Raw genomic sequence first — 272,886 nt, forward strand, 5'->3', positions numbered from 1 at the left:
GTGTGTTCTGTGTTCAAATCCTGTCATTGGTATAACAGCGCAGCTGGCCACATAAAGAATTATTTTTGGCACACATGGTTTCTGAGATCCTAAATGCATGTTCCTTCCAAGCTGTGTCACTTTGGGAAAATCTGAGATATCCAGGTTTATTTTTATAGAAATATTTGTGTGTGTTCTGTGTCCGAAACATGTCAATGGTATAACTACGCAGCTGGCCACGAAAAACATTATCGTTGGCACAGATGGTGCATGTTCGTTCTAAGGGGTGTCACCTAGAGAAAATCTGAGATATCTAGATTTATTTTTATGGAAATGTTTGTGTGTGTTCTGTGTTCGAATCCTGTCATTGGTATAACTGCGCAGCTGGCCACATAAACAATTATTTTTGGCACACATGGTTTCTGAGATCCTAAATGCATGTTCCTTCCAAGGGCTGTCAATTTAGAAATCGCTGAGATATCCAGGTTTTTTTAATGGAAATATTTCTGTGTGTTCTGTTTTTGAATCCTGTCAATGGTATAACTATGCAGCTGGCCACGAAAACAATTATTTTTGGAAAATATGGTTACTGAAAGCCTAAATGCATGTTCCTTCCAAGTGGTGTCACCTTGGGAAAAGCTGAGATATCCATGTATATTTTTATGGAAATGTTTGTGTGTGTTCTGTGTTCGAATCCTGTCATTGGTATAACTGCGCAGCTTGCCACATAAACAATTATTTTTGGAACACATGGTTTCTGAGAACCTAAATGCATGTTTCTTCAAAGGGGTGTCACCTTGGGAAAAGCTGAGATATCCAGGTTTATTTTTATGGAAATATTTGTGTGTGTTCTGTTTTCGAATCCTGTCAATGGTATAACTATGCAGCTGTCCACATAAACAATTATTTTTGGACATATGGCTTTTGAGAGCCTAAATGCAGGTTCCCTCCAAGGGGTGTCAATTTAGGAAAAGCTGAGATATCTAGGTTTATTTTTTTGGAAATATTTGTGTGTGTTCTGTGTTTGAATCATGTCAATGGTATAACTAGGCAGCTGGCCACGAAAAACATTATTTTTGGCACAGATTGTTACTGAGAACCTAATTTTTGGCACACATGGTTTCTGAGAGCCTAAATGCCGGTTCCTTCCTAGGGGTGTCAACTTGGGAAAATCTGAGATATCCACGTTTGTTTTTATGGAAATATTTGTGTGTGTTCTCTGTTCGAATCCTGTCAATGGTATAGCTACGCAGCTGGCCAAGAAAGACATTATTTTTGGCACAGATGGTTACTGAGAGCCTAAATGCATGATTCCTCCAAGGAGTTTCACCTTGCGAAAAGCTGAGATAACCAGGTTTATTTTAATGAAAATGTTTGTGTGTGTTCTGTGTTCGAATCCTGTCAATGGTATAGCTACGCAGCTGGCCAAGAAAGACATTATTTTTGGCACAGATGGTTACTGAGAGCCTAAATGCATGTTTCTTCCAAGGGGTTTCACCTTGGGAAAAGCTGAGATAACCAGGTTTTTTTTAATGAAAATGTTTGTGTGTGTTCTGTGTTCGAATCCTGTCAATGCTATAACTGCGCAGCTGGCCACATAAACAATTATTTTTGGCACAGATGGTTTCTGAATGCCTAAATGCAGGTTCCTTCCAAGGGGTGTATTCTTGGGAAAATCTGAGATATCCAGGTTTATTTTAATGGAAATATTTGTGTGTGTTCTGTGTTCGAATCCTGTCAATGCTATAACTTCGCAGCTGGCCACCAACACAATTATTTTTGGCACACATGGTTTCTGAGAGCCTAAATGCAGGTTCCTTCCAAGTGGTGTCAATTTAGGAAAAGATGTGTTTTCCAGGTTTATTTTTATGGAAATGTTTGTGTATGTTCTATGTTCGAATCCTGTCATTGGTATAACTATGTAGCTGGCCACATAAACAATTATTTTTGCCACACATGGTTACTGAGAGCCTAAATGCATGTTTCTTCCAAGGGGTTTCACCTTGGGAAAAGCTGAGATATCCAACTTTATTTTTATGGAAATATTTGTGTGCGTTCTTTGTTCGAATCCTGTCAATGCTATAACTGCGCAGCTGGCCAATAAAACAATTATTTTTGGCACACATGGTTACTCAGTGCCTAAATGCATGTTCCTTCCAAGGGCAGTCATCTTGGGAAAAGCTGAGATATCCAGGTTTATTTTTATGGAAATATTTTTGTATGTTCTGTGTTCGAATCCTGTCATTGGTATAATGGCGCAGCTGGCCACCAAAACAATTATTTTTGGCACTCATGGTTTCTGAGAGCCTAAATGCATGTTTCTTCTAAGGGGTGTTACCTTGGGAAAAGCTGAGATATCCAGGTTTATTTTTATGGAAATATTTGTGTGTGTTCTGTGTTCAAATCCTGTCAATGGTATATGAAGAGTCCAGAGACAAGGATTAAACAAGACGGTTCCTTTATTCAGCTCTTAAGACAAGTGACAATCAGCGGGAACACGTCTGGCTTTACATGGAGAGCAGCCGCTCTTTTATACTTTTGCGCCTCCCGCCAAAAGAGAACAGTCAGCGTCTGAGCCAATCAGGCGCGACTTCCGGTTCTGCACAGAGACAGCGTTTTTTCAGGGAACCAACTATTTACATAGGATTCAACACCCCTCCCTCCTTAGTCAGGAATACATCAATCAAGTAAGCCATGTGACGAAATCCTCCAATCTGCTCGGTCTACGCAGGGTTCTCTCCGACCTGCGCAGATCATTTGAGTCCTCGCTTCCAACGGTGGAGATCGGTTCGCCTGTACCTCCACAATGCGGCTGGGGCCAAGTTTGGCCTCCGGCCCGCTGAGTCGAGTGGGCAGGCACAACACCGGCCTCTGAGGACGAAGATGGCTCGGCGTCGCTGGAGGACCTTTCCTGGCTCGATAAGTCCATTTGAATGTCCATTAAAGCGGGTTGCGCGTTAAAGTCTATTAGAGGGGAAGAGTCTGTATTAGCGGTTTGCACAGGGGAGGACTCAATGCGCTTTCGTAAATGGTCAATGTGCTGCTTCCACATTCGACCATCTTCCAATTTCACAATATATGTTTTAGGAGCAGTTTGTTGTACAATTGTTCCCTTCATCCAATTCAAACCCCCATCAAAATTCTTTGCAAAAATACTTTGACCCAAATACAATTGTCTTTCAGGATTTACATACATAGAATTATGAGTACAATACCTTGGGTGTAATCTATCTGTTGTGGTTCCGTCTGAGGCCCCTCAGGGAACGGCTGATCTTCTGTCGGTTTCCAGCTCAGAGGGAGAGGATGAGGAACAGGAGGTGCAGGCAGACGAGGAGGAGGAATCCCAGGCTGAAGAAGAGGGAGGACAGCCAGAGTCCCCCCAGAGGGAGCTCTCCCCAGCAAGCAGCCTGGATTCCTTAGAGGAAAATGCACAAGCCATAATTGATCTGCGACAGAGAAGAGCTACACAGCGAAGGGACCAATTGGCTAGGTACTTTCAGCATTAAAGAGGCAACAGCTGGGTTTGGGTGTGGTGCTCTTTGGAAAGGCTAAAAGGCAGACCCACCCTTCCTGGCTTGTGGAGTTTTATCTTTGAGAGTCTTGGGACCTGGCTGTGAACTTTGGCGTCTTGGAATCCTGGTTTGTGCCTTTGACTACTGAAACCTTGGGGTGGGTGTGCCAGCAAGAAGCTTGCTGTATTGTCTGGACATCAGGACTCTGCTGTAAAGTATTATAGCCTGTCTGTTGGGAAGAACAGGTTTTCCTCTGTGTTTATTTTTTCCAGCTATAAAGTACTTTTGCTTTTACCAGAGTGTCTGGCTGTTTTTTCCAGTTGGTGTTGAGGTCTGGGGGAATCCAGACAGAACACTATCCAGTGGGGATCTAAGTTTCCTTCCCATTAGTATTTCAGCAGGACTTATGTGTGTGTGGGAATTTGGTGTAATGTGCTGTGTTAACAAAAATTGGTCCAGATGCTGTTGTACATCTCCAGGGCCTGACCTGCGCAATGCTTCTTTTGCAACCCGAACGTACTATTCTGCCAACCCGTTAGCCCAGGGCGAGTAAGGCGAGATGAGAGCATGTCTGACCCCCAAGTTATCTAAAAACAATTCAAATTGCCTGGCTGTCAATTGGGGCCCATTGTCTGACACTAAGATGTCCGGACAGCCATGGGTGGCAAACAAATGGCGCAGAACCTTAATTGTAGCACTAGTGGTTATATTATTCATTGCAATGATTTCAACCCACCTGGAAAATGCATCTACTACTATTAAGAAATATTGCGACCCTACAGGCCCTGCGAAATCAATATGGACCCTGGACCAAGGCCCTGCAGGTTGCTCCCACTCAGCTGGAGTTGTTTTGGGGGGATTTGGCCGAGATTCTTGGCATGGATCACACTTGGCTACCCATTTTTCAATATCAGTATCCAGACCTGGCCACCATAAGTGCCCCCTAGCTAGACCCTTCATCCTGACAATACCAGGGTGGCCCACATGTAGCATGGTGAGTACTTTGGTCTTTAGACTTTCAGGAATGATTACTCTATCACCTCACAACAGGCAACCTTTAACATATGACAATTCTAATCTTTTGGTTTTAAATTCACTTAAGTTTGTTTCTACAGAGTCATTTTGCCACCCCTTGAGTACACAGTTTACCACCTTTTTCAAAATTGGGTCTTGCTGTGTGTGCACAGCCACCTCCCTTGCTGTTGTTAGTGGGTTATCTTCGAGTTCTATCATTAAAACATCAGCAGATGGGGCAGGGTCCTCTACTAACTCTGCCATTGGGCACCTACTAAGACCATCTGCGTGGTTGATGGTTTTACCCCCTTTGTGAATGAGCTCGTACTGGTACCCTGAGAGGAACAAGGCCCACCTAATTAGTCTTGGAGACATAAATGGGGGAGTTGGTTTGTTAGGGGCTAGGAGGCCTAGTAAAGGCTTGTGGTTGGTAACCAATTCAAAACTCCTGCCAAAAAGATAGTTATGAAACTTCTTCACCCCAGCCACTAACGCTAGAGCCTCCTTATCTAGTTGGCTGTAATTTCTCTCAATATTGGTCATTGTTCTGGAAAAGAAAGCAATTGGGGCCTCTGCATTATTCGGCAAAACATGTGCCAAGACCCCTCCCACGCCATATGGGGACGCATCGCACGTAAGCCTGACGGGTAGCAAGGTGCTATACTGGACTACTACACTTGTGGAAGTTAACAATTGCTTTATTTGTGAAAAGGCTTCGTGCTCAGTTCTCCCCCATGTCCAAGGGGTTCCTTTCTGAAGCAGCCGGTGTAGAGGCTCTGCTGCTGTTGCCTTCTGTTTTAAAAAAACAGAGTAAAAGTTTAGAAGGCCTAAAAATGCCTGCAATTCTGTTTTATTCTGGGGCTCTGGGGCTTCCCTGATGGCTTTTAATTTTTCAGTAGTGGGGTGGATGCCTTCTCCATCGATTCTATATCCTAAGAAGTCTACACTGCTGGTTCCCCACACACATTTGTCAGGTTTGATCCTTAGCCCCTTATCTTGTAGCCTATGTAATACTTCTCTTATTCTTTTGCTGAGTTGAGATTGGTTTTCTCCTGAAATTAAAATGTCATCAAAATAGGGAATAGTCCCTTTAATTCCTGACAACAAACGTTCCATTATGCTTTGAAAAATCCCAGGGGCTATGCTTACTCCAAATTGTAATCTGGTACATTTAAACGCACCCCTGTGGGTGACAATGATTTGTGCAAGTGCTGTCGGTTCATTGACAGGGAGTTGCTGGTAAGCTTGGGCTAAATCGATTTTTGCGAATACTTTCCCTTCCCCCAGGGAGTGAAGGAGCTGTTGTACCACTGGAATGGGGTAAGGGTGATGTTGGAGGGCTTTGTTGAGCGTTGACTTATAGTCAGCGCAAACCCTCAAAGAGCCATCAGGCTTAAGAGGCGTGACTATGGGTGTTTCCCAAGGCCCCTGCTCTACAGGAACTAAAATGCCTTGGGTTATGAGCTTATCTAGCTGTAGGTCAAGCTTGGGAAGGAGCGGGAGGGGTACCCTGCGTGGTTTGAGCTGGACAGGAGGAACCTTGGGGTCAATAGAAAAGGAGATAGGAGGCCCTTTATACGATCCCAAGGTGGGGCTAAACACCTCTGGGAATTCCTGTAAGAAATTTGGAATGCTATCAGAGTTAACAGTACAAATACCAGAAATTTCAATTCCCAATGGTTCCATCCAAGCCAACCCCAGGAGAGAGTGTCTAGCCCCTGCAACAACAACCATAGGAAGGGTACATTTAACAGTTTTAAACATAATAGGTACATTCACTTGGCCCAGTACAGGTATTATCCCCCCTTGAAAATCTCTAATTACCAATGAAGTTTGTAAAAGATCAGACTTTGAGAGGCTAGGCATGTACATTATAAGCTTTTCCCATGGCATAATGGTGTATTTAGACCCCGTGTCAAGTTCCATAGTGCATGGCTTGTTGTTTAGGAGCAGTGAGATTAAAATCTTGCTCCCATTTTTCGTTTCCGTGCTATTTACAGAAAATTGATTGTTACCTCTTAAGTAGTCGCGGTTAGCCGGAAAACCGAAGAAACCGGTTTTCGCGCGGTTGAGGTGTTTGGGTCTGGAAATGAGGAGGACGAGGTGTGGAAAAAGATTCCTCAGGCAAGGGTGCTCTGCAGGCTTCGGCGATGTGGCCGCGTCGGTTGCAGCGGTGGCAAATGGCGTCCCGGAAAGGGCAGCGTTGGCGCGGATGGTTTCCTCGGCAGCCGGAGCAGGGGGCGCCGGGGCGAGGGTATCTGGGTTGTTTCGGCTGGTCCTGTTGCAGCAGAAAACAGCTGTCCTCGTTGAGGGCTGGTGGGCTGAGGTCGTCTGGGGCCTCTGCGCGGGAAACCGTGGAGTCGATCTTGGCGACGACTTCCCTCTTGTCCTGCTCCTTCAGCTCTTTGGCAGCAGCGTCGGCGACCTCTGCGGTTTGTGCCAGCTTGATTACTCCCTGGAGAGACGGCTCGTCTTCGGTGAGGAGCTTGTTTCGGACCATGGCATTTCTCATGCCGAAGATTAGGGCATCAGTGAGGCGAGCTTCCGGGCTGTCGAACTTACATTTAGACAGCCCCGTTCGAAGACGCGTAGCGAACTGGTTAATGGATTCGGATTCGAGCTGGGCCATTCTTGAGAACTGGTGCCGGAAAACGACGGCTGGTTTCGTAGGCTTGAAATGGCTCGCGAGCTTGGTTTGCAGGACGTCCCAAGCGATGGATTTGGCTGGAAGCGGATCGGTGAGAGTCTGGGCGAGATCGAATATCTCTGGGCTGCAGTAATTCAGGAAAATTGCCCGCTTCCGTTCGGCGTCAGCGTCCCTCATTCCGGCAGCTTCGAGGAAGATCTCGAACTTGGCCATGTAGGCGTCCCAGGAGGATTTCTCCGGATCGAAGAACTCAGGAGCCCGGCCGATTTGAAGGTTGTTCATCTTGCACGCGTGGTTCTTCCGTCCGTCGTCGCCAGTGAAGAGTCCAGAGACAAGGATTAAACAAGACGGTTCCTTTATTCAGCTCTTAAGACAAGTGACAATCAGCGGGAACACGTCTGGCTTTACATGGAGAGCAGCCGCTCTTTTATACTTTTGCGCCTCCCGCCAAAAGAGAACAGTCAGCACCTGAGCCAATCAGGCGCGACTTCCGGTTCTGCACAGAGACAGCGTTTTTTCAGGGAACCAACTATTTACATAGGATTCAACAGTATAGCTATGCAGCTGGCCAAGAAAAACATTATTTTTGGCAAAGATGGTTACTGAGAACCTAAATGTATGTTTCTTCCTAGGGGTTTCACCTTGAGAAAAGCTGAGATACCCAGGTTTATTTTTATGAAAATGTTTGTGTGTGTTCTGTGTTCGAATCCTGTCAATGCTATAACTGAGAGCCTAAATACAGGTTCCTTCCAAGGGGTGTCACCTTGGGAAAAGCTGAAATATCCAGGTTTATTTTTATGGAAATGTTTGTGTGTGTTTTGTGTTCGAATCCTGTCATTGGTATAACTGCGCAGCTGGCCACATAAACAATTATTTTTGGCACACATGGTTTCTGAGAGCCTAAATGCAGGTTCCTTCCAAGGGGTATCAATTTAGGAAAAGCTGAGATATCCAGGTGTATTTTTATGGAAATGTTTGTGTGTGTTCTCTGTTCGAATCCTGTCAATGCTATAAGTGTGCAGCTGGCCAACAAAATAATTATTTTTGGCACACATGGTTACTGCGAACCTAAATGCATGTTCCTTCCAAGGGGTGTCACCTTGGGAAAAGCTGAGATATCCAGGTTTATTTTAATGGAAATATTTGTGTGTGTTCTGTGTTTGAATCCTGTCAATACTATAACTTAGCAGCTGGCCACCAAAACAATTATTTTTGGCACACATGGTTTCTGAGAGCCTAAATGCAGGTTCCTTCCAAGGGGTGTCACCTTGGGAAAATCTGAGACATCCACGTTTGTTTTTATGGAAATATTTGTGTGTGTTCTGTGTTCGAATCCTGTCAATGGTATAGCTACGCAGCTGGCCAAGAAAAACATTATTTTTGGCACAGATGGTTATTGAGAGCCTAAATGCATGTTTCTTCCATGGGGTTTCACCTTGGGAAAAGCTGTGATAACCAGGTTTATATTTATGGAAATGTTTGTTTGTGTTCTGTGTTCGAATCCCGTCAATGCTATAACTGCGCAGCTGGCCACATAAACAATTATTTTTGGCACACACGGTTTCTGAGAGCCTAAATGCAGGTTCCTTCCAAGTGGTGTCAATTTAGGAAAAGCTGAGTTTTCCAGGTTTATTTTTAGGGAAATATTTCTGTGTGTTCTGTGTTCGAATCCTGTCAATGCTATAAGTGTGCAGCTGGCCACCAAAATAATTATTTTTGGCACACATAGTTTCTGAGAGCCTAAATGCATGTTCCTTCCAAGGAGTGTAACCTTGGGAAAATCTGAGATATCCAGGTTTATTTTTATGGAAATATTTATGTGTGTTCTGTGTTCGAATCCTGTCAATGCTATAACTGAGAGTCTAAATGCAGGTTCCTTCCAAGGGGTGTCACCTTGGGAAAAGCTGAAATATCCAGGTTTATTTTTATGGAAATGTTTGTGTGTGTTCTGTGTTCGAATCCTGTCATTGGTATAACTGGGCAGCTGGCCACATAAACAATTATTTTTGGCACACATGGTTTCTGAGAGCCTAAATGCAGGTTCCTTCCAAGGGGTATCAATTTAGGAAAAGCTGAGATATCCAGGTGTATTTTTATGGAAATGTTTGTGTGTGTTCTCTGTTCGAATTTTGTCAATGGTAAAACTGCGCAGCTGGCCACAAAAACAATTATTTTTGGCACAGATGGTTACTGAGAGCCTAAATGCATGTTCGTTCCAAGGGGTGTCACCTTGGAAAATCTGAGATATCCAGGTTTATTTTTATGGAAATATTTGGTGTGTTCTGTGTTCGAATCCTGTCAATGCTATAAGTGTGCAGCTGGCCAAGAAAAACATTATTTTTGGCACAGATGGTTACTGAGAGCCTAAATGCATGTTTCTTCCATGGGGTTTCACCTTGGGAAAAGCTGTGATAACCAGGTTTATATTTATGGAAATGTTTGTTTGTGTTCTGTGTTCGAATCCCGTCAATGCTATAACTGCGCAGCTGGCCACATAAACAATTATTTTTGGCACACACGGTTTCTGAGAGCCTAAATGCAGGTTCCTTCCAAGTGGTGTCAATTTAGGAAAAGCTGAGTTTTCCAGGTTTATTTTTAGGGAAATATTTCTGTGTGTTCTGTGTTCGAATCCTGTCAATGCTATAAGTGTGCAGCTGGCCACCAAAATAATTATTTTTGGCACACATAGTTTCTGAGAGCCTAAATGCATGTTCCTTCCAAGGAGTGTAACCTTGGGAAAATCTGAGATATCCAGGTTTATTTTTATGGAAATATTTATGTGTGTATTTTGTGTTCGAATCCTGTCAATGCTATAACTGAGAGTCTAAATGCAGGTTCCTTCCAAGGGGTGTCACCTTGGGAAAAGCTGAAATATCCAGGTTTATTTTTATGGAAATGTTTGTGTGTGTTCTGTGTTCGAATCCTGTCATTGGTATAACTGCGCAGCTGGCCACATAAACAATTATTTTTGGCACACATGGTTTCTGAGAGCCTAAATGCAGGTTCCTTCCAAGGGGTATCAATTTAGGAAAAGCTGAGATATCCAGGTGTATTTTTATGGAAATGTTTGTGTGTGTTCTCTGTTCGAATTTTGTCAATGGTAAAACTGCGCAGCTGGCCACAAAAACAATTATTTTTGGCACAGATGGTTACTGAGAGCCTAAATGCATGTTCGTTCCGAGGGGTGTCACCTTGGAAAATCTGAGATATCCAGGTTTATTTTTATGGAAATATTTGGTGTGTTCTGTGTTCGAATCCTGTCAATGCTATAAGTGTGCAGCTGGCCACCAAAATAATTATTTTTGGCACACATGGTTACTGCGAGCCTAAATGCATGTTTCTTCCAAGGGGTTTCACCTTGGAAAAAGCTGAGATAACCAGGTTTTTTTGAATGAAAATGTTTGTGTGTGTTCTGTGTTCGAATCCTGTCAATGCTATAACTGCGCAGCTGGCCACATAAACAATTATTTTTGGCACAGATGGTTTCTGAATGCCTAAATGCAGGTTCCTTCCAAGGGGTGTATTCTTGGGAAAAGCTGAGATATCCAGGTTTATTTTAATGGAAATATTTGTGTGTGTTCTGTGTTCGAATCCTGTCAATGCTATAACTTCGCAGCTGGCCACCAACACAATTATTTTTGGCACACATGGTTTCTGAGAGCCTAAATGCAGGTTCCTTCCAAGTGGTGTCAATTTAGGAAAAGATGTGTTTTCCAGGTTTATTTTTATGGAAATGTTTGTGTATGTTCTATGTTCGAATCCTGTCATTGGTATAACTGTGTAGCTGGCCACTTAAACAATTATTTTTGCCACACATGGTTACTGACAGCCTAAATGCATGTTCCTCCCAAGCGGAGTCACCTTGGGAAAATCTGAGACATCCATGTTTTTATGGAAATATTTGTGTGTGTTCTGTCTTCGAATCCTGTCAATGCTATAACTGCGCAGCTGGCCACATAAACAATTATTTTTGGCACACATGGTTTCTGAGAGCCTAAATGCAGGTTCCTTCCAAGTGGTGTCAATTTAGGAAAAGCTGAGTTTTCCAGGTTTATTTTTAGGGAAATATTTCTGTGTGTTCTGTGTTCGAATCCTGTCAATGCTATAAGTGTGCAGCTGGCCACCAAAATAATTATTTTTGGCACACATGGTTTCTGAGAGCCTAAATGCATGTTCCTTCCAAGGGGTGTAACCTTGGGAAAATCTGAGATATCCAGGTTTATTTTAATGGAAATATTTGTGTGTGTTCTGTGTTCGAATCCTGTCAATGTCATAACTGCGCAGCTGGCCACATAAACAATTATTTTTGGCACACATGGTTTCTGAGAGCCTAAATGCATGTTCCTTCCAAGGGGTGTAACCTTGGGAAAATCTGAGATATCCAGGTTTATTTTAATGGAAATATTTGTGTGTGTTCTGTGTTCGAATCCTGTCAATGTTATAACTGCGCAGCTGGCCACATAAACAATTATTTTTGGCACACATGGTTACTCAGAGCCTAAATGCAGGTTCCTTCCAAGGTGTATCAATTTAGGAAAAGCTGAGATATCCAGGTTTATTTTTATGGAAATGTTTGTCTGTGTTCTCTGTTCGAATTCTGTCAATGGTAAAACTGCGCAGCTGGCCACAAAAACAATTATTTTTGGCACAGATGGTTACTGAGAGCCTAAATGCATATTCGTTCCGAGGGGTGTCACCTTGGAAAATCTGAGATATCCAGGTTTATTTTTATGGAAATATTTGTGTGTGTTCTGTGTTCGAATCCTGTCAATGCTATAAGTGTGCAGCTGGCCACCAAAATAATTATTTTTGGCACACATGGTTTCTAAGAGCCCAAATGCATGTTTCTTCTAAGGGGTGTCAATTTAGGAAAAGCTGAGCTATCCAGGTTTATTTTTATGGAAATATTTCTGTGTGTTCTGTGTTCAAATCCTGTCAATGCTATAACTTCGCAGCTGGCCACCAAAACAATTATTTTTGGCACACATGGTTTCTGAGAGCCTAAATGTAGATTCCTTCCAAGTGATGTCAATTTAGGAAAAGCTGAGTTTTCCAGGTTTATTTTTATGGAAATATTTGTGTGTGTTCTGTTTCCGAATCCTGTCAATTGTATAACTATGCAGCTGTCCAAGAAAACAATTATTTTTGGCACTCATGGTTTCTGAGAGCCTAAATGCATGTTTCTTCTAAGGGGTATTACCTTGGGAAAAGCTGAGATATGCAGGTTTATTTTTATGGAAATATTTGTGTGTGTTCTGTGTTCAAATCCTGTCAATGGTATAGCTACGCAGCTGGCTAAGAAAAACATTATTTTTGGCAAAGATGGTTACTGAGAACCTAAATGTATGTTTCTCCCAAGGGGTTTCACCTTGAGAAAAGCTGAGATACCCAGGTTTATTTTTATGAAAATGTTTGTGTGTGTTCTGTGTTCGAATCCTGTCAATGCTATAACTGAGAGCCTAAATGCAGGTTCCTTCAAAGGGGTGTCACCAATGTTCCCTCTAATATTTTTTCGGGGTGAGCAGAAAAGTATAGTGTCTGAGCGGCAGTCCCTTCGGGACTGGGCAGCATAGAAGTATGTATGTATGTATGTATGTATGTATGTATGTATGTATGTATGTATGTATGTATGTATAAATAAATAAAGTAAGTGTGGGTGTGCGCTATCACAAATGAGTGAGTTCTTGCATCCATAATTCTATATTTTCAATAGTTTATTTTCAAATACACAGTAATCATTCAACACTCCAAACTATCTAGGATTAGCCTCTTACAACAGCCATTGCAAATTATAAATCTTTCCCTCTAGTAATACCAAGATGTATTTGAGAACTTTAGGTTTAGTCAGTCTCAGATTAAAAACATTACGTTCAGAAATGTTCAGAAAAAAGTATTCAAAAAACCACTTCCAATAGCTAGAACCAAACTTTTTTACTCCGGGTCTAAAAGCACCAGCATGAATGCAAATGTAAGTATTTTTGCCCAGCAAAAACTAAACAAGCAAAACACACACACCCCTTAGAAAGAACCCCTCAAATGAGATAAAGTCATGTAATTTCAAGTTTCAGACATGCAGGGAAAGTTCTTTTACAATTTTGTTTTGGATCTAAAAGGACCCAAGGACGAAAACAGCAGGTTAAATATAATTTTTGCATTGTACATTTTCAGGGATGATGATCTGGAAAGTATAACATTGCAATAAAAAATGACACCAACTTTGAAAAGGTGATTAATGTTCACCTTCTCTAGTCGTCCTGCCTTGAGCACAGAAATAATTTTTCTTTCCCTGCCTTTCTCCCTCTTTCTCTCCCTTTCTCTTCAATGTTTGGAATCTCTCTTGTCCTAGGAAGAAATTGAATACTGTACAGAGAAAATTGAAATACATTTAGTCAAATAGCTTGAGCTAGTGCTTTACTTTTTAATTTTCAAGAAAGTCTTACTGATTAACCCTAGAAGACCAGGAAAGGATAAAAGTAATTATTTTATCATTATTCGTTTTTAAAAAAATAATCGCTGCCCCCTCTCCTCTCTCCCTTTCCTTTCTATTTTTCTCTCCCCCTGCCTCTATCTCTCCCTTCCTTTTCCCTCTCTCTATCCTACTTCCCCCCTCTCCTTCTTTTCTAGCTCATCCTCCCTCTTTCCTTTCTATCTCTCCCTCCCTATTTCCCCCTCTCCCTTCCTTCCTCTTTCTTTCCCTCTCTCTCCTCTTTCTTTCTCTCTTCCTTCCTGTTCCTTCCTCTTTCTTGCTCTTTCTATCTCCCCCCTTCCCTCCCTCCATGTCCTTCCCTCTCCCTCCTTCCCCCCTCTTTCTCTCTTTTTTGCTTCCTCTCTTTCTCTCCCCCCCTCTCTTGCTGTCTCTCTCTCTCTCTCTTTTGCTTTCTCTTTCTCTCCCCCCTCTCTCCCTCTCTTGCTATCTCTTTCTCTCTCTCTCTCTCTTTTTCGTACACCAGGCGGCCGCAGCAGCTGACAGCGGCAAGGTGGTCAGCTGTGAGGTGGCTACTCCCGGTGCCGCTCACACGCGGCCGCCGCAAGCGAAGCTGGAGCCGGGCGGAGTGCAGCGCAAAACAAGAAAATGTCAGCTGTGAGGCGCGCCTTCCCCCCCCGCCTTTCCGCGGGATCTTTTCTTCTTATTTTGCCGTGCGCTCCGTCCGGCTGGAGCTTCCCTTGTGGGGGCCGCGTGTGAGCTTTGGGGCCCGGAGGGAAGAAGGGTGGCCGGCGGCAGCGGGAGGACGGCGGCAGCAGCAGGAAGGCGGCGGCGGGAGGACGGCGGCAGCAGCGGGAGGGCGGCGGCGGGAGGACGGCGGCGGCGGCACCGGGCAATAGCAGCGGCTAGAACAGAGGCACCGACGCAGCATCTGGACGTGTTAGACAGCGTACATGCTGGCGTTGCGTTGCGCAAGGGAAGCTCGAGCCGGGCGGAGTGCAGCGCAAAACAAGAAGAAAATGTCAGCTGTGAGGCGCGCCTCCCCCCCCGCCTTTCCACGGGATCTTTTCTTCTTATTTTGCTGTGCGCTACATCCGGCTGGAGCTTCCCTTGTGGCGGCCGCGTGTGAGCTTTGGGGCCCGGAGGGAGGAAGGGTGGCTGGCGGCAGCGGGAGGACGGCGGCAGCAGCGGGAGGGCAGCGGCAGGAGGGCGGCGGCGGCGGCACCGGGTAATAGCGGCGGCTAGAACAGAGGCACCGACGTGGCGTCTGGATGTGTTAGACAGCGTACATGCTGGCGTTGCGTTGGGCATGGGGCTGGAGCCTCCGTCCCGGCCCAGCCAGGAGGCAAGTGCCAGCCAGGCAACGCCAGCATGTACGGCGTGTAGCAACACGTCCAAACGCCGCATCGGTGCCTCTGTCCTGGAGTTCGCAGCCGACCACCGTGCCACCGTCTCACGGCTACTGCCCGCCCTGGTGCCGGTGCCGATGCTGCCACCCTCCTGCTGCCGCCCTCCTCCGGGCCCCAAAGCTCACACGCGGCTGCCGCAAGGAAAGCTCGAGCTGGGCGAAGAAAATGTCAGCTGTGAGCTGTGATCCGCGGGATCTTTTCTTCTTATTTTGCCGTGCGCTCCGCCAGGCTGGAGCTTCCCTTGCGGCGGGCACGTATGAGCTTTGGGGCCCGGAGGGAGGAAGGGTGGCTGGCGGCAGCAGCGGCACTCTGACTAGCTGTGGGGCAGCGGCAAGGTGGTCAGCTGTGAGGCGGCTACTCCCGGTGCCGCTGCTGCCGGCCAGCCACCCTTCCTCCCTCCGGGCCCCAAAGCTCATACGCGGCCTCCGCAAGGGAAACTCCAGCCAGGCGGAGCGCTGCAGCTGCCGGAAAAGTCGGAAGGCGCAAGTAAGAGGGCCCCGCAGAAAGGTAACACGCCCGGTCGTCAGCACCCCCCAGGCTTAGAGGCCTAGAACACCCACACATGCACACCGACGAGGCACCCGGTCGGCGGCAACACCCCCACACATACACCGAGGCTTAGAGGCCTAGCGGTGGGCTGCGCCACCAGCCCTACTTTGCTGCGTCACTCTCGGCAGTCAGCGGCAACCCCACCCACGCACACCGAGGAGGCACCCGGTCGGCGGCAACCCCCCCACACACACACCGAGGCTTAGAGGCCTTGCGCCACCAGCCCTCTTACTTTGCTGCGTCACTCTCGGCAGTCAGCGGGCGGCGGCAACCCCACACACGCACACCGACGAGGCACCCGGTCGGCAGCAACCCACACACACACACACACCGAGGCTTAGAGGCCTAGCGGTGGGCTGCGCCACCAGCCCTGCCTCACCCGTCTCGGCAGTCCGGCGGCAACCCCCACCCCACTGAGGCTTAGAGGCCCGATTTTCTTACCTTACGCGACGTCAGCTAAACAACCGTTTGGCTGCCGGAGGGCGGGGAGGAGAAAATCCAGGATTTAAGGGGCGGGGAAGAAAGCGGGCCTGTGATTGGCCACTTTGCACTTTGTTTCCCGCCTTTGCTTAAGGAACTGTTGCTGCCCTATGTTGTAGAGCAGCAACCGTTCTGATTTCAAATTCCAGCACGGAGGTCGGTCCTCCGCGCTAAATTTGAAATTCCCGGGCCGATGAGTAGAAACCTCTGCGCTATAGCGCACTGCGCAGCTTACAGGGAACTATGGGTGTCACCTTGGGAAAAGCTGAGATATCCAGTTTTATTTTTATGGAAATGTTTGTGTGTTCTGTGTTCAAATCCTGTCATTGGTATAACTGCGCAGCTCGCCACTTAAACAATTATTTTTGCCACACATGGTTACTGACAGCCTAAATGCATGTTCCTTCCAAGGGGTGTCACTTTGGGAAAATCTGTGAGTCCTCGGAGAGGGGCGGCATACAAATCTAAATAATAAATAAATAAATAAATCCAGGTTTATTTTAATGGAAATATTTTTGTGTGTTATGTGTTCGAATCCTGTCAATTGTATAAATACGCAGCTGGCCAAGAAAACAATTATTTTTGGCACTCATGGTTTCTGAGAGCCTAAATGCAGGTTCCTTCCAAGTGGTGTCAATTTAGGAAAAGATGAGTTTTCCAGGTTTATTTTTATGGAAATATTTGTGTGTGTTCTGTTTTCGAATCATGTCAATGATATAACTATGCAGCTGGCCACCAAAACAATTATTTTTGGCAGACATGGTTACCAACAGCCTAAATCCATTTTCCTTCATAGGGGTATTAGCTTGGGAAAATCTGACATATCCAGCTTTATTTTTATGGAAATATTTGTATGTGTTCTGTGTTCGAATCCTGTCAATGCTATAACTATGCAGCTGGCCACCAAAACAATTCTTTTTGGCACAGATGGTCACTGTGACCCAAACGCATGTTCCTTCCAAGGGGTGTCACCTTGGGAAAAGATGAGATATCCAGGTTTATTTTTATGGAAATATTTGTGTGTGTTCTGTGTTCGAATCATGTCAATGGTATAACTACGCAGCTGCCCACGAACAACATTATTTTTGGCACAGATAGTTACTGAGAACCTAAATGCATATTCCTTCCAAGCGGTGTCACCTTGGGAAAAGCTGAAATATCCAGGTTTATTTTAATGGAAATATTTGTGTGAGTTATGTTTCGAATCCTATGAATGGTATAAGCGTGCAGATGGCCACAAAAACAATTTTTTTGGCACAGATGGTTACTGAGAGGCTAAATGCAGGTTCCTTCCAAGGATTGTCAATTTAGAAATAGCTGATATATCCAGGGTTTTTTAATGGAAATATTTGTGTGTATGTTCTGTGTTCGAATCCGGTAAATGGTATAACTTCGCAGCTGGCCACAAAATCCATTGTTATTGGCACAGATGGTTACTGAGAGCCTAAATGCATGTTCCTTCCAAGGGGTGTCACCTTGGGAAAGTCTGAGATATGCAGGTTTATTTTAATGGAAATATTTGTGTGTGTTTTGTGTTCGAATCCTGTCATTGGTATAACTGCGCAGCTGGCCACATAAACAATTATTTTTGGCACACATGGTTTCTGAGAGCGTTAATGCATGTTCTTTCCAAGCTGTGTCACCTTGGGAAAATCTGAGATATCCAGGTTTATTTTTATGGCAACATTGGTGTGTGTCCTGTGTTCAAATTCTGTCATTGGTATAACTGCTTAGCTGGCCACAAAAACCTATTTTTTTCGCACAGATGGTTTCTGAGAGCCTAAATGCATGTTCCTTCCAAAGGATGTCGTCTTGGGAAAAGATGAGATATCCAGGTTTATTTTTATGGAAATATTTGTGTGTGTTCCGTGTTCGAATCCTGTCAATGGTATAATTACGCAGCTGGCCACGAAAAACATTATTTTTGGCACAGATGGTTACTGAGAGCCTAAATGCATGTTCCTTCCAAGGATTGTCATCTTGGGAAAAGCTGGGATATCCAGGTTTATTTTAATGGAAATATTTGTGTGTGTTCTGTGTTCGAATCCTGTCAATGCTATAAGTGTGCAGCTGGCCATAAAAACAATTATTTTTGGCACAGATGGTTACTCAGAGCCTAAATGCATGTTCTTTCCTAAGGGTGTCACCTTGGGAAAAGCTGAGATATCCAGGTTTATTTTAATGGAAATATTTGTGTGAGTTATGTTTTGAATCCTGTCATTGGTATAACTGCACAGCTGGCCACATAAACAATTATTTTTGGCACACGTGGTTTCTGAGAGCCTAAATGCATGTTTCTTCTAAGGGAGGTCACCTTGGGAAAAGCTGAGATATCCAGGTTTATTTTTATGGAAATATTTGTGTGTGTTCTATGTTCGAATCCTGTCATTGGTATAAGTGCGCAGCTGGCCACATAAACAATTATTTTTGCCACAGATGGTTTCTGAGAGCCTAAATGCAGGTTCCTTCCATGGGGTGTCAATTTAGGAAAAGCTGAGATATGCAGGTTTATTTTTATGGAAATATTTCTGTGTGTTCCGTTTTCGAATCCTGTCAATGGTATTACTATGCAGCTGGCCACGAAAAACATTATTTTTGGCACAGATAGTTACTGAGAGCCTAAATGCGTGTTCCTTCCAATTGGTGTCACTTTGGGAAAAGCTGAGATATCCAGGTTTATTTTTATGGAAACATTTTTTTGTGTTCTGTGTTCAAATCATGTCATTGGTATAACTGCGCAGCTGGCCACATAAACAATTATTTTTGGCACACATGGTTTCTGAGAGCCTAAATGTAGGTTCCTTCCATGGGGTGTCAATTTAGAAAAAGCTGAGATATCCAGGTTTATTTTTATGGAAATATTTTTGTATGTTCTGTGTTCGAATTCTGTCAATGGTATAACTATGCAGCTGGCCACGAAAAACATTATTTTTGGCACAGATGGTTACTGAGAGCCTAAATGCATGTTCCTTCCAAGGGGTGTCACTTTGGGTAAAGCTGAAATACTTTGCACCAGGCAAATCGGGTTCGGGTCTGCGTTCCAGTTCGGGTTTGGCGAACTTACCCGAACTCTGCCGCCAAGTTCGGCTAAACCCGCCGAACCTGAACTTCGTTGGGTTCGCCCAACACTAGTGACAAATTTGTGTAATGGTTCCATGTGTTCTGATGTGCTTGGAGGAGGAGTCACCGCCCATTTGACGTGTAGCACTGCTATTACTACTGTTTGGTCTGTCCAAGTATTGATCGAGGTGGTTTGTAGAGGGGTTACCTGGGCATCATCCATGCCCTTTATCCACACCATAAGATTTTTTTTGGTCACAAATTTTTTATATTTCTTTTCTCCAGCATGGAATTAAAAACAATATAGTTTCCAACACCAAATCAAGCTTATTATCAAACATATACAAATTTTTTCTTTTATTTTGTAACCATTCAATGGAGATATTCTTTCATTTAGAAAAGGACTGTAGAAACATATGATATCTTACATATTCAAAAACCTTTTAAAATATAACTTTTCTCCATCTTATATTGAAACATTACAATAACCTTTACATTAATTGCTGGTCATCAAATTTACATCTTATTTGATTCTTATAAATCTATTGAATTAATTGTTCCAAGAAACAATTTTCTTATAATTATCTAAGCAAAATAGATTATATATAAAATAATTCTTTCTAGGCAACCAAATTGTCATTTTCACAGCTAGACCCTCTAGGAGAAAAGAAGATATTGTGCAATTTTCACCATGAAAGGAGAATAGCAGATTAGTGACAAATATTCTGTTTCCTTCTTATCTAGATAAGTATCCTCTTCTATCCTAAGCACATTATCCATCCTGGAAATTGGTTCTCCTTGATTTTAGAGTATTTGGTTGGTGAAGCTAGAAAATGCAAGCTACCAATAGAGGATAGCATTCTTCCAAAAAAAAAAAAGACTAAATATGTTTAATGTCCAATTCTCTTTCATCCTCTATTGTTCTCTTTTTCTTTTCAGGAATAAGAAAGACTCTTAGGGGGTGCTAGGGTCTGTATGCTTGTATTTCTATGTGAGAGAAGTTTCTCTATGTAAGAATTGTCAGGGGATATAGATCAGTCAATGTTTAAACAGAGGCTATGTATTATGCCAGCAAGTAATTTAAATTAGTCATTAAATTGAGTCCTTAATTATTTATTTTTGGACTAGTTCTTCCTTTTCTTCAAAGGTAGATTCTTGGGAGGGTATGTGTATCAAGAGCAATTATAGTGAACTGATGAGCATGTGATGACTTAATCACCCCAAATCCACCAGCAATCATTTATTAGTTAGGACATTTGATAAAATGGCATTTCTATTTGACGTGGCACTTAACTGTACATACCATCATCATGTTCCTTCCCATCCAACAAATATCCCTAGTGTTTATCATCCCCAAGTATGATAAATGTGAAATCAGGAGAGATTGCTTTTCAGTATAACTGGGAATTTTTTTAAGTCTTCCTTTGGAAATCAGGCTGTACTCAGCTATTTAAATTACTTTGGGCCACTTTTTTCCTAGCTATAAGTAAAATGCAGTAATTTGTTTTAGAAGCTGGAAAATGATAGCCAGGCATTACAATATGATTTTCCAATGGAAACAGATAGCATTTCCTATTATGACTCTGACCCAAAAACATTAATCATAAAATCAACTAATTTTTTTTTTTTTTTAAAAAGGCCACTACCCACAAGGTTGCCATGGTTGTGGAAACTCTATGATGTCAGGAATGATGCTAAACTGATGGCATAGAGGTGGCATTATCCTGCAGCCCCCATATAGAATAACCATATAGAATCTCTTCAGCTGTTGGCTGAAACATTCCAAGGCATCCTTCAGTTGGGTAAATGAGCAGGAGGAGATGAGCATCATGAGATGTATTGCTCCTTCTGTGACCCAAATTTTCCTGTTTGGAATTCTTGTGTATTTTGGAAGCTTGGATGGATTTCCACTTCCATGTCCACCCTCAAATATATCTGGCAAAGGGAATATCAATTTTGATAACCTGCATATTCAGCAGATATTTGATAATTCCATTGAATTTCTTAAATCATCAACTTTAAAATTATGGAGTAGATTAACTAAATCAAATCCTCATGAATATTTGGATGAAAAGGGATCCCATGAAAATCTTGTAATAACACACTATGAATCATCCAAAGTCCTACAAGAGGGACCCAAAGCAAAAATAACCAAAATGGAAGAGACTCAAGACTTGGAACTCCAAAAATATTTAACAACTGAAATTTTGGAAGCTTTGATGGACTTCAGCTTGAGGACTAAAAGCTATCAAGAAAGATTAAAGAACCATCAGAATATGATACAGAGAGAACATTGGCTTCAAAAAAGTCCAAGAAAAAAAGGCACAGCTGTTAGATTACCAACAAAGAGGCAAAAAATAGGAAAAAGACCAGGAAAACTTGCAGAAGATCAAACAAAACATAATTCACATACAAGGGCTGAAAAACGGTGGAAACTTACAGGGCACCAAGTGCCTCTGGCTACCAAAGTAGCCAACAAAGAGACAACTCATCAGTTGGAGATCAAAAAGGAAGCATCTAAAGAAAATTCAGAAGATCTAAAGTGTATGAGATGGTTGAAAGTCACAAAAAGTAAAAAGGGAAACAAAGAGGAGACTTCCAAATTGGAGATTCAAAAGGAGGCATATCAAGAAATTTCAGATACTCAGAAGTTTAACAGTTGGCCAAAGGTGATTCTCAAACAAAAAATAATAGAAAACAAAGAAAAAACTCCTGATTTAGAAATACAAAAGGAAGCATCTCAGGAATTTTCAGAAGGTCTGAATTTTAAAAGGTGGCCAAAGGTTGCTCTCAGAGAAAGAATAAAAGAAAACATGGAGAATAAGAGAAAACAAGAACCAGTTCACTCCTTACAGAAGCGCTCCGTTTTACATCTTCCAACTAAGCTGCCCCCTTTGACATCTGTTGTGGATGATGGAGGTGAGGAACAGCCTGGTAAAGTCATGTTTATTCTGAGACCTGTCAACGGCCATGTAAAACAATTTGTCATCAATGAGCAGGCGAAAGAGAAAACTCCGGAGAATGAACAAATTGCAGAAAAACATTTGGAGAAGGAACTTGAGTCTCAGGAATCAAGAAAGAAAAAGCTTCTCAAACACATAATAATTAGAGGAAGCAACTTTATAGTCACTACGGAGGTATCTGAAACTTTAAGCAAACTGTTGCCTGATGAGACATATTGGGAGCATCAAGCACACTCAACCTCTGCTCCCTCTTCATTTCATCTTTTGTCAACCGCAGATAATTTACTTCTTCGACGTTATGCCTTTGAATATAAGTGGAGAAAATTATTTACAAGGATCTTTCCAAATAAGATTCTCAGATACTTAATTGTCAAATTTATGCGTGTCCTCAAAATAGACTGCAAGGAACCCATTATCCAGAAGTCTTGTCCTAAACTAATCAATACAATGAGTTCTATCTTGACAAAATTTATTAGATCAGCAGAGATGGACAGGTTACTCTCTCCTATTGGGATCTTTTTGCCAAGTAAGAATGGAAGCAATACTCCAACAGCAAGCTCCAGAAAAATGCAGATGGCCCCTGATGAGGTAAAAACAACCTAAAGTAATCATTACAAGTACAATCTTAGGAGTTTTATCAAGACTTGGTTTCTTAGGGGAAATCAAGGAGACCAAGTTGGTGTAAATTATCTGTACCTTCATTTCTGTAAAAGCAATTACTGTTTTAGAGTAAATCCCTTTTAGATTGCTTATAGTAATGTGCGAACACCATTTCTCTGTATGATTTCCATGTCTCTTCCCAAGCAAAAGCAACATGCTGCATTTATGTAAAGTTCTTACATCTGGGGAGAGTGGCGTAGAGCACAACGGTAAAGTAACTGAAACCTGAAAACAAAGAAAAACATAATGAGATTCACCAGAATTAAAACAGAGGTTTTAGATAAAATTACTGGATTGGTAGAATAGCTGTTGCTTTTAAAGGGTAAGTGGACCCAAATATACCCCTTCCTCCAAAAGCTTTTTATAGATTGGAAGAATTGAGTCTGCAATATCTCTTATTTAAAGATGATAACTGGTTTTTAAAGAAAAAGGATTTACAGAACAACGTTAAGAGTCAAATGTTTCTTGCACAAGATGATGATGGGCCATTGTCTCTGGACGGATTTAACAACTTAATTTCTGCTTTTGAATTTTGACTCACTATTGTAAAGGGTCAAAATGGATTTTGTAATAAGTATATTTAGAAGAATTTTATAATAAATTTGGCAAAAACTTTCTAAACAGTACGTAAAAATAAATGAAACCTAGGCAATAATGTACAGTACATATCTTTTATTTATTTATTCAATTTCTATGCTGCCCTTCTCCTTAGACTCAGGGCGGCTTACAACATGTTAGCAATAGCACTTTTTTAACAGAGCTCGGCTATTGCCCCCACAATCCGGGTCCTCATTTTACCCATCTCGGAAGGATGGAAGGCTGAGTCAACCTTGAGCCGGTGATGAGATTTGAACCGCTGACCTTCAGATCTACAAGTCAGTTTCAGTGGCCTGCAGTACAGCACTCTACCTGCTGTGCCACCCTGGCTCATATATTCAAACAATAATAAATAAGTTTTATTTTAATTGAGATTTTTTGTAATAATGCATACACAGCATTGCAGATAAATATAAAACTGGGGCTTATTTACCTAAATCGTGGCTACTTTAAAAAATATTTTTTACCCTGATAATTACAGTTTCTCCCATAATTATATTAATAATTAATCCCATAGAATAGGGATGGGACTCAAAATTTTTAGCAAAGGGTTCCCTGCCCAGTTGCTGTATGGGTGTGGCATCCTCCTGAACTATGGTGGTTGGAGCGGCATTTTTGCCTTCCTTGGACTGTAGAGGCTTTCCTTGAACCTCTGGGAGGACAAAAATGCCCCCCCTTCTGTTTCCGGCCTTCCCAAACTTATAAACGTATCTTTTATAAAACATATGATTTGTACTTTAATAATTCCAAAGTTGATTTATGAACTTCCATTTTAAAGATTCTGCCTGTGAAGTAGAGTTTTTTCCCTTTCCTGATATAACCAAATGGGTATTTTGTCAGGTTTTGGGGGGCTAAGAGGTGCTTTGGCATAAAGACTTCTGACTCTTCCATCTGTCTGATATTCAGCAGACAAGATAGATGGGGAAAAGTTGCCAAGGAAAATAACAAGACTGCATGGAGGGCACAAAAGTTCTGAAACTTGAATTGGTAAGGACCTCTGATATGGCAAAGTATAAATCATTAATAAACCAGGATTCTAAGTTCAAGATAATAAAACATGATATATACTGATGAGTACAAGTTGCCCTCTATATCATTAGTGAGAATAACAAAATGTTGCAATACTACATGAAAATCTTTCATTTTGCTTCTCTTTGTTTAACCTTGCAGATAGCAGTGCAGGGCATTCCAAAATACAGGGATGAAATCCTTACTCCTTTGCTATTGGCTATTTCTCTGACACTTTTGGTATTGATTATTATTACAGGGCTGATTGTAATAAGGGTAAGCTAAAGTATTTTACTGAACATCCTTATACTAATTTATTAACTCACTATATCTTAAAGCCCAGTAATGAAAAAACAAACTTTACCAAATTTCAAAATATTTCTTTTTTGTGAAGAGTTAATATTTCCTTAAAAACTAACTTTGGGAGATCACATTACTCTAGTGGGATTTAATATAAAATATTTAACTTTAAAGAGGTACAGAAGATGTGACAGTGACATAGAAATATCACAAGAAAGGGTGGGAGTGGTTTTAATAAAATTATTGGTGAGGGGGTCAAATATAGATAACTAAATGGGTACAGAGTTAGATTCATTCTACTCCATGTCTGATAGGCAATACCGGGCTGGTAGGCTTGATTTGGTCCAAAAGACTCAGCTGCTATAGCCTAGAGATGGAGCTCTTACCTCACAATTTATTTACTTTATTTATTTATTTACTTATTTATTTATTTGATTTATATGTCGCCCAATTCCTGAAGGACTCTGGGCTGATTACAATAAAAATATTAAAACCTCTTATAGCGACATTCATATCCTTTGTGGCCAGATCTAAAAGGTGTCTCATTAGCTCAACGAGGTCTGTGGAACTGTTAGCTGAGGACTGAGGACCCCTACCACACTTGGCCATCTAAGCCCCCCTCCGCCTCTCACCTGCCTTAGGAAGAGCAGCCGCTTCCACTATTGCTGCCAGAAGTGACCTCTCCCCACTGCTGCTGCTGCCTGAAAAATGCTGCTGTCCTTCCTGCACAAAGCTTGCTCCCAGACTGCCTGAAGAGCTGCTGCCCCCATTGCAGCTCTAGTCAGCCAACTAACAGGGAAGGAAGGAAGGAGGAAAGACACACAGGCAATAGGATGACTCCCCATGCTTTAGCCAGAATCAGCAGCAGTATGGCCACAGGCAGACTCATTTGGATTGCTGGGTGACTAGGAAGGAAAGACACTGTTTCCCTTGCCTGCACTCTTGCGTTCTCCGGTGAAGCTGCCATTTCGATCGCTTATGCTCTGCCCATTCCAACAGGTGAGAGAAGTACGGTAACTTCGCTATCTCTCTCTTTGATCTTCCTTTTGTGAATTTCTGGTGATAATCTTTATGGTTCTTTGTAAATAGCATTGGGAAATTCAAAGAGCAAAGTGGCCATAGTTAGAGGAGGACGAGCTCAGGGATGGGAGTTGAAATCCACAAGTCTTAAAGTTGCCAAGTTTGAAGAACCCTGGGTTAAGGATTAGGGGTGCAAAGGTTTTCAAACCTAGCTAAGACTTGTGGACTTCAACTTCTATTTCAGAATAGCATGATTGGAAGGGGGATTCTGAGAGTTGAAGTACACAGTCTTAAATTTGCCAAGTTTGAAGATTCTTGCACTTCTAATGCCTAACCCAGGGGCCTTCAATCCTGGCAACTTTATAATTTGTGGACTTCAACTCCAAGAATCCTCCCTCCAGTCATGCTAGCTCAGGAATGGGAGTTGAAGTCCAGAAGTCTTTTATTGTAAACTGCCAAGTTTGAAGACTCCTGGATTAGGGATTGGGGTTCAAGGTATTCAAACCTGGCAAGTTTAAGACTTGTGAACTTCAATTCCCATTCCTGAGCTAGCATGACTGGAAGAGGAATTCTGGGCGTTGAAGTCCACAAGACTTAAAGCTGTCAAGTTTGAAGTTTGTAAAAAGTGTATATGTTTGTAAAAAGTATACATATTTGTAAAAAGTATTTTGCTACACTGGTACTTTATCAAATAATATATTACTACCCCAGTTGGGTCAGAATACTTTTTTCTTTGTTTTCCACCTCTAAAATCTAGGTGCATCTTACACTTTGGTGCATGTTATGCTATGAAAGATACGGTATCCCTCACAATTTCACCTCTTTTTGACTTAAACAGATCTATTATCGTAATATCATGATTGGAAACGAAGGGACTCCTCTGGAAGAAGGGTAACTCTTTCCTGGAGATCAGTATTGTGTTTCACTTATCTTTGCTACTGGTTAGGGAATAGCAGCACACACATGCGCTTTGCATACATGCACCATTTCTGCACATGCACAGAGCACTTTTGATGACTCTGGATGGGTGGGCGGAGCTTCTTGCCACCCCCATTGGTTCGCCCGAACCAGGGTGAACCAATAGCAACCCACCATTACTGGAGATACTTAGTTAGTTGCAATTCTCTGTTCTGAAAATCCTCTTTATGAGGACTAATCTCAAGATTTATTGGCAATGCACCTGTGACTTATATTTTTAAAAAGAAGGTTTTAGTGCACAGGATGCTACATGTAAAAGTTGAAAACACTGAGAACATGACTGAATGAATAATCTGCTTTTGTGCTGCCTGAATTGTACGTATAGTATTGGCTTCTGTTACATTCCGCAACTGGTGCTGTATGTTCCCCTCTCATCTTGGCAACTTTAAACTATTTCAGTGCTGAACTAACTGAGATTGCCAGGCGGGCATGTATATTGATGAAGCCAAAAAGAAGTAAAGCCCCAAAGAGTTATGTGGTTACCTGCAACATGCATTTAATCTTTGGAAACCATTGCAGGTGTGTGTTTCAGCATGCCAGGCACTTAAACCTTCTACTGCCTGCACACTGCTTGTACATGCACAAAAGAGTCTTGTGACTCAAAAGGCCTTTTGACTCCATTTTGAGAAATGGAAATAAATATATCTTTCATTTAAATTATAAGAGTTTGTGTACTTCTCCACAGAAATATATGCTATATTTTCTTTGCATATTGCCAAAGGGTCCATGCTAAGATCTCAATATTTTTCTTTTTTGTTTGTTTGTTAAAGGTCACTTCTGGATAAAATGGAGAAAGGTACACTTGAAAAACAGGTCTGTAAATGCAGAAGCAATATCTTGTCTTATTTATTGGATCTGAAAAGCATGGCCCCACATTTCCAAAAGTATTACAGATGTGGCTTAATATAGCTAGATGGATATGTGGATGGATGGATAATAATCCTGTCATTCTGGGAGTATATTAAACTCAGTGAGGTTTACTTCTGAGTACACAGACTTCAGGATTGGGTTGCACTGTTTAACATAGGTCGGCTCTTGATAACTGATTATTAGAGCCATCTCTTATACATTAATACATTTCTGTAAATGTAACTGTTCATGTTTTAAAATCACTCATGTTCCTATTTTAATATCACTCATGTTTTAAAGTGTTCAAAACGTACACCTGTGATTTCTGCCATAAATTTCGCTCCATTTTGACAGTACTATGGATAAAGATGGCAGCTTCCTAGCCATTCCTCCTGAATTTGCCAGTTTCCCCCATTTCTCACCATTTGTTCGGATCTTGTAAGCCAATCAGCCACCTCCAGGAACGTGAGGCACCCTTATTTTCTGCTCACATAGAAGTAATTAAGAACCACTCCAGTTTCTCTCTGCAAAGTGAGAAGACTGTTGTAATAGCCTATGGTTTTGAGCCCAGCCTGCCCTACACCTGTGATTTCTGCCATAAATTTCTGACAATTTCAAATATCCAAATATGCTGTAATATTTTTAAAAAACCAATATTTTAAATCATTTTGATAGATATTTTTTGACGTATTATATTTCCTACATTGTGCCAAACAATGGATGACCAGAATATTCTGGAATATATCACAATGGCTAGATTCACAAAACCTGAAGTGAAAATATAACCTGTTTGTAACTTAATGTGTGAAGTGTATCGAGTCAAGTGAGCAAACTATATTGTACAGGTTGTATGCATTTTGTATATTTGTCTATTATTCGTATAGAATCTTTTCAGAAGAAAAGTTTTGCTGCAACCAGTTGTAACTTAAATATGCCAAGATTAACACACATGGTTTGTGGATGTTTTGTAAACTGTAAGAATCTTTTCCAGCTCTTTCAAACTCATTAATTTGAGAAATTGTGTGCATGATGCAAAGCTGGTCTTTTGAAAAGATCCAAAAGGAATAAGAGTGATGCACACAACTCACTTAAACCAGAGTTGTATCAACCAAATGAATTTATAAAACCCCAACACCATTTCCAAAGTTTAGGAATGCTAGGGCTCGGAGAATACTTTTAACTACAGCTACTAACTACTACGTTTACTGACTACTAAATTTATCAGCAGAACTACAAAATATGTTCCAGGCATCTCTACCATAAGAGACAAAACTAGTGTTTGTTTAATTGGACACCTAATTAGGAGTTAACAATTGCTCTGATTTGCTAGCTACACATTCTGTCCGCTAGATCATCCATTCCAGGAATTAGAATTTGAATTATACAAATAATAATATAATGCTATGTGAAAATTGAAATCTTAAACTGAAAATTTATGATCATTTTTAATATCCTTTCCTCATTCTCAGACTTCAGCAGAATCATTAGAAAACCCTTTTTGGTTTAAGGATATGTATCAACCTATAAATGAAGTAAAGAAAAATGATATGATTAATAAATTACGAGATCAAGAGTCCACAGGAGAGCCCGGAGAAGAGTCCTCAGAAGAAACCATATACACTTGGGCTAGTGCAAGGTATTGTTTCTTTTCTTTTCTCTTCCCTTTATATTTCTTTCCTTCTCTTTCTTTTTTTGCAGTTGGCACATATTTCAAGAAAAAAGCTGGAACACTATGATCATAGTGATCATGATGCATTCAGTCAAAACCAATTCCAATGTTCAATTCTTCTTGATTCGATGCGCCAGGTTTCTCCCAATCTTGTCTGCTCTGGTTAATGTCAGGTTTGATAGTGTCTACGTGTTTTTTTATGCCTTCTCCAGTAAATTCCCCTGCACAACATGGGCAACGTAGAATTACAGAGGGAATAGTCTCATTTTGTGAGTTAGATGACTTTTTTTTCATTACAAAATTCTTTGGGCATATTTGGATTTGTCTAAATTTATATTATTACATTGTACTTTACATGGAGCTGCCCTTGAAGGCAACTTAGATGTTACAACTGGTCCAAAAGGTAGTGGCACATGCACTATTGGTTGTTCCTATGTTTGCCTATATTATAAATCTTTACATCCTTTGTTTTCATTTTGTGGTCTTATAGTTATTGGTTTTTCTGTTTTTCTTTATTTATTAGACCTCCACAAATCCCTGAGCTGCTTCTTGTAGAAAAACTGTAAGTAACTATATGTGCTACAGAAGGGTTACAAATATTGTTTTCCTGTTTAAACCTTCAGGCACCAGAGCAAGTATTCTTCATGAAATTATTAGAAACTCTTAGAATGCTTTCTCCAATCTAATTGAGTAACTGAGCACAATTAAAGATAATAATTTTGAATATATTAGGTATTTTATATACTATGTCTAGGGGGACTTATTCCCTGCAATAAATTATTGTATTTTCAAATGTAGCTATATTTGCCTCATATTTTAGCAAATATGAAATTAAATAAAAATTTTAGAATCAGCCACAATGGACAGAGATTCAGACTGCTGCCCTCATGGTTTAGGCACCAAGAAAGAAACCAAGAGATGGTGATTTCTAGACTCACCTTGGACAATATACCGGCTAGGTGACCTTTGGGACAGAGGAATGACAATCATTTCTGAAATCTTTCCAAGAAAACTGCAGGGATGAATCCAGGCAGTTCTCAGAAGTGTGCATCAATATGAAGACATGCAAAGATTGTTAAATCAATAAGTCTGCCTCTAATCTTTATTAAATCCCCACTAACCCGTTAACCTAGAGCAGCAAGGGTACAGATCCAACTAAGAAATAACTTGGTCATAGGTGAACAGATGTGCGTTTAACTAGTAAAAGTTTTCAGGCTCAGGATCTGTCTTAAAGAGAAATGAGAGAGACAGACAGACAGACAGACAGACAGACAGACAGGGGAATTCGAGAAAGAGAGAGGAGGGATAGAAGAGAGAGGGAGAGAGAAAGGTGGAGAGAGAGATGAGAGAGAGACAAACAAAGAGAGGGAGAGAGAGATGAAAGAGGAGGGAGAGACAGAGAGGGGGGAGAGAGGAGAAGAGAATGCCTGAAGAACCCCATCTTGACACTGGGAGTCCAGAAGCTTCAGCAAGCAGTGCGCTAGATTCATATTAGTGGTCTGCTGGATTTAAAATTATGAATTTAGTGGTCCCTGAGGTCTGAAAAGTTGGTGATTCCTACTCTAACATGCAGGTAACATCTGGGTTTTGCAGAAAAGCAGTATTAGGATGCTCAAGAGCAAATACATGATTTTCTCCCTTTAGAGAAAATGTGAAATGCTGGGTTTACATAAAGAAACCGTAAAGAAACCGTAAAGAAACCATAAAGAAACCATAAAGAAACCAAAGAGTACATCTTTGATCTTTATAAACCTATTGCAACTTGGATTAACCTCTGTTTCTATTTATCTTCTAGGGAGCTAATGCCACCACCACCATCAGTTGAAGTTCCTGCTCCTGCTCCGGCTCCTGCTCCGGCTCCTGCTCCTGCTCCTGCTCCGGCTCCTGCTCCGGCTCCGGCTCCTGCTCCTGCTCCGGCTCCAGCTCCAAAGCCTGTCCAAAAAACCATTTCAAAGAATCTGTGAGTATCTACAGCATTATATTTATTTACTTGAAGATATATCCACTAATTCATTGAATTTACGAAAAAGCTATGGTAACGCAGTGGCTGAAAAGCTGTATTGCAGGCTCAAGATTGACTTCACCTTCTCTCCTACTGATGTCAGTATAAAGTCAGTATATTTTCCCCAACAATAGGAATTCTCTGCCTAGAGAAAACTATAAAACACTATAAAGCGGTATATAGTGCTATTGATTTTATAAATCTTATTTCTATAAAATGGTTGTGCTTCATAGTTGCTATATTAAGAGAGGGCTCTCAAAATTCCTAGCTCTGATCCATAGGTAAACAAATTGAATAAAGTGATATTTTATTTAATTTGTCAAGAAGAAAAAAATTATCCAATACATTAGAGCTCATTGCTAGCCATGTTCCAGAAATTTATCTACAAAGAATTTCTCAGAGCCTTTAATATATGTGAATATCAACTCCCAAAATTTCCTAGCCATGCTTAATACTAACGTCCTAAAGGATCTAAGATTCAGGAAAACCAGTCTAAAACTTCCTTCTGTTTTAAGAAATTGAAAACAAATGAGCCATCTTCATTCCCATCCTGGGAGGGAGACAAGCTTAGCCGCAGAATATTTATTTTTAATTTCTGTTCTGTTAAAATGTTTGTCTGTTCTTTGTCAGGTCTGAAAAAGAGATGCCTGCTAGTAGTGAAACCACTCCAAAGACTGAGTGAGTACAGTAGTAGTCTCTCTTAAAGATTGTTCTTTAACATAGATTTTCTTCCAAGATTCTGCTACACTAGACATTTGTTTAAAACAGTGTTTCACAAATAGTGGGGTAAGCCCCCCTGGGGGGGGTACGGAACGATGCTGGGGGGATGCGTGACTCCAGGGAACATGTTCTTTTTGCCGCAGGGAATAGAGGTTTTTTGCACCAAACAATAGCACACCACACAGAGTAGGAGATATGAAGTGCATATAACAAATCCTTAACAGACACCATGGAAAAATATCTAACAGGGATGAAAAGAAAGGAGGCGAAGGACAGAGATAATGAGACAAACATAAGTCTTCTAAAAACTAAAATTAGGAAATATGACAAAGTGTATGCACATTATACCCCAATCATGCTGATAAGCAACTTCAGTTTTTTCAACAAAACATGCTGAATACGTATTGCAAAAAATCATCCTGGTGGAGTTGGGGGGCGCGTGAAATGTTTACTTTTTCCTGGGGGGGGGGGGCGTAACAGAAAATAATTGAGAAACACTGGTTTAAAACAGTATCTAATTTATACTGTGATTATTGCAGTTTCACTGCCACTAAAATGAACAACCTTGCACACCTAAATACCTTTACATATACAAACTAAATATAAAATATACTGCCTGCAGAATTTTAATATGCTAATTTCTCCTGTACTGTAAGTGTAAAATAATTACACACACAAAATAAAGGGTCAGTTTTTAATAGCTGAAATCTTGCAAATTCTAAGAGAATTTTGAGTTAAAAATTCTGATTGGGGGAAGCAGAACTAGGAAACAGAAGGATGCTCCTGGTTCTAGCACTCTAACCTGGTTGAAACTACAAGGCAAAAATCAGCCTCCTTTTCAGACCTCCCTTCTCCAAATGAGAATTCCTAGTTGAGTGCAGGAAATTTCCAAAATAATCTGCTGCTCAAATTCGAGTAGCAGAGAGCTGCCTACCAATAAGGCTTAATTGATTTTTGTGCCCATTAACAAATCCTCTTACTTTCTTAAGCTGTAAGTGAATTGAGTTGATGTCAAACCTTTTTCAGTTTTGCTTTTGCATTTGTGAAGAAGATGGGTGGTAATTAAATTGAATATAAACAAATAAATGACTAGGACAAGCTGACCAAATAAAGATAAAATATTCAACTGCTGCCAGAACAAGACTTAAATCCTGCTTTTAATTTTTCTTTTAACCAGGGCTTCAGAAATAGAAGAAGGTACTGAAGGTACTTCAAAGAAAACGTAAGTAGTTTCAGTGTGCAAGTCAAGTTCTGGAGTACTGAACACCTATTTCATCAGGGTGAAGATACTCCTTTCAGAGTATATTCATTGTATGTTTCTATTGTTTACATGTGGATGAAATTTCCAATCAGTTTTCTATCTGGTTTTAACAAATTGGAGGCTTTTTCAGTTTTGGTTTTGCATTTGTATTTAAATTGGATCCTATATTTACCCTTTGAAGAAGAGTTAGAAAATCTGCAGTAATTTAGGACAAGTCTTTTTAAAAATGGAAATGCTTGATAAATTAATAAAATCACCCCCTTGTGCATGATATCATTAAAATAGCATGAAATAAAAAATAAAACAAAACTATTAAAACAATAAAACTATTATTCCTCTCTAATTCAATTGGATAAACTATATGAAGAAGGAATGGGGATTTTCCGCCTAGAATTTTTTGCTAGAATTCAGGACATACAAATCAAAGGAATATATTGTGGATCTGAAATATTAGATCTAGATCTCCTCAGACCAAATATAAGTCCTTTCTGAAAAATCCAGCCTAGCAACACTGCAATTCGGGAAGGGAATACAAGAATTTGCACATTAATACCTGATGTTCCAGATTTTCTTAATACAGTATATTCAGTTCAGGGGATCATCTTATTTCACTGTTAAACAGTAGAAAGAAAAAGTTCTAATAGGAAATAGGAAAGAAAGGAGATTAGGGGATCATATTTTCTAATGCATGTTAAAATATATACTGTTAATGAGGTTTTTATATCAGCTTGGCTTAACAGAATAAGGAAATGTAGATTTAGAAGTCAGTTGCTGCTTTCTGGCAAAGAAGCTAGTATCTTGCAACAGATTTAGCAAAGCAGGGGCACTTAGATTTCTATAACACCCTACAATGTTTTACAGCACTCTCTGAGGTGTTTATATTGTCAGAATAACATCCCCAACAATATGGGGGCAATATTGTTGGGGCAATACTGACCTGGGAAGGATGGAAGGATGAGTCAACTTTAAGCTAATCAGGATGTACAGGAGGGGTGGGCTCTGGTTTTCTTCACTGCCAGTTCCTTCCTTGATACAACATGCCATGTGGGAGTACAAGCACATGTGCAATGCTAAAAACCCAGCTTCTGCGCATGCACAGAAGCAAAAGACAGCTTCTGTACCTGTGTAGAAGCAAAAAAATAGCTTCTGCTTTGCACAGAAGCAAAAAAACAGCTTCTGTGAGTTTATAAAAGCAAAAAAATAAGATGGCAGTGCTGCTACTCAGGAGAGAAAATGTACACTTCTGTCACGATGCTAACTGGTGGAGAAGGTAAGTAGAACCCACCCCTGCCCTTACAGTATCCCTGTCATAGATAGAAAGTGATGCTGCCAAACTCAAAGTAGCTGTTGTGAGAAGATTCTGTGGGTAGCTATTGAGCCCTCTTCTCTTAGAGAGATGGACTATCAGAGTATTGTTGAAATTGCTTCGCATCCTGTGTTCTGTGTTACAATCCTCTTAGAACAGCTCCTAGAATTCTTAATCTTCTCAGGATCTATTTGTTCTCTCAATAACCATTTAAACTGGGTTCACTTGAGAAACTAGGTCAAAATATGGCTAGTTTATAGCTCTGTGTGCCCACCCAGGAAACTAAGTTAATTCAATAAATGAGTTCACTTCCCATGAGCCAGTGTATTGCACCAACAAAGCTCTTAGCAAGATAGGTGCCATTAAGAAAACTGGTAGGAAAAGCAAACAGTGAAACATTGCTGATTCTCTGCTTCTTACAAGGAACATATCCATTCTACTTTCTAGTATATGTTGTTTTATAAACACATTGTAATACCATCTTTTATTCTTTTTATTTCTACAGAAGTTCAGAAGAGGAAGAGGAAGAAGAAGAGGAAGAGGAAGATTAATTATAACAATACTTGGCATATAGATATAAATTGTTACGTTATAACTGGCTGGCAATAAAAAATAATCTGTGATACCTCGTTTTCAGTTTATCTATTGGGAAGAGCTTCACTAAGAACAGCAAAACCAAAGGAGATTGATTGCCCCCCTCCCCCCACTTTCTGACAGCAGCTGCCTTAAAAGTAAGAAGAGAGATTGAAATATCTTCCTCTGGCTCCCAGAGCAGTAAAAGGAAAGAGATCAAACACCCCCCCCCCCCCCCGCAATGGTCTTAAAAGTAAAGTGAAAATATTGCTTTAAAAGATTAAATGCCTTCATGACAATGCATTGCTAAAGAAGAGAGAATTGCAACTTCCTCTGACTTGCCAGGCAGGGAACAAACACGATTTGCATTTAAAATAAAGTGAATTGCCTTCATAGGAAAAAAATGGGGAGGGGGCGTCCAGCAAATTTCCATTTAAAAGCTGGTTCCCCTGCATGACATCAGCTCCCCCCATATTTCCCATCATGTACTCTTACAGGACTCTAATGCCAGATTTGTTCGAAAATGCATGCTTGAATACCCCTTGCAAGGAGATGCTTAAAGATTTTGCTTCAGTTGGGAAGCTGGCTTGACTTCTGCTCACAAGGGAATTGTTATCTCCCAAAAAGACTTCATTTAAACAAAGAGTGGGTTGTTAACATCCCTACCGGCCATAAAACCAGACAACTGCTTTCCCTTCTCACCACTGAGAACTGAGAAGACACAAGGACAGATCTTATACAAAGAAACTAAGGATCCAGCCTAGTCTACCCATTACTTAGCATCTGGTGGAAAAAGGCTGAAAATACTAAAAATACGCCAAAACTTGAGATAGTTCCCAGCCTCCCTGTACTGGCTAATAACTGAAAATGAACCAAAAAAGCCAAAACCAAGCAAGCACCACCTGATGGTCAAAGCTGAAGTTCATTACGCCAAACCCATAACATGCTCACAGTGAAAAGCTGAATTTCACTAAATATGCCAAATCCAGAGAACCACAACAATACCTCCTAGCATTCAAAAGTGAGCTATAGCCATGTTCCCAAAGGCTTGCACTGCTCCCTAGTGTCCACCAAGTGAATTACACAACACAGCCAGAATGATGTTTTACAAATGAACATTCACATGACATTTGTGTAGCGGCAGAATTGTCTTGTAAGTATGTATTTTATTATGTACGCACAGACGAGAGGCTTTTCCTTTTGCCGCGCAAGTGGGAGACATTTTAAATTCAATAGGCTGACAGCCTTCTATAAAAAGGGCTGTCAGCCAGGAATGGAATGTTGATTTATAATGAGTTTGTATCATAAATAAACAGTGTTGTTTCCAGGCATGAAATTTTATTGGCGACTGAGCCAGTGCAGAGCATTGCTGATTGAGAGGGTGAATTAAGTGTTTTTTTCCTTTTTAAAGTCGAATTCAATCCATTTATATTTATGGAAATCATCTTAATCTCTTAACAACAACAACATTATTGGATGGGACCTTGGAGGCAGGAGACCCTACACTATTCAAACAAATGGTTATCCAACATCTTAAAAACTTCCAAAATTGGAGCATTGACAAATGACGGCAAGCCATTCCACTGATCAATTGTTCTAACTATCAGGAATTTTCTCCTTAGTTCTAAGTTGCTTTTCTCCTTGATTAGTTTCCGCCCATTGCGTCTTGTCCTACCCTCAAGTACTTTGGAAAATAGCCTGACTCCCTCTTCTTTGTGGCAACCCTTGAGATATTGGAATACAGTGGTACCTCATGATACGAACGCCCCGCCATACGAACAACCTGAGATACGAACCAAGGGTTCAGAAATATTTTGCCTCTTTTTACGAACCTTTTCCGTCTTACGAACCCGCCCCCGCTGCCGCCGCCGAGAAGCCCCGCCGCCCGGCTGTCGCTTTTTGAAACAGCCGGGGGGCTTCTCAGCGTCCTCCTGAACCCGAACGCCAAACCCGAACTTCCTGGTTCGGCGTTCGGGAGGCCGCCAAGAAGCCCCCCCGGCTGTTTTAAAAGGTGACAGCTGGGCAGTGGGGCTTCTCGGCGGCCTCCCGAACGCCGAACCCAGAGGTTCGGCAAAAGTTCAGGTTTGGGAGGCTGCTGAGAAGCCCCGCTGCCCGGCTGTCGTCTCCCCCCAGCACTTCGCCCAGGACAACAGGCAGTGCGAAGCAGCATGGGGCAAAGGGAGGCTGAAACCGCCGCCGGCTTCAGCTTCCGATTGTTCCGCGGGCGGTTTTGCCCCACGCTGCTTCGCCCCCTCCTGCCGCGCCTGGCCCGGCTCCAGCTCCAGCTCTGGCCGCTCTTCCCCCCCCCCAGCTGGCCGCCTCTCCGGGCCAAGGGAAGGCGCTCTGCACGTGCTCAGAGACCCGGCTGTCCTTGGTCCCTCCTCGCACCACATTCCTGACTTGGAGCATCTTCTCGAGCGGGACGCTCCGGTGGCTTCTCTGGGAGGCCAAGCGCCCGCCCACCCTGCCGAAACTGGGCCAGAGAGCGCGGTGGCCATGGAGCATGTTCTTTGTCGGCCCCGCCGGTCCCCGTGTGGGTGCGCCGGCCTTCGGGGATGAAGGGGCAGGACTTCCCAGGCAGAAGGCGTGCCCGGTTCTGCAGCTCCAGCCCTGGCTCCTTTTGGCCGAGCCTCCCCAGCCAGGCGGCCGCTTTCCGCCACTGAGCCTCGCCGGCCCGGAAGATCATGGCGCGCGGTGCCTGCGGCGTCCAGGGAAGCCGAGCCGGGCGTGGCGGCGAAAGCGGCAGCGCTGCTGCTCTGGCCGGCCGGTCATGTCCTGCCTCCCGCGCCGGAGCCACTAAGATGCTCCCCGCTGCGTCAGGCGCCACCAGCCCCGAGTCGGACGCACCCTCGCCGCCACTGCGCCCAGCCGCCGCCCATCCCGTCCTCACCGGAGGTCTAGCCGGAGCCTGAGCCGGGCCCGCTCGGCCGCGCCTCCTCGCCCGCCGCCCGCCCGCCCAGGATGCTGACCTGCTGCCTCGCCCCGCGCCCGCCGCCGGCCCGATCCTGCACCTCCTGCTTCCCCCCCAGCCAAAAATACAAAGGCGGTCTGCCACCGCCCACGGAGCAATGGGAAGCTGAAGCCGCTGGCAGTTTCAACCTCCCTTTGCTCCACGCTGGTTCGCCCTGCCTGTCATCCTGGCTCAAGCGGGTGGTGGCAGACCGTCTTTGTGTTTTTGGCTGGGGGGGAGCAGGAAGACCTTCCTAACTCTCTCCCCCCAGCACTTCACCCAGGACAACTGGCAGGGCGAAGCAGCGTGGGGCAAAGTGAGGCTCAAACCGCCGGCGGCTTCAGCTTCCCATTGCTCCACGGGCGGTTTTGCCCCACGCTGCTTCGCCCTGCCTGTTGTCCTGGGCGAAGTGCTGAGGGGAGAGAGTTAGGAAGGTCTTCCTGCTCCCCCCCCAGCCAAAAACAGAAAGAGGGTCTGCCGCCGCCCGTGGAGCAATGGGAAGCTGAAGCTGCCAGCGGTTTCAGCCTCCCTTTGCCCCACGCTGCTTCGCCCTGCCTGTTGTCCTGGGCAAAGTGCTGTGGGGAGGGAGTCAGGAAGGTCCTCCTGCTCCCCCCCCAGCCAAAAACACAAAGATGGTCTGCCGCTGCCCGCTTGAGCCAGGATGACAGGCAGGGCGAAGCAGCATGGAGCAAAACAAAAACAAAAAAAACCTAGAATCCAATTTAGATACCTCCAAGATACTAAAAGCAGAGGAGGATTAGGACTCCCTGATTTAAAACAATATTACACTGCATCATGCCTAACATGGATAAAAGAGTGGATCAATCTCACAAATAAAAGAATACTGGTACTTGAAGGCCACGATCTACAGATGGGGTGGCACGCCTATTTATGGAGAGATGAAAAACAAAAACAAACTATCTTCAATAAACACATGATAAGAAAATCTCTCCTTAAAATCTGGTATGAGACTAAAAGAAAATTTTACAATAAAATTCCTAGATGGCTATCTACTATGGAAGCTATAGTATACCCGAATTTGATAGACTCAACCAAGACTATAAAATACAAAGATATTTTACACCCAAATGGAGAACTCAAAACTAAACAAGAATTGGAATTACAAAACTACAGGATTGACCGGTGGACATCCAGTTCTATCCCAGTCATTAGTGCTCCCAGTTCTGCTCTGCGTGTTATTACAGGGTATAGGGTATCTGTAGCTTCTTTAGATCTATCTGCCTTATTAATATTTACTTCCTCGTATTTAGGAGGTGCGCTCGCTTCTTGTCTAACGGTGTCTTTGTGGCTATCGTTTGGGATAATGAAGCCTCAGGGCCGTTAGAACAGTTTTCCACGTTAGTAAAATAGGTGGTGGCGCCCTAGGTTCTTTGTGCAAATATTCACCTATTTTTACCCACGTTTCAGTCTGTAATGTCCCCTTATAAGGATAGTTTGGACATTTCTGCCAGATGTATGACAATAATTTGGCTAGCCCCTTTTTTGTGGGGTAATGCCCTTTCTTTTTTAAACTAATTTTGTTAGCTTCAACAATCTGCCCCAATTCCCGAACATGAGCTACCTGCTCTACCGACAGTCCTGCCCCCATACTTACGTATTTGCGCTGGGTAAGCGATGGGAGGTTGAGTGCACTGAGATGCGTAATCTGAGCGTTGCTCCCTCGGTGATGCGTTTAAAGCCGATTGTCCATCACGTCGGGGTCACCACTTAACGAGACGCGATCCCCGCTAAACAAGGGTCCCGACAACCCTGTGGTGGTTCACCTTACGAAGCCCGATCCTGAGACCATTACCCGTGAGCACCAATGAGACACGGAGTCAATGGTCTGGGTAAAGTGACAAAGTTTTATTGTACAGACAAGCTTCTTTTATACCTTCTCATATGCAAAGTGAGGGGTTTACAGGTTTACAAAAGCATCATTTCATTGGCTCAATTCCATAAACACTGTCATCCTATTGGTTATATATCCTAAGTTTCTAATTGGTACTTGTTACATATCCTAAACTTCTAATTGGTTATATTCTAGCTACTTAATGTTCCAATCAGGGGCTGAGCTGCTGACCAATTATACTCCTGCCATGAGGTGTTGGGGAATTTCTATTTGTCCATAGTCTTATTGAATGCATGGCTATCTCATGAGTCATACAGGAAATGTCCTTTTCCAGTGAACTTCCACTAAGCTTGTCCAGATAAGCTTCACTTCTCATCCTAAGCTTAGCTAATTTACTGTCTCATTGTTTGTCTTGGTCTCTCAATGTTTGTCTTGGTCTTCTCAATGTTTGTCTTGGTCTCTCATTGTTTGTCTTGGCCTCTGCAATCCCTACAAAAGGGAAGCTGAAACTGCCGTCGGCTTCAGCTTCCCATTGCTCTGCGGGCGGCGGCAGACAATGTTTGTATTTTTTGCTGTGGGGGAGCAGGAAGACCTTCCTAACTCTCTCCCCCCAGCACATTTTCCCCAGGACAACAGGCAGGGCAAAGCAGCATGGGGCAAAGGGAGGCTCAAACCGCCGGCGGCTTCAGCTTCCCATTGCTCCATGCCAGTTCCCCTGCCTGTCAGCCTGGCTCAAGCAGGCGGCGGCAGACCACCTTTGTGTTTTTGGCTGGGGGGGGAGCAGGAGGACCTTCCTGACTCCCTCCCCCCAATGCTTCGCCCAGGATGACAGGCAGGGCGAAGTGGCGTAGAGGAAAGGGCGGCTCAAGCCACTGGCAGCCGCAGACCTCCGTTGTGCTTTCAGCTGGGCGGGTGGAGCAGGAGGACCTTCCTGACTCCCTCCCCCCAGCGCTTCACCCAGGATTGGTGCCGGGAGGATCAAGCCTCCTTCGGTGGTGGCGGCCGGCTTCCGGGCTTCTGAGTTTTGGGCTTGCACGCATTAATCGCTTTTCCATTGATTCCTATGGGAAATAATGTTTCGTCTTACGAACTTTTCACCTTACGAACCTCCTCCCGGCACCAATTAAGTTCGTAAGATGAGGTATTACTGTACTGCTATAATATCTCCCCTAGTCCTTCTTTTCATTAAACTAGACATACCCAATTCATGCAACTGTTTTTCATATGTTTTAGCCTCCATTACCCTAATCATCTTTATTGCTCTTCTTTGCAGTCTTTCTAGAGTCTCAACATCCATTTTACATTGTGGTGACCAAACTGAATGCAGTATTCCAAGTGTGGCTTTACCAACGCTTTATAAAGTGGTATTAATATTTCACATGATCTTGATTCTATCCCTCTGCTAATGCAGCCTAGAACTGTGTTGGCTTTTTTGGCAGCTGATGCACACTGCTGGATCATATTTTGGCAATTCAAGACACTGAGAAGGGCAGATGCCTAGCCACATCGCAAGTGTCAATGGCAACAAAAAAAGCTTCTTCCAGCACATAAACAACAAGAAGAAAATCAAGGAAACAGTTGCTATAGTAAAAAATAAAGACGGTAAAGAAATCATGGATAACAGAGATAAAGCACAGCTGCTCAACACTTATTTTGCATGAGTTTTCACACAAAAAGAAACCACCAACCAACTAACCTGCAACACGGCTGCAAAAAGCAACCCGAAACTGAACTCAACATAAATAAAATCACAATAAGGGACCACATGTGGGAGCTCAATGAGTACAAATCACCAGGATCAGATGGACTATACCCCAGAGTCCTAAAAGAACTGGCAGATACCATCACAGAACCACTACTCCTTATCTACCAAAGATCCTGGAGCACAGCAGAGCTACCGGAAGATTGGAAACATGGCGATGTAATCCCCATCCACAAAAAAAGGGGGGGAAACAGATCCATGCAACTAGAGACCAATCAGTCTGACTTCTATACCTGGAAAAAATAATCAAAAAAACAGCTTTGCCACTACTTAGAAACAAGCAAGATAATAACCAAAAGCCAACATGGGTTTGTCAGAAACAAATCATGCCAAACCAATCTCAAAACTATCATTTTTCAACACCATTACCAAATCAGTAGACCAATACAACACAATAGATCTAATGTACTTGGACTTCAGTAAAGCTTTTGATAAAGAAGATCACAATCTCCTAAACCACAATTAGAAAAAAACTGGAAAGATTATAACAAACATAGATATATAAACAGCTGGCTGGCCAACCACAACCTACAAGTTGTCCTCAGTGGCTCCAAATCCACATGGAAGGAGGTAGGCAATGGCATACTACAGGGTTCAGTTCTGGGTCCTGTGCTCTTCAACATTTTCATTAATGACCTAGATGAGGGAATAGAGGGGGGACTAATCAAATTTGCAGATCACACCAAGATGGTGGGGGTAGCCAACAACCCTAGAGAATAGGCTCGAAATACAGAAAGACCTAGATAATTTAATACTGTGGGTCCAAACTAACAAAATGATGTTCAACTTTGAGAAAAGTAAAGTCCTTCACCTAGGTTAAAAAGAAAAACCCTAGACACGCATACAGATTGCGAGGAACCTCACTTAGCAGTAGTGACTGTGAAAGAGATCTTGGAGTCTTGGTGGATAACCAACTAAATATGAGCCAGCAATGTGCAGCAGTGGCTAAAAAAGCCAACACAATCTTAAAATGGAGCAACAAGGAGATACAGTCCAAGACTAGGAAGGCATTACAGTGATCCCTCGATTTTCGCGATCTCGATCTTCGCGAAACGCTATATCGCGATTTTTCAAAAAATATTAATTAAAAATATTTTCCCACCCGATGACGTCACTCTCTTCCTTTCTCATCTTTCTTTCTCTCTCTCTTTCTCTATCGTGCTTCTTCCTCTCTCACACTCTCTTCCTCCCTCTCTCATCTCTTTCTTTCCTTCTCTCTCTTTCTCTATCTCTCCCCCTCTTGCTCTCGAGCGGCGGGCAGCGGGCGAGCGGCGGGCGGGCAGCAGCGAGGAGCCGAAGATCGGGGTTTCCCCTTTGCGTGGGCGGCGGGGAAGACCCAGGGAAGGTTTCTTCGGCCGCCCAGCAGCTCATCTGCTCGGCAGCGCCGCAGCAGCGAGGAGCCGAAGATCGGGGTTTCCCCTTTGCATGGGTGGCGGGGAAACCCCGATCTTCGGCTCCTCGCTGCTGCGGCGCTGCCGAGCAGATCAGCTGCTGGGCGGCCGAAGGAACCTTCCCTGGGTCTTCCCAGGTGCGGAAGTAATAACACCATCTGCGCATGCGCGGCCATGGAAAAAAGGGCGCGCATGCGCAGATGGTGTTTTTACTTCCGCACCACTATATCGCGAAAAATCGATTATCGCGAGGGGTCTTGGAACGGAACCATAGAAACATAGAAACATAGAAGTCTGACGTCTGAAAAAGACCCCATGGTCCATCTAGTCTGCCCTTATACTATTTTCTGTATTTTATCTTAGGATGGATATATGTTTATCCCAGGCATGTTTAAATTCAGTTACTGTGGATTTATCTACCACGTCTGCTGGAAGTTTGTTCCAAGGATCTACTACTCTTTCAGTAAAATAATATTTTCTCATGTTGCTTTTGATCTTTCCCCCAACTAACCTGAGATTGTGTGCCCTTGTTCTTGTGTTCACTTTCCTATTAAAAACACTTCCCTCCTGGACCTTATTTAACCCTTTAATATATTTAAATGTTTCGATCATGTCCCCCCTTTTCCTTCTGTCCTCCAGACTATACAGATTGAGTTCATTAAGTCTTTCCTGATACGTTTTATACTTAAGACCTTCCACCATTCTTGTAGCCCGTCTTTGGACCCGTTCAATTTTGTCAATATCTTTTTGTAGGTGAGGTCTCCAGAACTGAACACAGTATTCCAAATGTGGTCTCACCAGCATTCTATATAGCGGGATCATAATCTCCCTCTTCCTGCTTGTTATACCTCTAGCTATGCAGCCAAGCATCCTACTTGCTTTCCCTACTGCCTGACTGCACTGTTCACCCATTTTGAGACTGTCAGAAATCACTACGCCTAAATCCTTTTCTTTTGAAGTATTTGCTAACACAGAACTGCCAATACAATAGTCAGATTGAGGATTCCTTTTCCCCAAGTGCATTCTATACCATTCTATAATACCACACCTGGAGTATTGCATTCAGTTCTGGTCACCACAGTTCAAAAGAGACATAGAAAGACATAGAAACTCTAGAAAAAATCAACCAAAATTATAAGGAGCCTAGAAACTAAGACATGCAGAACCATATTTTTTTCACCATTGAATTTCATTTTGTTTGATAGCACCCAATGTTCAAGTCTGTCAAGATCCTTCTGTATCTTGAGCCTATCTTCTGGAAAGTTGGCTATTCCTGCCAACTTGGTGTCATCTGCAAATTTGAAGAGTTCCCCATCTATCCCTGTCATTGATGAAGATATTGAAGAGTACTGGATCTAAAACAGAGCCTTGGGGTACTCCACTGCATACTTTACTCTAATCCACATTTTTCAATTTTATCTAGTAGTAGATTATGGTCTACTTTATCAAATGCCTTACTGAAGTCCAAGTAAATTAAATTGAGAACATTCCTCTGGTCCACTAATTTTGTCACTTGGTCAAAGAATGCTATAAGATTAGTCTGGAATGATCTGTTTTTGACAAATCCAGGTGGGCTTTTGGTCATTAATTTGTTTGCTTCTAGGTGTTTGTTGATTCGTTGCCTGATTATTTTTTCCAGAATCTTCTCTTCAGGCTGATAGGTCTGTAGTTTCCTGGATCTATTTTTCCCCCTTTTTTGAAGATGAGAACTACATCAGCTCTTTTTCAGTCCACTTGCAGTTCCTGGTCTTCTAGGATCTTTGAAAGATATAGTTCAATGTTTCTGATATCTCATCTGCCAGTTTCTTCAGAACTCTGTGGTATAATTCATTGGTCCTGATGATTTGAACTCATCTAGAATACACAGGTGTTCACTTACCATTTTCTTCCCTATTTTAATTTGTGTTCCCGATATTTTTTTTGTGATATTGTTTTTGATAAGTTGGACTGGTTTTTTCCCTTTGTATAAAGACAGATGCAAAAAACATGTTAAGTACCTCTGCTTTCTCCTTGTTGCTTGATACCTTCTTGCCACTTTCTCACTGCAACAGATTAATTGTTTTCTTGGTCTTTTTCTTGTTTTTAATATGTTGGAAGAAGCTTTTTTTGTTACTTTTTATTTTTGTCACAAGCCTTTGTTCATTGTAAGCCTTAGCTTTCCTCAATTCATCTTTACAGGCTTGGACTATTTGATGGTATTCTGCCTAGTTATTTCCCCTTCTTTTTACTTTTCATACTTGTTCTTTTTGTCTTTCAATTTGTCAGAGAGTTCTTTATGCAGCCATGCTGGTTTCTTTTGTGACCAATATTTTTCTTCTTCATTGGTATTGTGCTAGACTGGGCTTTTATAATCTCACTTTTCAAAGTTTCAAAGTTTACCAAGCTTCTTGAGTTGTTTTCTCCTTGAGGATTCTCATCCATGGAATCCTTCCCAAACTTTAGGTTTATTGAAATTAGCTCTCTTAAAGTCCAAGACTCTACTTTGTCAAAAATATAAAATTTGTAGAAAATGGGCATTGATTGCTTACCTGAACGGCTCTTCTCGTACGATGAGCGGGTACAGCAGTCACGTGGGTTGCTCGCTCTCCAATCCGTCAAGGACCGAGCCTAAAAAGCCTGCTGGATCCGCCCCTTCCCCAGAATTTGCGAATCCATAGACTTAGGCTCAATTGTGGTGGCTCAATAGTGTTCAACTCTCATGATAGGAAGAAAACAGGTTAAAGGAATAACCATAGTTAGAAAAGGAATACAGGGAAGGAAGTGACTGCTGTACCCGCTCATTGTACGAGAAGAGGTGTTCAGGTAAGCAATCAACACCTATTCTCCGTACTGAGAGAGCGGGTCCAGCAGTCACGTGGGACATACCCAATAGATGAGTCCCTAGGGAAGGATTAGTTCGCTATCGTGAGAGATAGATTAGATTTATTGGATTTATATGCCGCCCCTTTCCGTAGACTCGTAGATAACGGATTGGAGGACTCTTCTGCCGAAGGCAGCAACCACTGAAGCGTAAGAGTCAATTTTGTAGTGTCTTGGAGAGGCCCAATTTTGTAGTGTTTGGAGAGGCCCAAGTGGTTGCTTTGCAGACTTCTTCCAATGGAGCTTGAGTTGCCCATGCGGCAGATATGGCTGCACTTCTTGTGGAGTGTGCTGTGATACCTCTGGGTATGCTGAGGGAAACTGACTCATAAGCCTTTGAGATGGTCCCTCGGATCCAACAGCCTATTATGGTTGAGGATACCTTAGAACCCAGGGATCTGGGATAGAAGGCTACAAATAGGGCTTCTGACCTTCGGGTGGGTCTTGTCCGTTGGATATAGATTCTCAGCGCTCTGGTGAGATCTAAGGTGTGACTGCAAGTTGATGGTTCTGATTGGAACAAAAAGAAGGCAACACAATGTCCTGGGATCTGTGGAACATGGAACTGACCTTGGGTAGAAAGGTGGGGTCCAGGCGCAGGACTACTTTGTCCGTATGGAACTGGCATAGATCTTGTTGAATGGATAGGGCTGCCAATTCCAAAATGCGTCGGGCAGAAGTTATCGCCACCAGGAATGCTACCTTGTAAGATAGGTACCTGAAGGATGCTGACATTAGGAGTTTGTATGGTGCCTGAGTGAGGGAATAGAGAACCTGTGGTAGATCCCAGGAAGGGTATCTGTGAACCTTGGAAAGCCTGAGGTTCAAACTGCCTCTTAGAAATTCTTGAATTTCAGACTTCCGGCTGGAGCACGATCGCGACGGGAGTGCGGAGGCTCAGCTCTGTCTCTGCAGCCTACCTTTTCAGGATCGGAGGGCACAATTTGCGCGCTGCCGATGCTCGGAGGGGTTGGCACAGGACAGGGGGTCTCCCGGAACCCCGGGGGGGGATCACCACGGTCCCAGGGGCCAGGGAAAGCCCCACAGCTGCATCCATGAAGAGCTCCGTCCAGGCAACTGCCTGGGCACAGCCATAACGATCTCCAATAGAAGGAAGTTAAAAAATAGAAAATAGAGGTCTACGAAGTAGCAGATCAACAGAGAAAGAAGATCTGCAGCACGATGAGATAATTCTTTGGTATTCCAACGACTAAGTTTGAAAAGAGAAGAACTTAGATCGAAAGGCGAACATAAACAAAGTAAAAAACTGTAAGTGATATCCATACGCTCAGAAGAAAAACGGCCGGAACTACTTGTCTTTGTTAACATTAATAATATATTTTTCTCTTTTGAATTTTAAGATCATAGTGTGGTTTTTTCTTTTTTCTTTTTTCCCTCTCATTATTCATACTTTTACAATTATATTATTTCTTTTTAAATAGTAACAAAAAGACTGGGACACTGGATTGTTAATTAGTCAAATTGGATGAAGTAGCAATATCTAAACGAATTAAATATATGAATAAATGAATTGAATAAACTGAACTTAAATCATTTTATTTGGATGAAATTTCACTGAAATATTAACTATTTGGAATAAATTTTGGACTGTTCGTTCTATTTTTCCTTTTCTTTTCTTTTTTGGAATCTATAGGACTATTTTTTTCCAACCAGGCATCGGAGGCGTAAGGATCCTTCTTTTCTCTTTTTCCAGTATTTTTTCTTTTATATAATAAAAAGACATGGTTTTTAGTATTATTTCTGTTTTAACTTACATATCATAGAGATTACTTCGGATATTGGCTTTGGAGTTTTTCTTTTTTTTCCTGGACATTTGCATTAAAGCATAATTCATATTTGACATATTTGGACTTATTAGGTTCATTTTTGTACTTTCTTTTTTTTGGACTTTGATTTTTTTTCTTTTTTTAATTCCTTTTTTCTTTTTAAAATTTTATTATTATTATTATTATTATTATTATTATTATTTTCTCACTTTGTTACTTTTTAAAAAAAACAATATAAATAATTCTCAAACAATTCTTTTTTTAAATAATTCTTAAAAGTTTTCTTCTCTTCTTTTTACCTTCTTTCATTAGAATTATAGTCTTTCTTTCTTTTTGTTATTATTAATTAAATATGTGTTATAAGTTCTGTCTCTTTCCCTTTTCCACCTGATCCCCCGTGAGTTCTGGTTTTTAAAAGATTGAACTATTTCTTTTTCTTCTTTTCCTTTCCTCTCTTTCTCTTTAATTAATTAATTATTGCATTAATAGAATTGAATTGATATTTTTCTTCCCTTTTTTAAATATTATTTTCTATTATTAGTATTATAGATTTAAAACTTTTTTTCTTCTGTAATTGAGAATAAATAAGAGATTAGCTTAAGTAATTGCTAAACAAAGTAGAAATTTTGGAATATGAAAGGTTCTTACAGGGCACAAAGTCTGACTTTGGTGACAACAACAACAACAACTCGAAAACAAGCAACTACTGCAACTCCAACTTCAACTCCTACACCTAAAGTCTCTCCGACATCATCTCCGTTACAACAAAGGACCATAACGACAATGTTGGCCAAGGAGAAAGAAAAAGAGAAAGAAAAGTTACCTGCTGATCCAAATTTCCAGTCTATTCAGGAAGCATTAGTTGGTATTCAAGATCTTGTGCAGAAGACACAAACTCAGACACAAACTCAACTTGAGACTAACAAAGAAGAAATGAAGAAGTACTTGGAAGAGATGAGACAAGAGATGAGACAAGAGATGAAAGAGATGAAAGATGATATTAAAAAAGAACTAACAGAAGTAAAAGGAAACATGGCAGAAATGGATGGGAACATAAAAGTCATACAACAAAATCTACAAGAGAGTGAAAAAAGAATAAAAGTTACAGAGGAAAAAATCCAAGCTATGGGGCAGAAAGTGGAAGAATATGAAGATATAACTACAATGTTCGTAGAGGCTTTGATATCGCAATAACTAACCTTGAACTCCAATCCGCATCGCATGGCCTGAGATTTCAAAATATTGAAGAAGAAAGAGATAAAGATTTACCTACAAAAATGGCGGAAATGATAGGAGGAATTATGCAAGAGGATCCAGCAGAACTGAAAAGAGAAATAGATGAAGTTTACTGAGTCCAAACTGAATATACAAGATGCCATAATTTACCAAGAGAAGTACATATTAAGTTCTCAAGAAGAGTAATTAAAGACGAGATCATGAGAGTGACAAGAAACCAGAAATTTCAACTTAATGGAAAAGGAATTACAATTCTGAAACAAGTTCCAAAAAGGGTGAGAAAGCAGAAGAGAATATTACTTTATCACAAGTATTTTAATCAAGAAGAATATCGTGTTTAGATGGTTGGTACCAGAGGGCCTGACCCTAACTTGGCAATCAACAAAAGTAATAATTGACAGTGTGGAACTTGCAAGATCTTTTTAGTACGGACCGGACCGGATTGGATAGGATCGGTCAACCTCAGATAGAACGAAAGAGCAGCGATGACATGATGGGGGCTACAGGCGGAGGCGGGGAAGTAATTCCAGAAGCAAAGAAACAACTACCGGCATCACAAGAATTAATTTTAGAAACTAGACTTCGAGAACCAAAGGAAGCAAAAAAATACTATAAATAGAGATGACACACGACTTGAAAATCTTCTCAGTCAACGTAAATGGCTTGAATAATCCGAAGAAAAGAAACCAAATATTTACTAAACTTAAAAAACAAAAAGTGCAGATAAATATTTTACAAGAAGTGCATATTAAAAAAACAAAATGGAGTCTTCTGAATAACTCAAAATTGGGAAAATTATATACTAGTCTGGCAAACCAAAAAAAAAAGGGCATAGCAATGTATATAGATGAACCAATTGAATCCAAAGAAATATATAATGATACAGATGGAAGGATTCTGATAATACAACTGGATCTAGAAACAAAACCTGTTGTAATTGTCTCAATTTATGCACCAAATGATAACCAAAAGCAATTCTATAAAGATCGACATGAAAAAATAAGTGAATTGGCAATTGAAAATATGATAATAATAGGAGATTTTAATGCAATCTCAGATGATCAAATAGATTACATTGGAAAAAGGAAAGAAAAGAAAAGAAAGGTAATTTTACCTGTGACATTTTGGAAAATGAGTACAGAACTATTATTGAAGGATATATGGAGAGAATACCATTTAAAAGATAGACAATATACTTTTTATTGTAACCGACATAAGACTTGGTCCAGGATTGATATGGCCTGGGCCCCAGCACATATAATGGAACAAATTAGTAAAATAGAAATAGAAACAAATACCTGGGCAGACCATAGTCCTTTAGTGATACAGTGGTACCTCGGTACTCAAACGCTTCCTTTCTCGTACATTTCGGATAACGAACAAAATTTTCGGCAAAAATTTGCTTCGGTATCTGAACAAAAATTCAGATACCGAACAGCCAGAGAAAATTTTGTTCATTATCCGAAATGTAATCCCGGCAGCTTCAGGGGACTGAGGAGCTCTCTAAGAGCTCCAAGCTGCAGGAAAGGTGGGGGCTGCTGCAATCTTGGCAGCTTCTGGGGGCTCCTTTCCTCATTGCTTCCTTTTATTACCTGTAAGCAGCTTCAAAAACTTTCTCCTTCCCTGTGGCTGCAACAGCGGCGGCTTCCCTTCCAGTAGCAAGAGCGCCGGGAAGTCACGTAATGAAGGGAAGCTGCTGGAGCGGCAGCAACTGCTGAGAATACATAGATTGAAGCTCTGGAGGAAGATTAGTAATGGTAACCGGTAAAGAGGGAGATGCCCTGTAGGTCGGAGTTGGGTCTGGCTCGGAGGGATCTTCCATCATAATATCTGGCTCCTCTGGACCTAAGCCCTATAGGTTAGGTTGGGGTCTGTTTAGGTTTGGCTCATCCAGAGAGAGCATAGGGACACCAGAGGGAGGCAGTTTAGAGGCCTCTGGAGGGTCTGGGCTAATGTGCACTTGGTACTTTTAAACGTTTAGCCGATTTCTCATGCATCATTTGCAGAGCTTGGCCCCTTCTCTTCTCAGCCCTGGTGGGTTTAGCCATTAAAGGGGCTATGGAGAAAGAGGAGGATGAGGCCTGGGGGATATTTTCAATTTCATTGCCAGTAGGCCTAACCTCTCTGGGACCTTTTGAAGTGCCTCTCTTGGGAAACGAAGTCATGGCCTGAACAAATTACAGGTGCAAGACGTGAGCCAAAAGGAAGGGAGAAGCTCTAAAGGGCAACATTCCCAAGAGGAAGGGGGCCCTGCTCCTAGGACCAGGAGTGTCTGCAGTTCAAAGTCAATCTGGCCGGTACCAGAGTTCGTGCCAATGAGTACAGAAGGGCAGGCCTCGCTAACCTTAACAAGTAAACCAAGGCACACTGGTTTGGAGGCCTAGCCAGGGAGAAAAGGCCTGAGTGGCTCACAGCTTACTCCAGGGCCAAGCAGCGTACTTAATGGCATCAGGTGGGACACGCGTAGGCGATCCGCAAGGGCTGTTTCAATTACTGGTCGCTAAGGGCCTTCGCACCAAAATAAACCGCTCCGATGTCTTTTTTTGCTACAGACGGAGGGAAGACTAAAATCCTGGGGACAGTAACAGTCCCACTCCGCAGGAGGATAAAAGCCCCTTTTTTGTTTAAAAACAGTTCCTTAGCTTGCTGGTAAACCTCCTGGCTGATTAGATTTTTTAAAAAAATACAATCCGGCTGCAGCACGTGCAGGGTGCTTTTACGAGAGCGGCAATAGCCACACTGCCGCTTCTCCCCTGGCGCCGAGCCCAGTAAGGCTGGTGCGAAAACCAGGCACGCTACAAGTAAAAGATAATAGTAAATTTCACTTATCTGGTAAAGAAAGGAATGAAGGGAAGGTGTTATAGAGAGGAGCGAGCCATCCACATGTCCTGCTGGATCGCAGGACCGAGCGAATTCTGGGGAAGGGGCGGATCCAGCAGGCTTTTTTAAAGACTAGGCTCAGTCCTCTGCGGATTGGACAGCGAGCAACCCATGTGACTGCTGGACCCGCTCATTCAGTACGGAGAATTGCGTGGAATATAAAAGACTAAAAAAGGACAAAAAGGATGAAAAAGGGACTAAAGAATAAAAGCCTACTTTTGGCAAAATAATATTTAAAACCCGAGGGGAAACAATAATAATTAAGACTTGGACTGGCTCAACTTGGACATTTAAAATGATGGAGAATATACAATAGTACTCTCCTGTTCTTTTCTTGTTTCCTGTTCCTTTTACTTTCATCTTTTATGTCCTCTTTTCTGGTTCTTTCTGTTATCTAAGCATGGTGAAATGCTAAACTTTCTTCTTCCTCCTCTTGACTTTTTGAGTACTGTACTCCAATTGATATACAGTGGTACCTCGACATACGAGTTTAATTCGTTCCAGACCCGAGCTCGTAAGTCGATCAACTCATATCTGGAACGAATGCCTTTAGACTTTGTTTTTCGTGCCGAGATAACTGGAAGCAAGGAGATTCTTGCGCCATCTAGTGGAAGCTCGGCTCGTATCCCGAATTTGAGCTCGGGTGTCGAACAGAAATTTCACTCCTGTCCCGGCTCGTAACTTGGAATACTCGCATGTAGAGCAGCTCGTATCTAGAGGTACCACTGTACATTGTATTGCATTGTATTGTACTTTATTGATATAAGATTCCTTATTATATTCCTTTTTTCTTTTTATTGCTATAGTGAATAAAATAAGTAAGAGTCTTTGCATAGTAAAATATATAATATTTCTAGTACAATATGCAGTATATAGTAATAATAAAATAATATAAAATAGGTAATACAGTAGTACCCCTAGATACGAGCATAATTCATTCCAGAAGGGAGCTTGTATGTCGAGCAACTCGTATCTGGAACAAATAACTTTAGACTTTGTTTTCCCCTTCCGAGATAACCACAAAGCAAGGATTTTTGCGCCACCTAGTGGACACTCGGCTCGTATCCCGAATTTGAGCTCGGGACTGGAACAGATATTTCTCTCCCCTCATGGCTCGTATCTCGAAATACTCGCATGTGGAGCAGCTCGTATCTAGAGGTACTACTGTAGTTATATCATATTATTGTACAGTAATATATTGTATAATTAATTCCATATAATAAGATTTGCTTTTCTATAATAATTATATAGAACATTTAAAGCTTTGGTGAATTTTATTAAGTAATATTATAGAGAGACATTGTATTATTAAGTATAATAGATATTTGAAATATAAACACACTATTTATTTGTTTGTTTGTTTGTTTGTTTGTTTGAATTGTATGCCAACCCTCTCCGAAGACTCGGGGCGGCTCACAATACAACAATAACACAATACATTACAAATCTAATAATAAAATGTAAAAATCAATTTAAAAACATTAATAAACATAAACAGTGTTATAAAATCCCCAACTTCACAATCATACACATTCAACGCAATCCATCATACAACAGAGGTCGGAAAACACAATGAAGGGGGGGGAGGCAGTTATCCCCACGCTTGGTGACAAACGTGAGTCCTCAGCATTTTACGGAAGGTGAGGAGGGTGGGGGCTGTTCAAATCTCTGGAGGGAGTTGATTTAAGAGGGTCGGGGCCACCACATAGAAGGCTCTTCCCCTGGGCCCTGCCAGTTGACATCGTTTAGTTGACGGGACCCGGAGAAGGCCAACTCTGTGGGACCTAATCGGCCATTGGGATTCGTGCGGCAAAAGGCGGTCCCGGAGGTATTCTGGTCCAATGCCATGTAGGGCTTTATAGGTCATAACCAACACTTTGAATTGTGATCGGAAACTGATTGGCAGCCAGTGCAGGTTGCAGAGTGTTGATGAAACATGGACATACCTAGGGAATCCCATGATTGCTCTTGTGGCCGCATTCTGCACGATCTGAAGTTTCCGAACACTTTTCAGAGGTAGCCCCATATAGAGAGCATTGCAGTAGTTGAACCTTGAGGTGATGAAGGCATAAGTGACTGTGAGTAGTGACTCCCTGTCCAAGTAGGGCCGCAACTGGTGCACCAGGCGAACCTGGGCAAACGCCCCCCTCTCTACAGCTGAAAGATGATGTTCCAATGTTAGCTGTGGATCAAGGACACCCAAGTTTCAGACCCTCTCCGAGGGGATCAGTAATTCCCCCCAAGGGTAATGAACAGACAGATGGAATTGTCCTTGAGAAGCAAAACCCACAGCCACTCCGTCATGTCAGCGTTGAGTTTGAGCCTGTTGACACCCACCCAGCCTCCAGGCACTGGCACATCACTTCTACTGCTTTGTTGACTGGACATGGGGTGGAGATGTATAACTGGGTATCATCAGCATACTGATGATACCTCACCCCATGCCCTTGGATGATCTTACCCAGCGGTTTCATGTAGATATTAAATAGCAGGAGGGAGAGGACTGACCCCTGAGCCACCCTGCAAGGGAGCAACCTAGAGGTCGACCTTTGAACCCCCACTAACACTGTCTGTGACCAACCAGAGAGGTAGGAGGAGAACCACTGCAAGACAGCCTCCCACTCCCAACCCCTCCAGCCGACGCAGAAGGATACCATGGTCGATGGTATCGAAAGCCGCTGAGAGGTGAAGAAGCACCAGAATAGAGGATAAACCCCTGTCCCAGGCCCACCAGAGATCATCCATCAGTGTGACCAAAGCAGTTTTCGTGTTGCAGCCGGACATGAATCCTCACTGTTGAGGGCCTAGATAATCGGCTTCTTCCAAGGACCGCTAGATCTGGAGCAACACCACCTTCTCAACAACTTTCCCCATAAAGGGAAGGTTGGAGACTGGGTGATAGTTATTAAGTATGGCTGGGTCCAGGGAAGGCTTCTTGAGGAGGGGGCGCACGAGTGCCTCCTTGTAGGGATCCGGGAAGGATCCCCCCCCTCAAAGAAGCATTGACAATCTCCTGGACCCAGCTCCATGTCACCTCTCTGCTGGCCGAAACCAGCCAAGAGGGACACGGATCCTGTAGACAGGTGGCGGAACTCACAGCTCCAATGGCCTTGTCTACTTCATCAGGTGTCACCAAGTCAAACTCCTCCCAGACAGATGGACAAAGACAGGCCCCAGTCACCTCGACTGACTTGTTGTCAGTCGACACTGCTATCCAATCGGAGTCGAGGTCTGTCCAGATCTGAGCGACTTTATCAGCGAAAAATGAGTTAAAGTCCTCGACACTGGTCTGCAAGGGCTCCCCAGCCACCCCTGATTAAAAAGGGAGTGGGTCACTCTAAACAGAGCAGCCGGGCGGGATTCGCTGATGTAATCAATGTGACATGATACACACATCTTGCCGCCTTGAGCACCACTTTGTAAGTCTTAATATGAGCTCTTACAAGTGTTCGATCAGATTTGGATTTACTCTTCCTCCATCGCTTCTCTAGACGTGTCTTCTAGCGTTTCAACATCCAGAGCTCCTCGGCAAACCAAGGAGCTCTCCGGGGTCTAGTGCCACAGACAGGTCGCAACGGTGCAATTTGGTCAAGAGCCTCCATCGCAGCCCTATTCCAGGCCACAGCAAGAGATTCCGCCGAGCTGTGTATGAGTGAATCTGGTAAAACCCCAAGCACCTTCTGAAAACCTTCTGGATTCATCAGGTGTCTGGGGCAGAACCACCTAGTCGGTTCCGCCTCCCTGCGGGGAAGGATTGGAGCCTTGAAGTCAAGCCGTAGCAGAAAATGGTCTGACCATGACAAAGGCACAGCTTTTAAGCCCTCTAGTCTCAGACCATTGCTCAACTGCTCTGAGAGAAATATCATGTCAAATCTGATATCAAATATCAGATACTTGAAGGAATATCTTGAGGAACTGAAGTTCATGATTCTTTGGAAAAATATAAGAAGCACACTCAATATGACGAGCATGATGACAGCCACAAAAATAACTAAAAAACAAGCATCTACTTTGTCACTACCAACTCAAGACTCTCCAACACAACAAAGAATGATAGAAGCTATGTTAGTAAAAGAGAAATCAGGTTCACAACCAAACAATTCAAGAAACTCTGATGATGCTGCAGGAATCCATGCAAAGAACAGAGATTTCAATAGAAAACAACAGAAAAAGCTAGGAAACAACACGAAGAAATAAAGGCAAAAATGGAAGAAGTAGAAGAAAAGATGAAAGGAATTGATGAGAAAATTGTGAACATACAACAAACACTATCATTTATCATTCTAACAGTGTCATAATAGTCTAAATCCTATCAGTATTTCAAATTCATGAACTATCCAAATCTTATATTAAACAATTCTTATATATAAATATAATTGTCAACAATTGACCCATTTTCATTATCCAAATCTTATATTAAACAAATGTTATTCAGATATAACAATTGATCCATTTTCATTCTTTCTTATATTCTATTTACTCTATCAATTCGGATAATTCAATTAAAAATGGTTTAAACAAAGTTTTTAAACTAAATAATTGTGCAAATTTTTACACTAAAGTTTTGAGCACTTAATATTCTTATCACAATTAAGTATATTATTTCTAAAAAAGAACTATTAAACTAACTAAAATAACATTCTCTTTTAGTTTGTCAACTATTCCCTTCTCATAAATATATCTCTTCCATCCTCATTTTTTAAAGTTCCTCTTTCTCTTATTTTTACATCTGTACCAACGTCTTGGCCCCCTCGTTCCCTTCCTTCTTTTTCAGTACATTGTTTAGGTCTATGTTCAATTCCTCTAAGACTTTTCTCCTGCTTCCCTTTGCTTTTTCATTCTCACTATAAATCCTAATGTAATAATTATTGATCTCAATATAATAATCAACTTTTCCTTCATTTTCAATATCTTTTCTCTTTTTATCGCTACAATTACCTATGTAATCATCCATTTATCCTTTCTTTTTAGATCTCTTCTCCTTTTATCCTATTCTTGTTTTTCATCCTTTTGATTTCTATCTCTTACCAAAATTATATCCAAAAGTTTATCATAATCCAACTGTTTTTTTATTTTATTTCCACCTGCAATTTCCCTGAAATAACTTTTTAAATCTTCACAAAGTTCTTTAAATAGTCCAGCCAGCTCTTCGTAATCACATATTTCCATCTCATCAAAATCACCACTCAGAAGTTTACAGTCAAATATGAAAATAATATAATTCTTGTTCTCCACCTTATTTAATTCTCCAAATTCAGTTTTTACAATATTCTGCTAGCTTCATCATGTTCTAGGCTGCTTTCAACCTACATATTTTCCACACTGGTATAATTTACATAAAACTCCTGATAGATTCAAATTAGGCAAAAATACAGTAAATATTTCTTTTCTTGCTATTTACAGAGAAGTAAACAACTGTTATTCAAATACAGTGCCTACCATGCTACCACTGCAGTGAATAATTGTTCATTTCTATGAGCAAGATAAAAACTCTCCTTGGGTAGACTTTCGCTACGAGGGCAGTCTTTCTCTCTGTCCATTAAATTGGTGAGATCATTGCTGAAAGAGATCCTTCAGAAAAGTATAAAGTTTATGTATACAAATACTCCTTTATTTACAACTATTTGTTTTGTCTGCTCAAAATTACATTGGCTCTGAAAAAAGCAACATGACTGTTTTTCATACTTACAACCATTACTGCATCCTGATCACATTATGAAAATTCAGATGCTTGGTAACTGGCATACATTTGTGATGGTTGCAGTATCCTGGGGTTATGGGATCACATTTTTTGACTTCTGACAACAAATCAATGGGGAAGCCAGATTTAACCAACAACTAGGTTATCAACTTAACAACTTTAGTGATTTACTTACAGCTGTGGCAAGAAAGATGGGGTATAATCAGTGAAGGGCTATCAAAAATTTTACTACCACACTGTGGGCGTGGCTTATGCAGGACGCTCTGCATTTTCTTTCAACATCTTTCAGTGCACCAGCCCACCCTGGGTGTAACTCATTTAAAATGGGGTATAACTCATCTAACAACTGTTGTTTAGCAACAGAATCACAAGGACTACCTGCATAAAAAAAAAAAAGATGCCTATTGCAAGTTTGCTGCTAATTACCTTCAAGAACTCCTCTTACCATTTAATAGTATCAACAGAAATAGTTTAGTTCACTCTTCTGCCAGAACACCTCCCAGATATGTAGGCATATTAATTCCACATCTTAATATAGCTACTATAGCTGTGCTGCAGGGAAGTTTTAATAATATACATTTTATTAAACATTTATGTGGCTCTAAGAGTCACCTTTACAATACATTTTATTGCTAATTTAGCAGGATATGTAGAAAGAAATTATTTTCTCTCTTTATAAATAGACTGAAAACATCAAATTTCTCTTTGTTGACTCTGCTGTAAGCTGATAGAGGCAGAGTCATTACTTAACCAGATCACTGGAATACTGTACCCTTAAACTTATATTAAAAGGCAATATGGGAACATTATCATTTAATTTATAAGTAGTTTGTTTTTTTCTATCCTGTTATGAATTTAAGTTGACTGTACCTGTGAAGCTTATTTATTCAGGATTTGTTTATAAATTTGTACGTCTTTTACTCTTTTTGCAATTGTCTGTGTGAGTATATACTGTAAACGCATATATAAACATACATGTGTGTGTGTATACCCAAAAATGTATATATGCATGTATGTATGCATGTATAGATTTTCCATATTTGAATATTCCAGATTTAACAGAAAAAATATATATTTGTGTGTATGTATGTGTATATATATGTACGTACGTACATACGTGTACAAACAGCTTGTTTTAGTGATACTAGCTTAAAGATACTTATAGTAATTTTATTAAAGATTATAATTGCAATAATTAATAATGCAAATTTTTGACCATTATAGAATTGAATATTAAAAACTGGAAATTATTATACTTAGCAAGTGTCAAGCTGAGAAGCGAAATCTGTATTTTTAAAGTGTTCCAGTTGAAGAATGATACTTTAGTTTACTATAGTCTTTTGAGAGTTGAGGCCTGAGAATCGTGTTATAACAAACTTTTGTAGACTACAGCCACAAGAGTTGATTTACAATTAACTAAGTTATCATATATTTGCATGTTAGACTTCTATCCATCTCAAGCAATCTTACAGGGTAATTCTATTCTCCTTCATTAGGATGCTAAGAAATCCAGCAGAACCAAAGAGAAGACAAGGTACAAAGATGTAAATGGCTAAGCTTGTACAACATTCTGACAACCATATTTAGACTACAAGTCAGCCTATATGGTTAGTTTAGGGAGTGTCTAATGCAAACTCAGAAAGTAAACTAACAGTAAATTATGATTCAATTTATAACAAATATGCTCATTATGCATCATTTCTTTCATGCTGGTTAAACATTACAATAAACATAAGTCGTCTTATTTTTTGGTTTCTTTTGGAAAGAAAATTTTGACGCACTCAACAACTGACCAAAAATATACTATTCAGACGCCGCCATTTTTTACCCTTTGCGCACGCGCAAAAACCTTCTGCGCATGCGCAAAGCAAAACTGAAATGGCGGTGGTGCTGCCGCTACGGGCTCTCAGATGATCGGCAGACAAGCCCGAATCGGGAGCATTTCACCACTGGATGGACGTACAAGTCCCAGGTAGGACGCGCGTCTCACGATGGGATGCAACTTGGCGGTGGCAGATGGCAAGGGGCGGAATGGGCCGCCAGACGCGCTTCCTACCTGACACTTGTAGCTCCGCCGGGTTCCCCGCGTTAGTGTCCAGGGAAGGATGTCCGTTGTAAAAGAAAACTTCTCGCGAGTTCAGCCAAACTTCTCGAACTCGCGAGAAGTTTCCTTTTGCAATGTCCTTCCTTTCGTGGACCCAACGCCGAGGAACGCGAGGAGCTACAAGTGTCGGGTAGGACGCACGTCTCGCAGTGGATTTGGCGGAGGCAGGCGGAGCGGGGTGGGCAGCGAGACACGCGTCGTACCTGGGATTGTAGCCCCGTAACGTTCCCCAGAGAGGCAGCAAGCGAGAGGCCAATGCGCGCAAGTCCCACGGGACTGGCTTGGCTCCTCGGGGCTCTGCCTCCAGCGGCATTTTGAAACGCGCTCCTGCCTAAGAGGAAGAGAGCCACGATCCCTGCCTCGCCGCAGGAGCGCGTTTCAAAACGCCGCAAAAAGAGCGGCTCCTGGCGTGTCCCGTCCCCCCCCCCCCGGTTTCCCGTACAGTAGGGGGGCATTTCAGCGCATGCCTGATTGGCCTTATTATGGGGAGGTATTATCGGGAAAACAGGTACACGATCTGGTTGTAGCTTATTATTTGTGGTTGGGTTATGGTTTGCCGTGCATCCAGGCTCAGAAAATCAGATTAAAAATATATTATTAAGCATTATAAATACATTGTGAACGTAGATGTGAACACAATCAGGAAATAAAACTCAAGTGTCATTGCTGACTCGCTGTGGACGTTTCCTTACAATCAGACAACCGAAATTAGGGAAGAGGGAGGAAAAGTATAGGAATGTGAGGGAGGTTCTGGGAGGAAATTGAGGTAATGCAAGTGAGCCAACTGAACCCTTGGACAGATCCAACGTCCTAAGGTCAAACATATATTTACAGGTGAAACTCGTGCAAAAGTTCATTTATTTCAGTAATGCAACTTAAAAGGTGAAATGTAATATATGCCACACTGCATTGATGCAGTAGTTGCTGCAGAAGGGGCCTAAATCAAGTTCTGAGTACATATGCATGCTTATACTTCTCAGAAGTCTGATATTATTCTATGTACAATATTGTTTTATTGATCATCTGTAATTTCTTTTTTTCTGATCTGTACCCCAGAATCACCACAATTATGACAAATTACGGCTTGAACTATCTCGCTTTGCATGTAAAATGAGTCTCTTATACATTACGTTTCACCTTTTAAGTTCCATTACTGAAATAAATGAACTTTTGCATGATATTCTAACTTTTGAGTTTCACCTGTATATTGGCAAAATTATCCCCTCTCCCCTCCCTTTAATGGTCCTTACAACTCATCTTATGTTAAGCAAGGAAATTATAGTATCAGCTGGGAATACAGTATATAGATTCTGCATTTGCCACTTTCACAGTCTCAAACTCTCCATAATAACAAATTGGGAACTTTCATACAATCTGCTTCCATAAATTGTGTGCAAGATACAAAGATTGAGCCATAAACTGGAGAAACAAAGCTGCTCAATTGCCTATTTCAATTTTTTCTCCCTTGTTTACCCCAAGATAAAATAAACTTCATCCTTTCTTAAAAGCTCATTTGCATTTTGCATATGATTTCTTTCAAATCAGAATTGTGTGGTCCCATTTAGATTTGTCGGCATGAATATTTTCAAGATAGGAAAATACAACCCAGACTATAAACAAGTATTCCATGGAAACTTTCCATGTCTTCTAAACAGGATGGACGTAGATTAGGGGTGGGTTGCTTATCTTTTCCTACTGATGTGCTGCGTGTGCATTGTGATGTTTCACGCATACATTCCCAGCCCAATTTTGCTTCTGCGCATGTTCAGAGAGCTGAAAATCGTGGAAAATAGGAAAAGATGATGCACATGGACTGGCAAAGACCAGTGCTATCATGCCAGAATTATGCAAACAGGCCGCTGCTGGAGCGGTGCACAGGTAGGAACCCACCACTGGCATATATTCACTTCAGTGGTGGAGCACTATGCCTCTGAGTATCAATTGATATAGAACAGGAGTAACTGGCATATTCTGCTTTTGAAGTTTCCTAAGAATGCTTATCTAGGCCTCAAGACTTTGTCTGTCATGGCTCCTCTTATGTACACTGAGTGGTTCTCTCTACATCATTTTCCCCTTTTCTACATGACTAAATAGGAAGTTTGGAAGTAAGTAGACCACGATCAGTGAAGTAAATTTTCTTTAAAAATGTAATTTTTCCTGTTTAGAATTGAAAAAAACTGTGCCATTTACCAGTGGGTCATTATCACCAATATGTCATGAAATACTGCCTATATTCATGGTGTAATGCCTTCCCTAATAACTCACGTCCATTTTTCATAGTTTATGTGCCCATAATAGGGAAATAGCTTATCTTTATGGTTTTTTTATATAAGAGATATTTCCAGTGTCAATTGTTATGAAATAAGAGCAAAAAGCTGCTATTATATCTATGATCGATTTTAAGACTTTCCACTGGCATGTAGTTGGCCACTGTAGGAATTTATCATGTTTCCAATTTTATTATTTATTTATTTGTTTGTTTTGTTTGTTTAGGCAGGCTTATATGCCGCCATACTCCCATAGCTCACAGCTAAATAAACATAAAATACAATAAATAATACAATTTAAAAAGTACAAAACAATTTAAAACCCACAATGCATACCCAAAACAGGTAAAAAGCCCACACATATCTTTCCTGGCATACCATTGCTGGTTTCCTGGCATACCATTGCTCAATGAACCCTGGCCTGCCGTAAAAGCCAGGTCTTCATAGCTTTTCATAAGGCCAGTAGGGTGGGGGCAGTCCAGATCTCAGGAGGTAGCTGGTTCCAAAGAGCCAGAGCAGCCACAGAGAAGGCCTTCCCCCACAGGCCCACCAGCCAACACTGTTTAACTGACAGGACCCTATCGGTTTCTGGGAGCTATGCAGTAAGAGGCGGCCTCAAAGGTAGTCTGTCCCTAAGCCATGTAGGGCTTTAAAGGTGATAACCAACACCTTGATTTGTGTCCAGAGACTAATCGAAAGCCAGTGCAGACCGATGAGGATTGGTACAGTGTGGATATATCTAGATGCACCCACAACAGCACGCATGGCTGTGTTCTGGATCAGCTGCAGTCTCCAAATGCTCTTCAAGGGTAGCCCCATATAGAGTGCATTGCAATAATGCAATGAGGTGAGGTGACAAGGGCATCAGTGAAGGTGAGAAGAGCTTCCTGATCCAGATACGGTCGCAATTGGTGTACTATATGCATCTGTGCAAAGACTCCCCTAGCCCGGTGATGGTGAATCCTTTTACCCTTGGGTGCCGAAAGAGTGTGCCTACACGCTGTCACAGGTGAGTGAGTGCCCACACCCATAATTCAGTGCCCTAGGAAGGCAAAAAAACAGCTTCCCCCGCCCCCTAGAGGCCCTCTCAAGGCCACAAATGGCTTGTGTCCCAATTTTTGGTGGGCCCAGTAGGCCTGTATTTCATACTCCAAAGGCTTACCTGGAGCCAGGTGAGGGTATAAAACGCCTGCCCTATCCCCCCCGAAGGCTCTCTGGAAGCCAAAAAATGCCCTCACAGAGCCTCTGTGTGAGCCATAAATTAGCTGGCCGGCACACACATGCACGTTGGAGCTGAGCTAGGGCAGTGGCTCACGTGCCAGCAGGTTCACCATCACTGCCATAGCCACAGCTGTCAGATGTTGATCTAATCTTAGCTGTGGATCTAGGAAAATGGTAAATTGTGAACTCGTTCCCTCCCTCTCACAGATATGGACAATTGATGGAATCTTTCGGAGACAGTGCCCCCAGCCATTTGGTCTTGTAAGGTTGAATTTGAGCCTGTTAACTCCCATCCAGGCCCTTTTTTTTTTTACTTCATCCCTTTTTCTTTTTTTTTATTTAAAAAAAATATTAAATTTTATTACAACAAACAAAAAAATACTTAAAAGAAAAAGTGCCAAACATCAATAAAACCCCACCACCATTTAGGGGGTTAAATTATTTGCAATAAGTTTCAATTTCTTCCTTAGCTCCGGTTCACATTTCTTTACATACAAAAAGTGATTGGAATTTATTTTTCACATTGTCGTCATAAATTCTACTTAAGATATAATTTTTCACCTTATTCCATCCTGCCATCAGCTTCTCCAATTTATTTCATCAAAGTTATTTAATGTTATTTCCCTAATTTCGAAGTGGATGTGGTCCACCATGTACCACTACCAATTCTGGATTGTCCATTTATTGCTATCCTTCCACCCTAATACCACTACTGCTTGAGCGCTTTCCAAAGCTGCTGTTTTGATTTCTTTAAATTCTCATAATTCCCCATATTTAACTAGTATTGCTAATTCTTTCGTAATTATCCAATTAATGTTTAGCATATTATTTATTTCATTCTATACTTCCTTCCAAAATTTTTGAACTTCACATTCCCAGAGCATATGCATAAAAACTCCTTTTATTTGGCAACCATGCCAGCAATTTCCTTTCCCTTTCCTCTGGAAGTGTGCTAGTTTTACTGGTGTGAAATACCATTTATGTAAAATTTTCCTTCTCATCTCTCTAATTCTTATATTCTTTATCTTATGTATATTTTCTACTACTTCTTCCATCTCGCTTTCATTAATCCGTAATTCATTTTGCCAGTATCTTGTTAGGCCTTTAATCACTTCCACTTGTAATAAAATGCTATAAATATTACTAGCCTGTCCTTTTGAATCATTAATCTTTTCTTTCAATATTTTCTCTAGACAGTTTTCTTCTCTCAAAAATGCTTCTTTATTCTCACTTTTATTCAAATATTTACATATTGCATTAATCTGCAACCATTTTTGTTGGCCCAACCACCATTCGAAGCGAGTTCTATTAACTCTTCCATCTGTCTCATATAATTGTTCTATTCTCATTATACCTTTGTCATTTAATTCCTTTATAACACTACCTAGGTTAACATCATTATTTATATTCAAAACATGCAACGTTGATAATTTTGAATTCCTGTTTGCTAATTTCCCTTGCCATTTTGACCAAATATCTAAGGCTGCTTTCAAAGGATCGGCTAATCTATTGATTTCTATTTTACTCCATTTTAAAAATAAAATATCTTTATTTTTAATATTATTAATCTCCCTTTCAAGTTTCACCCACTTCTTTTCTGTCAATAATTGTAATTCCATTAATCTTTCTATTTGAAATGCTTCTCTATATAATTCTAAGCTCAGGCACCCCCATCCTCCATCTTTTTCTCTGGCAATCAGCCATCGTTTCCTTGTTCTAGGTTTTTTATTTCCTTCAATCCAAAAATTCATTTTATTATCCCATTTCCTTAATTTTACTCCTGGGAAGGTACCTGGTAAAACTTGGAATAAATACATCATTTTTGGAAAAATCATCATTTTAAGGGATTTTTTTTTCAAACTTTTATCTTTCCACTTTTTAATATGCTTTTGCATTTTTTTCCATATTAAATTGTAATTTACCTCAGCAATTTTATTTGGGTTTTTGAATAACCAAATTCCTAAATATTTCATTTTTTTTACATCCTAATTTCAATCCTGAAATTTTTCGTATCTCAATTTGCTCTTTGGGACCTGTATTTAAACAAATTATTTCTGATTTCTCAATATTAATTGAAAGATCTGATTGGTCTTTAAATTCCTGAAGTAAAACCATTATTTTTTTCATCATTTCAATGGGGGTTTCAGACAATATTATGGCATCGTCTGCAAAAAGATTTAATTTCAATTCAAGTTTTCCAATTCGGTAACCCTTCCAGTCCTTATCATTTCTAATTTTATTTGCTAGAACCTCAATTGCCTTTGCGAACAACATGGGGGAAAGTGGGCACCCCTGCTTAGTTCCATTTTGAATACAGTGGAACCCCGACATAAGAGCTGCTCTACTTAAGAGCAACTCGAGATAAGAGCTGGGAGGGGAGAGATATTTTTGTTCTACTTACAAGCCCAAATTCGAGATACAAGCGCCAAGGAGCTGTCTCCTGAAGCCAAACGCTAACTTCCGCGTTCGGCTTCAGGAGACAGCTGCGAAGCGGCGCGCGTGTTTTAAAAGGTTGCAGCCGGCCTGGGGGGCTCGGGGGGGGGTGCTTGCAGCTTTCTTTCTTGCTCTTTTTCTTTCTCTCTTTTACCTTCCCTTCTATTTCTTCTTTTCTTTCTCCTTCCCACCTTCTTCCCTCCCTCCCTCCCTTCACTCATTCCTCTCTTACTCTCCCCTTTCATAAGTTTCCTTGCTTCCTTCCTCTGTTCCTGTCCCTTCCCCCTTTCTTTCTTTCTTTCTTTCTTTCTTGCTTTCTTTCTTGCTCTTTTTCTTTCTCTCTTTTACCTTCCCTTCCTCTATTTCTTCTTTTCTTTCTCCTTCCCACCTTCTTCCCTCCCTCCCTCCCTTCACTCATTCCTCTCTTACTCTCCCCTTTCATAAGTTTCCTTGCTTCCTTCCTCTGTTCCTGTCCCTTCCCCCTTTCTTGCTTTCTTTCTTTCTTTCTTGCTCTTTTTCTTTCTCTCTTTTACCTTCCATTCCTCTATTTCTTCTTTTCTTTCTCCTTCCCACCTTCTTCCCTCCCTCCCTCCCTTCACTCATTCCTCTCTTACTCTCCCCTTTCATAAGTTTCCTTGCTTCCTTCCTGTTCCTGTCCCTTCCCCCTTGCTTGCTTGCTTGCTTGCTTGCTTGCTTGCTTGCTTGCTTGCTTGCTTGCTCTTTTTCTTTCTCTCTTTTACCTTCCCTTCCTCTATTTCTTCTTTTCTTTCTCCTTCCCACCTTCTTCCCTCCCTCCCTTCACTCATTCCTCTCTTACTCTCCCCTTTCATAAGTTTCCTTGCTTCCTTCCTCTGTTCCTGTCCCTTCCCTCTTTCCTTCCTTCCTTCCCACCCTCCGTCCATTCATTCACCCATTCCTCTCTTGATCGCTTAAAGCCGGTCCCTGGTGCAAAAAGGGTTGGGGACCTCTGTCCTACAGGATTGGGTGGCAGAGAAGTTGAACATATGTAAATTTAAAAGTTTAAGAAAGTTTACAAGTTAAGTGAAAGAAACTTCATTATTCATTTATATGTACATGTACATTTCTTCATTAAAAACATGTCTTTCTGCATAATTTAGACTAACTTTGTGAGTTTTTTGAGGGCTGGAACCAATTAAAATTATTTACATTAATTCCTATGGGGAAAAGTCGTTCGAGATAAGAGCTGCTCGACTTAAGAGCCCAGGTCCGGAACGAATTAAACTCGTATCTCAAGGTACCACTGTATTAACTTTCTCTGTTCTATTTCCATTTGCCCTAATGTAGGCCATATTATCCTTATAAATTTCTTTTATATTTTGACAGAAATTTTCTCCCATATTTAATTCCTTATAAAGTTGAAACAGGTAATTATGATTAACTTTATCAAATGCTTTATACACATCTAACTTTAAGACACATAATTTATTTTTGGTAGTGGTAGCATGGTGTAACACATTAACAACATTTCTAATTGGTTCATAAATTTTCCTTCCTTTAACAAATCCATATTGGTCTTCACCAATTATTTTTGGTAAGATACTCTCTATCCTATTTGCTGTAATTTTCATAAATATTTTATAATCCTGGTTTAGTAAACTGATGGGGCGATAGAATCCCGGATCTAACAAATCCCGATCTGGTTTTGGGATAGTAATAATCTCGGATGTCTTTCATGACTGTGGAATATTAATGGTTTGAAGTATGTTATTAAATAATTTCTCCAAATACGGTAATAATTGAATCACATAAGTCTTATAGTATTCCCACGTAAGTCCCTCTGGGCCTGGAGCTTTAGCAGGTTTCAACCCATTAATAACTCTAATAATTTCATCATTTGTTATTTTCCCATTTAATATTTGTTTGTCTTCTTCGGTTAGTTTCTCCTTAACCTCTATAGTTTGCAGAATGACCTGATCTTTTTAATATAACTTTTCATAAAACTCTTTCATTATTTTTTGCAATTCATCATTACTATGTTTTATTACACCTTTTTAATCCTTTAATGCAGCGATGCAAGATTTTTCTTTTCTTTTTTTAAAATAATTTGCCATTTGTTTCATTGATTTATTCCCATATCCCATAATTTTTCTGCTTTACAATCAATCTCATTTTATTCCATATTTGTTCATCCATAAGTCTCAGTTGCTTCTTTTTAATTTTTAATAAATTATTCCACTCCTATTTCTTGTGATTCTCAATCTTTCTTGAGTTAACTCTATTTCTTTAATTAGCTTTTTCCTTTCTACCTCGCATTTTTTTAAAATATAGATTTCAGTACTAATACAATTCCCTCTCCTAAAGGCCTTATGTGCATCCCAAATTATTGATTGCTTCATATTTCCCATATCATTTATTTTAAAATATTCAGTCAATTCTTTTTGGAGTTTCAATTTATCTTCTTCTCTTACCGACACAAGAGGATTATATCTCCATGTTTTTTGTTTATTATTTAAATAAAATACAATCACTGCTAATAATGGGGCGTGGTCTGATAACCAAATGCTTTCAGTTTCAGCTCTTTTAAGATATGGATTCCCAGTTTTATTCATTAATATATAATCAATGCAGCTAAACTTATTGTGCCTAGCTGAATAAAACGTACCTCTATTTGTCGCTTCGGCATGAAGATCCAACATACCTAATTTATTTAAAGGCAAATTATTTTTTCCTTGTTTCCCTGCTATCAATTCAATATTAAAATTACCTGCCAGAATCACTATGCCTTCTGCAAAGTTATTCAATTTGCACTTTGTATTTAATATAAATTGCTTTGTATTTGTGTTTGGGGTGTAAATTACTGCCAATGTTATTACCTTATTATTCATTTTTCCTTTAGTATTCCCCCTAGATTCATATATCCTTCCCCAGTCCTTATAATTAGTTAATTTATCTTCTCTTTTTCTCCCTTTATGTGTTTCTGATAAAAATAAGAAATCTACTTTTTTGTCCCTAGCCAGTTTCATAATTCTATAACGTTTATTCTGTGATGACATTCCATTCACATTTAATGACATCAAGACCTTTTCACCCCTTCCTTTCAGATATATATCTCTCCTCTGTAAAGCGAAGCATATTGGAAGATTCTTCATTTGTAGTTTTAAACACCCACCCAATGCTCCTCCCTCAACATTCCCCCAAGGGGGAATCAATGGAAAAAACCTCCATTGGCTCCGAGAGGCACCCATGGCTTTGCTATCCCTCAAGTACGCTCTAAAAATTTACCCATTTAAGTAACAAATAGTAACCCTCAACCCCCACTCTATTCTTTCCTTTCCCCTTATTAAGTATTGAAAGGAAAGAGAATACCCAAAAAGCTAATCAGCTGGGAACAACAATGCCAATTATACAATCCAGTGCTTATTCCTTTCATTGACGTGTAGCTCGCCCCTCCTCCTTCTTTCCCTTCTCTCAGAGTAAAGCTAGTTCCTTTTCTAATGCAATGATTCCTCCTTCGCAGACTCTTGGCTGGTAGGATCTCCTGTAGATAAATCACGAATCACATCTCCTGTTCCTTCTCCCCCAACAGCTCCAGTTATCTCTTTTGTTGACGTTTATTCCCAATTGTCGAAGCATTTCCATTCCCTCCTCCAGAGAACTTGCCAGATAAGTTTTGGTATCTTTGAAGACCAGAATCGTGGCTGGGTGTTTCCAAGTAAAATGAAGATTGTTCTGAAAAAGCAGGTTCGCAACAGGTCTCATCTGATTTCTTGCCTGCAGCGTTTGAGCAGACAAGTCTTTCAAGACACGGACAGGAGAGCCTTTGTAATGGAGATTAGGAGTTTGTTTAAGCTCTCTAAAAACTTCTGCAGCCCTCCGCTCCAAGGCAAATCTTACCACAATGTCTCTCTGATTGCCTGAATTCCGAGGACCCAATGAACTCTTTCAAATTCATTCAAATCCACTGTGATTGTGTTTTCTAAGAGCCATCGGTAAATCAATTGAATTAAATTATTATTTTCAGCAAAATCCTGCTTAAATCCTCTTAAACGTAAGTTTGATCTTCTTTCCCGGTCTTCTAAATTGTTTATACGCTGCTCTTGTTTTTTTCTATCTGCCTCAAGTCTCGAGATCCTTGTCTCCTGATCTTTGGATTGGACTTTTAATTCATTCATACCGTTTGTCACTTCTTTCATGGCTAATTGCATGTCTTTGAGTTGTTGTCCTACGTTTGCAAATGCCTGAAGGAGTTTATCCATTTTTCCCCCCAGATCTGGAATAGTCGCCATTTCCCTTTGTCATTTTTTACTCACTTTTTTAACAGTGAAGTTCTGGTAACTCCTCTTTTTAGCTGATCCCAGCAGGTTTTCCAAGTCTCTTTTAAATTCTCTACCTCTCAGACCACTTTTCACTTAGTTTGAGAGGGCTGTTAAGGGTTAAGATTTGTTTTCTCTAATCACATCTGGAGAGTGTTCTGTGGGAGCGTCTACTCTCGACGCATGCGCAAAGCCCTGGCAGCATCCAGGCACTGGCACATTATATCCATGGCTTCACTGAATTGACACGAGGTGGAGATATATAAATGGGTATCATCAGGATATTGTTTATACCTCACCCCATGTCATCGGATGATCTCATACAGCGGTTTCATGTAGATGATAAATAAAAGGAGATAGAGGACTGAACCCTAAGGCACCCCCTAAAGGAAGGGCCTAGGGGTCAACCTCTGTCCTCCTACCAACACCAACTTGGCTGACCAGAAAGATAGAGGCAAACCCACCAAATAACTGTGCCTCCCACTCCCAACTCTCTATAATAAGACATGTCCCATTAATAAGTCTGATAGGGCTTTTGGAAATATGCCTTGAAATAAGACCCTGAAAATAGGTCCCTCCAAATACTTTCTGGGGAAAGAGGGGACATGCTGGTGGCCCCTCTGCAGCGAGCACTCTTTTGGCTGGGAGAGTGACCGCAAGCAAGAGACAGGTGCACAAGTACACCCTAGCTCAACTCATAAGGGCTCTGCCTACGTCAATTTGAAATGCACTCCTGCCCGCGAAGAACAGGGAGCAAGCATCAATGCCTTCCTTGCAGGCAGAAGCACATTTCAGAATGACTCCTCCTTTGCTCGCACCGCCCCCTCAGCTCTGCTGCCACCTCCTCCTTTGCTCGCCTCCCATCTCTTCTTCAACTCTGCCACATCCTCCACTTGCTTGGTCACCCACTGCTGAAAAGTCATTAAACGCTGACTGCTAGATCTGCAGGTCAGCAGTTCAAATCTCATCACCAGCTCAAGGTTGACTCAGCCTTCTGTCCTTCTGAGATGGGTAAAATGAGAACCCAGATTGTGGGGGCAATATGCTGGCTCTGTTTTTAAAAGTGCTATTGCTAACATGTTGTAAGCCACCCTGAGTCTAAGGAGAAGGGCGGCATTAAAAAAATCGAATAAATAAATAAATAAATTTTAAATGCCCATGAGGAAGGTGAGGCAAGCATCAAGCCCTGCCTCTGCGCAGGCAGGAACAAGTTTTAAAACGCTCTTGCAGGCAAGCCAGAGCAACCAAGCAACCAAGTTCTATGGGGTGTGCGTATAGCCGCCTCCTGATTGCTCTCTCACATGCGCACATGGCAAGGGGGAGAATCAGGAAAGGCAGAAGCCAGTGGACAAAAAACGATCAGAATTGAGGGAATCCTCTCCCGCAACAGCCAGAGTTTGAGGGAAAGAAATAAAGATTTATGCTGCTTCTGTTTTTGGCTGCATGGAAGGAAAGCAGCAGAAGTCTTTCTTTGCCCCAAACTCTGTCTCTTTGGCTTCCAAATCCAGCCAGGGCAGTGGCTGCTTGGACAAGTGCTCTTTACCTGGCGGTTTCTGCCTGTCCCAAATCTGTCTCTTGCCGCAATGGGCATCTCATGGTGGGGAGGACTGTGGGATGGGTGTCCTATCTGGGACTTGTAGCTTCGTTGCATTCCTCAGAGTTGTGTCCAGGTAAGAAAGCCCATTGTACTATTAAAGGAAAACTTATTGCAAGATCAAGAAGTTTGATTGAATTCGCATGAAGTTTTTTTACCGGTACAATGGGCTTTCATGGACACAATACTGAGGAACACAACCAAGATACAAGTCCCAGGCAGGACACATTATGGGCACAATTTAGAGGTGACAGGTGAGGTACCTCTTGCACCTCCAAAAAATAAGCCATCCCCAATAATAAGGCCAGGGCCATTTGGGGAGGGGTGTCAAAAAATAAGCCCCTGTCTTAATTTCAGGGAAACACAGTAATGTGCAATTAGAAGAGCCTTTCATCTGAATTATCCTTTTTTCCCCATACCAAGTTAGTGTAGGAAGGGTTAAAAATACTTACCCTCCCCCAGCTCCATGGGAGCCTTTGGAACTGAGGAAGGGGGAACACAAACCTATTGGGCCCACCCGAAGTTCGGAAACATTTCTGGCCTCCAGAGGGCCTCTGAGGGATGGAGGAAGCTGGCATTGAATTATGGGTGTGGACATCCTGGCATCTCCAGGCATTGAATTATGGGTGTGAACACTCACACATGCGCGATAGCACATGCCCGTGCTCTTTTGGCACCTGAGGGAAAAAAGGTTCACCATCACTGCTATAGTTTATGTCCTATATAAATCTTCTATAACAGTGATGGTGAATTATTTTTTTTGCTCAGGTGCCAAAGGGGTACGTGCACACATATGCCTACACACGTAATATTTCACTGAAACCACCGGAGTCTATGGATGGCAAAAAACAGATTCCAGTTTTCCTGAAGCCTGGGGCAAGTGAAAAATGGCCCAACCAGAAGTTCATTTCCAAACTACCTGTTAGGCCATTCGGTCCATTTTTCGGCATCCACCAACTCAGGAGACTTTCCTGAAGCCCGGGAAAGGCAAAAACGACCTCCCCTACTCTCCAGAAGGCTGAAAATCAGCTGGAGCTAACATATGGCTCTGTATGGCACCCATGGCACGTGTGCCATAGGTTCGCCATCACGGTTCTATAAGGACTCTTAGACCCACTTTGTAACATCTTATCTAATAAAATATTGGGGAAATGCTGATACATGCATCAGAGCAGTATGAAGTAGTTTCCCTGAATGTAGCCGAATTCTGCTATGTTATGTATAAAATTAGGCAAATTTAAACTGCTCTCTGTTAGTTCACCACTAATTGCAGTATATTATTCTGTCTCCTTTATCTTTATTTTTTATTATTGTTTTTTAATGTTTTTATTTACTGGTCTATGATCATAATAAAGATTTATTATAAATCTAAATCTGTGTAAATCTAGGTAGATTCTAAGATATGTGTCATTGTTCTAGGCTTGAGTGACCTTTGAAAATCCGTGAGAAGAAACAAAAAAAATATTTTTGAAAATTAGTTGAAGTTCTGTTTTTTATTATTACAAACTTTTCCTGAACTATATTTAATTATCTAGAACAAATGTTAATCCTTCTAAAATAAGAATTTCCTGCCACTTACATTATAATTTTACTCTATTATAATAGTCCTTGAGCTCCCTAGGCTCCAATGTGCTTAGAAATAATTTTTTGAGAGAAAAATACTTAAAGGAAAGAAAAGTAAAATAATCTCGTGAAGTCTGCTTAAAAGATGTACCATGCAAAAATAAAACTTTACTTAAAAAGAAAGAACAAATAAAGAAAAATATTTGTAGCTCAGAGTTGACATGAGGGGTCCTTGCTGTTTACTGAGCTTGCTTGTTTGACCAAAAGACACATTAGGTCTTGTTTGGAGGGATGCCTTATTTTATGGCCGCCTGCCCACTCCCTCCCACCATCTGCTTGCCCACAGCCACAATGGCTTACAGTGTTTCTCAGGGCAAACACACTTTTTGCTCAGACTGAAAAATGACAGCGATAGTCTCCCTCTGGTCAAAAAATGCATGGTAGAGCCAGACAGAGGCAGAGGCATTTGGGGGGGGGGGGGGGGAGAGAGGCAGTCTAATGCACCATCCATTATGTCACACCATCACTTACCTTGCCCACCGCTGCACCAGAGCAGGCACCCATGCGCGATGTCAGGATCACATGCCTTCTCTCCTGCCTCTGTCTGCTGGCAGTGCTATCACACAAGCCCCCCACCAGCCTCCTGTGAAGCAGGAAGTCATGCAACATGTCCGGATCGCTTGTCTCCTCCCCTTCCCGGCCTTTGCCTCCTCGCTTGGACTTATCTGTGCTGCACCAAGGACCCAGCAGGCGGTGGTTGCTGCTGGACATTGTCAGGCCCCACATGCTTGCTGCCTCTTGTACTAGGTACATCCATCCATGGTCTTATTTTGGGGGTAAGACCTATATTAAACCAACCAAAAAAAAAAAGAAATCATGTTAGGTCTTACTTTGGGAGTGGGTCTTACTTTTGGGAAAACGATGTAGATATTTGTGGATGCATTCTGCCAGTCTTGCCTGTTTGTCCTACATGATGGTTATTGCAGTCCTTATATTGTATGTTGTAGATGATGTGTTTTTTCTTCTGGAATTGTTGAGTCTTTTAGTCTGCTTAGGGTGTTTTGAAGGGCTTTAGTTGGCTTGTGTGCAATGCCGATTCCATGTGGTTTTTGGAATCTGTTGGTGATCTCTGAGATATTTTTGATGTATGGCAGTGCAATTCCTTTTAGGCTTTGTGTTGGTTGTATTGGGTTGAATGGCCAAGGACGTTTTGATAAACTTGCACAGATATCCATTTTGTTGGAATATGTTGTATAAATATGTTCCATTTCCTTTTTCTGCTGTTCTGGATTGCCATGCTGTGTTTGGGCTCATCTAAATAAAGTCCTGAGGCAGCTTCTCTTGTGGGAAGTTAGGTTGTTGCTTTCGTAGTGAAACACTTGGTTTGTGTGGGTGGTTTTTCTGAAGACTTGAGTTTCTAGTTTGCCATTGTGGTCTCTGCTGATCAGGATGTCCAAGAAGGATAACAAGTTGTTGTTTTCTTCTTCTCTAGTTAACTGGATTCCTTTAAAAGTGTTATTGGTGGTTCTGTTGCAGTGGTGGTATTCAAATTTCAAACCAGTAGTGAAGGTAAGTTAAAACGATCCCTGTTTTGTTGGTGTTCTCTAATTAGTCATTTTTTATAATGGTGAATGTGCCATCTTCATATCTGATCCATATTTTCAATTGTATTTGTGGAAGTGCTATGGCTTCTAGACATTGCATGACAACCTCTATTATAAATCCTGATGTTACCTAGTTTGGATAATGAAACATCTTCAAGAAAACAAGGAAGTTGTCACGTTCCAAATACCATCCGAGAAATAAATCAAAATCCAAAGCTTTGCCTTCTTCAAAGTTCCAATTTATTAACAGGGCCATGTTAGCACAACTGGAAAAACCTGAATCTAAAGTTGTGAATCTCCACCCAGATTAGAGTTTGTTTCCTTGTATCTCCTCCCACAAGCCCATCACATGAACCATATTTCTTCTACCAACGTATCCTGCAACGCCCAGCAGCTTCCAGACAGATGCTGAACAAAGACTGACCTTGAGAACCTAAAAGGAATGTGTCATGACATCTATCCACCACCACCCCAAGTTCCATAGCATAATGTGGCAGGCCAAAACTTCCAAGAATTCTGGCTTCGGCATGACAGAAGTTCAGACAGCAGCAAGGACCTCTCAAAGAAAGAACAGCAACCTTCAATTTATCACTGGGATAATAGGCCTGAAAATTACCTAGTCGGGTTTCCAGACTAGGCAAACAAATTATATTTCTATTTAAATTAAAATATTGACATATTTCTATCTGAAAATGCATTCATGCATTCATATTTGTTTACATGAATGCAAATGAATTGAGCAAATGAATGAGTTGAAGCATTTTCTCTTTGGATGAGCAAGCTGAATAAGAAATAGGGCTTTTCTATCAGCTGTCGTTATGTAAAAAGGGAGAGGAATTTATTAGCATCACTGATCATGTAAATTGAAAAGATTTCTTAAATTAGAGCCTTCCTCTCAAGGTGGCTCATGTATAATAAGGGTTTCTTTTTTCTCTTATCCACAATCTGTTCTTTGGTAGTGCTGCTTCCAGGTTTGAATGGAAGTACTTAGGATGACCCAATATGACTTTTGGATAATTGTGGACTCAGATGGGAAGAGAGGTCTTGAAGATTCCAATTCCTTTTGGAAGCGATCAATGTCACCTGACATATAAACTTGCCTACCAAGCAGTTTCATTATCTAAGCATGCCTGAGTATTAACATTCACATTTCGAATTTGTTTTATTTTCCTTTTTGCTTTAACAGCTTATTAGTGGTTGAATCCCTTGCTGAACTCTTAATTGCTTTTTCTTTTTTCTTTTTGGTATATGTTGGATAACCTCTGTCTCTTCGGTATGGAAACATGACCGCTTTTGGGGATGAAGATTCTCACCACTTGATTCCATACTTTTTGAATTTGCAAAATATCTGGAGTTTATTTCTATTCATTTTTTTCTTATAAATTTCTTATAACTGAAATATAGAGGAAAACATACCTTTTCTGTTCTTTTTTCCTGATGAAGTTTCACAGCTAAAAATTGCTGAAGAGTGACTGAAAACTAAAAAAAGGAGGGTGGGGAAATATTCAACCTTTAACTGAGTTTCTCTTTAGAAAGCTGGATGAGACCATAATCTTTTTGCAAAAAATGTTGGGAACTTTGGATAAAGACACACAGAAGGACTTTGATCCAGTTCCAGATCAAAAATATATTTTTACAGCTTGAGAACTAACAAAATTGATTTATTCTGTTGTCATAAAGTTCAAATCTGTATATTTCTATTATAATATCAAATCTCAAGGGGAAATGACAAAAATCCTTTCTTCTACAAAGATTGAATAGATGGATTCATTACAGTTAATTAGTAACATCTTCTATTTGGATTTTGATTGGAAGATAGACTTATTCTTGACTGATTCTATTACATTTAATTAAACAACAACTGATAAAAGATAGTATTAAGAAATAAACATTTTTTTATTCAGGATGAATTATTGATAATTTTTGTGATGGCTTGGGATAGATAACATGCCATAGTAAACTTTCTATGAGTGGAATGCAATAACATTTTGTTAACAAAGATTTTTGAAACTTTAATTTTGTTTTGGCATTTTTATTCTTCCTATTAGTTAGTTTGTTACTAATACAGTACTGTATATGGAAGTCAATCTGCAAATGGATTTAGTAGTTTAAAAGTATTGGGAGGGCCTGTATCACAAGAGAAGGAAACTAATGTACTAATGTAGGATCAGTATTGAACTAGAAGAGATAATATGTATTGTTTTTTGATATGCCTTTTTAATATATTTTGATTGTTTTCTGGATTTTTTTGTTTTTTGTTTGTTTTCTGTGGGATTTTTTCTTTGGATTTTCTATTTTAATTTTTTTTTAAATAGAATTAAAAAGAAATAAAGAAAAAATTCTTAAACTCTTCCCCATCATCATAGCGATCAAGCTCAACATCAGATAAACTTCCTTTTCAGCATGCTGAATCATAACTTAAAATGCAAGTAGGCAGCTTCAATCAGATGATGGAAAAGAGCTTTGTCATCATGTTATGTGGAACAATAAAATCATGCCTGGGAAATAATAGCTTAAGTTTCCAGGCTCTGAGTTATCATTGAGTGATTTAGCTTTAGTTTAAGTTTTCTGTCCAAAAATGCTGACTTGCTATGTTGTCTGCTCCCATCTAAAGAGAGCTGATCCTCAGAAGGAGAAATTGGGAGTATTTTTGAGATGATCTTTGTTGTTTCAAAGTACTACTAATTCTGAGACATGACAAGTAGACACAGCTTAATGCTGTTTTATAGTCTGTAAGATTAAGGAAAGTGGAGTGGTACAACCAGGGCCGCCAATAGGCCGGTACTACCGGTAGTGGCGTCAGGGGCCCGGCCAAATTGAAAAATGGGGGGGGGGGGGCGCGCCCGCCAAAACCTCTCCAATCCCGATTGCGATGGGGAAAAGCGCGCCAAGGCGAGCGAAAGGACCAGATACACCTCGCCGACCGCGGCCCGCACCTTCCTTCCCACCCCCGCAAGGAAAGAATGCAGGGAGGCCAGCAGACAGGCAGGGAGCCCCGATGGCAGCCGCGGAAGTAGGAGCCACCGCGGGGGTGGTTCGGCCTCAGCCCTCCGGAAGCCAAGCCGCGCTGCTGGGGAAGCGCAATTGGGGAAGCCGGGAGAGGGCTGAGCCCAGCCGGCTTCTCTGACGGCCTTGTGTCCCCCCGAGGATTGCGAGGGCAAGAGAGCCACGCCTTTCGGCCTCCGGAGGTGCTGGGCCGGGGGTTCGGGAGGCCTGTGAACACCGCCCGCCACCCGGAGCCAATGGCTTCTTTTTGAGGGGCGCCGGCTTACTCGCTCGCCATCCTGCTGCTGGCGCTGGGAGCAGGTAAGTGCAGGCAGGCGGCCGCCCTGGGGCGGAAGGTGGGAAGGGCGAGGCGCGAGGAGGAGGCAAGTGGAGATCCCAGTCCCTCTTTTCATGCATCCGCTCAGTGAACCTTTCTTTGGAGTTGCCTTTCTTTCTTTCTTTCTTTCTTTCTTTCTTTCTTTCTTTCTTTCTTTCTTTTCTTTCTTTTTCTTTCTTTCTCTCTTTCTCTTTTGCTCTTTCATTCTTTTTTCTTTCTCTTGCTTTCTTTCTTTCTTTTGCTTTCTCTCCTTCCTTCCTTCCTTCCTTCCCTCCCTCCATTTCTTTCATTCCCCCTCTCTCTTTTTATTTCTCTTTCTTTCTCTTTCTTTCTTTCTTGCTCTTTTTCTTTCTCTCTTTTACCTTCCCTCCCTACATTTCTTCTTTTCTTTCTCCTTCCTACCTTCTTTCCTCCCTCCCTTCCTTCAGTCCTTCCTCTCTTCCTCTCCCCTTTCATAACTTTCCTTGCCTCCTTCCTCTGTTCCTGTCCCTTCCCCCTTTCTTTCTTTCTTTCTTTCTTTCTTTCCTTCCCTCCTTCCATTTCTTGCTTTCCTTCTCTTTCCTCCCTCACTCCTTCCTCTCTTACTCTCCCCTTTCACACCTTTCCTTGCTTCTTTTGTGCCCTTCCTCTGTTCTGTTCCTTCCTTCCCTCTTTCCTTCCTTCCTTCCTTCCCACCCTCCATCCATTCATTCACCCATTCCTCTCTTGATCACCCCTTTTACCATTCCTTCCTTCCTACCTTCCTTCCTTCCTTCATAGCTCGCCCTCGCCATTCTTCCCTTCCTTCCAGATGGGAGTGCCCCCTCAAGACACCCGCCTGACTGCTGGTGTCCTGCTTTTTCTCTCCCCTCCTCCTTTCCAGCTCCTCGCCGGTGGCTGCTGGGTGTGGGATCCCCCTCCCCTCTCTAGAAAGCACATGGTTTTGTCAACAAGGCCTCTTCCAAGAAGGGAGAAGTGCCAAGGAGCCGTAAATAAGCCACGCTCCGCCTGACCGATGCCAGGAGGCTCTTTCTTTCCCTCTCCGCTCCCGCTTCTTTCTTTCTCCTGGACAAGTCCACACAATCGGCTTAACCCAGTTCCTGAAATAGCCTATGGCAGTGCTTCCAAACCTTGACAACTTGAAGATATCTGGACTTCAATTCCCAGAATTCCCCAGCCAGCATTCGCTGGCTGGGGAATTCTGGGAGTTGAAGTCCAGATATCTTCAAGTTGCCAAGGTTGGGAAACACTGGCATATGGGACCGCCTCGCTTGGCGTAAAGTGAGAAATGATCCCCGGGGGATGGAGTGGCTCGGCGACTTAAAGTAGTTTTAAAATGGCGGGGGGGGGGCAGACACTTAGGCTGTATGGGGCCCCAAAATTTCTGATGGCGGCCCTGGGTACAACTATGATTAGCTGTCATGCCAGAACTGGTGCAAATCTACAGGTCTTATTGTACCCACATTATACATTTGGGTGTAGTTTTGCCTGTCTTGCACTTGGAGCTTTTTTATTTTTCAAGGTAAAAATGATTCCAGTATGCCTTGGAAAGTATTTACTTCTGAACCAGAATGTTGTCAAGATTCCAAGCGATGAACCCATCCAATCAGCACTGAGACTTTAAGGAGTGTTTTATTAAGTACATGATTTCAGCACAAGCGGAAATAAAATTAGTTCTAAACATTTCTTGTAATTTCAGTATAATTAAAGAAAATACAATTTCCTCCCTCATGGTTACAGGTTACATTGTATTGTTTGATGTTTTGGCATCTCCTTGGCAACACTCCTCAGTCTCTGGCCAGCACCTATTAAGATGACCTTTGCTCCCATGGGATGGTCCGTTGTTGTCTTTTGGGATGACATTCCAAACTTCCCCCTTGTTGTAAGCGGTCCTTGTCCACCTCTGGTAATGTCAGATTCTGAGGAAGATGAGCTAGGCCCCTCTGGATACCCTGCACCAATTCCATTTCTTGCTAAATATCTCCTTTTGCCCTATTCCTTTAATTTCTTTTTCTTTTCCTTATTCTTATGTCTTGTAGCTTTTCATTAGAAGTCTCTTTAAAATTTATTGTTCAATAAATTTTTCTAATCTCTTCCCAGCAATTTGTTTTCTACCTTTTGATTGGTTCTTTTTAAGTACTTTTCTCCTCTTTCAACTTTTCCCTCGCTACTATAAACCCCAGTGAAATAATTCAATTTTTTGAATTCCATCTCTTCTATTGTATTATTTTCTTGTTCCTTGTTTCTCTTAACCACCCTTTCTTCTACTTTCTGCTCAAAATCTTCAAACTTATTTTTTGACTCGTCTGCTATTTCATGCTCCAATTTAGTTTCTAACTTTTTATCACCTTTTACAGTTTCACCTACTGCTTTTAACATAGCAAACACTTCTTCATGCATTCAATCTTCCATATTGCCAATTAAATTTTTTATCTGACTTCATACTAATTTCAAACTATACAGTCTTTTTCTTTTTTTTATTCAATTTTTTTAAACTTTAGTTCAAGCAATAATCCAATCCAGTCCAATTACAGAGTTTATTTATCTTCCGCCACTATCAAAAAACAGTCAAACAGTCTGGCCAAAGCAGAATACTCCCTAAAATTTCTCATTTTCTTATTTTCTTGCAATTGAAGTTTAGACACTTTTTCTTTTATAATCCACAAATTGTTACAATTCTTGCAATATTTTCAATATTTTACAAATTGTTGCAGTATTTTCTTCCCACCAGTAGATGGCACTGTCCAATTCACAATATGCTTCCAGTTGATTGTCAAAAATATCCAATAATTACTTTAACCCTGCTGTTCTGTTCGGGTCGTATGCGACCCGAAGCCAAGTTTGAGTCCCTGTAAAAAAAATTTCCCTGCATATCTGAAACTTGAAATTTCATGACTTTTCATCATTTCAGGGGTTCTCTCTATGAGAATTTTTTTTGGGGGGGGGTGGGGGGCTTAGTTTTTGCTGGGCAAAAAAAGTTACAAATCTTCTGTTCCCGGGTCACCCTGACCCGGACCGAAAACTCTTCATTTGCAGTGCTTATGTTTGGTCTTTTTGAAAGCTTTTTTCACTTGGAAAGTAGTCTGAACATTTCTGCACACAATGATATGAAAATTGAAATGAAAAAAGTAAATCTTATTGGTTTATTTTGCGGATATAATGCACGCCCCCCCCCCCCCCCGTTTTTGTGAAATTTTTTTCAATTTATGGATAGTTTTGCTTGCAAAATGCATTCTATTTTACTAAAGTTGGTGTGGGATTGGTAGCTTGAACATTTCTGAATATAAGAAAAATATAAAGGAACTGAAAAAAATGATTCTTATTGGTTTTTTAATATCAGAAATAAGGCCTCCTCCCCCCCCCCCCTCGGCTGCTTGCAACCATTTTCACTTTTTATTTTTTTATGCTCCAAATCCGAAATATTCTTTAAAATCTTAGGCATTCATTTACTCAATTTAACAATGCTGATAATAAAAAAATATTTTTGGGTTGGTGGCTAATTGTTTCCTGGGCAAAAAAAAATCATAACTTCGAGTCTGTTTCTGTTCGTATATGACCGGACCAAAAATAATTTTTTTAGGTACTTGAATTTGATCTTTTTGAAAACTTTTTCAACTGGAAAACTAGTTTGAACATTTATGAACATAATGATATGAAAATTGAACTGGAAAAATTGAGACTTATATTTTTATTTTGATCAAAAAGCCCCTCCCCCCATCCTTTTTTAATTTTGTGTCAATTTCTATTTTTTAAGGCTACAAATCCCTAAGGAATTTTCCCCCAAAAGGTTTGATATACTAAATTGAACATTTCTGAATATAAGAAAAATATAAATGAACTGGAAAAAATGGTTCTTATTGGTTTATTTTTGCCACAAAAGGGCCCCCCCCCACCCACCCCGGCCTTGCTATGTGCCATTATTGTCACTGTTTATACATATTTGTCTAGAAATATTTGGAATATCCTTTTGAAAATCAACCACATTGTAGCCAGAGAACTAATTTTATGAAACAAATCCATTTTACTAAAAAAAAGTATGTAAGTTTGAAATTAACAGCATAATTTTTATATAAATTGAAATAATTGAACACGGGAGGAGGCATACATTTATGTGCAAAATAAACCAATATGCATCAATTTTTCCAGTTGAATTTTCATATAATTATGTTCAGAAATGTTCAAGCTACCAATCCCACACCAACTTTAGTAAAATAGAATGTATTTTGCTAGCAAAACTATCCATAAAGTGAAGACTATTTTAAAAAAACGGGGGGGGGGCGTGCATTTCATCAACAAAATAAACCAATATGCATCAATTTTTCCAGTTCAATTTTCATATCATTATGTTCAGAAATGTTCAAGCTACCAATCCCATACCAACTTTAGTAAAATAGAATGTATTTTGCAGGCATAATTATCAATAAACCTAAAGAAAATTCACAAAAACGGGGGGGAGGCATATTTATGTGCAAAATAAACCAATAAGGATTCATTTCTTCAGTTCAATTTTCATATCATTGTGTGCAGAAATGTTCAGACTACCTTCCAAGTGAAAAAAGTATTCAAATTGACCAAACATAAGCACTGCAAATGAAGAGTTTTCGGTCCGGGTCAGGGTGACCCGGGGACAGAAGATTTGTTACTTTTCTTAAACAGAACAGCAGGGTTAAATCCACAAAACCTAAGGGTTTTCTTTTTCACCAGTTTCTTCTTTCTGTTATTTTTATTTCTCCAGTTTAAAATTGTATCCAAAGTGAAAATGGATGTCCTTGGGCTTTAAAAATTTAGTCCCCATTTTTACCCCTTTTCCTTTGACAGTTGTCAGGTGCCAGTTAGCTGCTATTTCATCTTAGGGAAATTACAGTATTTAAAAATCCAAATTAAAAAAATGTTTTTATCTGTGACTTGGCCTTTTTCTCACCCGCTCTCAGCACTTTGTCCATTGACTACTGCAGAAACACTAGTCCGGCTGCCCCAGCTTTGAAGTGGTCATTTAATAATGGCCACTGCCTCCACCACCAATTTGAAGAGCTGTCTCTGAACGCTTGAGGGACTTGCCTGCTCCTCTGGGTCATCCAAGATGCCTCTCTTTCTTCATCATTCCCTCAAGGCAATTTGGGGCTGAAGGCCCCCTCCCCCCAGTGGCAGTTCGCCAGGCTGGTTTTTTCACGAACCGAACCTCGATGGAACTTCGCTTTTTCAAGCCTGTCTTGCTATGATGCTTCCGGGTTTTCCCCCCCTGGAATGTATTTCAGCTCGAAGGTAAACTGGTTAAAGGACTGCGCCCACTAGACTTACTTCAGTGACAGGTTTTGAGAGATCCTCAGTTCCCCTAGGTTCTTATGGTCAGACCACACTTCAAAAAGGCACTTTGCTCCCCTCAAGGAATGGTGCCAAGTCAATAGGGCTCAGCTCACTGTGAAAGTTTCCTTTTTCTACACCACCCAGCACCTCTCCATTTCATTGAGTTTTTGGGATATGTAGACACGTGACTGCAGCTTCCCCTCTCTGTTCTTTTGAAGTAGCACTTTCCCCACTACTACATCGCTCGTATCCACCCAGATGACAAAAGTCTCCATTGGGCCAGGGTGCTTTAGGACCTCTGCAAATAGCCTCTTTGATTGCTTGAAAGCCTTCTGCCACTCCATATCCAGTTTAGTGTCTGGCTAGGTTGAGGTTCCCCCCTCCTTCCCTGTCTTCAGTAGTTCAGTGAGCAGCAGGATGATCTTGGCAAAGGAGGGGAAGAACTGCCTGTAGAGTCGTGCGAACCCCAGGAAGCTCAGCAGTTGCATATGGCTTTCAATTTACCCAGATACATTTCCATTCCATTGTTCGACAGTCAGTAACCCAGATAGTTTAAGCAAGTCTTGTGGAACTCACATTTGGATAGCTTGGCATATAAATTTGCTGCCAAGACTTTCTTAAGCACCTGGCGCACTAACTTCATATGTTCTTCCATCCTCTCAATGAAGATGAGAATGAAGATTAGAAAGATAATTCCCTCCCTCATGGTCACCAGTCACATTGTCAAACTAGTTGTTCTGGCATCTTTTTGGCAACTCTCCTCAGTCTCTGGCTAGCATCTGTTGAGATGACCTTACTTCCCATGGGCTGACATTCCAGACTACACACACACACACACACTGTGTGGCAATCTGAGAAATGGTAAGATGGCTGCATCAGGCCTGAACTGTTTCAAAATTGACAAGAGGTATATCAGATAAGCATCTTTATTCTCTAAGACACTGGTTTTAATCTAACTGTTCAGTTCTAACACAATGATTAAGCATTTACTCCCATCGAGCACTGTTATTAGTGGCCATTGAGATATAATATGTATTTGCTATTGTGTTTGTTCCAGAAAGCTGTGGCTCCATTGTAGTGAAAGTTTGCACTGCCTTGTGCTTTAATATTTGTTTGCCACATAGCTCTTCAGCAAAATTCTTTCGGCTTCCCATTTCTGTTCCCCAATAGTTTTTCTTTCAATGTCTGCTTACATTTCCAACTGTGCCTTGGAGCTGTTGCTCATTTTGTCACTTATTTATTTATTTATTTATTTATTTATTTATTTATTTATTTATTTATTTATTTATTTATTTATTTATTTATTTATTTATTTATTTATTTATTTAGATTTGTATGCCGCCCCTCTCCGCAGACTCGGGGCGGCTCACAGCCTGTTGTTTTTCAGAATGAGAAGCCAAGACAACAGTAAGAAATTCCAGATTTGTCAATACATTTAGCAGTGCACAAGTGTTTGTGTCAAGCAGCATATGTTCTCATCTCTGTTCATGTGTAAATATTTAAGAGGGCCCCCAGATGTTTCTGGAGTGTGTAGGGAGGATCTGAATGCATCCTTAAAACAAGCTTGCTGTGTGTGATAATATCTGTAAAATAATGGAGAAAAGATGCTGGTTTTCTTATTGCTCATGTATTACAGGACTGAGCTTTTGTGTGCGGTTTGTTTTATAGCTCAATCTTAAAACATAGTCTTATCTCAAATTGGAATTTCAGGATTCATGTTGTTGGCAACATTTGGAGCTCACAGCTTTATTGTTGTCTCAATTGACAATCATTAAGTGTGGTATCACATGATTCTTGACAAATCTTTATTTTCTTTTATGTACACTGAGCATATGCACCAAGACAAATTCCATGTGTGGCCAATCACACTTGGTCAATAAAACAATTCTAATTCTAATTTTCATATCAAGGAAATCTAGGAAGGAAATCTAGTCTGCACAAATATAAAGAGGTGAAGTTTTTCTCCATTAATAGGAGGTTAGAGTTTAAAAGAAATCCAGTGTAGTTGCTGTGGTCAGCTTTTAAAACTGCAGCGTTCAGGGTTCATTAAGTCTTGTGACAAGATCAGCCTCAAGATCAGGGGCTTATTTTCTCCATTCTACCTCAACTCCAGAGGAGCAATGCACTTTGGCCCTTGTTCTCCTGACCTCTGTGACCCTATTCAGACAACTCACCTATGTCAGTGAAATACATGATGTTCAAGCATCAATGGTATTAGTTTGTGGAGTTATAACATTGTGGGGCTCTAGCTGTGGTTACTGGTAAGTGGGCTTCAGAGGAAATGAAATAAAGGGAGGGAAATAAGGAAGGGAGTTGTAATGTAATAAGAAATGTAACACTTTGCTAAGTATTGTGGGGAATCAAGTACCCAGAAATTTTGGAGAAGTCATTGGAAGTATGTTTACATATATCCAAATCTAGACAAGTAATAAAATTTGGGGTGGTGAAACCATTTTATTATTGGTTGAATTCTGGGATAAATGATATAGGGCAGTGCACATTTACTTGAGTCACCTGCAACTGTTGCTTCTTAAGTGTGTTTAACTTATGTTCTACTTATAATGTGGCACTTGCATGTTTTAGGCAAATTTCTTTTGTTGTTGTTCTTGTTCTTAATGGAGAGAGGAATTATTACTGACCATTAAAAAGCTTTTTTTAAGGAGAACCAAAAGGTTATCTAATCAAGCAGTCAATAATAAGCCAGGTGTTTAGTCATTGCCATCATGGAAGATATTTCTTTTTATATTTTGCCACAATTCAGAAAATCTAAATCATAGGGATCATGAGGAAGGAAAATTGCTGTCAGGACAGTTGGAAAGATTTTGTCAACTGTTCTCTCCCCATCCATTCTTAAATGTATTTTCCCTCACCAATATCTGCTTTTGGGTAAATAGGTAAGAAACTAATATATAGCCCAGACTATTTATATTAATTACAGTATTCCTTGCTTATGTGGGGCTCTGATAAAAATTCTACTCTGTGTTTATTTTTCCTCAGCTTATCATGTGATCTCAGTGTGAAGCAGAGATAGACATGACTTCCAACCACACAACTAGGAATGGCTGCCGAGCACAGGACGTTACCCAAGTGAGTACAGATTCTGGAAATAAGGCTGTTTTGATGTAGGGACATATCCAGCTGGTGAAGAAATTTGTCAGATTAAGGATCTGAGTTTAATGTGGAAATGGTATAATTTCTAAGGGTAGAGAGCATAGAGGTAGTTATTGACATATGTTAAGTGAATACAGTATTCAAAGTTCCAATAGTACTGAAAATGTAACTAATAAATAGTTACACTTAAAACAGTGGTGAATTCAAAAAAAATTCCCTAACAATTCAGGCATGGCTTGGTGGTTATATGCCTGGGTGAACATGGCTTGATGGTCATCGTCATGTGACAGAGTGTGCTCAAAAACCAATTTTCACAGTTCACACACCAACTACACAAAAGCCACATAACTGACTCACTGCAAAAACACACAAAATGGCTCCTGCAACAACAAGCAGGAACCTCACAGAGCCAGAAAGAGCTCAAAAATCAATTTTCACACGTTACACAGAAATAACACAAAAGCTACACAATTGACACAAACATAATGCAGAAGCAGCCAGACTTCACACAAAATGGCCCCTGCAACAAGAGTTACTGTTCTGGTTGGAAAAAAAGGTTTCTGCTCAGCTGATTGTCAAACATCTGATAGTCAGAACCTTTTCTAAAAACATTTTAAAGCATTTTGTTTACTCCCAGTTGGAGTGAATATGTAGTAAAAATGCTTTTTTTAAAGTTTTTTTTAAGGTTCGTTAGTTGTAACAGTAAGCTGTGCCGTGCAATCGTTGTTGGTTCAGTTTGATGTTGGTGGTGTTTTCTTTTTAAAAAAACAAACACTTGTTGCTACCGATTCAGGTGAACCAGGCTGAAGCAGTAGCATTTCACCCCTGACTTAAAACCATTGTAGCATTTGCATGGGCGGTTTGTGCATTATCTTCAGCTTTCTTCTTCAAACGCACATTAATTCATTCATTCATTTATTAGACTCGGGGTGGCTCACAACATATTATAAAATAATATATAACATTTCAGGTCCAATTAATTAAATATAAAATCTAAAAACTAAAAGCCCTAAAAAAGACCATTCATTCAGCTTTCTTTCAGCCCATTCATCGGCCAGGGAGCAAGGATCTAATGGCCCCAAGCCTAGCAGCATAAATGAGTCTTAAGAAGGCATCTGCAGAAGGCGAGGAGGGTGGAGGCAATACAAATCTCCAGGGGGGAGTTCATTCCAGAGGGCCAGGGCCCCCACAGAGAACGCTCTTCCCCTAGGTCCTGCCAACCGACATTGTCTCTTTGATGGGACCTGGAGAAGGCCAACTCTGTGGGACCTAACCGGTCACTGGGATTCATGCGGCAGAAGGCGGTCCAATAGGTATTCTGGCCCGATGCCATGTAGGGCTTTATAGGTCATAAACAACACTTTGAATTGTGTCCGGAAACCAATTGGCAACTAATGCAGTCCATGGAGTGTTGGAGAGATATGTGCATGTTTGGGCAAGCCCATGACTGCTCGCACAGCTGTGTTCTGCACAATTTGCAGTTTCTGAATGCTCTTCAAAGGTAGCCCCATGTACAGAGCATTGCAGTAGTCGAACCTTGAGGAGATAAGGGCATGAGTGGCTGAGCAAAGAGTCCCTGTCCAAATGGGGCATCAACTTGTGCACCAGGCAGACCTGAGCGAACGCCCCCCTTGCTACAGCAGAAAGATGTTCTAAAGTCAGCTATGGATCGAGGAGGACTCCGAAGTTGCGAATCCTCTCTCAGGGGGTTCAAAGTCCCCCCGCCGAGTAATGGATGGAGAGATGGAGGTGCCCTTGGGAGGCAGTACCCACAGCCACTCCATCTTGTCGGGATTGAATTTGAGCCTGTTAGCACCCATCCAGGTCATAACAGCCTCCAGACACCGGCACATTATTTCTGTTGATGCCTCCATCTCGGTGCTATATTTCACGAACAACATGCCGGGTGAACCAGAGGAATTGCTGCAGCCAGAGGACAGGCGGCAGGAGCAGATGCTGCAAAAGGCTCACCAGTGGGCGGCCTGAGAGGTCTGAGCATCCACCTCCACCTCCTTTTTCTCTTGCACTTCCTTGCGGTGACTGAGACAACTTTAGGGACGAATTCCTTCCTCTGACCTCAGGGTCATCAAGATCTTAAGTTGCTCACAGCTGCTCAGTTTTGGCCGATGTCACTCTACAGTGAGCTAGATTTCCATCTAGAGCACTGTTTCCCAACCTTGACAACTTGCTGGTTGGGGAATTCTGGGAGTTTAAGTCCAGATATCTTCAAGTTGCCAAGGTTGGGAAACACTGATCTAGAGCCATGGTTTTCTTTGTGGTGGCAAGAAGGATGCATTGGTTGCATTGCAGGCAGGCAGACACACATCACAAATGGTGCCTGGTGTCTGCGCCTTACAAGGTTCAGCTGCTGTTTGGAAAGCCTTGGACCCCATCCTAATTGCATCAAGGGACAAGAGGAACACTTCCTCCCAGAAGTGTTCATTTTGTCCTGTCCCTTATTCCAGGCATCCACTTGTCCCTCAGATCAGGATGCCAGGTACCTTAGACCTCAGGAGGTTGGGAAGCACCATGTCCAAGGCCAGGGTCTTGGTGCCACTGAAAGTCCAACACTCTCCATTGGTGGATCTCGCCTGCCATCGTGAAAGGTTGCTTCTTCCAGGAGCCACACAAACTGCTATCACCATGGATCCCATCCTGTATGATTGGGGGGCTCATATCCACTCAGCTGTAATGCAGGGCAGATGGACTCCAACAGAGTTGCAGTACAACATAAACAGGCTGGAGTTACACACCATTTATCTGGTTCTCAAATAACTACAACATCTGACTGCCAGACATGACATGCTAGTGCTTACAGACAATGTGGCTGCAAAAGACCAAATAAATCGACAGGACAGCACCATGTCCTGATCCCTCATGAGAGAAACCAGAACCCTGGGTCTTTAGGCAGAATGCCACCTACTGTCCCTCTTGGTTAATCACATCTCCGGAGTGTCCAATGTGATGGCAAATTGGCTCAGTCATACCATCATAGATCAGGCAGAGTGCAGTCTCCATCCCTCCATCTTTAAAGCCTTGATGAGTCGGCTTCCCTGTGATAGGCTTCTTCGCCACCCCGAAGAATGCCAACTGCCAAGATTTTTTATAAGATTCAAGACCAATACACTCCATTGCAATTGGCTATCTAGCCTGCTGTATGCATTCCTCCCTCTGCCTTTCCTCCCCAAGGTCCTCAGGAAGGTTTGTTTGTTTGTTTGTTTGTATATTCTTTCAGCCAAGTCCAACTGAATAAAAATCCAACCATTTAAGAAAGCTTCAATAAATTCTCTGAGTTGGGCTTTAGTTATCATTCCTTTAACATATTTCTCAATAATCTATTAATGTCATATATTCTGAATAGCCAGTTAGCCTCCTCCTTATCTTTTGTCCCCCTTTATTTCTACTTGGTAAAAAAAAGCCCAAAGCTTCATCTCGGCAATGTAACTTACCAATTTTAATTTCAGTTCTTCTCTTCAGCACTTAATCTTCAATCTGCCAGTGTTTGCATTGTATTTAGTATTTAGTTTTAATGATGATTTTTAGAAATTAGTTTTTCCCCTTGACTTCTTTTTATTATTGTTGTTAATTGTAATTTTTTCACTGCTGTGAGCTGTCTTGAGTCCTTCGGGATTGGGCGGCATAGAAGTCAACATAAATAAATAAACAAACAAACAAATATAAACTTGGGGAACCTGAACTTGTTGGTGACCCTCACTGTATTTATATCCAATGACCTAAGTCCCAGAGCCCACTGTAACAACATTGCCAAAAAAGCTTTAAGAGTTGTTAACCTAATCCTTCACAGCTTCTTCTCTGGTAACATTGATCTGCCAACCAGAGCATACAAAATATTTGTCAGATCAATCCTAGAATACAGCTCACCTGTATGGAACCCACATTGAACCCACAACACAATTGAGAGAGTCCAGAAATATTTTACTCCTCTTCCCACAACAAAATACCTTATTCCAGTGTTTCCCAACCTTTTTTGAGCCGCAGCACATTATTCGTATTTTCAAAATCCTGGGGAACACTGAAAGGGGGGGGGGGGGCGCTAAAGAAAAGTTTGGACAAAAAAAACCTCTCTCTTCCTCCCTTTCGCTCTATTTCTCCCTCTTTCTCTCTTTTCCTTCCTTCCCTTCATTCTCTCTTTCCATCCCTCTTTCTTTCTTTCTTCCTCTCTTTTTTGCTCTCTTTCTCTCTCCCTCCTTCCCTTCCTCTATGTCTTTCTCTCTCCCTTGCTCTCTCTCTCTCTGTCTCTCTTGCTATCTCTTTCTTGCTTTTTTCTCTCTCTTGCTCTCTCTCTCTTTCACTGTCTTGCTATATGTCTCTTTCTTTCTCTTTGCCTCTCTTGCTATCTCTCTTTCTCTCTCTGTCTCTCTTGCTATGTCTCTCTCTCTTTCTCTCTCTCTCTGTGCCTCTCTTGCTAAGTCTCTCTTTTTCTCTTGCTATGTCTCTCTTTCTTTTTCTCTCTCTCTGCCTCTCTTGCTATGTCTCTCTTTCTCTATCTCTCTTTCTCTGCCTCTCTTGCTGTCTCTTTCTTGCTCTGTCTCTCTTTCTCTGCCTCTCTTGCTATGTCTCTCTTTCTCTCTCTCTCTGCCTCTTATATGTCTCTCTTTCTCTCTCTCTCTCAGCTGACTGCAAGCGGGAGCCCTGACGGCGGCAGCTGGACGTGGTGCTGGACACCGTATATGCCAGGCACGCAGCGCCAGCATGTACGACGTCCAGCAGCACGTCCAACCGCCACCGTCAGGGCTCCCACTTGCAGTCAGCTGAGAGAGAGAGAGCGATCCCTCTCGCCGCCGCCATCTCCCCTGACTGCCTGCGGCCGCTGCGGCCACCCTCCCCCTCCCATCGGACACTTGCTGTCGACGCCAGAGGAGCTCCAGCTGGGCGGGGCGCTGCCGGTACTTCCGTCCTGGGCCTCCCGCTCGCAGCTGTCCCCCGCCTCCTGCTCGATGCCGCGGTTTTCGGCGCTCTCCTGCTGGGCCCCAAAGAAAGAAGGCGGGAAAAAGGTGCGAAGAATGGAGCTCTCCTTCTTCCTTCCTGCCTTCCTTCTTTGGGGCCCAGCAGGAGAGCGCCGAAAACCGCGGCATCGAGCAGGAGGCGGGGGACAGCTGCGAGCGGGAGCCCCAGGACGGAAGTACCGGCAGCGCCCCGCCCAGCTGAAGCTTGGCGGCACACCTGGCCATGTCTCGCGGCACACCGGTTGGGAAACGCTGCCTTATTCTACCAGACTTGAAATACTTCGATTAGACAATTTACAACTCCGATGCCTCCGTTCCAACTTAACTATAGTTCATAAAATCATATATCAAAATGTCCTTCCTGTTAGTGACTACTTCACCTTCAACAATGCCTGGAAGGCATTACCTGACTCTGTGGTTTCTACTCCTAACCCCAAAACCTTTAACCTTATATTATCTAAAATTGACCTCTCCCCCTTTCTAAGAGGTCTGTAAGGGGCATGCATAAGCACACCATTGTGCCTACCGTCCTTGTCCTACTGTCCTATTGTCTTTTATCAATACTTTTTATCATTACTTTTTCTAATGTTATGCTTATACAAATTACCATCCTATAACTGTTATATATATATATAGTATTAATAGTAATTTGGAAATGGGATGGTTTATTTAATCTTGGTGCAACTTATGAGCTTCTGTATGTATATTACTTTAGTTGATCAAGAAGCAGCTGGTGAACTCAATCAAGGCCCTGCAGAAGCATTATGTGACCTCTGATGCTGTTGTAACAAGTGATGATCAAGATGCTAATACTCTTTGTTGTGTATTGGAAGCTGTGTTTGTGCATGGTTTGAACACTAAGCACATCAAAGGAGAGGTTGGAGCAAAAGGGAAAAAACATGGAGGGCGACTTCCTCAGCCAGTGTTTTGGACTCTGCTAAAATCTATTACTCACAGGTGAGACTGAAAAATGCTGCAAAATTGATTTGGGAAGTTACAATACTGTTTATTTAGTTTTTTCTGTGTTTATTTACATGGTAAGTATATAATATGATGCAGGAATGAGATTTTTGGGTGCAGAAAATCATCTGATGTATGGAATGCTAGAGAACATGTCTCATTTTGTATGGGTTTAGTAGATTAAAAATACTCATGGTGTATTTGTATGTGCCTCATTTACCTCTCGATGGGGCAGCAAAATGGCTCATTGGTTAAAACAGGGGTGTCAAGCTCAAGTTCATTAAGGGCCACATCAGTATTATGGTTGCATTCAAAGGACTAGTAGCCGGGTCACTGCAACTAGGTGGACGTGGCTGGGTGGGCATGGCCAGCTCTGCTCCATTCATTGGGTGCAGCTGGCTCTGGATCGCTAGCTCAGAACAGAACCAAGTCACAAGATCATAATTGAGAGAGTCCAGAAATATTTTACAAGAAGAGTCCTTCACTCCTCTTCCTGCAACAAAATACATTATTCTGCCAGATTTGAAATACTTCAATTAGACAACTTACAACTCCGATGCCTCTATTCCAACTTAACTATAGTTCATGAAATCATGTACCAAAATGTCTTTCCTGTTAGTGACTACATCACCTTCAACCGCAACAACACACGGGCACATAATAGATTTAAACTAAATTTTAACTGCTCTAAACTAGACTGCAAAAAATATGACTTCAATAATAATTTATGAAACCCAAGCATAAAACCTAAGTCTAAAACTCCAGACATTTAAAACCATTCAACCAAATTCATCCCAATCACAGTCATACTATCAGCTGGAGCAGAATGTCAAGGCTAAATGGCCCCAGGCCTGCTGGCAAAGTCATGTTTTTAAAATCTTTTAAAAAGCCAGGAGGGTAGGGGCAGCGTGAATCTGTGTGGAGAGTTGATTCCAAAGGACCGGAGCTGCCACAGAGAAGGCCCTTCCCCTAGGCTCCGCCAGGCAACATTGCTTGGCTGACGGGACCTAAAGAAGGGCGACTCTGGGATCTGACCAGCCACTGGGATATGTGGAGCAAGGGATGGCCCCATAAGTAATCTAGTCCTAAGCCATGTAGGGCTTTATAGGTAATAAGTAACATTTTAAATTGCATTAGGAGACCAGTCGGTAGCCAATGCAGCTCACGGAGTGATGGTGATATATGGGTATACCTTGGCAAACTCATAATGGCTCGTGTGGCATTTTGGACTAACTGCAGTCTCCAAACATTCTTTAAAGGTAGCCCCATGTAGAGAGCATTGCAGTAATCAAGCCTCGAGGTTATGAGGGCGTAAGTGACTGTGAGAAGAGACTCCTTGTCCAGATAGGGCCGCAACTGGTGCACCAGGCAAACCTGTGCAAACATCCCTCTTGCCACAGTTTAAGTTTCAAGTTTTCAAGTTTTATTGGATTTATATGCCGCCCCTCTCCAAAAACTTGGGGCGGCTAACAACAATCGTGAACAATATACAATAAAATCCAATACTAAAAGCAAATTAAAACCCCTTAATATATAAAAACCAACCATACATACAAACATACCATGTATACAGTTGTAACGGCCTAGGGGGAGAAGAAGTCTTAATTCCCTCATGCCTGGCGGCAGAGGTGGGTTTTAAGTAGCTTACGAAAGGCAAGGAAGGTGGGGGCAATTCTAATCTCTGGGGGAAGTTGGTTCCAGAGGGCCGGGGCCACCACAGAGAAGGCTCTTCCTCTGGGTCCCGCCAAGTGACATTGTTTAGTACAGTGTTTCCCAACCTTTTTTGAGCCGCGGCACATTATTCGTATTTTCAAAATCCTGGGGAACACTCAAAGGGGGGGGGGGGGGGCGGCTAAAGAAAAGTTTGGACAAAAAAACCCTCTCTCTTCCTCCCTTTCGCTCTATTTCTCCCTCTTTCTCTCTTTTCCTTCCTTCCCTTCATTCTCTCTCTCCATCCCTCTTTCTTTCTTTCTTCCTCTCTTTTTTGCTCTCTTTCTCTCTCCCTCCTTCCCTTCCTCTATGTCTTTCTCTCTCCCTTGCTCTCTCTCTCTGTCTCTCTTGCTATCTCTTTCTTGCTTTTTTCTCTCTCTCTTGCTCTCTCTCTCTCTTTCACTGTCTTGCTATATGTCTCTTTCTTTCTCTTTGCCTCTCTTGCTATCTCTCTTTCTCTCTCTGTCTCTCTTGCTATGTCTCTCTTTCTTTCTCTTTCTCTCTCTCTCTGTGCCTCTCTTGCTAAGTCTCTCTTTTTCTCTTGCTATGTCTCTCTTTCTTTTTCTCTCTCTCTGCCTCTCTTGCTATGTCTCTCTTTCTCTCTCTCTTTCTCTATCTCTTTCTCTGCCTCTCTTGCTATGTCTCTCTTTCTCTCTCTCTCTGCCTCTTATATGTCTCTCTTTCTCTCTCTCTCTCAGCTGACTGCAAGCGGGAGCCCTGACGGCGGCAGCTGGACGTGGTGCTGGACACCGTATATGCCAGGCACGCAGCGCCAGCATGTACAACGTCCAGCAGAACGTCCAACCGCCACCGTCAGCTGAGAGCGAGCGAGCGAGCGATCCCTCTCGCCGCCGCCATCTCCCCCGACTGCCTGCGGCTGCTGCGGCCACCCCCCCTCCCATCGGACACTTGCCGTCGACGAAAGAGGAGCTCCAGCTGGGCGGGGCGCTGCCGGTACTTCCGTCCTGGGGCTCCCGCTCGCAGCTGTCCCCCGCCTCCTGCTCGATGCCGCGGTTTTCGGCGCTCTCCTGCTGGGCGCCAAAGAAAGAAGGCGGGAAAAAGGTGCGAAGAATGGAGCTCTCCTTCTTCCTGCCTTCCTTCTTTGGGGCCCAGCAGGAGAGTGCCGAAAACCGCGGCATCGAGCAGGAGACAGCTGCGAGCGGGAGCCCCAGGACGGAAGTACCGGCAGCGCCCCGCCCAGCTGAAGCTTGGCGGCACACCTGGCCATGTCTCGCGGCACACCAGTGTGCCGCGGCACACCGGTTGGGAAACGCTGGTTTAGTAGACGGGACCCGGAGAAGACCCACTCTGTGGGACCTAACTGGCCGCTGGGATTCGTGCGGCAGAAGGCGGTCCCTGAGGTAATCTGGATGAGAGATGTTATTCTAGCCTCAGCTGTGGGTCGAGGAGGATACCCAAGTTGTAGACCCTCTCTGAGGGGGTCAAAAGCCCCCCTCCCCGATGTGATGGAATTGTCCCTGGAGGCAAAACCCATAGCAACTCTGTCTTGTCAGGGTTGAGCTTAAGTCTGTTAACACTGATCCAGACCCTCACAGGCTCCAGGCACCAGAACATCACCTCCATTGCTTCACTGAATTGACATGGGATGGAGATGTACAGCTGGGTGTCATCAACAAACTGTTGGTAACTCACCCCGTATCATCAGATGATCTCACCCAGTGGTTTCATGTAGATGTTAAACAGCAGGTGTGAAAGAACTGACCCCTGAGGCACCCCACAAAGGAGGGGTATCATTTGTTTTTCATAAGCTTCCTCAAAGTGAACAGTATTACCTAATCCTCCTTCTCAATCCCATCTCCTTCCTCCCTTTCTTCCCTCCCTCCCTCCACAGAAAGAGATGAGGAGAGAGGATGAATAGTCATAGCTTTCCCATGCGGGGGCAGGGGCCTTGTGGACTGCAGGCTGGGCCAGTGCAGACTAAGGAGGCAGTAAAGGCTCTGTAGCCTGAAACAGCACTGCTGGGGCGCTATATGCTACTCTACTACAACTTTGTGGTGCTCATCTAGGCAAGAATACGATCAGCCTTAGATCAGGTCTATGGAGACATGTGCCAAGGTGGGAGGGGCTGGCCCCTCACCTCCAGGGTTGCCCCACAGGTCAGATCTAACCACATTGCAGGCTGGATTTGGCCTGCATATATTGTATTTGACATTTTTTATTCTAGTTCTTTCCAATCTAGCCATTTGAAAGCATGAGAATGTGAATAGATAAATAGGTATCACTTTACAGTGATCCCTCGATTATCGCGAGGGTTCCGTTCCAAGACCCCTCGCGATAATCGATTTTTCGCGATGTAGGGTTGCGGAAGTAAAAACACCATCTGCGCATGCGCGCCCTTTTTCATGGCCGCGCATGCGCAGATGGTGGAGTTTGCGTGGGCGGCGGGGAAGACCCAGGGAAGGTTCCTTCGGCCGCCCAGCAGCTGATCTGCTCGGCAGCGCAGCGAGGAGCCGAATCGGGGTTTCCCCTTTGCGTGGGCGGCGGGGAAACCCCGATCTTCGTCTGCTCGCTGCTGCTGCGGCCGCCCAACAGCTGATCTGCTCGGCAGCGCAGCAGCAACGAGCAGACGAAGATCGGGGTTTCCCCGCCGCCCACGCAAAGGGGAAACCCCGATTCGGCTCCTCGCTGCGCTGCCGAGCAGATCAGCTGCTGGGCGGCCGAAGGAACCTTCCCTGGGTCTTCCTCGCTGATGCCCCCGCTCGCCCGCCCGCCCGCCGCCCGCCAGCAAGAGGGGGAGAGATAGAGAAAGAGAGAGAAGGAAAGAAAGAGATGAGAGAGAGAGGAAGAGAGTGTGAGAGAGGAAGAAGCAAGATAGAGAAAGAGAGAGAGAAAGAAAGATGAGAAAGGAAGGAAGAGAGTGATGTCATCGGGTGGGAAAAATCGCGATATAGCGTTTCGCGAAGCACGAGATCGCGAAAATCGAGGGATCACTGTAGTGGGAAGATAACCACTCTATTACATCAGGTTGGCCACAAGATCACAGAAATGTCTCTGGAAAGCATTGGCCCAATAACAATCGAAAGGGAAGATAGGCACTGCCCACTATTGTTGGCAACAATTAGTGGAGTAAATGTTTTTTGATGTTAGAAATGTTTCAGCAGACAAGAATGCCTCAAACCCAACTTTTACCACAGACCAAAACTGTGTCTTTTAATGATGTATTTTCCCCTCCCTGGCTATTTCTTCTTTTTTCAGAAATATAATTTCTGAATTGGAAAAACTGGTCTTCATCAATACAGATGTGGGGCGTTGTCGTGCATGGTTGAGGCTGGCTCTGAACGATGGCCTGATGGAGTGTTACCTAAAACTCTTGCTTCATGAAAAGTCTCAACTTGCTGAATATTACCATTCACCTGCTCTTCTTCTCGATACTGAGGAGGTTGAATTTCTCCTCAGCTATTTGCAGGGCTTGTCTTCTCTAGCTTTTGACCTCTCCTATAAATCAGCAGTATTGAACGAGTGGACCATCACACCTTTATCCTTGTCAGGCCTATGCCCTGCCTGGGAACTGTTGGACCCTGTATTGGGGCCGGATTCTCAGAGAAAAGAGTCACTAAGTTTTGTCTCACAATCTTCTGGCTCTAATGAAGTTGAGACTCACCCAGCCATCCTACCTGTCCCTAAAAGTAAACAGGCAAATAAACTCACAGCTTCCAACTTAAGCATCAGCACAACTGGTTCCTCACAGCTCCCTTCCAACCTTGATTCTGACATTCTTCTCCCAGCCAATTCTACCAGCACTACCAGCCCAGCAAGGGAGAAAGAGTCCTTATCCAATGACTCTGAATTTGACATGACAACAGCAGACTTGGACCAGGACCTCCAAAAGTGAGTATGATAGTGAAAGTGATATATCACATAATAACTCTGCAAAAATTAAAGCAGAATTTTAGTGGGGTTCAGCATAATACTACAATAACAATTCCCAGATTTTTTCTTATTTGTTTGTTTGTTTGTTTGTTTATTTATTAGATTTGTATGCCGCCCCTCTCTGAAGACTCGGGGCAGCTAACAACAATAAAAAAGACAATGTAAACAAATCTAATATTAAAAATAATCTTAAAAACCCCAATTTAAAGAACCAATCTGGTTGCCTATAAGTATGGGAAATCAACCTGCATATCTCTTCTGCCTTTTTTCTAAGCCTCAAATAGAGGCTAGCTCAGAAGGCTTGTTTCTCCTATCAGTGGTCCTGTTTCTGCTATTTTTCTTTGACCACCCTTGGTTAAACAACCTTTCAATTTCATTCATGCCAACTATTCTGATTTTCTTTTCAGCATTTATGTTTACATCACAGAAACATAATCAGTAGTTCATGGGATTTTTTAATAGTTAGTATGTTATATTATCTACAAACAAACATTAAAATTATTTAATGTTTATATTAAAGTCTTCGGAGAGGGGCGGCATACAAATCTAATAAATAATAATAATAATAATAATTATTATTATTATTATTATTATTATATATGACCATTAGAGTTTATCAATTATAGGTTTGACAGTGGCATCATTTTCAGAGCTTGAGAAAGCTGTAGTCTTATCTGGATGATTCACTCAGTAAATCTGTAACTAAGGAGCAATTTGAACACATGGTCAATTCCTATGTATTTTGTCTGCATCTAGAAGCTTCACTCTCAAAATTTTGTGTATGCTGGATATTTACCGTAATTTGTCTATTCTAATCCTTTAGACCAGGAGTGGCCCGCGGGCCTGTTGCATCACGTGCAGGCCACACTCACCCCAGCTCCACAATGGAGGGAAATGTTGTGACCAACTTAACACATAGTATAGAATGCATCAATTCTATTCATGTATTAAAACAGTTTATTTTGATGCTTGAAAGAGCAAACAAACAGTTATTGAATGTGTTGAATTATAAGTGACTAAACCTCAATCAACTTTGATACCTTATCTCTGGACTCCATGTGGTACATTGAATTGAGAGATAGAATTACTAGAGATGATCTCTCTCTTGCAAATGTCTTAAATGTTTGTATTTCTTTCCAGAGTGTTAGCAGAATTTACCAGGACACAGAGAAAGTTGGAATCTGTAGGAGTTCCTGAAGCACACATTGTCTCTCAGTCTTCCCCACCAGAGTGCCCCTGCCCTGCCACCAGTTTCTGCACTGTGCACCTTCCTCATACTGTAACGGCAAAAGATCCTGTTCACATCAAGCTACCTGCAATAATGACAAATTCACAGCTTCCCAATTTACCTAAGGGTGGAGAATCTGTTAGTAGTGCCAGTGTGCAACAGATCTCTATGCTAGCTACAATAATTGGGACCAAAGAACCTGTGGATGTGACCGAAATTCATTATAACATGAAGAGAGGAGCCAAAACCTGGACCAGTGAAGTCAATGGTTATGAAGGAAGCCTTTTAGGAACAGACCAGCTTCCTTCACCAGTCTCACCAGTGGGCTGCCCTGTAAGAATTACTTAATTTATCCTGTTGTGTTTTTGTTTGGTTTTTTGCAGCTTCCAGAACTCTTTCTGGCCACATTGCCAAAAATTGGCAATAACACTGCCCAAAGAGTCAGCCTAGTTCGATATTGTTTTGAAGTGGGGGATACATGGAAAACATCAATTTAATTCCAGAATAAGCTTAGTATGGTTTTTAAAAAATAAGGGACATCCTGGGTTGTCTGGATTTCCTTTGTCTGGTGAGACTTTTGGCTCTCCTCAAATAATGTGGTTCTTGGCCAGCCTTTGTATTTGTGCCATAGTTCAATAGGTTGTAGAAGCTTATTTTTGTTGCCAAAAATTTGTACCTCTGGCATGCCAAATAGACATTAATTTTCAGTAGTCTCCCAAAAGCATTTTTCAAATAAATGTTTTTAATCTCCCTGAAGCAGTCCATTGGAAGTTGAGTCAATTGTTTATCATGGGATATTAATTCCTTGTTTGGGGACCTGAGAACATAATATCTCCTTACATTTAAAAAAAATGTTTTTATTGAACTATGATTAACAAACACTGTTCAGGTAACCGAATTAACACAAACCCAGTATGAAAAAAAAAAGATATGGAAACCACAAATGAATCTGTTTAAATACAAATAGACACTATACCTGTACAGATTTATCATACATGTAAAGTATTACATATTTTTATTATTTTTTATATATAAATGGCAAATCTGTTTCATTCACTAGCAAGGAACCTCATAACAAATGAATGATATAAATGCAGCTTCGGAAATGCTTTTTCTGCAATTGCACTGTAACTTCCTGTCCTTGGCTTCATTTTCACCCAACTACAGTGCTTTATTTCTGGCTTTGAGCCAGTCTGTATGTCATATTTAATAGGAAATGAGGTCACCTTTCCCAGATCATTATTCCCAAACCATCTATTCCACTGACATCCAGAAGAAAAACTGTGGAATACCTTTGTAAGCAGTGTCTAATATTTTCCCAGGCATTCCCAAATTTCTGTAATAATTATTCCTGATGGTGTGAATTTTTTTTTTAAAAGAACAGATTTCTGTTTTACTTATATTTCTGTGTGTATATGTATGTATTTAAAGTGTTCAAAATTAATAGTATTTTAAAAATTAAATACTAATTTATCACAGGCTGAATTTTTTAAATAGAGTAGTTTAAATTGGTTGACCATTTTTCTTCGTGCCTTAAATTGTAGGTTTGGATCATGTTTTTTTTCAACTGACCCCTCCATCCAAAAACAATAATGATAATTACCTGTATTTATAGTGCAAGGTCTCAGGTCAAGTCATTTAACATAATACTCAATTAAAAGATGGCTGCTTTGCTGGTCACTTGCAAGAAAAATCTCTAACGATGATATTGCTGTTATCAAACCTGAATTTTGTTCTTATTTAAATCTAGTAAATCTCAGAATCATCCCACCATTCTTTGCACATTTCTTAATCACAGTCCTTCTTTTCATTTATTTTTGCTTTTCATCTCGGCCTGGGCACCATCAAATCTGAGCATTGTCAAAAATAAATACATTCTGTACAGACTCCCATGATAGCAACAAGAGGAGCCTGTCCTGTGAAGGACAATATTTTCTTGCATCAGCCCAACTACTTGAATTCGATAAATTCAAAACCAGAAGAATAGCTTGTTCGGGTAGTAGCACAAATGTTATCTTGCTTCTTTATTATTTCCCAACAGAAAAGAAGCTGGATCACTGAGGATGATTTTTACCTTCCTTCCCCTTCCGAGGAAACGGAAAAAAGCCTCTCCAGTTCTCCCAGCACCTCACTGGAGAGGCTTACCAGTAGCCCATCTGCCATGCAATTGAGAGCCCCAGATCAAGACGAGCTCTCTATATCCTCAGCAGAGCTCAGCAAACCCAAACTGTCTCCTCAGAGGGAGCTGAAGGGCTTTAGTGTTGTTCATCGGAGACAAATAGGTAACTCGTGTTTTAACTAAGGGAGAAAGGATGAAGTGGAATGGGAGGAGAGATTTCTATCGTGGTTAGAAGAATTTCTGCTGTTTTGCAGAAATGTAATTTGTAGTAGAGAGTTCATAAAGCTATTCCTCTCCTCACCTGTAGGTCTTTCCAATCCATTTCGGGGTCTGCTGAAGTTGGGGACCCTAGAACGTCGAGGTGCTATGGGCATTTGGAAAGAGTTTATCTGTGAGCTATCACCTCTAGAGTTGCAGCTATTTGTAGACTGTGAGAAGCGAATATGTGTAGAAAATTGTTCTCTGCTGAGATGTGAGTCCATAGGACCGGCTCACAGTGATGGGCGCTTTGAGCTGGTTTTTTCCAACAAACGGTTGTATCTTCGGGCTACCTCTCGGGATGAAGCAGAGGACTGGTTGGACCGGCTTCATGAGGCCCTAAAAAAGTATAGGCCACAGCAGGATGAAGAATGGGAGACTCTAGAGTGCCCTGAGGCTACAGAGGATTCTGAAGATTTCTTTGGAGGTGGACCACCTGGTGACTCGCCTTCCTTCTCAGTGTACAGTGGAGCTGGCCCTGAGTTGGACTGGTCATGTACTTTGAAACCCGAGTTAGATGCAGTCAAGGAATCTGTCCTGTACTTGGAAGTTGAAAAAGCTTGGGTCCCTTTAGTATTCTCCTTGTCCTTAGAAGCCTTGAAATGCTTCAAAGCCAGAAATGATAAAAAGATACTGAGCAACAGCTTTGGAATTGAGACCATCCAGGATATTCTACCAGATGTGAGCCTGGGTGGACCTGCATTCTTCAAGATCATCACTTCAAAAGCAGTACTGAAGCTGAGAGCTGAGAACCCAGAGGAGGCAACTGATTGGCGAGACCTAGTCCGCCGGGTGCTCATGTCATACCTGGAAATGGCTGAAGAGGCCCTCACACTTGGAGGCAATCTGGATGGCAACTCACAAGCAATCCTGAAGAATACTGTTAAGGAAAATGGCTACTTGCTACAGTATCTGGTTGCCATCCCCATGGAGAAAGGCCTGGACTGCCAAAGTTTCATATGTGCAGGTAGGGATGTATGGATACTTGCAAAAAGATAACTTACAAAAGGTCTTTTTTAGTCAATTAAAATTTATTTTCTCTTCCAATTAAACAACTAAGATTGAGGATTTTACTTCTGTGTGTCTTTATATGTAGTTAATGTGATTAGCTATTATTAGAACACAATATATTGATGGTCTTTGTTATTACAGCATTAATGCTAACATAACTCCAGATTAATCATGGGTAGTGGTAAGTCATTGAAACAGGAAAGTCTTAAAGAAGTCATTATTACTGTAAGCCTTTGTTTCACTAGATCTCTTCATTCTTATGATTAAATATTAATTTAACTAATAGAAATAACAAAAAATTCTTAAGCTGCGATAACTGAATGAATGAATAACACATTCAACTTTTAGTTTTTCTTTGATTACATTGGGCTCTTCGTGTATCTGTAACTATTTAACAAATATCTAGTTTTTGCAGTTTGGGTAACTGAAATGTCCAATAATCCTTCAGTACAGAGCTCAGTCTAGAGACAAAATAATGCCTATGAGCCTCTTACAATGAAATGCAGGAATTCCTATTAATCAGAAAATATTGGGATGCATTTTATTCCTAAAATAAGAAAAAAATTAAGGATTACACCTTTAGTAGTAAATCTGGTAATAAAACTAAATTATTTATTTATTTATTTATTTATTTATTTATTTATTTATTAAATTTGTACGCCGCCCCTCTCCGTAGACTCGGGGCAGCTCACAACAGTAATAGGAAACAATATATAATACAAATCTAATAATTAAAACTAAAAACCCATAATTTAAAAAACATGCACACAACATACCATACATAAACAGTATAGGCCTGGGGAAGTTATCTCAGTTCCCCCATGCCTGACGGCAGAGGTGGGTTTTAAGGAGTTTACGAAAGGCAAGGAGGGTGGGGGCACTTCTAATCTCAGGGGGGAGCTGGTTCCAGAGGGTCGGAGCCACCACAGAGAAGGCTCTTCCCTGGGACCCGCCAAACGATATTGTTTAGTCGACGGGACCCGGAGAAGGCCAACTCTGTGGGACCTAATCAGTCGCTGGGATTCGTGCGGCAGAAGGCGGTCCCGGAGATATTCTGGTCCAATGCCATGAAGGGCTTTATAGATCAAAACCAACACTTTGAATTGTGACCGGAAATTGATCGGCAACCAATGCAGACTGCGTAGTGTTGGTGTAACATGGGCATACCTGGGGAAGCCCATGATTGCTCTCGCAGCTGCATTCTGCACGATCTGAAGTTTCCGAACACTTTTTAAAGGTAGCCCCATGTAGAGAGCATTACAGTAGTCGAATCCAGAGGTGATGAGGGCATGAGTGACTGTGAGTAGTGAGTCCCGATCCAAATAGGGCCGCAACTGGTGCACCAGGCGAACCTGGGCAAACGTCCCCCTTGCCACAGCTGAAAGATGATTCTCTAATGTGAGCTGTGGACCGAGGAGGACGCCCAAGTTGCGCACCCTCTCTAATGGACAAGAGGCTACCCTTTTATGAATGGTCAGGCCAAATTTCCTGATTTTTGAAGTGATACATCTTTCTTTTCAGTCATAGAGTAAAATACATTATTATGTTTCTAGCCATTAAACTCAGAATAACAAATGGTTCTTTTCCAAAGATAGTTTTGGCCTTGGGCTTTGTTTCTGCTAAAAATAAAAAAGTAACACGGGAAAAAGGAGGGTTCTTGTTTGGTATAAACTGAGCAATAGATAAAAATATATGGTTATATAGTAAAGGCAGGAGATCTGTGTGTGAATGTCTGTCTATATATATTACATACACAGGCACATCCATTCTTGTAATATCTTCCTCTTGTTATAGACAGTGACCTAGTCAGCAAATGAAGTATGGGAACTGAAAATTGACATATCTGGAGACAGCAGCTGCGGAATAGGCAGTCTAAATACAGAAGCTTCTTCAGTAGCCAGGAGTCAGATTCTGGCAATTTAAGATGCCCTTACATTTTGTCTTTCCAGGCTGCTCCAGGCAGATTGGTTTCTTCTTTATGAAGCCTAAGCTGTGTTCATTCACTGGCCTCTATTACTGTGACAATTGCCACCAAGATGAAGAGTCAGTAATACCTTCACGTCTAATTCATAACTGGGATCTTTCCAGATATCCGGTATGCCGTGTTATGGTGGGAGGGAGGCATAAAGTATATAAGCTATGTTATGTGAAATTGTCTCTCATCTCTTTTAAATTCCAACTGCACAACTGTAGTCACAAAATGACTGTAATTTTTATTTTGAAAGAGAAATGTTTGAGAACAGGGGTGAAATGTTCCCGGTTCACTCATGCCTATCAGTCGTCAGACAGTGGGCCATGAAAAGAGTGCGAGGCTCCACCCACTCCACCTGAATGCTGCCATTTGGATTCATTTACTCTTTGTGCATGCACCAAGTATTCGATGCTTATGCAGAGGGTAAAAGAACTCAAATGGCAGCGTCCAGGTGGGTGGGTGGAGCTTCACACTCCCTTCCTAACCGGCTCTCTGACGTCCTATAGGGATGAGCAAACCGGGAGCATTTCACCCCTGCTTGAGAGTACAGTGGTACCTCTACTTAAGAATTTTTCTAGATAAGAACTGGGTGTTCAAGATTTTTTTGCCTCTTCTTAAGAACCATTTTCTATTTAAGAACCTGAGCCCGGAAAAATTTCCCAGGAAATTTGAGAGCGGCACAAAGGCCCAGCCAGTTTCCTGCCATTCCCCCTTTAATCCCGGCCATCTCGGGCTTTTGTGAGCTGACAGAGGAGCCTTTCGGGGGCGCTTAAAGTGACTTTGGCAGTCCAGAGCGAACAAAGCATTTTCCTTTCTCTGGGCACTTGAAGAGGGAATAAACCTCTGCCAGCGCCTAGAGAAAAGAAACACTTCCTTCACTCTGGGCAGCCCAGAGCGAATAGAGCGTTTTCATTTCTCTGGGCCTTGCCTCAGAGTCCCTCTTTTTTTTTTAAGCCTTAAAGTTTTGGATTTTTTTTATTCACCTCACCTTCTTCCTTCAGAGGCAACTGACTGTCCTCCTCCTCTTCTTTCTCCTCCCACCCAAATTCCGAGCTTTTCTTTCTTTCCTAATGGGTTTGCACACATTATTTGCTTTTACATTGATTCCTATGGGAAAAATTGCTTTTACTTAAGAACGTTTCTACTTAAAAACCTGGTCGCAGAACAGATTAAGTTCTTAAGTAGAGGTATCACTGTATCTGTAAGGATCTCCTTCTGTTGTGCCCTATCTGCATTGCAAGTGAGTGCAAATAATTTAGTGTAGCTTTTAAAAAGCAGACTAGCAAAATGTGACCTTTATAAATTATAATATTCTTTTTCATTTCTTAGATATCACTCAAGGGCTTTTACAAGAACATTCTCTTCTTGTTGTCTCTGACAGATTTGTTGCCAGGCTCTGAAATTCCTAACCAAAATTCAAAATCAACCCTTGATTGACCTGAAGCTGGTGAATGACACCCTTTATGACCATGTAGAGCAGATGAAACATATCTATCAGAATCGTGAACAACTGAAGCTACTGGGTGATTACCTTGTCCTTTGTCGCAGTGGTGCCCTGAAGGAGATCAGTAAGAGGTGAGCCAGAGGCATAAATCTAAATTTCCAAATCAGTAAATTTCCAAATCAGTATATTAATCTGAATTGACTCCAGCCTTCCAACATAAGAATAAGTAAGCATTCTGCTTCCAAATGATGCTGGCTATTCAATCAGAGATTGTAGGTGAATCTGGATCCTTACCATCACTTGCAGATGCCTTTTGCACCATTTTCATTCATCAGATGGACACAGCTGCCTCCACAGAAGTTCTTTCATGTATTCCATCCCAAGCTTATTGCCATCCTCATCATACATGGTTAATCAGTAAGAGCATCGTTTCATGTTTCATGTTTCAGCATTGGCTCCTTCTGGACATAGCAAAATTTTAGTCTTTAGTGTTCTTTCTTTCTTTCTCTCTGTCTCTCTCCCCCCCTCTCTCCCTCCCTCTCCCCCCTCTCTCCCTCCCTCTCTCTTTCTGTCTGAAAAGTAGTCTAGTCCCAAAAGCTTAAGAGATCAGTTTGTGTGCAGAAATGGAGCATGAGTAAGCAAACGGGAGTTCTTGTTATCTCATCAGGGTTTTATTTTATGTTATATAAAACATCTGGGATGCAGTGGAGAACAAATTTCAATTTACTAATGATGTTGTTCTTTGAAGGCTTGACCATCGTCACTATCTTTTGGAGTGTCCCCATAAATACAGTGTGGCTGACCTGAGGCAGGTAAGAGATCTGGATAAAAAATACATTTCAATCTAGAAGCAGATGGAAATTCACTTCAAGAAAATGTTACCCATTTTTTCACCCTCTTAAGCTAGATTCCTCAAAATCACAGCCTAGCAATCTTCCATACAAATTATTTGATGCACCGTGAGACGTTGCAACACAGTGCAGAGCTGGAAGCTTTTGAAAGCTGGTCTATGCATGTTCAGATACCATCTTTTTCTGTCATAACTTTGCCCTATCTAAAGAGTATAGCAAATTAAGCTCTCCAGGAATTCTCTGGCCAATTCGCTTCTGCTCACCAATTTTTTTTCCTAGTCCTGTTGTATATTGCAAGATTTTTATTAATTGCATTGCATCTGCATGAAACAAACAAAATGCTAAAAGTTATGATATTTATTAGTTACTTACCAGTCACATCTAAATTATATTAAAGTAACCAAAATATCCTTACAACCCCCAAGGCTTATCACAACTTTTGAATACCCCTAATGTTTGGAAATTGACAGTTGAAAAATTTGACACACCCTAATTTATGCATTAACTGCTGAAATGGTTTTAAACATAGTGGAAGTATGCACAAAATGGAAAATCTAATTTGTTTCAATTTTAGAACAAATTGCTCTGTTCTGGAAATTCTGCCAAGCCATTTTGGATTAGCTTCAGTTTAACAAATTATTTTTTATTCTTTGGATGGTTTAAGGAATCCCTGCAGATTTTATTCCATTAGTTGATGCCAACTATAGGAGGCACTTTTCATATATGTTTCTAGCCATGGAACCAATGCTGTCCAAAAACATTTCCACAATGATGTGGTTAGCATGACATCACAGACCACTGTTACCCTTCAACCAAATTTGTACTTATTGATCTATTTATATTTGCATACTTTCAAACTAGTAGGTTAGCAAGGAACTTGGGCAAGATTGGGAGCTCACCCATTACCTGGCACTCACGTCTGGAACATGAGCTGTCAGCTTCCCATTGGCAAGCTCAGCATCTTAAGCACTGATTCACTGCACCATCCCCAAATCATTTGTGGGGTCTGGATGAAACAAAATCTGAAAGAATGACAATTTCTTTTACAGGGCAAGAAGAATACATTCATTCTTTTTTTCTTCCTTAATTTGCTGTATTAGTATATCACATACCGCCAGTCCCTCTCACCTTTCCAGCATTTTCCCTGCCTGCCTTCCCTGCTGCTGCTGCTGCTGCCAATGACCAAGTTTAGCATGTCCCACAATACCCATTCCAGATCTAGGACAGTTTGCCATGGCCATGTCAGTGCAACCAACTCGCTACAGGACAACTTGCTGTAGGACAATTCCATGTGAGATAACTCAATCCCTTGCTCCTACCTGGCAAGTCTTCCTGGGGATGTTTTTTTGCACGGGAAAGAGGCTTGGAGAATTTGGTCTTTTTCATGGGAGATCCCAACCACATGGTTATTGTGCCTCTGATGAGAAGTATGAAGACCTCAAGACTATTCCAACTTCTGAATCTCCTCCTCCATGCCCTACTGGATCATCCCAAGAGCCATAGCCATGCTGAGGCTACGGCAAAGCACCAAACCGCCTTCTCTTCCACTGCAAGTCAATCCCTGGATCCAGGGGTATCCCATCTTCCCCGACTGCAGTGTGTCTCAGAGAGGTGGTGCCAGAGCCAGTAAACCCCTGCCACTGTCTTGATGGGCAAATTAATGAAGAATTGCATCCTGCTCAAGACCTCCCCAAGGAGTACGCTTTACCCACCTGGCTGTGCTGTCTTCGTTCCCTGCCTACACCGGGTCTCCCTTCCCCAGAGCCTGTGGAACTCTTGGCTACAGGAAGGAGACCAAGAGGTGGTGGATCTGCCCCCCCCCCCCCCCCCCGTCCATCAGGACAGCGCTTACCCAGGTGAAAAGGAAGGCACTGCTCTACCGCACCTCAAGAAGAATATAATGGAACTGGAAAAGATGCAAAAAAGGGCAACAAGAATGATCAAGGAAATGGAGCACCTCCCTTATGAAACCCAGTTACAACGCCTTGATCTCTTCAGCCTTGAAAGACAGCATTGACTTGATTGAAGTGTATAAAATCATGCATGGGATAGAAAAAGTAGATAGAGAAAAAATCTTTTCTCTATCACACAATACTAGGATGAGGGGGCACTCCCTAAAGCTCATAGGTAAGAAAGTGGGGACAAATAAAGGGAAATATTACTTCACCCAGGGGGTCGTTGGTTTATGGAATTCACTTCCAGAAGAGGTCATGACAACTGTCAACCTGGATAGCTTCAAGGCAGGATTAGACAGATTCATGGATGCCAAGTGTATTGGATGTCCATGTGCCGCCTCTATGTTGGTTGAGGCAGGCAGGATTCCCTTGGGTACCATTTGTTGGGGGTCAAGGGAAAGGGAGGATTTTGCCTTCTCTTTCTGCTCAAGTTCCCCATGGGCCATAGAATGATGGACTCGATGGGCTTTGGCCCAATTCAGCATGGCTCTTCCTATGTTCTTATGTTCTACTTCTGTTTGAGTTAATTAGGGGGATGAAGTGAGGAAATCCATCTAGCACCAGCATGAAGTGAGAGCAGCACAGCCAGTGTGTGTGAGAGCTCACTGCTTCATTAATTTGCCCATCCAGACAGTGACGACAGCAGCACTTTATCATCTGTAGCATCACCCCTCTGAGCCAGATCACAATGGAGAGAAGTAAGTGTACCCTGGATCCAATGATTGGCCTGTCTCACAGCAGAGGAAGAAAATGTTTGGTCTTTTCCTACAGCCTCACCATCGCCAGGATTCACAGGTGATGTAGTAGGGCATGGGCAAGGATTCCAAGGCAGAGATGGCCCTTCGACAACCTCTCTCCAGGAGCATAATGGCCATGGTGCTGGGGACTTCCATGAAAAGATGAACTAGATGATTCCTTAAGCCTCTTTTCCTTGCAATGAAACCAGTAAGGCTTGCTAGGTAGCAACAAGGCAGTGAGTTACTACTCCATGTGAAACTGTTCCAAGGAGAGTTTCCTCTATGAGTTATCCCAGAGCAACATGGCTGTGGCAACATGGCTCCAAACCACTCCAAATATGCTCCCCTATGATCCTTTATGTGACTTCCCTTACCTCTGTCATCTTAGCTACCATTGCTAATGAAACTTATTTCTGCATCTGTTTCTTATTCTACCATGGCATATCTTGCCACCCATCCCCAATTTTTTCAACACTATCCCTTCCCTGCAATCAGCTGCTGCCTGTATCCATTCTGCAGGGTGCGTTCCAAAAGTAATACGATTTTTTTAAAGTAACTTATTGAGCAGATTTGCACAGAGACTAAAATTCTTCAAAGTACTGTCCTTGGGCCTCTACACATTTTTTCCAGCGACTGCCATGACCGGTACATGCCCTGGAGGCGTCTTCAGAGACAACTCGCAAGGTCTTTGTCACGGCTGATTGGATCTCTTCTATGGATGAAAAACGCGCCTGGCCACAACATGCTACGAGTCCGCAAGTTCCTAGTCAAACACCAGGTACCAACTCTGCCCCCCCACACACACACACACATAGTCCTGATGTCACCCCAGCAGACTTCTTTTTGTTCCCAGCCCTGAAAGGAACCTGTTTTTCGCCCATAAAAGAGATGCAATCAGCCGTGACGAAGACCTTGCTAGAGGTCCCTGAAAACGCCTTCCAGGGCGCGTACAGGTCATGGCAGAGTTGCTGGAAAAAATGTGTAGAGGCCCAAGGACAGTACTTTGAAGAATTTTAAGTGTTTGTGCAAATATGTTCAATAAATTACTTTTTTTTTAAAATTGCATTACTTTTGGAATGTACTCTGTATGTTCTATATTTTGAGAGTTACTGTGAAGGCAGAAATAGAAGTGATTCCCCTGTTCCCCACTAACTGCTCATGCCCCTTCTCTTTTCTTAGATAGCAGACGGTATATTTGAAACTTTTCTTCAGTCGCTGATCCAATTTGCCTCCCACCATGTGTACAGCTGTGATCTTTGTACTCAGAGGGGCTTCATCTGCCAAATATGCAACAAGAATGATATCATATTTCCCTTTGAATTTGATGCAACCAGCAGGTAAGTGTTACATCTCCCTTCCTCTAGAACTGAGTACACATTTTAAGGAAACTAAAATAAAATTGAGTTCTTCCTTATATATTGATCATATCTTGGAGCTCATATCAGCACTCTACCTAGTACAGGACTCAGTTATTTGAATTAACTCTTAGCACAGCTACCCATGACCATAGTTCCCTCTAAGCTGAGCAGTGAGCAATCGCTCACTTAAAAATCATCATCAACTCAGAGTTTTCCAAACCTGCCCAGAAGCCGAGAGGGAAAGAGAGAGAGGGAAGGAGAGAGAGAGGAAGAGAAAGAAACAGATAGAAAAAAGAGAGGAAGAGAAAGAAAAAGAATGGGAGTAAGGAAGAGAGAAAGAAAATCAAAATCTAGTTTGAAACTAGCTCAACTATTTAAGTGGCATTTTGATATTGATAGAGTTGCCCTATTATGAGCTCACTCTTATAGACAGACAGTACAGTATTTTATTTTGAAATTCTCTGAGGCAAAACAAGGTGGGGTTTTTGTTTGTTTGTTTGTTTATTATTTCTGTGCCGCCCAGTCCCGAAGGGACTGCCGCTCAGACACTATACTTTTCCGCCCACCTCAAAAAAATAATTAGAGGGAACACTGCCCATGACACCCCCTAAAGACAGCTGCCTGTCCCATTTGCTCTAATATGGTAAGCAGACTTTTGATCCCCTCTTTGGAGTAGTGCCATCTAATAGGACATAGATTGCATGCTTCTCAGTAGCAATGCCTTGGAATGATCTTATCATCACCATGACTACCACCACATGTGTGTGTACGCGCACACATACATATACACACACATGTAATGCTAAGTTGACCCAAATCCTGCTAGGCTTTAGGAAAATTTTAAGAACATGGTCATTTCTCCAAGCATTCAGGCAAAGTTTGTAAGTTCCCAATAGAAGAGGGTACAAATGTTAGCCAAGTTGCCTAATACCTATTAATGTTACTCATTGTAGTTTCATTTTAGTTATTTTTCCTTTTTTTAATAAACTGACCAGAATGGCCTTGTCCAGGGGTGTGTGTATCAGGCAAATATATTTGTAAATAAAAAGTCCATATTTCCTTAGAATACTCAGAATTTATTTATATATTTATTTATTATTTGGCTTTCTAGCCACCCTTCTCCGTAGACACAGTGTGGCTTACAACAGAAATAAACACAAATAAAACATGTTAGAAACCCAAACTTAAAATCTATTCTAAAACCCCAATTATTAACATACAGTACTACCTCGTCTTACAAACTTAATTCGTTCCCGGACGAGGTTCGTAAGGTGAAAAGTTCGTAAGATGAACCAATGTTTCCCATAGGAATCAAGGGAAAAGCGAATAATGCGTGCAAGCCCAAAACTCATCCCTTTTGCCCATTACTGCTGGCATTCAAATCCTTGTTCACAGGGGTGGTGGTGGCGGAGGGGCGGTGGATGTGACATTCCCGGCGCTGCTGCTGCTTCTCAAAGGAAAACCGCCACTGCTGCCACTATCCTCTTGTCCTGGCAAGAGGGATGGTATCCACCGGGAAGTGGCAGCCCACCCTTTGGGAAGACGGGGCTGGAGCAGAGGGGCAGCTGCGAAGGGGCTGGTTCGGCGAAAGCGCTCCCAGCAAAGAGGCTGTGAGAGGGTTTTCTCTGAGTGCCTTGGGAACACCTGCCCCGCCCCTCTCGCAGCCCCTTCGCTGGGAGCGTTTTCGTCCAGGGCTGTCAGGGAAGGGGCTGCAGGGGAGGCAGGACAGTCATTCCGGAAGCGCTTGGCAAAAGCGCTCCCAGTGAAGGAGCACTTTGGGAATGCCTGCCCCACCTCTCCTGCAGCCCCTTCCCTGACAGCCCTGGACGAAAGCGCTCTCAGCGAAGGGGCTGTGAGAGTGGGGAAGGCGTTCCGAAAGTGCTCCCAGCGAAGCGGCTGCGAGAGCGCTTTCTCCGAGCACTTTGGAAACGCCCGCCCTGCCTCTCCTGCATCCCCTTCGCTGGGAGCACTTTCGTCCAGGGCTGTCAGCGAAGGGGCTGCAGGAGAGGCGGGGTGGGCGTTCCGGAAGCGCTTGGCGAAAGCACTCCCAGCGAAGCGGCTGCAAGAGCGCTTTCTCTGAGCGCGGAATCCTGGCGGGGGCTGTAATCAAATGGGAAATCCCGGCGGTACAGTCACAAGGAAGGGAAATCCCGGCGGCAGTCAGAGCACACGCGCAGTACAAGAGCGCACACAGAGACTCCACGCATCTGGGCTCAGGTTCGTAAAACGAAAATGATTCTTAAGACAAGGCAAACAAATCCTAAACCCCGGGTTCATGTCACGAAAAGTTCGTATGGAGGGGTGTTCGTAAGACGAGGTATCACTGTAGTTCATTCACATTCATTCATCACAATCATATAATCTTACATTTGGCCATAGTAAGATGCCAGTGCTCAACAGCCCCAAGCCTTCTGGCAAAAGGGAGTTTTAAAACCTTACGAAAGGCCGGCAAATTGGAGACAGGACATCCTTCCCCAGTTTGTCATGGTTTTATCCCACTAGATTATATATGCAGTAACTGCATATCCAGAGAGTCTCCAGGTAGGGGACAGCAGTTAGAAGAAGGCTGATTCACCTTCCATGAGGTAGTCAAAATCCTGAAAAGATTTCATTCACCAAATCCGTGTTTGAATATTGATTGGATTGGATTGGATTGGATTTGTATGCCGCCCCTCTCCGTAGACTCGGGGCGGCTAACAACAGTAGTAAAACAGCATATGACAATCCAATATTAAAACAGTTAAAAACGCTTATTGTAAAACCAAACATACATACAGACATTCCATGCATAAAATTGTAAAGGCCTAGGGGGAAAGAGTATCTCAGTTCCCCCATGCCTGGCGGCAGAGGTGGGTTTTTAGAAGCTTACGAAAGGTAAGGAGGGTGGGAGCAATTCTAATCTCTGGGGGGGAGTTGGTTCCAGAGGGTCGGGGCCGCCACAGAGAAGGCTCTTCCCCTGGGTCCCACCAAGCGACATTGTTTAGTTGACGGGACCTAGAGAAGACCCACTCTGTGGGACCTAACTGGTCGCTGGGATTCGTGCAGCAGAAGGCGGTCCCTGAGATATTCTGGTCCAGTGCCATGAAGGGCTTTATAACCAACACTTTGAATTGTGACCAGAAACTGATCGGCAACCAGTGCAGACTGCGGAGTGTTGGTGTAACATGGGCATATTTGGGAAAGCCCATGATTGCTCTCGCAGCTGCATTCTGCATTCCGAACAGTTTTCAAAGGTAGCCCCATGTAGAGAGCATTACAGTAGTCGAGCCTCGAGGTGATGAGGGCATGAGTGACTGGCCTTTAGATATAATTGTTCATCTCACAAAACTAACAATGCAATCACACACATGCCAATCTTCTGTTTTGGCTATTTATAAGAACAGAAAGAGTGTCTTCAAGCTCCTGAGCCAGACAATTTACCTGTGAAATGGGATGTTCTTGGAGGCCTCTTTATGGTAACTGGGGAGGTTTTTTGATTCTGGTAGCATCACAGCAATAGCCACTTCCTTAATCGTCACCCTGCATAGCTGGCACCTGGGGATAATTTTCTTCTGCATGCCTCCTTAGCCAGAGGCATACCTACACTCAGAGGCCAGCAAAGTCTTCATCATTTCAGGGACCCTTCTGAAATGGTAGGCAGTGATGAGCTATTATTTTAATAAACACAGCTTAGACAGGAAATAATCTCAAAATCCTTAGCTGTCAGGCAGAAGGGGAGTTCCCAGAGGCAAAAAGGTAAAGCAGCATGTAAGCCTAAATGTGAAAAAAAGAGGCAGCTATATAATTATCTAGCCTTTATCCCTCTACCTGTTAAATAGTTTTAAAGTTGCCTTATAGCTAGTAAAATTACTTACCCATCTAACAGAGCATTTTCCAAATGTGCCAATTTAAAGTATATTTACTTGAACTCTCAGCATGGGAAATTCTAGAAGTTGATGTCCGCACATCATAAAGTTGCCAAGTTTGAAAAACACTGACCTAATGTAACCCGGGAGGATGCATATTTCTCTGGGGGCCTATTTTCCAAACTAACCAAAATTAAATTTCATCACATTTTATTTTATAGCTAATGTAATTGAAATGAATTTTAAGTAGTGGTGAATTTCTAGTTACATATTCCTCTTAAGTGATATTAAAAATGCAATTTAATAACTCTGGAGACCTCAATAGCATACCCAAAGGTTTGGCAGACTCTTCAGCCCTAGACCCTGCTTTTCCTCTTTCAGCTGCTGTCCACGGCTTCTTTCCCCTCATTCCTTTTGACCTGATAATGATTGCAACAGAAACTGGGACCAGTATGTGCAACCTACTGTTGTATGTAAAGTTATCTGTTCTCTTCCTAGAAATGATTTGTGAGTACCAAGGAAGAAAAGCATAGTTTCAGACTCATTTCTGGCAGATGGGACATGTTGGGCCGTAAGATGCACGTTCTACCTGACACTTGTAGCTCTGTCACTTTTCTCGCCATTGTATCCAGAGAAGCCCATTGTAAATGAAAACTTCTCACAAGTTCAATCAAACTTCTCGAATTTGTGAAAAGCTTTCTTTTACAATGGGCTGCTCTGGACACCGAGGAACATGGTGAAGCTACAAGTGTCTCATGGTGGGGTGCAATTTGGGGTTGGCAGTTGGGCGGAGTGGGGAGGACCACAAAACACGCATCCTCCATAGGACTTGTAGCTCCATTGTGTTCTTTGGTGTAGTGTCCACTGATCCTCCCCTGCCTCTGGCTCTCTACTGAAGCGGAAGGACCTTTAGCAGGCTGCTTGAGGAAGCCAAACTGACAACTTATAGCCAGGCTCAGCAGCAGAAACAGCTGGGTACATACTTCGTCTCTTCCAAATGCGCCCCCCTCTCTCTCTTGGCGGGGGAAGGGTAGAGCGGACTTAAGACACAGCACCAGGAGAAGAAACCTTTTGGCTGCATGCTGAATACAAGACATCTTTCTCCCCTTTCGCTCCAAGAGGCTGCGCAGGCATGATGAGTCTTACGAAGAATCATTTCTGGCGGAGTTTGGAAGAGAGAAAGATTACATGCGTGCAGCCAAAAGGTTCCTGCCGAGAAAGGGGAGGGAGGGTAGGAAGGAGGAAAGGCAGGTGCTTTGCCTCAGGCAGCCCACAAGAGTTTTTCTTCCCCCTCCCACTTCGCTCGAGAGATAAGAAAAGGGTCAGTGGACACAACACCGAGGAACAAGTGGCTCTTTCTGCTGGGGATTCCCATGCACTGCCCTCGCCTGCATCCCCTGTCTGAAGGACATGGGAAGGAAAGTGGAGGATGAGTGGCCGGAGCCAGCGAGCAAGCAAGAGAGGCAGGCAGAGCCGAAGGGGTGGCAACAGGGATGGGATGGATGCGCCCATCTGCTACTGAAGGCCTGTGCTTGTGGGCTCACAATACCCGCCTGGCCTCGCCACCTCCTCACAGGCAGGAATGCATTTCAAAACGTTGCCAGAGGCAGCCCAGAGGACCTTAGCCAATCCCCGCAGGGAGTGTGCGCACCTGCCTCTCACTAGCTCTTGCTCTTTGGTCGGGAACCTTTCTGTGGTGGACACTTTTTTGGCTGGGAGAGAGAGAGCAAGAGAGAGACAGGTACGCAAATATCCCGTAGAACTGGCTTGGCTCCTCTGGGCGGCCTCCAGCAGCTATTTGATACACGCTCCTGCCTGCGAGGAGGCGGCAAGGCAAGGATCGATACTCGACTACTCTTCCTCGCAGGCAGGAGCTCATTTCAGATTGCTGTAAGCAGAGCCCAGAGGAGCTGAGCTAGTCCTGCGGGGTATGCACATTCCTCTCTCTCTCTCTTGCTCTTCCAGCCAAAAGAGTGCCCGCTGCAAAAAGGGTGGCACCTAGCATGTCCCCCCCTTCTCCCAGAAAGTAGTTGGAGGAGGACTTATTTTCCAGGGGGCTTATTTCAGCTCATGCACTGAAAAGGCTAATTGCCTTATTGCGGGGACATGTCTTATCTTCAGGGAAACACGGTACTACAATTCCAATTTGGCTGTTGAGCTCTAATGTGACCTTCTCAAGTAGTTATTTGCTCACAGATGATGAGTTACTCCTAGAATTGATATACCTTTTTCCTTACAGGTGTCGTGAGTGCAAGACTGTCTTCCACAATAGTTGTCAGGCAAATGTCAGTTTTTGCCCTCGTTGTGTCCGTCGGCAGAAATATCATCAGCAACTGCAAGAATTCCTTTGGAAATGATCTCTGCTGTGCCAGTCCTTTGAATAAGATTTTGGAATTGGATAAGATTATGGAATTCTCCAGAAGACAATTGGAAAACAGAAGCTTGGGAGCAATGGAAAAACACTGCCAGCTGCACACCTTCTATCTGGATTATAGTCCTATAACAACCAGTGCACCTTGCAATCAGCTCGGGGAAAGGAACCCACAGAGATACTTCTTTGAATTCACCCATTATTGCCATTAATCCTCATTTATTCCTGCTTTTCCAAACAAATTCATCCTTATCCTGACATTTGGTGAATACTGGATATTAAAGGGATATGTAGCAAGAACTCCTAAGAAGACTGATTTTAGTGGCTGTCTCTTGATTTAAATTGCTAGAGAAAAGGAATTTTATTTTACTTCTAAAAAATGCACTTTCTAGCAGATTTCTTGTGCCTTCTACACTTTACAGACTGCTCTTAAAATGTCTTGTGCCAAAATAGCTGCTGAATTCTTTAGAAAGGCATTCCATCCTTGGTGTCCTCCTCAAGCAAAGTGACCTTCTTATAAATAAGCTATTACTATTCTCCTTTTAAAAAAATGCTCAGTCAGCATATTTCAAACTTGATTTTAATATTTTCTTTTATTCTCCTATGCAGATAATTAACTTTATTGAATAAATAACAAATGTCTTTTATGAACCCATTACTTCTGTGCAATGTTTATTTGCAAAGTAACTATAAGCTTCTTGTGGGTTTATCCTAATAAGACTAAAGAGAAACGGTTGGAACCTTGATTGTAGAAGAAACTAGATTCATTCAGTCAGTCAGTGAGTCAGTCAATTTGTACAACTATTCTAACTCAATAAGTGACTCTTGGCAGTGAACAAATTTAAGTACAGTACTTCAAATACCAATAGTTACAGCAATACAAAAATTAAAATACATAGCAGTTGAGAAATATACCATATAATCTGGACTCCTTCAGTCTGGTTTCAGGACCAGTCACAGCATGGAAACCACTTTCGTCACACTGATGGATGATCTCTGGCGGGCCTAGGATAGGGGACATTCCTCTATCCTGGTGTTCCTTGACCACTGAGCGGCCTTCGATACCATCGGCCATGGTATCCTGCAATGGCTGGAGGGAGGAGAGGCACCGGTTTACGGTGGCTCTCCTAGCTTTGGTCATTCACAGTCAATGTTAGTGGGGAGGCACAGGTCCACCCCTCAGCCTCTCCTTTGTGGGATGCTGCAGGGGTCTTCCTTCACCCCCCTACTATTTAATATTTACATGAAGCGCTGGGTGAGATCATCCGATGGAATGGGTGAGGTATCATCAGTATGCTGATGATACCCAGTTATACATCTCCAGCCCATGTCAATTGATGAAGTGGTTGACGGTGTCTGGAAATTGTTAGGGTCTGGATGGGAGCCAACAGGCTCAAGTTCAACCCAGACAAGACTGAATGGCACTGGGCATTCCCTCCAAAGGACTGTTCCATCTGTCCATCCATTACTTTGGGGGGGGGGAAGCCTTTTTTAAGAGAGTATTATAGTGAAAAGATTGTTCTAAGGTTTCTAGAGAAGTAGGGCACATATTTTTCCTCTAAAAAAAATAAAACTGGAGGAGCCTGACTGTCCATTGCAAGGGTGCTCTAGATCAGTGTTTCCCAACTGGTGTGCCGCGGCACACTGGTGTGCCGCGAGACATGGTCAGGTGTGCCGTGAAGAAAGCAGCTCAACTTCTGGTCTCAAAATTTTTTGCAAAGAGCAAAAAGTTGTGAGAACAGAAGCTGAGCTTCCTTCTTTGCGCCTTCCAAGTTTTCCGGCAACTGCAGCGCCCCGCCCGGCTGGAGCTTCCCTGGCGGCGGCAGCAGGTGAGCTTTGGGGCCTGGTGGGAGGGTAGCGGCAGCGGAAGGGCGGCGCGCAGCGGGAGGGTGATGGCGGCGGCAGCGGGTAGTAGCCGTGAGGCAACGGCAGAGTGGTCAGCTGTGAGGCGGAGCTCCGGAACAGAGGCACCGACGGCGGCAGCTGGACATGCTAGAATTGCGTGGCTGGCACTTGCCTGCTGTTTGGGCCGGGATGGAGGCTCCAGCCCCACGTCCATGCCCAGCGCAACGCCAGCATGTACGGCGTCTAGCAACATGTCTAGCCGCCGCCGTCAGTGCCTCCGTTCCGGAGCTCCGCTTCACAGCTGACGACCTTGCAGCTGCCCCACACTGCCCAATGCTGCTGCTGAGAGAAAGAGGGAGAGAGAGGAGAGAGGGGGAGAGAAAGAGAGGAAGAGGGAGAGGGGAGAGAGAAAGAGCAAGAGAGGTAGAAGGAGAAAGAGAGAGGGAAAGGGGGAGAGAAAGATAGGAAGAGAGGGAGAGAGAAAGAGGGAGAGACGGGAGAGAAAGAGATAGCAAGAGAGGGAGAGGGAGAAAGAGAGGGAAAGGGGGGAGAGAAAAAGCGAGAGGGGGGAGAGAAAGTGGGAGAGGGAGAGAAAGAGAGAGAGAAAGGGGGGAGAGAAAGAGATAGCAAGAGAGGGAGAGGGAGAGAGAGGGAGAGGGGGGGAGAGAAAGAGATAGCAAGAGGGGGGAGAAAGAGCAAGAGGGAGAGAGAGATAGAGGGAGAAAGGGGGAAGGAGGGTGAGGGAAAGACATAGAGGGAGGGAAGGAGGGAGAGAGAAGGAGGGCAAAAAAGAGGAAGGAAGGGAGAAACAAAGAGATGGAGAGAGGGGGAAAGAAAGGAAGGAAGGGAGACAGAGAAAGGGAGAGAGAGAAATAGAGCAAAAGGGAGGAAGAGAGAGATTTTTTTTGTCCAAACTCTTTTTTTTAGGGCCCCCCCCCCCGCTCAATGTTCCCCAGGATTTTCTAAATGTGAATAGTGTGCTGCGGCTCAAAAAAGGTTGGGAAACACTGCTCTAGATTGCAAGAGTGCTCTAAATCCAATAAAAGTACAGGAGAAAACTGATTAAATAAAAACTAGATTCACAATGATGTAATTACATCATCACACATCATGTATGATTACATATTGCATCCGAATAGCCATAGCAATAATACTTACTTATATACCGCTTTACAGTGCTCTCTAACCTGTTTAGAATCAGCATATTGCCTCTAACAATCTGGGTCCTCATTTTACCAATCTCAGAAGGATGGAAGACTGAGTAAACATTGAGCTGGTGAGAATCAAACTGCGGAACAGCTAGCAATCAGTAGAAGTAGCCTGCAGAACTTCGTTTTAACTACTACACCATCACGGCTCTTAGTTAACGTGTCATAATGGACATAACATTTCTGCATCCTCCTCCATGATCATCCATATATTTTAAAAGAATTTATTTTTATATTCCTACAAGCTTCCTTTTTTTCCAGAAAGCAAAGCTAATTATATAACTTCAGTCAAGAAACAGGAAACACCATAAGATACATGGTATTAGTTTAGGTTCCAGTTCTGCATCTGTCAGTTTTGGAGATTATGATTTTCTCAAGGATCCATGTATAAAATGATGTATTATATTAACTTTAATTAACAGACAGTATACACAGAAAAAAAGACACAGCCACTAGTAGTAGGCTTTAAAAATCTTTACTATCGGTTCATGCATGTGCTCATTCATGACACTTCTATGCATGTCCGTCCTTGGGCGAGGGGAGGCAGAGCAACCCCACTGCTGATGCCCACAGATATTCCTATATACACTTCAGTTCCTTGTTCCATCCTCTTATTCAGGTCACATGTTTAAATTTAGTTCCAAAGTTATTGTGGAGTTGTTCAGACAGATTTTCAAGTTTCTCCAAGAAAGAATGGAAAGCATATTGAGAATTGAGCAGTCACGCATGTAATTTTATATCCATAACTTAATTGACATTCCATTAAAAGAACTCCCAAATGAAGTACAATTTTCAAAATTTATTAGGATATGTTGCCAATCCTATTTCTCCAGACCCCCCCCCCCCCCCCAGTCAAAGAAGAGCTTTTTTGCTGAGACTTCAACCCTGTTGAATTTCATGCCCCTGAGGTAAGATTCACATCGAGCTTTTTGGCTTTCCAAAAAGGTCTGAAGACTTGGCTCTGCCAACTAACTGGGACTGCGATGTGGATGTGTCATTCTGGAAGTGGTAGTGGATTAAGATAAGGTCTCACTTCCCATATTTCTCCCTTCCTTACCATCTTTGTTAATTTTTAAATATGTTTTATTTCAATGATTTACCTTGTTGCTTTTATTGATTTTAAGCTGCCTAAGAATAGGCAGCATAGAAATTACATACATACGTACATTATTCCAAACAGTTGTTTTTCTAAAGCAATGCAATTCACAGGCTGTACCTCACACATCCAAGCTTCTCTCTTGTTCCTTTTTCACCTGCCAAAATGTTTTTAACAGCCAGTAAGTTTGGGCCTTGTTTTGACCTTATTTTGATCATTGTATTGATGAAATAATAACAATACCTTCAAATGCATTTGACATATCTCTGCAATATTCAGAATAGAAATAGAATAGAACAGAACAGAATTTTATTGGCCAAGCATGATTGGACACACAAGGAATTTGTCTTGCACATGCTCTCTTTCCATAAAAGATAAATTCGTTAAGAATCATAAGATACAATACTTAATAATAATCCGGGTACAAATAAGCAATCAAATCATACTAGAAACCAGTCAATTGTAAGGATACAAGCACCAAAGTTACACATACAGTCATTTGGAGATGGGTGATGGGAAGATTAATAGTAGTGCAGACTTAGTAAATAATTTGACAGTGTTAAGGGAATTGATTGTTTAGCATAGTGAACAGTTGGGGAAAAAACTGTTCTTGTGTCAGTATTTCTCAAATACTGGAGTGGCACGGAGTGATGGGGGGGGGTGACTCCGGGGAACATGCTTTTTTAGCGCAGGGAGAAGGGATTTTTTGCACCGAATAATAGCACACAGTACTGAGCAGGAGTTATGAAGTGCATATAACAAACCCTTAAGACACACCATGTAAAAATATATAACAGGGATGAAAGGAGGAGAGAGATGGAGATAATGAGACAAACGTAAGTCTTCTGAAAGCTAAGATGAGGAAATATGAGGAAGCATATGTAGCACTTGGCTTCCCTGTGACTGGTGGGAGATGAGGAAAGACCGGTATGTTTACCGAGTCCAAAAATGTTGGCAGTGGACACCATGAAGCCAAATAAATTAAGGCATCACTTAAACACATTACACCCCAATCACAGTGATAAGTCACTTAAGTTTTTTCAGCGAAAACGTGCTGAATATTGCAAAAACAGTCCCACCAGAGTTAGGGGCGCGTAAAATGTTTACTTCTTCCTAGGGGGGCATAACAGAAAATAATTGAGAAACACTGGTTTATGGTATTTTGGTGTGCTGTGCTCTACAGTGTCATTTTGAGATAGGAGTTGAAGAAGTTTGGGTCCAGGATGTGAGATTTTTGAAATATTTTCACAGCCTCTTTTTGATTCATGCAGCATACATGTCCTCAATGGAAGGCATATTGGTAGTAATTGTTTTTTCTGCAGTTCTGATTATCCTCTAAAGTCTGTGTCTGTCTTGTTGGTTTACAGAACCAAACCAGACAGTTATAGAGGTGCAGATGACAGACTGTGTAGAACTGGATCAACATTCCTTGGGCAATTTGAGCTTTCTGAGTTGGCACAGAAAGAACATTCTTTGTTGTGCTTTTTTATGATGTTTTTTATGTTAGGTGTCCATTTTATATCTTGGGATATGGTTGAAACTAGAAATTTTAAGATATCTACTGTTGATACTGTGTTTGTCTAGCATTGAAGAGGAAGAAATATGGGTGGGTTTCTCTGAAAGCCTACCACAATTTCTAAGTTTTTGAGTGTATTCAGTTCCAGATTGTTCCAGTCACACCACAAGATTAGTTGTTCAACCTCCCATCTGTAGGCAGATTCATCATTGTCTCAAATGAGTTTGATCACTATTGTGTCAGATGGATCATTAGATATGCAGTCATTGGTATAGAGAGAGAAGAGAAGTGGAGAGAGCACACAGCCTTAGGGGGAGAGGCTGTGCTAAATGCACAGGTATCTGATGTGATTCTGCTTAGCTTCACCTGCTGCTCCCTGTTTGTTAGGAAGTTATAATCCACTTACAAGTGTGTTCAAGTAATGCTAGCTGGTTCAGCTTAGTTAGAAGAATATCTGGAATGATGGTATTGAGTGCTGAACTAAAGTCTACAAAAAAACCCCATGAATTGGTCTTTGGAGATTCACGATGTTGAAGGACAGTGATGGCAAACCTATGGCACAGGTGCCACAGAGGGCATGGAAAGCCATAACTGCTGGCATGCGAGCCATTGCCCTAGTTCAGCTTCAGTGTGCATGTGTGTGCCAGCCAGCTGAATTTTGGCTTGTACAGAGGCTCTGGGAGCGCTTTTTTGGCTTCCAGAGAGCCTCCAGGGGAGATTGGGAGAGTGTTTTTACCCTCTCCCGCTCCCAGAGAAGTCTTTGGAGCCTGGGAAGGGCAAAATGCAAGCCTACTGGGCCCACCAGAAGTTGGAAAAGGGCCCATTTTCAGCCTCCATGGGGGCAGAGGAAGCTGTTTTTGTCCTCCTCAGGTATTGAATTATGGGTTGGGCACTCACTCATGCACGATAGTGCACGCACACATTCTTTCGGCACCTGAGGGAAAAAAGGTTTGCCATCACTGTTATATGTAGTGAAGAGCCATATTAATAGCATCATCTGTTGATCTGTTTACTTGGTATACAAATTGCAGGGTCGGTCTAACAGTCGATCTGTGATTATTTTATAGTTTAACAGTGGATCTGTGATGATGTTCAAGTGGGACAACACTAGCCTTTCAAAGGTTTTCATATCTACAGATGTTAGAGCAACTGGTCTGTAATCATTCAGTTCCTTGATGGTGGGCTTCTTTGGCATTGGGATATTAGTAGAGTGCTTGAAGCAAGAAGGAACATAGCACATTTCTAGCAATTTATTGAAGATTCATGTGAAGATGGGGGCCAATTGGTCAGCATAGACTTTTAAGCAAGAAGAAGTTATCTTGTCTGGGCCTGGATGTTTTCCTGGCTTTTATCTGTGAAATAGGTCTTACACTTCCTTTTTTTATTTATTTATTTATTAGATTTGTATGCCGCCCCTCTCCGTAGACTCGGGGCGGCTAACAACAACAATAAACAGCATATGACAAATCTAATATTTAAAATAATTTAAAAACCCTTATTAAAAACCAAACATACACACAAACATACCGTGCATAAATTGTATAGGCCTAGGGGGAAAGGAATATCTCAATTCCCCCATGCCTGATGACAGAGGTGGGTTTTAAGGAGCTTACGAAAGGCGAGGAGGGTGGGGGCAATTCTGATCTCTGGGGGGAGTTGGTTCCAGAGGGTCGGGGCCGCCACAGAGAAGGTTCTTCCCCTGGGTCCCGCCAAACGACATTGTTTAGTCGACGGGACCCGGAGAAGGCCAACTCTGTGGGACCTAACTGGTCGCTGGGATTCGTGTGGCAGAAGGCAGTCCCGGAGATATTCTGGTCCGATGCCATGAAGGGCCTTATAGGTCATAACCAACACTTTGAATTGTGAAACTGATCAGCAGCCAATGCAAGCCATGGAGTGTTGAAGAAACATGGGTGAATCTTGGAAGCCCCACAATGGCTCTCGTGGCTGCATTCTGCACGATCTGAAGTTTCCGAACACTTTTCAAAGGTAGCCCCATGTAGAGAGCATTGCAGTAATCAAACCTCAAGGTGATGAGGGCATGAGTGACTGTGAGCAGTGACTCCCTGTCCAAATAGGGCCGCAACTGGTGCACCAGGCGAACCTTCTTGCCTGAATGTACAACATTTTACCATATTTTCTATAGGCTTCCTCTTTGGAACGATGTAGTTGTTTAAGTTTAGATGTGAACCAAGGTTTGTCATTGCTGTATATTTGCAAGTTCCTGGTCGGTAAGATTGAGTTGTTGGTTAATAAATTTTCATAAACAATTGTTTGGATGGGTGATTTTTATTGCTCGTGGCAGTCAAAATAGGAACATAATACTGTAATTTTGTTTTGGTTCAATGAAAAGGATGTGTGTTTGGAGAAGGGGATTGGACTTTTAACTTTTCCCCATCTACTCTTGCCCACAATTATGTTTTTGACTACATCTGTTTCTTCAGTTCATCCGCTAGAATACCACTCACAGCAAAGTAGTTGCTGCCACACGAAAGCTTGCCCACCCTGCTTTAAAATAAAGCTTTCCCCTTTGATTTGCAGAAAGATTTATTTGCTTGCAACTTCCAGTTTTAGGTTGAAATTGCATCAAAAACGTATTTGGGACAAGTTGATATATTGCCTAGGTCAGTATTTCTTTTAGGACTAAGGTCAGCAACTTTTAACTCAAAGTTGAATTTCGACCATCTTGGCTAAAGAATTTGGAGAGTTGAAGTCCACACATCTTAAATTTGCTGAGATTGAGAAACATTGCAGCAGGGAGGGTGGTACAAATGGATAAGGCTCAACATTGCCTAGTTAGGAATAAGTCTCCAAAGTAGCTTGCAAAGTTATGCAACACTTTAGCATCATCCATTCATTCGCAAAATGGGAAAATTGACCTGATAAAAGCTAACATATGAGAAATGTTGCCTACTAGGTACTTGAGAATAGAACTTTCAAACTGACAGCAAATTTCAAGGGTAGCAAAGAATAATGTGTCCATTAAAGTGGCAATATCTAGCTGACTGAGGGGCTGGAAAAGCTAAGCAGAGTTGGATCTGAATGGGAGATTGCAAAAATACAAGGGCTATAGACTAGATAGGGAAGTTGTTGGGTGGGAGAAGGGGAAAACTGAGAAAACAGCAGTAAAAGACAATTCCATGTCACTGCTTAAAAACAAGGTAGTTGCGTCCATGATAGCACCTAAAATTAAGCTCAGTTTGAGGACAACTTCAGTTTTAGCAGTTCCTTATTACTGTTATTAGAATAAGTTTGATTTTAACAGGGAAATAACAAAATAAACATTTGGAAAATCCCATAGTGTTGCTAATATATCAGGAAAGCTATTAAATAATGTTAAGATTTAGGATTTATTAATGGCTTCATACAGCATTGAGTTAGATAGGAAGATGATGTGGAGTAATGGCAACGCCTAACAAACATAGGCAGGAAGTGAAATTTGTGTGCAATCTGGAGGAAATGTCTTTTAAAGCTGGGCTTTCTGCACTGGTATGTGAAGGCTAAAACTGGAAATTAGATGCATCAGCCAGGAGCTAATGTCCTGGATGGAAATCAATGAACCTGCAATATCTAAAGACTATCAAGTTGAAGAAGGTTACCAAGTTCTAGCTACAAGGTTACTATTAGCAGGTCTTTCAGAGACAAGTCAGCCTTATTCTCAAGGCACAAGCAAAACATCATGAATTGTCTAGAAGGGAGATTGTATTCTCCACCCAATTATTTCAAGATAGTGTTTCTGAAGATATTTTACAGCCAATTGAGGCTATGAGATGTGGCAGTTTTTACACAGTAACAAATGCAGGCTGAATGTACTATAAAATCCTTGCTGGGAAACATTTTATCATCTGAAACAATTGTTTTCAGCCTTGTTTTCATCTTGCTGCTTATTTGTTTGCTTTTCTTTTAGCTATATTTTATACCTGATTCTGGAATTTATATATTCCTCACATTTTACCTAATCTGTCCCCATTTTTATTTTTTTATGTTATTTATTTAATTTATACACTACCATGGCCAGTTATATATATACTGCTCAAAAAAAAATAAAGGAAACACTCAAATAACACATCCTAGATCTGAATGAATGAAATATTCTCATTGAATGCTTTGTTCTGTACAAAGCTGAATGTGCACATGTGAAATTGATTGTCAATCAGTGTTGCTTCCTAAGTGGACAGTTTGATTTCACAGAAGTTTGATTTACTTGGAGTTATATTGTGTTGTTTAAGTGTTCCCTTTATTTTTTGAGCAGTGTATTTCTTTCACAGCAGGCTTTCAAGGAATTGCAATAGGGCCAGGATATACAATTCGCAAATACAGTGGTACCTTGTGATACGAACCCCTCGTGATACGAACCCCTTGTGATATGAACCCGGGGTTCGAAAATTTTTTGCCTCTTCTTACGAACTTTTTTCGGCTTACGAACCCACCGCAGATCACAAAATGGTGCTTCGCTGGGCGCCGCCACCCAGCTGTCACCTTTTAAAACAGCCAGGAGGCTTCTCAGCATTCTCCCGAACTCGAACCCGAACCCAAACTTTTCGGGTTCAGGTTCAGGAGGCTGCCGAGAAGCGCCGCCGCCCGGCTGTCACCTTCTGAAACAGCCGGGGGGCTTCTCGGCGTTCTCCCGAATGCCAAACCCAGAAGTTCGGGTTCAGGTTTCGGTTCCAGAGACCGCCGAGAAGCGCCCAGCTGTTTCAGAAGGTTACAACCGTGCGGCAGCACCCAGCAAAGAGCCCTTTTTGCGATCAGCGGCGGTGTTTATGGCCGATCTGGAGGAAGGACATCCTCCAGGAAGGACGTCTTCATGATGTCAAAGTTCCGCCCATGGAATTCCCCATTGGGATTCCCCACCTCCTTTCCAGCCTCCAGATCGGCTGAAAACGCCACTGCTGATCGCAAAAACAGCACTCTGCTGGGCGCAGCCACCCAGCTGTAACCTTCTGAAACAGCTGGGCGCTTCTCGGCGGCCTCCGGAACCCGAACCCGAAAAGTTCGGGTTCAGGTTCGGGAGAACGCCGAGAAGCCCCCCGGCTGTTTTAAAAGGTGACAGCCGGGCGGCGGCACCCAGCGGAGCGCCATTTTGCAATTTTTTCCCCCTTTGCACACATTAATCGCTTTTACATTGTTTCCTATGGAAAACAATGTTTCGTCTTACGAACATTTCGCCTTACGAACCTACTTCTGGAACCAATTAAGTTCGTAAGATGAGGTATTACTGTATCTAGAAGGCCAATAGATGGCAGCAAAGAGTTCTTGAGAACTTTTTGCTACTGAGATAAGGTACCCATTGTAGGCTAATTGTCTATGGAGACTCTCAGCCATCAGGGTCTAGCTGTTGTCAATCCAGGTACCAATTTCTTTAAAGAATTGACTAAAATAATATTAGATTATATCTGATTAGGCAAAAAATCAAGAATTAAATTAAAATCACTACAAGATGTAAAAGAAAGGGGAGGATTAGAATTGCCAAATTGGAAATTATATTACCGTATATACTCGAGTATAAGCCGAGTTTTTCAGCCCCAAAAATGGGCTGAAAAACCAGACCTCGGCTTATACTCGAGTCACCACAAGAGAGCGCCGAATCACCACAAGAGGGCGCCCAGCCAGCAAGCTAAACGGGGACGGCATGAACTCTCTCCAGGCTTTAGAAGCCTCCAGACGGAGAGAGCAGCAGATTTGTTACAGAGATCCACTTGGTACGGCAGCAGGGGAAGGAGGAGAAGGAGCAGGAGGACAGCTCTTTCCTTTCCTCCTCCTCCCCTGCGGCTGTGGGCTATTCTGGCTCTCCTCCGCCTCATTTCCCTGTTGCCCTCCCAAGTGGATCTCTTTAGCAAATCTGCTTCCCTGCACAACACATGGGGCAATAAAGGGAGACGAGGAGGGATCAGGGGTGGGAGATCAAGCCAACGAGTCAGCCAGCAAGCTAAAGAGGCGTGGGGGGAAACAGCATGAACTCTCTCCAGGCTTCTAAAAACTCAAGTTTAAAGAGCCCTGGGTTAGGGTTAGAAATGCAAGAGTCTTCAAACCTGGAAAGATTAAGGCTTGTGGACTTCAACTCCTACTCCTGAAGTAGCATGGCTGGTGCAGGAATTCTGGGAGTTGAAGTCCACTAGTCTTAAAACTGTCAAGTTTAAAGAGCCCTGGGTTAGGGTTAGAAATGCAAGTCTTCAAACCTGGAAAGATTAAGGCTTGTGGACTTCAACTCCTACTCCTGAAGTAGCATGGCTGGTGTATGAATTCTGGGAGTTGAAGTCCACTAGTCTTAAAACTGTCAAGTTTAAAGAGCCCTGGGTTAGGGTTAGAAATGCAAGTCTTCAAACCTGGAAAGATTAAGGCTTGTGGACTTCAACTCCCACTCCTGAGGTAGCATGGCTGGTGCAGGAATTCTGGGAGTTGAAGTCCACTAGTCTTAAAACTGTCAAGTTTAAAGAGCCCTGGGTTAGGGTTAGAAATAGGTTTTAGCTTGGTTGCTGATTGAGCTACTTTTTTTACTTTTTAATTTATTGTTATTACCAGATTGCTTTCGTTTACCCTCTTTTAAATTTACAGAGCTAATTTTGGTTTTCTTTAAAATAAATATTCTAAAACATTTAATCTACTGATGTCTCAATTAATATAATTTTATTGGTTTCCATTTTTATAAGTTACCAGTAGCCACTGCATTTTCTAACCTCAGCTTATACTCGGGTCAATAAGTTTTCCCAGGTTTTTGTGGCAAAAACTGGTGCCTCGGCTTATACTCAGGTCGGCTTATACTCGAGTATATACGGTATGTGACTTCATTAACTTGGATTAGAGGTTGGATCACATTAGAAAATAGATGAATACTAACTTTAGAAGGACATGATCTATTATTAGGTTGGCATGCCTACCTATGGTATGGAAGAGATAGGACACACAAGTATTTCAAAAAACATATACTGTATTAAGAAACTCACATGAAAATCTGGAAAGAAATTAAAAAGCAAGACTATTTAAAAATACCGGAATGGGTCTCTCCAAATGAATTAAAATACCACCCAAATTTAATCCATCTAGAAAACACAATTAGATACATAGAATTATTAGATGAACAAATAAATCTAAGAACAAAGGAAGAATTGGAATAAAGAGGTAAATTGCTGGATTGGTGGACCTATCTTCCTAAATAAAAGATGCCTATCAAAAAGACAAGAAAGAACAAGGATTCCAAGTGGGAAGGGGAGGCCTAGACACAGGGCCGCCGACAGGGCGGTACTACAGTACTGAGAGTGGTGTCACGGGCCCAGGCAAATTGGAAAATGGGGAGGGGGCCGGCGCTCGCCAAAAACTCCCCAACCCAGATTGCGATGGGGAAAAGCGCGCCAAGGAAAGCAAAAGGACCAGAGACACCTCGCCAAACTTCGCCTCTGCGGAGCTTCGCTGACCACGGCCCGCACCTTCTTCCCACCCCCGTGAGGAAAGAAGGCAGGGAGGCCGGCAGACAGGCAGGGAGCCCCGATCGCAGCCGCGGAAGAAAGCGCGGGGGTGACTTGGCCCTACGGAAGCCAAGCCGCGCTGCTGGGGAAGCCGGGAGAGGACTGAGCCTGGCCGGCTTCTCCGCCGGCCTTGTGTGTCCCCCAAGGATTGCGAGGGCAAGAGAGCAGCGCCTTTCGGCCTCCGGAGGTGCTGGGCTGGGGATTCGGGGGGGGCCGTGAACACTGCCCGCCGCCCGGAGCCAATCGCCTTCCTGCTGCTGGCGCTGGGAGCAGGTAAGTGCGCGCGGCCGGCCGGGTGGGAAGGGCGAGGCGCGAGGGGGAGGCAAGGTCCCTTTTTTCATGCATCCGCTCAGTGAGCCTCTCCTTCCTTCCTTCCCTCCTTTCATTTCTTTCATTCCCCCTCTCTATTTTTATTTCTCTTTCATTCTCTTTCTTTCTTTTCTTTCTTTCTTTATTTTGTTTCTTTTTCTTTCTTTCTCTCTCTCTCTTTCTCTCTTGCTCTTTCATTCTTTTTTTCTTTCTCTTGCTTTCTTTCTTTCTCTTTCTTTCTCTCCTTCCTTCCCTCCTTCCATTTCTTTCATTCCCCCTCTCTCTTTTTATTTCTCTTTCATTCTCTTTCTTGCTCTTTTTCTTTCTCTCTTTTACCTTCCCTTCCTCTATTTCTTCTTTTCTTTCTCCTTCCTACCTTCTTCCCTCCCTTCCTTCAGTCCTTCCTCTCTTACTCTCCCCTTTCATAAGTTTCCTTGCTTCCTTCCTCTGTTCCTGTCCCTTCCCCCTTTCTTTCTTTCCTTCCTTCCCTCCCTCCATTTCTTGCTTTTCTTCTCCTTCCTCCCTTCTTTCCTCCCTCACTCCCTTCTTTCACTCCTTCCTCTCTTACTCTCCCCTTTCACCTTTCCTTGCTTCCTTTGCACCCTTCCTCTGTTCCTGTCCCTTCCCTCTTTCCTTCCTTCCTTCCCACCCTCCGTCCATTCATTCACCCATTCCTCTCTTGCTCGCCCCTTTTACCCTTCCTTCCTTCCTTCCTTGCTCGCCCTCGCCTTTCTTCCCTTCCTTCCAGATGGGAGTGCCCCCTCAAGACACCCACCTGACTGCTGGTACCCTGCTTTTTCTCTCCCCTCGTCCTTTCCAGCTCCTCGCCGGTGGCTGCCAGGTGTGGGATCCCCCTCCCCTCTCCCCTCGCTAGAAAGCACATGGTTTTTTGTCAACAAGAAGGGAGAAGTGCCAAGGAGCCGTAAATAAGCCTCGCTCTGCCTGACCGATGCCAGGAGGATCTTTCTTTCCCTTGTCACTCCCGCTTCTTTCTTTCTCCTGGACGAGTCCACACAATCGGCTTAACCCAGTTCCTGAAATAGCCTATGGCAGTGCTTCCCAACCTTGACAATTTGAAGATATCTGGACTTCAACTCCCAGAATTCCCCAGCCAGCATTCGCTGGCTGGGGAATTCTGGGAGTTAAAGTCCAGATATCTTCAAGTTGCCAAGGTTGGGAAACACTGGCCTATGGGACCGCCTCGCTTGGCGTGAAGCGGGAAATGATCCCCGGGGGATGGAGTGGCTTGGCGACTTAAAATAGTTTTAAAATGGCAGGGGGGGCCCCAGACACTTAGGCTGTATGGGGCCCCAAAATTCCTGATGGTGGCCCTGCCTAGACAGGACACTCTTGGGAAGTGAGGAAAAATTAATTGGCAAAATCTATAAATATTTAATCAGATACGAAACAGAGGTGGAAAATGTAAAGGATAATACGATAAATTGGGGGGGGAAATTTGGGTATCCAATTGAATTAGAAAAATGGGAAAGACTTTGGACTTTTAACTGGCAGATAACTAGATCTAATGCATTCAGGGAAAATCAGTGCAAAATGTTCTATTGCTAGCACTTGCCACCAGAAAGATTATCTAAAATGTTCCCAGATGTTTCTCCGATATGCTGGAAATGCAAAAAGTAAAAGGTACATTTTACCAGCAATGGTGGACCTGTTCAGAGGTCAAAAATTATTGGAACAAGGTGGCGGAATGGTTAAAAGAAATAACAAAGGAAGAACTGGGGGAAAAACCAGAATTATATTTACTGGGTATTTTCAATAAGAAATTTAAAAAAGAAGTATGATATTTGATTATCCACATTTTGACAGCAGCAAGGATAGTATATGCTCAACAGTGGAAATCTGATAAAATACCAGAAGGGATGATAATTAAAAAGGTGATGGATTGTGCAGAGTTGGATATGCTGTCAAAAAAGTTGGAAGGGAAAGAAGATTCAGAATATTATAAGATATGGGGAAATTTTTATAATTGGCTAGAGGAAAGAAATAAAACCAATAAAATTCAAGGATAAATATCTAAAAATGTAAAAATGCAAAGCACTATTTTAAAATTATTATTATTATTAATATTAATATTATTTTAAAAAGGGAAATTCTCCGATTGAAAATTCTAAATGAGCAGGAAAAGCAATTTCTCAAATGTTTGTTTCATGTTTTCTTTTGTTTTGTTTGTCATTGTAATGTTTATGTATGTATATTAAAAAATATTTTTTTTAAAAAAGGTCTAGTTGTTGTCCCAAAGGTGTTTGCCCCCACCACAAAAAAATCAGAGAGGAACAATTAGTGGGAAATACTAAAAAAACAAACAACTACAACACTTTTACGGGATACAATCTCAGCCCCTTCCGCACATCCACAACCTTGGCCACTGCTGAGAAAACAGAGGTGAAAAAATCTCTAACCTTTGCTACCAGAATGTGATTGTTTATTATGTCACATGTAAAAATCCACCTTGCATATGTTCTTGTTTTCCCAAAACACCAGGAATGCTCCTGTAACAAACAATCATGAGAAGCAGTTGCCTTCCTTTTATTTCTTGCTAAGTGAATACAATCATTTGGATGTAGAAAAGCTGCATGGACTCCAGTGTAGTTCATTCCATCCTGTGACTTGGTTAGAAAAGGTGAAATATCGAGGCGGTGGAAATGATATGCATGCAAACAGACAATCTCCATGTGTGAGTCACTGTCCTCTAAACAGTGCCTCACCCCCGCCTCACCACTGCCTAAAGGAGACTTCCTCTGAGTAGGAAAACTTCCTTCCTCCATCCAGTACAGTCTGGTGGGAACACCCAAGTCACACTGCATGCTTTCTCAGGCATTCAAACTCTTTGTGACGGGGAGAGGCACAGGAGAGAAGGGAAACAAGCTGAAATATTTGTAGAAGGAAACCAATTGCTCACTTTAGGCTCGAATGCAAGGGGGTCTAAATCCATGAGGCTGAAAACACCTGTGTCTGCTGGATGTGGCCTGAATGAAACAGGCAGCTCAGAGCAGGGCGTGGTGAGCTCATCGTTAATGTTTGTTTTCCCTCTGCAGGGTTTTTATGACTTTATCATTCTGCACTAGCAGCAAACTTTCCCTTGGAGTCCAGATTGCTACTCCGGACAGGATGGATTACTTTTGATCTTTCCAAGGGCCCTGCACCTCAGGATATTTGCAACAATAAAGAACAGGGGGAAGAGCGTCCTGCCTGAACATTTTCTCACAAAGCTTTTTTGACTTTCTTTACTCCCCAATCTCTTATTGCGAAGAAGCCAAGAGAAACATTCGCTTTGAGATATTCCTCCCCACTGATCGTCACAGAGTTTAACGTGGGGGGGGGGGGAGAGGACTAGAGGCAGGTTCAGACCAAACACACAAGTCCAGGCGGCTCCTGACACAATCAACAAGGAAGAACCAGGCCACACCTGAAGAGGGAGGACAGATTGTGTGGACTGAGACAAGAGAAGAAACTGGCGAGATGTGAACCAGCAGGTAAAACTGGGGACTGAGGTGGGATCGAAATCAGGCAAGTCAAGGGTGGGGAAGCTGAGACAGGAATCTTAACAGCATGGGCAACTGATTGAGGGATTCTCCTTTTCCAAAACATTGCCCTAACAGCTGGAATTTGAGTAGTAGTTTTTGATTGGCTACTAAATGTTTAGTTCCAGGGTTCGGTGCTTGTATGGGCAGGCCTCTCTTGTTGGTTGGAGAAATGGAATTCTGCAATGCACCAAAAAGGTTAAGAAGGTTTATGCTAATTGCCACCATTACAAGAACTCTTGGTGCATTCAGCTCATATTCTGTAATGAAAGATGTTCTCTCTGATTTACAAGCCACTTAAGTATAATCCCTAGATTGTCAGGGATTCTCCCAAGGGGGCTAAGTACAATGAAACTATGGATTGCCCTGAGGTCTTGGGATATTTTCCAAACTTCCATTTTCAACTATTTAAACTATTAGAAACAATGAGACTGCGCCTACTGCAGGTGGAAAACGCAATCAATAACAATCTCTTCTTTGGAAGCACTAAATAAAGTGTTGGTGCATCTGTTGATTAGAGCACAGTTTTTCAAACTCTATCATGGGAGAACCATTGCAACCACAAACAGTATAATGAATCAAAAACCTTCCCATAATATTTCTCAAAGTCTGAAAAGAAGTGACATTTTGGAAGTCCAAGCCCTCTTATTTAGTGGATACCTATCGTTTTCCATTAAATCACTATATTTAACCTTTTTTTTGTCCTTGGGCCCCTTCTAACCTTGTTTTGCTAGGATCTTCTAGGGTAATTGCCATTTACAAATTATAAGTATGTTTTTATTTATGTTTAAATGCAGTATTTGCATTATAATATACTTTGTCTTTATGGGGTCTCTTTGAGACATGCTTACATGCTGTGATCTGCCTGAAATTTTCTAGGAGCCTGAGGAATCATATGGCCCCCAGGTATATTGTGAACTGCTGAATGAAATTATATATTTGCCTTGATGGCATGCCTTTGATTTCATAATGCATCATCATACTTTTCGTATCAGGAGAACTATGCTTTTTTTTTTGGTTTAAATTCATTACTGGTAGTTATATCCTGTCCAACATATATTTCTCTTCCTGTTTTCCCCACCACAACAATCCTGTGTGGTGGGTTAGTCTGAGAGAGTGTGACTGCCAAAAGTCATGTTCCTGAGCACCAAGCCTGGTTGTACTCAGCCATAGCCTCTCTGCACTATGTGTTGCTTTATTCTGAGTAACTGATTTTATTCTGTTAAATCTGAATTTGCACTACAGTTGGCCTAAAAGCTTGAATTTTTGAGTACAAAAGTTGTGAGCCATCCATCTGGGAAATGAAAAACATTTCTCTCAGGAGATTCTCAATTTTCATATCAAGAATTATCACATAGATAATGAAGGAAGGGAATAAATTCCTTATATACAACAATGCATACCTGAGTCTATTCATTGTATGTCTTTGTCCAAAAACCAGATTTATAAGGAAAGTTCTAGAAGAGTTCTTTTTGTACACAACTGTACATTTTCTGTAACTTTTAATCCTGGGTATATTTACTAATATATTTTTACCCTAGCAACATGGATCTTTTTTTTAAAAAAATCCCCATTTGAAAGCATGTGTTTTCAGTCTTCATATTAGAGTAGCCAAATTGGCTTCATTGTTTCATGAAACAAAGCAATGCAAAGTATCTGACATCAGTAGGCTTCCTCAATGGGGGAGTGGTAGGTTTTTCTAAGAGTAATGTTGTGAATTAAGCTCAAAGACATTCAGAGATTTGTAACCTAAATGCAATAGCAAAATAAATGTTATTACGGTAACCTTTTGTTCAAAATATTTATTTCAGCCTTTTATATAGTTGAAAAAATAAGTACCTGGGGGAGGGAATAATTTTTGGGAATATTATATTCTTTCAATTTTATTTCTCCCGAATGAAAAAGAATCTTTATTCAATCAATGACCATAAAACACTTTATATACCTAAAACTGATACTGATTAGCCAATTAGATAAACAAATCAATCAAACTGCACATCTTACATATTACTTGACAAAATTAGGGCATTCTTAAGGAAATAAAATAATTTCAATCTGAAAATAAAAGTTTAAATAAAATGATCAGAGTGAACAGGATATTTAATTAGGTGTTGTTTAAGAGCTCATGATGATTATGTCAGGCCAAAAACCATTTTAGTTGGAATCTTTGGCCTGCCACACTTTATGCTATTTTAAATGTATTCTTAGCTGTGAGAATTTGGGAGGGGTAGCTGCATGAGGATGCATGCATGTAGCCTTAACAAATTCTTTCTAGATGGTCAAGGTCACCCTTTATCTTTACACTTTGATACCTGCATGGAAGGAGATGGGAGTTGCTACCAAGTTGGGAGAAGAAGTGAAGAATACTGAGGCAGTCAGCTCTTTTTAAAGCTCTTTATTCTCGGCAGCAGGAAAGAACATTGCAATAGTGACTTCAGCTCTAGACGCAACTGACAGAAACAGTGTCAGCTCGCCTCTTTTATACTTTCATTTTCCCACTTAAACGCAATTGTCACTTTCTTAACCAATCATATTGTAGCAATCCACATTCAACTATTTACATTACCCCAGTGCATATTCAACACCCCTCCCTTCTTGGTTCAGCAAAAGGTTATACAGAAAGCCATGTGACAAAATCACCCAATCGGCTTGGTCTGCGTACAATCCTTTCGGACCTGCGCAGATCATTTGAGTTCTGGCAATCGGCTGAAGAGGAGGTCGGCTCGTCAGCGTCTCCACTGGTTGTTCTGGGCCTAAGTCGTGGAACGGTCCCCAGTGTCGAGTTCAAAGGGGTCGGGAGCTCATCTGACGGGCAGGCTGTCCATGATGAAGGAACGTAGGTTCAACCTTCTTTATCGCCAGTGAAGAATACTGAGGCAGTCAGCTCTTTTTAAAACTTTTTATTCTCGGCAGCAGGAAAGAACATTGCAATAGTGACTTCAGCTCTAGACGCGACTGACAGAAACAATGTCAGCTCGCCTCTTATACTTTCATTTTCCCGCTTAAACGCAACTGTCACTTTCTTAACCAATCATATTGTAGCAATCCACATTCAACTATTTACATTACCCCAATGCATATTCAACAAGAAGATTGGTTAACATGATGGACTTGGGGATGTGGGGACAAGGGCTTGAACTTTCAACTGGGTGGAGAAACCCCTCGGACTTTAGATATGGGTTTCTCCCAGATGTGCCAACATTGCGCTGCTAATAAATTAGAACTTTGAGGAATATTTCACCTTGGACTCTGATTTAGTTTTGGATGCTATTTGGAACCCTGACAGATAGTTAACAAAATGGAAAATCTAATAAAATAAGTAGTGTTTTATTATATAAATCTGTGGCTTCTTCGATGCATAGTTATAATTGGACATATTTAGTACTAAGGGTGTGACAAGAAAAACTACGGTATATGGTAACTGTAAATTGTATTGTTAAAACTGCAGAGTAGATATGTAATCCTAAACTCTGTTTTAAAAAGAAATTTTAAAAATCTAAGAATGTTATCTGGCTTTGTAAACTTCTAGGAGGATCTATTCAGCCAGAGTTTTAAACAAATTTCTGGGACAAATAGAACTTTGTTCTTATCTAGTTTGCAATATCAGAGAAATATCCTGTCTCACTAATGTTAGAAACCTCTGTTGTAGTTGGTAGTGAAAGAGTTTTCAAAAGAAATTAATTTTAAACACTTCATTTTCTAGATGGGAAGATAATCTATATGGAAGGAATTCCAGTTCATGCGCATTGACATTTTCACCATGAAAATGTATATTTTATTGTAGGAATTGTGTTGTTTATCTTTTGCAAGCCAGCTAGAAATCTGAAGGGCTGCTCCAAAATACCCTAAATATTGAATGATTTTAAAGGAAAAGAATTTTTTTTCTAAACATCATGTATTTTGGTAAACAAAGTACAAGCAGAAGAACAAGCCAAGCCCAAAGGGAAAAGTCTGAAATGCTAGGAAGGAAAAACAGATTGGATTACTTTCACCTATTTTAAAAGGGGAAAAAATAGAATTTCAGGGCAAACCAGAAATATTTTGATGTGAGGAGGACAAAATGGCATCACTACCCCCTTACTCATGTATCCCTGAGGAAGTCAACAACAAAAGGAGAAAAAAGTTGTGAAGCAATCAGAGATTTCCTCTATAATATTTCCTTACAATCTTCCCTTCCAGCCCCACAACCACACTCAGCCCCGGCTTCCTGAGTGAATCATCTCAGCCTATATTGTATACTTATAGACATTAAAACAATGTTGGAAATGGTTTGAACTTTGTCCTGAAAACACTACTTGCATCATTCTTGGCAGTATTTTGCAGAGACTATCCTATGCATCTGGAGAGAGGGAGAGAGGGAAGGAGAGAGAGAACAAATTACAAGTGGTAGTGGTAGAAGAGCATTAGATTATCTTGTCAAGGATGAGAAGAATAATGATGCAAAAATTGGTACATGTGTATCATTTGTTTGGACAGCAGAATTCTCTCATAAAACAACTCTATCCTTCCTCCTGGAATTAAGTATGCACAGGCCTCTGTAAAGTCATGCTTGACAAACTTTTTTTTCTTTCAGAGGGACATAAAAACTACACCTTGTGACACTAACGATGGAATCACCAGGCAGAAAGGAGGAGACATATGTGCTGGTGGAATATGACTTTGAATATACCTCCAAGGATGGCCAACTCATCACGATCAAACCCAATGAGAGATACATGCTTTTAAGGCGAACCAACGACCACTGGTGGCATGTTAGGAAGAGCAAAAACTCCAGGCCTTTTTACATCCCAGCTAAGTATGTTAGAGAGTTGAGCCCCTTTATGCCTTCTGAAAGGCCATGTCACACAACACAAATGGAGGCTATCAATTTAGGGACCCCTATTGGACTTGCCAATGATAAATTGCCAGAGTATGAATATCGATTTGTGTCAGCTGTTCAAGAATGCAAAACAGATATGTCACAGAAGTATTCCAGCTCTCTAGAGATGGGAACAGTGATGTCTCTGGAAGATAATGGGATGAATCTACCCACATCTAGAGCAGCAAGAGCCACACAGCCCTCTCTCAGTGCCTCATACAGTTCTCTTAAGCCACTTTACTTGACAGACTCTAATCATCCCCTGGCCTGTCAAGGTGGTTCTGCTGAGCACATGAGGCCTGCTCTATCTCTGAATGACTTGCCAAGATTCACGCCTCCCACCCAGGCAAGTGTGGGGAACTCAGGATTGTACAAAGCTGCTTCATGGACTCATCCTCACTCATTTCTGAAGAACAGTTCTGAAAACATCTGTAAATTGGTGAAGGACCAAGTGATACAAGACGTGCAGGAATGCTGTGCCAAAGAGGTACTGTGAAAATTTATTATCATTATTTCCTATGACAATTTATTATATTATTTCCTATGTCCCAAATGTGTTAGTCTATATATTGCCTTATTTTATTTTAATGGGAATATTAATACAGGGGCTATGGGAATTATAATCCAGTAGATTCTGGAAGATATTAATGTGGGAAATGCATTTATGTCTGCCTCCAGAACTCATTGGACTGCAATTTCCACAATTCCTGAAACTGTGGACATAGTTCCCTCTAAGCTGAGCAGTGAGCAATGGCTCACTTAAAAATCATCATCAACTCAGAGTTTTTCAATCCTGCCCAGAAGCCGAGAGGGAAAGAGTGAGAGGGAAAGAGTGCCGCCCAGTCCCAAAGGGACTGCCGCTCAGACACTATACTTTTCCGCCCACCCCCCCAAAAAAAAAATTAGAGGGAACACTGACTGTGGAGTTATGGGAATTTTAGATTAATTAGATCTGACCATGCCACATTTGAAGAAGCCAAAGGTGAGACTAGAAATAACAGTTGCTTCAAACCCACAGTTAGTGTTAGCCATGTTGAGAACAACTCATTTGTCCATGTGCCACCTCTACGTTGGTTGAGGCAGGCAGGATTCCCTTGAGTACCATTTGTTGGGGGTCAAGGGAAAGGGAGGGTTTTGCCTTCTCTTTCTGCTCAAGATCCCCATGTACAATTGGAGGGCCACTGTGTGACACAGAATGCTGGACTCGCTGGGCTTTGGCCTGATTCAGCATGGCTCTTCTTATGTTCTTATGTCATTTCTACCCTTGTCTCTGGCCTATTATTTAGCCTCGTCTCCTGCGAGTCTCCTCAGAATAGACTGTTCTGCTACCAATAGAATACCTGCTAAGGAATTATTGAAATTCCGAGTTTTCCTTATTTGTATAGGATGCAACTCTCCCCAGAATCTTCTCTTCTTTGCTGAAAGACATTCTGATCTCAGTTCAATTACAGATACGTTTGCCAAACTTCTCTGCAATTGATGTCTCCAATTTGCTATATTAGCATATTTTGTCTAAAATTCTGCCATTTCTGACTGGAGATCTTAAGGTAGGATACTCCCAAGTTAAAACTCCTAGTGCCAGCCCTGAGAAATATGATATTAAGAAAAACTCTTAGGACAAGCATTCAATTATGTGTTTACACACAAATATTATGATATAATGTTGTTCACTTATTTTCCAAAGTATTACAATATTGTTTGAGAAAAGTAACTGGGTATGATTTCTTACATCCATTCATCAACCATAACCATACACACAAGCTGGCTTCACACAATATATTAAGCTAAGGTAAAGTGAGGTAAACTAGCTTGTGCCTCGGAATGTTGCAGAAAGGCCAACAATTTTGTTCATTCAATAGCTCATAACATGGGTTCCTCACCTTGGGCAAAAGACAGTTTTTTTCTTACAGTATATGAAAAGGAGGGATTCTATACCTCAGAATATAATGAATTCTCAGAATGAGCAAATGAGTGTCCAAGATCACAATCCAAACTCCGGCTTGTATCTGGTTCATGTACAGTATAAGAACATATGTATCAGCAGTGAGTTGCTCCCGGTTTGGCCTGGTTCTTAGAACCAGTAGCACTGGTGGCAGGAGGCCTCATCCACCTGGAACACCTCTGCGCATGAGCAGAAGCCTCGCAAACATAAGTGCAAACCAGCAGTAAAGGGTTTTAGAACCCCTATTGACATGTATATATACTGAACAACATACTAGGTAGCCACATTTCATTATTATTATTATTATTATTATTATTATTATTATTATTATTATTATCATTTAGATTTGTATGCCGCTCCTCTCCGAAGACTTGGTGTAGCATGCAAATCTAAATAATAATAATAATAATAATAATAATAATAATAATAATAATAATAATAAATAACTACATCACGCAGTCCTAGGTGCTTGGGAAGCACCTGACTGGTGATGAAATACGAAATCCAGCATAGTGATCTTGTTTGCTGTGTTGTATTGACAGAATAATAATAATGATGAATAATGAATAATTGATCATTGATCATTGATTGATATTAATTATTAATTAATCCATTGAAATAATATATGAAGGAAGAGTTTAGTAATTTTGGAGATAATCATAGTACAACATACAGACAAATAGGTATGCTCCTTTCAAACTAAGATACAACTTGTCAGGCAGAAGAAACAAAAACTTTCCCACACAAACCTATTACATTGGGACCAATACTGAAAGTAACTCAAGTATCTGTTTATCTAATCAAGGAGCTGTTTCTCATAATTAATAGTCTTGGAAGCATGATTCCAATAACTTTCAGTTCCCATTTTCTATGCAATGATAAACAAATAAAGAGTTGTCCCAGTTCTGCAGAGAGAGAAGACAGCAGGGTAGCTGAGCTTCATATAGTACATGATGTATAACTTCAAATGAAACTTTAGTTTCATTGCTTTGCCTCCAGCCCTTAGCATCTTGATAAATAATTCAGTCTGGCCTATAGATACCTTAAGTAGCATATTCCTGCTGATCAAACTGCAGTCTGACATACATGAGGTAATCATATTGTTTCTCTAATTAGCCATCAATCCTTATTGCTATTACGAAACTTCCACTTACTGCAGATTTTGCCTCCCAGTTGATGTCAGGGTAGTTAAAGTCCTAGATTACTATGTACATTTCTTAGTTTATTAACTAAGAAACATTTCACCTATTTCCTCTGTTTGGTTAGACAACTATAGTATACATGTATGGCAATGTCCTCCCCTCCCTTTAATATTGATGCAAATGCATTCAAGACAGTTTTAATTTTTGCTGTGTTTTGTTTCTGTAGAGATGTAGTTATTTCTTATAGATAATGCAACTCCATCTCCTTTTTTATTTAGCCTGTTTTTTTAATTATTTAAATCCCTCTAGCTGTATGTTACATATGTGGTTTTCATCCCACTGACCTCATTTATTTGAATTTCTAATTATCCTGTTTATTCTTCATTCTCTGTGTTGATGTATAGACACTTAATTCCTTTTTGACTGACCATGAGTTTTGATTTCCCCTATTTCTTTACCATCTAAATTATTTTTGTTGACAAAATTGAAATACAATTTCTGTACAATACAGTAACTAAAAAGAATTCATGTCTGGCTTACTCTTGTAAATTAATTTCCTTTTTCTAATTTAGTTAAGAGTCTTTCTGCTCTGATCTACTGTCATCGAAATAATTTAATAAATAAATTCCTCTAGCCTCTAACTCACTTTTCAATTACAGCATTTATTTTTTGATGTCACTAAATATTTGTAATGTCACTAAATTACTGTAGAATGATCCATATTTTGATCCAGATGAACCATATGAGGTTATTTTAGTTCATATCCCATATTATATAACTAGGCAGACATACAGCACATTATTTTTTCCCATAAGGAAGCAAGTTGAATTGCCACAAACAATACTAGAAAAATATTACTTAGAGAGCAACCTGGCACCTTCCAAATATGTTATAACTAAAATTCCCATGCAGTGAAGTGAAAGTTCTAGAAAACATGGAGTACAGTACAAATTTAAACACATGTAGAGTATTACTGTAGTTCCTACTGATTATCCCCAGCAGGGGATACTATTTCCTTATGCTTGGTCTCTAATTGAGGCAGAAGAAAGTGATAAAAGAAGCTTTTAAAAACCTTATACGTTTTCTAATGTTCTCCTACATAAACATATGCAGATCTCCATAAACAGAAACAGAGCACAATTACAACACTAGCGAATTGGGGGGGAAATACTATCACTGTCAACCTCCAATTTATAAAGTTTAGTATTTGGAGTAAGTTTTAGATTATACTAGACAAACCATGACCAACAGGTGGGCTGCTCCCTGTTCGGCCCAATTCTGCGAACCAATAGCAGCAGTGGGGGAGGCTCCACCCACCTAGGACATTTATGTGCATGCGTAGAAGAATTATGCGCAAGTGCAAATACAAATCTGTAAAAATGGATTTTAGAATCCATTACTATGATTGTTTCAGAAATACTACTTATCAGATTCCTTAATGCCTTCAACAATGAAGCTGAAGGGCTTCGATATAATGCTTTCATCACAATTTTTTTAAAAATTTCAAGGAGATATTCAGATATCTACTTAGAATGTAGCCCTAGTTGAAACTGTATGGCGAGTCAAACATAAGTACAATAGTTGTCCACAAGAAATGTTTTATCATATTTTGTACCATGTCATAAAATGATTTATGATAATTTTTATATCATAAAATGTTTTATAAAATTCTAAATTTAAATTCCACAGAAGCCATGGTCTCCAGTTTTGGAGAAATTCTATTATTTTTCTTATTATTCTAACTTTTTATTATTATTTTATTTTTATTTTTGAAAATTACTACTATTACTACTACTACTACTACTACTACTACTACTACTACTACCACCACCACCACCTTGGTTCAAAAATTGTTGCCTACAATGCACTTTTGTGCCCAGTTAAATTACAGATACAAGAGCTTTAGTAATGTGTAGATGACTGTTTTCACTCAGTGTTTTTTGTTCTTCCTGTTTCCATGAAGATATGAGAGAAGCTCTCTTACTTTATTTATTAAATTTATAAACCATTCCAGTCAGGGGTGGGTTCAAACTTACTTCACTGCTGGTTCATTTCCTCCTGCGCCACGTGGGGGCACTGTGTGGGCACATGCACACTTCACGCATATGCAGATGTGCAGTTCCAAAAAAACCTGAAAACCAGATGGCGACTGCATGCACAGTGCTAGAAACTCGGCTTCTGCACATGCTCAAAAGAAAAGAAATAAAAACAAACAAATAAAAGAGGGTGGTGCCCACAGACCGGCATTGATTGAACCAGTTCCATGATGTCATTGTGACATCACCAGCAGATTGCTATCAGTTTGGGCGAACCGGTCCAAACTGGGAGGAATCCTCCTCTGATTCTACTTTCTTCATGGCTTTGACAGAGAATGCAATTCATTAAAACATTTTTTAAAAAAAAGCAAAATATATCATCCAAAAGAGAGGGGGAAACCCTCAATTAAACAACAACAGATCCCACAAAGGGAGCTATTTCTCATTCTAACCCAGGGTCTAGGGAAGAGGTGGGTTTAAGTCCTTGTATAAAGAGAGTGGGGGGAGAGGTTGTACAAATTTTGGCTGAGGTCATGTTTCATGATGGAGAAGGCCCGTTTCTTGGATGTTGCCAGATGACACTGTTTAATCAGTGGGACTCAAATCATAACAGTTATATTAGACTATCCAGAACCATAAAGGAGATCCGTGGTCCTTCCCTTAACAGGCCCTATGCTGTAAAGGGCTTTTTACTTCCTTGAATTGCACCTAGTGCAGCTCACAGAGCAAAGGTTAGCATGAGAATTCGTGAATTGCCCATCACTGCCCGTTCCATGCCTACATTGGACCAGTATAACATCTAAGTGGTCTAAGTGGTCTTCAAAGGTGTTCCTATATGAAATACATTGCGGTAGTTTAATTGCAAGATGACCAAAGTGACTATCTTAAAGGCCTCCAAGATAGATATGAGCATAAATGGCTCATGCAAAGGTGTTCTTAGCCACAGTTGCCAAGATTTGCTGCTTAACAAATCTTTCTACTTTTTATTTTAATAAAGGACTTAGGGTATCTCACACACACACACCCTTCCAAAAAAAGAGCACCAAGTCAGATTGATAGATGGCTAACCAGCAGGGCCCTAACTTGGTACTCTAATATATCATTAAGGAAGCCAAAGTTCATCTGATTTGAACTTGGCTGCCTGAAATCTTCCTTTGAACTCTGGCAAAGAAAAGAGAATATTAGAATTCTAAACATTCATATCTTACCTCTTGCACTGGGTAAGTCCAGAGAAGCCGCACACTGGATGTAGATTTCTCAGTGCCAGCAGTTATGAGGTTTCTAGGGTATTTTCCCTACAAATAAAAATAAAAGTCAAAGACCTTTAGGCATATAGAGCCTTACTTTGATTTAGAATGTGTGTGTGTGCATGCATGCACACCTCATTCATTCAATCAATTTCTAAACAAATTCTTGCATTATGTACAACAATGTAGTGTATACATTACTCACAACAATGTGTTAAGCAGAAATTTAGTAGGAAATATATTTTCTGCTAAGAAACTGCTTAGGACGAATGAAGATGGCACTCACTTTTCTTTTCCCACTGCTGCCTGTTACATGGCTTTTCAAACTGCTCAGGAGTCCTGCCAGAAACAAACTACATGTCCCTGAGAAGGCGGGTGCATTCCAGGGTCTTTAGTCATTCCCTTGTTAAGGTGCACTGCTTCTAGGTTAATCTATTTGCCTGTACTATAAATAGGAAGGTGGAGAAGACCACACCCTGAAAGGACAATATCCAGGGTTGAAATAACTAGCAGCAACTGATAAATGCCAACTTACCATCTCTTAAGTTAGAACTATCCTTCTAAATGTAACTCTGGATACAAAAGACTACAAAACTGTAGGGGAGATAGCAATTGTATTCCCTATGCAAATGAATATTTGGGCTGAGAGAATCTGTATTTAATTACTTTGTTTCTTTCAGCTTCTATCTGACCTAACCCAAATATTTGTTTGTTTGTTTGTTTGCAAAAGTTCTGGGTAGATTTTTAAATAATTAAAGAAACAAAATATAAATTTAAAAATTGGCCAAGCAGCTTAAAGGTCAGGGTATTTGACACAACTTTCTGAGGTATATGCTGTAAACCTGCTATCTGAAAAAAGAAAAAGCTGGTAGAATCTTGTTTAAACTGATCTGGTTGGTTCATAGATATCCATTAAGTTTTCCTAGAAACAACATAGAAGTGACTTCCCATTTCCTTATTCCAGCGCACGCGCACACACAAACACACACACACACACACATACATTCATACACACACACACTCACACCTATATGTACAGATAAATCGGGGTGTTATCCCCTGCTGAAGTATTGTAAAATGAAACATGAATCTACAGAACCATGGGAGAGAAATATTTGCTTAATAATTCTATCACACCTAGAGTTTCAGCTGTTGCGTTGACACTTGCTTGATTAACAAGAGCATGATGCCCATTAAAAGTTAACTACTGGTCAAGGTGAACAATACAAAATTCTCAATTCAAAGAAACAGCTGGTACTAGACACCAAAATGTCCATACTGATTTCAATATTAATCAAATAATTTATTACATTTCAGAATATTAATAATTACATTATCTGAACAGTGATTGGTGTCTTAGGCAACATATGAATCAATATTCTAAAGCAATGTTTCTCGACCTTGGCAACTTTAAGATGTGGGGAATTCATTTCCCAGAATTCCTTATGCAGCAGTGAAAAGAAATAGTGTTATGTTATTCAGGAGCTGTCCAGGACACAAAATGTATTAATTAGACCAAATAGATTTTTCAATTTATTTTGAGTCAACCTGTTGTGTTCACAATATTAAAAAAATATTCCTTGCAATTGATTATCATCTTTGCACTGCTAGGGTAAGCTTAGGTGAAACAACTCCTAGTTCCAAACTTTCTTGGATTCCCCTAATATGCAACATTATGATTACTGCAGTTGACCTGGATGCCTATGTTAAGATAACTCAGCAAGGGTGGAAGAGATACCTGGAACTTTTGGCCTTGGAATACTAAGAGACACAGATGCACATCCATTACCATTTGCAGGACAAAAGGGACATTGTTGGAAATAGTATGTTCCAATATTCAACACAGTACCGATTTACATGGTACCCTCTGTGGAAAGGATTATGTAGACATGGATTACTTCATATTGCCCAATGATTAAGAATTTCATTTAAAGATATTCCTATATTACAAGGAGCAGTCTTCAGGTCTCAAACTATTTTATACTATATATGCAACTGTCTAGTTCTAGTTGTAAAGACCCCCACCCATGGCATCCTAGAGAATGATCTCAAGAGACACCTCTAAATTTAAGCAACAATTTCAATTGCCCTCTAACAGATTCACAGAATCAGAAAATATGAGTGTTGAAAATCAGTTTACTATAACTGAAAGTGAATGAGTTGGGCCTCTGCCTCATTGACTTAAACTTACCCAGGTCTAAATATCAGTTAAAAGTGTGGACATGAAGGGAGATATAAATTAATCCATGCATCTCAATAAAAATGAATCCAGAGTACTACCCATCAACATGTGTAATTTTCTTAAAGACATCATTGAGATAATATTGTTGTAGAATTACAAGAAGTTGTACACTAACAAGAATCCTGGGACAATGTACAACATATTGTGATATGTTAGAGTTTATATATATAGTATTAATTACAAAAATTTAGTAGATTTGTACTAGAATTGGTTTTTTTGAATCAATGAAAAGATTTCACCAACTATTAAAACTAGTTTAATTTTAGTTACAAAATATGTGAAGCAAGGGAAAACTGCTGGATGCAATAAGGTCACAGGATAACTGACATCAGGAGATTATGTTTTGCCACTGTAACTGCACTAATTAAATTGAACTGGATATCTGGAGAGCAATACCAAACAAGTGGAAGCAAGTCATCATATCCCTATTTATAAAATAGGAGATAATAATAATAATAGCAACAGAGTTGGAAGGGACCTTGGAGCAATGTTCCCTATAATTTTTTTTTGGTGTGGGCGGAAAGGTATAATGTCTGAGCAGCCCATTTTCATGTCTGGGTGTGGATGGGTTAGAAACAAAAGGGAGCCACATGACCTCAGGACACACAGCAATAGTCATAAATATGAAATGGCAGCAAAGCTTTAATCCTGCAATTGTCGGGCTGCTGTGAAGGTGTGAAAAGGGTGCATAAGTCACTTTTTTCAGGGCTGTTGTGACTTTGAATGGTCAGTAAATGAACCATTGTAAGTCAAGGACAACCTGCCTTCCCCCATAGATGTTTTCTGTGGAGCTTCAAAATGGACTCCTGATCTGCTGATCTGCTTTTAAAAGACTGCACTGGTCAGACAGATAATCCTCGACTTCTGTTCTGACCCCAATGGAGGCCAACGTTTCTATCTTCTGAGTAAGATGGTTATTAAGTGAGTTCTGCCTCACTTTACCACCTTTCTTGCCAGTCATTAAGTGAATCCCTGCAGTTGCTTGTCAGAAGATCCCAAAAGATGTTCACATAACCCTGGGAAATTGCCACCATCATAACTAGGTTGTCAAGTGTTCAAAGTTTGATCCAATAACCCCTTTATTTTTCTAATGAAGTCCTTCCTTCCTAGAAGGAAGAATAGAAAGAATAAAATGGAAAAGGGGATTAAAAGAGGATACCAAAAAATAAAAAATAAACAGTTCAAAGTTCTGCTTAGATTAAAGAAATTGTAGCTTGAGAAGGGTTGATTAAGCTTGGAGTATTGTTTTGTTTGCTCTTTTTTAACTTTAATTATTTTTTCTATTTAGATATATGAATTTTGGAATTGCTGATCTGTTTTAATTCTCAAATTGACTGAAATTTAAGATTAATAATTAAGTAAGAAATGTAGACAAGTATTAATTGGCTAAATGTTAGATGGGCTGAAATAATTTTTAAATTTGGGATTAGGTAAATGTACTATTTAGAGGGGGGGGAGAAGTCTAAAATTCGTATATGTTTATGTTTTGTTTTTAATTTTCTTTTGTTAACATCTGATTGACTATACAAGATTTTCTTTGTTTACAGAAAAAATGTATAAAGAAAGAAAGAAGCACTTTGGCATAATGGTTAATAAGTTAGAAATATAATTGCTGTTGTACTTTTTGAAGGAACATTAAGGAGGGAATTTAATTAAAAGAAAATGTCTGTAACTGGATGACAAAATTAGAAAAAAACCCTAATAAGGTTGATCCCCCTTGCTCCCTTCTCTACTTTTTGGGTAACAAAGTTGTCTGCTAGGTTTGTTAGGTACCCATTGGACCTTCCACTTGGTGCAGAGTTTGTCTCCCAGTTGATGTCAGGGTAGTTAAAATCCCCCATTACTATTGTAATGTGCTTCCTACACACCTTCGTTAGCTGACTAGCAAAAAAAAATACATACAAATATACTAGCAAAAATATATACATATAAAACTATGGTGGAATTAATATGTAGTTAAATATTCATGCAGAATAGGTTAATTATCCATGCAGATAATCCATCTATCTCCCATCCTTGCTTTTTAGATTTTTTTTGGATGGCATTAATTAGAGTACCTGTGGGGCTCGGTACTCTCTCCACTCCTATTCAACATCTCCATGAAGCTATTGGGCAAGATCACCATGGCATTAGATATCATCAATATGTTGATGATATTCAGCTACATATCTCAGCCTATGGTGAATTAAGCAATGCCATGACCTCCCACAGTGCCTGGAGATAATTAGGGCTGCATGGGAAGTACTGGTTGAAAATGAACCCTAACAAGACTAAGTGGCTCTTGGTTTGGGGTTCTTTGGTCCATAGAGAATTGCCATCTTTGATCTTGGATGGGGTGGCACTGTCCCAAACAGATCCAGTGCATAATCTCAGGTTTCTACTGGACTTGTAACTCCCGTCCAAAGAACAAGTGGCAGTTGGGGCTTTTGCAGGAGAGGCTTTGTACAACTGCAGCTTTTGTGCTAGTTACAACCTTTCCTGGACCAACAATCCCTACTCATAGTCGCTCATGCCCTACTTGCCTGCCAGCTTGATTATTGCTCTACATAGGGCTGCCCTTGAAAAGCATCAGTAAACTCCGGATGGTTCAAAACACAAGGGCCACATGGTTTTGTGCAGACCTCACTGTGCACATGTATCACCTCTCCTGTGGGAGCTTCATTGCTTGCCAATTTGCATCCAGGTGCAATTAAAGGTGCTGGTTGTCACCTTTAAAACCATTCATGGTTTGGGACCATCGGGACACCATGGTTATCTATAGGTTCTCTTGCCAATCACATCCAGCCAACCTGCTAGAGCAGGGAGGCAAGGAATGTTGTTGATCCCATCCCTTAAGGAGATACATCTGGTGGGACCCTGAAGATGGGCCTTCTCCATGGTGGCTCCCTCCCTCTGGAATATCATCCCCCCTGAGATTAAATGGCCCACCACTCTTTTTCAGAAAGCCCTGAAGATATGGCTCTAACAACGTAACCCAGAGCAGCATGGAGCCTGTTAAATGGCTGGCATGAGTGTGTGTTTCCACTGGAGCATTATTATTTTATTATTTTTATTTATTTATTTTATATTTATTTGTTTATTTTATTTTATTTTAACATTTATTTATTTATTTGTTTGTTTGTTTGTTTGTTTGCTTATTTATTTATTAGATTTGTATGCCGCCTCGGGGTGGCTAACAACAATAATGAAACAACATATAACAAATCTAATATTTAAAATAATTAAAAGACTTATTAAAAACCGAACATACACACAAACATACCGTGCATAAATTGTATAGGCCTAGGGGGAAGGAATATCTCAATTCCCCCATGCCTGGTGACAGAGGTGGGTTTTAAGGAGCTTACGAAAGGCGAGGAGGGTGGGGGCAATTCTCATCTCTGGGGGGAGCTGGTTCCAGAGGGCCAGCTTGTGTTTTTATTTCCTGTAAGCTGCCTTGAGTCATCTGTGACAGTAGGCAGCCATATAAATTTTGCAAGTAAATAAATGCCTCTATTCTCTGAGCAAGTTAGGAGTTGAAGGCAGTATTTCTGCATCCTATTGACTAAGTCGCTCCATTCAATGATAGTACATAAGGGGAGGTATTCAAACATATGCCTATCCATGGGATGGCTGAGAAATTATTTTTCTTTTTTTAACAATTAATAGCATGAAACTACTTGAGCAGGTTAACTATTAGTATGGAATGCATATGATTATAGCAAATCAAATTAGCTTATCTGGTTATGTTTCCTGCTAGCCCATCTAATAAAGTTAACATCAATCTTGCAGATTTAAAAATACAATTCTCCTACCATTTCTTTTCATCTTGAGAAACTAGGATGAGTCTCTTCTGAGCTTCTTACCAAGCCCACTATCGAATTGTGGCGGTGCAGTTTGATGTGAAGATTGTTCCTTAGGCAATTGTCATTTGGTCCATTGTCCTAGTTCCAAGACCTTTCCTACATGCTATTACACATCCAGACAAATCAAGAGCAAGAATTCTAAGGTTACATAGGTTTTCAATAAAATGTTTATGAAAAATGGTTTTGAGAATGCATTTTCATTAGTAGAAGAACCCCGAAACTTAAAGAGTTGCTTTACAATTGGTAAAAATAAAGGAAAAACAAAACAAGATACAAACATATTATTTGAAATGTTGCATGGCATCTCTGATACAAAGAACGCTCTATGACTCTATGTTGCGCTGACAATTAAACATGTATGAAAGCAAACATTAATACACAAATATTATTTAAAGTAAAAAGAATCTATTCAATGTACAGTACAACATTCTTATATCACATTCAACAAGCTCTTGTAAAAAATAATGGAATAATGGAAGAGGACTTGGAATTTGAACTCAGTTCTTTTTATTACATGCAATTATTTTAAAGTCTATTTCAGAAAAATACCAGACTATAAAATGAGTTATTATTACAACTTCTTAAATTGCCTTAGGGTTCCAGGGTTGTAATTCTATTAACACATATTAACTTGTGTGGTGTCAATGTCATTTTTAATTGTTCATTGCTGCTGAAATATTTTAATATTGGAAAAACACAATTCTTTTTTAGTTTGAATCATTACTATCTCCTTTATCACTGGAATATAAAATGGTGGGAAACAGTTCATTTGTTGCTAGCTACAAGATGGTTGTTTTTTAACTTAGAAAAATAAAATATATATTCCTTTGGTTCAGTTGTATTTTAAAATACAAGATAAAGTATTGGCTGAAAGATAAACAGAACACAAGGATGTTTTAACAAATTTCAATTAAATATGGTTTATAATTCATTTTGTAATTATACCAAAAAGTCATTCATAATTAGAACTATTTGCAGTTTTAAATAGTAAGTCTATGTCTAATATAATAAGCCTATAAAATAATTTCTGCCAGATATTTTAACAATATTACACACAAACTGTAAAGGAGGAATGGTGATGATTTCCCTCCTAAAATAATCATAGTAGCATTGAGAGGGCTTATCAATTATTAATAAATTTCAGGAGTAGTGGCAAGTTGCAACTACATTTAAGTGTTTATTATACACTTCCGTAAACAAACTGGAAACTACAGTGAGTAGAACGTAGAAAGTAGAGAATGAGTGACCTGAGCCATGGTTTAATCTTATGCTTTAATCTTATGGATTTTACAATCTCAAAAAAAAGCTTACAGATGTGCAATATAACAAAATATAACAAACAAAGTTGCTATGAACATTTGCAAATGCAAACTTTTGTTAGGTAGGCAAGCTGCTATCTGCAAACCCTTTGAAAATGTTGCCTTAAGTAATAACCCTGTTTTCTCAGAAAGAGAAGAAAACTGTAATGTTTATATTACATAAAACCAAAACTTGTTTATTGAACAAGCTATAATTTTCTAACACAACAAACCAACCGTAATATTATATTCACAACCTACAGTACTGTGGCTCCATTTTCACAATAAGCAACACTAAGCGATAAACAAACAAACCACTATCTACTCTAACTAATTGTACAAACATTATAAATTGTCCTTAACTTACAACAGTAAAAAGACCTTGACTCTGTGTCAGAATGGTCAAACATCTGGCAATTCCACATCTCAACCAACAAATGCTCTGTTCTACACATTGGCAAAAAGAATAAAAATACCAAATACAAGCTGAATATACAAGACCTTGCAGATGACCCTCACTCTGTCAAAGACCTTGGAATACTCACATGAAATGACCTAAGTTCCAAAGCCCACTGTAACAACATTGCCAAAAAGGCTTTAAGAGTTGTTAACCTAACCTTACATAGTTTATTCTCCAGTAATATCACACTACTAATCAGAGCATATAAAACATTTGCAAACCAATCCTTGAATACAGCTTATCTATCTGGAACTCACATGGCATATCAGATATACATACATTAGAAAGTGTCCAGAGATACTTTACTAGAAGAGCACACCATTCCTCTACTCACAACAGAATATACACAACTAGATTTGAAATCCTGGGCTTAGAAAGCTTAGAACTATGTCGCACCACCTAAGCATAGCTCCTAAAATCATCTGCTACAATGTCCTACCGGTTAATGACTATTTCAGCTTCAACCACAACAATACATGAGCACAGAACAGATACAAACTAAGAGTGAACCACCCCAAAATTGACTGTAGAAAATATGACTTTAGCAACAGAGTGGTTAATGCCTGGAACTCACTACCTCCAAGTGCCGTCTCTATGTTGGTTGAGGCAGGCAAGATTCCCCTGCGTTCCATTTGTTGGAGGTCAAGGGAAAGGGAAGGTTTTGTCTTTTCTTTCTGTTCAAGATCCCCATGTACAATTGGTGGGCCACTGTGTGACATAGAATGCTGGACTCGATGGGCTTTGGCCTGATTCAGCATGGCTCTTCTTACGTCCTTATGTACCTGACGCTGTGGTTTTGTCACTAAACCCCCAAAGTTTACCCTTAGACTGTCCACTGTTGAACTCACCTGATTCCTAAGAGGTTAATAAGGAGTGTACAGTGTGCCTACTGTCCCTGTCCAATTGTTCCCTCTTATCAGTACCCATCTTATGTATATAAAGAATGTTATACAATATCTATGTATATTACAAATACGTACCTGACAAAATAAATAAAATAAAAACCTATTCTCCTAATCCTAGATTTTCTGGATTGGTGGCATATGAGGGCATTGTGCTAGAGCCTCACATTCTGCTTTTTCTCTCCAAAGCCAGCCATATCCTCTTTTCTTTTAATAGTTTCCTATGCTACAATTTACAGAAATGATTCATTAACAAAAGAACCCGGAGCTGATGGAGCATGAGTGCTGAAAGGGTTAAGCTAAGGAGGACTCACTGAGTTTCTTCCCTTATGCAAATGATCGATTTGCTTCACCTGTCCCAAGAGGTGGGGGATAAGAAAGCTCAAGGGCAGGGTGGAGCTGTTGGTTAAGGGAAAAAAGGCCAACTGAGTGAGATAGTCGGGAGCGAGCAGCCTCTGGTGACTTATCTTTACGCCTTAGGTAAGTAAAAGTCTGAATGTTAAATACTTGCTGAATGTTTGGAATAAGAGGTTGAACAGGGAGGGAGAAAGGAAAGAGGTGTGAACCAAGGTTACTTTTCTCTGACTGAAAGGGAATCTGGGGTAGGTGCTACACTGCATCTACTGCTCCGTGTAACATAGCATTCCTTGTAAGATGTTCCAGGATTTTTTAGTTTTCTTTCCTTAAAAGGGCTTAATTACAGCTTTAATTACACACAATCTCAGTTTTGGCAAGTATGGTAAATCCTTTACAAACTTTTGGTTACTCAGTAGTTCTCTCTTTCAGAGCAGGTAAGATAGAAACTTGGTAGTATCAAAGAGGGTAATTGGCCGTGTCTGACAATCTTGCTAGCAAGAACTTTATTTACACTGGAATAGAATGATAAAAGTGTGAAACTTTCCACATTGCAATTTATATCTGCACTGTATGCTGGTCCAAGGAAAGCTTACTGAAGCTTTCTATGGGAAGACTCTGTTCAAAGCCTTCATACGTGTTTACCTAGGAATAATTCTAATACCTTGATGTTTTCCTTTTGGTACATCTACATTTAATTGCTGCATAGTTTGCAAAGCCAGAAATATTAAATGTTCATTTATAATATAGCAGTCTAGTATGTATACAACACTACATATAGTACACTCTAATGCTTAAAGGAGGCAATTAACCACAGGTCTGCCTCTCACACGTTCATTAAAATAAGACAAATGCCCTTTCTTAGCTAGCAATGACGGTTTGTTTGTGCGTTGTGGGAACTTGCACAAAATGGCTGGTATAAGACAATTTGCCATTAACCATAATAATTTCTCAAAGGTGATATAATGTAATTTGCCTTAAAAAGATTAAAGGAATACAGGTGGTTCTTGCTTAAAAACCCTCTTGTTATGCATCCTTTTGATATTATAATAACAAGTACTAGTATACTTGGGTGTGATGCCAGGTTTACAATTATGACATCACAATGTATTGGGGTTATATGATTGCCATTTACAACTTTATTACCTCCTATAAGCAAAGGCAATGGGGAACCCACCAAAAGTTTGTAAACGACAACCATGTAATGTCCTCACTTAATGAATTGTGGTTATTCTGACACTTCAAAATGATGTTAAGTAATTTTCCACCACTAGGTGGCACAGTCATATGATGTGATACTTTATGATTCGCTTAGCAATGGAAATTCTGGTCCCAATTAGCATCTTTAAGTGAGGACTTGTGGGGGCAAAAAAGTGGAACAATTAATTTGTGTTTTGATAACTTGCTTACTGAAGAAGAGAAATAAATTGACAAATTTAAGAAATATTAAAAAGTAAAGAGTGATATGGCTTGTGAGGAGGAAAAATGGATGAATATTGAGAACAGAAATAAGGGACATAGAAAAAAACAGGTTGAGGAAATTGATGATAAACACTGAATCAGAATCAGGTCATAAAACATGAACATGAAGCATATTTTTTCTTGTCATTTCTTTCATTTTTTTTTGTTAAAGCACATGTGTGTGTGTATTCATTTTTTGACAATGTATCACCATCATTACTGTCCTTGTGTTATGCTATTAGGCATTTTTATAACTGGTAAAGTCTAGGAGAATTTTTTTCCCCATTCTTGCATGCATACATTTTAATTGTGCAATGTTTAAACTGTTTCTTGCATGCATCACCCCACAAAATCTTGGTGGGTTTTAAGTACAGGCTTTGACTTTGCCTTTCCAAACCCTCAATTTCTTGCTTTTCAGCCATTTTTGAGAGATTTACTATAATGCATAGGGACATTGTCACATTACAAGGTCCATGTCTGATTTCAACCTTCTGGCCCTGGTGAAAATACAGTTATTTTATTCTGCTTTTGATATCAATTTCATCAGAAAAGCCTGACGCAACCTGTAAAAGAAGATGGTGAGAATGTTATGTTTTGGATTTGCTTTGCTGCGTCGGGGCAAGTCCCAATCATAGAAAGCAGTGTGCGTTATTCATAGTATCCCAGGGTGCTTGAGGGTAATGTAAGTTAATAATAATAATAATTAATAATTTATTGGATTTGTATGCCGCCGCTCTCCGTAGACTCGGGGTGGCTAACAACAATGATAAAAACAGCATATGACAATCCAATAATGAAACAACTAAAAACCCTTATTATGAAACCAAACATACACACAGACATACCATGCATAACTTGTAATGGCCTAGGGGGAAGGAATATCTCAACTCCCCCATGCCTGGTGGTATAAATGAGTCTCGAGTAGTTTACGAAAGACAGGGAGGGTCGGGGCAATTCTAATCTCCGGGGGGAGTTGGTTCCAGAGGGCTGGGGCCGCCACAGAGAAGGCTCTTCCCTTGGGGCCCGCCAAACGACATTGTTTAGTCGACGGGACACAGAGAAGGCCAACTCTGTGGGACCTTATCGGTCGCTGAGATTTGCGCGGTAGCAGGCGGATCCTGACATCAGGGTCAGAAGGTTGAAACTCAGCCAAAAATGGACCTTGCAATGGGACAATGTTTCTAAGCATTATAGCAAGTCCATCAAAAATGGTTGAAAAGCAAGAAGTATCCAGCTTTGACTATATATAAAACTCCTGACCAATGCCCTTGCCTCTTATTTTTCCCCACAACAGCAGCCCTGTGACTGGCCCAGTAACCCAGCCAGCTTTCATGTGTAAAGGAGACCTAAGCATTCTCAGTTTCTTAGTTTCTAGGACACCCCCATCAGCATATTAAATGAAGAAATGTAGTCTTTAGGTCATTTTCCCATCCACCCCCAATATGTCTTCTGAAACTATGTCCAAATAATTATCTTTGCCTTATTTATCCAGATTATATTGTTACAGAAATCTTTGTCTAAATTTTCATGAGCAAACTTTAAACTTATTCTGCTGTTCTTTCTGGACAACAAAGGGTTCCTCCTGGCATATCTCTCAGGTGGATTTAATTTGTGCAGCTCTCTCTATTGGCACAACCATTTACCTTCACAGCAATAGTGTTGAGATTTACCTGTGCATGCAATTACATTTTTGGGACCTTGGAGATTTCTTTCAGCATTTTGCACTCTACTCTTGAGGTGAACTTGATGGCCTGTCCTAAGTAGGTTGTCAGTTGTTGGAAACTTCCTCCACTTGTGGAATGATTGGTCACTAGTTATTTGGTAATTTTTAAAAATTCCAACTCAGGTTTATATAGGCATCTACAATGTACTTTCTGAAGACTCCAAAGAGCATTTTCAGTCTAAGCATGGTGATAACACCCAATACAATAGCAAAGAGCAATCAAACTACATACCTGGGATTTAAATTATGCAAGTTTCTCCCAAATCCTTTCTGTTCAAATTATTGGTACCTGAGCTGGTGCATCTGAGTTAAGTATTTGAGATATCTTAGTGATAACAATATTTCGTGTATCTTTCCCACCTGCAAAGTTTGCTTTTATGTTTATTTAAATTATACAATTATCACATGTAAATGTTACATGATATGTTATACCAATATCCCTCTTAATCAGTAATGTTGAAATTAATATCTGTACGTTAAAACATATTGAAAAAGTTTTTAAAATAGTGGGATGTGCTTACTTTTTCATGTAACCATCTGTGAACTAGTTTCTCACTTGCCTTATCCAAGGAAGATGCCCTTGTTTCATGATTTCATTTCTTACACATTTTGCCTTGTAAACTACACCTGTGGTTTTGAATATTGCTGCACTTTCTACACACATATCAGGTTAATAATACTTTTGGGGAAAGACCTGATATTTAAGCAATTCTTTTAAAAACAAAAATGTCTTGATTTAGGCATCTCTGTTGCACTTTTTTCTTTCCCCTTACATTCCTTCAATGCCAATCTTAGGAGAAATCTAACTGTAAATTAGTAAAGTCACATTTGACATTTAATCACCATCATCATCTCAAAGTTTTCTCATTTTTATATATTATCTGTTCTTAAAGCAATTAGCTCTCTTGGAAGAACTAGTCTTGTTGTATAATCATAATGCAAAAGTACATTTAGCCAACATTTTTCTTGCCACCAGCTTTTAAGCCTGATAAGCTATATCTGAATTTCTATCATTACTTGGGTCTTAAGAACTATATTATCCATAATTATTTCTTAGTCCCCTAGCTTGCCCCTCTTTTTATCCTGCAAAATAATTTTCGTTTCTAGCTTTTGGAAGTAAAAAATAATCTCAAAGCCTAATATAGCTTGCATTGTCTGGTTCTCTTAATAATTGTAGCCCACTTTCATTCAATTAAAATTTAGGCAAAGGGTTCCCTCATTAAAAAAAATATTGAGTTTTGGGTGTTCTGAGATATAGGTAAGGGTTTTTTTTCTTTCATTCCTATTAGCATAGAGGAAGAAGAAGGTATTTTCGTGACCTACCACAAAATGCTAGAAAAGAACATTAGATATAACTTATTACCACAGTAACAATTTTATCCCACAAACCCCAACAGGAAGCATGTGAAAGGCAAAGGGCTGAGTTCTTGTTTTGCACTTTATGCTGTGTTGCTTTCTGTCTCCTGATTGGCCTGTGGTTGAGAAAGCTTCTTTTTTTTTTCTACTCTGCCATTTTCCTTCCGTTAAGGCACTGCTTCTAAGCTTTAGTCGGATCTTCTTGGATTGTATTAGCAATGGGTGACTGGATTCCTAGCTCACTTTCCTGGCATAAATCATCCCCAACATCAGACTCATCTGAGGTATGGCAATGAGAAGGGTAGAAGATTGTCCTTTAAGTCAAAAGACTGCTAAGCTTTGCTTGAAGAATGTCCAGAACCTATTGACAGGATTGACCAGAAATGGGTAGATAAATTCAACCAAATCTTAGTGAACAAATATGCTGGTTTCAAAATGCAAGAGTGTAGCAAAAATTTGCAAGAGTGGGTCTCAGTTGAACTTTCTAAGTTTTATCCTGTACAGTACTAATATATCTACTTAATTTCTGTCTATCACTGAATCTTCATTATCTACCCACTGAATTTCTACTTGTGAGGTAGTGGTTACAAAACCAGTAGTACTGTATTAAAAGAGAAACGTAATTGCAAGTTAAATATGCCACATAATAATTACAATGTTGATGAATTATTACCTTGTAATATTTTGTATCCCTGTTTTCGTTACAATAAAGTTAAAGTGATATTTTTGCTTCTTAAAGCCAATCTACTAAATGGCTATCATTACATCTAGGTGGCTGTAAAGTTCTTATATTAATTATGCACTGTATAAATAAGCTTTTTCTTTGATATCCTGGACTCTTTGGAATTACAGTAGCTCATACCCATTGTGAATAGATAACCTACAAACTGGTTGTCTCATGTGATGGGTTGTAAGAATAACTGTGGGAGACAGGAAGAACCACAGCCTAGGTAATTGCTCAAAAAATAGAGGAATGGAGTTGAAATAAGCATCTCAGAGGAGACTCCCACCCCAAGTTATCTTGGAAATAAAGTGTTGGTGGCAATTGGTGTACAAACTCTTACAGGTTTACAAGAGTCTGTTACCATAACCTTACAATCAAGATAGCTTTAGTGTTCATACTTTTGATATCCTTTCTGGAGTATCTCAAAGGGCTAACATCGGTAGAGGTTTGGGGTTATAATTTCACAGTTTCTTGCCTTTGCTAAATCCAGAAGGTGTTCATATAGGAATAACTTATCTTAACACTGTCTTTCTAAAATGTGCAAATTAGAATGTACCATGATTTGTTGTCATTGCCAGAGCCTACTTGAAACCAATAAACCAAAATACAAATTTCTGGAACAGAATAGGCCAGTGATGGCGAACCTTTTTTTCCTCGGGTGCCAAAAGAATGTGTGTGTGTGCTATCACAGATGCATAAGTGCCCACACCCATAATTCAATGCCTGGGGAGGGCAAAAACACCCTCCTTTGCCCCCCAGAAGCCCTCTGGAGGCCGGAAACAGCCTGTTTCCCAACTTCTGGTGGGCCCAGTAGGCTCATGTTTCGCCCTCCCCGGGCTCCAAAGGATTCCCCGGACCCGTGGAAAGGTAAAAACATCCTCCCCCCATCCCCCTGGAGTGTCTCTGGAAGCCAAAAACACCCTCCAAGAGACTGTGGAAGCCACAAATCAGCTGGCCCACCAGAATACTTGAATGGGAAGAGGAAGTATTCTGTAGTTTGTTACACACATGTACGTTTGAACTGAGTTAGGAAAACAGCTCACGTGCCAGCAGATATGGCTCCGTGTACCACCTGTGGTACCCATGCCATAGGTTCGCCATCACTGGAATAGGCAATCCATGATGTTCTTCAAATGTTTTGAACTAAGTCTCTATGATTATTAGCCAGAATGACTGTAGGTCAAATATTATTAGTTTAAAACATGTAGAAGGTAGCAATTCATGTGCTCCCTTATTTGACCATTGCATTCTGTTCTTAAAGAATATTGGCATAAAGGAGAAAATTGGCATGCTAAAGGTAAAGGAGAAGGAATAATTTAAGAGGCTGATTATCTTTACAGGAAGTAAGAGGAGAAGCAGATTTGTTATTATGGACTGTTATTCTGTGCAAATGAATAAACTCAAAGGGACAGTGTTGAACAGTTATACATAACAATCTCAAGTCTCTCCTATGTAAAATGTGGAGTCTTTGGCCTTTCTGTCTGTAAATGTTTTTTCCCCAAAACCCAGTTTTTTTAACAGTAATTCTAAGGGAGAGAAATACTGGCTGTGAGCATGTACAGAAAGAAAAGCCAAGAAAAGAATGAAATTAGAATGTAGGAATTCCTACTTTCACTATATGATCAGGTTTCTAAAAGACTTTCAAAAACACTTATAAGCAGTGAAGGCCTACCAAAATTTTTACTACCACACTGTAGGCATGGCTTATGCAGGACAGCCTGCATTTTCTTTCAACATCTTTCAGTGCAAATTGGGTGCTCTGGGGTGGAGTTCCATTTTCGCTACCCCACTGTGTTCCCCCATCCAGGCAGTAGCCCACCCCTGCTTACAAGACATGTACTCCTCAACAGAGTACAGCTGATTTAGACTTGGTTTAAACAGGAGAGGTTCTAAATATTGCCTCATCCACTCTTTGGCTGAAAACATGTAACCCATTTTATTATTTTATTTATTTTATTATTTTATTTAGCTAGGTTGCCAAATATCCAAAATTCTTTAAACATATTTTTTTCTGCCCTAATTTGCTCTTTCATACTAGAAAGAAAAACTATCCTCTGAAATTGGAGAAAAAAGTATCAAGCAGCATATAGCAAATAACATTTGTGGAAAAAATGCTATTGAATATTTCATGCTAAGATGATGATTGACCTGCTACAGCAAGTTGCATTACAAATTCTGCCATTTTAGTCTACCATATTGTGAAAAGGGGGGCAGTATGAATCTCTGGGGAGAGTTGGTTCCAGAGGACCAGGGCTGCAATACAGAAGGCTCTCGATTGAGGTCCCAGCTGATATTGTTTGGCTGACATGACCTGCAGGAGGCCAACTCTATTTTTGAATGAATTGAATTAATGCAGTTTTCTTGCCAAGATTTCATAACTACCATGTTTCCCTGAAGATAAGACCTTGTCTTATGTTTTTTTGAACCCTAAAATAAGTGCTCAGCTTTATTGCCATGCACTTAAAAGCCTGATTGGGCATATTATCAGGGGATGTCTTATTTTGGGGGGAATGGGGTAATTTGTTGTTATCTTCTTTCTAAGAGCAGTTAGAAAGTAGCCCAAGATCACTCGGTTAGCTTTGTGCCTCAGACTCATGACCTCTCCATTTCTAGCCTGATGCCTTAACCACTATACTAAACTGGTTTTTCATGCAGTACATAGATGGGGATAAATGTAAATGTTGCACATGTCAACCAAATGCAACAGTCACATGATTTGTAGTATAGCATCTTTGGTCCATGTCCACCTTGGGAATGAGATCCTCTCTGACAGATTTTCATAAAAGTAGTAGGTACTATGTGAGAAAATATTTCTATGTTCACTTCCTTGCAATTCATAAAGACTCCAATGAGCCGTGAAGCTGAGCATTCTGCTTCACTGTGATAGGTTTTCCTTTGGCAGGCAACCCTATCTTGGTAGCACTGAATTGTTGAACAACTTGGATCTGTTTTTATCTCCTGTCCTCAGTACTTACATGCCCAAGAATAAATCAGCAATTTCTTCATTCAAAGACAGTTCAGAGTTTGTTGACTTGCTTATTGCTGTCAAAAGTAATTTGTGCGTCCACTCTGTGTACTAATACATAGCAGAATCTTGTTATTTCTCTGTCCAATGTCCATATCAACATTTCTAAGCCTTAATTCTCCAATATCCATGACTTTGTGGCTATTTTCATTCATCTTGATTCACCACTTTCTTTTTCTTGAAAATCTGTCCTCTTAGTACTGTATCTTTATTTCTATAGTTTTCTTCTACTTGGTATTCTTTAAATTTTTAGTTTATAATTTTCCTCACTATCTGCCAGTAGTACCAATTGCCATCCTGAGTAAAGATGACTAGGAGAAGAGTTCACCAAATAATACAATCAGCTGAGGAAGACTATTTAACATTATAAGGGGCTGATCTATACCATAGCCCTCAATGACTTTAGTCATATTAGTAGTTTGTTTATTTATTAAATTTATAGCCTACCTTTCTCCTCACGGATTCAGGATGGCTTACAACAACAAAACATAGCAATTTTATTTAAAAAAAATATCCCAATACATAAAGAGCAACAATAAAACTTTGAAATCCAATAAAACAACACACAGTCATCACTCATACATACTAGTCACCGAGGCAGAAGACCATTACTGAATGACCCCAGGCCTGCCAACATAGATGTGTTTTAAGCGCTTTTTGCAGAGCGAGGAAAATGGGGGCAGTATGAATCTCTGGGGAGAGTTGGTTCCAGAGGACCAGGGCTGCAATAGAGAAGGCTCTCGACTGAGGTCCCAGCTGATATTGTTTGGCTGACATGACCTGCAGGAGGCCAACTTTGTGACCTAATCAGTCGCTGAGACATGAGGCCAAAGACATTCCAATAAATAATCTGGTCCTAAGCCATGTAGGCCTTTATAGGTAATAACCAACAACTTAAATTGCATTCGGAGACTATTTAGAAACCAGTGCAGCTCGCAGAATGTTGGACTGATATGGGTGTATCCAGGATATCTGCGAGACCGCCTTCTGCCGCACGAATCCCAGCGGCCAGTCAGGTCCCACAGAGTTGGCCTTCTCTGGGTCCCGTCAACTAAACAATGTCGTCTGGCGGGACCCAGGGGAAGAGCCTTCTCTGTGGCGGCCCCGACCCTCTGGAACCAGCTCCCCCCAGGAATCAGGACTGCCCCCACCCTCCTTGGCTTTCGTAAACCTCTTAAAACCCATCTCTGCCATCAGGCATGGGGGAACTGAGACATCCCCACTGGCCTATGTAGCTGTATGTATGATGTGTTTGTGTGTATGCTTTTTTATATACTGGGGATTTTAGGCTTTTTAATGTAAAATTGTTATTTTAAACTTTAATATTAGATTTGTTACTGTATATTGTTTTTATCATTGCTGTGAGCCGCTCCGAGTCTGCGGAGAGGGGTGGCATACAAATCTAATAAATAATAATAATAATAATAATAATAATAATAATAATAATAATAATCTAGGTACACCCATCATGACTTGCACAGCTGCATGCTGGACAAGGTGCAGTCTCCAAATGTTTTTCAAGAGTAGTCCCAAGTAGAGTACATTGCAGTAATCAAGCCTCGAGGTGATGAGGACATCACCTCGAGGCTTGATTACTCCCTATCCTGCTGAGAACAGAGGGTTTGTATGGAAAATACTCCAATGTTGTAGAAAATTTAACTATCAATTTAAAGATCATCCAAGCCAAGGACAATTGCCATTGTGAAAATAAGAGAAGCTGGAAGAGATAAGCTGTAAATATTACTTCATTTTTGAAATGTTAGAAGGGTACTTGAAATGTTAGAAGGGTACTAATAAAATGTAATGAGTCATTCAAAAGAATAGATTTGAGAGGGGGTTTGATTTCCTTTGACTGAAACAACAAAAACATTGGAGTGGGACTTTAATGAATTGTTTAATGAACGGTTTAATGAATTGTTTGCTTATTAATATATAAAGTCAGGACATTGCAAGCAAGCTGCATTGCATCTCAAAATAATGGTTGTCATGATATTTGTCAAGATTATTTTCCACATTTAATACACAAAAAGTCTTGAAGAGTTTTTTAATTTGTGCACATGTCTTTTGGAGCAGAAATACTAAGTATCAATTAATTTAATTTTTGTATATTTCCTTAACTTGTATATTATCTGATTTCTTTTGGTCTTTGTTATATTTGTTTTTGTTGTTTTTTAAATGGACTTTATTAGACTATTTTTAATTATTACATTTTTAAGTGTGATTTCATAATCCTGGCTCCTTCGTAACTAGACAGTAATGATAGAAGTTTAAACCATTCAGAGAGCTGGTTAAGGGATAGGTTTCATACAATATGGTAGTTGGATTACTTTTCTTTATTGTTTTCATAGTTGCTTGAAGAGGATGCTACAGATCCAGTATACGTGAACATACAAGAGCTTCAGTTGGAGCACAGTACTACCACTGCCAACGATTCCCAAGCCCCATTCCAGTTGTGTGTCGGCAACACTTCGAACAACTGGGAAATTCACACAGACACCGAAAGTGGTCATTTCTTCTATTACAATTCTGTGACTGGTCAGACAACTTGGGAGTCTCCCTTTGAGGCTTCCTTGAATAGTGTGAGTCCTTCCTACTCTCACTGTCCCAGCCCTGTCTCATCTGCTGAGTGGAACCAATATGTAGATGAGACCAGTGGGCAAATATTTTTCTATAACACAGCAACAGGTGAGACTTCGTGGGAGGCACCCCAAGAAATTTTCAATACTCCAGAGATGCGGCTTTCATTTTCTAGGAAATCTCCAGATCAGAGAGTAAGTAGATGAGAGAAGTTTATTAAAAACATCAAATAAAGAGAAAAATGATAAAATAAAATATATTGTGTGGGGAACTTGTAATTATAACTGGGCTAATACCTGGAGAAGAAGCAGATCTTCAGGATTTTTTTAGAGTCCAGCAGGACTGGTGTCAACTGGATTTTGGGGTGGCTGTTTCATAATGCTCAAACCTTGTGAAAAGAAACCTCTTTGCCATTATCCTCTCAACCATTTAAGGAGGAAAAAAAGTTGTTTGTGTATTGACCTCTCTTCTAATTTTTGTTTCAGCCACCAACTCCAGAAGCTGACTACCCAAAACTTTCTCCTCGTGAACACTCTCCAAAGGAAGGTTATTCTCCAGATGGATTCTGCAAGCAATTTGACTATGCTGGTACTTCTTCAGCAGACCAGGGTTGTGCTTCCTCTGGCTCCTCGGAAACATCCATCTTTGATGTCCCAGAGATGGTAAGAATAGCTTTAAAAAACTGGGAAGTGGGAGACCCAAGGAGGAATTTCCAGACTATGAGAACTATTAAGTAATGGACTGGCCTACTTCCTGGTTTTATGGATGTTCCATCACTAGAGGTTTTCAAACAATTGTTGGGAACCCAATTGGGCAGATCTGATTATACCTGTCTTGGGCAAGTGGTTGGATTAGAAGACCTCCAAGGTCATTCCAATCCTATGATTCTGTGAATACAAGATTAATTTTACAATGAGACATTCTAATGATAGAATCAGATCTGCTTAAATTAAAACAATAATGTAATCAGAGAGAATAAAGGATTTACTCTATAATGTATAGCCAGCCATCATAATTTATTCAGAAACCCATGGTTAAGCAAACCACTATTTGCCTCTATGATTCCATTCACTGAATGAGATGGACACAGTAAAATTGCCAGTTTGTAAAGCAGATCCTAAAATTTAATTAGTGGGCATACAACTTTATCCACTGAAAGAAAGAGGAGATAAAATGGGTTACCTATTGATAGATGTAAATAAAAAACTTGAGAGTAACAAAACAATAGATCATGATCCTGGAAAACTGTGGTATGAGTGCCTATATGTTGTTTACTGCTGCTAAAATTATTATACTTAGGTGACCACTTCTGGCAATCGCCAGAGTACCAGTAGTGGATCTAGCCATGGCAGCAGTCTTTGTACAAGTTGGTCATTCAGACAGTCAGTTCACCCTGGGTCAAAAGACAAGCAGATATGGAAGAAAGGGTTCTCTGCTTGCTGATGGCAGATCCGAAGTAGGATTCTGATAAATAAATTAAGTGGAGAAGCCAAAGATTCTTCTGATCCTTTACATACTTTGAACCAGGAGAACTTTTTGGAAAGATGGAAGGAATGATGGGAATAGGATGGCCAAACAAGCTGCCACTTTCAAACAGCTACTTAGTGCCTGCAATTATAATTTCCACAGTCCACTACCCAATCTTATTTCCTTAAATTATAAGGGAGAGTCTCTCACTGCAGTAGAAGAAACTCTAGAACTATTTTCTCTCTACTAAAGGTGAAAAGGGGCTCCTATTTTAATCAGTTTGAAAATGCAAATATAATACGTTTATCAATTTGCTCCCAAATTTTAGTATCATTCTTGCACTTTAGCCTGAGGTATTGTGTTGTCTTAATTTCTACATTTATTTTTTAAATTTACAGTGGCCTAAGCCAAGTTAAGATAAGTATGCCTAGGAAGTGAGAGCTTACCCCTCCTCCCAGTGACTTTAGATTTGTTTAAAAGCAATCCTCAATGGCACAAGGTTGTTGCTACTCAACTACTGATCCTATCTAATAGCAGAGCCATCCTTTGCTCTGGTGGTGGGGTTTTCCACAGCAACTAGGACAAGATTAAATTGCCATTTCTTTTTCTCCACCTCTCCAGCTTAAATCACTTGAAAAAGCTGGGATGTTGTATCGGACAAAAACAGTTGATAAAGGGAAACGCCTGAGGTAAGAGGGGCCTGTTGTGTATATTTTGCTGATTTATTTCATGCCTCCTGATGCAGGGAGAGGCAAAAAGGAAGTTTGGAATATAACTTTTTTCTTGCTTGGAACTGAAGTTACTCTATTAAAATATGTATTGTTGATTTTAAAAAAAAATATAGAACAATAAGAACTTGCAGTTGTGGACTAGAGCAGCGGATGTTGCCTTCTAAGGTCCTGCTTCCTCCTTGTTCAGTCATTGAAGGCATAAGATAAAATCTTCTCTGGTCAATAGCAGCCTAGATATCCGTTCATTTTTAGGTATTTTAATTCCTTGCCTATAGATTGGCATAGGTTTTTAGCTATTAGTATGAGCAAGACTTGGAAATAAAGCCATATCCTTGAGTCACTGTTTACAAGGAAAGTAGTGGTAGCCATTGAATTCCCCCCACTCCACCCAAAGAAATGTCCCTTAAACATATAAGTGTTACAATTGAAATGAAAGGCAAGGCTCTAAACAAAAGTGTATAATAGGCCCCATAGTTCTGTAAAACTATTTGGAAAATGCTGGTTCAGGCAAGATAGAGCATCATTCCAAATATTTAGGCATATTTTTGGGAAGGAATTGCATCACTAATAAATTCACTAACAAATCATTACTTACTTAAGTAAAAGCAAGGAAGGTTGAATTTAAATAAAGCAAATCAATAAAATTAAAAGCTGCCTTAAGCCATGTCGAAGGGTTTGACAATTGCCAGTTGCCTTGTTTGGCACATTTTCAAGAACTAAATGGGTCTACATTCCCCTGAATAAAGGTGCTCATTGCAGAAGTTATCCACTTTTCTGCCCATTCATTTTTTATTTACTTCTGAGCAATTTGGAACTAAATTATTGGCCTCCTGATTCTGTCCCCCTCTCATTCTTTAGTTATATATTGCCTGTCTGTCTGTACTGCATACTATTTTGAGCCTATTTTTCATGATGACTGAGTTGATCATAGAGACATACTCATTTTGTGTGTTGATTATTAAAAGTAATGGTGTTGAAAAATGATGAGAGAGAGAAAGAGGGAATATTGATATCTATAGTAAGTTTGTATAGTTATACTACTTCCCCCAAATTCTTACTCTCCAGTGTTGTTGTTGTTGTTGTTGTTGTTGTTATTATTATTATTATTATTATTATTATTATTATTATTATTATTTAGATTTAGATTTCTATGCCGCCCTTCTCCTTAGACTCAGGGCAGCTTATGCCTATTCAGTCAATATTCTTCTTCTGAGAATGGTGTGTCCTTTCTTTACCTCTTTTAGGAAGAACTGGGCCTGTGTATGGACAGTCTTGGAAGGTGGTGCCTTAATATTTTTCAAAGATAGCAAGCATTCAGCTTCCAGTGGTTCAGTAAGTCTTCAGATTTAGCTTGCTGCTCTAAGATAACCATCTAATATTACAGTAGAATAGAGAATTGGAGAAGAAATTCAAATTTATGAATACAATTAATTTAAAATTCACCTTCCTTTATATGGAGCTGCCCAATTCTTAAGGTATTTTCTGGAGTCTTATCCTCTCATCTCATAGTTGCATTTGGATAGCAAAAATCCATTTCCAGACTTTGAAAAATGTGTTTGTCTATGCCTTGAATAAAATTTCGGTTTGGCTCATATAGTTTTTTTGAATTATTATATTTAATATATATGTCTACTCAAAAAAAACCCATCTGTAACTATGTTAATAATATGGCACAACATTAAAATTAAAGAAAAACTTGTATGAGGAAGATTGGGATAATTACACAGTATATATCGTAAAATAACTTTCAAAAATACCAAATTGCTTGAATTTCTTTTTTTTTGTCTCTTTATTGGATAACACTTTATTAGATGATAATAAATTTAATATGAGTCATCCTTGTGGAATTTCAGAAGAGATATTTCCTTCATTTTACACCCTCTTCCTTATTTAATGCATTTGATTCATTGTTCTCTCTCTCTCTCTCTCTCTCTCTCTCTCTCTCTTTCTCTCTCTCTCTCCTCTCTCTCTCTCTCTCTCTCTCTCTCGGGGGGGGACACATTGATGGAGATAATTGCATCTATGAACTTTCATCTTTAACAGCTAAACCTTACTTTAAATTAGAAACTTTTTTTGTTTTCATTTATAGTCACACTTATTGGTTAGAAATATGTACGCAGCTAAATATCAAACCAACTAAAATCTTACTCACATAGCACAGGCCCAAAATCTGGATATTTGTGGAAACAAGATATATTAGCCATAATAGAATAATTTGTATACCGGATAGATATAATGTGATAAAGGAAGATGGGAGGTCAGAGAGTAACCATCCAATCTGAACATTTGTGTTACTTCTACTTTTCTCCTTTGCATATTTAGAAGTATCCCTCTGTGCTAAGTAGCCCAGAGTTTAGAGTGAATCTTCATGGAGCACTTCTTTCTTGGGCCCCCAAAGACAGGTCAAGTAGGAAGAATGTCTTGGAGGTAAGAAATAATGCCCATCATTATTAAGCATGCCAGAATTTAGAACAGTGGTTCCCAACCTTCTTTTTCTGCCATGCCCCATCTAAGTATCTCTAAAATCCTGAAGCGCCCTCCCCCCACCCGTGACATATAATTCTTACTATTCAGAAGGTAAACTCCTACTCACTTGGAGGAAGCCTAAAAGGCCATTAACTTGATTTAAACAAGGTTCCAATTTCCCCCATTAAAAATAAAATTGTCCCTCTGTTGGGCATGGGCCCCAATTGAGAACCACTGGTTTAGAGAGAAGGAAAAAATATCCTATTCTCTGGACCATCTCTGCTATATGTGGCAAAATTAAAATGCATTTCTCTTATTAACACAGTCACAAATGTTAAGTGATATTAGGCAACCAATTCCTAGACTTCCAGTTATGTATGCTGTGGCGGGGGATCTCCAAAGCACCCCATCTTTTATCAGAACTAGCCTGCTATTAAAAAATTGGTTAAGTTATTTCTTGATATGGATTACTATTATGGAAATGCAAAGTGCTTTATCCTAAGTCACTCATAAAATAATGCTAAAAACCAACGAAGTTTAGTAAATTAGAGCAATTATCAATGTTTGTAGAGAAAAATTTTTAGATATTACATTCAAATGCTTATTTTGTTGTAGCTGAAGACACAGGATGGCTCAGAGTATTTGATCCAACACGATTTGGACTCCATTGCCAGCATGTGGCACAATGCAATTAGTAATAAAATCAGCAGACTGGTATGTCTCTTGTCACTGAATCTATGCTATCCCTAATGAACCAAGAAACTTTTTCATATACTGTTAGCACAGGGTGGGAATCATCAGGATGGTATGTACAATCCACCTTCACTTAACTCTTAAAGGAGAGAGATATGTTGTATTATGGTTGTGTTATCGTTCCATATTTAGCCTTTTCAGAAACTACAACTACACCAGTTCTCATCATTGGCAGTGCTAACTCATCGCAATTAATCAGTGGAACAGCTTGCCTCCAGAAATTGTGAATGCTCCAACACTGGAAGTTTTTAAGAAGATGTAGGATAACCATTTGTCTGAAGTAGTGTAGGGTTTCATGCCTAAGCAGAGGGTTGGACTAGAAGGCCTCTAAGGTCCCTTCCAAATCTGTTGTTGTTATTGTCATTATTATCATTGGCTTTATTGTCATTATTATCATTGGCTTTATTGTCATTATTATCATTATCATTCTACTGAGTCCATCAGTAGAAGGGCAGTCTATAAATCTAAATCAAAATAATAAATAATTGGCATTGGTGGGAGTTGAACATAGAAGGCTACATGTGTTTTATCCTTACAACATGTTAAAGTTAAAATCTCTGGGTTATTTTTTATGATGTGGTTTCTGAATGTAAGTAAATTCCATTCAGATCAGGGGTATTTAAGAGCATCAGAAGAAGGCTCTTCTTTTTTTAAAAAAATGTTCCCTTATGCCAATGCAGTACAAGTATTTTCTTTCTGTTAGAAAAGCCTTAAACAAAAAAAATTACAGTGAACAGTTTTAAATGCTCTGGTGGGAAATACAAAAATTCCTGAGCTTTAAGTCCTGCAAATGTAGTTTTGTTTTTAAGACTTTCTTCTTTGTGAGTTCAGATAGGAGAAGGGATGGCAACTGGTAAAAAGTTTCCCCTTCTCTTCAGCAATGAGAAACTGGTACAATATAAATGTATGGAAAACCTGTTATTAAACTTAACACACACTCAAACTCTCTTTGTGGTTTTTGCACACAGAGTGATGCTTTTTTTCCTGCCATTTCTCTGCTTCATTCATGGGATTTCATAGGAACATCCAGATGAACTCATTTTCATTTGTAAACTTTTCATATTTTAAAAAATAATAGCTTTCCATGCGTGACAGTAGAAACCCTTTATTTCCTTTCCTATCCTCTTTCTTTTATATGATGATCTTTGAATATTTGATACTACTATCATTGTTGCCTGCCCCCCAAAAATGAGAGTGGAGAAGGAGAGAAGGTGTAATATTTACCAATTGCCAGGGGGATTGGCAATATTGGCCGATTAGGTCCCACAGAGTTGAACTTCTCCAGGTCCCATCGACCAGACAATGTCATCTGGCAGGGCCTAGGGGAAGAGCCTTCTTTGTGGTGGCCCTAGCCCTCTGGAATCAACTCCCTCCAGAGATTCGAACTGCCCCCACCCTCCTCGCCTTCTGCAAGAGCCTGAAGACCTTTCTATGTCGCCAGGCATGGGGAAACTAGTGTATCCCCTTCTCTGACCATTAACAGTTATGAGTGGTTATGATTGTGTAGTATCGATTTTTTTTAAAGATAATAGGTTCTAGCTACAATTTTAATTATTGGATTTGTATCTGTGTTGTTTTATTGTTGTTGTGAGCTGCCCTGAGTCTTCGGAGAGGGGCGGCATACAAGTTTAATATATTATTATTATTATTATTATTATTATTATTATTATTATTATTTCACAGTTCTAGCTTTTTGGCAGGTATGACAATAATTGTTCTATATTTCTTTCTTTCAGTCTGGAGATTTTCCTTTTAAAGAGGATAGGTATAATTTAGCAACTCCAAAACCCAAGGAACAAGCAGAAGGGAATAAAGAGAAAGAAAGTGAAAAAAGGCATCCAGGTCTGTGCTCTGTTCATTGGCAAATGAATGTGATCTGAGTTGACAACAATATGTGATGATTCAATATGTGATGAAAACTAAAATGAAAACATCACATATGTTTGCAGATTAACTAGTTCAACAATAGCATAGACATACTTATCTACAGATACATAATAGTTTTTCATGATTACGATTTGTTAATCCCATTTTTACTTAAAATACTTAAAGAGGATTTAGTAATCAGGAATCTTTTTTTAGGACTTCAAGTTACCATAAAGTTAAAGGTTACTACTGAATTAGAATTTGTTTGATATTTGTTTTCAACATTGGACCCTTGTTTTTTTCCTGACAAACAATGTTCAAGTTTTACCAATGACAACCTGAAATGCAGGCTGTTTCTTTGTTTTGCCTAGTTTTCAAGGGATGCAATGGAAAAATGGCAAAGTGTATGCTGACCTGTTTTGTAGTATTTTTTGTCTTTTAACTAGGTGAAATTGATAAAGAAATTGACAAAATTGATAAACTAAATTTCTATTTCAAATGCAAGTAACAGGAAGAACAGTTGTAAAAATCTCTTCAGTCTACAGAAGACAACCCAACAAAAATGAAAGCATTTGGCATTTGCTTCTATGAATGGGAAGGGGAAAAAAGTAGGAGACAGAACACCTGACTGTTAGTGTGACCAAGGGGGGGGGGATGTGATTGAAATCCAGAAAGGAATTTTGTAAGCCAGTTTAATTTCCAGCTAGTTTATATACAGATCAGCAGCTAAAGGCTGCAGTGTGGAAAAGGCTAAGAAGGAGGCTAAAACTGTAGCATGCTAAGTCACACATTTTTGAAAAAGGGTGAGTTTCTTTACAAGTTATGAATGAGGTTTGAATATGAATTAAAAAGAAACAATCCCAGAACATGAAGATTAAAATAAACACATAATAGAGCAAACTCTGTAATATATCCAACCTGCTTTCCTCTAAATGGGTTGGGATGTACAAAACGTCTAGCTCTATACCCCTAAAGGACACACGGTTAAGGAAAAGTGCTTTACCAGACTGCAAGAATTATCTTCTGGATAGTCTGGACCCTTGCAAGTTTTGATTGCTCTGCTAGCTCAGGAAAGGATAAGGATCCTGATGTGTAGGAGGAAGAGAGGTATATACCAGTAACTAAAATAAACATGATTAATGACATTTGTAGTATAATAGCAATCATAATATTTAAAACAACGAATAGTTTTGCCATGCATTGACAGTAGAAACCCTTTATTTCCTTTCCTATCCTCTTTCCTTTATATGTTGATCTTTGAATATTTGTAAAGGCAAATTCTCCTTCAAGCTGTGCTTCATTTCTACTTATTTGAATGTACTTCATGTATTTCATAATATTCTTGGCAGAAGCACAGAATAGAAACCAGCATTCGTGAATTGATTTTATTCTTTCAGCCAAAAGACTGCATCTCCTCCCAAAAGATTCATTTTTAAAACAAGTGAACTTCTAGCATACTGAATTCAAAGGCTCTAAAAATAATATTGATGGAGAAACCTTTCTCTTTTTGCTCCCGCCCCCCCCCCCCCCCGCCGAAAGATTCAGGAAAAGTTTCAGCAGAACTTTAAAGCAATGCTCCACTCTCTTAATGACTATTCTAACGCCAGTTGTCCCTTTGCAGCTTTCTGGCACAGTCACAGTTCTGACAGTGATTCCAACAGAATCCGCAATATGCTCAGGAAATTTCTGCTGAGACGTCCATCTCTACAGTACCTGAGAGACCGAGGCTACATTAAAGGTAAATTCCCTGGAGAGAAAGAATGATGCTTAAAAAATGACCTCAGAGTGCCATTCAGGCCCACAATTGGCCCATCATTTGTTGTTACTTGTAGCCATTTTAAATATTTTTATCATTTAAGTTATACGGGGCTCAACCACTGCTTGCCAGGACAATACTACCCTTTCGTAAACTCCTTAAAATTGAGACATCTCCCCCAGGCCTATATAGTTTATGCATGGTATGTTTGTGTGTATGTCTTATTTTTTAAATAACGGGTTTTTGGATATTTTTAAATATTAGATTTGTTGTATATTGTTTTTATTATTGCTGTGAGCCAACCCGAATCTATGGAGAGGGGCGGCATACAAATATAATAATAATAATAATAATAATAATAATAATAATAATAATAATAATAATAATAATTTCTCAGAGTTCTCAGATAGGGGCGGCATGCAAATCTAATAAATAATAATAATAATAATAATTATTATTATTATTATTATTATTATTATTATATGGAAGGATTTTATTTTATTTTTTAAATTTTATTCTATTTTTTGTGCCGGCCTTCTCCTTAAACTCAGGGCAGCTTACAACATACTAGCAATAGCGCTTTTTAACAAAGCCAGCATATTGCCCCCACAATACGGGTCCTCATTTTGCCCACCTCGGAAGGATGGAAGGCTGAGTCAACCTTGAGCTGGTGATGAGATTTGAACCGCTGACCTACAGATCTACAGTCAGCTTTTAGTGGCCTGCAGTACCACACTTTACCTGCTGCGCCACCCCCGCTCTATGCTATTCATTTAGAAAACAATGCGATCCATCTTTCTTACCTGAGTTGATATGGGTGTTTTCTTAATGTTGTTATCGTTGTTTAAATTCAGATCAGGTGTTTGGATGTGCTCTTCAAGTTCTCTGTGATCGTGAAAAGAGTATAGTGCCTAACTTTGTCAGGCAATGCATCGCCACTGTGGAGAAAAGAGGTATGCAATAACCTAAATTGAAAATCTGAGTCCAAATATCTTAAATTCCATGAAGTGCATCCATTATGCAATTATCAAAAATTCCATAATGTTTACATTTTGAATCCTTCATTCTGATTGTGACATTAAATCCCTGTTAAGTTGGGGGAGGGGGGGAGGTTTGTGTACTGAAACAAAATACATGCAAAGTGTGAGAAAAGGCCATTACTTTGCACCTATTTTTCTCTTGTGGAGATACAGATAATAGCTGTTATTTCTCTGTCTCTCAGGCTTGGATATTGATGGACTTTATCGGATAAGTGGCAACTTATCTACAATACAAAATTTGCGCCACAAAGTTGACCATGGTAAGTCATTGTTACTTGTAAATGGGATAGTTTAATGAGGAATAGTGGCTGTTTTCCATAGAAGATCCCAGGTTTGTTCATATTTTATGGATAATTTTGAGATGTGTATAAGAGGCTTCCCGAAACCTGGACACTGTTCAGGGATGTTAGTATTAACATCTTTGTCAGAATGCCTTCATGCATGATATTCTAGCATGAAAGAAATGTTTCCATTCTTACTGGGCCCACATAAACATACTAGGATGCATGGAGTCAAAAATCAACCTCAGTTGACTAGGTTTCTCCCTTGCAACCACTTTCCTATGTCATGGCATGCACTTCCAGTGAAAGCCTGCCCATCGCCGGCACACCCAATGCGCTCCTAGAGGCTGACACTTCTGAACATGCGCAGAAGCGAAACCTTGCTCACGCATGTGTCCTCGTGAGAATTTGCTTCTGGCGCATGCACAAAAGCCAAATCTCATTTGGGGGATGCACATGTCGGGGATGCGCAACTACGTGGTTATCCTGATTTTTCCTATTGGGACTGTGCACCGGTCCGTTCATGCATCAGCCCACTACTGATGCACTAGATAAAGTGAGGGATATCTAACTCTGTGTTTTTGAAACACAGCAACTTTTAAGATGTATAGACTTCAAGTTCCAGAATTCTATAGCCAGCTTGAGTTGAAGTCCACGTATCGTAAGGTTGCCAAGGTTGAATTCCTTTAAGATAAACTCAACTTTCTAACACTAAAATAATAGCTAATTCAAGTTTCTCTCCAGATGCAACTGAATTTGAGAAAGCTAAGTGCACTCTGCTTATTTTTGAGGGAGTTGCCTTTTGTTCTTCAGCATCGTCCTGGAGCACATATGACTGAATTGTTCTCTGGTCCAAGGGTTATGAATAAATGTTGGTCTAAAATCAGTTATGGCTGTGCTGCTATCATTACCTTTATTTTCAGAGCTATGGGACATGGGGTGAGAATCCATATATCATATTGTAATTTTCATTAATTTTGCAGATGAGCACGTGGATCTTGACGGTGGCCGCTGGGATGATATTCATGTCATCACTGGGGCACTCAAACTCTTCTTCCGCGAACTGCCTGAACCGCTCTTCCCCTTCAGCTATTTTGACAGATTAATTGCTGCTGCTAGTAAGACAATCTTTTACTCTAACAGGATTATTTAATGGCTAAGTTTGAATATAAGTATCAAAGCCACAGCTTTTCTGATTGTAAGACTAATCTCCCATAGCTAAGGTGTGGTCAGACTTCAAGGTATACATAGATGCTTTCACTGAACACCTGAGACCCACATGACAAAATTGGAGAGGGTGTGGGGCTTTGAGTTAGTGTTGACTCCTGATGACAGCCTGGACTAATACATGGAATTTTTGTAGCAACAATTTAAAAAGTGACCTGCTACTTCTTTCTTACTACTGACTACCTCAGAATTATCATCTGGCTTCTTGCCTAAGCTGAATTTAATACTTGCAGAACTAGAATTTTGAGTTCAGAAAGGTGATTTGAATATTCTGCACATAAAAATTCATTTCTCAAGGTTATCTACATTTCAGCTGTTTCACTTGTTGAAATAATTGGGAGTTGTGTTAATCTAGAACATTACCTATATTGATAGTAGAATTTACAGATCTATTTTTATTCTGCTCATTTTGTCCTATGACGTTTATCATATAAAGAAGATTTAACAAATCTTCTGCCATTGAAGGTCATATTTACTGTTTTAGTCAGGTATTGGCAGACAGAGAGTAACATTAAACTTAGATACGGCCAGGTCAAAATAAAAATATCTAAAAATAAATGGAGTAATTTTCTGTGAATTACAGTATTTAAATCCTATTTATTTATTTATTTATCTGTCTGTCTGTCTGTCTATCTATCTATTTATTTATCTATCTATCTATCTATTTGATCTATTTATTTATTTGATCTATTTATTTATTTATTATTTGAATTTCTACGCTGCCCTTCTCTGTAGATTCAGGGCGGCTTATAAAACAAGAATGAATACAAAATAAAACATGTTAGAACCCCGACTTAAAACTAATCTTTAAAAATCCAAATTATTAAAAACAATCATCCACAATCATTCCATTGCTATCATACATTCAGCCGGACAAGATGGCAGTTCCGGCAAAGGTGAGTTTTTAAGACCTTACAAAAGGCCAGGTTGGTGGGAGCAATACGAATCTCGGGAGGGAGTTGATTCCAAAGGGCAGGGGCAGGGGTGGGCAGCAGGCAGGATGGGGTGGAACACAGTTCCACCTGCGGAAATGAAGATGTGTGCGCAGCTCCAGCTGATCGGCAGCTGTCACTTCCTGGATTACTGGTCTTGGCTCGGCTCTCTTTTTTTTGCCCTGTTGTTGCTGCTACATCTGCGCTCCTTGCTTTTTTCCTCTTTCCTCCTTCTTGGCCTCAGATAAGCTTCCCTCTCTCCTTCCCGGCTCCCCTCCAGCTTCACGCAGCCACCTCCTGCCTGAGGTGCAAGCAGGAGGCGTGGGTGGAAGCGGCACTGGCAGCATTTATATTTCTAGCAGCACCCGTTCACCTAGCTAACCAGCCTGAAGCAGGGGGTGACCCAGGAAGGAAAGCGCAGGAAATGCAAATTGTCACCCTAGCGAGCACCACTATTAAGGTTGTAAGCCGAGGACTTAACAGTTCACTTGAACAGTGATGATTGTTCAAGCCACTCTGACCTGATCACATGGCCGGCAAGCGACTCCTACCCAGTCACGTGACCATTAAGCCACACCCACAGTGTGGCAGTAAAACTTTTGGCTGCCCATTACTAGGCGGGGATGCCACAGAGAAGGTTCTATCCCTAGGTCCCACCAGCTAGCATTGTTTAGCTTATGGGACCTGGAGAAGGCCAACTCTGTGGGACCGGACCGGCCACTGGGATTCGTGAGGCAGGAGATGGTCCCGTAAGTAACCTGGTCCTAAGCCATGTAGGGCTTTATAGGTCATGACCAACACTTTAAATTGAGTTTGGAGACCCAATTGGCAACCAATGCAGCTCACAGAGTGATGTTGAAATATGGGCATACCTTGGAAGGCCCATAATGGCTTGCATGACTGCATTTTGCACTAATTGCAGTCTCCGAACATTCTTTAAAGGTAGCCCCATGTAGAAGAGAATTGCAGAAATCGAACCTCAAGGTGATGAGGGCATGAGTGACTATGAGAAGAGACTCCCTATCCAAATAGGGCCACAACTGGTGCACCAGGCAGACCTGTGCAAACGGTCTCCTTGCCACAATCGAGAAATGATGTTCTAAGCTCAGCTGTGCATCAAGCAGTTTCCCCAAGTTGCAGACCCTCTCTGAGGGGGTCAAAAGTTCCCCTCCCCCAGGGTAATGGACGGACAGCTGGAATTATCCTTGGGAGGCAAAGCCCACAGCCACTCCGTCTGGGGTTAAGCTTGAACCTGTTAACACCATTCAGACCCTAACAGCCTCCAGACACCATCACATCACCTCTACTACTTCACTGAGTCAACACGGGATGGAAATGTACAGCTGAGTGTTGTCAGCGTACTGTTGGTAACTCACCCAACTCATTGGATGATCTCACCCAGTGGTTTCATGTACTGTAGATATTAAATAGCGGGGGGGGGGAGGACTGACTGCTGAGGAACCCCACAGAGGAGGGACCTAGGAGCCGATCTCTGACCCACTGCTAACACCGACTGCACCCAACCAGAGGGGTAGGAGGAGAACTACCATAAAATGGTGCCACTCCCAACCCCTACAATCAGCACAAAAGGATACCATGGTCAATGATATCAATGGTATTGATGGTGTCATTTTTAGTTTAAATCCAGTTTAAATTGATAGTATATAAAGCCAGTTTTATCTAGTGGTTACACTAGAGTTCAAGTCTTGCCTTTGCCATTAAAGCCAACTGGGTGACTCTGGGCTCTCCTCAGCCCAGCCCACCTCACAGGATTGTTGTTGAGGAGGAAATAGGAGGAGGAAGATGTTTGCTGCTTTGAGTTATTTGTAAAAATAATAAAGGTGGGGTAAATAAATGAATAATTTAAGGAGCTCTGTTCAAATAACAGTGTTACAAACCAAAAGTGCTTCTTTATTAGCAAATTGCAATGAGGAAGTGATTAATAAGGTCACACTAGAGCTCTGTTTAAGAAAAGTAACACAGATTGCCTCCTTGTGCCTTATGGCAATTAATATCAATACAGATAACAATAACCACAAATATCAACATCTGATGATCACAGTGGTTATTGTCACATTGGATGCCATACCAAAAAATATTGGACAGCGCATGAAAAATCTGCACATTGACAAAATGTCCAAAAGACCATTCTGCTGGGATCCTCATAAGATACTATGCTAATATATTACAATTTCCTAGATTCTTAGGAGGAATTCAATGCATATGAAGGCCAACACAGCTAAAGAACTGATAGCTATGATTTCACGTAATAATGTTTTATTGAACTAAGATAGCTGTGAGAAAAAAGAAAAATACAGACACAAACAAAAGCAAAAAAGAGAATAGAATAGGCACTTCATAAAGTACACATAGAGACACATGAATATTATGTAAGATATAACTCTTTTGGAATCTGAATCTGGCAAGTAATTAGTCATCTAGCAAATTAGGCTTGTTAAATCGAATTTTTTAAATGTGATTTCTGGTCTAATAGACATCTTTCCCCTTGACTGCTGGAAAGAACAGGGTGGCAAGAAAGTACATAATGGTATGATAATCTTGTATTTCCATTGCAGTGAAAAATAACAGTGAAAAACTCTAGACCTGTGATGGCGAACCTATGGCACATTGCCACAGGTGGCACACGGAACCATATCTGAGGGCAAAGGCATTGCTCTATGTCAGCTCCAGCGTGTATTGGCCGGCTTATTTTCGGCCTTCCAGAGGGCAGGGGAAGATTTTTTTTCAACTTCCCCAGGCTTCAGGAAAGCCTCCTGGAAGTTTGGAAATGAACTTCCTGTTGGGCCGTTGGGCCATTTTTCACTCTTTCCAGGTTTCAGAAGGCTTTCCTGTAGCTGGGATTGTGAAAAAGAGCCCAAGTTCATTTCCAAACTCAAACTCAACAAACTCAAACTCAACCCAGACAAGACGGAGTGGCTGTGGGTCTTGCCTCCCAAGGACAATTCTATCTGTCCGTCCATTACCCTGGGGGGGGAATTATTGACCCCCTCAGAGAGGGTCCGCAACTTGGGCATCCTCCTCGATCCACAGCTCACATTAGAAAAACACCTTTCAGCTGTGGCGAGGGGGGCGTTTGCCCAGGTTCGCCTGGTGCGTCAGTTGCGGCCCTATTTGGACCGGGAGTCATTGCTCACAGTCACTCATGCCCTCATCACCTCAAGGCTCGACTACTGTAACGCTCTCTACATGGGGCTACCTTTGAAAAGTGTTCGGAAACTTCAGATCGTGCAGAATGCAGCTGCGAGAGCAATTATGGGCTTCTCCAAGTATGCCCATATCACTCCAACACTCCGCAGTCTGCATTGGCTGCCGATCAGTTTCCGGTCACAATTCAAAGTGTTGGTTATGACCTATAAAGCCTTTCATGGCACCGGACCAGAATATCTTCGGGACCGCCTCCTGCCACACGAATCCCAGCGACCGGTTAGGTCCCACAGAGTTGGCCTTCTCCGGGTCCCGTCGACTAAACAATGTCGTCTGGCGGGACCCAGGGGAAGAGCCTTCTCTGTGGGGGCCCCGACCCTCTGGAACCAGCTCCCCCCTGAGATTAGGATTGCCCCCACCCTCCCTGCCTTTCGTAAACTCCTTAAGACCCACCTTTGCCGTCAGGCATGGGGGAACTAAAACACCTCCCCCTTGCCCATGTTGTTTTGTTGATTGATTGACTGTGTGCCTGTTTTTTATATATACTGCTTTTTATGAGATTATTAATTTCAATTGGAACTGGATGGGTGGGCATTGGATTTGGTATTGTGTACTGTACTGTTTTTTATTATTGTTGTGAGCCGCCCCGAGTTTGCGGAGAGGGGCGGCATATAAATCCAATAAACCTAACCTAACCTAAACCTAACCAAACTTCCGGTAGGCCTGTTGGCTCCATGTATTCACCATGCACAGGCTTCAGGAGGCTTTAGTGAGCCTTACACTGATGCAAGGGGAGGCAGCGTTGTGCACACATGCACAGAGGGGAGGGCATTGCATTATGGGTATGGGCACTTACGCGCATGCTATTGCACGCACATGCACCCTTTTGGTACCCAAGCAAAAAAAGGTTTGCCATCACTGTCCTAGACAATCTACTGTTATTTCTTAAAGCTTCATATAAAGAACAAAATGAGTGAAATCTCCTTTTTTGGGGGGTGGGGAACTGCAGAAATTATAGACTCCGCAAAGCGAAGGCATCACTTACGAGAGATTGTGCATTCTCTACCTCCTGCTAATTTCAATACCGCGAGGGTTCTCTTCCAGCATCTTTCCAGGTGAGCAGCGTAATTTCCCAGATATTTTAGTTCAGTTTGGGCTGTTACAATAAAAGCAGTCCTTTGACCATAGATCTTTTTAAAATGTATTACTTCAGCTAAGGTCGCCTCCAAGCTAGAACCAACCCTTATGACAGTTTGGTCTTCCTATCTTAACTTCCCACTTGGAAGCAAATCCCACCTCATTCCCTTACCCCACCAGGGCTGCCTGCCTGCCTCACTGTAGAAATTTAGTTCAGCTGCTATGCTGCTTGAAAGAAACAATATTCAATAAAACTTAAGCAGCCAGATGGGCACAAAATGGCAAGTAATTAGTGATCATCTTTATAGAAGAGTGTTAGTACTTCAAAAAAGTATTATAAGTGATCAGATTAAATCCAACCAAAAGAAATTGGAACTTAAGTCCACTTACTTTTCTGACGGCATGGCAGAATTGTTTTTATGGCTTCAAGATGTTCTTCCTTTTTTTCCCCTCCAGGGTTGTAGAGTTCCGGGAGAAGAACCGCATGTCTGTGAAAAGTCTTGCAATTGTTTTTGGGCCAACATTATTGATGCCACAAGATGAAGAAAGAAATATAGCGATGTACATGATTTTCCAGAATCAGATTACGGAGCAGATCCTTAGTCAGACTAGTTACATATTCCCAGAAAGCTAGATAAAGAACTGTACAATGGAGTGGCTTCGGTGTGAGAACAACTCCTGCTGCTGTAAGGGAAGAGGTGTCATTGGCTAGAGCCACAAACAGGGACAATGAAGCTGGGAGAGAAACATTTGGCAAACAAGCAAATCTTCTCTGCTAGATTCAAAAGGTTTGTTTTTGTAGGTTGGAAACATGGGTGAGTAAACCCTGTTGGACAAGTAACAGGCTAATTGCCTGGCATGGCATTCTGCATCAGTGATTTTCAAGTTCAACACTTTTGTTGACTACATGATTTGTTATGGGGAAAGCATGGGGAAAGAGGAGTGAATCTAAAAAAATATTTTTAGTGAATCTAAAGATTTATTTTTCAACCAAAATAATTATTTTTCAAGAAATACCGCTTGTTCTAAAGGAGTTGAGGGAAGTAGTTATCAATTAATATATTTTGAATCTTCAGGAGACTTTTCTTTAAATGAAGTATTGTTGAAAATGTGAGATAGACTTGAAAAAAGACAGACTTTCATTTGGTTAATATTGGTTACTCTGACTCTGCTCTATTGACTGCAAGATATGAAATGTCACAGTACTAATACATCATCGCAGTATTAGCGTTGCAATTCAGAATACAGATTTGTTATATTAATTTCTGTACATCAGTTGCTTATTCCAATATATGTGTCAATTATCTGAGGTAAGATAACTTGCACTTTCAGATGAATAAAGTGGAATTCAATTTATCTGTCTATCTATCTGATCCTTGGGTAAACCAAGTTCAATATAGGTAAAGGTAAAGGTTTCCCCTGCACATATGTGTTAGTCGTTTCTGGCTCTAGGGGTGGAAAGGACTAGCTCATCTCTAAGCTGAAGAGCCAGCACTGTCTGAAGATGTATCTGTAGTCATGTGGCCAACATGACTAAATGGTGAAGGCACATGGAGAAATGTTACCTTCCCACCAAAGTGGTCCCTATTTTTCTACTTGCATTTTTAACATGCTTTCGAACTGCTAGGTTGGCAGAAGCTGGGACAAGTGACAGGAACTCACTCCATTACCCAGCACAAGGGATTCGAACTGCTGAACTGATGACCTTCTGATCAACAAGCTCAGTATCTTAGCCAATGAACCACTGCATCCCTAAGTTCAATATAATCACATACATATTTACAGTGAAAGAGGCCATGCCATGAACTGTAGAACCCAACGGTTATATCACCAACCATGGTTAGTAAAATGTCCCAAAGTAGCTCTTCAGAAGATCGAGAGGTTCAGTTGCAACACTTGACCTCTCAACTACTGCATAGTGCAAGTACTGCATGATCTCTGGAAGCTGCTCAGAGATTTTGGTGCACCTACAGCTGCTTTCCAGTGGCCTCTCCTACAGAGATGCATTGGGAATTTTAGCTGGATCTTTTTTTTCTGGCCCATTATCATATAGTCTTTTTATATTTCTTATTCTATTCAGTTTTCAGACAGTTATTCTGTGGAATGGCAAATACAAAAATAGTTTAAGGGTATAGGGCACCACCACTTGTTGATAGGAAGATTTGCTCTTTTCGAATTATTTGGAGGGGTTTAGCATTTTTTCCCCATTAAACTAGGGCAGTATGTACTAATTCTTAGCCTAAAGCCAGCCTGGGACAAAAATAATTCCAATCTTCCTCCTTTACATGATTTCTTTCTATATTCCATTAGGCTGAAAAGAAAATCAGACTAGTGAATGTACACAAAGTTATTCTGCTGATAAATGGATGGCAGACATATCCTTGAAAAGCCATAAACTATTTGGAGATCATTTTCTCTCTCTCCTGTTTTAATAGAAATAGTACCTTTTTTTGGCCTGTCTTGATGGAGAGAGGAAGGCACCGCATCCATTATGATATATAATGCAAAAAAACTACCTCTGACTAACGTCAAAAGATATAGTTGAATAGTTTCCCTAATATAGTTTAATAGATTAATATATTTTAATTCTACGTACTTCTTCAGAAGCTAAAATTGAGGTCAATATGCCTTAATTAGATAATAAAAATGAATGAATATAGTACTGTGAATATAGTCTTTCACCTCCTCTACAAAACCTGTTTTTAAAATGTTATTACAGCTGCTAGTTTTTGGTTCCACTGTGACTGCTCCTAAAGTAAACAAATATCCAGTAAACCAGGGGTCCCCAAACTTGGCAACTTTAAGACTTGTGGACTTCAACTCCCAGAATTCTGGGAGTTGAAGTACAGAAGTCTTAAAGTTGCCAAGTTTGGAAACCTCTGCAGTAAACAAATACACAATAATAACTCTTTAATAACATGCTGGCTGGGGAATCCTGGGAAATAGAAGTCCACAGGTTTCAAAATTGCCCAGCAATTTTGAAAGCGGCATCAAAATGAAATGTGGCTTCATCACCTTACTAATTATAACATTTTTTGTGAACTGCTAGTGGCAAAGTTCTCCAACTTAGTAGCGGGTTGTGGGGGACAAAATAAAAGACATCAGACTTCAGCAGGCAGAATGGAAGCACAATAAAATTTCCTTCTAGCTTCTGTTCTTCATTTTGCTATTGCAAAACTGCCATAAGAAATTTTATGACAAGTTTGGGTGCCCTCTGAGATGTAAAGTTTACTGAATAAAAGTTATTTTTTAATCTCTCACCCAACCCTATCCAGTGAAATCATTATTTGTGAGGGAGTCACACAAATTCATTTAACATTTTAGGGGGTTGTGGTATGGAAAAGTTTGTAAAATCGTGCTTTATAGTATTTATTAGACAGGCCACAATATATTTCATTCTTGGGTACACTGCAGATATTTTCTTCTGCAAGGAAGGCTGAACACCACATCTCGGCTGAAAGCACCCCACCCCAAATCCCCTATGCATGGCCAGCCCACTTTCAAAGCTCGCCTCTGTCCATCTGGCATCTGTTCAGTTTTATCTTGCTCAGGAATGTAGGCAGGACTTAACAAGAAGGCTGCAAGAGTTGCACTAGCAGACAAGAGGCCTTTCTTACCTTCGAAAGAACTTGCTTGGAAGGGCAAGTGAAGCAGTGTGGTCTCCTCCAGTACAACACTCCCAGGTAAAGGGAAGAACTATTTTAGTATGCATCCCACCCTGTTGCTTCTAGGTGAAGCCTTTAGCTTGTGGGAGGGGTGATTCTCTAGCTACATTTGGGTTCATTCCCATTTGCTTTTGTTAAAAGATCTGAAAAGAGGCAAGTGGGATTAAATCCCTCTTTTGTTTTTTAGGAGTAAGAAATAATGAGAGTTTACAGACTAATCCTTTTTTTAAAAAAAACAGATGTTTTGCTTCAGAGAAGGCCACTGTTATATGAGGGAGCTGTTGCCAGGGGAAAAATTCCTAAGCTTCCTGCCATGTTTCATGTCTCTTTTTAATGTTATGACTTTTACAAAGGCACTGTGTTGACAGTGGTTTTAGTAATATCCAGGAAGTTTCTCTGATAATAGTGAAGTTGTGATGCTTGCATAAAAAGTGTAGTATAACAGAAACCGTTGGAAAAACAATGAAAATAAATTAAGACTTTCTACTGTTCTTTGTTGAGGGTTTTTTTTTGTTTACAATTGTAAGTCATCCAAAAGATCTGGAAGCAGCATATGCATTCATGTTATGGTAGATTGCATAAACTACCAGATGTTTACACTGAGTTTGAAATTTTTGGCCACCTATTGAATCCTTCACAAAGACAGGAGATAGGTAGATACTGTTTAATAATATTAAATATATAGGATGTAAACTGTTCCAAATAAACTTGTCTTTTGCAATTGATTGATGGCTATTTCGTCAATACTCATGATGTTCAAGTGGTGCTCTAGATGCTTTTGAATTGCATCGTAGGCACTTATTAATGTTGGTATCACTTTTGCCACAGTTCTTCTATTTCTATTTGCAGTTATTTTATTTTTAATACTGTATATCTTTGTAGTTCGTAATTTCCTCCAGTTTTTATTTATTTATTTTAAAAGTGTATATGATCATCCACAGTGATTCAGAACTGCTTACAACAACTAAAACCCATACTGATCCCACCCCACAGGGGCAGCCAATGGCTTTGTTTTAGCTGGAGGTCCCCAAGCCAGCTGCCAATCCATATTTTCAAGGCATTGCAGAAAAGTAACAAAATGCCAGCCAATCTTATCTCCAGGGGAATGATATTCCATTAATCGGAAGCCATCAATTTCTCTTGGTTCCACCATATGTAATGGATGGGACTCACAATTTTCTTTCTATTCCATTTTTTCCAAGTATTGCATTGTCTATTACTATGTGTATGTTATCTACAATTACGATAGATTCACAGTTTAAGATTGATGGAAACTTAACAATCCACATCTTAACAAACAACCTAGGAATTATTGAGATAGCATCTAAGAATATAGGAAGTTCCAGGCAGGGTAGCTCTTGTAAAATTAAGGTGTTCGGTACTGAAATACTGATAAATTCAGTATTTACAAATATCAAGGTAGTCCTTTATAGGTCACTCTGAGAGTTCCAATCACAATTGGATTTCTTTTCTATAAACATTAAAACTTCAGTCTGCAAGTCCTGGTAATTCTTAACTTTATCCAATTGCTTCTCCTCAATTCTAGCATCACTAGGAATAGAAATGTCAGTGAAGCAGACTTTTTTTCTTTTCAATAATTATTATACCAGGCATGTTACAAATAAAATGGATCTTAAAATCCATTAAGATCTTAACCCAATCATTTTCCAAAACTTTTGCGACTTACCGGTAATGGTCGCACTTCAATAGATTCCTCAAATTTTCAAATGTGGATCAAATAAAGATTAAGATGCCTTAAAAGTTAATCCAAGCTCTGCAAGACGATGGAAGAACTACATCTTTATATTAGACTACAAACCCAGGAAATTATGGCTAAGTAACATTTCCAATGAGAAACAATCCCATTATATCCACTATAAGAACTAATTGATGACAATAATGAGATCCGCTTTGTTGTTTAATAACGCAAGATTTATATAAGTAGTATAATTTAAGTTCAGAATAGTTTTAATTTTGCCAATATATCCTGTCATTGGATATCACATGCCTCTACTTTGTTTGGTAACTGCAAACACTGCCAACCTCCTGCTCCATAGTGAATGTACCGGTACGTGCCATCCTTTTTTTCTGTGAAAAGCCAATTGAGCCGGTGTCTAGTGTATGCCAGGCCAAAAGTGTTGCCAAGGAAGTTATCTTTCTCTTCCATGTGTTCTTACACTATTTGCTGTGGGTTGGGATGAGGGGGTAAAGTTCATGCATGACTAATGTTATTTGCTCAGTTGCTTTCTTCACACTAAAGTTCCGGTAATGGTGGCAGATCCTATAGTATTCCTACAGATTCCAGGTGAGAATTTTTTATTTTTTAAAGCCTGTAGTTTCCAAAATTAAATTAGTTAGGTTTCCTATAGCAAAACCTCATTTCTGAACTTGTGTATTATATGCACTGTATAGCCAAGTGAAACACAATAATCTCTCTCCTGATTGCTTTAGCAACTTACAACTGAAGGTGCTTCAATTGAAGATTATTATTTAAGTTTACTTAATAAAATAAAATAAAATACAACTAATACTTAATAAAATACCAACAGACTTTAACTGATAATTTGCATATTTGCCAATTTTTAAAATCCCCAAGTAATTGAGATGCAGGTTTCACTTATTAGCACTATTACTTAACCTTTAAAAACCTTTAAAAAGTATGCCTGGGAGGAAAGCAATTTTCATTCAAATGTAATGTTTCCATTTCAGATACAGAAGGTTTTTTTAATTATATATGATTTCTAGTTATTAAAGATACAGTATTACATAAATTTAACAACAGTGATAATAATAACTAATTACGCAAAAATCACTTCCTTTGCTCTTGAAATTTCAGTGGCAACTTGTTTTTTAAGTTAATTAGTGCTATGTAACCAATAATAAGACAATATTCTTTTAACCATAGTTAGATTTACAAACACTAATGGCTTGGTAAAGACATAATTCTGAATTATGATATACAAACTAAAATGATTGGCTTTACACATTATGTTTTACCATAGTTGCTGTCAAGGAGTGGGGGAAATCAGAAGATTAAGGCAATTCAACTGAGTATAAAAATGTATTGCAAGCTTAAGCTCTTTACAAGAATCTGAGCTACTGACAGTCAAAGCAAATTGGCAGTAAATAAGAGTCAAAGGAATTCAAGATGGGCTGGTCTCTTATGGGCACACATGGACTCATAACTGATGATTCATTTGACACACACACCCCTCTCAAGCTCAGCCTGGTCATCTCCTACATCACTCCATTACTGGCCCTTCTCCTCTTCCATGGTTTCTTCTATGCTGCTTTCCCCTTCCATCATTCAAAGTCCGAGTTCTCATGGGAAGCTGGCAGGAGTGGAAAGGAGACAGTCTCAAAAATCCTCCTCCCACTCCTCTCCAGGAGCTTATGAATCAGGTGGTGGTTGCTGTAGCAATGGCATTTAGCATTTACGTTTATATACTGCTGCACAGTGCTTTACAGCCCTCTCTAAGCAGTTTACAGAGAGTAAGCATATTGCCCCGAACAATCTGGGTCCTCATTTTACCAATCTTGGAAGGATAGAAGGCTGGGTCAACCTTCAGCCTATTGAGATTTGATCTGCCAAACTGCTGGCAACCAGTCGATCAGCAAGGGTAGCCTGCAGTACTGCAATCTAACCACTGTGCCACTGGGGCTCCTGTAACACACAAAATTTTTGGAGGGTTCCTCCCTGCCCCTTTTTGGGAGTTGAAGGCCAGATATGGAACGTGCATCATAGGTGAGTCTCCCTTTCCCCCCGAGAAGAATGCAAAGGGACTAGTTAACCTCAATGAGTTCCTCCGATGAAATTGGCAGAGTGCTGATAACTTGGTTAGCCATAGCTTGTCAGGGAAATGCTGGTGGAACTGACAAACTAAATCAGGGGCATCAACATACTGTTTATTTTCCCAAGGGTGATCTGATCGGCAACCATGTAGCTTTCCAATGAATCAAGTGCTGGATGCTTCTTTTCCTAAAGTCTAAGATTTATTCTACCTTGTAATCTGGTTCTCTCTCTATTATGACTGGCATTGGAGGGTGTTGTTGGGGCTGGGAAGGCATCTTCAAAAAGTAATCCTTGGTGAAATACTGGCTTTTGTGGCAAAGGGGTGAGCTGAAGAGAGATCGATCTTGACATTTAGTAGCTGGAAAAGTGCTTTCCAAAATCTAGATAGGAATTGCATTCCTCTCTCTGACACAAGTGCTAAGATCATGCCATGGTAGTGAAAGATGTGGTCTAGAAAAGGTTGGGCTATGTCTTTATGCTTGTGAGTAAGTCCTGGTGCAATTGGGTAGTTTCCAATCTCTCAGTGGTTAGTGGCGATCGGTGAATCTGGAATTTGAAAGATTGTAGGATTGATGTTGGTTGTGGGATCTTTGGAACAGAATGTATTGATTTGCGAGAGAATGGATCTAGCATTAAATTCTTGGAGTCTGTAATGCATTTAATGTAGAAATCAAAACATTAGAAGAATTAACTCCATCTGACTTGTCTGGGGGAAAGCGGCTTAGTTTGACCTCTATAGGAAAACACGCACATTGTAGGAAGGGTTTCCAGAGTTGGAATGCTGATTTAACAGCAAGGAGTTATTTATTAAACATGCCATAATTGTATTGGCGAGATCATCCAGGGGCATGGGGTGAGGTATCATCAGTACACTGAAGATACCCAACTGTACATCTCCACCCCATGTCCAGTCAACGAAGCAGTGGAAGTGATGTGCCGGTGCCTGGAGGCTGTTAGGGTCTGGATGGGTGTCAACAGACTCAAGTTCAACCCTGATAAGACGGAGTGGCTGTGGGTTTTGCCTCCCAGGGACAATTCCATCTGTCCGTCCATCCCCCTGGGGGGGGATTACTGACCCCCTCAGAGAGAGTCCGCAACTTGGTCATCCTTCTCGATCCACAGCTTACATAAGAGAACCATATTTCAGCTGTGGCGAGGGGGGCGTTTGCCCAGGTTCGCCTGGTGCACCAGTTGCGGCCCTACCTGGACCGGGACTCACTGCTCACAGTCACTCATGCACTCATCACCTCGAGGTTCGACTACTGTAATGCCTTCTACATGAGCTACCTTTGAAGAGTGTTCGGAAACTTCAGATCATGCAGAATGCAGCTGCAAGAGCAATCATGGGCTTCCCCAGGTATGCCCATGTTACACCAACACTCTGCAGTCTGCATTGGTTGCCGATCAGTTTCCAGTCACAACTCAAAGTGTTGATTATGACCTATAAAGCCCTTCATGGCATCGGACCAGAATATCTCCGGGACCGCCTCCTGCTGCATGAATCCCAGCAACCGGTTAGGTCCCACAGAGTTGGCCTTCTCCAGGTCCTGTCGATGAAACAATGTTGTCTGGCGGGACCCAGGGGAAGAGCCTTCTCTGTGGTGACCCCGACCCTCTGGAATCTCCAACCCTCTGGAGATTAGGATTGCCCCCACCCTCCTTGCCTTTCCTTGGCTTGGCAAAGAGATGTTTATCTTTTAGTCTACTGAATATTGGGTGCACATGTTCTATAAGTTAAGCCTCATTCTGAGAGTAAATTAAAATATCATCCAGGAGGCTGGTGAGCCAGCTTGCTGAGGAGAAGGCCCAGAGCTGTCAAGGTGAAATGGCAGCACATCCCTCCACAGGTGCTGCCCACAGACAAATCCGGAACACGAGCATGACTGGTGGGGCTTATCACAATGCTCTCAGATTCTTAAGTCCCTGTGGACAAGAAATCTGTGGGACTGAGCTATCCTAAATGCAGAAAAACCAGGAAAGTAGGGCTTGGTACCAATGCAGCAGCAAAAAAGACAACCAGAGTTGGTGGAAGGGAAACTTCCCATCTTTGTACTTTTTATCAAACTCATATTTTATGCCAATGACCAGGCGACGCACAAACAGGTGTTGAACTCTCTATAACCCCTATGATTTTGCCTTAAAATTCAAAGTTCTCCAACTCCAAATCAATATGTTGGGGTGAATGCTGCCAGTGAGGTGAAGCCTCAGTGCTTCATTGATATAGTGATTTGTCACTGAGATGTCCGACCTTGCCATTATGGAGAATTCCATACATTTCAACTCCAGGTCTCTAAGCAAAGCCAAAGGAAAGTCCTAGGAGAGAAAGGATTGCTACTTTGCTCCCTATTGCAAAAGAGAAGAAGCAGAAGGAAGAAGAAGAGAAAAGGCTGAAGGAACATCTGGCCCAAAGTATATTATTGGTGCAGACTGTTTCAGCCCTCATTGGGACTAGTTTACTCACCGTGTTTTCAGTAATCCTGTGCATTGCTGGTCTTACGTTTCCCACATTTGGAGAATTGAACTCTCCGCGTCCACTTGAGCGTGAATCAGATATTAGTAGGTTCTTATGTTTTAGGTCTCATCACAATGGCTATCCTAAGAACAATGAACAATAAAATATCACAACCAATAATATTTTAATGGGATGCGGAAAGTCTTTTTTAAAGAAGGTGTTATAAATTCACATCATTTATTTATTATTTATTTATTTATTGGATTTGTATGCCGCCCCTCTCCGCAGACTCGGGGCAGCTAACAACAGTGATAAAAAACAGCATGTAACAATGCAATACTAAACAACTAAAAAAAACCTTATTATAAAACCAAACATACATACAAACATACCATGTGTAAATTGTAAGGCCTAGGGTGAAAGAATATCTCAGTTCCACCATGCCTGACAGCAGAGGTGGGTTTTAAGAAGCTTACAAAAGGCAAGGAGGGCGGGGACAATTCTAATCTCTGGGGGGGAGTTGGTTCCAAAGGGCCGGGGCCGCCACAGAGAAGGCTCTTCCCCTGGGTCCCGCCAAACGACATTGTTTAGTTGACGGGACCCGGAGAAGGCCCACTCTGTGGGACCTAACTGGTCGCTGGGATTCGTGCAGCAGAAGGCGGTCCCTGAGATAATCATCAATTGCCTTTGATTCCCATTGGGCTCATTAATATGCTATGGAAAACAATCAGTGATTTTTGTATGGTGATTTTTTAAAAAGTAATATTTTAAATATGTTTAACCAAACGATTCAAGCCTTTGGCTACGCAGGCTTAAATTGCTCAGCGATTACACCTGTGAAAGGAATTCAGAGTGACTTTTATATTTTATATCTACCGTGCAGAATTTTTCATGAAAGAAATGTTCTGTTGCTTTTTAAAAAATGACCTAACCATCTGTGTTTGATCATCATAAACCCCAGCAGTCACATCTGCAATGTTAATTCTTCTTCTCCCCTGTCTTTTGTTGCCATTAGTGCTAAATGACTTTGTGTAGTTCTGTTGGTACTCAAGACGGCAGAACATTATTTGGAACGGATTACCTGACAATGAACATTTTATAAAAAAACAGCAGCAGTAGGAAGCATTGTGTTTACAAGAAATAGGACTGCGCTGGCTATTTCTTTCCAGTTTCATGGCTTCCGTTCCTTACCATTCAGGCTTACCCAGTTAATTTTCAGTCAAGATGTTCTTAATCTAACATTCCCTTAACTGGTGCTATTTACGTGATTATGCATCAAAACTTAAGACAATGCTTCTGCTCTCCTTGCCTGCAAGATGTGCTTGGTCTCTTTGCAAAAAAGCCAGATACTGACGGTGAGAATGAATGCCTCTTGCATTATTTGTCTCTGGGAATGAGTGATTGTCCACTTGGCTACTTTCCTAAGACTTGTTTTCTTTCTTGGACCCGGTGTTTCTGTTTTTAATCACCTTCTTCCTCATCCACCCTCATTTTTCTTAATTCACTTTGACTATGTAATATAAGATCACAAATTTATCAATTAAATCTTGAAAAACGTGGTTCACAAATCTAGAAAATACGGCCAAGTCATTGAACAGACCAAAGGACAGCACTTTATGTTCAAATTTACTGAATCTGGTGTCAAAGGCAAATTAAGTTTTCATGCCTTATTTTATTCAAATAAGATTGTAAGCATTGCAGAAGTCTAGTCTTGTAAAAATACTTGCTTTTAGTAGTTTATCTAATAGGTCTGGAATTAATGGCAGTGTATAATGGTCTCTTACTATGACTGCATTTAGAGCCTTATAATCATTGACCATTCTCAGTTGGGGGAGTTATCAAGATTATTAGCCTCACTGGGGTCTGGCTTCTTGGATCCAAAGAAAACAGAAGCTGAAACACGTGATTGGGAGGATTATATGAATCCATTTTGCAAATTACAGTCCAAATATTGTTTTAAAGTTTCTAATTCTATAGTAGATATTTGGAATTGAATAGTGACTGTGAAAGAGATCTTGGAGTATTGGTGGATAACCAACTAAATATGAGCCAGCAATGTGCAGCAGCGGCTAAAAAAGCCAACACACTCTGAAGCTGCATCAACAGGGAGATGCACTCCAAGATTAGGGAAGTCAGACCACACCTGGAGTATTGCATTCAGTTCTTGTCACCACACTTCAAAAGAGACGTAAAAACTCTAGAAAAGTGTACAGAAAAGAGCAACCAAAATGAAAAGGGGACTAGAACAAAAACATATGAAGAGAGGTTGCTGGAACTGGGCATGGATAGGCTAGTGAAAAGAAGGGCAAGGGGGGACATGATAGCAGTATACAGATACTGTACTTGAGGGGTTGCCACAGAGGGGAGGGGGTCACACTATTTTCCAAAGCACCACAGGGCCAGAAAAGGAACAACAGATGGAAGCTGACCAATGAGAGATTCAACCTGGAAATAAGGAAGAATTTGATGATGGTCAGAGCGATCAACCAGTGGAATGGCCTGCCAGCAGAGGTTGTAAATGCCCCAACTCTGGACATTTTCAAGAGGAGATTGGACTGCCATCTGGCTGGGGAGGTGTAGGATTTCCTGCTTGAGCAGGGGGTTGGACTTGATGACCTGCAAGGTCCCTTTCAACTCAAATAAATAGGTAGGTAGGTGGGTAGGCAGGCAGGCAGGCAGGCAGGCAGGCAGGCAGGCAGGCAGATGATAACAAATAAAAATAAGCAAAAATATGTGATACATAGATAATAAAGTTTCTACTGTTTCCATATGAAGATTGGCCACAATATGGCACAGCCATCTTTTTATCTGTAGAATTTTTCATTATGTTTATTATATATTTATTTATGATTATAAATGACTGCAAGGAGTATAAATCCTTCATTCCCCACCATCCAGTCAGAGCTGAAGAAGCTTCTTAAATGAGAAGTGAAATGTCTTCAAAGAAAAAACAGAAAGTCCAGATGCCTCTTGAAAAAACACCTTTGGGACAACCGTGACCTGGGTGACTGAGGAGTTCCAAAGATATTGCTAAAAGACTAGAACAATTAACAGAACAGATAACAAAATAACAGAGTTTGAAGAGACTTTGAAGGTCTTCTAGTCAAATCCCCTGCTCAGGCAGAGGACCTTTACCATTTCAGACAAATGTTTGTCAAGTCTCTTTTTAAAAGCCTCTAGTGATGGAGCACCCACAATTTCTAAAGGCAAGCCATTTACTGGTTTATTGTTCTCACTGTCAGGAAACTTTTCCTCAGTTTTAGGCTCTTCTCAATTCTTTTCTTGCTTTCTGTTACTTTGGAAAATAAATACCCTTTCTGTTACTTTGGAAAATAAATACCCTTTGGAACACTGCTGTCATTTCGCCCCTACTCCTTCTTTTCACTGGACTACATATACTCAATCCTACAATCATTCTTCCTGTGTTTTAGCTTTAGCTCTCTGAATCAGTGGTATTGTGCTGGCTTGAGCTTTTTAAATCACACTTTTTTAATTTCCCAAGCTTCTTGAGTTGTTTTTCCCTTTAAAATTTTCATCCATGGTATTCTTCCTAAGTACTCTCTTAAATTTCTTCACATCACCTCTTTTAAAGTCTTAAGACAGGGGTCTCCAACCTTGTCAACTTCATGACTTGTGGAATTCAACTCCTAGAATTCCTCAGCCAGCAAAACTGAAATCCCCAAGTCAAGGCTGGAGACCCCTGGTCTAAGATATTGGTTTGATTATGTTCTATTGCTTTTATCTGTAGTATATTGAATTTTAATATGGCCTGATCACTCTCCTCCAAAATTCCTGCAATTCAGCCACCTCTATAATTTCTTCTCTCTTAGTAAGAATTAGGTCCAGTATAGCCATCCCTCTAGTTCCTTCCTCTACCTTTTATATGACAAAGTTGTCAGCTGGGTTGTCAGAAACCTGGTTGACCTCCCACTTGATGCAGACTTTGTCTCCCACTTGATATCAAAGTAGCTAATGTCCTCCATTACTCCATTAGCAAAAAGTTAATATATTTCTTCTGTTTGGATGGGTGCCCTGTAGTATATGACAATGTCATCATTTTTTCCTTTTTTATTGACTCATATATATTCAAGGAGGTTCCATTCTTGGTTTATGTATTTCTGCAGAGGTTATATATAATGCAATTTCACTTCCTCTTTTGTTAGATCTCTTTCTCTTTCTTTTGAATAGTTCATATCCTTCCATCAGTACATTCTATTCATGAATTTTATCCTGCCAATTATCCCACTGTTTTGTTCCCCATGCAGCTACTCATAAGTTGCTTCTTAACAATTCCAACACTTTAAAGCCAACCTGCGTTCATATTTACTCCTACTAACTTTCAAATGGTGAGAAAAGAACACTATAGTGCTCATCTGCAGCTTTCTAATAGAGCAGTTTTGAGGAAAATAATTATTTAAAAGTGTTAGGATTTTTAAACCTGGCTGAGTGATGTGGGATAGATTGTTGAAATTCAGAATCAACCGGTGAGTTAAAGCAAGAAAAACCATCCAATAGAAAAATAATCAATTTAAGAAAAACTAGCAATGAACCAAGGAGGGGAAAAGGCTCAGCTGCCAAGCACAAGTGATTTGTTAGATGTGGGTCAAATGAAGAGACAGAACTCTCAGCTAAGACAACAGCTCTTTTATTTGGTAAACTGGTGCAAGAAGAAAGAAGATGAATCCTGAGCTGTCCATCAGCTCCCTCTCAGCCACTGAGTTGAATTTCCTACCTGTATTGTGAACAAATGAATTTAACCCTGACAGACAGACCAGAAGGAAAACTTTGCCCCGGGTTTCCTGCCCCATTATCATCTTCAACAGTGATATAGTGGGAAACTGCAGGAACTCTTTGGAACACATTCTAAATTGACACAATGAGGTTGGGCAGAAGTGCCTTAAAGCAATAAAAACAGCAATGCAGGAAGAAAACATTACATTGTAATCTGCCAAAGAATTGTTTAATTAAAAAGACATTTCAACTGTAAAACATGATAGATCAGATGAGCCATAATTTCATTTTGCTAAGCACACACTCAAGCAAGATTGCATACTACATTAATTCAAGTATTATATTATTGAAAAAAAATCTGGCAATTAATCATAAAGATAGTCAAAGAAGGGAGCAGGTCATTTGACAGATACTAGCAAGAATAAGTGAGGATGGGCACAATATAGATATATGGACATGTGAGTAGATCATCTAACATTTCAACTTATTAGTAAGGCTTTAAGTCCATATTGTTCTAACAGCAACCTTATATTGCTTGAGAAAAAAAGTTAGTGTATCCATATTATTGTTTGGAAAGACTGGACTCTGTTCAATACTAATTCAAATTGATTGACCCAAAACTCTTCTTTATTTTGAGTCCCAGATATTTTTTTAAAGAAGACTCTAAAAGCCCCAGGTTTCATTATTCCTGGTATATTTAACCAGCAAGACTTCATTTTATTCAGTTTTAATTCAGGTAGAAGTGTTCCTGAAGACATCTTGCTGTTGAATTGTCCATTCATCCCTTGAGGTTACCACGAGCATCAATGGAGACTGTTGTGATTGTAGCTATTGGGGTATTGGCAACCATCTTCCTGGCTTCTTTTGTGGCTCTGGTTGTGGTATGTAGGCAGCGTTACTGCCGACCCAAGGACTTCTTGAGTCATTATGATACCAGGTGAGATAATTTTTCAACTGTGGATTCTAGTAATTCATTCACTCACCTAAAATGTTTTGGAACAGCAATTTCCAGAATTTGAAACCAGCCAACATTAAGGAGTCAAGGCACTGTAGGCACACCACATCTGAAGGATTCCAAAATGGGAATGTCTTATTCTGGATTTTTGTAAATAACTAAATAAATAACAATCAATTAAGGGTTCTATGAGTAAATTTTAATCTCAAAACATATTTAATTTATTGGTCAAATATAAGCTTAATAAGGAGTGTTTTGACTCAACAATGCCTTAGATTTCTTTTGTGCTTCCTCCTAGGCCTATTGTTGACCTAATTGGTACAATGGAGACACAGTCTGAACCGTCTGAATTGGAGATGGATGATGTGGTAATAACAAACCCACATATTGAAGCAATCCTGGCAAATGAGGACTGGATTGATGACGCTTCGTAAGTTGGGCAGCAATGCCTTCCAGGCTGCATAATCTGTAAGGGATTGTTTTTCTTCTGCTGCATACAATTTGAGACAAAACAGAACCAGAGAATAAAGCCCCCAAATCTCTTCAATGCTTACTGCAGAGATACTATATTGAAAAAGATTGATAGTCAAGTATTTGACAAATGCAGCTGAACCAAACACATATTTTTTTTCACCCATTTTTAACCAATGTTGGTAGGGAGAAAAAACTGCATAGAATAAATACTGTATTTTTTGGATTATAAGACTCACCGGAGTATAAGATGCACCTAGATTTTAGAGGTGGAAAACAAGGAAAAAAGTATTCTGAACCAAATGGTGTAGTAATATGTTATTTAATAAAATACCAGTGTAGCAGAATATGTATACTCTCTACAACCATGTACACTTTTTACAAACTTCAAACCTGACAATTGGTACACTGCAAGGGTATTCAAACTTGGCAAGTTTAAGACTTGTGGACATGGGGGATTTGAGATACCTTTCCCCCAGGCTTATTATAATTTATGTTTGGTATGTATGTGCTGTTTGGTTTTTAATTATGATAGGGTTTTTAGGGGTTTTTTTAATATTAGATTTGTGCCAGTATAATATTGTTTTTATCGTTGTTGTGAGCCGCCCCGAGTCTTCGGAAAGGTGCGGCATACAAATCTAATAAATTATTATTATTATTATTATTAACTCCCAGAATTCCTCCTTCAGTCGTGCTAGCTCAAGAATGGGAGTTGAAGTCCACAAGTCTTAAACTTGCCAAGTTTGAATAGCCTTGCACCCCAGTCCCTAACCCAGGGGTCTTCAAACTTGAAAGCTTTAAGACTGGTAGACTTCAACTCCCAGAATTCCTCCTCCAGTCATGCCAGGTGGGTAATTAGAAGGCAAAAACAGCCCTGTTTTTGTGAAAAATGGGCCATTTTTTGCCCATTTCCCCCCCCACAAACATTGGGTGGGAAAAGGGTCTAGGAAGCCTGCAGGGAGTTCCTGGATGCTGGGGAATGGCAAAAAGGGTCCAGTTTTTGTGGAAAATGGGCCATTTTGTTTCACAAAAATGGGGTGGGCAAAAGGTCTGGGGAGCCTGCAGAGAGCTCCTGGGGACTGGGAGAAGGCAAAAAGCCTCATTTTTGTAAAAGAAAATCGGTGAGAAAAGGTCACTTTTTTCACAAAAATTGAGGCATTTTTGCCTGAGACAGTATAAAGAATAAAATTTAAACCATTGTTTAAGTTTAACCAATCAGGCAGCAGTTAGGGTGGCTAAGCCAGGATTCAACACCCCTCCTTACTAGAACACATAGACATAATCCTTCAAATAGGTGGGGCTCTACTGGCTCCACTCAGACCTTTTCAGAACTGGTCCCCGAGTTGATGAATGAAAAGATCAAATGGTGCTGCTTCCGTATGGAAGCTCGCAGCTGGCAACTGACTGCGGGTTACTCACAAATCCAATGTAAGAGAAAAAACCGCGGACAAGAAACTTCTTTGGTGAGGCAACCTGGATTTTCTCTCTGGTGAAGCAACCTGGATTTTCTCTCTGGTGAAGCAACCCAGATTAAATCCAGGATGACCCTTTTATTGAAAGCAAACAAAGAAAGGCAGGCTTCTGTGATGCTACATTTCACATGGGTCTGTTACACCAATTCAAACTTATAACGTATTAAGCGTACAAAATATAACCAATAAAAATCACATAACTTGTGCTACATTTCAAGGTGCTGATTCATGAGAAAAAGAAAGCAAGAGCGAGAGAAGGGCCCCATCAGCCCACCTCATGATATATAATGTTGCACTTTTCTTAGGCTAGCAGCAAGAAAAGCAAGATAAGAGTGCAGGGAAGGAGAATGTTGCTAGAGAAACTGGGTCATCATACGTGTCATGCTCAAGGTCTATGCTTTTCGCACGCACATTCCAAGACACTAGTTCCCGCGTTCCCACATCTCCCCTGTTTTTATTTTTTTAAAAGATAGACTCTTTCTCCTCGCTGGGCAGAGAGAAAGGTTGCTTCTTTGATATAGCTTCCAGCTGATGCAAGTGGGCCTCTAAGTCCAGAAGGGGTTTAATTTCCCGAGTGAGAATGACCTTCCTATTAGAGGGCAGAAGACTTTTAAAGATTTGTAGTAATGATGGAACGCATTGAATACAGCAGCAAAGTGTTACAAGAACTATTACCACAACAATCATAGCAGTTAGGATAATACGTAGCCAGGAGCCATCCGGAAGCCAGGACCAAAGGGCATCCCACCAGGCAGGTAACACATCCTCTCGAATGTGAGATGCAAGATCCTTTAAGTTGTCCAATTGCTTTTTTATCAAATGTGAGTTGTCTGAGATGTTAAAGCAACACATGTTTTTTACAGACTCACAGCCTAGATGATGTAACAATAACAAAAAGTCTATAGCAGCTCTATTCTCCAAAATTGCATGTCGGAGCTCTATTTGTTCTTGTGTTAAGACAGCAATGGCTATTGATGTAGCGTTAATGGTTTTTGCTAAAGAACAGGCAATGCGATGCGCTGTTCGTTGGTTGCCTGCGGCCAAACCAGGTACCCCCACTAGGGATACCGAAAGTGAAACATACTCAGCTTTGCTCAAAAGTTTTATCTCATCATTGTATGAAGCATCAAGGGGTAGCAAAATAGCAAAACTAACAAACAATTCAATAAACGCACAAGGGAAAAAAAGGAGTGATGATTAGGTGTTTTTTGATGAAGCAATGAATATCCCCTGGGAGATTCTTCACGTTCTTCGCAAGGCAGTGGTTGTGGGTGCCCCTGCCCAGTCTCCAGGTCAGGCAGGGGGTCAGCCAGTTGTTGGAGTACTGTCATCTCTGGAGGTTCCCGCAGGAAGGGGAGGTGTGTGTGAATGTCCATGTCCCCCTTTTGTGTCTGCATGTTTAGGAAGATATGGTCTTACGTGTCTTCCTGGCACCCACAGCACCCGATCGTCAAGCTGCACTGCAGCGTAGCCTCGTCCCCAGGTGATAAGATCTGCTGGGCCTCTCCAAGTGAGATCCAGTAGCTGACGATAGTAGACCAAAGGCCTGGGGGAGGAGACTGGAACTGTGGAAAAATGACGAGTCGCAGCAGAGGATGAAGGAGTGCCAGTTAGATTAAGAAAGTTTAAAGTATATAAACAAAGATTAAGAGTGTTTTGCACCGCTGGGAGGTTAGGGGCGGTTTTCCCCTTCATCTGATCGTATCTGTCCAGGGCACGTTTTAGCGTTAAATGAGCCCTCTCTGCAAGAGATTGGCCCTGGCTGTTGTAAGGAATCCCAAATTTATGCACAATGTCCCACTGGTTACAGAAGGCAGCAAAGGCCGCACTTGTGTAAGCAGGTGCATTATCAGTTTTCAGTTCTTTTGGACGTCCCAACGATGCAAAGGTGCAAATACAGTGATTTATAACATATCTTGTGGCTTCACCTCTTTGTGGAGTAGCCATAATGTAGCCTGAGTATGTATCAATGGAAACATGAAGATATTTCCAAGAAGCAAAGGGAGGATATTGCGTTACATCCATTTGCCAAATCTGGCAGCATTCCGTACCTCTAGGGTTGACCCCCATAGGTATGGAGTTCGCTTGTTGGCTACAGGTGGGACATTGCTGAATAATAGCAGATGCTTCATTTGCTGTTATGCCAAATTGTTTCATGAGTGCCTTTTTATTCTGGTGAAAATAAGAATGACTTTCCCAAGGAGTCGGGGCTGAAACAACAGCCATGAGGGAGACGGAGGCAGTTGCTGCTGAAGCTGCAGCGTCTGCTACATTGTTTCCTTCTTGCAAAAATCCAGGAAAGGGTTGATGACTCCTAATATGGGAAACAAAAAATAAACACTTTCGTGCCATGATTAATTTTTGCAAGGACAAAAACAAAGACAAAAGGTTTGCATCCAATGATGGTGACAGATAGGAATCAAAAATGGAAGAAACAATTTGAGTGACATACAAACTGTCAAGAATCAAATTAAAAGGTTCCTTAGAAAAAATTGTAAATGCTAAAATAGATGCAGCCAATTCAGCCCTCTGAGCAGAGGTCTGAGGGGGAGTAATTTTTGTTGACCACTTACCCTCATGCAGCCAGGCACATGCCCCATAAGTCTTGCTACCATCTGCAAATACAGTGACAGCGTCAGAAATGGGAGCAGGGGACAGTGGAGAGCGCCATTGAAAAGGGACTGTCCTTACAAGTGACAGTCTTGGGTCAGGGGGCGCATGACAAGAAACCTCCCCAGGCCAATCAGCCAGTGCGAACTGAAGATGATCAGAGTTCACAAACAAAGGATCCCATACTGATAAAGAAAAGGGTATATACAACACAGAAGGTTCAATTCCAGCCAACAATTTTGCTCTGTGCCGGCATTTGACAATGAGTGTAGCAAAAAGATGAAGCTTCTGAGAAACAGTGGTGCGTGGGGTATGAGAAAGATGAATCCATTCCAGAATTAATAATTTTGAGGACTTTTGTGCAAGAACTGCAGTGGGGAGACCCACAGTGTTTAATAAAATCCTGACAAGAGGAAGATTGGCTTCCATCCTGTCCACCCACATGTGCTGTAAAGCAGCATTGACTTGTTGCAAGGCTTCTAAATGAATGGCAGTTAATTGAATGAGATCATGGGGTGCTGAACCCAAAGTGAGTGCAGAAAATAAAGGAGCCAATTGAGAGGTGGTAAGTCCCACATAGGGACGTGCCCAATTTATGGATCCCAAATATTGTTGCAATTTAACCAAAGTAGTGGGTGAAGTTAATTTCAAACAAGGTAACTCAGGAGAAGCATGAGAAGCAAGCAATTTGTGACCCAGATAAGAAAAAGGTTCAGATTTTTGTATTTTTTCTGGAGCTATGTGCAAACCATGTTGATGTAATATGGCTGTTAATTCTTTTAAGGTTTGCTATACTAGGACAATCAACAAACACAAATAACAAAAATGCCTTTTTAAATGCAGCATTAGTGCAAAATCTCACCCCACATGTTAACATGCAAAGGCAAAACAACAGGTATAATATATACAAATAATGGCAAAGCAGGAGGAAAACAGACAGCTTCTACAATCTTGCTAGCCACAAACAGAGACCAAAACAGGCTCATATGACATAACAAAAACAATCTTTAGAGCGGGGCTGGCTGCATGCCTCCCCCCCTCTAGTTTCCCAACTGAGAAGAAGGATTCACACGACACTGATTAGCCCAATGAAAACCCTTTTTGCACCGGGACATACAGTTTTTGGCTTGCTAATTTTTAAAGTGCCTTTAACAGCACTTCCCCGTGGGGTCTCTGCATTGAGATTTCCCCACATTTTGCAGTGCCAATGCAAGTGTTTCCATATTATAAACAATAATTCCAACTATACGACACACTTAAATATAATCAGCCAAACCCACATCAATTTTACTAAGCAAAGGTTAAATTATGCGTTTGCAACAATTTCAATAAAACCTGAAACATAATGATTAGTGATTCCACACAAAACATATTGGACAAAATAAATAAATAAAATAAAGCTACTACTTGCTTAAAATCTCTAATTAGTTTCATAGGAAACGACTCAATGTTAGTAATTCTCTAAAACACAGAAAAACAATAACTATATTCATCCACCAGCAGCTCCCCCCTTTCTTTTGCCTGTTGGAAACCTTGTCTCACTTGTTTTTCCCTTCGGAACAGAGGCTATCAGGCAGCTTTCAGCAGCAGGGGGCAATTTAGAATCAGATTTATAGTCAGATTGATAAGGTGGCAGAGTGTCCGAAACCCTGTTTAGTGCACTGTCGTGAGACTGAAGACAGTCCATGACCACCCTCCAAGTGAACAATACCTCATGAAGGTATGTTCCCAATTTAGCCCAAACAAAAGATTTAAGAGAGCCTTTCTCAGGATAAGCAAGACAGTTTTTATAAATATATTTGAGAAGGCTTTTGAGGTCAGTTTTAGAGGGACTATACGAATTTTTCCCATTAGGTTTTAAAATTATTGAAGCCTTGACTAGTTGTCTAAGTATCTGAAGGTGCGCGACCTGGGGCTCAGAAAACTCTGCCCCCATACTCACATAAGGGTACTTCGTGCTCTGACGACCGGCCCTGGTTCGAGGAGCTTTCCTGCTCTGATGAGTACGGAGGTGTCAAGGAACGCAGTCAGTTGATGGGGTAGACCACAATGCAATTAATCACGTCGGGGTCACCAGTTATGGAAGCTCGCAGCTGGCAACTGACTGCGGGTTACTCACAAATCCAATGTAAGAGAAAAAACCGCGGACAAGAAACTTCTTTGGTGAGGCAACCTGGATTTTCTCTCTGGTGAAGCAACCTGGATTTTCTCTCTGGTGAAGCAACCCAGATTAAATCCAGGATGACCCTTTTATTGAAAGCAAACAAAGAAAGGCAGGCTTCTGTGATGCTACATTTCACATGGGTCTGTTACACCAATTCAAACTTATAACGTATTAAGCGTACAAAATATAACCAATAAAAATCACATAACTTGTGCTACATTTCAAGGTGCTGATTCATGAGAAAAAGAAAGCAAGAGCGAGAGAAGGGCCCCATCAGCCCACCTCATGATATATAATGTTGCACTTTTCTTAGGCTAGCAGCAAGAAAAGCAAGATAAGAGTGCAGGGAAGGAGAATGTTGCTAGAGAAACTGGGTCATCATACGTGTCATGCTCAAGGTCTATGCTTTTCGCACGCACATTCCAAGACACTAGTTCCCGCGTTCCCACACTTCCGCCCTCCACCAGATCAATGGAAGCCACCATCATCAGAGGCGAGATTGGCGCTAGTGAAACCATCCTAACAGGTGAAGGTGTTGGTGGAAATGCGATGAGTGAGGGCGCAATTGGAAGGCTGACTGTAGTAGGTTAAGGTGGCATCCTAGGAGGCCGGGTGATACCAGGTACACAGTGGCAAAGCTGGTTTACATGCCACCTCCAGGTTCAATCATCCTCTAACAGAATCTTGTAGGAACAGGGTCCTGTTATTTGAGACATGAGTCCGGGGATCCACTTATGCTCAGTCCTTAGATTCAATGCAAAAAATGGGATCCCCAAGTTGTAACCATTTAGAAGTGGTCTGCTGGCAGGATTGTTACAAGTCCACATACCTGGAATGGAGACAATTGAGTATGGTTCTTGCACACTGAGACAGCGTACGAGACTAAAAGACCAATGGTGCCTCTGAGTCATTTGGGAGGATTGCTCCCATCCCATATGAGGAGCTAGCAGCAGGGAAAGATTGTCACTGTATTGAACAAGGACAACCTCAAAAAAGCTGCTTAACTGTTCTAAAAACAGTCTCCTCTTCTGAAACCCAATGCCATACAGTGAAGTTGTCTTAAAGTCTGTGACATAGCTAACATTGCACTTCAGGTATTGTTCTATCATTGCTTTAGCTCATTCCACAGGTCTGTTCATACTTGGATGTAAGGTGAAGCTAACCCCTTGAGATGACCCAATTGACTTAATGAACTCCCTCTGAAACTTGCAGTGAGCTGAACTCCTCAGTTCGAGATGATCCTTCTTGGCACCCCATGCAGCTGTCATACATGCTGCAGGAACATGGGTGGAAGGGAGACTTGAGCAGGCAACAAAGTGTGCTTGCTTGGAGAAAAGGTCTACCACAGTCCAGATTACTGTGTTTCCCCTGCTCTCTGGGAGCTCCACTATAAAGTCCATCGCTATCTCCTCCCATGGTCGAGTCAGGTCAACTACCTATTGCAGTAATCCTGGGCTTTTCCTTGGCCTTTTTAAAAATCACTATGCACGCAGCTCAACTTTTCATGTAGTTCTTTATGTGCTTTTTCATTTCCAGCCACCAAAATTGTCTCCTTGCTAAATGCAGAGTGTTTAAGAATCTGAAGTGGCCTGATTGCTTAGCATCATGCCTTCATTGCAAAACTTGAGCCTTAGGGTGCTGGGGACATACAGCTTGCCACCTTCTAGACCAGCCCTCCTTTCAGTGTAAGCTTTTCCCCGTGGTCCTTGCACCAGGAGTCGGATCTCTTTTTAGTTGCTGGATTAGTTCATCACTGGGGTCTGACTGTCTTCTCCTTGGCTGCTGCCTCATCATCACTTGTGCCACTTTCTGGGGTGAAGAAATGAATAAATTTACCACCTCCTCCTAGCATAGGATGGCTGTTTGGGTTGGGACAACTAGGGGAACGGCCATCAGAACAGATGCAAACTTTTGTTCCAGTTGGCACCATTCTTGGCTTCTCTCTGGCTCCATTTCCATTCTGCAACCTTCCCTGATTCTTCTCCATTCTCCTGAAGGTGATTGAGTAGACAGCCGAGGCTCAGGATGCTGGTGTCAGGCCAAAGTCATCATGTAGAATTATACACTTTGACCTGCCACAGTAAAATAGTATTAGGGGAACTGGGAGGGGTAGTTGCATGAGAGGGAAAGTTACTAGCCACAACGAATTCCTTTCTTAGAGTTCAAGGTCATCTTTTGTTCTGCGTCAACTGAAGTAAAGAGGAAATTGGTGGAATCCCTACACTCGGACTGGTCCTCATGATGTGGGGATGTGGAATGAACCTTAACCTGGGTGGGGTACTGGAAGGAAGTTAGTATTGGAATGGCAATGGCATGAGCAACATGGCTCTGCTAATAAATTGAACCTTGGATGAGAGAAATGGACTGGAATCTGATTTAGTTCTCAGATGCTATTTTGAGCACTGATAGCTGAAGGTTTTGTTTGCTTGTTAAAGTGAAATTGGTTTATTGTTAAGGTTTCAACCCAAACCCAAACAAATCAACATTCTGAGACTTTCAGTGTCCTAAAAAAACTTTATTGAGTACAGTACTCCATTACATCAAAACAACTCTGGTTATTTCCCGTACTTTCTGTACAATTAAAGATTAGACAGCTCTCTCCCTCCTTGTCACAGGTCATGTCCAATTAGGTATTTGGGTATCTCTTCCTGAGTAACCTCTTCTAGTCTCTGACCAGCACCTGTGGTGATGACCTTGGTTCCCATAAGAAAGGAAGGTGCTGATGTCTGATTTCACATTTCAAAGTTCCCTCATCCTTCCAAAGTGTCAAACTGAAAAAGGAGAAAATGGGCTGTGACTGATCCAATCCATTTCAAAGTTGAGAGTGAGGGTTTCATATGTGTGTAATAGAAACAATAATAGCATTTATGTACACTTCACAGTGCTTTATAGCCCTGTCTAAATGGTTACAGATTCAATATATTGTCCCCACCAAATGGGTTTTCATTTTACCGAGCTCAAAAAAATGGAAGGCTGAGTCAACCTTGAATCGGTGATAATTGAATTGCTGAAACTGCTTGCAATTGGCAGTAAGCAGAATTAGCTTGCAATACTGCATTCTAACCATTGTGCCACAAGGCCACCAAGGTAATTAATGCATTAGGAGAAAAAGAAATCAATGCTTCATGCCAATTTCTTTTCACCTTTCTAATTGACTGCAGAATGTGCATTGGTGTTCTGTTTAATCAATTCTTGAAGGGAAAATTGTCAACTTGGATGACAAGAGTCAAATTCAAGTCAGTGACTACTCCAGCTTCAACCGCAACAACACAAGAGTACGCAACAGATTCAAACTTAATATTAACCGCTCCAAACTTGACTGTAAAAATATGACTTTAGCAATCGAGTTGTTGAAGCGTGGAACTCATTACCGGACTTAGTAGTGTCAACCCCTAACGCCCAACATTTTTCCCTTAGACTATCCATGATTGACCTCTCCAGGTTCCTAAGAGGTCAGTAAGGGGCATATATAAGTGCACCAGTGTACCTTCCGTCCCCTGTCCAATTGTCTCTCCTTTATCTCATATATCTTTTCTTCCTTTCATATATCTTCTCCTCTATTTTTATATCTTTACTTCTATCCTTTTCTTTATATATATATTACTACATGTCTATTTTCTCCAATATGTATTGTGTATTGGACAAATAAATAAGTAAAATAAATAAATAAATAAATAATAAAAATTATTCAAGTGAGCGGAGAACAAAATGTCCTACAGAATGCTCAGAAACAGAAAATCTTGTGTCTAGGTAGGAAAATTTAAGATCAGAAAAGTGAAGACCAGAAAATCATGTAAGAGTCCAAATAGAAGACTTTTGATGAAGTGCTTCTCTAATTTGCTGCTGTTTTCTTTTTCCTCAGGGGCCTGGTCTCCCACTGCATTGCTATCCTAAAGGTACATTTCTTATTTCCCCCCCACACACAAAAAATCATAATGTGAAGATAGAAGGTGCATAGTCCATAGGACGCACAAGTAAGTCAGTAAGTATAGCTAAGTAGCAGACAAACCCCTACCCCACGTAACACTCATTTATCTTACTTTTTGAACAGATCTGCCACACTCTCACGGAGAAGCTTGTTGCCATGACAATGGGGTCAGGAGCTCAAATGAAGTACCCAGCAAGCCTGAGCGACATTATTGTGGTGGCCAAACGAATCAGCCCAAGGTGCAAGTTGTAAAGAACTTAAGGGGGCTAGGACTCTGGATTGGTGTAGGGAGAAAAAAATCCATTTTAGCCTGAACAAAAGATGGGATATAAACCAAACGAATAAATAGAAGTGAGGATGTACAGAACCCTATTGTGGGATTATTGTTTAAGCAATTGATTTCTTTACGAAAAGGACTGTTGCAACTGGTCATACTTTGGATGGGGATTCTTCCATGATTGATGACTGCTCTTTGGCCTCTCTAGCCCTTGGATTTGCAGGGTAGAAGAGGAAAGTTTTAGAGAAGGGGATAGGTAAACTGGGCTGCAATTCTGTTCAGGATGCTAAATATATCTAGATATATCACAGAAACATAAGATGAGGGGAATGCAGTGGGGTACCTCAAATTTCCATCTTGAGTATAATATTCTGAAGTATCATAAATGACCTAGATGAGGGCATTAATAAAAGGGTGGAATACACAAAGCTGGGTGGGGGAAATGTTCACATTTTGGAACACAGACTCAAAATTCAGAAGGATCTTGACAGACTTTGAGCATTGGTCCCTATTCATTGGCGAGATCAAATTCACTGGTGAGAAAAGTAAGGTCCTGCACTTAAGCAGGAAAAACCAAATGCACACAGAATATAATAGATGGTACCTAGCTCACCTTGTGAAAGGGATCCAAGTGTCCCTAATAAAAACATGGTACAACATCAAAATATTATATTAGAATCCCTAGGTGGCTATCCACCATGGAGGCCATTATTTAACCAAACTTGATAGACCCTACAAAAACATTGAAATACAAATATATTTTTAACCTAAATGGAGACTTGAAAACCAAGGAAGAACTAGAAGATCAAAACTGTAAGATTGGACTTACATGCAAATCAAATCAAGATACAATAGAGAAGGTACAGGCATTGATACAAACATAAACCCATTAGATAAAATCTTGACAAGGCCAAATGATAAAATAATCACAAAAATATATAAATATTTATTAGAATCCGATAAGATGGAAGAAATTGTAAAAGGTCCCATGATCGCATGGGTGAAAAATGTCAGACATAGTATCCACCTAGCCAATTGGGAAAAATCTTGGAACACCAACTGTAAAATAATAAAATTCACAGCATATAAAGAAAATTATTACAAATTGTTCTATAGATGGTACTTCCTCCCTCAAGATTGACTAAAATGTACCCCAAACTAAAGGCAAATTGTTGGAAATGTAACAAGGAAGATGGCTGGATGGACAGACATACAGATACATAGCAGTTTTTATTTCGCTTTGTAATGTGCACATTATTAAATTACAACTAGTCAATTTTTCCCCCCTCATAGGGTAGATGATGTAGTCCGATCTATGTATCCACCACTGGACCCCAAACTGTTAGATGCCAGGTGAGTAGGCACTGCTTCAGAGGGAAGGTGTGATACCTTTATTTTAGAAAACAGGGCCTCTGTTTGCATTGCATAATCAACTTCCTGCACCATTTTTTTCTTTATGGCAAATTTAAATTCTAATAATGTTTTGAGAAAGAAAAAAAAGGAAGGGGGAAGGATGTGCTATCTACTCCCAACAGACCTTCCTGCGGAGAGGGGCGGCATATAAATCCAATAAATCTAATCTAATCTAATCTTATTTTTGAAACAATCTCTCATGAGAAAAATGATAGATATCTGCCTTACTTTCTAATTATATAATCTAGAAAACAGTATATACTATAAGATCCACTGGACCATAATCGCATATTAGTTTTAGAGGAGGAAAACAAGGGGGGGGGGGAAATCTGCCTCTGGCTGCCACCATCCACCCGGTATTCATCTGGCTAGCGTAACAGCCTGGTCAGCTTCAGCACGTTATCATAGCCAAAGCACATGGCTCATCAGGGCTCCGCTTCATTGCACCCATCACTAGCTAACTAAGCTGTTGCTGCCACTGGAGCCTTCGCTGTCAAGAAGGTAATTGGATCAGACTCCCAATCAGATGTTCTAGGAAGCGGGGATCACCGCTGTTAATCACTGCTGCCATTTGCTGCCAATCGCTGTTGCCGTTCATCACCAATCACCACTGCCTATCGCCACCACCATCTGGTGATGCCAATTGTTGGTGATTGGCAGCAGCAAATGGCAGTGGCAATCAGCAGTGGTGGCAAATGGCAACGGTGAGGGTGATCACGGCAGCGGCAATCCCCGCTGCCTAGAACCACTGATCAGAACCCTACCCGGTCTTTTTACACTTTTTTTTCCCTACTGGAGCTTGCTTGCTCCATCTTCTTCTGCTTGCCGGTGTGGGGAGCAGGCCAGGTGGCACAACTGGAAGTCGGCGTGGGGAGCAGGCCAATTGGCGTAGCTGGAGCTCAGTGCTGCTCCATCTCCTTCTTCCGCTTCGCCGGCCTGGGGAGCAGGCCGTGTGGCGTGGCTGGAATTCAGTACCACTCCATCTCCTTCTTCTGCTTCGCCATCGTGGGGAGCAGGCCAGGCAGCACAGCCAGAGCTCGGTGCCGCCACTGTTGCTGCTGCCTGAGGCTCTTCTCGCTCAGGTGCAGGGCAAGATTCGGCTGCTGAGCATGTGCAGCAACCAAAATCTTGTGCAAACATCCCTCGCGCAGCGAGATTTCAGTAAAAATTTCCGATTTCTTTGCTTCCACACATTTCTTTGTTTCTTATTTTCACCGGAATCTCGGTGATTGCACGTGTGCATGCCGCGTGCATGGCCGTTGGTGATGGAGCTGCCGCGCAGCTTCATTTCTACTACAGGAACGGCGTTCCCCCCCCCACTCCGGCTTCTGCCCACCACTGCCTGCGGGGCTTGTGAAGATAAGTCCTACACTCGGTCAAAGGGAAGATGGGACAATGTCGGCAGAGCAGCCTTGTGGTCCTGCACAGGCCAGATTAATGACTTCGGTGGGCTGCATGCTGCCTGCAGGCCATAGTTTGAGGACCCATGCCTTACACCATCCACTTTTCATTAATCCAAGAGGTCCTCCCATTTGACTGGCTTTGCAGAGATTGCACTGCAAATGTGCTTTTCCCCCACCCCTTCTATTCAATCTTGCCTACTTTCCTGTATATTTTTGTTGAGTTTTTTCAAAAGTGGTTTGTTTGTTTGTTTGTTTGTTTATTGATTTGATTTGATTTGTGTGCCGCCCCTCTCTGGAGACTCGGGGCGGCTAACAGCAACAATAAAACAGTGTACAATAGTACACCCTTGATTTGTCCAAGATCACCCAGCTTTGTATCTAAAGTTGGACTAGAATTCAGCCTCCCAATTTCTAGTCTGAAGACTTAATATCAAACTGGCTCTGTGTAAAAGTTCTAGAGCTGCATTAAAAATGTTATAATATTAATGTTAAATAGCCACTTAAAATCAGGCAGCATCAAACTGAATAAGCAAACAAGGTAATTAAATATTAGTATTATAATAGCTTTCAATTTAATAAATTTAACACATGTGCACGCCCACCTTAAATTAAAAATACTGTATTTGGAAGAGCCTTGGCGGGAGACTAAGAAGGGTTGGGCTGTGCTCCAATTTCTGTTTCTTTTGCAGGACGACGGCGCTGCTGCTCTCGGTGAGTCACTTGGTGCTGATCACGCGGCATGCCTGCCAGTTTCCCAGCTGCATGGACTGGATCGACCAATCCTTGTCCGCGGCAGAGGAGCATGTGAGCGTGCTGCGTGAGGCAGCCCTGGCTTCGGAAGTGGAGCGAATTCCTTCTGGGTCGGAAGGCTTTTTGCAGGAGCAGTCTACAATTTGAGAACAAGGGGAAGAAGAGAGGAGAGCCATGTCATAAATGACTCTGTGGTCCCTCATCTTCATAGAGCATCGCTGATGATTTGCCACAATGACTGTCATCCTGAGGATGACAAAAGTACCCTCTCGACTGTTCTAGTCTTGCATCTGGATTAGTGACTCTGATATACTCGTACTGGAGGGGGTAGAACAGGGAAGGAGGACATAGTATTATTGTTAATACTTTTTGTCTGCAATCAGAAATATTTTTTCTATGGCCTTTGTCATTTGTAGTTAAAGCCAAGAAAAAAAGGAGGGGGTTATTTACAGGTAGTCCTCAACTTATTACTACAATTGAGCCCAAAATTTATATTACTAAGCAAGGCAGATGTTAGATGTTTTGCTCCATTTTATTATTTTTCTAGCCACCATTGTTAAGCAAATCATTTCAGGTTTGTAACAAGTTTGTAACATGGTTGTTAAGTGAATCAGATTTTCCCATTGACTTGTCAGAATATTTTAAAAAGTGATCATATAATCACTGGGACACTGCAGTCTTCATAAATACTGCCAGTTGCCAAATGTCTGAATTTTGATCATAGGGATGGTGCAATGGTTGTTAAATGTGAAAAATGACATCATTTTTAGGTGCTGTTGTGACTTAATGGTCAGTAAATAAATGGTTGTAAGTCAAGGACTACTTGTACCAAAACTAACAATTGCCCATGATAACAGCACATAACCTGTGGGCCTTAGTGTCTTTGATAGCAATTCTCCTACCCATTATTTCACTGATTTTTCAGTTTCTGCAAAACCAATTCTTCAGTTTTTTGGATTCTAACTCATGTTTTCTTTCTATGTGAAAATAATGTGTACAGTGTAAATTGGGAGATTGTAGAGGAAGGATCAACTGATTGCATCAGTAAATTCCTCTTGCGCAATTACAAATTGAACTTGAAATCATTCAGATGTATATAGAGGTAATTTTCCCTCTCATTCAGACTATTGTAATAAATAGTTCTCTTCATGTATTCAATATCCTTTACTGCTAATATTAATCTATGACAATAGCCTCTTTTCTTACGAAGATACATCTGAATGTTAGCTAGCTAAGCTTTAACTAGAATATATATTGTTCACCCAGATATTTCCAGACTGGGTCCTTTCCTGGTTTGCTCTTTGCACAGATTTTTGTTTACATAAACCAATACTATCCATTATCACTACCACTTTCATGTAAACATAATAAACAAAATATAGCTTCAACCATTTTAGTATGAAAATGAAGTATTTATTGACCATAATTGCAGAGATCTCCCACTGAAATCAACATCATTGTCTGACATTTATATTATCATCACATACATTCTCATGTACTGTATATCCAAATCAAATATTTCCCTACATATGTTATCTGTTCATGTTAGAAGATGCATTTCAATGAACCTGCTAAACCAATAACAGCCTTTCTCTTCCCATGGAAATAAATTAGTGTCATATTCTAGTAGGTTCCAGTAGGCTCTGCACTACATCATACATCATCTTGAATCCTCAAAGACCTACGCCAGGGTCCTTTTCGTAGATTTAGTTCAGCATGCAACACCATCATACCGGACATTTCTTTAACTAAACTAAATCAGCTAGCGGTACCTGAACACACTTGTAAGTGGATCACAAGCTTCCTAACAGACAGGAAGCAGCAGATGAAGCTAGGCAAAATCACATCAAATACTTGTACAATTAGCACCCCCCCCCGTGTACTCTCACCACTTCTCTTCTCTCTATACACCAATGACTGCATGTCTGCATTTCAAATGATCCATCTATTAAACTACTGAAGTTTGCAGACGATACAACAGTGATTGGTCTCATTTGAGACAAGTATGAAACCACATAGATAGAAGGCTGAACAACTAGCCTCATCTTGCGACCGGAGCAATCTGGAACTGAACACACTCAAAACCGTAGAAATGGTGGTAGACTTTAGGAGAAACCTTCCCGTCCTACTACCTCCCAAAACACAGTATCAACAGTAGAGACCTTTAAATTTCTAGGTTCTATCATATCTCAAGACCTAAAATGATCACCTAACATCAATAACATCATCAACTCAGGAAGCTCAAACTGCCCAAGGAGCTGCTGATAGAGTTCTACAAAGGAATCATTGAGTCTGTCATCTGCACCTCTATAACTGTCTGGTTTGGTTCTGCAACCCAACAAGATCAACATTCAGAGGATAATCAGAACTGCAGGAAAAACAATTGCTGTCAACCTGCCTTCCATTGAGGATCTGTGTGCTGCACGAGTCAAAAAGGACTGTGAAAATATTTACTGACCCCTTGCATTCTGGACTTAAAATGTTTCAACTCTTACCCTCAAACCATCACTACAGAGCACTGCACTCCAAGACAACTAGACACAAGAACAGTTTTTTCCTGGACACCATCAACCTGCTAAACAAATAATTCCATCAACACTGTCAAACTATTTACTAGGTCTGCAGTACTATTACTACTAGTTTTTTCTCATCATTCCTATCACCCATTTCCTCCCACTTAGGACTGTATGACTGTAATTTGTACCTTGTATCCTTAATATTTTAATTAACATTGTTTCTTCATTGTTTGTTTCACCCCTATGACAATCATAATGTTGTGCTTCATGATTCTTGACAAATGTATATTTTCTCTTATGTACACTGAGAGCATATGCACCAAAGACAAATTCCTTGGGTGTCCAATCACACTTGGCCAATTAAGAATTCTATTCTATTCTATAACAGGCTGGTGAGAAAATAAATGCTTCCAGGGTCACTCTTGCTGGTAAGGTTAATAGAGGAAGTGCAATAATGAGAATTATCCAAAAGTGAAGACAGATGAAGCTGTACAGGTATAAGCTTATCAAAAATCAAACCTTGAAGAAAATAATGACATATAAGTGCTCTGTTTTTGCCAATAAAACTAGACTATTGTAACGTTTAGATGAATCTGAATGGCATTCATCCAGAATGTGCCTCTAGGTATTGAGGAAAATCATAACATTTTCATAGGTAAAGTGAATGAAATGACCAGACAAAAGTTGCAAATAAGCCTAGTCATTATAATATGTAAATACAGTGGTACCTCTACTTAAGAACTTAATTCATTCCGTGACCAGGTTCTTAAGTAGAAACATTCTTAAGTAGAAGCAATTTTTCCCAAAGGAATCAATGTAAAAGCAAATAATGCGTGCAAACCCATTAGGAAAGAAAGAAAAGCTCGGAATTTGGGTGGGAGGAGGAGGAGGAAGAAGAAGAGGAGGAGGAGAGTCACTGCTGAAAGAAGAAGGTGAGGTGAGTGGAATCAAAAAAATCCCAAACTTTAAAGCTTAAAAAAAAAAGAGGGACTCTAAGACGGCAAGGAGGAACCCGCACCTCCAATACACCTGGTGCAAGGCTGCCTCTCATACACTGGCTGCTGCTGCTGCTACCTCTTCCTTCCCATGCTGAAGGGCTTCCCTCTCCTCTCACTCGCTCACTTTGTAACCGGCGCCTTTCCTTCACTGTGGTGACTCCTCAGCTGCCCAGAATGAAGGGAGCGATTCTTTTCCCTGGACCCTGGCAGAAGTTTATTCCCTGCCCAAGCGCCCAGAGAAAGGAAAATGCTTTGTTCGCTCTGGACTGCCAAAGCTTCCTTAAGCACCATTGAAAAGCTCCTCTGGCAGCCCAGGTGGCTGAGATTAAAGGGGGAATGGCAGAAAACTGGCCGGGCCTTCGTGCCGCTCTCAAATTTCCTGGGAAATTTGAAATGGGTTCTTAAGTAGAAAATGGTTCTTAAGTAGAGGCAAAAAAAATCTTGAACCACCCGGTTCTTATCTAGAAACGTTATTAAGTAGAGGCGTTCTTAAGTAGAGGTACCACTGTATTGTGGTTTGTTTTAGCCTCATGTGACATGATCTCTCCCCTTCCATCTGCAATCAGACTGTCTCCAGGGTGCTTTTGACTCGAAAGAACTATGCACAGCAGCACTGCATTGGTGGTCCTTCAAATTTGTACAAGATGCATAGAGCTGAATCTTTTAGTATGAAGATTCCCTGTGAGTTAGTCCAACAACAGCACCAACTGTGTGCAGGTAGCTCTCTGCGATGTATCAACATTAGGAACATCTTTTGTGGAAAAGTCAATGTACATTAATGTACAAAGTACATTGAAATGGTAATCATGTATTAGGGATAGACTACTATCACCATTACAGTGAGCTTTCATTCTACATTCTTAAGGGTTTTTTCAGCAGTGCGTTGGTGGATGAATATTTTCCCTGCTAGCTGTTTGGCCGTTGAAGAACAGAACAATCATGCCAACACAATACAAACCATTTGGTTTATCTTGCAGGTGTGAAGAATCACTGCTTCCTGATAGATGCAGATGGAGCTGAATCCTTTGAAAAGAAAAGGAGAAAAGTACCCAGGAAAGATCTTTTCCTTCATATGCTGATTACTGCTTTGCAATTTACGCAGAGAGCTGTTCTTGTGGCTTCATATGAACAACTTAGAACACACATAAGGAAGCTCAGCTCGTGCATGTAAACACTGCAGGCACAAAATTGTAGCCGAGCAGAAAGATGATCCGGTTTTGTAAGAGCGTAATTATTTCTTTCATTCTTTAGTTCTGAACAAAAACATCAGGGAGACAGAAAGAACAAGAACTGCTGACTCGAGGAATTAATTATTTTGACTGCTTAGAAAGGAAGCGGACTTTGAGATGGTAAAGTGATTAGAACCATATGTATATCTAAGATTTCCAGAAATTCTCATTAGGGAACTTGTACACATTTATTTATACATTACTACTAACTTCTGATTTGTGAGAATTACTGCTTGCCGTGAATGTTAAATTTAAACATTAAAACGGAAGCAGGGAGTGGGAAAAAACACAGATAGGGGGCACCCGGATTTGAACCAGGGACCTCTTGATCTGCAGTCAAATGCTCTACCACTGAGCTATACCCCCTTTTCTGCTGCTAACGTTGCTACAGGTTTTTTTCAAGGGAAGGAAATGAAAGTAAACATTCAATTTTGTAATAGAATTGGTAGAAATCCTGTTAATTAATTCTCCAGGAATATTGAGATTTATAAAAAAAAATGATATAAATAATTCAATGGTAGAATTCCTTCTTGCAATTTCATTATCTGCCCAAAGATCCTTTTTTTTTCAAATTTAAAAAGAAATCATTTAGTGACAATAGGAAAGATCCACATAATACAGGATTTGAAATTGTACATTTTGACCCAAAGCTGTGTACTCTTTTCTTATTTATTAAGCCTAAAAATATGTGTGGAATATATTCTGACAGAATCCAGACTAGAAGATCAATATGATTTTAAAATTGGATGAAGAAATATAGGATAAATTATCCAGAGTAAACTTTTGTCATTTGTGACACTGAAAATGCAAATGATCCACAAGTACACACACACACAAATTAAAAAATGGAACAAGGTTAGATATAATGAAGATGACTAATGACAATGGAGACAGAAGTCAACCTTAGAAGTTTTCTGATTTTTAGGCTATCAATTTAATAAAGTTAACCAGCAGTTAGGACATGCAGTAAGCTGCAAGGAAGATTTGAAAAAGCAATAATGAAAGTGTTGGAAAAGATACACGGGTATCAGGATGTGTCTATAAAGATCAGAATCATGCAGACAACAGTTCTGCTGTGACACTTTATTGAAGCAAAAGTTGGACTTTGAAGATTCAGGATAGAAAGTGTGCTGACATTTTGAACTTTGTATTCTCCTGAGAATGGATAGCCAAGAAAATAAACAAATGGTCATCAAAGATATCAAATAACAGTTCTCACTCAAGGCACAAAGGACCAGGCTCAAATAATCATACCTTATATTATGTGAAGAGCTAGTTTCCCAGGAAAATCTGTGTTGCAAAAGTAGTAGAAGAGGAAGATCATTAGGAGGAAAGTTGAAGGATTCACTTATATGGCAACAGGTGCACTGTAGAAAGACCTGCAAAAATAGGTTAGGACAGATGACTCTGGAGAAAATCTGTGCAGTCACTAAGATTTATTTATTTATTTGTTTATTCATTCATTCATTCATTTTGTCCAATACACAATGAAGGTTATAGAGGATATACTCAAAGTAAAATACATCATTGAAAGAATAGAAGAAAAGATATAGGGATTGAAGAGAAGATATAAGAGATACAGGAGAGACAATAGGGCAGGGGACGGAAGGCACGCCCCTTATTGACCTCTTAAGAATCTGGAGAGGTTAATCGTGAATAGTCTAAGGGTAAAATGTTGGAGGTTACGGGATGACACTACGGAATCTGGTAATGAGTTCCACGCTTCAACAACTCGATTAGTCATATTTTTTACAATCAAGTTTGGAGCAATTGATATTAAGTTTGAATCTGTTGTGTGCTCTTGTGTTGTTGTGGTTGAAGCTGAAGTAGTCATTGACAGGCAGAACGTTGCAGCATATGATCAACTTGTGGACACCAACTTGTGAACACATAAGTAATCAACTTATCATTTTGACCATTTAGGAAGGGAATTTTAAAATGTAATGTCCTGAGACTGAATTTAAGAATTGATAATGGATATTTATTGTTAATTAAAGCATGGAGCCCTGTAAAGAATGCATAGGATTCCTTATATGAACCCATAGGATTGGGCAATATATTATAAAAACTATCTGCAGTCTAATGCTTTGAAGAGGCATTGACTATAATATTCCCTCCCAGTATAGCAAATAAATGTGATGAGAGTTGTAGCCTGATAGACAAGGAAAGAATGCATTCTGGCACTAACTGTTTCCTAACATTTTAACCAATAAGCCACTTATTACTATCAACATTTTCATTGGTCACAATCCTAAACTTGGATCTTTCAAGGATAATTCCTGAGAGGATAATTATACATACAGTTATTGGGGTGAAAGAAGAAAATGAGGAATATTTCAGTACAGATAGTAGGACAGTGAAAATAATTTTGTACAATGTCTTTTTATAGTACACATTTACCCTGACTGATTAGCTTTTTGTTCAATAAATCATGTCAATACAAGAGTCTAAGCTGAGCAAATTTTGGGTGAACATGCTAATGCAACCTCTTTAACAACTGATTTCAATGAAATGCTTAATTTTTGTTCAGACAGTAATGAAGATAATCATTTCTAATTTCACTATTCATTTTCCTTTTCTCTCTTCTCAGATATATATTAAATATTGCACAATAGTAGCACTCTTGATATTCAAGGTATCATAGAATTTGCTGTATGAGTTTCAGAAGCCCAATTATAGCCTATTCAGCAAATGGTAAATACAGACTAAAAAAATTGAAATCATGTATTATAAATAAAACTTAATTGTTGCCTCAAACTCAAAATGCCATCTTTGTTGTTTTACTAAAGGATTGTTGTAGCTCCCACAATAGCCTAGTTGATTGAGAGCCATTAGTGGAGTGGAATGAACACTTTCAGCAGCACTTCAACTTGGCACGTTTTCAAACTATTAAGTTCTAAGATTATTCAACCATCAGTGTCATAATACTCCTAGACCAGTGAAGATGAAACTTTTTCCCCTCAGTTGCAGAAAGAGCATTCATATGCGCTATGCGCGAGTGCCCATACTTATAATTCAATGCCTGGGGAGGGTGAAAACAGCTTCCCCCATCCCTGGAGGCCCCTCTGGAAGCCAGAAATGGCCTGTTTCCCAACTTTTGGTGGGCCCAGTAGGCTTGTGTTTCACCCTCCCCAGGCTCCAAAGGTTTTCCTGGAGCCGGGAGAGGGTAAAAATGCCCCCCATCCCCCCTATAAGCTCTCTGGAAGCCAAAAACTCAAAAAACAGCTGTCCAGCACACACATGCACGTTGGAGCTCAGCTAGGGCAATGGCTCTCATGCCAGCAGATATGGCTCCGCGTGCCACCTGTGGCATTCATGACATAGGTTCGCCATCACTGTTCTAGACTAATGAAAAGACAGTTTTGTTTTTGTTTTGGCATAATCCATGTTGTTTGCAGATTGTAGCCAGATTGACCAAAAATATTACAGTGGAAATATTCTTGATGTAGGTTAGAATATCACTAATTAGCAATTCTGGGTGGAATGAATATATATCACACAAGAATATTTCCCTCTTCCTCTTTTTTACTCACTGCCAATGTTTCCCGTAAGGTGCACGCCCGTCTGGGCGCGCCCGCAGAAAAAACACCCTGCGCAGCCTTTTATATATATATGTGTGTGTGTGTGCGTGTCACATGTTTGTTTGTTTGTTTTTGCTGAATTTGAAAATTAAGGGAGACTAGGATAGATCTATTTCAGCCTTATTTTGGCCTCATCATATATATACGGGTTTCTTCCCGTGTAGGATTTAGACATTTCTGGCGACCAATATACCAAGACTGTAGGGTCCCATTTCGGCCTTGTTCTGGCCTCATCAGCTAGCCACACCCTTCCTTACTGGGATTCGATCTGGCAGCCTCTGCCTTGTAAGGCAGAGAATTAGCAGTTGAGACACCAGACCTGATCCCTCCAGCTCCGTACCAGGGAGGGGCTATATGTTTTTTTACGTCGGATCACCTTGGTATATTGAAGGAACGTCACAGCTCCTTTTTGCCTCTAGGCCCAACCCAGGACCATTTCAAGGCAGTTAATTTATTCATAGCCGACAACTATATTCTGTATCAAATGTTTTTAGCTGGAATTTTAAAATTAAGGGAGAATAGGATGGTCCATTTCGGCCTTGTTCTGGCCTCATCAGCTAGCCACTCCCTTCCTTACTGGGATTCGATCTATATATGACGGTCTTGGTATATTCAGGTTTCTTCCCGTGTAGGATTTGGAAATTTCTTTCGACGTTTCGACGAGGTCCCACTCGTCATCTTCCGGCTGGTGTTTCTGTCCTTGTTCTCAGGCGAACACAGCGAGACCTGAGCTCCCTTCCTTCTATAAATACTGGTGGCTGGGTGTCGTTTGATGGCTCAGCAATTGCCTGCTGTGTAGAAACTTCCTGGTGAGTCAGTGGGGTAACACCTGGGGTCGTTGATGTAGCTGAGGTATGCTGATTAGTTAATGGTTGTTGACTAGGTGTGATATCCTGAGTAGTTGGAGCTTGCAGGCTACTTGATTGTTTTGCAATGTGTGTTCTGAGTCTAGTTTCAATCTTTATGGATGGGTTACGTTTGAGGGCTGGTTTCCAGATGTCTGGTAGGCGGAAGGTATCATCCCGCTTGTTCATATTTTGGGGATGTTTTTCTATCAAAGGACAGAAACACCAGCCTGAAGATGACGAGTGGGACCTCGTCGAAACGTCGCCAGAAATTTCCAAATCCTGCACAGGAAGAAACCCGAATATACCAAGACCGTCATACCTGTACCCTTGAAAATCTACGAAAACACACACACACACACACACACATATATATATATATATGTCAATGTTTTTTTTAGACACATACAGAATATAGTTGTCGGCTATAAATAAATTAACTGCCTTGAAGTGGCCCTGGGTTGGGGCTAGAGGCAAAAAGGAGCTTTGACGGAACAAATAACTTTAGACGTTGTTTTTCCCCTCCGAGATAACCAAAAGCAAAGATTCTTCCCTCTCCTAGTGGACGCTCGGCCCGTATCCCGAATTTGAGCTCGGGACTAGAACAGAAATGCCTCTCCCCTCGTGGCTCGTATCTTGAAATACTCGCATGTAGAGCAGCTCGTATCTAGAGGTACTACTGTATATATACACTCAAAATAGACACTCAAAATATTACACGGGGCAAAACCCGAACTCAGAACAATCTACATATATATATATATATATATATATATATATATATTACAAGGCAAAGGTTGCAGGTTCAAGTCCCAGTGGGTATGGCTAGCTGATGAGGCCAAAATAAGGCCGAAATAGATCTATCCTAGTCTCCTTTAATTTTCAAATTCAGCTTAAACATGTGACATATATATATATATATATATATATATATATATATATATATATATATATATATATATATATATATATTTCCCGTGTAGGATTTGGAAATTTCTGGTGAAGTTTCAACGAGGTCCCACTCGTCATCTTCAGGCTGGTGTTTCTCTCCTTGTTCTCAGGCGAACACTGCGAGACCTGAGCTGCCTTCCTTCTATAAATACTGGTGGCTGGGTGTGGTTTGATGGCTCAGCAATTGCCTGCTGTGTAGAAACTTCCTGGTGAGTCAGTGGGGTAACAATTGGGGTCGTTGATGTAGCTGAGGTATGCTGATTAGTTAATGGTTGTAGATTAGGCGTGATATCCTAAGTAGTTGGAACTTGCAGGCTACTTGATTGCTTTACAATGTGTGTTCTGAGTCTGGTTTCTATGGCTGGGATACGTTTGAGGGCTGGTTTCCAGATGTCTGGTAAGCGGGAGGTATCATCCCGCTTGTTCATATTTTGGGGATGTTTTTCTATCTCGATGGCTTCCACAATATGAACAAGCGGGATGATACCTCCCGCTTACCAGACATCTGGAAACCAGCCCTCAAACGTATCCCAGCCATAGAAACCAGGTTGGTATGGGTTTTCTTTTGGTAGATGGTGTGTCCTAGGGTGCCATTGGGTTTTTTATAGATTAAGACATCCAGAAAGGGAAGTTGATCATTGGATTCTGTTTCCATAGTAAATTGTAAATACAATTCCAACAATTCTAAATTCCGTTTATGCATTAATCCAAATCAGTATCACCTACTACATATCTTATTATAATCAATACTTCTAGCTTTATTAAAACAGATCAGCAATTCCTAAATTCATATATCTAATAGAAAAAATAATTAAAGTTTAAAAAGAGCAAACAAAACAATACTTCAAGCTTAATCAACCCTTCTCAAACTCCAATTTCTTTAATTTGAGCAGAACTTTGAACCGAACCGTTTTATTTTTTTGTATCCCCTTTTAATCCCCTTTTCTATTTTATTCTTTCTATTCTTACTTCTAGGAAGGAGGGACTTTGTTAGAAAAATAAAGGGGTTATTGGATCAAACTTTGGACACTTGACAACATAGTTCTGATGGTGGCAATGTCCCAGGGTTATGTGAACACCTTTTGGGATCTTCTGACAAGCAACTGCAGGGATTCACTTAACGACTATGGCAAGAAAGGCGGTAAAGTGAGGCAGAACTCACTTAATAATCGTCTTACTCAGAAGATAGAAACTTTGGCCTCCACTGGGGTCAGAACAGAAGTCGAGGATTATCTGTCTGACCAGCGCACCCTTTTAGAAGCAGATCAGGAGTCCATTTTGAAGCTCCACAGAAAACACCTAGTGGGGAAGGCAGGTTGTCCTCGACTTACAACGGTTAATTTACTCACCATTCAAAGTCACAATGGCCCTGAAAAAAGTAACTTATGCACCCTTTTCACACCTTTGCAACAGCCTGATATTCGTAGAATCAAAACTTTGCTGCCGTTTCATATTTATGACCGTTGCTGTGTGTCCTGAGGTCATGTGACCCCCTTTTGTTTCTAATCGATCCACGCCCAGGCATGAAAATGTGCCGCTCAGACATTATACTTTTCCGCCCACACCGGAAAAAAATTGGAGAAAACATTGCTCACTGCCACTCTTTATAGTCCAATGATATCACCTTGGGAATAGATTTTTTTCTTGTAAAAGTTTGCAGAAACTATTTTATTTTTGTGCTTTTTCAATTGTCTCTCTACTCTATATAGACGAGGTATTATGCAAATCTAAACAAAAACGCAATACAGTATTGTAGGGCAAAATGAAAACAAGCAATCCAGAGGGGGGAGGGAAATCAATTGAGCAAGTGGATTTTAAATTTCAATTTAACTTACCATCTAAAAGGCAAAAAAATACTATACAGAAGTTTTACTAACAGTGGCTAGCAAGGGTTTTTTTTAGAATAGAATAGAATTCTTTATTGGCCAAGTGTGATTGGGCACACAAGGAATTGGTCTTGGTGCATATGCTCTCAGCGTACATAAAAAGAATAGATATATTTATCAGCACTGTTCCCTGCACACACAGAAAAATACCCCACCCACCCCCGCGCAGCCTTTTCAAAGGTTGCCCAGCTCAACTGGGCGTTGGAGTTGGGAGTGGGGAGCAACAAGGTTTTTCTACATTTGAAAAACCACACGCTCCCCATTCCACTTTGCCCCTGCCAGTTCAGGGAAAAATGACGGTGCCCATCAGGCACTTCCTCCCTTTCCCTGAGTAATTGAGGCTCGGCCTGCACTGGGATGGAAAGGGGGAGGCGGCAGGAGCAGGCAGCCCCCAGCGTGGCAGTGGAAGAGAAGGCGAAGCTCGTGCTTCGGCCACACCGGGCCGAGTGGGCCGAGGCCGGGCCCATCACCTCCAGCTCCAGGGGGCAGCCCCAGTGCAGCAACGGGGGAGGAGGATGCGAAGCCGGCTGCCAGGGAAATGGTGCATTCGAAAAGTGGCCCCGTATGAAAAGCAGCACTGCCCCAACCCTCCTTGCCTTTCGCAAACTCCTTAAAACTGACTTCTGTCATCAGGCATGGAGAAATTGATTCCCCCGGGGCCATTTCCGCTTTACGTATGGTTTGTATGAGATATATTATTATTTTTTATATTAAGAGTTTTAAATTGTTTTTAACTATTGGATTTGTATTGTTTTGTTGTGAGCCGCTCCAAGTCTTCGGAGAGGGATGGCATACAAATCTAATAAATAATCATAATTATTATTATACTTTTCCGCCCACAGGAATATTGGCTGAGGGGCACTGCAGCTAGAAATGGCATATAAAGGACTGCTCTGCAGAGATGCTAGAGCTACAAAAAATATGCCGTATTATTCCAGTGACTCAATATTAATTTTATTCCTTTCAATTCCGTACAAGTAGCCTTTAGTAACCATTCAAAGTCACAACAGCAGTGAAAAAAATAACTTATGACCATTTTTCAGTTATGACCGTTGCAGCATACCATGGTCACATTATCAAAAATTGGATGCTTGGCAACTGGCTCATATTTATGATGATTGCAATATCCCAGGATTATGGGATCATGTTTTATGATCTGAAAGTCAATAGGGAATCCAGATTCACTTTACAACATTATTACTACTTTTAATAGCTGCATCTATTCATTTAACCACAGTGGCAAGAATATAATAAAGAGGGGGAATTCAGTTAACAACTGTCTCGCTTAGCAACAAAAACAAAAAAAGGAAGAAAATAGAATTCTTTATTGGCCAAGTGTGATTGGACACACAAGGAATTTGTCTTTAGTGTATATGTGATCATTCAAGAACTATCTATAGTTGTAAATTAAACTGCATGTAATTATTAAACTTAAAAATACAAATGTATACCTTGATCATATCCCTCTGCATTCACAATTTAACATATTCCTTTAAAACCTTTTCAGATTTAAAATAAAAGTAGTATGTCAGGAGATACCACCTTAAAACAGTGGCGGGATAGGAAGGGCAGGGCTTGGTTCATCAGCGCCGCCCCAATTTCTGTTTCTTTTGCAGGACGGCAGCGTTGCTGCCCTGGGTAAATCACGCGGTGTGCCTGCCAGTTCCCCAGCCGCGTGGACTGGATCGACCAATCGTTGTCCGCAACGGAGGAGCACGTGAGCGTGCTGCGCGTGTCAGCTCTGGCTTCGGAAGCGGGTCGGAAGACTTCCTGCTTCCTGAACAGTCTTGGTTTATAGCGGTGCTTCACAACCCGAGCGTTTCCTGGACTTCAACTCCCAGAATTCTGTAGTCGCTTGTTGAATTCTACACATCGTACGATTATTCAGATTGAAAAACGCCGATATGTAATTCGTATAGTAGCGGGGCCGATTTTATCCTTAGCATGATAGAACTGAACGTCGGGTCTCTTGCATCCGGATCAGTGATATTGAGATACAGTATATAGATCCCGGTGATTTTGTAACTGTGTAAATTAAAAATGATTTGTTCGAGCTTGATTGGTCGTTTTAAAGAACTTAGTACTGCACGTACACGGTGCTGCCGAGATTCTTGTTACGCAATTTGAGTAAATTAGTTTCACGTACGTACATAATATAGATAAAGAAATTGTTATATGTTTTATAAATTTCTTCTGCGTTGTTTCTAAATTCCGGTTGGTGAACAGTACCGCTTGCCTTGAATTTTGAAGTAAAAAAATTGCTGTTTGAGGGGGCACCCGGATTTGAACCAGGGACCTCTTGATCTGCAGTCAAATGCTCTGCCACTGAGCTATACCCCCTGGCTTAATTTTCGGCTGCTACCGTTTCTCTTCAAAAGAGAGAAGCGAAACTATAGCCCTGTTTTCTTTCAGTAGAAAGATTTTGAATTCTGTTAATTTGTATTTTAAAACAATCACCCATTAATATAAAGCGTTTATTTTGGCGTTTGCCTTTTTGAATTTTAAAAATCATTGCTTTCACTTTCGTCATCATTAGAGAACTGATTTTTCCCCTGCTTAGTGATGTTAGGAAAATCTCATATTTTAGTGTTTTAAATACGCTTGATATTCCGGAAAGGTAACCATTAAAACTGTAATTTCTTGAGGCTGAGTCTGAGAACTTGTACTGGTTACTGGATTGAAAAGCTCAATAAACGTATTAAAAGGAGGGCATAAGATTTCATATGGGATTCGGCATTATACTGTAAAAATAATTTACACAGGACATGTTGGCTTTACATGGGAAACTCGAAAAATTAGAATATTGTGCAAAAGTTCATTTATTTCAGTAATGCTAGGTAAAATATGAAACATAATATATGAGACTCATTACATGCAAGGCAGGATAATTCAAGCCGTGGTTTGCCATAATTGTGATTATTATGGCGTACAGCTCATGAACACCCCAAATCCACCATCTCAGAAAATTAGAATATTACATGCTTCCATAACATCTCCGCAGTGCCATAGGCTGATAGCATCCATTCCATGCGGCATTGATGCAGTAATTGCTGCAAAAGGGGCCTAAGCCAAGTACTGAGTACATATGCATGCTTATACTTTTCAGAGGTCTGAATTTGTTCTATGAAGAATCCTTGTTTTATAGATCACATGTAATATTCATACTTAATTCAAATTTCGTGGCCGCCCTTCTCCAGGGGACTTGGGGTGGCTTACAGAATAAAATCAATACAAAATACAAATATAATTTATAAACCCCAGCCATAAAACCCAAGTCTTAAAATCCCAAACATTTAAACCCATTCATCTAAACTCATCCCAATCGCAATCATATTGTCAGCCAGAGCAGAATGTCAACGCTCAACGCCCCCAGGCCTGCCAGCAAAGGTGTGTTATTAGAACCCTTCGAAAGATCAGAAGGGTGGAGGCAGTGTGACTCTCCGGGGAGAGTTGATCCCAAAGGACCGGAGCTACTACAGAGAAGGCCCTTCCCCTAGGCCCCGTCAGGTGACATTACTTGGCTGATGGGAGCTGGAGAAGGCCAATTCTGGGATTTGACCGGCCACTGAGATATTTTATATGTTCATTATAACAGAATAATAGACCTTGGAGTTTTTATAGTCCAACCCTCTGCTCAAGCAAAAGACTCTATACCAGTGATGGTGAACCTATGGCACGGGTGCCACAAGTGACACACGGAGCCATATCTGCTGGCACATGAGCCATTGCCCTAACTCAGCTCAAAGGTTCATATGTGTGCCGGCCAGCTGATTTTTGGCTCACAGAGAAGCTCTGGGACGGTGTCTTTGGCTTCCAGAGAATTCCATGGGGGTTCCCCCACATCCAGGGAAGCCTTTGGAGCCCGGGGAGGGCGAAATTCAAGCCTACTGGACTCACCAGAAGTTGGGAAACAGGCTGTTTCCAGCCTCCAGAAGGCCTCCAGGAGGTGTAGAAGCTGTTTTCGCCCTCCCCAAGCATCGACTTATGGCTGTGGGCACTCGCATATGCGCAATAGCATGCGTTCACGCTCTTTTGGCACCCGAGGAAAAAAGATTCGCCATCACTGTCCTATACCATTTCAGGCCAATGGATATCCTGTCTCTTTTTTTAAAATGCCTCCACAAAGAGAAGGCAAACCAGTGCACTTTCACACAAAAAATTCTCCTTAACTCTAGATTGCTTCTCTTCTTGATTAGTTTCCATCCATCGTTTCTTGTCCTGCCTTCAGATGCTTTCAAGAATAGGTTGACCCCCCTCTTCTTTCTGGCATATGTTCTAGCTTCCAACATGCTACAGTAATCACTTTGTTGCTCCTTCCAGAGTCCAAACATATTTTTTACATTGTGGTGACCTGAACTGGATACAATATTCCAGTGTGGTCTTACCAAAGCCTTATAAAGCAGTACTGTACTAACACTTTATATAATCTTGATTCAATCCTCCTGTTAATATATTGGCTTTTTTGTCAGTTGCAGAACACTGCTAGCTGTTCTGCAAGTGGTCATCTACTAGGGCTCCAAGATTCCTCTTGCAATACTTTTATTAACCAAAGTTTCAACTAACCTGTACCTGTACATTTAATTTTTCTTGCCTAAATGTAAACCTAACTTTTCCCTACATTGAATTATTCTCTACATTATTTGCTAGACAGAGCCCATCTGAGTCTTGAGCTTACTTTCTGGGTTGTTGGCGATTCCTGCCACCTTAGTGTCAACATTGTACTGTTTTATTGCTGTTGTGAGCCGCCCTGAGTCTTCGGAGAGGGGTGGCATACAAGTCTAATAAATTATTATTGTTGTTGCTGTTGTTGTTGTTGTTGTTATTATTATTATTATTATTATTATTATCATCATCATCATCATCTGCAGATTTGATGAGTTTCTATTCCCTCGTCTAAATACATGGGCAAGATCCTCCTCAGATGCTTCTAAAAATCAATCAAAAATCAACCAAAACCAGTCTCAATTCCTCCTCAAATTTTCAAGTGTAGTATTTGGACAGCTATTGTTGGATAGGGAAGAAAGAGAAGAAAATGATATAATAGAAAATGAAAAAGTAAAAATTATTGTACAACTGCATTTTCATAACGTAGTGAACTACAAATTACTCAACCATATTTTGCTTATTTTATTACACTAATTCATTCTTAGTTAATTGTTCTGTATATCAAGTCAACCCAAGAGTCTGAACCAATACAACTTGTTTCAAGCAGCAATTTAATGTCCTGCCTAATTGCTGTTCAAATTTTAGTCAACAGCCTTATTTTCTCCTTAAATATTATTTCTTGTTCCACATTTCACTTTCAAAATATTAAAATACAAAAGCAGCACTGTTGGTCTTCAAGCTGTCATAGAGCATTTCTTAATTTTTTGTACAATATTAGCTTAGGTACTCTTTTTGGCACTATGAATAGCAACTGGAATTAAACCCACGTGTTTAGAATTTTTATTAGGATTCGAATAATTAGGATCCAATATTTTAAAATGACCCACTCCGTTTGAATATTATTTTTAAAATAAAATTATTATTGTTGTTGTTGTTGTTGTTATTATTATTATTATAAATTTGATTTGTATGTCGCCCGTCTCCGAGGAATCGGGGCAGCTCACAATATACTGTACAGTATATAAAAAACATAGTGGTACATATAATCCAATTAATATAATTAAAAACCCTAAAATCCTAAAATAATTTAAACCATTCATAATCATTCATTCCATAAAAATTACGCTCGGTTAATATAATAAATAAAAATAAATAATAAATAAACAAACAAATAAACAAACAAATAAATAAATAAATACATGTACAGAATCGCCTACGGGGGAGATGGCCGTCTAAAAGTTTAGAGGGCATTTCTTTGAATAAATTAAAACTACAAAGTATAACTACTTTAAAAAAAAACCGGCTAAAGCCCTCTGACTAAATTTATCTTTCACAGAATATGATTACTAAACCATTTTAAAAAGTAGGGGTCATTTTATATCCGTTTCCGGCATTCACAGGAGAAAGTCGCCTCACGTGACATGGGACTCTGAAAACGTATTAGTTTTCCCGGCAAGCCCTGCGCTTTCTTTCTTTTCCCCCCCAGCCTCCCGAGCAAGATGTCTAAGCGAGGTAAGGCCTGTTAAACCGCGATATAGTCTGGAAGGGAATCCGCCTCCATCGCTTTAATTTGGAAAGATATTAGGCTCGCTTTATCAGGCATTATCGATGGGTGAAAGTTAGGACTCTGACGGGATGAATATTTTCGATCACACAAACCTCAAAAACAATATTTTTTGATTCGTGGGATTTGAAGAAACCATTGAGGGCGGGAAGGTGAGAAATTGATTGGAAAGCAGCGCAGTTGTAATCTTAGCTGCTTTGGTAGGATTTTACTATAACAATATTTGCGGCATAATCTTATGCAGATGGAGTCTATCATCATCCCGTTTTATTTCTATTGCAGTTCCCTAGATTAGTGTATTCCACAACTGGCAACATATAAGATATTTCGAGTTCCCCATCCAGCGTGGGAAGTTGCAGGCCATACATCTTAAAGTTGCCGCGGTTGAGAAACTGCCTTAGATTTTTGAAAGGACAAAATTTATGCTCTCCCATTTGAGTGATAAGATATATTCAACTCCCTCTCCCCCCTTTTTTTAACCACAGTAGGGAAATCAGAGACGCTTCATAGATCAGTAGAATGATTGCTTGGCTATCAGTAATGGAGTTTTTCAAACCATTAGAACAGCAGTTTACACAAAATGTGAACCTTGTGTAAGTATATGAAAAACTGATTTCTTAAGGGAAAATGTACCTGATTTTTAAAACTCAAAAATAAAAAAGGTGGTAAGTATTGGCATATTTTATTGCTTTACTAAAACATTCTTCATCCTGTGCCTTTTAATAGGACGTGGTGGTTCATCTGGTGCGAAATTTCGCATTTCACTTGGTCTCCCTGTGGGAGCCGTAATCAACTGTGCAGATAATACAGGTAAGTCTTAATTGGGTTAATTTGAAGGAATGATTCTGGACAGCAAGTCTGGGTTTTTTAAAGCACTTTTAAACTGATCTTTAGCCAAAAAAGGGCTCCCAAGAGCAACTTGCAGACAACAGGATTCTTTCAATTCCTGGCAGCATAATCAGTCCTGAAGTAGATAGTTCTATGATAGTTCTAATTTTGGTCTTCTGAATATTGGATTGGTAAACTTTTAAGCTTTGATGACAATTGTAACATTCATGGTAGGAGATCATATTTTCAGATAATAGAGGGTATTTCTGGAATTGACTGCAGCTTCTGTTTGTGTCCAGCATGAAACCCCCTAGTGGTAAACAATGTATTACATAAATTAAGAAACATGCTTTAGTTCAAATTATTTATTGCAGAATCTAGATCAATGAACGTATTTTCATAGATTAAAATAAATTTTTGTAGATTATTTTTATTCTACATAGAAAATTCAATTATGACCACATAGTAGCATGACAAAGCAGACAGGAGTTTTGCCATTTTTAAATTGCCATATGTGTGTTGAAAGTAGTGTGCTCTTAAATTACTATCTACTAATACATATTAAAGCTTTTCATTCCCTGAACTAATTTTGCAGGTCAGAATCTTAAAAGGAGAGAACTCTGACATTATCCCTGTCCAGTTCAGCTGAACAGGGAAAATCCTAGTAAATTCAGTTGTGAGCCAAAGCAGTCATGCTAAAAGAACAAGTGATGCAGACTGGAAGCAATGAGTTTTCCCCTTCAAAAAGCACTTGCTGGGTCTGTTTTCTGATGGCCCAGGGAGTTGTCGTAGAAGGGTAAAGAAATAGCATTGCTTTTGGGTGAGGTTGCAGCTTGTGCTGTTGTTCCTCAATCGGTGATGCAACAAAAAAAAATTGAACAAGTCTTTATAACTTTGATACAAAGTATTTGTTAACAGCAATAATTATTTTGTTTCACAGGAGCTAAGAATTTATACATAATCTCAGTGAAAGGAATTAAGGGGCGTCTGAATAGACTGCCCGCTGCAGGTGTGGGGGACATGGTCATGGCTACTGTCAAGAAAGGCAAACCGGAGCTGAGAAAGAAGGGTAAGTGATGGAATAAACAAGATGTATTGATTTATAACTTTGTTTACTTTGGGACTCTAAGAGAAAAGCAGTGGGAAGAAACTTTATAGATAAAAGGGTTGGATGCAGTGATCCTTGTGGTAAATGTATTGATGGGATCTACATTAGTTGTGACTTAACTATAGTGTTTTTGCGCTAAATGATTAACATTGGATGGAATGTAGTTTGGATTTATTTTACATTAATTTATGAATCGGATTGTTTCCATATTCTGAATTCATATATTCTGGAAAAATATTTTCCTGTCGGAAATTCAATTTAAGCTAATATATCTAGTTTGGGTTATATTTTAGAAAAGTAGATTGATTTAGGCCAGAAATACTATAAGTCATGCATATGTATTCCATCTATCCTCATATTTCCAGAATATGGAGGCTGAGCTGTAGTCCATAACAAAGGTACTAGATAAAGGGAAGACTGTTTTCCAATTTTCCCTCAAAAGATGAATGTTTTATAATAAAAAGTAAATTCATATAAATTTTGTCTATTAGAAATCTTTTTTGAGCACTAGAACCATATCTGAAAGCCTAACAGATGATCGCTCCAGAGCTGAGCATTTTTGAAGTACAGTAAATTTAATGGTGAAAACACATACTTAATTGTTGTTGATATCTGTAAGTCATGAATAATTTAATACGACTTGGAGAATATTTTTCTAACTTTTCTGCCATATATGCATTTAGGATTTTATATTTTATGCTGCTATGGCCTGCATTTTAACAAGGTTAATCTAATAGTTTTCAGTTGTAGCATGCCCTACTTTATAACAACTCTATAAAAATAGCATAGCTTGATTTCAAGTTCAGGTGTTGCATACTAAATTACTGATTTTGAATTTTTTCATAGTGCATCCAGCAGTTGTGATTCGTCAACGGAAATCATACAGGAGAAAAGATGGGGTATTCTTGTATTTTGAAGACAATGCAGGAGTGATAGTTAACAACAAAGGAGAAATGAAAGGTATTGCTGCTGAAAGGACCAAAACGTTAAAAAATAATAGTATTTTACTTCTTGCAAAAATACTCAGTATATATTAATAATTTATTCCAGTGAGCTAGAGAATTGTAATTCCCAGTGAAGCTAGTTCTTTGGAGTTATTCTGTAGAATGACTTTGTTAAAATGTCCTAGGCACTCATTAAAGTTTTACAACACTAGCACAAACTAATAAAGAGCAGAAGCCAGTAAGAAAGAAAGAAAAAACAAGAACAACAAAAGTGTAGAAAGAATTAAAAAGAAAAAATAGAAGCTAGCAATTTATTTTGCAGCAAACATTACAACATTATCTCACATTATGATTGTAGTAAACTTTATTTTTAATCTTTTGATACTTTTCTAATCAAAACTACATGGATTTTTCTGTTAAATGCAAAAAAAGTCCCAGTATTTCCTGATGATCATAAATATGGATATTTGGTTTTTTGATGGTGTTAGACTGCTGCTGCTAAATAATATTTCTAATTTATTCGTTATTTTTTCAGGCTCTGCTATCACAGGCCCTGTAGCCAAAGAGTGTGCAGATCTATGGCCCAGAATTGCTTCCAATGCCGGCAGTATCGCATAAATATATTTGTTCTTTGTAAAAAATAAAAGTGATTGGCTCAAATTTTTGTGCTGTGAATATCTTCCATATTATAGGGAAGGAAACACTTATTGTGAATTAGTTTTGGATATTAGTAACAGAATATTTAAGCAGAAAAACACTCTTAGATGTGCTATTTTAATGAACCTTGGTGAAAATTCATTATGATTGATTTTTTTGCTGTATATTAAGATTCTTTGGCTCATTGGACAGCCTTAATACCACCTTTTAAAAGTTGTAATCTTAGAAATAGGTAAACAAGAAGCATATTTGTATAATTATCTTATTCAAAACACAGAAGAGATATACTGTAACTGACTGTACAAAAAGAGACACTAGAATTATTCACTTGGTTGTCCAGTGACTGCTAACTTAATTGCCATGAGATAAATTTATGTAAAATTCTATTAAGTTATTTATATTGTTGTACATTTATGTTGGTAACACTGCTTTCATTCACTAAAGTTGTAAACTCAGTTGTGGGTCCTCACTTGAATATAATACATTTTTGTGGTAGGAATATCCCCAGGTTATGCAAGATAGGCAATGACATGCTGGCTGGGCTGTCTTTTTCCCTGTCTTTCCCACTGAATAAAGTTGAGCAAATTGCATCATTTGAGAAAATAAAATAAAAAAAGCTTAACAATGATACATCCATGTGACCTTTTTTTTTAAAAAAAATGAACAATAGAAGATGCATTTTTCAAGAATCATAAGGTGCAACATTTAATAATTTTCATAGGCTACAAATAAGCAATCAGGAAACAATCATAAGAATACAAACAAGTTACAGTGATAGTCATCAGTGGGATGAGATAATGATAGGAATATTGAGAAGACTAATAGCAATGCAGCCTTAGTTAATACTGTAGTTTTGACAGTAGTGGGAGAATTATTTCTTTAGCAGAGATGGCATTCAGGGAAAAACTTCTTGTGTCTAGTTGTCTTGGGTGTGCAGTGTTCTAGCTTCTTTTGACAGAAGGAGTTCAATTTATGATGTGAGGTGTCAGTATTTTCACTGCCCTCTTTAACTCATGCAGTATATAGGTTGTCAATGGGCTAGCAGTAATTGTTTTTATTCTGCAGTTCAGATTCACTGAAGTCTGAGCCTGTCTTGTTGAGTTGCAAACCAGACAGTTATGTAGGTGCAGATGACAGACTCAATAATTCCTCTGTAGAACTATCAGCTCCTTGGGCAGTTTGAGCTTTCTGAGTTGGTGCAGAAAGAATATTCTTGGTTGTGCTTTTTTGATGACATTTTGGATGTTAGGTGACCATTTTAGGTCTTGAGAGATGATAGAACCTAGAAATTTGAAGTTCTCTACTGTTAATACTGTATTGTCTAGTTTTGTAAGAGGTGGTAGAATGGGAGAGTTTCTCCTGAAGTCTACCACCATTTCTACGGTTTTGAATGTGTTCAGTTCCAGATTGCTCCAGTTGCACGATGAGGCTAGTTATTCAGCCTCCTGTCTCTGCATTTCATAGTTGTCTGGAATGAGACCAGACTGTTGTATCATCTGGAAATTTCATTAGTTTAACAGATGGGATTATTTGAGATGCAGACAATGGGATATATAGAGAGGTATTGAGAGCATCCAGCTTTGGAGGGCCCCTGTGCTAATTGTATGTGATTTTGCCTAGCTTCACCTGCTGCTTCCTGTCTGTTAGGAAGCTTGTGATCCACTTACAGGTGGGTTCAGGTTAAATTAGACAGCCTAGAATAAAACAACCATAAATTGTATTGTAATATGTCCTGTTGCATAACATGAATGATTATTGCACTGCCCATTGCATAATCTTTGGAGTACAGTATTTTAAAAGACAATATCTAATTTGATTTGCAGTCAAAGGATCAGTTAAATACAGTATATGAATTTGGCAAGAATTTAGAAAGGTATAATGTACTTTTTTCTATGCACAATTTACGCTATTTAATTATTCAAAAATGGGAACTTAAAGTCAGTTAGCAATTTCATTGACATAAATGAAATCCATGAAACATGGAATTGGTTATTCATTTTAGACTACAATACTACTTTGAAAGTTCCATAAATATATCTAAAAAGATTGTGTCTTCACGTATCAGGTATTGTGAGCTACACCTACTGAAAGAAATTCTCAAAAGGGTAGAAGAACAAGTTGTATGTTGAATGTAAAAAAATTAACTAGGTGTGTTACTTAAATTTAAATGTATATTAGCATTTAAAAAATAAATATTGTGCAAGAACTAGTAAATTGGACGTAAATGTAAAACTAAGGGTAATATTGAACAAACTAAAGTAAACTGCACAAATGAAAAAGCTATGCCAACTTCGGGTTGTTAGGGAACAATTGTCGCTTGATAACATCACAGAAGCTCTAGTAGGGTAATAATGAGAGTTGCTAGGAGAGCGTAGCATATATATACACACACACCCCTTATGGTATGATGTGGCAAGAGATTAGTAGTTTAGTGTGACAGTCAGCTTTTTCTCTTCTGCTAATCATGACTTGTATTACACGGAGATGTCTACAAAAGCAAAAGGAATTCATCCTTGATGGTGTGGCAGTGAACACCATTGGTGGTGGCTATGCCCACATCCTACCCAAGCTGTGGTCTGCATTGCCACCTTATAATGCTCAATTAGATATTCATGCTGCTAGCTATTTCTCATCTCCAGTGGTCAAATCACTGCTAAAAAGGACGGAGCAGGTAATGGCATTTGAAACTTGAAATGGAAATGGAGTAAATGAGCAGCAGGGCTAGGAGATATAATTTAATGCAATTTAATATGCTAGACTATAGTCCGGGTTCCCATGATGTGTAAGCAACATGATTTAAAACTTGCTGAAATCAATTTTTTTATGCATTCCTGTGGGAAATGGGTCAAATAAGAATACATAAAATATTTGAATAGCTAAATAGAGGATGGGGCATTAAGATATTGGGCTTGTTGAGCTGTTGCCAGTTTGAGACCCAAACATGACAAAATGAGCTGCTATTCTTGCCCCAGTTTCTGCCAGTTTGAAAGCATGCAAATGCAAGTAGATAAATACCCCTTTGGTGGGGAGGTAACAACATTCTGTGCACCTAGGTCTATAGTGATACTGGCTATATGACCACAGATGTTTGTTTGGATAACATTAGCTAGGAAATGGAGATAAGCACCAACCATAGAGTTAGATAGGACAGGACAGAGGAAAGCTTTACTTTTAATATATTTAAAGTAGTAATCTACCCAAAACAAGAGTACCTAAATATCAAAACAAAACATCTTAAAATATAGTTCCAGCAACTTTTATATTATTGCCGTGGCTAACAAAATAGGAAATATGGCTCTCACTGCAAAATGTTGACCTATTACTCTGATAATCCAGAGTAACACATTCCTTTCATCAATAACAAAAAAAATCCCAAATAATACATTTATTTACGTTTCTAAAATAACTGATCACATGTAGTCTGGAAGATATAAAGTCAATCTCTATTAAATATGGGGAAAGCCCAATTTAAAAAAATTATGCTTCCAAATTACCATCAGATATTGGTTCTTCCTAAATTTTAGTACAGAATATTCCTCTTTTGTACACTCTTGCACCGAGCTGGGAAATTGTGGGCAATATTATTCTGTTCCTTGGCTATAGATTGGCACAGACTGGTAATTGATTCATTAAACACACTTTAGAAAGCTATTGTGTAAATGAATTATGTTTCCAATATTTAGATTTACTTTTCTTGGAATGTTTGGTCTTTAGGCTTGATGTCACAATTCTCTTTATGATCTCACTGTAGATATTACCCATTGCATCACATTTAAGAAAAATAATTCCATAATGATAAAAATTAAAAGCAATCTTCTCTCTCTCATGCGTTGAATTATTTATCATGCTTATATATTCATTTGTTTTTAAACTCGATTAATTGGGTTTTCTTTTTCTTTTGTTTGACAGACTCGTGGTGGGACGTCTAGGGATGGGTGGATAGTGGACTATTTCCATATCTATGGGCCAGGTCAGAGGTATTTGAACAGGAGAAACTGGGCAGGAGCAGGTGAATAAAGCGTTGTACCCATCTCTTTATCTTTCATTTCACCAGTAATAGTTTATCCTCCAAACTTATAAAGCAATTCAAGAACTATGATAATCTTACTGAAATTACATTTCATGGCACAAGTAAAAACTATTATTTAGATATTTTAATAAATAACTAAATACATTAAACTACATGTTTAAAATAAGCACAGCACCCACCCCCTTACAGGCAAATGTGTGTTTAAAAATACTGCCAGAGGTGTGCACGTACCTGTCACTCACCTGCTCTTAAAAGAAAACTTCCCTTGAGTTCAAAAAGTTTGAATGAACTTGCGAGAAATTTTCTTTTACGATGGGCTTCTCTGGTCACAACGCTGAGGAACGGGACGGAGCTACAACTGTCAGGTCGGACATGCATCTCGCAGCCCAACACGTCCCACCTGCTAGAAATGAGTGTGTGTAAGACTCATCACACTGCCATCACTGCCTTGTGGAGCAGGACTCTGCAAGGCCTGTGCTATTGCATGCACAAACAGCAGCAGGGCTTCAACTGTGCTATATGATGAAGCTCATGGCAGTCCTGCAGTTCGTGCATGTAATGGCACAATAAGCCTTGCAGGGTCCTAATCCACAAGGCGGCGGCAGCGGACCAGCAGCTCAGCCGGTGCCAAGAACAGGAGGGGAGGCAGTGGCAATGCCAAAATAATAATTAAAAAACAGTAATAAGGCCAAGGCCATAGTTTGGGATTCAAAAAAAAAAGTAAGGCTCTGTCTTATTTTCGGGAAAACACAGTAGCTCTTCACCTTAATACTCCTCCACTTATTTTACACATAGGGAGCCAAATGCACAGAGCATAAAATGAAAATGTGAATTGAAGAATAGGCTTGTAATGTTTATGTGGATCATAATATTGTTAAAATATGAGCACTGCTCTTGCTGGTAGAACACAGAGCAATGATCTTTGTTTTTGGTTTGGGTGAAAAATAACTGATTAATCATAATCTGGTGGTTCTCTCACTGAAGGCCACAGAAATGAAATTTAACTTGTGATTTTCAAAATACTTTGGAGGGATTACAGAGCGGAAATGGCACAGGGAGTAGATATTTGGGACACAATAATCCATTTCTGAAAGGGAAGTTAGATTATAGGGCAGCTAGGTTACACAAAGTAAAAGAAAACAAAGCAGGTATTGAAGAAAAAGCATCGAGTTAAATACTGTAAGATAAATGGTGTGCTTTTGTATAACATACTTCAACGTATTTTTGATGGATGATCTTTAGTATTTATTTTTATACAGGTCACTCTCCAGAGCAAGTGGCTGGTCACCATCTATACTTCATGGGTTCAAAGCCAGTAACAGGTTGGAATGGCCGATATGGCTATCGCCGCAACACTCCAGATCTTCGCACACGCTCTTCTTGCTTTGGTGAAGTAACATGGCTCCCCATCCACTGAAGAACATATTATATCAATCTGTATCTTCTTCTAATTTAAATGTTCTTCATATGTTTTGTTTCTTCTTTATTTTTCCAAAATAATAAAATATTTTAATTTGTTATTTAATAGTTTGTTGCTTGTGGGGAAGGAAAATTGTGGCAGAAGATTACATTAGGACAGCTTTATCCTAACTGGACATGGTAAATGTGATGCTTTGAGGGAGGATGAAAGCTGTACTATAGTCCAGTTGGGGAAGAAAAAAAGTGGTAACCCAACATTTTCCCCGTGACAAAATTGGTTTCATTGTATATTTTTTATGCTTTGGGACTTTTGTTTTTTCGGGGCACAAAATGTGTTCAGATTAACTACCATATTTTTCAAAGTATAAGACGCAGCTTTTCCCCTGCCCCCTAAAAAAGGATGGAAATGTCGGTGCGTCTTATACACTGAATACAGCCATTTTTAGCTTCCCGTAGCCCACCCTGCATCCAGGTTTTGCAATAAATGGGCCCTTTTCTGTAAAAATGGAGGGGCCTGAAAATTGCTCCTGGGGGGTTGCGGAAGGCAATTTGCATTTAAAAAGTGGCAAAAAACACATACAAAGACCATGGAGAGGTCCCAGGTGGGATAACGATGGCTGTGGGGAGGACACAAGTTCATGGCCCCTTTCAGGAACCTATGCAACAAGGAATGCTGATATAAGAAGCCAAGGAGCCCCAGGACAACACTGAAGATATTGCCACTACGTGATATTGAAGCATGTTGGGGGGAAAGGCATTTTTCATTACCATCCTGCAAAAACTCCAGCATGTTGATGATAGATAAGTCAACAGGGCAATACCTCATCTGTGAACATCAAGAGCAGAAATTTTTCCAGGTGACTGAGTAGATTCTTCTGGTAGATTGCTTCCTGGAGGCCTGGAGAGTCCAAATGATCCGTCCGGAACACTGAGCTGCCTTAGAGTGCACCACTGCTTGTAAGTGACATTATAAGACGAGTTGGACATCCCAGCTGAGGGCTCTGGGTCAATCCCCGAGTGTGTAGTATTTTGCCTCTTGGCCAGGCAATTCTTGGGGGATTTGTCTGCCTCAGCCATAGTGGCCTGATGAACAAAAGCAGGGGCTGAACCAAAGCCTGGTCAATAGGGCTGCAAGGAGATGAAATTAAAAGGGCCTTGATTATTAAATGTGGTCTTGCTTAGATAGAGGTAGTTGCCTCGCAGATCAGGCTGATGGCCTGCTCTGATTGCCCCACTGCTGCAATCAGCATCATATGAATTAGAGACCGAATGGACCACAAAATGCCCACCCTTACAAAGTGGCTGCCACCCCTTTTAGTAGCCTCAAAAGGGCCACTGCCCCTTATTGTGGCTGCAAGATGGCTGCCACCCGCTGAAATGTTAACTCTAAATGGTCATCCCGAAGTGTCCCGCTGCTTTTTGAGTGCTGGAGAGGCACAGGAAGCAAGGCCAGATGATCATCAGTAATAGCGGTAAACAGACAGGTGCCCCAAAGCCAAGGACTAATCCTAGTAATTGGTGAGCCACACAACCAATTGTTCCAGTGGTAAAAGCAATCTGGGCCATACAAGTGTCAGAAAAGATAGGCGGCTAGCAGCTATACAAAGGGTTGAGATTTTTGAATGGCAGCGATCGGCCCAATGCACAAGTAAAGAGCTGCAATGCCTAGCGAACATCTAGACTGTCACTGAGAGAGACGGTGGCTGGTGAGTATCAGTGCGAAGGGTCCAAAACCCCTGTGCCGAGTGGCAGTGACAGGGCAACTGTGCCACTGCATTAGCTCCAACAGTGATTTTTTTTCATCCTCCTGCCACACTTGGGTCCTTGCTGGCCGATCGTCTAGGTCAGTGTTTCCCAACCTTTTTTGAGCCGCGGCACATTATTCATATTTTCAAAATCCTGGGGAACACTGAATGGGGAAGGGGTGGGGGGTGGGGGGGTGTCAGCTAAAGAAAAGTTTGGACAAAAAAAAATCTCTTCCTCCATTTTGCTCTATTTCTCCCTTCCTCTTTCTCTCTCTTCCTTCCTTCCCTTCTTTCTCTCCATCCCTCTTTCTTTCTTTCTCTCTTTTTTGCTCTCTTTCTCTCTCCCTCCTTCCCTCCCTCTATGTCTTTTTCTCTCCCTTGCTCTCTGCCTCTCTTGCTATCTCTCTTTCACTCTCTCTTTCTCTGTCTCTCTTGCTATCTCTTTGTTTCTCTCTCTCTCTCTCTCTCTTTTTCTCTCCCTCCTTCCCTCCCTCTATGTCTTTCTCTCTCCCTTGCTCTCTCTGCCTCTCTTGCTATCTCTCTTTCATTCTCTCTCTTTCTCTCTCTTTTTCTCTTTCTCTGTCTCTCTTGCTATCTCTTTCTTTCTCTCTCTCTGTCTTTCTCTGTCTCTTTCTCTCTCTTGCTATCTCTCTCTCTCTCTCTCTGTCTCTCTTGCTGTCTCTCTCTCTCTCTCTCTGCCTCTCTTGCTATGTCTCTTTCTCTCTCTCTTTCTCTGTCTCTCTTGCTATGTCTCTCTTTCTCTCTGTCTCTCTTGCTTTGTCTCTCTTTCTCTCTGTCTCTCTTGCTTTGTCTCTCTTTCTTTCTCTCTCTCTCTGCCTCTCTTACTATGTCTCTCTCTCTCTCTTTCTCTGTCTCTCTTGCTGTTTCTTTCTCTGTCTGTCTCTCTTGTTATGTCTCTCTTTCTCTTTCTCTCTCTCTCTCTGCCTCTCTTGCTATGTCTCTCTCTCTCTTTCTCTCTCTCTTGCTGTTTTTCTTTTTCTCTTTTTCTCTCTCTCTGTCTTTCTTTCTCTCTCTCTGTCTCTCTTTCTCTCTTTCTCTGTCTCTCTTTCTCTGTCTCTCTCTCTCTGCCACTCTTGCTATGTCTCTCTTTCTCTCTCTCTCTTGCTATGTCTCTCTTTCTCTCTCTCTCTTGCTATGTCTCTTTCTTTCTCTCTCTCTCTCTTGCTATCTCTTTCTCTTTTGCTATCTCTCTTTCTTTCTCTCTCTCTTGCTATCTCTCTTTCTTTCTTTCTTTCTCTCTTTCTCTGTCTCTATCTCTATCTCTTTCTTTCTCTCTCTCTGTCTCTCTTGCTATCTCTTTCTTTCTCTCTCTGTCTATCTCTCTGTCTCTCTTGCTATGTCCCCCCTCTCTCTCTCTTGCTATCTCTCTTTCTTTCTCTCTCTCTTGCTATCTCTCTTTCTTTCTCTCTCTCTCTCTCTCTTTCTACCACGCCGACAACAGCGGCATCAGGCAGTAGCCAAGGGTGGTGGCAGAGTGGCTGACTGCGAGCGGGAGTCCTGATGGCGGCAGCTGGACGTGCTGCTGGAGACCTACATGCTGGCGCTGTGGGGCTGGCACTGGCTCGCTGGCTGGGCTGGAGGTGCCAGCCCCATGCCCAGCGCAGCGCCAGCATATATGGCGTCCAGCAGCACGTCCAGCTGCCGCCATCAGGACTCCCGCTCGCAGTCAGCCGCTCTGCCACCACCCTTGGCTACTGCCTGATGCCGCTGTTGTCGGCGTGGTAGAAAGAGAGAGAGAGAGAAAGAAAGAAAGAGAGATAGCAAGAGAGAGAGAAAGAAAGAGAGATAGCAAGAGAGAGAGAGGGGGGGACATAGCAAGAGAGACAGAGAGATAGACAGAGAGAGAAAGAAAGAGATAGCAAGAGAGACAGAGAGAGAGAAAGAAAGAGATAGAGATAGAGACAGAGAAAGAGAGAAAGAGAGATAGCAAGAGAGAGAGAAAGAAAGAGAGATAGCAAAAGAGAAAGAGATAGCAAGAGAGACAGAGAGAGAAAGAAAGAGACATAGCAAGAGAGAGAGAGAAAGAGAGACATAGCAAGAGAGAGAGAGAAAGAGAGACATAGCAAGAGTGGCAGAGAGAGAGAGACAGAGAAAGAGAGACAGAGAAAGAGAGAAAGAGAGACAGAGAGAGAGAGAAAGAAAGACAGAGAGAGAGAAAAAGAGAAAAAGAAAAACAGCAAGAGAGAGAGAAAGAGAGAGAGAGACATAGCAAGAGAGGCAGAGAGAGAGAAAGAGAGACATAGCAAGAGAGACAGACAGAGAAAGAAACAGCAAGAGAGACAGAGAAAGAGAGAGAGAGAGACATAGTAAGAGAGGCAGAGAGAGAGAGAAAGAAAGAGAGACAAAGCAAGAGAGACAGAGAGAAAGAAAGAGACAAAGCAAGAGAGACAGAGAGAAAGAGAGACATAGCAAGAGAGACAGAGAAAGAGAGAGAGAAAGAGAGACATAGCAAGAGAGGCAGAGAGAGAGAGAGAGAGACAGCAAGAGAGACAGAGAGCGAGAGAAAGAGAGATAGCAAGAGAGAGAAAGAGACAGAGAAAGACAGAGAGAGAGAAAGAAAGAGATAGCAAGAGAGACAGAGAAAGAGAAAAAGAGAGAGAAAGAGAGAGAATGAAAGAGAGATAGCAAGAGAGGCAGAGAGAGCAAGGGAGAGAGAAAGACATAGAGGGAGGGAAGGAGGGAGAGAAAAAGAGAGACAGAGCGAGAGAGAAACAAAGAGATAGCAAGAGAGACAGAGAAAGAGAGAGAAAGAGAGAGTGAAAGAGAGATAGCAAGAGAGGCAGAGAGAGCAAGGGAGAGAAAAAGACATAGAGGGAGGGAAGGAGGGAGAGAGAAAGAGAGCAAAAAAGAGAGGAAGAAAGAAAGAAAGAGGGATGGAGAGAAAGAAGGGAAGGAAGGAAGAGAGAGAAAGAGGAAGGGAGAAATAGAGCAAAATGGAGGAAGAGATTTTTTTTTGTCCAAACTTTTCTTTAGCCGACACCCCCCCACCCCCCACCCCTTCCCCATTCAGTGTTCCCCAGGATTTTGAAAATATGAATAATGTGCCGCGGCTCAAAAAAGGTTGGGAAACACTGGGTTGGAGGACCGGCTCGCAAGGCAAGCCGATTGCTCAACCCAGCAACTATGGTGTTGTTAGTCAGCTCAGGAGAACTCATGGTAGTTGTCAGAAATAGAGCAGGTGGAGATAGGCTTCAAAGAATGGGAGCAGTGAATAACACGTGTCCTGTTCATCTGAGGACTGGATCAAAAGAAGGGGAATCGAGGCAGGAAGACAAATATATTGTCAGACTCAGTCCTCATTGGCTGAAGGGATGATGTCATTCCATCCTTGGAGGCTAGCTCCATCCACTATGGAGAATCTACCAGCCATATCCCTAGTAGTATTAGCAACATCACAAACAGTACCGCAGCCATCAATAGATAAGCAATTAACTGCAGTTATATTCACAAGGCATACTGAATTCTAAATCTAAGCACAGTAATGAACATTTTAGCTCTTGCATTGTTGGACACCGTTCAGATGGTTAGTAGAAGCATTAATTGTGTTTCTGTAAAAAAAAATGTAGGGGAAATCAGCCCAGTGCTATTACAATTAAGTATGTATGTGTGTGTGTGTGTGTGTGTGTGTGTGTGTGTTTGTTTGTTTGTTTACTATTTATTTATTTACATTATAAGCCGCCCTTCTCAGTGAACTCAGGGCAGCGTACAAGATAAAATGATTAAACATTTTTAAACCTCTGAATATTAAAAGACCATTCAACCAAAATTCATTCAAAACCTCAAACCTTTCAAAATGCCAGGTGAGTGGGGGGGGGGGGAAGTGTGAATCTCTGAGGGGAGTTGATTCCAGAGGATTAGAACCACCACAGAGAAGGCTCTTCCCCTCGGCCCTGTCAGTCGACACTGCTTGGCTGACGAGTACCTGTAGAAGGGTGAGATCTGTGAGATCTGACTGGCTGCTGGGAAACATGAGGCGGGTTTCTCTTACCTTTTCCTCCTGGTGCATTGTGTGTGCATTGTGATGTTTTGCACATGCACACTTACTAAGCTCATCCACAAGCACAATTTTGCTTCCGTGCACACACAGAGGGACAATTGTGCATGCTCAAAGAGCTGAAAAATCACTGGAAATTAGAAAAAAAAGATGGTGATGCACACAGACTGGCAAAGGCAGCACAGGAGTCATCACGCCAAAATTACATCATTGGTGGACCACTATCGGAGCGGTGCACTGGACTGCACCGATAGGAAAACCACCTCCACAATCAGCCCAAAACACAGCTGAGGAGCTGATTAGCTGTCCTTCGGGTAAAGGAATAAAAGTGAGTATAAACCCCATGGGTGTTTGGGTCGGAGGGTCCTTTTACAAGCTGCAGTAGAGGAAAAACCTTCAATATAGTAAAAAAAAAATCAAAAACAATTGGAAAAAAAGATGGTGGTGCCCATGGACCGGCACCAGCTGATCCAGTTCAATGATGTCACCAGTGGGTTGCTATTGGTTCAGGTGATCCAGTCTGGATGGGAAGAACCCACGCCTGGAGTAAATACGTCATGAGCTCACTTCTGCCAGTGAAATGACTTCCTTCTCTAGCCACAACATTGTGGACATCACTGCTGCATGTTTAGTCTTATTTAGATCATGATTCCCATCCCAATCATAATGGCAGGAATGACAAACATTGTACTCTAAACACACTATTGTGACAAAACTATTTGTGCCATGACAACACAAAATAGTCTTCAATGTCAAATGAAATATACCATGAAAAAAAGAGGGACTACTATTATCTTTAGTCCTTTTTCATCGGCATCAGAAAGCTGAATTGAAGGAATAGTAGTGTGTTCCAGAATAACACTTGTGTCTGCCATTTGTGGTGGAATCAAAATGAATGGCCATCAAGGCTCCCTACAGGGCTTATTATTCAGCATATACTGGAGGGCTTATCTTCTCCCTAGAATTGTGAGACACCCCTACAGAGAGATAGATGTACTGATATTTATTTATTTCAAAAAAGAAGAGAAAATGATGCATCAAATTTATATGATAAATTTGTATATACATTATGTAAACATATATATTGATAGTTAACAATTTTCTATCCTGTTAGTTTTTTCAATAGAAAAAGAAACATGTCAAGAGATTGCCATAGTAATTTTCTGATAAAGACTGCTGTGAACTAAATAGTTCAAGGCTTAGTCTACAAATAATCCTTGACTTATGACCATAATTGAGCCCAAAATTTTTGTTGAGACATTTGTTAAATTTTATAAGTAAATGACTGCAGTTGATAAATTAGTAACCCAATTGTTAAGTGTCTGATTCCCCACTGACTTATCAGAATGTTGCAAAATGGGATTACATGATTTGGGACACAGCAATAGTCATAAATATGACCCAGTTGCCAAGCACCTGAATTTTGATCACCTGATTAGGGGGATGCTGCAAAGATCATAATTGTGAAAAATGGTCCTAAGTCACTGTGGAAAGCCCTACTCTGAAGAATGAAATATTTTGGAAAATATTAAAAAGGCAAGATAGAATATTTCCCCTAAAGGAGAAATGGGGGGGGGGGGATCTTAAGGGAGACAAAAACCAGACCATTTCTTTGTCTCAAGCACAAATGGAAGAGGCCAGCTTTTAGAAATGCAGATTTGGTAATCCATTCAGGAAGACTTGGTCAAGAAATAAAACTCAGATAAGCAAAAAACAAAAGGTCTACTAACACCTAGTGTTAAGTCTGTAAAAAGAAATTCTGTAAAAATACTGTCTCTGTCAATTTAAAAATGTGAATAAATCAAGGTCGCGTCTGATTGGTTAAGACGCGCAGCCGTTTCTTTTAGGCGCGAGCCTTTAAAGTATAAATAGGGCTGTTTTGACACTGACAGCCCAGACGCGTTCCTTGCTGAAGTCACTTGCAAGAGAGCTGAATAAACGGAACCGTCTTTAAGGATTCCTGTGTGGTCTGCTTCATTTCACTGGCGACGAGAGAACGACGAATCCACGTGTCAAGCATGAACAACCTCCAGATCGGCCGGGCTCCCGACTACTTCGACCCCGAAAAGTCATCATGGGACGCCTACATGGCATTTCCCCTTTTGCCTATAGAGCCAGCCAAGACCCTAAATGACTCCACGGGAATCCAAAAGGTATAAAATCTACCCATTCTAAACTCCATATTGCCAACTGTCCAGAGTCCTGGAAGCAGAGGTGGTTCTGCTTCATCAATAAAGGGAACTTTTCTTTCTAATCAGCCTCCATTTTATTTCTAGCACCATTCTCCCAGCTTTGAAAAGGAGCAAATTTTTCACCCAACATCACTTTTTTCAGTGCCATTGTAAATTTGAACGGTCAATAAACGAACTATTATAAATTGAGGACTACTTGTATTTGAATAATCCTTTATATGCCAATTTTGATATCATGCTCCCATTCCTGTGAGAATTTATTTTCTACACACTTTCCCTAATGCACCAGTTCCAGTGGAGCAGCAGGAGGGAAGCTCAGAGATGCTGCTCTGCCGGACTACGGTAAAAACATCTCAAAATAGGGATCTTGCAGTTAGGATTAGCATCTTATTTTACAGCCCCAGGGAGAGAAGAAGTCGCTGTACCCAATGACCCTGTCGATCTACCTTTCTGGTAATTCTCTGTGGCTTCGTGGGAACTGAGAACCAACCAGCCAATCAGCTGGGGCTTGGAAAATGGTGACCGCCAGCATTCTCTGAGCCACCAGAGCCGCGGGAACTGCTGGAGCCGCTTGCCGCTGTTGTTTGTCATCTGTCTGCCTGCCTGCTGGGCTAGCCCTGCCCTGCTGGAATTGGAGTCCTGGGATCCAGGGGGTTTTATAGCCCCAGAAGAAGACCATGCTCTCTACATGGGGCTACCTTTGAAAAGTGTTCGGAAACTTCAGATCGTGCAGAATGCAACTGCGAGAGCAGTCATGGGCCTACCTAGGTATGCCCATGTTTCACCAACACTCCGCAGTCTGCATTGGTTGCCGATCAACTTCCGGTCACAATTCAAAGTGTTGGTTATGACCTTTAAAGCCCTTCATGGCACTGGACCAGAATATCTCCGAGACCGCCTGCTGCTGCACGAATCCCAGCGACCGATTAGGTCCCACAGAGTGGGCCTTCTCCGGGTCCCGTCAACTAAACAATGTCGGTTGGCAGGCCCCAGGGGAAGAGCCTTCTCTGTGGCGGCCCCGACCCTCTGGAACCAACTCCCCCTGGAGATTAGAACTGCCCCTACTCTCCTTGCCTTTCGTAAGCTCCTTAAGACCCACCTGTGTCGTCAGGCATGGGGGAACTGAGACATCTCCCCCGGGCATATACAATTTATGAATGGTATATGTGTATGTATGTGTGTTTAGAAAATGGGGTTTTTAAAAAATGTTTTTAGTAGAAATTTAGATTTGTTGTAAACTGTTTTTTCACTTTGTTGTGAGCCGCCCCGAGTCTGCGGAGAGGGGCGGCATACAGATCTAAATAAATAAATAGATAGATAGATAGATAGATAGATAGATAGATAGATAGATAGATAGATAGATAAATAAATAAAATAAAAAAATAAAAAAATAAAAAAAAAGACCAGCCGATCTATTTTTCGGGTAATTCTTTGTGACAACAAGCCAACAAGCTGATCAGCTGGGGCTCAGAAAATGGCAATGGCCAGCATTCTTTGAGCCGCCAGAACCACCAGAGCCGCGGGAACCGCCAGATCCCCCTGCTGCTTGCCGTCTACCTGCCTGCCTGCCACAGCCGTGGAAAGAAGTTTTTGAGACAGCTGGGCCAGCTCTGCCCTGCTAGAACTGGAATCCTGGGACACTAGGGCGCTGAATGGTGGGGACGCCTGATGTTGAAGGGACTGCCGACAATGTGGAAATTCGGACTTTCTACTGCCATGGGGTGGAGAGTTGATGCAGAGGAGGAGAGAGAGAATGATGATACCCAGTTGTACATCTCCACCCCATGAAAAGTCAACGAAGCAGTGGAAGTGATGTGCCGGTGCCTGGAGGCTGTTAGGGTCTGGATGGGTGTCAACAGACTCATACTCAACCCTGATAAGACGAAGTGGCTGTGGGTTTTGCCTCCCAAGGACAATTCCATCTGTCCATCCATTACCCTGGTGGGGGGATTACTGCCCCCCTCAGAGAGGGTCCGCAACTTGGGCGTCCTCCTCGATCCACAGCTTACATTAGAGAAACATCTTTCAGCTGTGGCGAGGGGGGTGTTTGCCCAGGTTCGCCTGGTGCAACAGTTGCGGCCCTATCTGGACTGGGAGTCACTGCTCACAGTCAATCATGCCCTCATCACCTCGAGGTTCAACTACTGTAACGCTCTCTACATGGGGCTACCTTTGAAAAGTGTTCGGAAACTTCAGGTCGTACAGAATGCAGCTGCGAGAGCAATCATGGGCTTCCCTAGGTATGCCCATGTTACACCAACACTCTGCAGTCTGCCGATCAGTTTCAATTCAAAATGTTGGTTATGACCTATAAAGCCCTTCATGACATCAGACCAGAATATCTCCGGGACCGCCTTCTGCCGCACAAATCCCAGTGACCACAGAGTTGGCCTTCTCTGGGTCCCGTCGACTAAACAATGTCATTTGGCAGGACCCAGGGGAAGAGCCTTCTCTGTAGCGGCCCTGACCCTCTGGAACCAGCTCCACCCAGAGATTAGGATTGCCCCCACCCTCCTTGCCTTTCGCAAACTTCTTAACGCCCACCTCTGCCATCAGGCATGGGGGAACTGAGACATCTCCCCCTGGCCTATATAATTTATGAATGGTATGTTTGTGTGCATCTTGTTTTTTTAAATAAGGGGTTTTTAGAGACTTCTTAATATTAGATTTGTAATACATTGTTATTGTTGTTAGCCACCCTGAGTCTGCGCACAGGGGCGGCATACAAATCAAATCAAATCAAATCAAATCAATCAAATCAATCAATCAATCAATCAATAAAAATAATCCTGGTTTTTGAATTCTGGCTAGGTTGATAGGTAGTTCAAAGTAGTTTTTGGATGGACGAAAGTATCGCAATGATTGTACTGACTTAAAGATGGATCAAAGGCAAGAGATTTCCTCCCACCTGCTTGCAAACTGTATAAAAATGAGCTGCATACAATCTTCCTTTAGCCTGCCTCCTTCAAAATATTATTTTGTTATCCATATCATCGCATGAGTCTTATTTATTTATTTATTTATTTATTTAGTTAGTTAGTTAGTTAGTTAGTTAGTTAGTTAGTTAGTCCAATACACAATGAGGGTTTTAGTGGGTATATATCTATATAAACATAGTAAAACACATGATGAAGGTTATAGAGGAGATACTCATAGTAAAATATATCTAAGAAATAATAGAAAAGAAGGTATAGTAATAGAACATATCAATGAAAGAATAGAAGAAGAGATATAGGAATAGAAAAAAGGTATAGGAGATATAGGAGAGCAATAGGACAGGGGACGGAAGGCACTCTAGTGCACTTGTACTCGCCCCTTACTGACCTCTTAGGAATCTGGATAGGTCAACCGTAGATAATCTAAGGGTAAAGTGTTGGGGGTTTGGGGATGACACTATGAAGTCCAGTAATGAGTTCCACGCTTCGACAGCTCGGTTACTGAAGTCATATTTTTTACAGTCAAATTTGGAGCGGTTAATATTAAGTTTAAATGTTGTGTGCTCTTATGTTGTTGTGGTTGAAGCTGAAGTAGTCGCCGACAGGCAGGACGTTGCAGCATATGATCTGGTGGGCAATACTTAGATCTTGTTTAAGGCGTCTTAGTTCTAAACTTTCTATGCCCAGGATTGAAAGGATCATTTATTATAATGAATATTATCAATTTTCCCCGCAAAGGGAAAAAAACCCGTTGCAAATTCGACAGAGGAAGCTTTATACATATCTAAACATTTTTTAATCTATCACTTCCGCTTTGGGAGGACCGACGTTTGGGATAGCACACTTCCGCTTTGGGAGGACCGACGTTTGGGATAGCACACTTCCGCTTTGGGAGGACCCACGTTTGGGATAGCGCACTTCCGCTTTGAGAGGACCGACGTTTGGGATAGCGCACTTCCGCTTTGGGAGGACCGACGTTTGTTTTAGCGTCATCACTCTTCGCCGGGTTAAGCTCAGCAGCCGAAGAAGGAGAAGAGGTTCGTCGCGGCTGCAGCGGCGATTTAACTGTCGCCATGGGGGGAGGCGACCTGGTAAGGAAAAAGAAGGGGATGGAGGCGGGTGGTGGGTGGGAAGGGACTCGAGAATTGGGATCAATCCGAGTTGCCTTAAATTTTTGATCTAATCGAACCTAAAAGCCGGTTTCTTATCTCCATCCGTAGTTCACTTACTATGTATACATAATTATATACAGTACTATATTGTTGTGAGCCGCTCCGATTACGGAGAGTGGGGGCATACAAATCTAATAAATAATAATAATAATAATAATAATTATTATTATTATTATTATTATTATTACATGTTGTAAGCCGCCCTGAGTCTAAGGAGAAGGGCGGCATAAAAATAGAATTATTATTATTATTATTAATAATAATAATAATAATTATTATTATAATAAATTATTATATAATACATAATTATGTAATTGAAATGTAAGGACGTTTTAAAGGGTGGAGAGTTGGGCTGGGGGAAAGGCTTAATTGGAGTTCAGAGTTATGGAAAGCAGTTCAGAAGAAATGGGCGAGGAATAGCAGTACTGTACTGTATACCTTCTTCAATTTAATCCCTTGCTAGAGGTAAAGAGCATCTTTATGGCAATCTGAATGTCTTATTAATCTGGTTTGTCTAGTATATCCAATTTTAGCTACTGTTTCACCTATCACCATTACACAATCTGTTTACTTTTGCTTTAGCAATTTATAATAACTTAGCCATTGTTTACAAACCATGGTTTATACCGTAGTTTAAAGTATGTGGTGAGCCCAGTTAGTATTCAAATGATATATTCAACCATTTCTGCAATAAAAAAGCCATAACTTTCTATGCTGTGTGAATTGAGTGGCTGAGTATGGGACCTTAAACATGCTCTTAATGTGCAAATTAAAATATGATGGAAACCTTGTTTGGAATGGAGGAAACAAATTGAATAGCCCAAAAGTCCAAAACTTGTAATGTGCTCTTCTAAATCAGTGATATGAAATTAACTGATGAAGCAAGATATATGTTAAAATGTTGAAGACTCTACTCAAAAAGATGATAAATCAGCCCCTAAAAACCAATAACTTATTGGACCCAAACCAGCATGGCTTTACTGGAGGCAAATCATGTCAGACTAATCTCATTGATTTATTTGACTATGTCACAAAGGTATTGGATGAAGGTGGTGCCGTGGATATTGCCTATCTGGACTTCAGTAAAGCCTTTGATACAGTTCCAAATAAAGAGTTGATAGATAAGTTAGTGAAGGTTGGACTTAATCCCTGGATAGTTCAGTGGATTTCAAGCTGGCTGAAGCATAGACATCAGAGGGTTGTTGTTAATGGCGAGTATTCTGAGCAGAGACAAGCGCTATGCCACAAGGATCTGTTCTAGGTCCTATTCTTTTTAATATGTTTGTGAGTGACATAGGGGAAGGTTTGGTGCAATAGGGTTGATATTCCTAGAGATATCTGTAATATGGCAAATGATTTAGCTTTGCTAGATAAGTGGGCAAAGCAATGGAAACTGCAGTTTAATGTTTCCAAATGTAAAATAATGCACTTGGGGAAAAGGAATCCTCAATCTGAATATTGTATTGGCAGTTCTGTGTTAGCAAAAACTTCAGAAGAGAAGGATTTAGGGGTCGTGATTTCTGAAAATGGGTGAACAGTGCTGTCAGGCAGTAGGGGAAACGAGTAGAATGCTTGGCTGCATAGCCAGAGGTATAACAAGTAGGAAGAGGGAGATAGTGATCCCGCTGTATAGAGCGCTGGTGAGACCACATTTGGAATACTGTGTTCAGTTCTGGAGACTCACCTACAAAAAGATATTGATAAAATTGAACGGGTCCAAAGACGGGCTACAAAAATGGTGGGAGGTCTTAAGTATAAAACATATCAGGAAAGACTTAATGAACTCAATCTTTATAGTCTGCAGGACAGAAGGGAAAGTGGGGACATGATCTAAACATTTAAATATGGGGGCACAATCTGAGATTAGTTGGGGGAAAATCAGAAGCAATATGAGAAAATATTATTTTACTGAAAGTAGTAGATGCTTGGAACAAACTTCCACCATATGTGGTTGGTAAATCCAACCAGTAACTGAATTTAAACATGCCTGGGATAAACATATATCCATCCTAAGATAAAAGACAGGAAATAGTATAAGGGCAGACTAGATGCACCATGAGGTCTTTTTCTGCCGTTAATCTTCTATGTTTCTATGTGTTGTGTAGTTAGCTGCCATTCTATTTTAGAACAATTACTATAAAGTATAAATTGAGGGAACTATTTGAACAGCAATATGAATGTGGAGCAAATACTTCTATATACAGTCATACCTCATCTTACGAACCTAATTGGTTCCAGGGGGGAGGTTCGTAAGACAAAAGGTTTGTAAGACGAAACATTGTTTCCCATAGGAAACAATGTAAAGTCAATTAATCCGTGCAACCAAAAAAAAAACCCCCCGCAAAAAAACCGCTGCCGCCCGGCTGTCACCTTTTAAAACAGCCTGGGGGCTTCTCAGCGACCTCCCGAACGCCAAACCTGAAGAAGCCCTCAGGCTGTTTTAAAAGGTGACAGCCGGGCGGTGGGGCTTCCCAGCAGACGCCGAACGTGGAAGTTCGGGTTTGGCGTTCGGTTTCGGGAAGTTGCTGGGAAGCCGCGCGGCTGTTTTAAAAGGTGACAGCCGGGCTGGGGGGCTTCCCAGCAACACCCCGAACCCGGAGGTTCGGCAAAAGTTCGGGGTTCGGGAGGTTGCTGGGAAGCCCCCCAGCCCGGCTGTCACCTTTTAAAACAGCCGCGCAGCTTCCCAGCAGTCTCTGAACGCCGAACGCGGAAGTTCGGATTTGGCGTTCGGCTTCGGGAAGCTGCTGGGAAGCCGCGCGGCTGTTTTAAAAGGTGACAGCCGGGCTGGGGGGCTTCCCAGCAACCTCCCAAACCCCGAACTTTTGCCGAACCTCCGGGTTCGGGGTGTTGCTGGGAAGCCCCCCAGCCCGGCTGTCACCTTTTAAAACAGCCGGGCGACTTCCCAGCAGCTTCCCGAAGCCGAACGCCAAACCCGAACTTCCGCGTTCGGCGTTCGGAGACTGCTGGGAAGCTGCGCGGCTGTTTTAAAAGGTGACAGCCGGGCTGGGGGGCTTTCCAGCAACCTCCCGAACCTGGAAGTTCGGCAAAAGTTCGGGGTTCGGGAGGTTGCTGGGAAGCCCCCCAGCCCAGCTGTCACCTTTTAAAACAGCTGCGCGGCTTCCCAGCAGCTTCCCGAAGCCAAACGCCAAACCCGAACTTCGGCGTTTGGAGACTGCTGGGAAGCCGCGCGGCTGTTTTAAAAGGTGACAGCCGGGCTGGGGGGCTTCCCAGCAACTTCCCGAACCGAACCCGGGGTTCAGAAAATTTTTGCCTCTTCTTACGAACTTTTTTCGAGTTACGAACCGGCGTTCGGGAGGCTACTGGGAAGCCCCCCAGCCCGGCTGTCACCTTTTAAAATAGCCGCGCGGCTTCACAGCAGTCTCCGAATGCCGGTTCGTAACTCGAAAAAAGTTCGTAAGAAGAGGCAAAATTTTTCTGAACCCCGGGTTCGTATCACGAGTTGTTCGTAAGACGAGGGGTTCGTATCTTGAGGTACCACTGTATTTAATTTTAGTTCACTGAGGATTGCATTCACTTATTTTTCTGGGTGATATTTGATTTTTGTTAAAGCTTTTGTAGAGGAAATTTTCAGATTAAATCAAAGTACAGTGGTACCTCTACCTAAGAACGTCTCTACTTAAAAACTTTTCTGGATAAGAACCGGGTGTTCATGATTTTTTTTGCCTCTTCTTAAGAACCATTTTCTAATTAAGAACCTGAGCCTGGAAAAATTTCCCAGGAAATTAAAGAGCGGCACGGCACAAAGGCCTGGCCAGTTTCCTGCCATTCCCCCTTTAACCCCAGCCATCTCGGGCTTTTCTGGGGTGCCAGAGGAGCCTTTCTGTGGCACTTAAGGAGGCTTTAGTAGTGCAGAGCGAATGAAGTATTTTCCTTTCTCTGGGCATGTGAAGAGGGAATAAACTTCTGCCAGCACTCAGAGAAAAGAAATGCTCCCTTCGCTCTGGGCAGCCCAGAGCGAATGGAGCATTTTCCTTTCTCTGTACGCTTGGAGAGGGAATAAACCACTTCACTGTGGTGACTCCCTTGCATTGCCACCCGGCGCGAGGTTGCCTCCTGGAGCACCTGGGCGCAGAAAGGCAAAAGGGGGCACTTCATCACGGCTGGATCAACTCAGCTTCAGCCAAACCAATGAGTCACCACAGTGAAAGAAAGGCTCTGGCTACAAAGCGAGCAAGTGAGAGAAGAGGGGAGCCCTTCAGCACGGGAATGAAGAGAAAGCAGGTAGCAGCAGCAGCAGCCTCCTTTCGGTTAAAGGAGTGGGAGGTTCCCCCCTCTCGCTTGCCTGGGTTTCTCTCTCTGGTGCAGTGTATGGGAGGCAGCCTCGCACCGAGTGTATGGGAGGTGTGTGCTCCTCCTCGCCGCCTCAGAGTCCCCCCTTTTTTTAAGCCTTAAAGTTTTGGATTTTTTTGATTCCCCTCACCTTTCCTTCTTCCTTCTGCAGCAACTGTCCTCTTCCTCCTCCTCCCCCCACCCAAATCCCGAGCTTTCATTTCTTTCCTAATGGGTTTGCACGCATTATTTGCTTTTACATTGATTCCTATGGGAAAAATTGCTTCTATTTACAAATGTTTCTACTTAAAAACCTGGTCACGGAACGAATTAAGTTCTTAAGTAGAGGTGCCACTGTAAATCTAAATGGTTAATCTTGTCAACAGAATCTTAAAAAAAGCTGGCACCCACAAACCCTCCGTAATGTGGAAAAAGTTTGGAAAGCAGAACAAAAGCATGAAGCCGAACGGAAGAAAATTGAAGAGCTACAGCGGGAATTGCATGAAGAGCGAGCACGAGAAGAAATGCAACGTTATGCAGAAGATGTAGGCGCTGTCAAGTATGTTAAGTTGGATTTACTGGTTTGTAAATATAGAATTGAAGCACGGGAAAAAGCTATTTAGATCCATTATAGCAAATCTATGGCACACATGCCATGTCGCCTTCCACACACGGCCTTTCCTATTTGTCTTCCAGGTTTCTGCCGCACATGTATGCATGATGATCAGCTGTCCTTCACACACACGGCAGTGCCAAAAACCAGAATATGCATGTGCGTTGGCTGGCTGATTGTCAGGAGCACATGTGGGCCAGAATCTGGAAGTTTGACTTTCTAGAACGCAATCGCTTTGAGCATGTGGCAGTGCCAAAATCAAGCCTCTGCGCCAGCCAGCTGATCATTGTACATGCGTGCTAGAACCTGGAAATTTAGCTTTTCCAGAGCTCCGTCCCAATGAGTGGGTGTGTAATGTTTCCACACAACCTTTTCGGCACTCAATGCCAAAAAGGTTTGCCATTACTGATTTTGGCTATCAGGTCTCTACACTACTTCACAGTAAAATATCTCTGACAGAGACTGTTTAGTCTCTTTTTAAGGGAGTGAAGGGAAAACATCATATCTTTGAATAATTGATTCCATTATTGAACTATTTATTACAATATTAATTTATTTTGAATGCTCAGTCAGAATCTTCTTTTGTCTACAGCCTTGTTGAAATAAAAAAAATACTGTCTTTCGCATTCCCATAATGTTTAAAGCTATTCAATTCCAAAGTAATATAATATTCAAACAAAATCTGTGTTTAACCTCTGTCCTGGTGCTTCTTGACCTCTCAGTGGCTTTCAATACCCTCAATCATGGTATCCTTGTGCGCCGACTAGAGGGGTTGGGAATGGGAGGCACTGTTTTACGGTGGTTCTCCTCCTGCTTCTCTGGTCAGCCGCAGTCGGTGTTAGTGGGGGTTAGAGGTCAACTCCTAGGTCCCTACCTTGTGGGGTTCCTCAGGGGTCTGTCCTCTCCCCCATGCGGTTTAATATCTACATAAAACTGCTGGGTGAGATCATCCAAGGGCATGGGGTAAGTTACCATCAGTACGCTGATGATACACACCTGTACATTTCCACTCAGTGAAGCAGTGGAAGTGATATGACGGTGTCTGGAGGCTGTCAGGGTCTGGATGGGTGCCAACAGGCTCAAGCTCAATCCAGACAAGACGGAGTGGCTATGGGTACTGCTTCCCAAGGACATGTCCATCTTCCATCCATTATCCTAGGGGGGAGGGAATTACTGCCCCCCTCAGAGAGGGCCCGCAACTTGGGCGTCCTCCTCGATCCACAGCTGACCTTAGAACACCATCTTTCGGTTGTGGTGAAGGGGGCATTTACCTGTTGCATCTGTTGCGGCCCTATTTGGACAGGGAGTCTTTGCTCACTGTCATTCATGCCCTTATCACCTCGAGGTTTTACTACTGCAATGCTCTCTACATGCGGCTGCCTTTGAAAAGTGTTCGGAAACTTCAAATCGTCCAAAATGCAGTCGTACAAGCAGTATTGGGCCTTCCAAGGCATGCCCATATCTCAAGATCACTCCATGGACTGCACTGGCTGCTGATTGGTTTCCGGACATAACTCAAAGTGTTGGTTATGATCTATAAAGCCCTACATGGCATAGGACCAATTATCTCTGAGACCGCCTTCTCCCGCATGAATCTCAGCGCCCGGTGAGGTCCTACAGAGTTGGCCTTCTCATGGTCCCGTCAACCAGACAGTGTCGGCTGGTGGGGCCTAGGGGAAGAACCTTCTCTGTGGGGGCCCCAGCCCTCTGGAACCATCTCTCCCCAGAGATTTGCACTGCTCCCACTCTCCTTGCTTTTCGAAAAAGTTTGAAGACTCATCTTTACCGCCAGGCCTGGGGTCATTAGATTTTTACCCCCCTTGACCAACGAATGTATTTAGAATACATTATTGAGTGAGTGAATGTTAATTGAATGTTTTAATTTTTAAGATTTTTGTAAAGACTTTTAATTATTATTAATTGGATCAAATTTATTATGTATTTTTTGTTTGTTGTGACCCGCCCTGAGTCCATGGAGAGAAGCGGCATACAAATCCAATAAATAAATAAATAAATATTTCTCTTCCAAATAAATTAGAAAAAAAGATGAAAAGTTGGAATGGATGTACCAAGGACCAGGTGGAATGGTGAACAGAGACGAATACCTTATGGGGCGTCCAGTTGACAAGTATGTCTTCGAGTCAACAGAGGACAAGGAAGCAGGCTGTTCTTCTGAGACTGGCCTTCTGCCAGGCTCTATCTTTGCCTCTACAGGTGCCAATTCTGCCTTGGATATGGCTAGCAAGATTCGGGAAGACCCTCTTTTTATGATAAGGTAATTAGGATTGTTTATAGTGTGAAAAAATAGGAGAAAGTATATAAAATAAATAAATAAATAAATAAATGAGGCTGATGAGTAAGTGAGGTGATGGCCTGGATTATTCATAAAATGGAAGTGTTGAACTATTCCTGGTACAGTATTAACATTTTTAAAAACCCAGTTATTCCCATTAATGACTACATTGCTTCTCTTTTATCATTTTTATGCTAATTTGATCAGAGATGCTAGTCCTATAGTTGAGCACTGGGAATTTATGACTCTTCAAATGCTGTAACTGTATCTGTTTATTAGGAGCCTGTGTGGTCATTCGTCTTATATAAAATTATCTAAATCCAATTGTCAGTAAAAGCAAAATAAACGAAGCCAACCAAGTTTTGATAAAAGATAGAATCCAGTACCAATACCTGTAGAAGATAGAATCTAATACTTGTGGAAGACCACAGGTGTCAACTTCTAGTCAGAAATTTAACTATAGTATTGAAGTATAATATGAGAATTTCACATGAACATTACTTAATAAATTAATATTTTTTCTGAATAGGAAGAGGGAGGAAGAGAAGAAACGTGATGTTCTGAACAATCCTGTAAAAATGAAGAAGATCAAAGAACTGGTATGCTAATGCTGAATGCTCTTGAATGTAAACATCCAACTGGTTTTGAATTTTATGATGACAATCTTACATTTAATAAGCAAAATTTGGCGGGGCTTTTTTCCAGTTTTCATAATTGTTAAGGTGTTGGCATAGAAATCAGAAGACTAAGTTCAAGTTCTGCCTTGGCCAAAGAAAACTGGCTGCCTGACTTTGGGCCAGTTATTCTTTTTCAATGCAACTCATCTTACAAGGTTCTCTTGTCATAGAGAAAATAGGAGAAGGCAGGAGTATTAAGTATGTTTGCTATCAGTGTGGTATATAAAATATTGGATAAAAGTATTTTAAAATAATAAGATAGATATAACTTATCAATATCAAATTATGGACAGAATTGGGAGTTTAGAATATCTTTTTTTGAGCTGGAGATAAAGTAATTTCTGTACCATACAGACAGTGTGAAGTTTAATTTAGTCTGTTGATCCTTAGAGAAAGAGAGACTAATGTGCAGTAATATTGACTCGACAAAATTTTAAACAATTGCCGAATCAAAACCAAAATCTTTTAATAGTTGCTGCATTTACAACAAAAACTGTTAGAAATTAGTACAAACTGGAATGTAGATTTTACAATTAACCTTGTACAAGATTGTAGCTGGAGTAAGATTTCTAAGTAACACTACTGAAGATATAGAATTATTCTAAATATAATTAATGTAAAATAATTGCTATAAATCTTCATTTTTCTTATGGCAACCAAAATGTTCATCAACTTCTTCATAGAAAGTATGAGAAAAAAATTGAAAGATAAAATTTTCTGAAATAATACAAGAATATTGAAGAATCGTGCTTTGTGACTGGCCCTTCTATGGCAGCCATTTTATGAGCATGCCCATAAATATGCTCTCAAAATTGTAATGTGCCTGTTAGCCAAAGAGCAATTGGGATCATATTTTAAACTCTGGTGATTATTATGAAACTCATACTTCCTTTTTCAAATGTTCCAGTTGCAAAGCAGTTTGGAGAAGAAGAAGAAGAAAAAGAAAGATAAGAAGAAGAAGAAGAAACACAAGAAACATAGGCATCATAATTCCAGTAGTGATGAAGATGAAGAGATTAAAACTAAGTATGTTTAGTACATGGTATACATTTATTTATTCAGCCTACTTTAGAGTTTGAGTTTGACTGTTGTTCATAATTGCAGAGAATGGCGTGGAACTCAGTCCCTCAAAAATACATGCTACTGTAAAAAGAGACTTGAAGTTTTAAAGGTGGTACAAGCGGCGAGTTGCACTTATCTGGAAATTGGTGCACTGTGCGCGCATCCTCACAATTCAGATGCCCCCATGTCCATGTCCCTTGCGCAATTTTGCTTCCGCACATGTGCAGAAATCTCATGAGGGGATGCTCGTGTGCGCGATTTCAGCGTTTTTTTGCTTCCACGCTTGCACAGAAGCAAAAAATTTCATGCACACAAACATCCCCTCATGAGATTTTGCTTCTGTGCATACACAGGAAACAAAAAAGCTAAAAAATTCAAGAAAAAAGATGGTGCCATCCAACAGACCGTCACAAGAGCGGTCACGCATAAATTGCACAATCTGGCGAGCACTACCAGAATGGAGTCACCTACCATACCAGTAGGAACCCACATCTGGGTGGTACTTGTAGTCTCTGATTAGCAACCATTCATTCAACAATCATTCAAAATCATGATACATTGAACAAGTGGTACTGCTAACCTGTTCTCAAAGTTCCAGCCACCTTAACACCCACTCAGTCATGCGATCACAATTCATTTACTTGGCAACCAGATTGCACTTAAAATACCAATAGTTGCAGTATCTCATGGTCACACAATTATCACTTGTGACCTTTGCTAGTTTCCCATAAATAAATTCAAAAGGAAAGCCAGTAGGGGAAGTTGCAAGACACTCCCATAAGTCATTCCTACCCGAACTATGGAATATAAAAATACTCTATAGTGCGCACCCATTTGTGGTCTATCCCTGACCTTACTCGGTAGCATATGCCCACCCATATATGCTCAAGATGCAGCAGCCATTTGTGCTCCTTATATTCTTCAGCACCTTCCAGCTTTGCTTACACTGCAGTAGCCATGTATCCACTTGCCTGGTTGGTTGCTGCTTAGAACCTTTTACAGGCTTTCCCATTCTTTACTTCTTGGAAGTTGCAAGGAAGTCCTCCTTTGATGATAAATGATCCTCAATTAACAATGGGAATGAGAACTCAGAATTGCTGTTAGTGATGGGTCACGAGATTGTGCTTTATAATTGCATCACTTAGTTACAGAAAATCCAGTCCCTGTTATCATTAAGCGAGGACTACCTATACTGTGAATGGGCAGTATATCTTGATAGAGACTGTTGTATCATTCTGTATATCCCAGAGAAGCCACAAACAATATATTTATCTTCATATTTGAGCTAGTGTCGGTATATGATGGGTTTCTATTAATTTGGGCTAGAATTGGCATGTACACTATATATTTAAAATAACAAGGGACTTAGACCTATCACACTGATGAAGTGTTAGAATTTAATTTTCTTTTGCTTTAGGTCACGGGAGAAAGTAGAACATCTTCATCCTAAAAGATCAGGATATGGATTGCAAGTACGTACTGTATTCTATAGTATTTACTATACCAGTGATGGTGGACCTATGGCACGGGTGCCACAGGTGGCACGGGGAGCCATATCTGCTGGTACATGAGCCGTTGCCCTAGCTCAGCTCCAAAGTGCATGTCTGTGCCGGCCAGCTGAGTTTTGCCTCACTTAGAGGCTCTGGGAGGGCATTTTTGGCTTCCAGAGAGTCTCCGCAGGTGGTGGTGGTGGGCTGTGAGAGGGCATTTTTACCCTCCCCCGCCTCCAGGGAAGCCTTTGGAGCCTGGGGAGGGTGAAACATGAGCCTACTGGGCCGACCAGAAGTTGGGAAACAGGACTTTTCCAGTCTGCAGAGGACCTCCAGGGGGAGAGGGAAGCGGTTTTCACCCTCCCCAAAGATTGAATTATGGGTGTGGGCACTTGCGCATGTACAATAGCGCACGCACATACTCTTTCGGCACCCGAGGAAAAAAAGGTTCACCATCACTGATACAGTATAAAATAGATGTGTTACTTATTGGGACCAGTTTGACTGAAATCATGAAGAATGTGAACTCACTTATTGTCACTGAATTCCTGGCTAGTGTAGATTAACTGTCAATATCTTCACAGTCACAGTATGGGACATCTGTGTGCGGTCAGTTGAATATAGTAATATTTATTCTCTAATATAGCAATATTTTTCATTCTTAAACTTTTTTAAGAAAACACAATTTTTTTCATAATGTTAGGTTCGAGTTAGTGGCCATGAAAGGATGTCCCATAAAATCCAACAGAATTTACGACCAGAGCAACAAACCCCTTCTCCTGAAAGGCATGTCAACAAGAACACAAATCAGGAATCAAGCAGGCATAAGAGATCAAGATCACTTAGAGACAGTAAACAGTAAGCAAAAATTGGGCAACTAATTCTCCTTTTCTAAGATGTTACCTTAATTGCTCTGCAATTATTCAAATCTTAAGTTAGGAGGTTTTTGAATACAGTAAAATGAAAGACTGATCATTGAAGGATCATTATTCTGGAATCTATTCATTGTAATTTTTAATGTAAATATTTTCAGAATATATGGAATAAGTATATTCATTATTTAAAATTAATCATAGTTTAATATTTGAATTCCGCCTGCCCAAATCTTGATTTGAGGTGTTGCTCCTCTTAGTCATTCAAAAGGCAGGTGCCTTCACTAGATTAAAAATGCAAGTGGAGTCACTAATAGTGGAGGATAAAAAATTAGAACAACTTAAACCAAAGAATTATTAATAGTGAATTATTATTTTGATGGAGGAAAGAATTTTTTTTGAATTGCAGGGAAAATGGTATGGAGCAAAAGGCAAAAACCGAATACAAAAATTTTCAGAAGGAATACCAATATAGGAGACCCCACACTTCAAGGTATGGGAATGGGAATGGTGTTGGTATATTTTCAGTGGATTGTGACATTACTGTACAATGTATTGCAGGCAGAATATTTTGAAAAACATATTTTCTATGCTCTAATGTTTGGTAATTATATGAAATGGTTTATAAAAATAATGAGATTCAACAATTTCCTCTTATTTAAAAAATCATTATCATTGTTGCCCATTATTTAAAGAAACCAAATGTCCAACATTATAAAATATTTGATGGTTGAATGATCTACATTACTAAGAATACTACTGAGCCTCAATTTCTGAAGATCTATGGAGATTCTCAATAATCCAGGTCATGATTGCCCCAAAGGTGCTTTTTTTCCCAAGAAAAAACAAGGCCCAATTGCCCTTTTTGGAGGTGGGGGAAGCATTTTTTGGGCTCAGTTTCTTCACTAGCTTCCTGCTGATTTTGAAGCATTTTGGAAATCTTCAAATATTTTTGATGCACTGGATGCAGTTAACAATTACAGTAATACCTCGTCTTACGAACCTAATTGGTTCCGGAAGGAGGTTCGTAAGGCGAAAAGTTTCTTAACACGAAATAATATTTCCCATTGGAAACAATGTAAAAGCGATTAATGCGTGCAAGGGGGGGGGGAAATCCCAAAATGGTGCTCTGCTGGGTGCCGCCGCCCGGCTGTCACCTTTTAAAACAGCTGGGGGGCTTTTCGGCGTTCTCCCGAACCCGAACTTTTCGGGTTTGGGAGGCCGCCGAGAAGCGCCGGCGCCTACCTGTCACCTTCTTAAACAGCAGGGGGGCTTCTTGCCGTTCTCCTGAACCCGAAAGTTCGGGTTCTGGAGGCTGCTGAGAAGCGCCCGGCTGTTTCAGAAGGTTACAGCCAGGCGGTGCCGCTCGGCGGAACGCCGTTTTTGCGATTGGCTGCGGCGTTTTCGGCTGATCTGGAGGCTGGAAAGGAGGTGGGGAATCCCAATAGGGAATTCCATGGGCGGAGCTTTGACGTCACGAAGACGTCATTCCTGGCCACGTTTCGGCCGACCAGGAAGGACATCTTCGTGACGTCAAGCTTCCGCCCATGGAATTCCCTATTGGGATTCCCCACCTCCTTTCCAGCCTCCAGATCGGCCAAAAACGCAGCTGCCGATCGCAAAAACGGTGCTCCGCTGAGTGGCGTCGCCCGGCTGTCACCTTCTGAAACAGCCAGGCGCTTCTCGGCGGCCTCCGGAACCCAAACCCGAACTTCCGGTTCGGGAGAACGCCGAGAAGCCCCCCTGCTGTTTAAAAAGGTGACAGGCGGGCGGCGGTGCTTCTCGGTGGCCTCCCGAACCCGAAAAGTTCGGGTTCGGGAGAACGCCGAGAAGCCTCCTGACTGTTTTAAAAGGTGACAGCTGGGTGGTGGCACCCAGCGGAGCGCCATTTTGCGATCTGCGGTGGGTTCGTAAGACGAAAAAAGTTTGTAAGAAGAGGCAAACATTTTCTGAACCCCGGGTTCGTATCTCGAAGTGTTCATATCACGAGGGGTTCGTATCACGAGGTACCACTGTATATCATATTTAAGGTATAAATTTGTTTTAAGATTTATGTTTTGCAGAAGTTTAAAGAATGTAGGAATCTTTTTAGCTTGAATTGAGGCACTTAGTCTGTTTGGACTATTAAGTAATCATTTAATCGTAGCTCTAGAGAATCCTATTTTCTCCACATACAATAGCCAAGAGAAAGATAACTGCATAGGTTGATGATGATGATTATCATTTGAAAAGCTACTATCCTATCTAAAATAATATTAATCTATTTTAAACAGAAAATTATCTGCAGAAGAACTGGAGAAAAGACGGAAAGAAATGATGGAGAATGCCAAATGGCGAGAAGAAGAAAGAAAAAACAATGTGTACAAACATAGAAAAGAAGAAGAAAGAGAACAAGCTCTAGAAAAACTTTGCCAGTCCAATGGGAAGTTTATACAGTGAGTGACCTCCTTCCTTTTAAAATTGGAATAGCGTACATTGAACATAGAAGGTCCTATTCAGTCTTCCTTAAAACACTCAAATGATCATTATACTTGATACAAAGCAGCAACATCCTATATCTCAGTTTGATAGCCTTTTTGTGCAGCATGCTTGTTTTACCTGCCAAAGTATTAGGTATAAGGTGGAAATATTTTCTTTAACTTTTAAAACCTCAACAACTTTAATGTGGACTTCAATTCCCAAAATTCCCTTGCAAGTATACTGGCTGAAATTCTGAAGTACACATATCTTAAGTTACTAAGGCTGCAAAACAGTGATCTAGTTTCTCTGACTACAGATAGTTTTCAACTTACAACCACAATTGAACCCAAAACTTTCAATGCTAAACGAGATGTTGTGAAGTGAAATTTCTTCAATTTTTCTTGCCGTACCATACTTGTTAAATGAATCACTGCAGTTAATAAGATAGTTATTAAGCAAACCTGGCTTCCTGCTTGTCAGAAGCTCACCAAAGGAGATCATATGATCCTAGGACACTGCAACCATTGTAAGTAAGGATTTGAGAGTGTTCATGTTTTACATTGTCCCTATCCCAGATATTGTGCAGAAAGGCATTTAAACAGTTTTTAAACATTTCTATTTCTCCCTTTTTGTTTTTCTTTTTATAGTGAGAAATGTTATGTGGGATAAAATGGATACTTTTCTAATTCTTAATGACCTTCTTTATTTCTTTGACCTGCAGTAATTTAAAATTGGAGAGTGCATCCACTTCCACTCTTGAAGACAGGGTAAAGAGAAACATTCACTCTATCCAAAGGACACCAGCAGCCCTGGAAAAAAACTTCATGCATCGTTGAAATTGTTTTGCATCCTATCACTGGCCCACTAAGGCTTGTGTTGGTTTTGTTTTGTTTGTTTGTTTGTTTTTCCTGAGGACCAACTGACCATTCAGGAAACTCCATGTGCCAAGTTATTTTTTCCCTTGGTCTGGGTAGCACAAGAGAGTGATATTCCATTACAATGTTTTCAAATTAAGGTATTTTAAATATGTACAGTTTGAGATACTCCTTGTAGGCCAATTTGTTCTGCCTTTTTCTTCTATATTTTATAATATAGTGCTATAAAAAAGATTATAAGAGTTTTGTTCCTCTTCCCACTGAAAGGAGAAATGGAAAAGTTGTTCAGTTATTATTAGTGATATTACAAAGAAAATAATTATTAACAGAAGTTTTCATTGTCTAATAATAATAATTCTTCTGCCTTTCATATTCTTAAAATATAATATACTTTGGCCCAGGCTAACTGGGCTTACACTTCTGTTTCTTTCCTCTCCAGAATGGTTCACATCACTTTATTTGATACAAAATATATTGCTTGCTGTAGAAGAAAATCCCTTTCCTAAAAGGAGAGAATAATTTTTTTCATATTTTTTTTTACTGGAGACATGAATGTTTTGTTGTCTAAAATAGCTTCTGCAACAAGCAAAGTTTCTTAATAAGCAAAAAGAAACAGACAAAACTTTAGGACAGCAATCTTTCATATATTATTTTGTCATGTAAATATTCACCTTTGTATGTCTAGCTGATATTTAATATATGTATATATCTTTATCTTTTTAGTATTTTTGTGGTATTTTAAAATATTTAGAAATATATGTAGTTTTTTTACATTCTGCATTTTATATTTACTATACGGGTAGCTTTAAGGTACACTAAAAATAACAATTGTATATTTAAAATTAAAAAAACTAGTAAATGAACAAGACCATTAAAATGCCTACGAAAATATTAAAAACCTGGGTCCCCAACCCTGGTCAACAGCCCATTACCAACTCATCAGCTGTTCAGATTTGGGCCATAGAAATAGCAGGTGCTCAATTACTTAAGCAGCAAGTGAGTGTGCGTGTGCCTGCCGCTCACACAAATGGAGATTCATCTCTGTGTGTGCTTGCCCACCACATGCACTGAATCATCCCGTGTTCTCCCCCCTGCCCCTGTTGGTCCACAAAGCTGGAAAACACTGCTTTAAACTGAGGTAAGGAAATGGCCAGTTTAAATTTAGATAGCAATTTATTGATAATATGAACATGCTCTGGAAAAAGCTGGATGGGTTGTTAATCAACAACTAATTATTAACAACAATTTTGGAAGGATTTGTAAAAAGTGCACCCTTTAGTATCAGGTGTGATACTGAATGGAATAAATGGGCGTAAAAGAAGCATAGACCTAAGCCCTGTAAGTTTTATTACACAGTTGCAATCAGCCTAAATTGAGCCACCAAAGACCATTCATCACTCATAAAAACAATTCTAGATCAGTTGTGGTTTGAAAACGTAAGTTTAAAGGCTGCAACACAGAGGAATACTTTGCTGTAGTGCCTTTATTAGACTACCAATAAATAATTCAACAAAGCCAACTCATTCATATAGAGATGAACCTCCTGCATCAGCCAAAACTGATAAAAGGATTGTGCCATTTATGTCTGCATTGGATTCAGGACAATCATATATATAGCAAACCTATTTAAGAAAAAAAAACAATAGACATAGTCCCCAAATCTTGAAACATACCTTCCAACTTTGATTCATTGTTTTACACCCAGTCCATTACAACCTGAGAATGTATGGAGGCTGTGGTGACTCAAAAGTGCAGGAAAGGAGAAATATAAGCATTATTGGCATATGTTGCTAGCATACAAGTTGCCATTGTTTAACTCCCTTGATTGGGGTAGCAATTTCATCTCTAAGCAAGATGTCATTAAGCAAGACATTACATGACTGCAGTAGATATAGCATATCACTTCTGCTGTAGCTGTTTAGCAAGACATCATATGCAATCGTGAAATGTACACCCTCCTCGACTTTTGTGCTTTTTTGTATCAGGACATAGTAAAATCATGTGGTCTTAACAATTCTTAAAAGTAAGTAAGTATAACCTCAGATGAACAACAGATGATATATTATACCATGTAATCATTTATTTTGCAAACTGTGCACCTTATGATTCAATAACTTGAACTACCTTTAACAGCAATAACTTAAAGTAATCATTTGTTACTTCAATTACTTGAAGTAATTATATTTGTTTAGTCTTTCTAATCATACTGCTTCATGAACTTTTAACATTTAACATGCTAATTGAGGCCTGTAGAGTTTGAATGGTAACTTGGATTTTTTGCAGTTTTTCTAAGCATCGGACAGGTCTAATATAGGGGTAAATTTGCTGGGACATTCATTCCTGGGTAGATTAACACCTGTCTTGAATGTTTTCAATTTATGAATAATCTTCCTCATTGTAGTAAGATAGACCCTAAATTGTTTGGAAGTGGCCTTAATACCCTTCCCAGATTGAAGTGCAGCAACAATTGCTCCTCTAAGATAGTTGCTGATATTTTTACTCTTTGGCATTGTATTAACACAAACCTCAATTCTGAGGACCAAACTCTTAAAACCTCAGCTTTTATAGAGGTTTTATAGAGGCACTTGATTAGCAGCACGTGGTTACTACTTAACCACTTCATATCTATGAAAATAGTAAGGGTGCACTTCATTTTTATACATAGCTTCTCCACAGCTACTGAATCATAAGGTATACAATTTCTTTTTGTAAAATAAATGACGAGAAAGGTATAATATGTCATGCTTTATTGTTCATCTTATATTGCAGAGGGCCCAAAGTCCAGGGCTTTGGCTGCAGCCTGTTAAAAACAGGGCCACAGAAGAGATGAGCCAGTGCATGCATATGTGAAACTCCACTCGCATGAGTGGAGGGTGCTTGCGCTCAGGCACAAAGTTCCATTCACGCGAGCAGCAGGAACTCAGTGCAAGCATCCTCTGTTCAAGCGCCCTCCATTCATGCAAGTGGAACTCCGCACCCAAGTACAAGTCCCTCCCACTCACGGGTGGAACTTCATATGCAAGCGTAAGCACCCTATGCTCAAGTGCCCTCCACTTCTGAGTGGAGCTTCACGCATGAACATAAGCACCCTTTGCTTGTGAAGGAAGCTTCATTTTCACAAGTGGGAAATGGTGTGTGCCCGCCGATTACACAAATGGGAGTGCTTCTCACTCACACGCCCCACTTCTCCAGCACTGGACCAGACAATCAAGCTGGAAATGTTGGGGAATGCTGTTGTGTTGTATTTACGGCATCTTCTTCTAAGAATTGCTAAGAAACAGATAATTTTGCTATGTCCTGATACATAAAACCATAGGATTCAAAGAGGGTGTATTTTCTTTTTCACATTGCTGTATGCGATCCACAATTTTACAGTTGGGGCTCCCCCATTGATTATGCTTGTAAGAAGCCAGCTGTGAAGTGCATAAATGGCAATCGTGACTATGGAATGCTGCATTAGTTGTGTGAGAACTGGTCATAAAATTGTTTTTTCAGCATTTTCATAGCTTTAAAAGATCACTAAACAAGACAGCCTTTAAGTGAAGGTGATCTATACTGCTGTCAATTTAACTGCAAATTATAAATGATTCTTTACAATGGGTTCATGTAGGCATTAACATGACTGAGAAGATGGAACCTTGTGGAATCTCCTTGACCATTCCAAAGTGGTCAAGCAAGTTACAATATTGACATCAGTTATAGTTAAAATGATGAAGACTCTACTCAAAAAGAGGATAAATCAGTACCTAAAAAACAATAACTTATTGGACCCAAATCAGCATGGCTTTACTGAAGGTAAATCATATCAGACTAATCTCATTGATTTCTTTGACTATGTCACAAAGGTGTTGGATCAAGGTGGTGCCGTGGATATTGTCTATCTGGACTTCAGCAAAGCCTTTGATACGGTTCCACATAAAGAGCTGATAGATAAATTAGTGAAGATTGGACTTAATCCCTGGATAGTTCAGTGGATTTCAAGCTGGCTGAAGCATAGACATCAGAGAGTTATTGTTAATGGCGAATATTCTGAGCAGAGACAGGTTACAAGCGGTGTGCCACAAGGGTCTGTTCTGGGTCCTATTCTTTTTAATATGTTTGTGAGTGACATAGGGGAAGGTTTGGTAGGGAAGGTTTGCCTATTTGCCGATGACTCTAAAGTGTGCAATAGGGTTGATATTCCCGGAGGCGTCTGTAATATGGTAAATGATTTAGCTTTACTAGATAAATGGTCAAAGCAATGGAAACTGCAGTTTAATGTTTCCAAATGTAAAATAATGCACTTGGGGAAAATGAATCCTCAATCTGAGTATTGCATTGGCAGTTCTGTGTTAGCAAAAACTTCAGAAGAGAAGGATTTAGGGGTAATGATTTCTGACAGTCTCAAAATGGGTGAGCAGTGTGGTCGGGCAGTAGGAAAAGCAAGTAGGATGCTTGGCTGCATAGCTAGAGGTATAACAAGCAGGAAGAGGGAGATTGTCATCCCCTTATATAGAGCGCTGATGAGACCAGATTTGGAATACTGTGTTCAGTTCTGGAGACCTCACCTACAAAAAGATACAGTATTGACAAAATTGAATGGGTCCAAAGACGGGCTACAAGAATGGTGGAAGGTCTTAAGCATAAGACGTATCAGGAAAGACTTAAGTAACTCAATCTGTATAGTCTGGAGCAGTGTTTTTCAACCAGTGTGCTGTGGCACACTAGTGTGCCATGAGACATGGTCAGGTGTGCCGTGGGGAAATTAAAGATGGGTCCCCAAACTATGTCCCGCATGCCGGATATGGCCCGCGGAGGCCATTTATCCGGCCCGCCGCCAGCCGCCTCCATCCGAACATAAACATTCCCTTCACAATCCCTCCAACTATCAGCGACAAGAAGAGTGGAGGCACAGCTAATGCTCACTGACCAATCATCTAGTATTCATCCCGACTACTAGCAATGAACCAATAGCAGGCCGCCTCTCATCCACACCCAGGAAGGTCCCTGTTCGGGCTGCCGCACACTTGTCATTGTGTGGCCACGGCGAGTAGTTGAAGCTGCTACTCCTCTCCATGGTCCCGATTTCTAATCCTGGTCAGGACTGGAGGTAAATGTTGCCACCACTAGATGAAACCTGAGCCTCAGCTGGTTATGTCTATCCTGATGGTGGATATAGATATTTGACCTTTTTCTTTTTATAAGAGGCCCCCGCAGAGGGTGATATACTATATTATTAACTATATGTATAATATGTACTGTTTTAGAGTGTCATTTTGTATCATTTTGGTTGGTGGTGTGCCCCAGGATGTTGTAAATGTAAAAAATGTGCCGCGGCTCAAAAAAGGTTGAAAATCACTGGTCTGGAGGACAGAAGGAAAAGGGGGGACATGATCGAAACATTTAAATATGTTAAAGGGTTAAATAAGGTTCAGGAGGGAAGTGTTTTTAATAGGAAAGTGAACACAAGAACAAGGGGACACAATCTGAAGTTAGTTGGGGGAAAGATCAAAAGCAACGTGAGGAAATATTATTTCACTGAAAGAGTAGTAGATCCTTGGAACAAACTTCCAGCAGACGTGGTTAGTAAATCCACAGTAACTGAATTTAAACATGCCTGGGATAAACATATATCCATCCTAAGATAAAACACAGGAAATAGTATAAGGGCAGACTAGATGGACCATGAGGTCTTTTTCTGCCGTCAGTCTTCTATGTTTCTATGTTTCTATTGCTTTTTATTTGTTTTCTCCAAAAGAGGAGCAGAAACAATATAGAAATGTCTCCATGTCCCTAGTTTCCTCAAATGGTCTAACATGCTCAATGGCATCAAAATCTGCAAAGAAATCTAACAGTAATAACAGAGTAATGCTTCCCCTGTCTCATTACAAATCATTCAACAGGTCAGTCAAAGCAAATCTGGGAAAAGATCAAGATCCATTTCATTAATGGCTCTTGGAGCTGTAATATTTTCAACTTTACCTATTAGCTTCACTTCAAATAAAATTGGCTATTGGCAGGTAGATGTTAAAATCATATGACTATAGTAAAGGCTTGTTAATACATGGCCTCTTATAGGACAATATTACCTGTAAAAGAGAAGTAGTGACTTGAATGAATACTGGAATGATTGGATTCTTAGTGACTTTCAAAGCTAAGCTGGATTGGGATCTAATGAAAAAAATGCCACAATCAGACATCATTTTCATCAGGAGACAAGTCATGAAACTGATTCTATTGAATTACATGGTACATATCTTAAATAACTGCTCCAAAATAACGATATGAAATGCAACAAGAAACAGAGTAATTTTGTTTGCTCATAATAACTCAAGAAATATATGTCATGCCTGGAATCCATTTTGAGCGCTGGATCTTCAGGCCCTCAACATTTAGGACTATGGAAAAGTGAGAGGGGGGATTATATGGAGCTGGGGAAATATATAGTCAAAATAACTTTCTTTTCTCTGGGTATCAAGGGCATTTGGCCTAAACCTGGATGGGAGTGACTGGGGATTATCTCCAATTGGGACGGTAAATTGATTGGACCATGTCATGGACATGTGGGTGCAGGGGCAGGGATTTGCACTTTCACTTGTGTCAGTGATCTCTGGCTGTCGGTCTGCTTCTGAGTGCAGTTCAAGGTGTTGGCTAGGAACAGTGGGGAAATCTACTCACTTTCCCTACCAGGTCAGAAGTACGTACTTTACGGGCACGCACTTACTGTGTGTGTGTGCCACCATCGAACATGCTTTTTCAGCCTCTGCACATGCATTGAAGACTTTGCACATGTGCAGAGGGTTAAAAAAAAGGTGATGTCTGAGTGGGTGGGCGGAGCCTCGTGCCGCCGCCATTACCAATTCTTCAAACCATTGGTAGCCACTTCTATCAGTATGCCCAAACTGAGCCTGGTTATGACCTTTAAAGCCCTTAAGCATTTCATCCCTTCATCCCTGGTTATGACCTTTAAAGTCCTTAATGGTATAGGTCCAAACTACCTGATGAACCATCTTGTCCCACTAAGACTAGCCCATCCAATTCATGCAATCAAAGAGAGCCTACTGAGGATTCCATCGGTCAAAGAACCCTGACTGTTCTATGACCTTCTCTGCCAGAGTACCCACCCTTTG

At 40.8% G+C, this 272,886-nt stretch overlaps 6 protein-coding genes, 3 long non-coding RNA genes, 3 other non-coding genes and 1 pseudogene across 22 annotated transcripts; 8 read left to right on the forward strand and 5 right to left on the reverse strand.

The window, feature by feature from the left end:
• Positions 1-19,416: 19,416 nt before the first annotated feature.
• Positions 19,417-59,526, reverse strand: LOC139153476 (uncharacterized). 4 transcript variants are annotated; one of them, XR_011556836.1, is made up of 8 exons: positions 59,192-59,441; positions 57,387-57,495; positions 57,137-57,268; positions 33,655-33,738; positions 30,891-31,050; positions 27,872-27,973; positions 22,734-22,922; positions 19,417-22,339 (listed from the first exon to the last, which is right to left on the reverse strand). It is a non-coding gene; the product is annotated as an uncharacterized lncRNA (long non-coding RNA). The 4 variants fall into 4 exon arrangements; XR_011556835.1 differs by lacking the exon at positions 57,137-57,268; XR_011556837.1 differs by lacking the exons at positions 57,137-57,268; positions 57,387-57,495; positions 59,192-59,441 and adding an exon at positions 59,455-59,526.
• On the forward strand, positions 59,243-117,509 carry PLEKHM1 (pleckstrin homology and RUN domain containing M1). 7 transcript variants are annotated; one of them, XM_070727448.1, is made up of 13 exons: positions 59,243-59,370; positions 74,347-74,423; positions 86,061-86,150; positions 91,857-92,098; positions 97,028-97,660; positions 98,843-99,263; positions 100,972-101,212; positions 101,357-102,274; positions 104,268-104,413; positions 105,672-105,865; positions 106,483-106,546; positions 110,457-110,614; positions 116,720-117,509. In XM_070727448.1, the coding sequence occupies exons 3-13, from the start codon at positions 86,097-86,099 to the stop codon at positions 116,835-116,837; spliced, it is 3,189 nt and encodes a 1,062-aa protein (XP_070583549.1). In that variant the 5' UTR covers positions 59,243-59,370; positions 74,347-74,423; positions 86,061-86,096; the 3' UTR covers positions 116,838-117,509. The 7 variants fall into 7 exon arrangements, with proteins under 7 accessions (XP_070583549.1, XP_070583555.1, XP_070583548.1 ...); XM_070727454.1 differs by lacking the exon at positions 116,720-117,509 and adding an exon at positions 114,862-115,012; XM_070727449.1 differs by lacking the exon at positions 59,243-59,370 and adding an exon at positions 59,570-59,632.
• A 15,754-nt stretch (positions 117,510-133,263) lies between these two features.
• LOC139153477 (rho GTPase-activating protein 27-like) lies at positions 133,264-183,196 on the forward strand. The gene is made up of 15 exons (XM_070727455.1): positions 133,264-133,779; positions 138,401-139,172; positions 164,791-165,213; positions 165,505-165,681; positions 167,108-167,175; positions 168,462-168,549; positions 169,540-169,644; positions 170,299-170,397; positions 172,173-172,278; positions 173,924-174,040; positions 174,913-175,011; positions 175,281-175,358; positions 176,363-176,497; positions 181,713-181,818; positions 182,297-183,196. The coding sequence occupies exons 2-15, from the start codon at positions 138,435-138,437 to the stop codon at positions 182,472-182,474; spliced, it is 2,517 nt and encodes an 838-aa protein (XP_070583556.1). The 5' UTR covers positions 133,264-133,779; positions 138,401-138,434; the 3' UTR covers positions 182,475-183,196.
• LOC139153478 (uncharacterized) lies at positions 136,715-153,984 on the reverse strand. The gene is made up of 4 exons (XR_011556839.1): positions 153,878-153,984; positions 151,089-151,242; positions 145,014-145,100; positions 136,715-138,166 (listed from the first exon to the last, which is right to left on the reverse strand). It is a non-coding gene; the product is annotated as an uncharacterized lncRNA (long non-coding RNA).
• A 1,986-nt stretch (positions 183,197-185,182) lies between the features above and the next one.
• TMEM98 (transmembrane protein 98) lies at positions 185,183-213,315 on the forward strand. 2 transcript variants are annotated; one of them, XM_070727456.1, is made up of 7 exons: positions 185,183-185,523; positions 197,207-197,418; positions 197,735-197,866; positions 208,016-208,049; positions 208,205-208,320; positions 209,652-209,711; positions 211,864-213,315. In XM_070727456.1, the coding sequence occupies exons 2-7, from the start codon at positions 197,288-197,290 to the stop codon at positions 212,069-212,071; spliced, it is 681 nt and encodes a 226-aa protein (XP_070583557.1). In that variant the 5' UTR covers positions 185,183-185,523; positions 197,207-197,287; the 3' UTR covers positions 212,072-213,315. The 2 variants fall into 2 exon arrangements, with proteins under 2 accessions (XP_070583557.1, XP_070583558.1); XM_070727457.1 differs by lacking the exon at positions 185,183-185,523 and adding an exon at positions 187,718-187,810.
• On the forward strand, positions 191,294-191,938 carry LOC139153849 (motile sperm domain-containing protein 1 pseudogene; annotated as a pseudogene).
• LOC139153480 (uncharacterized) lies at positions 211,696-225,565 on the reverse strand. The gene is made up of 3 exons (XR_011556840.1): positions 225,473-225,565; positions 217,922-218,046; positions 211,696-212,060 (listed from the first exon to the last, which is right to left on the reverse strand). It is a non-coding gene; the product is annotated as an uncharacterized lncRNA (long non-coding RNA).
• TRNAC-GCA (transfer RNA cysteine (anticodon GCA)) lies at positions 216,962-217,033 on the reverse strand. The gene has a single exon. It is a non-coding gene; the product is annotated as a tRNA-Cys (tRNA).
• Positions 225,566-226,198: 633 nt separating the features above from the next.
• Positions 226,199-226,270, reverse strand: TRNAC-GCA (transfer RNA cysteine (anticodon GCA)). The gene has a single exon. It is a non-coding gene; the product is annotated as a tRNA-Cys (tRNA).
• A 3,669-nt stretch (positions 226,271-229,939) lies between these two features.
• On the forward strand, positions 229,940-233,639 carry RPL23 (ribosomal protein L23). Its single transcript, XM_070766936.1, has 5 exons — positions 229,940-230,047; positions 230,826-230,909; positions 231,868-231,996; positions 232,882-232,995; positions 233,515-233,639. Exons 1-5 carry the CDS (start codon positions 230,035-230,037, stop codon positions 233,595-233,597), a joined length of 423 nt encoding a protein of 140 aa, XP_070623037.1. The 5' UTR covers positions 229,940-230,034; the 3' UTR covers positions 233,598-233,639.
• LOC139155030 (small nucleolar RNA SNORA21) lies at positions 231,663-231,796 on the forward strand. The gene has a single exon (XR_011557017.1). It is a non-coding gene; the product is annotated as a small nucleolar RNA SNORA21 (small nucleolar RNA).
• A 2,168-nt stretch (positions 233,640-235,807) lies between the features above and the next one.
• On the forward strand, positions 235,808-239,186 carry SPMAP1 (sperm microtubule associated protein 1). The gene is made up of 3 exons (XM_070766935.1): positions 235,808-236,307; positions 237,546-237,645; positions 238,926-239,186. Exons 1-3 carry the CDS (start codon positions 236,101-236,103, stop codon positions 239,081-239,083), a joined length of 465 nt encoding a protein of 154 aa, XP_070623036.1. The 5' UTR covers positions 235,808-236,100; the 3' UTR covers positions 239,084-239,186.
• Positions 239,187-250,950: 11,764 nt separating this feature from the next.
• On the forward strand, positions 250,951-266,491 carry CWC25 (CWC25 spliceosome associated protein homolog). The gene is made up of 10 exons (XM_070767061.1): positions 250,951-251,064; positions 255,822-255,994; positions 258,087-258,323; positions 258,871-258,940; positions 259,926-260,044; positions 261,498-261,552; positions 262,274-262,428; positions 262,852-262,935; positions 264,716-264,877; positions 265,624-266,491. Exons 1-10 carry the CDS (start codon positions 251,047-251,049, stop codon positions 265,736-265,738), a joined length of 1,188 nt encoding a protein of 395 aa, XP_070623162.1. The 5' UTR covers positions 250,951-251,046; the 3' UTR covers positions 265,739-266,491.
• Positions 266,492-272,886: the final 6,395 nt, after the last annotated feature.

The sequence above is a fragment of the Erythrolamprus reginae genome, chromosome Z (assembly GCF_031021105.1).
Source record: "Erythrolamprus reginae isolate rEryReg1 chromosome Z, rEryReg1.hap1, whole genome shotgun sequence".
In the NCBI taxonomy this organism is placed as follows: Eukaryota; Metazoa; Chordata; class Lepidosauria; order Squamata; family Dipsadidae; genus Erythrolamprus; species Erythrolamprus reginae.

What these genes read in the sequence shown, in the direction of transcription:
- SPMAP1 (XM_070766935.1), top strand. Translation starts at nt 236,101, where the DNA reads ATGACTTGTATTACACGGAGATGTCTACAAAAGCAAAAGGAATTCATC. An exon ending in TGCTAAAAAGGACGGAGCAG is followed by an intron (nt 236,308 to 237,545) that starts GTAATGGCATTT and finishes TTTGTTTGACAG; the next exon opens with ACTCGTGGTGGGACGTCTAG. An exon ending in GAGAAACTGGGCAGGAGCAG is followed by an intron (nt 237,646 to 238,925) that starts GTGAATAAAGCG and finishes ATTTTTATACAG; the next exon opens with GTCACTCTCCAGAGCAAGTG.
- TMEM98 (XM_070727456.1), top strand. Translation starts at nt 197,288, where the DNA reads ATGGAGACTGTTGTGATTGTAGCTATTGGGGTATTGGCAACCATCTTC. An exon ending in GCCAAACGAATCAGCCCAAG is followed by an intron (nt 208,321 to 209,651) that starts GTGCAAGTTGTA and finishes CCCCCCTCATAG; the next exon opens with GGTAGATGATGTAGTCCGAT. An exon ending in CCCAAACTGTTAGATGCCAG is followed by an intron (nt 209,712 to 211,863) that starts GTGAGTAGGCAC and finishes TTTCTTTTGCAG; the next exon opens with GACGACGGCGCTGCTGCTCT.
- PLEKHM1 (XM_070727448.1), top strand. Translation starts at nt 86,097, where the DNA reads ATGACTTCCAACCACACAACTAGGAATGGCTGCCGAGCACAGGACGTT. An exon ending in GGGATCTTTCCAGATATCCG is followed by an intron (nt 104,414 to 105,671) that starts GTATGCCGTGTT and finishes TGTCTCTGACAG; the next exon opens with ATTTGTTGCCAGGCTCTGAA. An exon ending in GAATTTGATGCAACCAGCAG is followed by an intron (nt 110,615 to 116,719) that starts GTAAGTGTTACA and finishes TTTTCCTTACAG; the next exon opens with GTGTCGTGAGTGCAAGACTG.
- CWC25 (XM_070767061.1), top strand. An exon ending in GAAGATGTAGGCGCTGTCAA is followed by an intron (nt 255,995 to 258,086) that starts GTATGTTAAGTT and finishes CAAATAAATTAG; the next exon opens with AAAAAAAGATGAAAAGTTGG. An exon ending in TGAAGAAGATCAAAGAACTG is followed by an intron (nt 258,941 to 259,925) that starts GTATGCTAATGC and finishes CAAATGTTCCAG; the next exon opens with TTGCAAAGCAGTTTGGAGAA.
- RPL23 (XM_070766936.1), top strand. An exon ending in CAACTGTGCAGATAATACAG is followed by an intron (nt 230,910 to 231,867) that starts GTAAGTCTTAAT and finishes TTTGTTTCACAG; the next exon opens with GAGCTAAGAATTTATACATA. An exon ending in CAACAAAGGAGAAATGAAAG is followed by an intron (nt 232,996 to 233,514) that starts GTATTGCTGCTG and finishes TTATTTTTTCAG; the next exon opens with GCTCTGCTATCACAGGCCCT.
- LOC139153477 (XM_070727455.1), top strand. Translation starts at nt 138,435, where the DNA reads ATGGAATCACCAGGCAGAAAGGAGGAGACATATGTGCTGGTGGAATAT. An exon ending in AGGAATGCTGTGCCAAAGAG is followed by an intron (nt 139,173 to 164,790) that starts GTACTGTGAAAA and finishes TTGTTTTCATAG; the next exon opens with TTGCTTGAAGAGGATGCTAC. An exon ending in CGCCACTGTGGAGAAAAGAG is followed by an intron (nt 175,012 to 175,280) that starts GTATGCAATAAC and finishes TCTGTCTCTCAG; the next exon opens with GCTTGGATATTGATGGACTT.